Raw genomic sequence first — 203,164 nt, forward strand, 5'->3', positions numbered from 1 at the left:
TTGCTTTTCAGACTTGCTCCACATCACTGCACTTCTGTCTTTCTCATCTGCTGTAGTTCTGGATTTTTTTTTTTTTCTCCAGATGGATTACATGTATTCTAAAGGTTGCTTTTTTCATCTTGCACATGTATTTATAGCTTCCAAAAACCTTTCCCCCATGTTTTAAAATCCATCCAGTCTAGCAGGATTTGCTAGCTATATTGCTGTTTTCTCCTTTTCCAAATCATGTTTAAAGATGTTAAAAATGTCTTATTTCTGACTGCTTTGGAGTTGGAGCTTTATACATGTGTGACAGGGTCACAGTTAGATCAGTTTGAGTTAACTTGGTTAAAGAATCTTCCTGTTGAGTGATGTTGAGTATTGTTTCAACATTTTGGTGTGCTGCTGGTTGTCATTGTGCACTCCATAGGACCAAGCTTAGAAAGCATACAGCTGTTAATTTCATAAATACTGCTCCTCCATCTAGTTGTAAAAATTAGTGCATTCACCACAGGTATTTCTTCTGCCTTGAATTTTGCATTAAGTCTGCTTCGTAAGTTTGTAATACTTTTCAAGGCATTCAAAATGAAAATAGAGTTTTAAATAGGAAACTATCATATTCTTAGCACCCAGTCCTTACAATGGCTGACATATTCATATTCAGTTGAGTAAAAATCTGTTTATAGCTTGGCCAGCAGTACAGAAAGGTTTAGGAAACCTGGTGAAACTGTATTCTTTAATATCTAATTTAATATGCACCTTAGAGAGAATCAGAAAGCATTTTTGTTGCCTCTCTGCCAACAGCTTGTAATACAAAGCACTTGTTACTCAAACTCTTAATTAAAAATGAGTCAGAGCCTGTTTGAAGCAATATTTTGTGGATATTTTAATTATACCCTACTCCAAAACTCCCAAAAGAAATGCTAGATTATATTCTTTGCAAATTCTTGTAAGTTGTTTGACAGTTCTTCCTGCCTTCCTTCCTTCCTGCCTTCCTTCCTGCCTTCCTTCCTTCCTTCCTGCCTTCCTTCCTGCCTGCCCACCTCCCTGCTTCTGTCATGGCTTTGGATTTGCAGTCAATGATCTGGGAGAGTAGGGCTTGGCAATGTGGTCTCTAAGCCACTGCTGACCAGTGCAATACAGTGATTATTTCTGATTCAAGTTAACTCTTCTTCCAAATCCTTAACTAGTGGTCAGTGGAATGCAGGTTTCTGTTGCTTGGAGAGTTACTTTCATCTTACTGTTAAAATAGAGGTTTTGAAGATGCAATTAATTAATTTTGTTACATGAAACTTTAATACATTTAATTGTACTAGAAATCCACTGGCCATTGATGTAATTTTCTGAGAACTACAGCATTTTTGGATTGTACTAAGGAGCACCTTGGTTATACAAGTGTACATTGTGTACATCTTGCTGCTAGGGTTTCAGAGAGATTGGGTAGAGTTCACAACAGGTCAGGGCTGTCATGATGTGACAGCTATGAATTTTGTTCAGAAATAAAATCATGGATTGTCATCAAATGTGGTAGTTGTGAGGTAGAGGTTCGTGCTTTTTCTGTTCACTCTCTTCAGATTGGCCTGATTAGCATTTCACATGGAAACCTGGCTTTGCTAAAGAACAATTTTTAAACTTCAGTCTGAAAAATCAAAGCTCTCTAGTAGTGTTGACTTTAAACAGGAGGGGTATGCATGAACATTTAGTGTTTGTTGCTTGTGTTCTTGGGGGATTTTTTTGCAAATTTATGAAATATATCTGTAGCTGGAGAGTGCAGGGAAGGAATTGCTTTTAGCAGACACCTAGCTTGAGGGTAGCACAGATAGCAGTGATGCTGGGAATTGTCTGCAGTTTGAGTTTTAGAGATAGAAAGCTTGGAGACAGGACTCCAAATGTGGAGCAAGGATAGGTTTTGCAGCCTGTTTTGAAAACAGGTGGAGTTTGTCTCTAAATAAAGTGTGTCCGTTTTCAAGCTGTTCCGTTTAGGGTGGTTTATAAATTCCACGTGTTTCCAAGCATATATGGATGTTAAAGGACTTAGAAGAACATGAAATTAGAATCTTGTTTGGAGCTGAAGGTCCTTAGAAAGATGGGAAGAGTAAGGATCATATTGCCCTGGATCTGATAGCAGTGGGTACTAGTGAGAAAGGCAGCCAGAAGGTAGTTTTATTTCTAGCATTCACAAATGCTGATGCCCTTGCAATGTTTAATGTTTTCCATTCTAACCAGAGGAAGATAACTTGGAAATATCAGCAAAACATGATTACTGAAATTCAAATTAAAATAAAACCTTGAAAGTAGCTTTCAAGTTGAAGATAAAAAAAGTGAGGTAGGTGATAGAAAAATTTGATTGACATGAAGCTGAAGAGCAAATCATACAATTTGTGGGGATAAAGTGACTTAATGAATCCCCATCTCAAATGCTGCACTTGCTTTGAATGTGGACAAAATTCAGGCTGTTGGAGATGCAGAATTAGTTCTTGACAAGACTGCTGCTATTTGGGAAGCATTCCGATTAAGTGGTTGGTCAATAACCTGGATGGAACAGAGTATGTGTACATTTCCATTGTAAACAGATGGAGAATTCCAAATACCACAGGAAGAAGGGCCTGAAACAGAAAGACTTGCAGAGTTTTAGCACAAAGCCAAGCTTTTTTTTGTTCTAGCATATTAACTCTTAATGAGTACAATGCACAGAATATGTGAAAATATGCAGTTTTCCTGAGTGTTGTTGCATTCTGATCTTCATGCAAGTGTCAGTAGAATTTATCCAGCACGGTCTGCAAAGGTCACTTACTGGGTGAGCTGTGCAAGCTCCTGCAGCCTTAATCGACCAAGCCTAAAGTCTGAAAGCAAATACCCTGCACATCTGCTTCACTGGGACACAAGTTAGTTTTATCTGAATCCTTGGTAACATGAAAATAAAATTGATTAGGAAAATATGAGGAGATGGCTTAATGCAACACATTACCTCCAGTGCTGAGAACAAGAATAGTGTACAAGAAAGTACCTGCCTCTTGCTGTGCTGTTGAAGAATGTGTTGGTGTGGTCCCTTGGGTCTTCTTCTAAGAAAGATTAGACATCTTCAGGTCAACAGGGTGATCTTCTGACAACTCCAAGTAGAACTGCAAATAATATATCAAATTACTGCCGAAAGAAATTTTTCAGTCTTGGCAAAAGTCAAATGACATGTTTTTCAGGCTTTCAAAAGGCCATGCAAAGTCACAGACTGCAGGCACCTGCTGATACTAGGAAGAGGACATGGAAACAGGACCCTTTTTTGACTGAAATGGGAAATCCCTCCTTTTAATAGAGTGGAATTATCTGGTTGAGACCAAGTACTTTATATTTTCTATGTATTGGCAGATTCTCTCAGGTATCTTGAGGAAAATAGATCATATCCAAAACCCATTTTGGTAAACACTGCTTATGTAAGTTGCTATAAAAAAGAGCTGTATTCAACATCACTGGAAAATGCAGCACAACCTTGGGGGTGCAGATGACATGAAGATTTGCTCAGATGTGCACGTTTGAATATGGATGCAGAAATATGTAGGAATAGTATGTTGTAAGAGTTAGTTATATTGCTGTCTTGACCAATTCAGCTGTGTCTGCTTGAAGTCTGCTAAGACAGAGCTCAGAGGAAACTAAGTACTCATTAGAACCCTTCATAAAATACTGTGTTAATATCTCATGTGATGTTTAAACATGGGAGCAATGTCTGTTTTAGTAAACTGGTGTGAAGAAAAGGCAAATGACATCTCTTCAGGATGTTTTTACTTCATGGGATGTGAACCTGAGAGCCAAGACATTTTGTTTAATATAAGATCCAGTATTTGGAGAGCAGAGTTCTTGCAGTTCAGGTAAGGCCTTGAGCCTGTGTGCCACACAGTAGCTACTGTTAGCTTTGGTGGAGTTTGGTACCTGGTTTTAACTATATTTAAGAAATTATGGAAAACATCTGAGATTATTTATGTGCAGTGTCTTGCCAAGTCATTTAGGGGGAAGGGAAACAAAGTGAATTATTACCAATTTGTATTGAACTGGACAGGGGCTGAGAAGAAATTGCTGTTTGCTATTGCATAAAATCTTTTTTCAGTACTTCTTCCTACCATCTTCCTTTGATTAAATTTGAACAAATTCTTTCCTCCAGTATTTATTCCTTCCAGACATCTAGGCAGCTGGATGACAGCCTCTTTTCACCTAGATGAGGATGCATGTAGCTCTGTCATCAACATATTGTTGACATTTGATCTTGTATGCCATTCTACTGAGGCTCAGCAGACAGAACAGAGTGGAATGGCAGCTGTGCGCAAATCCTTTGCTCTTGTCATTGGATTTTTAACACATTGTAGATGTTGCTGTTACAGACTCAGCATGACATTTAATGAGGAATTCACAGATACTGCTTTTGGTTTGCAGAAAGTTAAGTGCAAAAATTAAAACGATTGCTGTTCACTATTGCCAGAGAAATGACCGTATCTGTTAGATTGATGCAGCATTGAGAGCTGTTGGTGATTTCTGCAAGAGACTAGCAGTGGGATACAGTCCTGTTGGCACAGTTCTGTTTGCTTGTGCATCTGCACTGAATATACATACACACACATGTATCTATCTTCTGTCACTCCAATCCCTTTGGCATTCCTGTTTCTCTCCTTTTATCTTTTCCAACCATATGCATGTGCAAATGAAAGGATAATTGCTTTGTTTAACTATTTCTTGCTTACTCAACCCTAGGTTTCAGATTCAGGTTTGGACTGAATCCCCCTAAGGGGGTTTTTGGAGCCATTATCCTGGTTTTACAGCCTTTGAAAGACAGGTAGTAAAATAATGAGGCGCTTCACTGCAAGTGTGTTATTTTCCTGAGTGAGAGCTTTGTTACCTAAGATGATCCATTTCTTCATAAGACCTTGCTCCCACTAGTTATTTTTAAATGTAATAGTTGCATGGCAGGCTTGTGAAATAAAGCACCAGCTGGTAATGCAAAGAATTCACCTAAAGAAAGAAAGGATTAGGTGTGCTTTAATGAGACTTCTCTGAATTTGAAATATCAGCAAGAAATTATCCTGATCTACTAGGATAAACCAACAATCTTTTACATTCACAGAAAGTTTCTCAGTCCATCCAACAGGAATTTCTGATGCTGGCCTGTTTTAGGAATTGGATCAACTGTCCACAGTTAAGGTTTCAGTTGTTGCTGAAAATTAAGAGTTGTCATTTAATTTGCTGTGGCTCAGAAAGAAAAGCTAAGATTTTCTTCATGGACAAGTGCAGAAAAAGGCAGAAAGAGGTTTGTTATATTGGTAAAGACTGAAGAAAAAATTTATATATAATCCTATTGCATCTGAGGAAGATAAATGGAGTTGAAAGAAATTTTATTTGTGCTGAGCACTGGACGATAAAATCCATTTGAGGGTAGGACTGACAAATCCAAAAAGATAAGTGCATTATTTTTTACTTCTTAGATTCTAACAAAGATCTATTGGAAAGATGTGTATGTTGTTAGCAGGAATCATATGTGAAGGAGGGGGTGAGCAGCACAGACCAGCCTACCTAGCAGGGAGAGACTGGGAGCAAAAAAGCAAATCTTCTCCCCCACCTCATCATGGAAAATGGGTGCCTTTTACTTTGTATCTGCATCTAGACACAGAGACTCGCTCCTTCCAAAGGGGAGACTTGCTATGTTTCAAAATGCTGGTATACATTGTCTTATGAATAAATGTATTGAGCAATCAGTCAGTTATCCCAAGGAGTGTTTGTTTTGCTTTGATTTTCTCTGCTTTAGACAAGCTAGACTTGAATTTTGTTGTAGAGGGTTCTGGAGTTTGTGACAGTGTGAGTCTTAAACCTGAATTTCATCATATTATGTGAAATTGATTAATAGGCCGCAAAGTAAAAAAATGTAATCTGAGCAAAAATATAGTACTATTTATTAAGGACATCAGGTTAGAATGTCTTTTTCTTATTATATTTCTGGGCCTTCAAAAAACATGAACTAATTGAATGCATAATACAAGTCAGTGATGCAGGCTTACTGGCAAAGGACATGTGGTGTATTCAGTGTAGTTGTAGATGCTTTATAGAAACTTACCTGATGCCTTGGTGTCAGAGATAAGCTAGTTAACATGTTTGCATTATAAAAATGTCAGGTAAGATATTTCAGTGGTAGCACACTCTTGGGAGAAGGCAAAAAAGAAGATAATTAATTGATTTTACTGCTCTCTTGACAAGATTCTTGCAATCAAAAAGAATGAAGTCAGATTTGCCCTGCTTATGCCTTCATGCTGTCACTGCATCTTACCTGCTGCTCTGGCAAATACAATTGGAGTTCATCATTTTCAGCATTTGTTTTAATGCTCTTTGAGTAGTTTCAGACTGTATGTAGGCCTTGCTTGGAGATGGACTTTCAGTGAACTTAATATGGTGTTGTGGATTGGCTGTGATTTTGGGGCTCCATCTGAGACATGTTTCACATACCTTAGAATGAGGCTAAATGATGTATGAGGCACCTATGCTGGCCAGAGTCTCTGGTATAGCTGCAGTTGTATTGACAAAGCTGTGCAGCCTCATACCCATATGAAGAGCACTTTGTTTACCAATACAAACTTGGCATTTCTGGAGGTGAGAGGTACAATTATTGGTTGCCATTACAGTTATACTCATCCAGCAGAGATAAATGATCCTCTCTGAAGCTCTTCCTTGGCAGCCCAGATTAGAGTAGCTGTGAAACCATGTATTTTACCAGTCCTCAAAGAGGTTTCCATAGCATTTAACATATCAGATATTTCTTTCCCTGTGTGTTTTCATTGTCTTTCAGCCTTTGGTGACAGTGTTAATTCAGTTGAAAATTAATAATTATGTTTTAGGCTGGTGATTTACAAACCCACCTGATCTGCTTCAGGGATGGCAGGATCTCTCCATGTAAAGGAGACAACAACTGCGCCTCCTCCCCAAGCAGTCTTTATCAAGGCTGATCTAACAGCCAGCCTGCTTAGGCTAAGCAAAGGTAATGGCTTGAAATTTATTGGCATCTCAAAAGCAGATGGATCTAGTTGAGAGCAGAAGTGTCTCTATTGAATTAAAAAAGATAAAAAGCCAAGTTCCTGTTGAGTTTTCCTACCTGCTTGTGCCAAAACTTTCTCTTCTCCAGCTTCAAAACATGTTTGTTCTTTCTCAAGTGCCAGAGAGAAGAAAGGTCTCACTCTGCCAAACAAGTAGTGTTCAGCACTCCTCTGCTTTTCATTGCAATCCTTAGAGGTGGGAAGGCCTTGAGCAAAGAGGTGGCTGTGCAGATGATGTGATGCCTCTGCTTTGGCCAGGCACAGCGCTGCTTGGATCAGGAGAGTGGTGCAGTGCTGTGGCCAGCTGGCAACAGAAGCACAGACTTGGGGCAGCCTGCTGCTGCTTTGATGACTGACAGGATCCTGGTGATTGCTCTGCCCAGCTTTTTAGTGTTGCCACATCCCAGAAATGTGGGGGGGAAGGTGGAATTTCAAGGGTGTTATTAAAAAGCAGCAGCTTCCCTAGTACAGAATGGGAGGGGAAGACAGAAGGACTAGCTCAATAACGAGGAAGTAGCAGAGACTTTTGGCAAAAAGTTTTCTTAACCCTCCAGGGCAGGTATAAATTAACTGTCTAGCTCTGTGCTTATGTATTGTGCACTGGGCCTGTCAGCTTGACATTGAGGAAGAGATCATTGAGAAAGATTCCTTGAGGCTGTTGATTCTCATGCAGCCTCTCCTGGCACTCTGCCGTAAGTAAATACGTAAGTTCCTGGCTGTGACAGGTGTGACAGTACTGATGTGAAGCAATGACAAGTTGGAGGGGAAGCAGCAGCAGTGGGCTTGAGGTGGCCTTTGCCCTCCAAATGCAGCTTGTTTGTTGAATAATTTGAGAGCCTACTTTTGTCCTTATCTTCATGCCTTTATAGCCCTACTTTCTTTGAGCTGTCTATTCCTATAGCTGTGAAGCAATGAAAGGAAATTTAGAGAGTTCAGTGCATGATGGACATGCCCACTCCTGTTGAGTGAGGATGGAGAAGACACACCAAAGAGATAAGTAGTTGCTTCTAGTACAATTTTTGGAAATAGAAAAGTGCCAACAAAAATTGCTCAAACAAATATTTCCCCCCACTTCATGATTACAGGGATTTAAATGGAAGCAACTAACTTGTTTCTTTAGTGAGTTGCTTACCCTTGGTACAAGTTGCCTTTTGTGTGGAAGTTTAGCTACCTAGACAGTTTTTGTTTTTCTAGAGGAAGACTTTTTACCTTCCTGGCATCCTCTGAACTCAAGAAGAGATGGATTCCTTGAAATGACAGAAGACTGCTGGAATCCCCAGCAAAGTGTGGAGGGATCACCAGAGACAGTTTTCTACAAACATAATTACAGGTCAAGCAACTGTTCTGTGTAACTCAGGCTGGATCATGGGGTCCTAAAGGGAAGGAGTAGGACCTGTCATTTTTAGTGAAATGATATTTATATATCGCTGTTGTTGCAAGAAGAGAACAGCTTGCTCTACTTTTGTTACCTCGTAGTGTTTAAGCTTCTGGAGGTATGTTCTGAACCTCACACTCCTCAGACTTCACAGTGTTTGTAGTCAGAGAAACATACCATTCCAAACTATTTCAGAAGAGCATCTGGACATAAAGGTAGCTCCAACTTTGTAAAATGCTGATTGCCATGTCTAATGGTGTGGCTGTGCATTATTGAATTGGTAACAAGTAATTGAATTGGTAAGAGCAAGTTTGACATTGGTTATGGTGAAAAGCATGGAAGCTTTCTGTGACTGCTGATGGTGATTATGGGCTGATAATGTGTGGTGCAATATGATATCTCCTAACCAAAAGTGCCACACTATTAAAAATAAGCTCTCTGGAAACTGATACGTGGGCACCTTAAAGATCCATCACTGCACTTTTGTGACAGTGATTCTGATTCCTGAACCCTTGGCCATCAACATGGCTGTTAAAAATAGCCTGCAATTAATCTGTGGACCAGCACTAATGAAAAGAAACTGTTGAATTATCAACTTTATGCATTTGTATTGTTAATTTTAACAGTTTGAGGGTTGGCAGCAATCACTTGACCTAGAAGCTGGAGTGTTGTGTTTATGTAGGATTCCTGTAGTGACCTGAGTACTTTTCCTAGAAGTTCAGAATTACAAAGCCTGAACAATCCATAGCAAAGAGTTATGGTCAGTCTGTGGTATGTTTTCAGGCTGGCTACTTTGGTTGAAACATCTCAGTAACTTTTTATAAGATTTAACAATAGAAACAAGAAGACAAAATAATAAAAAAAAAAAAAAAGAAAAAAAAATTAGCTGTGATCTATGGCAAATAATGCTTCCTGGCAGAGTTCTGACCTTCTTTGAAGAGAAGGACCTGCTGATGTTGAAGGAACTTGAATTTTTTTTTCCACTCTGTGTATAGAGTAGGGGGTCTTGCTAATGGATGCAATTGCAACAGACAGTCTGTATGACTGCATCAGATTGATTAGCTGGGTCCTGGTTACTGCTGCGAGTGGTGATTATGCCAGTACAGCTGCTTTCTCTTTTTATGTACTAATTACCACACGCACGGATGTCATCACCCTTAACACTGCATGGAGTTGTCCCATTAGCGTGGGAGTGGGAAGCAGCAGGGGAGGGGAGCTCTTCAGCGTGACAAGCTGTTTAGAATTGAATGGAGTGGAATGATGAAGCAACTATTCTAATGCAGAATTTTAAAGCTATCTTGTCTTTGAGATTCAGCCCTCAGCCAGCACTTGCAGGTTGTCAAAACCAGACTCATGTCCTTGGAGGAGCATTTTCCATGGGGTGCTGTTTATTTCAAAGCAGTAAAAGCAGTGAAGCTCAGCTGTAGCCAGCAAGTCTCCCTCCTTTGTGTGGCTGGTTATGGAGCATGTGGGACAGCAACTATGCAAGCTGACCTGTCAGTTGGGAGAACTTGCTACTAGCCCAGGAAGGTGGTGGCTTCCTGAGATGTGACAAAACCATTCTCAATAGAAGAGAAACTGTTTCTGACTTGCCAAAGAAGGATATGATGGAAGACCTTTGCAATCTTGAGAGATTCAGAATGCTTATTTTATGAATTTATGCTCCTGGTTCCAGCAGACCCCTCCCTTTTCCCTCTTTCCTCCTCCTCCAAATCCAATCTTACCATCTGAGAGTGCACCCTAATCTCCATGGTAACAGGTGTTAACCATGGTACATCTGATTCTCCCCTTGCCCTTCCCTCTCTGCTGCCCCAGCAAGCAAGGCAGGGCAGGGGAACGGGACCAACATGACAGAGATGGGTAAGACCGTTTAGCTAAACCCCTAAAGACCTGTTCCTTCTGCTCTAATGCTGAACTTCTCTGAATACACTACTTGCTGAGTAATAGCCAAGGCAAAGAGTGACCAGCTTCTGCCATACAGAGAAATGCTTTTTCCTCATCTAATGTGACTTGCTCAGAGGAGCAGTTAAATTTGTTACTGTGATGGGAGATAACGTAGACATATTGTTTTGCTCTGACTTACTTTGTGTGCATATAGGATGGTCAGGATGAAAGTTCTGGGTACTAGCCATTGGAGGGCACACAGTTAAGTAATTCCTGACTCATGCTTCTCAAGTTAAATTGTCAAACAGACAAGATACGCAGTAGGCAACAGAGCTATGGAGTAAAATGGCCCCACTTTGTTATGATAGCTGATAAGTCCCATTCTAATGGCTTCTAATTATTTACCTCAAGTCATGTCAGCAGTGCAGTAGTTTTTGATTTGCATTCCCATCAACATTTATCCTGTTGTTCCAGCATACCATCATTCCCTTCCCTGCTTACTGGTTCACCACCGTCCCCTTTTCTGTGAAGTCTGGAGGAAAGGTTTTGTGATGGTTGGATGCTTGCCCACTAGAAAATCTAATGAAAACTTGTCTTTCATCTTGGATTTATCCCATTGAAAATCCAGATTCAAATTTTATATTGCTTGCAGTGATGTCAGTTTATTAGCTAAATTTCTGCAGAAATTCTCCTAATGATTTGGTCTAGTAAATGTGGTATTTAGTCCTACCCTTCCGAAGTCCTGGTACTTTAATGGCCCACTACACTGAAGCATCTTGTCCCTGTCTATTCTAGGTAGCCAAACTGATTCGTTACTGGTTTTTCTATTTCTCGTGCCTTTGTTTTTATGATTTCCCTGTGTCATATTTTTGGGCTAAGTGGATTGTTGTCAGTATACCCAGTTTTGGTTGCTTGATGTTTCACAGCTGTGTGCTAGTCAGTCTATTAAAGATTTAAGGGCACACATATGTGCATTTCTAGCAGCCGCTTGCTCTCACTGTTGATTTTAATGGTTTCTTGCAACATCCTGTAAAGTGACATGTCTCTATGGCCATCTGTGCTGCTGCAGGGAAATTTGTTTGAGCCTCCTTGGCTCTCCTGCCTCATATTGTCCTGTCAAGTAATCTCCTGTTATTGTTCCAGAGAGTTTTCAACGTTCTGTACCCAATGCCTGCCGACCAGAGAAGACATGTCAGCATAAACTCTGCTCGCTGGCTGCCTGAGCCAGGCCTGGGATTGGCATATGGCACCAACAAAGGGGACCTAGTGATTTGCCGACCAGAGTAAGTGCTTGCTTTACGTGGAGACACTACATGGACATGTGACTGCTTTCACCATTCTGTTCTCAGCGTAGTGGGGATAACATGGCTTTTCTTGTGCTTGAGGGATCCAAGAGAGATCTTTTGGACTGCCACAGTGTTTGCCTGACTCTCTTACAATCAGTATTTGTTTTGGTGATGGTAAACTTCGGAGAGTGTTTGAAGTGCATCTCATTAGCTCGTGTTATTTTCCCACATCTTTCTAGGATTTCTGGATCTTTTATTTCTTATATGATTAGTGCTGTGTCTTTCAGCCTCTCTGCATGTATAAACTTCTAAAGGTTTACAGTGACAGGAAATTTGAGTTAGTAATCGCTTGCTTTCCTCAGCTTTCAAGGACCTCTTGAAGACCACCAACCAGGTTGAAAGTTGCTGACCTAGAATTATCAAATACTTTTTACAGTAGTCAAGTGAGAGATTCTATAAATGGCAAAGATTTTTGTCATGGTTATGAGCAAGCCAGTGAATTATTTTGATGTCCTCACAGCCCAGTGGTGTGACAATTACATTTCAGTTCTCTTTAATTTGTATAGAGCTGTGAAAGGTGGAACTGCTGCCTTGTAAGCTTACAATTCAACACAAGCTAATTTAGTTGTGGTCTGACACAGGTGATGACAGTGATACATACTGCTTTCAGTGTTCTTGGCGAGCATCTTCATCATACTTCATTGAAACCCTTCTCTCCATTGTGTTGTCCAAGTGTTCACATTTCTTTTATGCTGCAGGGACACTTCAGTTATTTCCTAGTACTAAACTACCTTGGTATTCTTTTGGGTTGTGCTTCACGTGTTGAAGCTCCTTGGAACTTAAAAGCTGGCAGCTAGAAACTTTCAGCACTGCTGGTGGTCATACTACATGCATGTGGACTCTATCTGTTGTGCCATGATACCAGGCATGTGGTACTTGAGGAGAGTCATATTATCAATTTAGAATCACTAGCTTAAGTCAGAATAAATACATACAATTGTAACAGTGACTAATTCAGCACAGCCTTCTGTGGTCTGTGGTTGGAATTCAGATTGGACCAGTTTTGGTAATACAGAATGGCAGTGCTTTTCAAACAGCCCTCTTGTTCTTCTGAGCATAATCTTTCATCAAGGCCTTATTTAAACATGAAGTTCTACAAGATACTGTTACTGAATAAGCTATAATCACTCTCTTTCAGGATAAGTGGCTTTCTTTAAGAACAGTTGCTGTATTTTCTAAGCAGAAGAATTATTCAAGAATAATGGCTCTTTTCTTGAACTTGAGAATTATTCGAAGTTATTTTCAGTATAGAAAAATGGTTAAGATTTAGTCTGCTGATTATGGTTCATGAGATGAACTTGGATGAGAACCCAGGGGAACAAAGTCTCCCTGAGGGTGGATTCTTTGATTGAGTGCTGCAGAGTCAAGCTTGATCTGGCTGTCATGGCTTCACACGCCCCACATTACATTTCCACTCCAGTGTTTGCAGTACTCCAAAACTGAGTAGCATGTCTCTTCTTGGCACCTCACTAATTAAAGAGTCAATACGAACACTTTCATGGTATGTTATGGAAATACAGTCAGCCTTTCTGCAACATCTGTGTAAAACCTTCTTAGCTCACCGTCTTAATTAAGCACAATTCCAACAAAAATAGGTGTTTTGTATGTGAACATGAAACAAGGTGACTGTATATAGGTGGGAGATTTATTAGGGGGGTTGACAAAAACGCTTCAGCAGGTTACCTGCTGGTGAATTGGAGTGATTGATGTTTCTGGTGATAATTGTAAACATCACATGGACCTGTGGGTTCTTTCTGGAGCAGGACACCTGATGTGTTCTGTTCTCAACTGCACCATTTTATAGACCAACAATAGTCAAGAATGAGTTGTAAACCTCAGCATGAAGGTGGAGATACTCACTGAGCTGTATAATTTGTATTGAGGCACTAACATCAGAACACAAAGGTGAGTGAGGCTCTATCAGAGTAGAAGTGGCTTGCAGCTGTGGCATCTGTTCCAGATCTATTTGACAGATCCTTAGAGAAAGGAAAAATCCTGACATATGGTTGCCATCTCAGTAGTTCTTAGCTTAATAAACTTGGTTTGAGATTGGTATGTGTATTGACTTTAACTTGAGAAGTGAGGGAGAAAAATGAAAAATATTTGTGTGGCTTGCACACACAGTAATACAGTGGAAGAGAATTCTAAATGCAGGATGCAGGAATTGATAGAGTACTACTATATGGAGGATAGTCTAGCAAACAGCAGGAAAACTCTGTACTCCTGAAACTTGTCCCCCCCAAACTTGTAATTTGGCAAAGAAAACTGGTTCAGTAGCAAACAACAGAGATTATTATAATTCCCTGGGTCTTAATTCCCATATACAATGGAGGCATTTGAAACCAAGTACTACAGGAATCATATAAACAGATTGAAATAGCAGCTGTTCCTCAAATAGAGGGTTCAAATGAGTAGACTGGAAGTACAAGCTGACCAAAAAAAAGGAAAAAAAAAAAAGCATAACTTGAAGCTCCATGGACTCGTGATGGGATGCCATGCAAGCAGTCCTCCCAGCGTTCAAAAGAAACACTAGTTAAAAATGGAAATGGCAAGGTCATATTATGTTTGCAGTCCATAATTGTAATCTCAGTACACAGCTTTATAAGGTATATTTTGAAGGTAAGTAAAATAAAAACCATGGAAAGTGGGATCGAATGCACTGTGATTTGGCTAAAGTGGAGTACAGTAGGTTGTGTATACCTGTCCTTAAGAATTTTATGGTTTTATTCCTAATTAAAGGGTCAGCCAAAGATTTGCTCTAAGTCTAATATATCTGTGGTTTAATAAGGCAATTCCTGTATTGGAACTATAATAAATCTGGTTAATTTCTAAAGAATTAGAACAAGATCAGGTAAAGAGAGGGTGAAGTCCTGGCTAAATGAAAGAGCACAACCTTATTGACATCTGGACTCTGCCATAAAAGAGGTCATTTAACTTCTTTAAAAAAACAGTTCTGGAATTGGTTGATTAATACTATTTACACTAATGGCTGGTAAGGGTGCACTGAATAAATTTGCTGAGGATGTGACATCAGCTTTGTCATTGCAGAGAAAAATCAAAGTATTGCAAAGGAATCAGATTGCTGTGGAAGTGACTGAAGCTGTAGAAATGAGAACTTAACGGTACAAAGTGCACTTAGTGACTAATTACACTAAGTTCAGTAGATAAAATGACGGAGGAGGAGAAAGACCTGAGGTTGTGGTTGATTGTAGGTGATTAAGCCATCAATACATGAGGCTGTAAGAAAAAAATTAGTTCTAGGATGAGATACAAGATGCTTTACAGCAGAGATGGCAAAATATTAATATGGGTGTAGAAGAAGCTAGATATATAAGCTAGAATAGTGTAAAATTTGACTTCTAACTGGCACAGTAGCTTAGAGTGCTTGATGGTGGGATCAGTGGAACATTTTATCTAAGAAAATGTGCAGTGTGGAGTCTTTATCAGGGCTAAAAAGGAAAGGAGGAGGTTTTATAGCCTTCCAATAAATATCCAACATGTGAGAACTATTTAAAAGTATATCACAGAATGGTTAAGGTTGAAAGGGACCATTGGAAGTCATCTAGTCCAACCTCTGGTCAAGCTGCATCCCTTAGAGCACATAATTCAAGATAGTGACCAGATGGCTTTTTAATATCTCCAGGGATGAAGACAGTGAAATCTCACTGAGCAACCTGTTCCAGTGTGCAGTCACCTGGACAGTAAAAAAGTCCTTCCTCTTGTTTTGATGGAACTTTGTGGTCTGGTTTCTGCCCATTGCCTCTTGGCCTGTTGGTCAGCACTGTCAAGAGCCTCAAGGCTCGACTCCCTCTCTTCAGTCCCTTAGTCATCAGTGCAGCCCTCCACTGTATCTGTTCCAGGAGCTCCATGTCTTTCTTGTTCTGAGAAGTCCAGGACTGGACACAGTGCTCCTGATTCGGCCTCACCAGAGTAGAGGGACAGGGCCACCTCCCTTGACCTATCAAAGAGCTGTTAAAGCTCACACCCCAGGGTTCCATTTGCCTTCTTGGCCACAAGGGCACTGCTGCCTCTTGGACAGTTCATCCACCAAGATCCCCATGTGCTTCTCCACAGAGCTGCATTCCAGCAGGTTCCCAGGCTGACGACCTGCACATGCCCTTTTTTGAATTTCAGTCAGTTTTTCTCTGCCCTGTCTTCTTTTGTTCCTGTCGAGATCCTTCTGAATGGCAGCCCAGCACTAGGGGATATTGGCCATCCCAGCTTTGTGTCACCATTGAACTTGCTGAGGAGGCATCTGCCCATTCATCCAAGTCATTGATGAATAAAATAAACAGTACTGGGCTCAGTATTAACTCTTAGGGGACACCACTAGTTAAAGGCTTCCAGCTGGACTCTGTGCTGTTGATCAGGACCCTCTGAGACCTGTCATTGAGCCACTTCAATCCACTACTCAATCCTCACATCCATCCTGCAGGTCCCGTTTGCCTATGAGGATATCGTGGGAGACGGTGTTACAAGGCTCATTGAAGTCAAGGTAGACAACATCCACTGCTCTTTGCTCATGTTTCTAACCAGTATTCCCATTTTAGAAGGCAATCAGGTTGGCTAAGCGTGATTTCCCTTTGTCCCATGAATCCATGCCTGACTATTCTGACACCTGTATTTCATATATATGAAAATATTTCAGCTGTCATCCAGGTGAGCTGCTTCAATACTGGGATAATGGGGCTAGCAGTTTGGAACTAGATACATAAATTATATATATAGATGTGTTTTGTTAGAGAGCAAAGAGGCACAAATTGACTATGACTAGGTTGTGACTGAAAATTAGAGGAAGGCGGCAACCAGGTGATTTCTGCAATAGCCGGCACATTGTTTGGGTGGATGCAAAAGACTCAGCTGCTTGGAAATGCAGCTCGGCTTGCAAAGACAAGTGTATGACTTGAATACTCATGACTGAGGGTGAGACTGAACTGCTGAGCCATGAGGCAGGTTCTGGTATTTTAAACCCAAGGTTCCCATTTTAACAGGTGTTGACAAGTTGGCTCTCAGAGCTGTTATGCTCTAGGGAGGTGAGAGCAGGTCTGTCTGACCTGGTAAAAACTTTGCTTGCTTTACCCTCTGTATCTGTCTTTGTGGAGTGGTCTGTGTGAAAGAAGCCAGAGGATTGGATTCCTGTGCAACAGGAGCCCAGCTTTTAGAAATAACCTCCTCTGCAAGTGTCCAACAGGAGAAACTATTTACTTTTCACAAGTGTGATCTTGGAGCTGGAGCAAGAGGACTCAGGTCTGTGGTTCACAGGCAGATCCTATTGATAAGAGAGTGCTGGCTCAGATGTGGCTTGGAAACAGGTTGCAGTCTATGAGGTTGTGACAGCCTTTTTCTTTTCCAAGGGTCTTGTAATTCACTCTCGTCAAGGTTGCAAACTGGTAGACTTGCATGCATTTTAGATCATGAGTCTGCTGTCTGCTTGCACATGGCTTCGCATTAACATGTGGTTATCTGTGCTTTTTGTATTTAAGATGAATTTGTGTTCAGTGCAAAAGTGTGGTATTGAAAGGCTCTGAGGCTGCCATGTTTTCAAGGGTGGGCACCACAGAGCTAAGTCTAGACACTAAATTGCTAACTAAGTGATATTCAGTGGAAGAGCCATGTCGGATATAAGCAGGAATCCATTTAGGCATACCACATGAGGTAGTGTGCTCCATTTAGGAAGAGAACTGAACTACTATGTGTTACTCAGCCGTGGCCTGGAGGTCTGTCACGGGAAGTGATACAGAGCAGTGTGATTTAAATGATCTTGAGGTTTGCATCATGCAATGAAATCCTCAGTGTGTGTCTTATATTCTAGAAGCACCTGTACTGAATTAAAAAGGAATTTGGTTCTTAATGCTTATAACCTTTCCTATCCTGTCACATCCCAACGAGAGCTTTCCCCTTCAGAAACATCCCTGGTGGGGCATCTCAAACATGAACTGTCTTGCAAAACATAAACAAGTGAGGCCAAAAGTGGTGAGGAGCAGACTGTCCTTTGCTGTCTTTGCTTCTGGAGGACCACCTTGGGAGTAAGGCAGGGGATGCAAATATCAATTGTTTCTTGTTTCAGCTTGAGTGTCCTCTCGCCTGTGCTCAGAAGCAGCTTCTGTAGGGGCTCGGTGCTCACATGCTTTTGCAAATACTGTTCCAGACACCTCACTGTTCTGAGAAAGCTTCAGGCTGTAGAAGCACCTTGTCTAAGGCTAGCTTTTTAATGCAGGCATCCAGAAGAGGAGGAAGGATTTCTTCAGCAGTCAGATCCTCTGGTAATGGAATTCATATACCCCTGAAGATGCATCTGGTTTAGAGGCAGCATTCCTTAGATTTCTCTCATTGGGAAGTAGGTGTGGAGAGTCTCAAACTGATTCAGTGCTATTCATTTTGCATATTTTAATTCTTTGGGGTGAGATCTGCCTCTAACATGAAATTATTCCAGGAAAATTCTTTATGATAAATTCCTATGCTTTGCAAGAGATCACTGCATTTATCTGTCTGTGCCAATCTTTTTCTTTTTTTCTTCTGTGAGAATGGCATATCCTCCCATCTACTGATGGGGACAATGTGTCTACATCTAGTTATCAGCATTGGTAAAGAGATGGTAATCTATGCAGCTGCCTGGCACATCATGTCTTGCCTCTGGCTGGCTCCATTCCTCAGGCTCTGCAGCCTCCAGCTATGATGCCCCCAGCAGCATAAGCTACATCCTTTGCCTCTTAAGAATAGCTTCTGGAGGATGGAGTAAACAAGGAGACAGAAGGAGGAGCTGTCTTCCTTCATGTGTAACCAGGGGATGTTAGCAACCCTGCATGGGGAATGTTCTCACAACTGTTAACTGGGCTAGCTGGAGATACTATTTATGTCTGAGACCTCCCTGCAAATGGCCTTTTGAAAGGCAGCATCTGCACGGCGTCTTTAACAAGGAAATGAATGCTTGTGCTGGACTTCTGCTGCCTGTTAAGCATATGATACATTGAATTGTCTAAATGAGGATAAAAGATGCTTTTGATTGATAAAAGGACTGAAAAGGAGGAAAGATGGCCAATTTCGCAGTGTAGATGCATCCTGCAAGCATACATTGGGATTTTGTTATTCATGAATTTAAGAAAAAAACTAAATTAATTGTTTCCAAATTCTGCAGGGAAGCCTAGGTAGCTTCAGTGCCAAGAGGCTCGGTCATTGCAGTTGCACAAGTAGAGAACCGATGTGGAGGCTTGAAACAGTATTTCAGTTTTGCTACCATTTTTTATTCTTTTTCCCTTTTTCTATGTGAATGGGATATCCAGGATGACTGATGGCATTAAGTGAAAGTTGCCCTCATAAAATTCCACTTAATATATCTGTGATTCATAAAGATAAATTTTGAAAGCTGCTTTAAGTCTTCAGTTATTAGCAAGTTCGTTTCCCTCACCGAATTTAAGATACACTGTAGCACTGACTACTTAGTGACATTTGTTTTTCATCATGAGAAAGGGAACTTGGTACAGAGCTTTGTGTTAAGAAATCATAGCCTGGTATTTACCAGTTTGTGTACTGCATCACTGGCCATCTGCAGGTCCTAACTAGTTCTCAGTTTCAGTAGCACTCTTTGTAAGAGCACAGCCATGTGCTGTAAAAACAGTTACCAAATGCTTCTCTTACATCTATTCAGATCACACCTGCCACCTTTTCTTCCTGTACTTTTTTCTAATTCTGTCTTCAAAAGCAGTTACATTTCATGCAAGCAATTATTTTACTAACTGCCTACTGCATGTGGCTCACTCATTGTTTCAATATATCTTCTTTTTTCTATTTGTTATATTACTCTCTTTAAGGATAAAAGTTACACTTAGAAGACAATAATAGTTTTAAGTATGGCTTTCTTTTTGAAGAATGCTGCTAAGTTGACTTTTTTGCCCTTTTGTCATTTCCTCTTTCTCTTTGTAACATATTAAACAGGTGCAAATGACTCAAAAAAGTTAACTTTTTAAAAAAAGCTTCTAAATGAGTGCAACTAGCTGCTATGTCTGGCATATTTCTTACTCCCTAATTACACAAGTACCCTTGGATATTTTATAATTGGAAACTTCAGAGAAGAAAGTTCAATATCTTGTCCACTTTGAAACATCATTGATTTTTGTTGTTAGCCTCACAAACGAACAGACCTTTTTTCATTCTAATACCATTTTCCTCATGTTTATTTTTAGAATGTCTTTTCCCTCTCTTGCAGCACGAGTTCTCCGGCTGTCTTATAACCTTTCTTTTCTTCACAGATCTATACTAGACCTTCCTTGTTCACTTGTTTACTTCCTTGGCTTTCCAATAAGTTTTTCTTTAATTTTCCAATTTTTAATCCATATTATTTATGGAGTTATATTTGGTGTCCCTTATGCATGTTATTTCCAGGAGGACTCTACTAATGAATCCAGCTAGCAAATAAAACAACCAATTTTTTTTTCATTTTTTTCCCCTATTTTAAGTCCTTCTGCAAATGGTCTTAACTTCTTGTCTATAAATTGTGAGTAATTGTAATAATAATTGCAATTTGGGGCTCTTGATGATTTTTTTTCCTTTTTTTACCTTGTTTTTTGGAGGTGGTTTCCCTTGTATGCAAAACATAATACTTTTTAGTTGGATAATTTCAAAGCTGCTAAAGATTAAAAATATAAACTCTGCTTGCCCTTTGGATCTCACTGAGATTTGACCAAACCAGGATCTTTGTTCTGGAGCTTGGCAGCTTTGTGTGTGCACATTCCAATGTTCTATTAAAAATAAGCATTTGATATGCTTGCTAATTTTAAACATTTATTTTTACGTTGCTGTCTCCTGTTCTAGATGCATTTTCCTGGTTTAGTTTGCCAGTGTAATATCTACAAAACAAGCCTATTTCATCAATGTTAGTTTCTGCTAAAACAGTTATGAATGTTCAAGTATGACTAAAGAGTGACTTTGGCTCTGAACAGTTGTAGCAGTTGAAGATGTTTTAAGGCCTTAGAAGGCATAAGCAATTTGCACTCCCCCAAAGATTCCTAACATCCTAAATTGTCTAAGCTGCTGGAAAACCTGATAGATCATAAACAGCCTAAGATATTCTGAGGGTTCAAAGCTTATTTGGAGTATAGTCTGCCTGTAATCACTTTAAGCAATTAACAAGCCTTTAGGTTTTTAGAGGACTTAAGCAAGTCATCCATCTTTAGAGCTGCCTGTATAATGATATCAAGCTGAATTGTGCTTGTTTGAAGGCCTTTAAGCTGTGTGTTCTGGAATCTGTTATTTACCTTCCAGAGGTGTCCCTACCTGATCCTTGGTGTGGTTGGAGCCAGATAGCAAAGGATACCATGGCATACTGGCAAGATTTACTGAGAAGAAAATCAGTGCAAATTCAGGAAATTCTTATTTGATCTATTTCTGCCTTGTCTATTCCAAGCTGTTTGGCCTGGGTGCTGTGCTCTGTTACTCATAAACATGATACAAGTTACAGCTTCCTATGTCATGCTGTATGTAAACACAGTGTGTTTACATTACAGTACTGTAAAAATTTCTGAGTTTTTTTTAAAAACTGTTCTGGTGTTTTGGCAGAAGAATGAAGGCTGTCTGAGAGGGACTTTTCTTGTACTTATTCTCAACACAGGTTTTTCTGTGCAGCCTTGCATTCCTTAAGGGCAGCACTCTCAACCTCAATATTTGTACTTGAGTCCCAAAATAATTAAATATCCACATTTTCATACTGAATTGTTTTCTTTCTGCTCTGTCATTGTCTTGGTGTTTAATTTCTATTTGTTACTCCTGTTGAATGTGTCGAAGACTGATTCTTAACTGAAGACTTCTCCCATGGAGTATAAGACAAATTCCTCTTAATGCTTTCTGGTGGTGTGTCATCCATTTCAAATTATTTTATCTGCTTATCTTCTACATGCAATCTGTAGGTAGGTTGCAAATGCTGACTCCTGGAAGTCGCTTAGTTTTTAGCTATAGTGGTCCTGTGGATCAGAAGAAACTATTCTGTTTTGGTTCTTCTTATTGTATTAATCTCCGTTTTCTTTCTCTCCCTCTTCTTTCTCTCTGAAGTATCTACCAGTTTAGCTGACTAATGACTCTCTTCCTTAGCTGAGATACCAAAATTTTGCTCAGGGAAGATGGCTGTTAGGGGTGTGCCTTCTAAATATTATCCACTGGCCACAAGATCATGAACTGGATCCAGCCTTAGGTGTCCACTGGTAGGCAAAACAAACTTTGTATGTGCTTAAATTGCTGAGACAGAAGAGCTACTAAATTAGCTACTGGTGCCACCAGCTTTATAAGGCTGACCTGATAAATTGTGTGAGTTTGAATACAGCATTTTCAAAAATCCCAGCATTTAATCTAGCTGGCAGGACTGCACAATCAAATGAACAGGACCAGTCGTCTCACAAGGTGTTCCAAGCTGGGTTGGCACTCTCCCCAAGGCAGGCACACAGCTACCAGCTGCACCAAGCTGCTTGCTGTCCTGCTTCTGCAGCACCTTGGACAATTCAAATTGGTGTCAGGGTATGTTTCTATATAGTTGCTGGTTTTCACACAGGCAAAACTTTCAGGATTTTGAAAAATTAGTGGGTTATATCAATGTGAGGAGTAAAAATGAGGCTGCTCTTAGATGCATCATTTATCTCAATGTGATGAACAGGATGATGTCATGCATCATATAAATATCTGTGGTTGTCAATCATAATCTGCAGATCTTGTGTTCCCTGAATTCCTGTATTCGATCTCATGCCCTTCCCCTGGCTAGGGGAGAAACTAATGAAGCTGCCACCTCTTCTTGGTCAAAGGGAGTTACTGCCCTGCAGAATTACTCCAGAAATCCTGTTTGCTGGTTCCATACAGTTTGCACCGCAGCCAGTTTTCACTTGGATTTGTCTCTGCACGTGGTTCATCGCCTGCACAGAAAGCTAAATATTTATGAAGTAGGGCGTTAGAAATTATTGTTTTCCTATCCAGGCAGCTGCTGGGAGTGCCAAACTTCGCCTTGTACTAACAATACCGTTGCCTAGCTAATCATGGGAGCTAGGGATGGGCTTGCTGTGCTGATCATCACTGTGCTGGCAGAAGAGATAATGAGCTACTGACAAGGATGCATCTGGAATCTAGCCAGCATTGCATTGCACTGCACGAGATACTGTGTGCTGCTTCTTCTTTCCCAAGCCAGGACAATAGATTCCTGTTCCTTAGCATAGTGTCACCTTGCTCTCTTGTAGCTTCAAGAGAAGCTGTATCAAGGTTTCCTTGATACAGTTTGAATGGCTTAGGAGTGACAAGTTTACACAAAGGGAAGAAAGCATGTCTTGGGAAATTCAAATCCTTTGTAAATTAATCTGGTTTTGTATGCTTGCATTTAGTGATCTTGAATGGACAGTATATTTGAGAAATCAGCTTTAAGGAGTATTTTCTTTTGTGGAGAAAGCAAACTTGGCAGCATGAAAATCAGGTGCATTGCATGGCATCACTGTGCAGCTTCCTTTCTGTGCTGGGCTTGCCACAGTCTTCATTGTGCTAATGAGGTTGTGCTGATATATTTAGATGGGATTGCAGGCAGCAGGGTTGTAATCAAAATTTAATTTGGTACTATAGCAAACAAGTGGGCTGCTGTTGGGCCTTTCCATGTGGCAGGATTTGAAGGAGGAGAGCAGTGCATTTGCTCATTGCTGCTGCCTTCTTCAGTTTTCACTTAGATCATCCCCTGATACAAGTGAAAAGGTAGTAAGTACTATTTATGTCTTCCTGGACACATACACACTACTTGCAAATTATGGTTTGTTTTGTCTTGCTGTCGTGCTCCTGAGCTGTATTGTTATGGTAGAGCTGGGGAATTTTCATCCTAATCCCTCCTCCTCTTCAATTTCCAGTTTTGGATATGCCAGCTGGAAAGGTTACCCAGATGTCTGTCTGTGCTGATCTGTGCTATGTCAATTTACCCTTCAAATACTGGTTAAGCAAATGTAGTAAATTGTATTTCAACTCTCTTGTCATTTGTTAATAATGTTGTCATTAATCCCTAGTACTTGGTCCTAGTTTCTTCCTGGAGACATAACTGAGCTGTGTAGGTAATACCTCCACGTAGAGGGAGAGGCTTGCTAAGTTGTTTGCTCTTGGTACTTAACAGACTCCACTCTGAATCCTTATTTGACTTTCAGCAAAGCCTGCAAGTCTGTGCCCTTCATCCTCTCCAAGCTCGTTAATAATGTGAGCTGGACACAAGCGTGAAGGAAAAGTCCATCTTAGAACAGATCCCTGCTGGGAAATCCAGGCTGTGAGCAGCTCTGCATATAACAAAGCTAATGGAAATTTCCAGGGAGGGCTTAGAGAGCTTAGTGACAGCCATAAAAGGGAAGAAAGTAAGAACTTGACTAAGTGGACTTCACTGTCCATGACTGACACAGTGCGGAGAATTGCAATTTTTCACCCTAAAGCCTTGGGCAACAAATGTCCTTTTTACTGCATCCATGTCCAAGTGGCTCCATGCTACACAGAGCTTCTGCCTCATGCCTTGAAAAATATAAAGTGCTTCTAGCATTTCTATGTCTAGAGTTTGATGAAGCAAAAGTTAAATGCTTACATTACCTGAAAAATATTCATTTCTCCAGTGTAAGCTCTGCTTCTTTGGAATGAATCGTCAGGCCTTGATTTGCAAATCTCCTGGGAAACGTACTGTGAAAGGCTGCTCATTTACAAAATTCAAGCACTATTCTGCAATGGGAGCTAAAGAACCTTTAGGCTTTCTGAAAAGGGAGATTGCACTATTTTAAATAGGTGTGGCTAAACCAGAGCAGGTCTTAAGCTTAATTGAAAATCTGATTTAAACCAAGGTAATTGTGGTTGTCACACACATCTTGTTGTGTACTGAAGCTGGTTTAAGGTGTGATTATGTGATGAAGTTTCTAATGCAAGTATGGTGTTAAAACTGGCATTTAGCCCACACCATAGCAGTATTTCTTTGATCAGGTTTTGATTCATTAAGAAGAGAAATTATGATCTTCATATAAAAGATAGTGCCCAACCAGTGTCCTCTGTTAAGTTCAGGTGTATGCACTCCTCACTGTATCTTGATGCAGTCTGAAACATCTCTTCTGTAGGCTCAATCAATCGTCTAAAGGCTGGAAGACCTAATCAGAAGCAATCTTGATGCTGATCTTAGGGCTGTGAAGAGACCAATGTGGATTCCAGCTCGGAGATGCACAGATGCATACAGAAGAGGACAGAGATGGTGCTGAGGGCCTTACGGCTTTTGTGGGAGGTAGAGTTGGGAAAGCACAAGTGTTGTGTACCTGGCCAAAGGAAGAGGCTGCTGAAAGGTAGTGGTAAAGATGCTTGTTGCTGCAGGGAGTGCCAGCTGTTTTTTCTAAGCCATTTCTTTTGCCCATCAGGGAGACACACTTAGACCAAACCAAAAAGCCAGGTTAAAGTGGTGCTGACTCTCATCGTGGCCAAGTGTAGTGACCTTGGCTTAAGCCTGTTTATCGGTGTTCCCAGAGTCAGCAGCCGGGGCAGTGGCACCATCTGCTACAGGTTCTCCTCCTAGAGAAGGAAGGCAGAGCCCTTGATTCTCTGACAGTAAAGGAATAGCTAATAGGACCCTGGCAGCGAAACTCAGTTGAGAAATGGCAGTGCTTAAAACCAATATGCAAAGTTATGCATTAAATTGAATGCCTGTTGATTTCACTGTGTGCAAACTTACAGCATGGAGTTAAAGTGGACTTGGCTGTCCAACAACCTGATTGTACATTAGTGAGACTCTGCAGAATAGGTAGGAGCATGGTCAGTAGCTTTTTATCTGGTGTCCTGCGTGTCAGCTTGGTACCATGATGCTTTTGTAGAAGTGAAATTGATCCACTCAAAGAAGTGTGTGTGTAGGAGCTGGACTTTCTGTGTAGTACAGGAACACAGTGTTTGGGGGAAGAGAAGAAATACAATATTGTCAGCTCCCATCCTGGCCTGGGGGATGCTTTGTGGTCTTCTGGTTTCTTATCTTGGGAGCTGTCGAGCTGGCAAAGACAAGTAATGTGCATACTGGCAAGGAATACCAATCATGTACATAGCTGTGGGGGACCATGCCTGTTCTTTGGGAAGCATGAAGATGTGTGGAAGAAGAGGGAGGAAAGCACTGGTCATCTTAGCTCTGTTGTGTGCTAGCTGTAGATACCAAGCGCACTAGACTTTTTATGGAAATTTTGACTACGAGGTCAGGAAGTCTCTCTTGCCTAGGGACTGTGCTGCTTTGCAGACAGCAAAGTGTGACAGCTAAGCCTCAGCCAGTATATTAGGCAGGGGATGGAGCAGCCAGAGGGACTGGCACAGTTTTAGTGACAAGTTACCATCTGTCAGTAAACTCAGAAACCTTTGTAAATCAGCATCTCACTGGCAGCTGCTTTCATGGGGTATAATGCAGCACAGGACCAGCTCAGCACAAAAAATGAAAAAGCAATGTCTGGTTACTTCTTGTAGCCTCTATGTGTGATTTTGTTGACCTAATTTTGTTCATCTCTCACCCTGGGTCTTAATCTGGGGTGCTGTCACCCTGGAAGCCTAGCCCCAGGCCTTCAGCACACACTGCTTTCCCATTGCAGCATGTCTGACCTGCAGCATCCTCTAAGCTGGAGCTCTTGCCAATTCTGCTGAGGCATCTCTTTACAGGTTTCTATATGTACATAAAACATCTTGTTTGTGCCTGAGCCATAACCAGCTATCAAATACTTGCTTTGAATCCTTCCTTCAGATTATGGGACTGCCTCTAGTTCTGAGACTGTTTGTAGGGTGATGGAAGTCAAGCTCTTCAGACACAGTTCCCTTCTGTCTACACAGGACTTTATTTGTTGGTTTGGGTTTCCACTCCCTTCCTCCTGCCCCCACTTGCCTTGCTGTGACCACTGCACAGCATGCTTCCTCTCCACACAGCACTATCAGGTGTGTGCAGTCCAGCAGCCATGTGGTGGTACACAACACCATTTAAAAAGTCGCAGGCCATCACACAAGCTGTCAGCATGGTGTAGCAAAACACTCCAGGAAGTGCTTTCCATGGTAATGCAGCCTGGAGTGCTTCTGAAGGTGGAACACAGCAGTAGATGGGAGATCACTGTGCTGCCTTGGACCGCATAGTGAGTGCCCATCCTGTGACATTTCTGTATGGCACAGAGTAAGCTGGATTTGCTCTCACCCTCTACTTGGTGGGATGTGTACTTGCAGCATTATTGTGGTTTCGTTTCTGTGATTTCCTGTTGTCTTCAGCAATGGCTGATAACTTTGTCTGTTCCTGTGAGTAGTAAGCCCTGACTTGGTGTATCTTTTGGGGAAATGCTCTGTGAGAGGTTTCCAGAGCATTGGCTGTTCAATTATACTTAGCAGAATTAGATGTAAAATTCAAGTTGGGACTTTTCAGACACTCATGCTGTTGATGCAATACAAGCTCTTCTGTGGAAACTTGTTCAACTATGTTCTACGTCTGTCCTTGCTCCACTGTGGCTGTCAGTGAGAGGGATGTATAAAGATTATTTATAGGTAGAATGAGAATAATTTGCAAAGAAATTAAATGTTGAGTAAGAGCAGTGTCTTACTGACCATTACCTAGTGCAGGAATTCTCCACAGGGAGAACTGGCCTTTCCATTCCAATTCTTTGTTTAGTCACTTGGAAATAGGGTAAACCTGATTTTATATACACAGTTGTATGTTTTCATTTCCTGAAAATCTCTCTGCTCCTGTTTCTGTGTCTTGGTGCTAATACTGAATTGAAATGAATGGAATATTCCAGAGTAATCTGGTAATACAGCACTCTGTGTTTGCAAGGTGGTTTATGGTGATGAGCCCTTTTAATGAAAATTTGAAGTGAGCTAGATCTGCAGTTTCTGTAGGGCAGTAATCAACACTGTTCTTCATGTTGTGGGGGTGTAATGTGTGCTGGCTTAAACAGTGTCCTGTCATGCTAATATTTTTTCCTTCTTTGGCATTTTAAGGGCCTTAAACTCTGGAGTTGAATACCACTGGGACCAGCTGAATGAGAATGTCTTCACTGTGCATTCCAGCAGCAGGAGTACTGAGCGGCCTGGGTGAGTCTCCTGGGTGTTGGGTTAGAGAGACCTGACCCTTTCTGCTGTTTTTGTTAGATGTGACATCACTTCTTTGTTCCCTTACCACTGGCAGCTTTAAATATGTAATTTTCTCCCCATTTGACATTGCCTAGTTGGGTCAGCTGACCTTCTTCCAGTAAGTGACATTCAGTGCCCAAAAGTGCCAGTGATAGTAAAGTATATGTGTCATTCAGGGTCCCAGTAACAGCTGTGGGAGGAACATGTGGGGATCAATGCATCAAAAACACCATGTAAAGCAAATGGCCTTTGGAGGGTAACTGAAGAACAGGGGAGTTCACAGAGAAAAGGGCAAGTCTGCAGTGCTGACCTGGTGACTGATTTTCATCTTTTTAATTGCTGGTCATGGGACAGTTGTTTCTCAGTAATAAACTCTAAAAATAAAGCTAAATCTCTTGATGTCCCCCTTGGCTGTTTCAGCCTGTCCAGTGATGCACATGTTGTTCTAAACACAAGGGTGATGCTGCAGTCCATTGCTTCTTTCCATAGTGACAAGTACTTCTCTGTAAGCCAGCTCTTCTCAGCAAGAGGCTGATAGTTGTGTTTCTGAATTGTCAGCTTCAGCATACCAAGGAAGTTGTGAGCTTGCTAAATGTCTGGGCTGTCCTACAGCCTTGGTCTGATTGTGGGTGAAAAATAAGCAGTAGAGATTCTTTGCTCTATGAGTGGATATTGCCACTACTTAAGTTTTTGACAGTACATACTCAGTCTGGTATAATGACAGCTTGAATGCAGAAATACTGGTCCAGAATGAACTAGCTCAAACAGAGAGAGCAAAAGAAGTGTAGCAGGTTTCAAAGCCTTATGAAAAAAAGGTTGTGAATGAGGCAGTCTTTCCTTGAATCTCTTTAGCATTCCCAGCACTTAGAGGTCAGTTTAGAAAAGAGTGTCACGGCATTGTCAAGATTCAGCTGTAGCATTGTACACTTCAGCTGTTTGAGTCTGAGAAGCTAATGAGCCTTGAGGTGGTTCCTGTTGTTTGCTTTTGAGAACACAGGATTTCTCTTGTCTGACTGGAATGGGCAGAAATGCCTGCTGGAGTGCATTCATGTGCAACGCTGACAATCTAGGAAGTCCAGAGGAGGGAAAGGATACAGGCTACATCCATGGGAGTTGAAACTGCCCTGCTGTGCAGGAGGTTGTGTGTGTTTGTGCTTCCACACTGCACATTGTGTTGCCTCCTCAACGCAGTGACTCCAAGACAGTTGTTCTGCAGGCTAAATGATGCTGCAGGGATATCTCTCTGTGCCTGTAAGACACGCTGCTTCTGTGGAAGGGTGAGTGGACTCTTAAGACTCTGTTGGCTTAAGACTCAAGAGACCAGTTTGTGTAAATGAGTGCAGCTCACAATTCCTTTCACCCCCATCCTCATAGTAGCCAGCAGGTGCCTGGTTGAAGTGGATACAAGAAGAGACTCACGTTCACGTTTCAGTCTTGCTTGGGCATGTTGCCTCCAATGATCCTGGTCTTACTTGTTTTTCTCTTTTTTCAGAACCAGCAGAGCTACATGGAGGACAGACAGGGACATGGGCTTGATGAATGCCATAGGCCTACAACCCCGAAACCCCCCCACCTCTGTGACATCGCAGGGTACCCAGACCTTGGCGCCTCAGCTGCAGAATGCTGAGACTCAGACAGAGAGGGAGGTACAGGAACAGGAATCCGCCTCTGCAGGGACTGGTGAAGGTAGGAAATCAATTAATTGTTGACAGAAGTTTACCTGGTGATTAGGAGTTTCCACATATGTTCCACATCCTGTCAGTGCATTTGGACACTCCTTTTTTTCTCTTCAACAAAGATTTCTTTAGCCTAATTTGCCTGTAGCCAGGCATAGATGATCAGCAGAGTGAATCTCTGGCCGTATGAATAGAAAAGTTGTCTTTTTCACATGCTTTGAGGAAGGAAAGTTAATTCTTCTCCATATTGTTGTATCTTTGTAGAATCAACTGTACTGCCTTCATTCCTCACACATCTCTTGAACTCCTAGCCATCAGTAAGGCTGCAAGCTGATGAGAGTTAAAATTTCTGCCTCTATGTTAGAGTTCAGCTTGTTCCTTCCTCCAACTTAGGCAAAAAGTCTGCCGGCTTCACATGCTCAACATTTGGATACAAAAGAAATACTGTAAATCACTTCTCACAAAGCAGCTTTGAGGATTCTGTTTAGTTTGATTAATGAGGTACATGATGAGTGCCCAGCTCAGCTGCACAAAAATGTCTCTAGTGGTTAGCAGTCCAGGAAAACTGACCAACATGTAAGGAGCTGGAAACCGCTACTGTGCAATACCTGTATAATGATAAAGTCACTAATCTGTTGAAAACATGTTGATTTGTCCAGGCTTCTTGTCTCAATACTGTAACATTGTGCTTTCATTCAGCTCTGAAGGCTTGGTTAGGTAGGGGTTGGGCAGTATATACATAGGAAAGACAAGAGAAAATCAAGGAGACAGTTTTGAAGTTGTTGGTTTGTGATAAACCTGCTTGGCTTCGGAAAGCAGCCCACAACATATGCCTATTTGTGCCTGTGTGCCTGTTTGTTCTCTGTCACTGTGAAAGTTACTTTTTGGTATGTGACTCTTCCACGGTTCCTGCTGTGTAGTATCCAGCACGTGTGATACGGCTTTGTGTTTCTCTGATTTCATCTCTTCTGTACAAAGTTAAGTGGGAAATTCCTGCCCGCTGGGGTTTCCGTCTGCTTATCTCAGCAGAGCCGAGATTAACCTCTCTGGAAGGTTAGTACAATTGAGGGCGTGTGAATACAACTGGAACACAGACTGTCTGGACAAATGCTGAACTCATGGGAACTGGTTCTTCCACTGAATGTGGTACACAGACTGAGGACATGGTACAGTGTGGGGCCTTCTTGCATCAAGGCCATGATGGCTGGCTGATCCTGCAGGCTTTGGGAGTCTGTTGAATCAGCAGAGTTCTTCAACACTGCTTCTCCTCCTGCTGTTCTCCATTCATCTGACAGTTTCTTTATCTTGTTCTTTCTAACCTTTCAGTTTCTAGATCTAGATTATGGGTTTGAATTAGACTGTTAATGAGATGGGGAAAGTGCTGTTCTTTACCAGTGCCTTGGCAGGATATCTCTACAAAGAAGCAAAACATATAACATTTGGAAGAAAAGGAGTGTAAATAACAAGCCTAGGACAGGTACTTCTCTTTGTCTCCCTTACTTGCTTGGAGGAAGATTGGCGAGTTCCACATCTGGTGTGATTTCCATCTCAGACATTGACTTACCTCATGTCCCCTTGCAAATGGCCACAGCTGCAAAATGGGCTGTCACTCTCCTGTCAGCTGTATTAGGGCCTGTAGAACAAAGGAGTTACTGCAGTTTAAACATGTGCACCAAAGATAAGCCAAGATGTTTTACCCTGTTATTGATCAGTTCCTATGCCTGTTCCAGTGGAAATTCCTGTGTAAGTGTGCAGGAGTAACTTGAAACAGGGAACTGTGAAGACAGTAAAGGTCAGGAGTATGAAGGATCAAAAAACCCAATAGTAATCCATTACAGAAGAATGGTACAAAGTACCAAAAGACAAATTTTCTTCTGCTTTTACCAACACCATAGCCACTTAGCCAGGTACTTGTGACAGTGGTGGTCTGGCTCATCTAAGTCTTTGTGCTTCACATTACATGTGACCATTACTGGCAACTGTTTTCCCAGAATCATCAACTCTTGCGATGCACGTCCAGTGTGTTCCAGCAGGCAAGATTAGGTGATGTGTGCTTTTCTGGTGGCTAATTTTCCCACTGTATCTAATGTAACTCTGCCTGTTGGAAGGGAAACTGTTTCCTAATAGTGTGATGTAGATGTCAGGGGCAAAAGAAAAAAAAAATAAATAAAATTCTACCAGTACCTTGGGGTGTGACCTAGGGCAAATTATTAATCATCTACCAGATGGGAATAAATCTTCCCATAGTACAGCACACCACAGGCTACGGAGATTAATTAGTATTTTGTATGGGGCTTTGAAGATGGAAATCACTATGTAAAGGCTTAGCAGTATTATCAGCAGCAGAATGGATAAATCAAGTGTGATTCTGAGTAATGTAAAGGAAAGTGGTTTAGTTATCACCTTGCCACGAAGGGCAAAAAAGCCCAAACCAACCAACTGACCAACCAACAGAAAAAACTTTTGTATGGTTAAAGAAAAAAGAAAAAGAAAGGCTACTGCTGCCCTAAAAGTGGGTTTCTGTCCTCTGTCATGTCAGCCCTGCTGTTGTGGGGAATTCTGGCTCAGGGCATTTCTTGCAGATATGTGCTTACTGTACAAAAAAATATAAAAAAGTATGCAGAATTGCATCAGAAATCTAATTAAGTTCTGTGCGGGTATAAATAGTTTCCTTTTCTCATGCAAAGCTCTGCGGGGACTTTGCTGCTCTGATTATCTTTCTACCTCCTTGGGAGGAATGAGTATATGATGACTTTATTAGAAGTGAATCCCTCTAATGTCTGCATCTTTCTGGTTTGCAGCAGTTAATAGTGGACTTGTGAACTCTGCTCCCATGCCACACACAAAGGAAAGGTAGTTAGAGTTGAGAGAAAACTAGGAGAGGTATCAAGAAATACTTAAAACAGTGTTTAGCTTTCTCTTATTTTCTTTTAAGCTGACAGACATAGTGGAAATAGTGATAGAGTTGTAACTTTAAAACACCCTTAATTAGAAACAATCTGTTGGGCGTTATACTATGTTTTTCTTGCAAATAGACAGGCACGATGGGAGTAGGATCTGTATTCAGCTGGCAAATTGAATCTCACTTAAAACCCAACAAAAATTCCTAATGAGATAAAATAGCCCAAAGCTTTAACCTTTAGAAATTGTAATTCCTGGTCCAGACTGGGTCGGGCTGTGGCTGCCACTTGTTCAGGCTGTTGTATCTTTGGAGTACAGTGCATGGGGGGCAATAACTGTAGGGTCTGCAGTTGTGCCAGAGCTACTGTAGGCTGGGGGAGAGGGACCTCTGCAGAGCTGCAGGGCACTTGTTTGATAGTGGGTCCATGCTGTCCTCAGCTGTTGAGAGTATATCAATATATCTTTTTAGGTAATCCAGATGTTAAAGAGGAAAAAAACAACAACAACAAATAACTGAAAAACAATTGTCATCTCATTTCCTATCATCTGCATTGTCTTTGGGGCTTAAAATTCAGGTAGCTAGCTCAGTGGGTGCTGTGCAGGTAGGCACATGTTATGAGTTACTGAAATTGTAGCCATCAGAATATTTGCTGTCAGGGGATTGCTACTTTGCCTGTCTTTGGGGGAGCAACATACTGACTACTGTCATGCCATATACAGTTTTTAACTTGTTGGGTTGAAGTGTTTCTCACCAGCCAGTACAAATTTCCATTCGTTCCAACTGCTTTCAGAGGTTGCAGCAGATTTGAGAGGGAAGAAGGTTGTAAAATGAAGGCTTGGGTTTGTGAGATCCAGTCTTTTCAAACCGTTGGTAGTGAAAAGACAGCACACGAAAGCAAAACTTTCCTGATAAAAGCAAAGCATCCCAAGGATGCCTAAGGAGCACTTAGAAGCAATCAGTGTGCCTGCATGTGATGTAACTTATTTAATCTGAGACATTAGGAACACGTGTCGAGGGGCTGCTTGGGCAGGAATACTCTGTCCCCAGCCGAGCCTCATGAATGCTAACAAGAAGAAACATGTTGTTTTATGTTAGCTGAACACGTTCTTGCAATGCTGTTGTCAGATGTGATGTGACTTTTGTGCAATTAGTGTGGAAATGGGAACTGGGACACCAGGGATCAGCTTCCAGATCTGCCTTTCATTCTCCAAGTAGAAACGTGGGTAGATCCCTTAGCCTTTCATCTGCCCGTCCATCTGTAAAATCTGTGTCATATGTCCTATAGAACTGCAAATTTTGGTTTCTCTTTAAAATCCTCTGAGAACCACTACCTAAAAAATAGACTTAGGTTCTAGAAGTATGTACTATGCAAGCCTTTACGGCGTGATCTACTTCAAGTACTCGGGTCTCTTGGGATTAAATTATGTGGGCTACTTTTAAATTCTCATTACAAAAATAAGTTTCACTCATGTGAATAGCCAAGGTGAGATACTGTTAAGAAAATTTTTACAAGTTAAAGCAGTTGTGTCTTTTCTGAGTTCTGTGGAGTTGTTTGGATTAAATTCCTCAGAAAGGAAGTGTGAACATGTTTCTGGGCTTGGTTGGAAAGAAAAGTAACTAGTAGTATTTCTTGCGGCATTAAGGGAGATATGATTATTCATAGCTGGTTATACTGCGGTGTATCCCTCCCTTTTCTATTCTTATGCAAGGAGTGAATTAATGTAAAAATGCTGACATTTTTATCTTTGAGCATCTGAATTAGTGGGTCAGCTCACACCTCAGAGCTATTATTTCATGTTCTCTGAAGACTTAGATATCTCTGCAGTGCTTACTGTTAGTTCTAATTTTGAAGCTTTGTTTGCAAACATGGTTCCTAAATACTGCTGGTTTTAGAAAGAAGAAGGTTGAAAACAGAAGAAAATTCAAGAGCAATGTCAGTATATTGCACAGATACAGGGGAGTCTGATCTCATCCTTGCTTCTGTGGACTTTGCATTTCATCAGGAGTGTGCCATCCATGCCCAGAGATAGACAACTTGTACTCGCGTTAAGTACTTCAGAGTCCACGTATACATATCCTGCCTTATGGCCAACTCCATCAAAAGCTTGCAACATGTTTTGCCTGTGTAGTTTTTTGCATCAAATTCTTGTCTTGCTGGAGTAGCATAGAGGACTTTTTAAAACAGATGCATTAGCTAGGGATTATTTAGTTAAATGTTTGAGACAGCTACATTGACAGGAATCCCCTGGTATTTTGGATAATTGCTCTCAAGAGTAAAGTTTTATTCTGTGTTTGGAATAGATGGGTGTTTGGACCTCTGGAAAGGTCACTGGTTACAGTTGAAAACATTTGTAGGAGCACAGCACTGCAGCAAGCTGAAATGTGTGTGGTTTACAGCATTGCTGTTGTTTTGGGTAAGTGCCTGTGTGCCCACCCTGAACCTTCACCAAATGGAAGTCAGCTTATTTCACTTGCTCAGAGTACTAATGTAGTCTGCATTGGCAGCCTGGTGAAAGAAAGTGTGTGGGAGTCACCAGGCAGTAGAAATGGGCTGTGTGTGAATCTGTGCTGTAGCTCAGCTCAAGGCAAATGCCACAGCAAGCTTTGCCCTGAGCTAGTCAGCCAAAGCCATCGTTGAAACCTGAGAGGAATAAGGGGAGGACGGTCCCCAAAGCAGAGGTGTTTGTTGGCTGATTGAATGGTGAGGCTCACTTTTGGCTCTTGATGGGCTGGGAATTTCCAACATTGCTGTAGCTCTGGTATCTGAAGGCCTTGCTGATTCCTGATGTGGCATCAGCCCATGCCTATCTTCTGAGCAAGCAGATGCCTCAATTGGAAATTCAGCCATGGCATATGGTAACTTAGGGGCAGGGAAGAGCAAGGAGTGCTGTGGTGAAACACGTTTGTGATGCAGTGGAGCATTGGCTGGCTGGGAGTCCTTGCTGTTTTGCTGTTCCAGTGCTTCTGTACTGGACTGGTTTATAGTAAGCAATCTGTCAAGAGCACAGTACCTGCTGTTTCAGGACTTGTGTAGATAGCACTGTCTGGCACATCTCTAGACCAGGTTGAAAATCTTGACTTTCTTAAACTTCCTCTCTGGCCCAGCCAGATGGTAATGAAGTATGACTGTGCCCTCAGAAGGAAGTGTCTGAATCCAAAACCATGCTTCTCAAACCTTCCACTTAGTTCTGCTCATGATTAATGTTTCAATATCCCTTGGCATGCATGTTTTTCACATTGGAGTTTCCAGTATAATAGCTGCCTCTATCCCCAGTCTTTGTACTGGTCAGCCAAGTTCCTAGTTCATGCATCAGCCACATCCTAATTCATACATCAGGCACATCCTGAACAGGATTCCTCTGCTAGAGCTGTGTGTCGGGCTCTGTCCAAGGGTTATTCTTACTCACTCCTCTAAGGCCATGTTGCAGATTCTCATGTGGTTACAGGTGTTTCTGTGATCCCACTGATGCTCTAATCAAGGGGATAGATAGTTATAGTGGATGTAGCAGATTAACTACATTCCTGGCAGAAACCTACTTACTCTACTGATGAGATTTAAATTTGCCCTTAATGTCCATGACATTTCTACAGCAGGGCAGTATGTCAGCAGACTCACTTGAGGATGAGATTAACTTTGTCCAATGGTGGGGGAGCTGGTAGTGCCTGATGCAAGTACCACTGAGCCCATGAGAAAAGGGAATAAGCTGTCACTGACGGACTGCATGACATCTCTACAGTGGCATGGTATGGACTTCGTTGAGTATCTTAGCTCTTATGCTGGATACACAGCCATTCCTCAAAGGGTTTGTGTTCCAGGCTCCTCACCAGCCTTCTTGCCCTCCTCTGGATGCGCTCAAGCGTCTCAACATCCTTCACAAACTGAGGGGCCCAGAACTGGACACAGCACTCCAGGTGTGGCCTCACCAGTGCCCAGTACAGGGGAAGAATGACCTCCCTGCTCCTGCTGGCCACACCATTCCTGATACAGGCCAGGGGCCATTGGCCTTCTTGGCCACCAGGGCACACTGCTGGCTCATGTTCAGCGGGCTGTGACCAGCACCCCCAGGTCCCTTTCCTCCTGGGCACTGTCCAGCCACACTGTCCCCAGCCTGTAATGTTGCAGGGGGTTTTAGTGGCCAAGATGCAGGACTCGGCATTTGGACTTATTAAACTTCATCTTATTGGACTTTGCCCATCCATCCAACCGTCCCAAGTCTCTCTGCAGAGCCCTCCTCCCTTCCAACAGATCAACACATGCTCCCAGCTTAGTGTCATCTGCAAATTTACTAATGAAAGACTCAATACCCTCATCCATGTTGTCAATAAAAATATTGATCAGAACTGCCCCCAGCACAGACCCCTGAGCTGACTGGCCACCAGCTGGATGCAGCACTGTTCACCACCACTCTCTGGGCCTGGCCATCCAGACAGTTCTTAACCCAGCACAGAGTGCTCCTGTCCAAGCCATGGGCTGCAGCTTTTCCAGGAGTGTGCTGTGGGAAATAGTGTCAAAGGCCTTGCTGAAGTCCAAATGGACAACGTCCACAGCCTTTCCTGCATCATACATGATCATATAATCATTTAGGTTGGAGAACACCTCCAAGATCATCAAATCCCAACCTTTAACTGAACACCACTAGATAACTAAACTACAGCACTAAGTGCCATGTCCAGTCATTTCTTCAGTTCCAGGAATTGTGACTCCACCATTTTCCTGAGCAGTTAAAATGAGTAGCCACAATCTCAGTGAAAAAATTCTTTCTAATGTCCAACCTGAACCTCCCCTGGTGTGGCTTGAGGCTGTTTCCTCTTATTCTGTTGCTGGTTAACTGGGAGAAGAGTTTGACTGCTACCTGGCTGTAACCTCCCTTCGGGTAGTTGTAGAGAGTGATAAGGTCTCCCCTGAGCCTGCTTTTCTCCAGGCTAAACACCCCCAGCTCCCTCAACTGCTCTTCTTACAGCTTGTTCTCCAGGCCATTCCTTCAATACCTCCATTGCCCTCCTTTGGATGTGCTCCAGTACCTCAATGTCCTTTCTTGTAGTGAGGGGTCCAAAACTTGGCACGGGGTTCAAGGAGTGGCCTCACCAGTGCTGAGTACAGGGAGACAATCACTACCCTGGTCCTGCTGGCCACACTACTGCTGATACAGGCCAGGATGCCATTGGCCTTCTTGACCACCTGGACACTGCTGGATCATGTTCAGCTGCTGTTAACCAGCACCCCCAGGTCCTTTTCTGCTGAGCAGCTTTCCAGCCCCTCTTCCCTCAGCCTGTAGTGCTGCATGGCATTGTTGTGACCCAAGGGCACATTGTTGAACTGCTCATGCCTTTGTCCATGACCCAGCCTGTCCAGATCCCTCCTCAGACCCTTTCTACCCCCCAGCAGATCAACACTCCCAACCAACTTACTGTCATCTGTGAACTTACTGAGGGTGCACTTGAATCCCCTCATCCAAATCATGGATAAAGATATTAAGCTCCACAGCCCCAAGTGTTTTTGTTTTCCTAGTCAGTGTGGCATTTTGTTTTTTATTGTGTTTTAATTCCTCCCTACATCTAGCCTTGTTGACATTTGTGCTCATTTTCTTGGTGCCAGGAGAGCTCACGGCTTTCTCCTCAAATCAGCACTGTGATAGCTTCATAGAGGTGGGAGTGAGATTTATTTCTTTAATAAGACTCAGCAGGATCCCACTGTGGAATGTTTCTAGCAGTTTATTATTACAGATTGTTCTCCCCAAATGCTCCGGGTAGGGTTTGTAGCAAAAGGAGGATGCTGAGAAACTAAACTGGGATGAACTTCCCTGTCATGGTGATTTTATCTCCTGCATTATTGACAATTCTTTTGTGAGATTTTATTCTCAGGTAATCTTGAGCAACCAAGGTATCTGATGATGATTCTCTCAGAGCTCACTACAACCTGACTATAAAGGGAAGATAAGAGTAGACAAACACTGTAGGTCTTGAGATGGTTTTTTTATTCCTCGAAAGATATTATCAGTCAAGGGAGGCAGGAGCCTACACACTAAATCGTAGCTAATGTGGAAGATCATGTTCTGTAGCTGCTGTCTGCTGTTGGCCAACTTCTTATGTTCTCTCTAGATCGACACTGGGGACATTGGCCATTGTGTCATCTGCCTACTTCTCAAGCAGGTGAAGTAGGAAAAGCCATAGGGTTCTTTAACACCATGGGTGAAATGTTTGGTTTATAGAAGTGCAAACTGAGGTTTCTCTTCCTGTGGCAGGATTGTCTCTATAGCTGTGATAAAGCATCCTGCCTCTTTGACTACCACCATTTCCCCCATCTTTATGGCCAAATAAGAGCTGCTTTTCCAAGGCTTGGACATGCAAGTCTGTGAAGGGTTACTTGTGGAAGCGGGCAAGATTTTCATGACAGAATTCAGTGCTTTTGTTTGACACTTAACCAAGTGGAAAGTTATGAAAATAAAATACTGGGCTCCCTCTGAAATAAAAGCTGTTTTCTGTCTCAGTACATGCACACTTCATGAAGCAACTACTCAGCATGCTTTATTTTGTGTCGTAGTTTGCCTTGTGCACTAGAGTTGCTTCTGCTTTCTTTTGCAGGTGAAGGTCCAGAATATGGGGCCAGTGGGGAGGATGCCCTGAGTAGGATTCAAAGGCTGATGGCAGAAGGTGGCATGACTGCCGTAGTTCAGCGGGAGCAGAGCACCACCATGGCGTCCATGGGCGGCTTTGGCAACAACATCATTGTGAGCCACCGGATCCACCGCAGCTCTCAGACTGGCACAGAGCCCACTGGAGCTGAGGGCACGTCAGCACAGCAGTCCACCTCTCAGCAGCTGGGCACAGAGCTGGAGGGACGGATCCTGTCAGAGTCTGTGCAGCTGCCGGAGCATGGCCTGAGCCCGCGGACAGCCCCTAGCGGGAGTGAAGGACAAAGCGCTGGTGACCTGGACCTGCCAGAGCAGGCCCAGTCCTCCATGGACACCGAGGGACCAATTGAATACAGTGACCTAACTAATAATAACCATCTTCCTGACAGTACCAACTTCTATAGTAATGACAGCACCAGTGGGGAGTCGCGGAACAGGTAGAGATTGAGTTGTGTGTTGGTGCTACCCTTGTACTGCTCAGCAGAGACCTGTACCTCACAGCTGGCCAGGAGCTGGAAGAGTAGGGATGGGTGGTTCTAACAGGATGCTGTTGGTTCAGAGGGCTTCTCTATCCTGGGTGATGGGGGAAAGGATAATAATTGCAAGGGAAGCCATGGGGAAGAAAGCGTACTTAACTTCCAACATTCCCTCTGCTGAAGAATTAACAGGAATACAAACCATACGTGCTGCACATCAGCCAAATTTTGAAGCCCCGTGGCATCCCCTGAGCTAAGCCCTGCAACTTTGTGTGTCATCCTTTGTAAAGCCTTTTTCCTTTCCCCTGCCCTTTTATATCCATGAAGCTGATTAGTAGAGTGAAGAAAGGGAAAGGGGCCTGCAGCATCCTTCTGGAGACAGGCAGTACTGAGCAAATCCAGGCATGATGCTCCAGTTCTGTTGCTGAAGTGGGGGAGTCTTCCATGCCACAGTCCCTCTCCATGGCACAGCACTGCTCCCCCAGAGTGTGGTGTTCTGAGGCCAGTCCTGCCTATGCTGTGGTCTTTTCTGGGAAGAACTGGGCTTCACCAGAACATGCATGGCTCAGGATATGCTCACAGGTGGGATCTTTCCTTTTTATAGTTTAGGACTTGGCAGGAACCGAAGCAGAGATGCCGTATGGATGAGTAGAGGAACAAGGGCTACTGCTCTCTAGTCAGGATGCAGTTCACACAAGGATGTTCTAAGCTGTGCCAATATTAACACGAATGAGCCACCCCAGTGGTTTCATGGTGCCAGGACTGAGCTGCACCTCCTTGGCAGGGGGCAGGAAATCTCTTTCAGCTCCAGGCCACGGTGTGAGGTATGGGTCTGTGATGTAAGGTGTTGCATGTGAAATCTTGACCTTGTACATGTAGTTTCTAGTGGAGAAGTCAAGGCTCTGATACTTTGTTTTTAGTCTCAAATGTGATTTTCCTTTTCGTTTGTAACTCTCCATCCCTAGCAGGCTTGTGGAGGAAGTACGGGGAGAGTGTGAGTGCTAACGAGGGAAACACCAAAGATCAATGTCATTAAAATATGACAAACCCTTGCTCGACCTCCTGTCTTCATTTGTGTGATGGTTTTTTCTGTGTTTGGTTTTGGGGATAGATCCATCCATCTCAGAAGCTCTAGGCAGCATACAAATGTCAGATGATGACCACCCCCTTCCCAGGAGGAAAGCAGACTGAGCCTGTGAGTTGAAAGTCCAGTACTGGGAAACAAGGAGGTGCATTTGGGACTCTTGCTTGCAAATTAAAATTAAAATTGCATTTTAACCAGTCTGGAGATGAGCAAGCACCTCTTCATTTCCCATCATTCAAGTACTGCAGTAAGGAGAAAGAGGAGCATTTCACCTATCCTGTGTAAAAATGTGTGTAGAGGTGCAGCACTGTACATCTTGGGCAGAGAGTGGTCTGTCGTGCCGACCCCTTGATGCAGAAGAGGGTTGCAGTATCTGGCTCTTCTGAATAGAGGAATGCATATCGTTACCACTGTGGTGAGAGGGATGTTTCCACTGCTGTCTGAGCACCTGCCAGCAGCTGCTGTGCTCCTGCCCAGCTCCTCTAGATTCTGTGCTGCTAAGACATTACAATAAATAAGTCTGTCATTAGGCAGCACTCAAGTTCCCAGTCAGAAGAGTCTGTTAGAGAACATTAAGCAAATCTTCCCTTAAATCACAGCCTGGAAATGAACCTTAAATCAAATCAGCTGCTGCCAGGCCTCATTGCTGAGTGTTAATGAGGCTCTAAAACCTGCCCCAAGCCAACCACATCCCTGATCTGACAGGAGAGCAGCCTGAAAAATGGGATTCCCTTGTATGGCAAGGAAGGTTTCATGCATCCTTGTATTGCCTTGCCTTGGAGGGGCCTGAGGATGTGCTGGCAGTTGGGAGCCAGAAGAGCAATGTCTCAGATGGACTGACAAGGCAATGCAGGTCTAGACAGAGCTGTTTATTGCTCTGCTTGAAAACAAACTAAAACAGAACCTGGAAAAAAAAACCTGCTTCATCTCAGCCTGACATCATTTCTTCCCTTTCCCTGCATGATTCCTGGAAGAATCTTGAGGCCCGTTCTTGGTAGATGTGTTGCAGAGCATTTATAGATATCCATTTTCAGAATGAGCCAAGCTATCTACAGAAAAATTTCCATCTCTCAGTTGGAGAAGTGTCTTCTGGGCTGCCTCACCCTGGTGTTGGCAGATTCTCAAAGCCTGGCATGCACTGTTGCTGGGTGCTCTGGCCAGGCTGCTGTGCAGAGGCCTGAAGCCTGCTCTGCTGATGGCTTCCCTTTGGTCCAGACCTGTCCCCACTGGAGACTGTGGCACGATGAGGTGAGCTCCAGAGCGAGCCACAGCCACTGTCTTTGCCAGTGACTCGGAACATCTCTGAAGCTCTAAAGCACTTTTCCATTCAAGACTTGAAGGGGAGGCTCTTCCTGATGAGGTAAGGGTGGAGGTCTGGTCAGAGCAAGCAGCTTTGTAGCTCTGGGCCAAAGGCTGCTAATAGTTGAGCCAGACTGCAGCTTGTGTTCCTATGGGCTTTAAGCAGGAGCAGTGGGCACAGTGGGTGTGGACAGGCTTAATCATCTGGTGCTGCCTTGGACATGCTTTGTAGGTGTCCTGCTGTTGATGCACAACTGAGCAGGTGCTCTCAGTGGTGATGGGCTTATGTGTACAGAGAGCAGTGTTTTTGAGTTTCAGACCTAGGATCTGCCAAGCTCAGATTATCCCTGCCTGAGACCTGATGGAGCTACATGGGTGAGTGGGTGAGAACAGGAGGGAAAATTGAGCCACCCCAGTGCAATTTATTTATTATGCCTCTCATGTTTCTTGTGGGACACAATTCTTTATCCACTCTGGACTACCCTGCTCCAGCCCAGCAGTCTTGCTTGCTTGTTTCAGGCAGGGCTGATGTAACTGTACCCTCAAGCAGCACCCCTGAATCTGTGTGGTGACCTGAGGCCTGGAGCCCTGCACAGGACAGCAGGCAGTGGGATTGTCCACTCCAGGGACAGCACCACAGCAGCTCAGGGCTCCTTCCCCAAGCCTTGCAGCTTTACCTGCTCACTGCAGTGTGACAATGCAGCACTGAGGCAAACGCCGTGCCAAGAGCAACATGGAAATTCAACAAGAGCTGCTTCAGGAAACCAAACCAGAGCTGTGCATGCTTGCTGGCCCAATTTAGGAGGCAAAATGAGAGCTTTGCTGCGTAGGAGCAGGAAATAATCTTAAAAAGTGAAAGCTTTTCTCAGCCATAGACTGTCAGGAGCCTTTAAATGTGCTAAGAAAATCCTGGGGAAAGGAGAAATACAGTGCAAAGAATTTTATTTAGCTTTCAAAAGGCTTTTGATAAAGTCCCTCACAAGAGGCTATTAAAGAAACTTGGTCACCTCAAGGGTGAGGGGTAGAGTCCTCCTGGAGATAGAAGCTATGGGAATTGGAGTCAAAAGTAAGAGCCATTTCTTGGCATGGAATGAGGTTAATGGTGGGTTGGTCAGGTTTAGTAGGAGCCAGTGTTCTCTAAAAGCCCTAATGAGCTCAAAGAGGAGGGGAACAGATGATGATAACAAGATTATTTAGGTTAGCTAGGAAGAGAGAATGTGCCAGAAACCTGGGGCAGTGGGAGGAGGTAGTGGTTGAAGCTTCTGTGCTGGAAGGGGACTTTTTGTATGAATCCTTCACAGATGGAAACCTGCATGGGCACTGCTGCAGCCAGTGAATGCTCCAGCATCCCTGGGCCTGGGACCACACCAGAGGGTGAGCACTGCCTGGAGGGAGACCTGGGATCTCAGAGAAGGTTGGTGATGCAGGTGGTACAGTAAAGTGGTGATGCCTGCTTGTCCCTGTGAATCGCAGGTTTTCTGCCCTCACTCCTTGGCTTATCTATTGCCCCATCTCCAAGTACTTCTATTTGACCCCCCTGGAAGTCCCACTCCACATGTGGCTGCTGTGGGGTGACCTTGTAACAGGGTGGTGCTGGAACCCCAGCTGTGACACCAGGAGATGCTCTGGGCAGGAAGGAGAGGCAGGGACCTGGTCACAGCTGGGTGTGTGGGGAGTCTCTCCCATTATTACTGATGTCAAAGCCAAGCCCTGTAACTGGTTCCTCCAATCGCTGCTCGGGCTGCTGGCTAGGGACCAGTTGCCCTCTCTGCTTAGTCCCAATCTGTCAGAGAAGTTATTCTCCAACAGGAAAAGGCAAATTAATTAAAGTGTGCAGCATGTGAGCCATCCACTACTAATTGGGATCTTGGTGTGCAGTGCATAAATGTCATGCCATTGCCACTTCTGCATGGAGGGGGCCCTCAACACATGAGGGAGCTGGAAGGCAAAGCAATCTTTCCAGCTGCCACTCTGCCAGCCAATTAATGCCCATATCCCTCTCCCCTCATCCCTGGGATCAGAGGTATCTCCCCCCTCCCTGCCCAGCTCCTGCCCATGCAGCCACTCGATGCACTCTGCCGAGCATGAGGATTTGTTTTCCCCACAGCATCTCCAGCAGAAGTGCCTCTCATCTGCTCCCAGTGAGCTCCCTCAGCTCCTCTTTGTTTTGCCTTTCAAGCAGTTGTTGATGGCATATGGCACCGGTAGGAGCTGGCAGGGATCAAGCTGTCTTCCCTGGGATGCTGGCCCTGGGCATCAGCTCTCATTCTGCCAGGAGCCAGCATCCTAGAGAGGACACTGTGAGACTTCCCCTTTGCCTCTCATCTGAAAATCAATATGCTGCTGCTTGCTCTCCAAGCATCTGTCTTCTGTGCCAGGCTCTTGCCTGCCAACACAGGCCAGGCTCCTCCTGCTCAGTGGTGCCACAGGGGAGGGCCTGGGGCTCCCATGCAAGCAGCTCAATAACTCAGGGGGACAGGCAAAGTGTGAGCAATGGGAGATGTGAGCACAGCAGGGAGCAAATGCCACCCCTGGAAAAGGCAGCCAGACACAGAAGTCTCTCAGGAGGACCTGTTGCTGAAACTGGTCCGAGGAGAGCTGCAGCTGGTCTCTGCCACCCCACTGAGCCTTCACTCCAGATGTGGCTGGCCAGCCAGTGAGATTCAGGCAAACCCATGGAATTTGGCAGCTGCTGAGGTTTGCCTTTCTGTCCTTGCATCCTGTCCTGCTTCAGCTTGGCTGGTGGAGTTGGACTTGGAAGTTCCTGCTCTTTCTAAGCTCAGGAAACACCTGGAGCTCCCTGGCCTTTCACCCTTACCCTCTGAGCTCCTAGCTTCAGCTTCACAGAGGCTGGGATAAATAGCAGACACTGCAAAAATGTGAGATGTGGTAATTCAGGCTTGGGTCTTCCTATTTCTTAGGCTCATCTTCATGGCCTTTTCCTGGAGTTTAATGCTGGACCCCTGATACCATCACAGCTATTAAAGCCTGTCCCTCAATCCCCAGTTCAATAATACAGTAATAGCCTGATAGGATCAGGAGCTGGCTCTGATGGCAGATGGACTCCAGTCCCTTCTCCAGCACAGCGTGGGGCACTGCCACCCTGCTGCAGGGAAGCTTTAATTTGCAGATTGTTTTCACTGCACACTTTGGGGATGGGGGCATGAGTAAGTGGTGATTGCTGGCTGCTGACCAGGCACTGCTGACAGCCCTTCGCTGGCAGCTGCCCAAGCCCAGCTTCTCTCCTTCCCCTGGGTTCAAACTCTCCCAGGGTGCTGTGGTCATGGCTCTGCCCTTTCCCTGGGGGTCCTTGCCTCTGGGTTTGCTCATCCTGCCAGACAGGGCCATACCCCACCCAGAGGTCCACGCTTAGGCAGGGGCCATGAGCTCCTGCCCCCTCCAGCCTCAGGCACAATTAGAAAAGGCTCAGAGGGGCTAATGAAGGCTGGCAGCCACTGGGGAGGCTGATACTGAAACATTTAAGTGCTACAGCAGTACAGAGGATTGTACTTATCTGTCTGCCCACTGCAAAAGTTCCCATGGAAGCCCTGCCAACAGCCCTCTGTTAATCACCTACATAAGAGGAAATGCTAATTAAAACAATTATTTAGGGAGGGACTGAGGCTGGTCCTGTTGCATTGCTGAGAGGGGGTGAGCACAGCCATTAAACAGCAGCTTTAGGGCTCTGGTACCTAGTGTGACTGACAAGGGCAAGTGATAACTGAGAAGGAGAAGGTTTTTTCATGTGGAGGGATCACCTGGACCATGGGTCCCAGTCAAGCAGGACAAGAGCTGAGCATGCAAAAGCAGCAGTAACCAGGCACAAGATGCTGCCCTGCACCCAGCCTTTCCCACCCACAATGGTGGGAGTAAGGATCTTGCTCCAGGAACTCTTTGTTTCAGTGTCACGTAAGCTCTGCTGGCTCTTGGCAGGGGGGTTGGGGCTGTTCCCCGCAGAGCTGCAGCCCCAGGCTGCGCGGCTGGCAGCGCTCGGGGTGCAGTGACCCAGGAGAAGCCCTGGAGATGGGTTTGCTCCGGAGGCGCTGAGGATGGCTAAGCCCAGCATTGCTTTCTTGATGAGATCTCAGATTTGGCTGACAAAGGTAGCTGTGTCGGCATAATATGCTTAGGCTCCTGTAAGGTATTTGACATAATACTTCCTGACAGCCTGATCGGAAATTAGCCCTGTCCAGCACTCTGTGGGTTTAATGCAGCTAAGTGCAACGCCGTATGTTTGGGGAGGCAGAATGTAGGTCGCAGCAGTGAGACAGGGCTGCACAGAACCAGCAGCCAGGCGAAGGTCAGGGCAGCCACAGCACCACTGGGGCCTGTCATGCAGAGGGACTGAGCTCATTCCCTACAAGTTACTTTGGAAATTTAACTTGAGAAATTGCTCAGCTAAAACTCCACCAGGACTCCAAGGTGCCACAAAAGAACCAGCTCGGGGATACCAGCAGTCAGAAAACCACCAGTGAGCAAGCAGAATTCTCATCCAGGTCTCACGTGCTGCTCCCTGTCTTGGTGGTGTCTGGGCTTGCACTTGCTCCCCTCAGTTCCTCCCTGCAGGGTTCAGCAGAATGGGAAACCACCTTTCCCCTGGGTTTCTTCAGGCTCGGTCCCCTGTTTCCTTCCCTGCCCTTTGGCTCTTACCCCTGCTTAGGTGATTTTCTCTAGCAACCATCTCCTGCATTTTTTTTCCTCCCCGCTTTGGAACATTATTTATCTTATGCTCATCAGTGAGCATGAGCTTTCCTTCCTAGAAGCACCGCTTCCCACAAAGGTAATGGTACTAATGGGAGCGGGGTGTTCTTGACGCTTGCCAGGATCGGATCCATCCACAGGGACACCCAGGGTGGTGCAGATTTGTGGGCTCTGCTGGACAAGAGCTCATCCAGGCTGTGAGTTCTCATGTCCTGCCCACACCACCCTGGGGGTCACTCATTGGTCATTCGAAGCTCTGCCTTTGGGCAGACCCGCCCAATGCAGGGCATGGAACTCCTCAGTGCGGCCAGCTCCAGCCCCACTGGCTGCACAAATGTTAGCTTAAGGAACAGCGAACAGCCCTGAAACTGCTGAGGTTCCTCCCACCTCGAGCAGCCCTTGCTCTGTCTTCATCAAGGCTGTTTAAGGCTGTCCAGATGGCCTAATGTACCTCATCAAAGTACAATTTGTATCGCAGTGCGCAGCTATTTGAAGCATCCCAGCTTGGGGCTGGCAGTAACACTTTGGCCACGGACACATCTGCCTCAATTCATTGGGGAGGTGATGGATGGAGGGACTGTGTGATCTGTAGCCCAGTGTGGGAAGGCTGGCCCGGCTGAGGGACCAGGGGTAGCTGTGTGCTTGTATGGTAGCTGTGAGCTGGTGCTGGTTGGGTCTCCCCAAGGCATTGGCAGCTACTGCTGTAGGGATGGTTGGAGATGCTACAGGTCCTGTCCTTTGGGAAACAGATGGAAAACTCTTTGAGCCTGGCAGGAGCATGAGGTTTATCTCTCCAGCTGCCCTGACCCCACTTGCAGCCCCACTGGTTTTGCACCAACCCTTTGCAGCCCCAAAGGGTTGTTCCTTCCTGCTGGCATCTCAGCTATTTGGGGGAAATTTATTAAGCACTGCTTTGGTTTGCTTGTATTCTCAGGACAGGCTCTGTGTGCTGCAAGGGTTCTCCTGCAGCCTTCCTCACCAGGCTGATGTGCTCCTGCTCCACAGCCAAGGTGGAAGAGGTCTTGACTTCTATGCCAGGGATGCTGCAAGGTTTCCAGAACAGGTCTCAGGCCTTGAATGGGTGAAAAAAGTAAGTTTTCATAAAATAGTTTTACCTTCCAAACAAGTAAGGCTAAGCTGTTTACTTTCCTCTTTTGAAATACTATCACTACAGTAATGCTTCTTTAAATTTCAGTCATACAACCTATTTAGGGTCAGACACTCAACTGGGTATGAATTAATTCAGCTCATCAGAGCGTGGTATTCCTGAGAAGAAAATTCACCCTCAAAATGTGTTGCTCTCACTCAGCTCTGAAAATGAATATAGATTTCCCCCACTTCACAGTAGCAAGAGGGGATCCTGTTTTTTTCGTTGTGCTATGGGAATGCCTGCCATCCCACTGCCCAGCAGTACTGGGGGATGCTGGCACACCACAAGAGCTGGGGGAGAGCAGTGCTGGTGTGAGCAGCTGCCCGGGTGGGTGCTTGAACAGAGACTGGAGGAGTTGGATAAGGGTGGTTTGACTGAGTAGCTGCATGGACCAGCAACTGGAAGAGGTACAGCCAGAGTGTACCAGGGTAGGAGTGCTGTGAAATGGGGTCTGAAGATGCCCCTGCTCTTGTGGTGACCTCAGCCAGTCTTCCTCTGAGGGACAGTGGCTAGTAACACTACCTCTCCAGCGAGGCAGCTGGAAGCACTTGCTCTCTGGAGGTGTTGACAGCTCCTCTCCTCACATTCCAGCTTTCAAGGCCACTTACCCAATCCCCTCTTGGAAGGGGCTCTGGTTCCTGACTGCACCTGACTGGGCTCTGTCTCTGCCTGGCTGCCTAGACTCATCCCTATCTGCAGCTCCATCCTCCAGCCGAATCACCCAGGGGCTGGAAATTACCTCCTGTCACAGGCTCATTTTCATTAATAAAATGTCCAGGCTGGGCTGGGATTTTTATTTGTTTTGCTGATGTGATTACCTGCCTCCCACCTGTGTCTCCCCCAGCCCCTGCCCGACAGAGAGGGGGATGCTTCATGTGGGTTAATAGGCTCTCAGGGGCACCTTTGCTCTATGTCATGGCCAAAAAATCCCAAAGCTCCAAGATCCCTGCCCCAGACAGCTCTTCAGCCCAGGCTACTCTAGCTGCTGGGAAGGGAAGCTGCAGGCACTCCAGCTGCTGAGGGGTTGCAGTGCTGTGTTGGAGCATCCCCCTGCCTCAAGTGAGGGTGTCAGTGCCAGGTCCCCAGGAAGAAGCACTTTGCTGCCTGCCTGGTCAGGCTTGCCAGCCAAATCTCTGGCTGGAGGCTGGTACAGGAGCTGTGCCAAGGTGGAGCATAGCAGGCCTGGCCATGTGGCCTCCACACATGTGCATGTGTGTATACACCTGTGTGTGTGTGTGTGCACATGCAAAGCAGCACCCACAGAGAAGGGCTGCAGCATGGAAGGATGGAGGGACAGAGCTGGGCTAGCAGCCTCCTGCCTTCTTCTTCTCGTGCTCTCCACCATGACAAATCTTATTTAAATTAATGATAAAATTACCATGAATTAAGGGTAAGGATCTGTGCCAAAACAGAGGCTGCTCGTTTCCAACTTCCCCACATCCTCCAGGTTTTTCTGTGAGATTGTTGGAGGGATGGAGACCTGGCTGGCTGGAGACTGGATCCTTTGTCCCTCAGTATGAGCTTGTTCTTTTTGACTTTTGAGTCCTGTTGAGGGGGTTTGTGCCTCCACCTGCCCTAGGGTCCCCAGCTCTGGGGGGAGTGGTCCTGGGGCTGTGCCTTGCAGGTGGCCCAGGCCCCACCACTCCCCTGCTCTGCAGCTGCCTCCTGCTCGCCTCCCAGTTCCCTGGCAGACACAGTAGTGAGATTATTGTAATGATGTCCGACAAGGCAGTATCAGGAATTACGCTGATAAATCTAAACAGACAGCTTACAAAAAACCCAACAAAAACAAAACAACCACAATTGAACCCAGGCTTGTAATTTAATACAGGGTTATTAGCTTGGCCATCAGAGAACAGAGCTCTTGCATCTTGCAGCCTCGAGCCTCCTCTGTCCCTGGCTCTGCCTTGAGATATGGCTTCTTGCCATAACAAAAGACTTTAACCATGTGTTCGGCTTGGCTTGGGGTGGTGAAGTCTCCTTGGTGAGTGCTGGGGCTGGATGTGGGGGTACAGGCCTGTGGGATGAATACAAAACCCCAATGGCAGCAGGCTGCCTTCATCCCTGCAGTGTGTGGCAGATTGGTACCCATGGCCAACTCATGGTGGGCGCTCTTGCCAGGGTAAACTTCAGTGGGGAGAGGCTGGGGAGAAGGGGTGAGAGGAGGGACAGCCTCATGTAGGGGAAGATAGTGCTGGGGGCTGCCCAGCAACACTCTAGATGCCCACAGGATGAGGGCAAGTGACCCATGGCCTTGTACCTTCCCCAGGGCACCAGGGCCAGGTGGAGATTCCCAGGTACAGAGAGATGCAGGGCAGGGGCAGCATCTTTCTTGGGAAAGCAAGGATCCGCTTCATTCTGGCTGTATTAAATGCTTTCTTTACACAGGAACTGCTGACTGGTTTTTACCTGCTGTGGGTTTTGCACACTTTCTGTGTTCCTCTCGGTTTCTTTCACTGTGAAGGACACCATAGGTAGCATTAACTTTAGTGGGGCCTCTATGTGAGGTAAATGTGCCCGTGGGGGGCACAAATTCTGTCCACGGGGGGATCAGAGCGGAGCTGCCTGAAGTGAGATGCGCACACATGGAGCTCTTTGTCCCCCAGCAGTGCAGCAATTACCTCAAACCAAGAGAAATGTTCTTTTTTAAAAGATACATTTAAAACAGGGAGTGCATTTATTAGACTGCGTGTGTTTTAGAAGGCAGGCTCTGCCCAGCTGCTCGGTGAAGCAAATCTGATGGCAGGGCGATTGCACTGCAGGGCTGCTGGCTCTCTGTCCCTGCAGTGGACAATCCTGGGGGCTGCAGGGAGCCCCTGGAGAGGCTTGGGTTTGTCTCGGCACCCCAGTGCAGGGAGGATGGTAAATCACTGGGAGGCTGGGCTGAGTGGTTCAGTGCCCGTGTGGGATGGGCCTTGTCTCCTCATTTGGGATGAGTTTCTCCTCCAGGAGTGGCTACACATGCCAAAGGTGGTGTCACCTCCATGGAGGTTTGCCAGGTTTAGAGGCTCCAACCCCTGTAGTCCAGGGACCAGCATTTCCAGTGGAGATCCTCTCCTGCAGCTCTGCAACAGCCTCTGGCACATCCTGCAGAACCAGCAGAAATGGTTTGTAGGGAACACCTGGGCAGGAAGGTGTCAGGAGGGCAGCTGACCCCGAATGTCTCCTGGGGACAGGCAGCATTGGAGGGCTCTGGCTGTGGCCACAGGGCTGCTGGGGACTCTGTGCTGTGCCAGGGAGGAAGCTGGGGCTCACTCTGCCGGCAGTGGAACAGCCATGTGAGTAAGCACGGTGGGTTAGTGAAATCATGAATTAATGAAGTAGTGAATTGGAAAATTAGATAATTAGACTATTCCATGAAAGGGGCTAGAGCCCCTGGTTGCTTTTTCCCTGATGGCTGGGCAGCAAGCTGTGTGGGACAGTGCCTGGGAGAGGGCCGTGGGAGCTCATAGTGACTGCAGGGCAGGCACAGAGTTCCCAAAGCTGCCTGGCTCCAAAGGCCAGACCCAAGCCCATGGGCACAGCAGTCACAGGGAAGATCTGCTGTCTTCTGTGTCACGAGAGAAATGGCAGGAAAACAGCACAAGCTTATATTCCTCTTTTATTTTTGTCCTGATTTTTTTTTTTAATAATAGGTATAAAAGAAGTGATTCAGAAGCTCTTTCCCCCTTCCATTACCCAGAAAGCAAGTTAGAGTTGCAAGAGTGGGGACTGCAACAAAACAATTATATTGAAGTATTTGAAGTCGTGCTTATACGGCAAATGTAACAAAACTGCAACCTTAAAATAGCAGCAGCAATCTTTTAAAACAGAAAAAGCAGATGATTATTGACTGAAGAGATTGCAGCACACCAGGCTGGGTGCAGGCTATTGTGCTTAACTCTCTCCAGAGGTGCTGCATCAGGGCTGCAGCTGCCCTCCTGCTTTCTGATGAGCTCAAGCAACTGGCAGTGCCCAACAGTGCACAACAGCTTTCCAAGGGTAGCATCAGGTGACAGAAGTGTGTTTCACCTGCCATATCCCCTCACTTGACTTAAGGCACTGATACTTGTGGCCAAGATGAGAGCACAGCTGTTTGGTGCTCCCCTGGCATTTCAAGGATGCTCATGGGCCTATGGACTGGTGTGAATTGCATGCCTGTGGACCAGCCAGGTGTGGGAGGATGGCTTTCTGTATTAGTCACTACACCTTCATGCTCACCTGGCTTCCCTGCATGGGCCAGAGTGTCTATCCCTTGCTTTTCTGGCTATGCCCTGTCACAGACCCCAGGGTGAGTGGGGGCCTCTGGTGTCACCATCACCCCAGCCACTGGGGCCACACCTGCTCCATGGCTAAACATAGTCACAGCTCCCTGAGGCTGTGGCTCTGGCATCCTTCACTGGTGCTAAAAACAACATTTTCCAAATAATGAAAGAATCTTTCATTACATTGTCTCTGCAAGCAGCCCAGAAGGCTGGGAAGCAGCTGAGCACTAAGTGATGTGCTTAATGCAGCTTTGGCATCAGTATTTCTTCCCTCTGTCTCCAGTTAAGGCATGCCATGAGGCATGAGAAGATGTGGCTCTGGATGACTACTGGGAGTCTGGCTGAGGCAGCATGGCTGGGTGCCTTCAGTCACCTTCTCTGTCAGGAAGGCTGCAGCAAACCTGCTTCTCCTTGACCCTGCAAGTCCTCCTGCCCTGCTCCCTGCAGTGTGATTTTGTCCCAGCATGGTCTGGGATCTGGCTCACTTCACACTCATGAGTGACTGTCCTCCTGCAGAACTCATGTCTGGGGCCATTTGTTCCTGATGTGCCCTGGGGACAGCTGGAATGAGGGGAAAGGGCTGTTCATCTGGGGATTGTGTTGATGGGAAAGAGGAGGACTTGTGCACAGCTGATGCTGTACCTCCTCAATGTGGAAAACAGGTGTGGGAGGCTCCAGACAAATGTGGCCTGAAAGCAGTGCTTATTTCAGACCTTTTAAACAGCTCTAAGCCCTTTTACAAGTGTGCCATTCCAAGCCCTTAGGCAAATTATTAGGATAGAGGCAAGTAATGGCAAAGTGTTGTCCCTTCTTCCGCCTCCCACAGGGATGACACTGGCCCAGGGGAAGGATCCATGTCCCTCAGGGCTGTGTTTCACCCAGCAGCACACACAGGGAAAAAGCCCACCCACAGGTGGCTGCTGTTGCCTGCAGCTCTGGGCATGGGCATGGAGGCTGAGTTACTGCCCTGGCATTTAGACAGCTCTGTGCTGCCAGGCAATGCCAGATCCACTCCAGTGAGTGAAGGCTGTCTCCTTGCCTGGCCAAGAGCAGGTAGAGCAGCTGTCTCTGCTCCCTTAAGGACATTTTACTCCTCTCACTGACTGCTGAGCAAAGCCTTCATGGCCATCTCCTGTGGCAGTGTTGGTCCAGAGGCCTGAGCCTTTTTCACTCGTCATCAGCTCCTTTTTCTCTCTCTGACTCTTCCCTTCTGAGTTGGGTTTATTTTGGTTTTGAGCTGATAGATGGATTAGCATTTATCACCAGGCTGACTACCAGAGGGCTATTAAAAGTCATTTGCAATGTAAATACTTTCGTCATCAACCACATTTTCTTTAGACTAAGGTTGACTTTTATGAATATTAAAGCCTTGTAGATGGGTTCAGCAAGTTTGTGGGAGTACGTCTGTCAGAGGGAGGGGGACTGGCTGCCTGCATTGTGCTGGGGAGGCAATCTGGATCCACCGGAGGGCAAAGGGATCTGGTGGCAGAGGGAGGGAAGTGGAGCATGAAAGGGTGTGTGAGGCAGAAAGAAAACCTGAGTGCCTTGAAGAAGGGCAGAAAGAAAGGAGAGTGAGCATGAGAGCATATGCAGGAGCGCATCTCTCTGTGAGCAGGATGGGAGGGTAGGCTTGGGCTGGAATGTTTCTGCTGGAGTCTGGTCAAGACTGTCAGGCTTCCTTGTGGAAGGAAAGGGGAGAGCTGGCCAGAGCTGATGGGGAGCAGATTTGTCCCTGGCAGAGCTCAGTGCCAGAGGTGTGTGTCTGAACTGGAACAAGCCCTGTGTACTACCAGGATGGGTGAGAACTGTTCCTGTACTTGATGATGCCCTGCCATGAGTGTAGGGTTGCAGGACCAGCAATGAATGCCCCAAATCCCCCAGCAGACACAGCCTGGCATTAGTTGGTGTTCCAGGAGCCAGTGCTAGCTGTTGCTGTGCCTGCTGCATGTTTGAGTACAGATACTGGGAATCTGTCAGGGATAATGGGTGGATGTTCCTGGGCTTGTGGGGAAAGCCAGAGTAAATGACCCATAACTGCTTTTCCTGCTCTTCAAAAATATTCGTCTCCTGTGCACTCAGTAGTGTAAGCACTCTGCCACAGGATGGCTATGGATGGGAGCTGTCACAAGCCAAGGTGGAATATCAAGGTGGTCACTTGCCACTGGTTTCTGCATATCCCACTTCAGAGGCAGAGGTGAGAGGAGTGGCTTTGTCTGTTCCTAGGTGTTTATGGTGCTCTGGTGCAAGGGCAATTTTTGAGATGAAGGAACATGATGGAGCATTGCCAGTTGATAATGGAAGACTAGCTAATGCTGATTAGAGAGCAGGCACAGCAGAGCATGGCTGAAAAGAAAAAATAAGACAAAGAAGCCAGTCACAAAAATAGAGGCTGGAAGTAGAGTGATGCGAAAAAATGGGAGATGTGCAGTTCCATGAAAAATAGCTCCAGGAGTATCCCAGATATCCACAAGGTGGTGGATGCTGGGTTTAGTGGCTGGTTACTCCCCCAGACCAACCTGGGTCAGTCCAGCAGGATAGCAGGAATCTCAGACTGTCACAGGCCTTAATCCCAAAAGAGTAAGGAAGGCCCTTAGTTTGCTTGGGCCATTGAATATGAAGTCAAGTCAGCCCATGGTTTCCTCCATGGGGAAACCACAAATCTCTCCTGTGCCACCTCACAGCCTGTCACAACGTATGTGGCCAGGGTGGGAGCTGAGGTCTGATTCTGGAGTGGATTAACTGCTGTTCATGACCAGTGCTGACATGGCCCAGGAAGGAAGGTGATGTCGCTTTGGTGGCATCAAGGGAGGCTGGTGAAACTCACTGGCAGCCCATGAGAAGGGAATGTGTGAATATGTCAAGCCAAAAGAAGCAAGTGCTGTCTTTAATTGGAATATGTATAGTGAGTCCAGGCTTTCAGAAATTCTGCTTCTGACTAATGAGTGCGTATAGCTCAGCTAACAGTTAGAAGTTGAAAAGTTTTGTATCCAATTTGGTTACACATTTTTATCTCCATGACTGATCAGCTCTGGAAGAAGACATCTCACTGTTCATTACAGTCTTTTGTCTTTCTATGGGGACTTGTAGTTTGAAACAAGAGTCCAATCAAATAACCCAACTCCAGTACAATCAAACTGTCTTTGAAGCAGATAGTCTTTCCTCAGTCTGATGAGTTCTCACAGAGTGTGACAAAAGTTTATTCACATTAATTTTTTAGGGGGAAAGAAGGAGGAGGAGAGGGTGGTATTTATTTCAGGTCAGGAATCTGGACAAGGCAAGAGACTCCAAATAACTGGCTGGAGTCTTTGACAGGTTTTGGTCAGTAACTGCAAAACACAGTGTGGGCAGATGTTAAGCTGAAAAGAGCCAGCAAAGCCTCATTGCCCTCAATGCAATTGCTTGGCTCTACACCAGCCAACATTTGGAAAGCTTTGTCTTCTTGCTTCTCAAAGAAGACAGGAAGGAAAACAAATACAAGTTGACTGAACTAGCTAAAAAAAATGCCAGAATGTGGCCTTTGGTGACCAAAATAATGGTGGTGCATCTGCTTCCCTGCTGTGGCAGAGGCCTCTTGGTGTGCAAAGGCAGCAGCAAATCCAAGTGCCAAAAGGCTTTAACCTTTTCAGGGTGCAGAGATGCACCTGGAGCAGGAGATGTGTCATCAGAGAAAATTGTCTGAATTACCTTAATAATGTTCTCTCTGCTGGAATTCAGAAATGCATCTCCGTTTGCAGAGATAAGGTACCAGTTTGCAGGATCTAGGGGAAAGAGAGGTCCAGTCTGTGAACTGCATGCATTTTAGATGACACATTGACTTAAAATACTGTACTTTTGTTAAATGTTACCTTCCAGAGTCAGAGAGGTACGAGAAGAGGGTGAGGGGGTGAAGGAGTGGATGGTGGAAATCCATCTGCTACTGTGATCACTTCAAAAGAGGGTTAAAGTGGGGCGTTTATTTGTTTGTGTGTGTCTGTGCATGTGTGTGTGTGAGCCGAGCAGATGGAGAAATGACACCTGTGTGTGTCTGTGAGACAGCAAAAGTGAGAGGCAGAGGGTGGGTGAGGGAGTTGCCCTAGGTATAAAGTGGAGGGAAGGGGAAAGGTGTACGGGAAAGGGAAGGCTTTCCCCCCCCACCACCCTTTTCCCTTTGTTTCTTCTTGTTTGACACTCTCTCATTACCAAAAGCCAGATCTGGTGGACAGTCAGCCTGCTGTGGAACTGCCTGATGAATTTTTTTGTTCTGCACGAACACCCCAGTTCCGAGTGTTAGTGACAGCCCGGCAGAGCTTTTTGGGGACAGGGGAAAGAGCCGAGACCTCCCTTGGCCCAGGCTGTGCCGGTCCCCGCTCCGCACCTCCCTGCTCCTCGCTCTCTGCCGCCTTGGCACGCCGGCTCGGGACTTATCCCCGCCGGTGGCTGCCGGGGGGGCAGCAGGGCCGGAGCCCGGCGCCGGGGAGCGGGCGGTCCCGGGAGCGCTGTCCGGGGTGCTGCAAGAGCGCTCCCGCACATCTGGCCGCCGGGGACGGGAGGCCACATCTGGGACGGGGGGAAACGGCGGCTTGGGGATCGTCAGCGGCTCCCGGCGTCGTGAGCCCCGGTGCGTGTTCGTGGCGGCGAGGGGGGCGCACATCTGGGGGCGACACATGTGGGGGCGACACATCTGGGAGCGGGGGAGGGCGGGGGCGGGGGGAGGAGGACAGGGCCGAGCCAGCAGCGCCGGGCCCTCCCCTCTCCCCGCCCCTCCGCCGCGCTCGGCGCCGCCGGGACCGGGAGCCGGGACCGGGAGCCGGGACCGGAGCCGGGACCGGAGCCGGGCCATGCCAGCCGGAGCCCCCGCGGGCGCGGCGCGGCACCATGGCCGCTGAGAACCGCTCGGCGGCGGGCGGCGGCGCGCCCTGGGCTGGGCTGCCCGGTGAGTCGCTGCTCGGGGCTCCGTGTGCGCGGCGCGGGGGGCGCAGGGCATCCCCCGCAGGGTCCGGCGCGGGGGTGTCAGCATGGCTTTGGGGTGCATGGGGAGGGGGCTGCGCACCCCCGGGGGATGTGGCACGCGGTCACCCCAGGAACGGGGGAGGTGTCTCTGCCAACTTTCCCACATTCCTGCGTCTCTCCGGGAACGCCGCGGTGCTCCGCGGGTCGGGACCCTCGCTCTGGTTCGCTGCCCCAGGATGTCTGGAGCCGTGCAGCCCTACCAGGGCACGGGGGTGATGTATGTCTGGCACCCCCTCTCCCTGCTCCCATCCAGACCAACACGGTTCCCGGGATCCCGTCGCCCGAGGAACCTCGGGTCCCTCCTGTCACCCAGGAAACAGCCTTGCCAGCATCCTGAGTAGGGAATATGAGCAGCCTGCGGCTCCGGGGACAGGCATCCCCAGGAGGAAACCCAGGACGGGGGTTATTTGCTCCCCTGGTGCCTTCTCTGGGAAGGAGACGTTCCTGGATAAGAAACTACCTGCACGCTTTCTTTGCTTCCCTCACTATTCCAAAAAGAGCAACAGGGACAGGGCCCCGGATCTTTTGGACACTTTGTCACCATACTGGGCAAGCCCCTCTGGTGCTTGTGGCCACCTCCCAGGACATGACTAGGCAGAAGTTTGCCCCCTCTCCACAAAACCCTTTGCCAGGCTAGGCATTGCGAGGGAGACAGATCTTGCCCACTCTCTCCCTCAGTGTGGATCTCATCTTTCCTTTAGCCCTTTCTGGCCCTGTTGCACCCTTCCTGCTGGTAATGGCAGAGCTGCCCCGTGCTCCCTGTTGGCCCATCATGGACAAGAGTCGGGCAGCCCCACCCTTCTTTCTTTCCAAAATAATGACATTGGCTTCAAATCAGGGAACAGTTCTTGTCATTTTTCTTAAATAAAAGCAGCACTGTCTTCTGTCTGACCTGTTTTCAACCCCTCTGATTGTGCTGTGGATGGATTTTTCTTTTCTTTGGAAAGCCCAAGGCTAGGGAGATACTTCCCAACCTGAGAAACAGCTGGTGTTCTCCTGTGCTGGTAGCTGGGCTCTGCTTGGGCATTTGGAGACTCCCTGCTTTATCACAACTACCTTGAGTGACCTCCAAGGGTGTTTTGACATCTGCCACAACTTGCAGAGTCAACAGAGGGGCCGGAAGAATTGCTACAATGCAGTTGGGTGGCTTGTTAATGCAGGCGCTGTCTGTCGAAATACTCAGGTGCCAGGATCCCAGAGCCCAGGCTTTTGGTGAAACAGCACCAGAGACAATGCTCACGTTGAAATCACAGGTGACACCAAGATGCTTTCGCTGTCTCTACTGCTGGGCACCACCTCCTGCTTCCTAACACCCTAACTCCTGTGATCTGAGCACCTGCTGCTGCTCTCCAGCCTGGACTAGGCCCCCATGAGACATCCCAGCAAAGAGCAAGGCATCCAGTAGAGATCCTAATCAGCAACCCATCCCTGGTTCACCCTTGAGTCGGGATGGTGGCCAGCGGTGGGAGGCCTGGGTGTGGCGGGTGGGGATGGCAGCAGGCGTGCAGTGGTGGGCAGCAGCCCTGGTTCCCGCAGGAGCCAAGCCAATGTGCCCTTGCAGCAAGTTCCCAGGGCTGCTGGACGGAGCAGCAGTGGCCCTGGGGGTGACCTGATGAGTGGGCAGGGGAAAGCTGATGGGAGGAGGAGGAGAAGGGCTACCGGTAAAAGTGGTTTGTTTATTCACACGAGGGGCGTACCCATCCCAGCGGGTCAGTCTGTTTTCTTTCATAGAAGAGAAATGAACTGAAATGATTAATTAATGCTGTGATCCAATTACTCTGAGTTTGCAGAAGGAGCATGGTTTTTCTCTTTTAACTGTCCCCATGAGCATCCCATTGATGTCAGGTTTTGTCATGGTTGGGGTTTTGTTGTTTTGTTGTTTAAAATTAAAATGACAAATATCTCCCCAGGAAAAAAAAAAAAAAAAAAAGAAGGAAAAAAGACAAAAGACAAAAACAGGGAATAAAAATAGTGAGATCAGGAGGAGCAGCTGATGCAGAGCAGTCCCCAGCACACCTTTGTGTTGATCCCTTCTCTGCCTGCCCTGCTAAGCCCTGACCAGCAGCATCCACAGAGGTGAAGAGGTTTGGTGAGCGCCTAGCCGAGGTGGCAGACACAGCTCTGCAAAGGCAGAGGGGAGAGCAATCATGAGAGAGGGAAATGGAAGCTGTTTGCAAGGGGCTGCTGCTTCCTGCATAAACACAGCTCCTCTTTCCACATGGACAGGCACGCAGCAAGTGTTTATGTGTGCAAGCTGTCCCCTTCTCCTTAGCACGCTAAGTCGGGGCTTCGATGAGCATCTTGCGGAGAAGTGAGCATTGTCCTTGAGCCAGTTGCTCCTCAGTCTGGCATGGGTCTATGCCCTTATTGCTCTCCAGAAAGCCAAGGGAGAAGGTTTGCTTTGCATTTCAGCATCCATTCTGAGCTGGCTCTAAAACTGCGTGTTTAAAAGGCATGTTTGGGGGAGATGCAAGAGTGCAGGACCCGACACAGCGAGGAAATGGAAGTTTTGGACCAGATCATTCCCATATACTTCCTTCCTCTCCTCTCTTCACTCCCAGCCCGTTCCCTGCTCACTGCTCTTTAGCCTGCCAAGCACCAGCACCCACCATGAGTGTGCCAGGTACCAGTGGTGCGGCAGGGCTCCACACCTGGGCAGTGCTGAAGCCTCTTAAGCTTGTGATTGGAACCATGCCAAATCTATCCTTCTTCTGAGGGATTTGTGCAACCAGTCAGAAAACAGACACCAGTTTTTAGGAAGACTTGTGTTCTCTCCTGCCCAGGGCCCTGGCAGACCAGGAGGAGAGGGCCTGAATGTGTGGCTGCTGTCCAGCTCACAGCCCAGTGGAGGAGTGTGCCAGCCTCGACCATCCCTGGGAGCACTACCCACCCTGACATCCTTTTAACCCTCTAGGCATGGCAGTCTTGCTGCATCCAGACCCTTGAACATACTGAGGGGGAACCTTGCCCTGTATTCAGACAAATTCATTTGCTGAAGCTTCAAGGAATTAGGCACTTCCTGGACAAATTCATCTGGGCCAAGACTGGTCAGGCTGGCCCATGACTCCAGTATCTTGCTGGTGCATGAACACGGGGCAAGGTGTCTCATATGGATCCTCCCCTTGAGGCATAGAGACCAAGTTTTATCAGGAGACTCACAACCAGTCCCTGTTCCCCCAGCTAGAGACACCTGGGTGTTCTCGCTCTGTGCCTGTTGGCAGCCATCCCAGCTTCCCTACAGATCGATGCACTGGTCCTCTTGGGACTTGACTCTGTGCCAGGCCAGCACCGTTTGACCTGCCTGAGTCCCCTGGCGCTGTGAGCACAGCAAATGAGGCTCTGCTGGAGATGCTCCCCAGCTCCGCCCCTTGCGTGCCGGGCACAGCTGCTCACACCTTCGCCCCAGGGCTGCTCTCGGGACCCTCCAGAGATGCCTTCAGCCCTGAGGCCGCACGGCACGGAGGAGGAGCTCCAGCAAAAGCTCAGTTTATACCTTGTATGATGTAAGTTTGCTGAGAAAATGAAGATGACCAGCCTGTCCAAGCCTGCAAATGCAATGGCTGTAGGCACAGTGCTTTGTCCCTCTGACAATCCCTGAAACTGTTGCGCAGCGTCCTGCAAATCAGAGCTGTGTGAGTCAGTGTCTTTTCTGCCTTGCTGTGACCCTGTCCCCATCATGCCTTTATGTCCTGTGCAATGTGGGCTCCATTCCCACTTGGTGCATGAAGCAGTGGCAGGGATGCCCAAGCGCCCTGTTCTCTTCCCACCTCCTGCCCCAGCATTGGGCAGGTTGAAGTGGGTGGCTGCAGAGGAACCTCTCCCACCTGTTCCAGTGACTCAGAGAGAGCTGGAGAGGGATATGGGGAAGCACAGGGTTATTTTAGTTGTCTTCAAGAGCCTCAAAGAGAAGTTACATCCCAGGTCAGTTGGTGAAGGAGGGGCAGCAGCTAGGAATGTTGTCCTTTAAAGGCAGAACTCAGCACAAACCATGGAGCTCCTGGAGCGCAGCAGGCTCGGCCTGAGATGTCGGCATGTTACTGAGCTATTGAGGGTGGCTGTGCTTCTCCAGCCAAGAAAGCCAGGCAGAGAAGCAGCCCCTCTGGTACCACAACTGCTTTTAAATCCAGCATATTGTATAGCACCTTGCAGCTTGGCAGAGGAGGCAGTGTGGTCTGACATCAGAAGCCTCAGCTGGAAGTGTCTGGAGGTGCAATGTCATCAGCAGCGTTAAGACTCCTGGCAAAGTTGGTTTGCACTGGCCAGTTAAGGGGTTAATGCATTCAGCCTCTTTAAGCAGAATTAGATTGATTTGTCTGTGGGAAACTCAGCTGCAGTTGTGCAACACCGAGGTCTGAAAACATGAGTCTGCAGACACGATGTCCCGGGCCCCTGCATCCGCTGCAGGTCACAGAGCAGCTCTCCAGAGGCCTCCATGGCGCCATGCTTCACTGACCCCATGCTTGCAGACCCTCCCAGTGTTGATGTTAGCTCCCAGGTCCCAGGCAGCGTGGCAGGCTGGTTCTGCTGAGGAGGGATGAAGATCCTTGAGGGATATTTGCATGACCAAGATGGGAAGGAGAGTGCCCGGCATCTCACAGTCTTTAGTGCCTCTGGGGTAGCTTGGATCCCTTCTCTGCTGACAGTTACATCATGTGCAGTCCCAGATAAAAAAGTGCCAAAATGTACACATGCCAAAAAAGTGCATGCATGTGTACAGAGAGGAGTGGAGAGCAATGAAACCCTGCTGGCATTTGCCTTTGCCTGAAAACAGGCATGAATTTCCTGGCCTCAGACTGCCTTTCTGCAGCACTTAGGAGCAGTGTCTAGCATGGTGGTCTCTACACTTCTTGCAGAGCTCAGATAACTCACCAAGGCCCCTAAGTGATGCTCAGCTCATGAAACCCTCTGTGCTACTATTGCAGTCCCAGGCAATGAGGTGGCTAAAAGCCCTGCCCTGTGCTGCGGGGCGCTGCCTGAAGCGTTAGTGTGGGGTGAGCAGCACCGCATCCCTGACTGCCCGAGCTGCATCCCCACCCTACAGCTCATGGGGACCCTGGGGGAAAAAAGGGTGAGTGTAGAGTGCTGTGGGTCTCTGCACGGGGGTCGGCCCTTGCATTCAGCACCTGCATGACAAGCTGGGGATCACCCTCCTGCAGTGGCAAGGGTGGCTCCAGGCAGAGCTGGGCTGGCTGAGCCAGAGAGCTGCAGCCCAGAAAGGTTTCCAGCTCCAGCACAGCTCCCGCTCTGCCCAGCAAGAAGCTGCTGGGAGCCTCCAGAGGAGACAGCAGGGAGAGGTTTGCAGGCAATGTCTCTGTGTGAGGCCTCTCCTTCTCAGAAGATTTTCTTTGGACTTTTCTGTGGAGGAGATAGGTAATGCCTCCCTGGCAGACTGAGACTATTCCCACCTCCTTCCTCTCTGTCCCTCCCTTTCTCTGTTGCCACCATGGATGGGGATTTCCTAACTGCTCTCCTCCCCTGGCACCCTGACCCCCACATTTTCCATTCTGCTTGTCCATGCCCTGGGCTCTCCTGCCACCTTCTGCTACACCTCCTCTTCTTCACTCTCTTTGCTCACCATCACATCCAAATCCTCTGGCAGATCATGTGGCTAAATGGGGTATAATATTTTCAGTTTCCTTTTTCATTAGCACCTCAAAGATTCCCATCTTCAATCTGCCCCTAAGACTAGGGCTCTCATATACACATCCATACAGCAGGATTCTTGCTCCTGCCTGATTTTCTGCCCTTGGCTCAGGGCATCAGCTGTTTTCTCTCACCCATTGCTTAGCTGGCTCATTTGTCCTCTCAAAGCCTTGCAGAGCTTCACACTGCTCCATGGGGCAAGGGGCTCTTGTTTCCATTGTCACATCTTTAAAGTTTCAGGCCAGTACCTTGCTGTTTGCTCCCTGCGGTGCCTCAGCTCTGGGATGAGTTACAGAGAGACGTGTTCCCCCTGCCCTCCTGACACCCGTGCTCTGCCAGAGCAGCACTGCATCTCTGACTGCCCAAGCTGCATCCCCACCCTACGGTTCACGGACAACCCTGGGGGGCAAAGAGGGTAAGTGCAGGGTGCTGCAGGTCTCTGCATGGGAGCCAGCTCCTGCTTTATACAGCACCAGCCCTGGCACCTGGGACAGACCGGGGGAGGCAGATCCCCCAGGTAGGGACCTGGCATGGGAACCTGTGGCTGTATGAGGCCGTGGCAGGGTGAGGGATCTTCCCTACAATTGGCTTCCCCAAAAGAGCCAAGTCCTTCCCCCTTGCCATCCCCTGGGGCAGGGGGAGCTGCTCTTCTAAGCAAACAGCCCTTAGGTGTTGCAACACTTGCCCCTCTATCCCTCCTCCACCATTCTCTCTCCCACGGGCATCTGGTCCTGGCCACTAACCTCTCCCTGGGAAGAGCCCAGCTAATCCAGGCAGTCACTTGTTGCTGTAATCCTCTCTCTCTCTCTCCCCTCCTTCCTGGATGTTGGCTGGTCCCAGAGCCCTTCCCGGCAGTGGGACCTGTAGCTGCAGCAGGGCTATTTCTGCTGCGCAGCCTTGAAACAGCTGGGTTCTGTTAAAGCTTCAGCCCAGGCATATAAAAGAACATGAGCATCTCTCTGAGGCAGAGAGCATTAATGCAGTGGATGGGAGAGGAGAAGTGTGGCTCCAGCCCAGGCTCAGCTGGAAGCCCAGCACCTTTCTGGCTCAGCGACATGGGCTGAGCTTTGCCACCAGCAGGGAGCTGCAGCCCTGGGGTGGCCGAGGGGCACTGGAGGGAGGGCACTGTGTCCTCCTCGTCCTGTCCTGCCCCGCCATGCCGTCGTGCTGAGCCTTCTTCCCCCGGGATGTTACCATCGGAGCCGGCGTGGGAGCTGCTGGGGAGCCGCCGCTGCCTGGGAGCTGCAGGCTGGGCACAGCAGGGTAAGGCTGGGCTTTGGCTTGCGTGGCATTTGCTGTGCACAATTGCTAGTACCGTTCCACTCGTAGGTTATTTATTTGGCCTAATAATTGGGTGACAGGTGGTTAATTAATTGTCAAAGTGACCGGTGTGCTGGTAGGCTATTTATAGGAGTGACCTTTCAAGTACTTTTTAAAAGAACATTTCTCACTGGCTTGCTTCTTGTCTGGTAATGCTGTGGATAAATGGCATGCGACCCCTTACAGTCTGCAAAGGGCACATTAGGGATACAGGCAAATGCTTGGGGGACACTTGGGGCAGGTGGTGCAGCTGTGCCTGCTGTGGGATGCTGGTGAGCCTGCTGGGCTGGGCACTACCTGCAGGAGCAGCTCAGCAGCCACGGCTCCGACCTGCGAGCGCTTCCACAGCTGGCTGCAAGCCACCTTGGACGCCGTGCCTCGGCTTTACTCTGAAAGCCAGCATTAACCACGTACGTACAAGCAGCAGTGAAGGCAGGGAGGCTCCTGGCTTGCTTGTGGGGGTGGTGGGGTTACCCAACTGCAACACTCCCTTCTGGCCCTGAACACAGCAAATTTTCCAAACCTGATGCACAAACACGTGTCAGGCATGCGTGGGGGGTCCTCTGGCCCCATTACCTCCCCCTGAAAGCTGGCTGCTCCTGTGCCACTGAGCTTACAGCTTCTCCAGTGACTCCAGGAAAAGCTATCAGAGGTTCTTAACTTGTGGGGATGGAGGAAATTGCTTTGCCTCATGAGGACCAGTTGAATAGTGGAGGAAGAAAGAAGAATAAATTATTCAATGGAAAAATCAAATGCTCAGAACTACCCTATATGTACTGACAAGAAACAATTCCTCCTCCACAATGGCTCAGATCTCCTCTGGAGCAGGATAAGGACTTCAGAGGGGTAAAAGCACAGCCACCAGCTGGAACTTGGAGGGCAGAGGGAGCCCTGACATTTTAACACAACAGATCCTGCTGGCCTCTCATATTTTTTTCTGTTTTTCTAGTTGTTTATTGCCTTCATCATTCCAATGCAGAGGCACAGGAGCAGACCAACACCAACCCTCCCCCCGCCAGACACAGGGCCTGCCCTCGGTCTTCTCTCATACGTTGTATTTCTAAGGTGCCTTCCAGTATCTAGGAATTCTGTTTTCACACTCTGAAGGGTGTGAATCTGTCAACCAGAACAACCCCTCACTAGTTGTGAAATGGTGCCATGATTCAGGAACTAATTAACAGCTATTAGATAATGCAATTAGCACCACAAACTGCCACCCTACACCCTAAGTATACCTTCCCTTTGTGAGCGTGAGCCATAAATGTCTAGCATCTTCTGTTCCCTCTCTTTTCTCCCTTCTCTCCTCTCCTCCTTGTGGTGGTGGCTGCACTACCTGCCCAGTCCCACATCACATCAGCAGTTTGACCTGACAGGATTAATCCCATTTAGACTTTACCCTCCCTGCACTTTTAGGAAGGCCAAGACAAGCAGGGGGCTGGCAGTAGGCTGGCCGGGCTCTTTCCAAATGTGATTCCAAAGGTGATGTGCCCAGGCCCAGCCTTTGGCACCCAGACAGAGCAGGGGGTGATGTGTGCCTTCTCCTGGAATGTGCCTGTGGTGGAGGGGACCACCTTCCCTCCCTCCTGGAGACAGGCAGCACTCAGAGTCCCACGGGATCCATCCAGCCAGGAGCTGACAGCCACAGCCCCTCCATCCTGTCCCTGGGATTGAGGTCGCTTTCAATTTTGCTGTTGCTCCAAACCCATTTCCTCTGGGAGCAGCTCACGCTCATAGGTGTCAGCTAAAGCACGGTGTTCTCTGATTCCTCTCCATGTACACATCTTCCTCCCCAGGCTGGTGTGCAAGTGTGGGGCTTGCTTTATGATGGGTTCCTTGCAGAGCTCTGCTCGTTCCCAGAGGCTTTGCTTCAACTGCATGTGAACCAGACATGGCTTTGCCCCTAACTTGCACCTGCTCCCTGAGTATCCCCAGCCCTGAAGATGATGCTGGGATGGGGGCAGTGTCAAAACTCTGGTGGTGATATGTGGGATAGGGGTTGTGGAACAGAGAGAGGCTGTGGAGTACAGGGAGAAGAGGCAGGGAATGTGGGGCAGCAGGGCTGCTTGCTCCAGGAGCTCATCCCACAGCTTGAGGTGCCACCATCACATGGGTATGTGTAAATACCAGCCTCTCCCAGTGCCTTTGCTGTGCTGGTGCAGAGAGTGGCCAGCTCCTTCCACACAAGGAGCAGCAGGGGTGGGAAGGAGCTAAACCCTCCATCCCACTGAGCTGAGTGCTCAGCAGGTGCTCAGTCACGAATTGCAGCCGATGGAGCACCAGCCTCCAGCTACAGCAGATTCTTGGGTACAGGATGGTCACCAGCAGTCCATGACAGGGCTTTCTTCTCTCCTATCTGGCAAGAGGCTGTGAGGCAGTTCCTAGGAGTTGACAAGCTGGGAAGGCTTGCTGGAGAGGCATGAGGTGCAGCAAGGAAATAGCAGGAGTTTTCTGCTGTGGTCTCGAGTGTCACCCTGTGACAGAGCACTGGCTTTGCTCTTGCTCTGGAGTTGAATCCTCACACTAGAGGTGTCACACCCATGATTGCAGGCAGCAGTGGAGACCCCGCTGTGTCCACTGCCTGCAGTAGTTGGGTCCCACCCGAATTATAATTTTCTCTGCTTGGATCTGTGGCTGTGTGGGAAGGGAAAGGTATTTCCCTTGGGGACCACTGCAGCAGCCACAGAAACTCTTGGACCAGAGGATGCTATCAGTCAAGAGTTGGAGTCTCCCAATGGCTTTGATGGAGAGGAAAAAACCAGCTGTAAATCACTGCCAAAAGACTGAGGGAGTTTGCTGTAGCTGGCTGGTGCAACCAGGTGTGGGAGAGCAGCCATGAACACTGCAAAGAATGGTTGAGTGCAGGCTGAAAAGCCAACCGGTGTCACGGGTAGGTAGGGGTTTCAGCCCCAGGAGCCCTTCTGAAGTGAAGTCTCAGCTTTGTCAAGGCCGTATCTCCTCCCTGTCTGTGGTGTCATCATGAAAGTAGGGTGCAAAAGGCAATGGAGACAGAGAGGGTGATGTAGGATGGGGGCTGTGAAGGGAGAGAGAGAAGTGCACTCCTGGAGGTACAGGGAGACACTGGGCACTGGAGAACATAAGGAAGGCATTTAGTGGAGAGACACCAAGTCCTGGAGAGGTCCCTTGGTGTCTGCTGTCACAGCACTGGGAGCAGTGATGCGGCTGGCATGAGGGTGGAGATGGTGTCACACTGGTGAGTTTGTTGCAGCTTCACAGCTCTCCTGTGTGCTCTCTCCATCTTTGGACACATGATAGGGATGCTAACAGAAATGTGACTGCCTGGGGGCTGTGCCCCCACCCAGGCCCTTCCCACGTAGCCTGGATGCTCTCTATTCCTAGTGCCCATACAGACATGATTCATGGCTTGGTCAGCTGCACACACCTACGAAATTTGTAGCATCTTTGGCCCTTTCCCAGCTCCAGACTGGGCTGCCTCCTCTGCTGGAAGACAAAGGCAGTGCCAAGCGGTCCCAGTGAGTTCAGAGAAGGTGTTGGGGGCAGAAGAGTGAGACAGGGAGGTAGAGAGCAGAAAATGGGAAAGAAGGGATGCCTGGTGGTCTGGGGTATGGCAGAGAACAGTCAGGGGATCTGAGTCGAGGGTGAGTGTTGTACACAGCTCCCAGCTCGCACTGTTGCTCTGTCTGTGTTGTTGTATGTTATCTTCACACCTTTAAGAATTTTCAGTCTTCCTCCTTCCCTCACACGGGGGGTTACATTATTTTTGCTGTTAGGTGAAGGCTTATTTTCACAGCGCACAGTGTTTAAGCCCTGCGCCCAGTTGGCTCTGCCTCCTCACACCAGTTTGCAGCGTGACCTCTGGGTGGCATCCAAAGGCTCTCCTGTGGGGCTGCCGCAGCCTTTCCTCCCGGCCCTGGGACACCGACAGAACAGCTCGGGGTTGAGATGGACTTTTCTTACTTTGGGTAACTGAGAACACAAACCTCTGTCAAGGCTGATAATTAATTAGACACGCTTAGAAGAGGATGCCAGTTTATGAACAAAAGTGAGAAAACTGAAACCCACATTTTAGCAGAGACGATGGAAAGGTTTCTTTTCAAGACTTTTAAATTCTTCTTGGAAGATCTGGGGTAGATGTCTGCATGATTGCTAGCTTGTCTGATCAGTTTGATTAGCTGTTACAAGAATGACAGTTAAATCTCCCCATCTCACCAAAGTGAAGAAATTAAAACTCATTTCAATTGTACTGCAACCAACCCCCAAACTGCCATGATTATATATTTCTAAGCCCTTTTATACACTTATCACCTTCTCTCACATCCCTGGCTGGGTGCCCAGGAACGGATGGCAGCAGTAACCTCTTTCCCTCTTCCTTGATGCATCCCTTGTGCCCAGAGCTGGGTGCAAAGACAGGCAGTGCTACCAGGCTTCCTCACCCCATCCATATCTGGCATGTAGCATCTACCAAAGGGCACTGCTTTCTTTTAAAAGCCTTTTGTCTTCACAGACACGCTGAGAGGATAATGGTAGAGAGGTATTTCTTTGTCCTTCACCCACTTCTTTCCCTTGTACCTGTAAGAGGAGCTCCACCACTATTGCAGCTGTAGCCTTGCTAAAGCAGAAACTGCCTAAATGGCTGCATCAGACCCTGGCTTTAGCATCTCAGCAGCCACATTTTCATTTAATTACACCTGTATCTCTTTAGAAAGTGCTTATATTAAAAACTTGGCTATTTGCTGATGGCAGACATCTCCTACCTTCACCACAAATGAAAGACAAGGGCTTTTATTTTCTAATAATTAAAATAGACAAACTTATCTCAGAGCCTGACAGACCCTATTTGGAAGAGGTGCACGTTTCTGGCATGTTTATATATTCAGCAAAATCAGCTTCAGGACTCCATGGGGCTGAAATCCTGCCCTGGGCACCAGGAGGAGCTGCTGGAGGGGCTGCCCTTGATGGTGTGGAAGGGTTGGGATGCCCCCCAAAAAGCCAGGCTGAGGCTGGTGAAGGCCCATCATGTTTTGGGGGCCTAGATGGCATAGGAGAGGCAGGTTCAAGGGGAAGCTCTTCTGTCCAGCCCAACTCCCTCAGTGCCTTTGCTTTTCCTTTGCCTTTCAGGAAATTCCCTTTCATCTCAACACAGCACTTCTCGTCTATTGATGTTTTTTTTAAGGTCCATTCTACTCTAACCTTGGGTGATTAACCACAGGCATCTTGGTTTGGATGAAGGCAGTAATTCTGTCTGTAATTCTCATCACTTTTCATAACTAATTCCATGTATCACACTGAGGTGTCTAACTCCATACCATACATCTCCATGGCCTGCGTGGCTACAGCTGTACTGTGATGTGGAACTGGGGGAAGGGGCCATCCCTTCCCAGCATCACTGACTGATGGCACTTGTGCAGCTCCCTCCCCCTCCCAAGCCTTCTGCGCTGTGCATTGCGCCACACCAAATTACCCATCTTCAGCCTTTCTCGGCTTCTCAGCATCTATCTCAGCAGTGTTACCCTTTGGTCAGGGCCACCTCTGTTGGACAGGCTGGTGCCCCTGGTAAGATGCTATGGGACTCACATAAGCTGTGGTGTAACTTGCTGTTTTCCTTCTCCCAGATTTCATCTTCCAGAAGGAGCTGTTTGCTGCAAGAGACACAGGTAAGCTGAGCAGACCACGGCACGGGCGTTGTGGGTTAGGCCCCTCTTGGGGAGTGCTTTGGTGAGGTCAGTGGGACATGCCTGAGGCATACCATAAACCTGCTCTTGTCCCTGGGGCAGGGCACTGGCTCCATGCTGTGCTGTTCTGGCACTGAGTGCTGTGTGTGCCTCCCCCCTGGGCTCTGCAGTCCTCTTTCCCCCAGCCCTCTGGCCTCCTGTCTGCCTTTCTGGGGCACACGAGGTTGTGCTCCCACTGGGATATGCAAAGAAGGGACCATCACATGCTGGACATGGGACTGTCCTAGCCCCATTCCTGCTTCTCTCCCTGCAACTCGTGTATCTCCTCTACTGCTAAACAGGGAGACAAAAAAATGCCTTAAGCAGCCTACTGGAGTGGCAGAGAGAAGTCCAGGAATGTCAGGAGATTTTTTGAGCACTAGCCAACAGCAGTGATGGCCTGGGAAACTGAGGAAATGCTGCCAGGACAGGCTGGCAGGTCTGATATTCTCCCTTTCTGTCCTCGCTCTCCTTGCAGATCCCATGCACAACCTCTCTGCTCAGCCCTGGCAGGCAAAGATGGCCAACCTGACCTATGACAACTTCACCCTGGGCAACCACTCTGAAGTGGCCCTGCAGCCTCCCACCAACTACAAGACAGTGGAGCTGGTTTTCATCGCCACTGTCACTGGCTCACTCAGCCTTGTCACTGTGGTAGGGAACATCCTGGTGATGCTCTCCATCAAGGTGAACCGCCAGCTCCAGACTGTCAACAACTATTTCCTCTTCAGCCTGGCCTGTGCAGACCTCATCATCGGGGTCTTCTCCATGAACCTCTACACGGTCTACATCATCAAAGGCTACTGGCCACTGGGGGCTGTGGTGTGTGACCTGTGGCTGGCTCTGGACTATGTGGTGAGCAATGCCTCTGTCATGAACCTGCTCATCATCAGCTTTGACCGGTACTTCTGTGTCACCAAGCCCTTGACATACCCAGCCAGGAGGACCACCAAGATGGCAGGGCTAATGATTGCGGCCGCATGGATATTGTCCTTCATTCTCTGGGCTCCTGCCATCTTGTTCTGGCAGTTCATTGTGGGCAAGAGGACAGTCCCCGAGAGGGAGTGCTACATCCAGTTCCTCTCCAACCCAGCGGTGACATTTGGCACAGCCATTGCTGCTTTCTACCTGCCTGTGGTCATCATGACGGTGCTGTACATCCACATCTCCCTGGCCAGCAGAAGCAGGGTAAGGAGGCACAAGCCCGAGAGCAGGAAAGACAGGAAAACCAAGTCCCTCAGATTCCTCAAGGGCCCCGTGGTTAAACAGAACAACAATAACTCTCCCAAGAGGGCTGTGGAGGTGAAGGAAGAGGTGAGGAATGGGAAAGTGGATGACCAGCCATCTGCACAGACAGAGGCCACTGGCCATCAGGAGGAGAAGGAGACATCCAATGAGTCCAGCACCGTCAGCATGACCCAGACTACTAAAGACAAGCCCACAGCAGAAATCTTGCCAGCAGGGCAAGGACAGAGTCCAGCCAACCCCCGGGTGAACACAACTTCTAAGTGGTCCAAGATTAAGATTGTCACCAAGCAGACTGGGACTGAATGTGTCACCGCCATTGAGATTGTCCCAGCTAAGTCAGGTGCCTCTAACCACAACTCCCTGGCCAACAGCCGCCCAGTCAACGTTGCCAGGAAGTTTGCCAGCATTGCCAGAAGCCAAGTACGGAAGAAGCGCCAGATGGCTGCCCGAGAGAAGAAAGTCACCCGGACCATATTTGCCATCCTGCTGGCCTTCATACTCACATGGACGCCCTACAACGTGATGGTCCTCATTAACACTTTCTGTGAGACCTGCGTGCCCGAAACAGTGTGGTCCATCGGCTACTGGCTCTGCTATGTCAACAGCACCATCAACCCAGCCTGCTATGCCCTCTGCAACGCCACTTTCAAGAAAACCTTCAAGCACCTTCTCATGTGCCAGTACAGGAACATTGGCACAGCCAGATAAACTGGTACTCAGGGACCACTTCAGTAACATTATGGAAACCCTTCCCTTTGCCTCCTTTGCCAGCGGGGGTTCTTCTGCTCCCTACTCACAACAGTGCAGACTGTGCAGTGAGTGCAGATGATGCCCTTCATCCAACGCTGACAAAAATCCAAGGTGTCTCTGAGTTGCAGGTCCTTCCAGTCACCCTGGGCCTGGGGACTAGCTCGGTGACCCACCGGGAAAGCCAGAGGCAAGAGGAGATGTGGTCACCAGGAGCCCTTCCCAGCTCCATGCTCTTGAGATTGGCCAAATGGCATCAGTGTTTTTCCTAAGACTGGATGTACCTTTTTCCCCAGCTGACCATCTCCAAGGTATCAGAGCTTGTCTGCATGCAGATGGGCTAATGCTGGATGCTTTCCATTGGCTTCTAAAGTGTTTATTACCCAAGAAATGAAAGGAAACCAGGGTCAAACATTTGCTAGGCATCTTGGACCAGGCTGGCTCAGGCATGCTAATGGGGAGTCCTGCTGGCCCAGCCAGGCCCCCTGTGAAGGCAGTCAAGATTGGACCCTAAGAGATGTGGCAAGATGCTTCCTTTCCCTTTAGAGTGCCATCGGACATCCTCACCCAGGGACCTGGGGCAGAATTTTTCCCTGGGCTCTGGCTCTGCTCTCCCCTTCACACACTCTCTGCCCTCAGACAGTAATTTGCTGAAAGACAGACAAACCAAGCATTTCACTCCTGGGTGAGGAGTGTGAAGCCCAGTTGCCTCTGACAACAATGGAAACTAAAACTGCAAAGAAAAGAAGTGGTGTGGTGCAGGACTTCGCTCCACAGCCCTGGGGAAATGGGGGCCCTGAGAAGTGGGCAACAGTGACTGTGAAAATAACTGTCCCTGGGAGGGACCGGGGGGAGCTGGGGGGTCTCAGAAGAGGGCGAGAAGAGGGTCTGCAACGTGGCCAAGGTGCCCCGTGTCTCATCTGGGCCATGAGCTCTCCCCACGGTGGGTAGGAGGCATGGCTGTGGAGGCAGGAGATGATGATGGTGGCCTCCAGCCCCACTCGTGCCCTGAGTGCAGGGGGCTCCTCCAGGGAGGCCAAAGGAGCCAGTTGCTGAGCTTTGTAAATGGATGTAATGCTGTCATGGGTGTTGCGGCAGAGCCCTCAGCATGCGGGCTTCAGCCAGCGTCTCCAGCCTCCTCCCAGCCCACCCGTGTGTGCAACCCAGAGCACCCTGGCGCAGCTCCCTAGCTTCTCCCAAAGCCAGGTGAAAGCCTTGGTGGACACAGCCAGGTGCAGGCAAGGGATGGGATGGGGCCACTCTAGTGCTGGCAAACTCTTGTGTCCATATGTCCTTCCCGTCCTCATGCCAGGGTGCAACTTGCAGAAAGGCTGCCCCAACCCAGATGGGAACCCCTCCAACACTGCCTTTAGGGGTACCCAAAATGCCTGGTGGGTTTCTGGGTATTTTTAAATGGTTACAACTGCAGCCCAACACACTCCAAGACAAATAAAGACCTTGGATCAGGAAACTAATGGCCATGGTGTGAGGAATGAATGAGTCATCACTCACGTGGCTCCTTCCCTGCTTCCCAGTGTCACCCACTGATGATATTTCCTGCAGTCCATCCCTTCTGCCAAGATTAAGGGGGATGGGGGCAGCCTGAAGTGTTGTTGGAAAGAGGCTGTGAGGTCTAGTGCTTTGTTCAGGACCATGTGCATGCGGCATCCAGGCCACCACCACCAGCTGCATGGTAACTTCACTGCTGGTGCCAGCAGGGTCAGCACACCTGGGGTTTCCTGGGGCTTCCAGCACAGCATTACCTTGTGGGGACAACAGGGGCATTCTGATACTTTTTTTTAAAAGATTTTTTATTGGAAAAGAAAAAAAATTCCAAAAGGAGAGCTCCCACCCATCACTGGTCTTGGCATGGCAAAGGCAGAGGGGCTTCAACCCCAGCATGGACACATGTGGTTAGAAGTGACAGAGAGGAGACACGGTTGCTTCTCAGGGTGATGGTTGTGTTTTCCTCAACTGCTGCAGGTAAATCATGCCCCAGCTAAAGGGATGCTGGAATAAACCCCCTGAGGTGAGAGTAGTCCTTGAGTGAGAAGCTTGAGTGATGGGGTTACTTGGTCATTCAACACCCAGCCCTTCCCTCTGGCACTGGAGGAGCAAGGAGGCTCTAGGGCTTGCAAAAGGATGTGCCAAATGCAACTCATTTGTGCTGGAGGGTGGAAAAATGTGTGCTCCATCCCAGCTCTCTGAGCACATCCCAGGGAACCCCAACACCAGCCGAGAGGAGGCAGTGCCCATGGGACAACAAGGGAGGAAGCAGCCTGTCCTGCAGGGTGGATGGGTTTGCTCTCTACAACACTAATGATTAAAACAAGGCATCTCAGTGAAAGGAGTAAGGAGAGGAGGAGGAAGACTGTAGTGTGGGCCAGCTGCAGCTGGACATCCAGTCCTGTAGGCACCATGTTGAGGAGCCGCTGAGGATGCTGGCTTCCTGCTCTAGTCTTTCCCCTTGCCCTTCTTTGCTGCATTCAAGAAGCACAGGAGACAAGAGTTAGTAGTGCATCTTCTGGCAGCTCTCAGTTCCACAGACACTGCTGTGGTAGAAACGTAGCCAGCATGGCTGGCTGAGCATGGTGCAGTGGCTGCATCCCTGCAGGCAGCTTCCTGCCATGCCAAACCACATTTTGCACCAGTCCTGGTGTGAAGAGAGCAGGGAATCCCCATCCCACCAAAGATGGCAGTGGTTTGTGGGGGGGACTAGTGTTTTTCCTAGTCGTACCTGCATCCCCCCCAGCCAGCAGCCGGACTTCACAGTGCAAAGGAAGGAGCATCCTACAAAATCCCCCACACCACCAGCAAAGCCAACCCCAACAGGCCAAGGTACCTCTGAAAAACCCCTGCCCAAGGTTGCAATGGGACCCTTCTGGGGACAGGAGTGGTGGGTACTGACCTTTAGACTTTGACTTGATCTTGGAGGAGCAGGGCTTGGTCACATAGACAGTCTCCTCACACTGGGCATTGTACAGGGCTTTCTTCAGGATGCCAGAGCGAGTCTTCAGGCCTGTCTGAGCACTACAGCCTCCCCAGCTCTCAAACTTGTACTTGCAGTCAGCTGGATGAAAGGGGAGAGACATCAGAACTAGCCAGGAGCTGGCAGGACACTAGCCCCCGTCACCCAGCACAGGCTGGTCCCCAACCACCCCATCTCCATGTACCCACCTCCAAATTTCTTCTTCCAATTGCAGGGGATCTTGCACTTGAGCTTCTTACTCTCATCTTTGCAAGTTCCCTCGCGGTAGCCCAGGCCACAGTCCTTACTGTTTGGAACACAAGGTCCCCAGCGCCAGTCCTCACACTTGGATCCGTCCTTCTTTGTCTTTTCTGTGCAGAAAAGTGGAGTGGGTGCTCTCTGCAGGGACAGGGGAGCGTGCCCCACTCTTCCCCCCGCCCCACTGGCCCCTGCCCGAGGCTGCCCCTCACCTTTCTTGTTCTTGCCAGCCTCGGCAGCAGCAGCCACCAGGATCAGCGCCAGGAGGAGGAGGAGGCCCCGAACCTGCATCCTGCCTGTGGAGGAAGGAGAGGGTGAGGTGGGTTGGAGGTTGGGGTGTAGTGTGGTGTCGAGGAGGGGACAGTAGGCTGTGGGCAGCCTATGTGGGAGTAAGACAGCAACTCACATTGCACACACTCACCTACATGTGTGTGCACCCCCCTGTGCCTTGCTTGTTGCCACCCAGTGGAATATGTTCACTAATTGCAACAAGAAGGTTAATTGTGTACCTCAACAACTGCCTCCCACTAGGGAGCTGCAGGGATGAGAGATTGTTCCTACCCCTGCAGCCCTCCCATTGCCCTGCATGTGGTCAAAATGCTCTCCATGGGGACCCCACAGCCCACACAGCATCTGGGGAAGATCCTACAGTTGGCTGCCAGTTGCCAGTCCTCACTCCCATATTTCTCTGTGGATCCTTTATCCATGACCCAGTGGGCTGCTGCCCCATACTGAAGAGCCTTTGGCCAGGGAACACAGCTCCCATAGTACCTTACTCCAGGGTTCAAGAGGATGCCAGGGAGAAGGAAAAAAGCCCAGAAAAACAAATCTGCTTCCATGAGAGGTCTGAGAGTTAAATCCGTGGATTAAACACCAAAAAAAAGCATCCACAGTGTGGGAGCTCATTGGAGGGATGGAGCGGGAGTGCCGAGCCCACTGCTCTCACCACCTGTGCGTGCAGGGGGTGTGCAGATGTGCACACACCTGGGAGCAGGTTGGGGACAAGGGTGCACACACATTAAGGCTGGGCTCTGGGGATCATGCCCTTCCCCCTGCCCCAATAGCCTTGGACCATGTGACAGCTCCCCTCTGGCTGCCACCATGAGACTCTGTGGGATGTGGCTGCCAACACTGGAGTCCCAGATCCTGCTTTCAGTGGGAACAGGAGTGCAGGCATACAGACCCAGTGTTTCAAATCTGGAGACCCCTTTCCTGCTCCCCCAAAGTCTTTTAAGATGCCACCCATATCTGTGTGGCAGCAGCCATCCATAAAACACACAGCACCTGCCCCAGCTCTGTGATGGGCTTTGCAGAATTGGGCTGTAGAGGACAGGATGAACCGCAGGCCCCAGGGGACATCAGCACAGGGAAGAGCCCGGGGTCAGCATTTGCTCCCTCCCCTGGGCTCCCTGGGCAGTGTGCCAGACAGAGCAGCATCCCACATTATTCAGGCTCCAGTGCACTCACCTTTCATGCGTCCGCCACCAAGCTGCCAGCTTTGCTCTGCATTGAACTGTCACAGGGAATTACACAGAATGGCTGGCTGAGGGCACAGGCGGGGTGAGATCTGCCTTCCCCCTCACCCAGGCCGGCTGGGAGCCATCCTGCCGAGCACAGCTCAGCTCTGTTCTTCCCACCCATCTGCCCTCAAAGGGGACAAGGGCTCAGCCCAGATGGGATGGTTACAGATGACAAGGCTGGAGCTGAGTTGACTTGGCTGTCCCACTTTCTGCAGCAGCTCTTATGGTGTAGCACCTCTGACATCCACATTATTCACAGCATCTCCCTGGTTTCAGGTGCTCTGTAAATTTCTCCCATCCTTTGCTGCAGAGCATTTCCCTGTGCTCCTTGCACCTACCTCCTAGCCCAGCACATTCTGCTCAGACCCTTCTGATATTGTTTTCAAGTCCCCAGGGCAGACAGCCCCAGCTGATGTGCTCACTCCTGCCTCACCTCCAGGCACAGACTTCGTGTTTGCCATGGGTGCAGTGGGGGCCTGCCCATGTGTACACAGGGATGCTGGAAGGATGCCCTCTGAGAGGATGACCAGCTACAGCTCCAGGGACCCCTGAATTTGCTCCTAGGCTCGACCCAGCACATTGCATTCCCCAGGCAAAGGTCTGCAAGGACCTTCAGTCATGGCTCATCTTAAAGCATTCTTAAGGAAAAGAGAGTGCAGTTTCCCAATCGGTTTTCCAAACAGCCAGGCAAACAAGGGCTGTTCCTGGCTGGGCTGACAGCACCTTCAGGCATGCTCACACAGCCCTACTTCTCCTGTATCCCTGTGGGGCCCCGGTTTCTCTCCTCCTCAGATGCTGTCTGGCTCTCATATAACATCAGTCCCTGTTCTCCCTTCCCCCCTCCTCTAGCTGCCCTGGGTTTTTATGATCTATGATCAGCTCTAAAAAGAAAAATAAAATCACCTAGTGAAGCTGAAGCAGAGCTCAAATACCCACTTATTGCAAAGGGAAAGCTTGGACCTCTCTCCAGACAGCATTCTGGCCCTGACTTCTCCTAATGTGGGCCACACATCGTCCCCAGCTCCTGATCCCTCAATGGTATCCCCGTGTGCTCCTGGGAACGGAGCTGGCACTCCCCTCACAGCCCCTTTTCCAGCAGTGGGACCTCTCGGCTCGGCTTTGCTCGGCTCGAATTGCAGCTGGCTCTGGCAGTGGTGGGCGCAGGACTGCTGTCCTCCCTCTGCGGGCTGAGCTGCTTCCCAGGCTCCGGGCAGGCAGCCCGGCACTCGACGAGCCAGCCCAGCGCTCGGGAAGCCCGCGGCCTGGAGTGCCAAGCGACAGCAGCAAGTTCCCTGCTGCCAGGAAAAGGGGACAGAGCAAGAGCCCGTGAGCCAAGGCGTCAGCACGGCCAGGAGGCTTTCCTAGAGGTGCTGAGGGAAGCAGAGCCGGGGGGCTGTGGGGCTTTCCAGCAGGCGCTCTCATCTTCCCCTCGCAGAGAGGGGAAAGTGCTCCAAGGGAAAAGGGTTCTGGCCCTGCACTGGGGGCAGAGAGGGTGGAGCAGGCAGCCCTTCCACGCCTCTGCCCTCCGCTCCCTCCTCAGGGTACATGCTGTGCCCTCAGCCCCGTAGAGCCTCTTTCCTTCTCCCTCCGGGGAAGCGGGCGGTGGTCGAGCCGCGCTCCGGGGCAGCTCCCCGGGCTCCGATCGGAGGATCTCCACCAGCTGAACTCTCCCTGAACCAGTGTGGGGTGCTTCCCCAGAGGGAAAGGGGTAGGATACCGGGCCACTACCTCAACCCGTCTGCTCTCCAGGAGCCCTGACTCCTACCAAACTCCATCCGTCTGCATCTCCTGGCTCCTCACAGGCGATCCCGCACCGGGGGGTCACCGCCCCCGGTCCTCCGGCTCTAGTCGCCCTTTTCTGCAGCTCCTTCCCAGCCAGAGCCTATCCCCCACCCAGGGAAAGCTCCTTCCCGCTCCGGGGAGCCCTCAGCCTGGACGACTGCCGCCTCCCCGGGGAGGTGGCGGGCGGTCGCCGCTGGCCTGGCCCGGGGCGCCCATGGCCGTGGTGTCGGGCGGGCGGTGCCGCCGTGCACGGAGCCCGGGGCTGGGGGCCCGACCCCGGGAGCTGTGGGCGGGGGGCCGCACTCACCTGCGGAGCGGAGCGGAGCTGCTGCCTTTGTGTGGCGGCCGCGTGCGGAGCCCCGAGCGGCGCACAGCGGCCCCTGACGTCGGGCTCGGCTGGCAGCAAAAAGGTGGGTTTTTAGCCCAAAACTTTTCGCAAGCTCCTCCTCTGCCCCCCGGCAGGCACAAAGGCAGGGCGGCGGGGGGGCGGCCCGGGGGCAGGCTGGCCCCTCGGCCGGTGGGGCGGGGGCAGTGCGGGCCCCTCGGCCGAGGGTGAGCTGGGCCCGGAGGGCGTCAGGTCCCGGGGGCACGGCCCCTGTCCCTTGTCCCCTCTCAGCTTCCTGCTGTGCTCTCCAGCCCGCACCCGCGGTACGGGCTTAGCTGACCAGGCACCCCATCACCACCGAGTGGCCGAGGGGTACACAGCAGAACAGCCGGGCAGGTCTCCCCTGGGCGCTGCTGCTCTGAGTTCCGCTGGCAGCTGGCTCCGGGGACACCCCCGGGCCGAGGAAAGAGAACCACCCTGTGTCTCCACCAGTTCCGCGGATGCCTCCTTCTCCTTCAAGGCCACTGGCATCAATGGACCGACTTCTCATGATCTCTGCCCTTTTCACCCTTCTCGGCTTGCTCTGCTTCTCGTGGGAAGCTGTCAGGAAAGGGGTACTTCTCAGCACCCAGAGCAGCACATCACTTACATGCTGCCCCAAGTGTCTGCCCAGTTCCATCCCTTGTGACCTGCCTGCCTGTTCCCAGCTCAGCCATGCTGCAGCCGTTCTCCTTGGACCAACTGCTAGTATCCATCTGCCCGTGGGGCATGAAAAGGACCTTGCAGATGTGACTGCTCCTATTCCCCCATCCACCACCTTTTCTTGGGAGATGAGCAAGGCAGCAGCCAAGCCAATTCCCTTTTGGAGTTAGCAGCCAGAAAGGACAGTGTCATGCCAGAAAAATGGGGTTGTGGTGGGGAATGGAGCCATTTCTCCACCACTTATCCTGGAAGAAGTCTGCTGACAGCAGGGTTGCCACAGGTAGGGTTGCAGGGCAGAGGCAGGGCTGTTTTTTATGAGCTGCTTCAAAACCAGGAATCACTTTCCAAAAGATTGCCACATTTAATTGTAACTCTGCCAGCAGTTTCCTAAACATCTGTAAAGGTTTTGAGGAGAGCTGGTAAATGTGGGAACGTGTCATCTCCCCTTCCTGCTGCACACACAGCAACAGGCACTGTTCTGTCTGGTGAGGGATCTGGAGATGTCAGGCTGTACATTTGAGCCTAGGATGCAGAAATGGATCCTGATAGCTGGGCAGGTAACAAAGCCAAATAGCTCCTACCCATTGCTGGCTCTTTAAACTCAAGCCGAAGAAAGCTGCTGAGACAAACTTCAATGTAAAAAAGAAGGACCTATGTGTCCATCAGGTTTGCATGTCTGAATCACGGGACTGTGATGAGCAGACCAGGGCCTATAGAACTGTTAAAGAACTAGGTGTGGAGTGAGCACTACTGCTTCTCTTCAGCTGTTTCTGGCCAGGAGCTGAAGATCTCACTGGAGTCCACAGGGCACAGCAGCCTAAGGTACGGTGAAGCCCGGTGCAAATTTTCACTCCTTCCAGGGAACCAGGAGACAAATGCTAGCTGTGCAAGAGAGCAGAGATGCATTGGTGCACATCATGCTCAGCAGTGGCTGTGCTTGGTCCCTTTGGCCTCTTTTTGAGGGACATGGGGGAAATGGCTCCTTCCTCAGCTCAAACAAGCAGCAGAAGGCTGTGACTGCAGAAAGGGGCCTCATACTGAGGAAAGGAGGAAAAAAGAGGGAGTGTGACCAACCCAGGTGCATTTCCCTGCAATTAGTTAGCTTGAGCTTTTTACCTCCAAAAATGTCACAAGCATTTGCATTTTCCATCTCTGGTCAAAGCCTGATCCTTGGGGAACTGGTAGTGGATGTTGCAGCAGAGCCAGTGCAGGGACACAGCCATGCATGGGAGAGGAATGACCCGTTTTCTTTTTGAGGTGTGTGGCAGGTAATCATTAACAGGGCCAACTGCTACCACCCCAGCTCTGCTTAGCTGAGGCTGGGCTTGCATGGCTTTCTCCAGCCTGCACCCACGCACCTGGTGCCTACACCTCCAGGTGTGCTTTGATCCCACAGGAGGGCAGACAGACCTCTTAACCTCCAGCACCTGACTGAAAAGGACAAAGACAGTATGCTGACATCCTTTGGGCAGAAGGGCAGGACTCTGCCCCAAAGGTATACTGCCCCTTTCCCAACACTCCTCATCAGAGTGATCACATAGTGGGACTGTTTTTCTTCCTCACTGTATATTTGACTCTGGGGTGGCTGGAAGACTCCAATTGCCATGGTTACTGACAGCCTCCCTGCTGAGATGCGGGCCAATTGCCAGCATGCCGGGGTCTGGGCACTGAAGCAGACTGGGCCCCCTTCTCCCAGTTGCACGTACACCTGGTCCCTGGGGAGGCCAGGACAATTCGGTGTGCTTTACACCTGCTACAGATCCTCACTGTTAGCTCTGGGCAGGAGCTGAAGTTTGAAGACCATGAAAGAGAGGCATAGCGGAGGTGGAAGGGACAATGCCGACAGGGAAGGAGGCTGCTTCTCCAGGCAGAGAGGGGCTGGCAGGAGCACCAGGCAGGCTGCCAAACTCCCTCTAGAAATCTGAATTTAAGGTATGAGTGTAGCTCCTCATCACCCACTGGCTCCATCACCAGCATGCCATCGGCCACTGCAGTTACCTCCTTTTTCAAAGGAAACTCCACAGCAGAGAAGTGTGTTGGCCACAGTCATCCTTATGAGTCAGAGGCTGGAAGCAGAAGTGTCCCTAATCCCCCGCTTTTGTAATTGGAGAGCAGTCCTTCCACCAGAGTGGTGGAGATAATCCTTGCCCTCAGTGCTCAGCACTGGAGGCAGAAGCCCAAGACTCCCTGCTGGAGTGGAAATGAATAGGAAGAGCCCCCAGCAGGCTCATCTCCCGCAGAGCAGCATGGCTGGGGACAGCTCACCACAAAAAAAGGCCAACAAACATTTTGAAACCGGAGGCTGGATGCTGCTGTAGTATCCACTGACAGCTGTGGCAGCCAATGGGGCTACCTCCTTTGCCTCAAGGAAGAACAGCAGGCTGCTGACTCATTTCCAAGGCCTTCTGGATCACTTGGGAAGGCAATGCACTTTCTCCCTTTCCCAGATTACATGAGCATTGATGTATGACACAGAATAGAGAAGGTCCCTCAGGACAAAGACCCTCTATCTAGCAACAGTCCCAGAAGGATGCTGTGCTGGGAAGTGAACAAGGATGTAGGCCAGGAGAGAACTCCCAAAATTACCCCAAGTTTGGACAAAGGCAGAGGCCTTGGGATCCAATCTTGTTTGTGCCATGCAGGACATCAGTTGTGCAGTGCCTGCTGCAATCTTGCAGATGCAGCAGGAGACAGGAACTAAAACATCAATCTCTTTATTTCAATGTCAAGAAACAACAACATCCAAACAGTCAAAGTTGAAAAGCAATGGGAACACAGGCTCATGCCAGGCCCTGGGCCGGCTGGAGCCAACACCCTCACATAGTTACAAAAATACAATCCTACAACAGCGTCTAAGAAACACAGACCCAGGTATTGCACAGAACCCCTGCCCTCAGGGGGCATGGCGATCAACACCCCCTCCTTCTTCACCAAAATATAAGCAGGCTTGGAATTGCACAGCAACTCTGCTCACAGGTGCATGGAGGGGCCAGGCAGGGAAGGGGACAGTGTGTCTCTCAACTACCTGTACAAAAACTATAAGGGAGGAAGGGGAAAGCTGAGGCTCTAAATGCCTCTGGGCCAAGTTGGGCATCCTGTCTGGGGCAGCAGTGGTGTGGACCTCAGATGACAGTGCCTTGTCAGTGGCCTGCCAGCAGTGCTGATGAGAACTCCAGGAACTCTTGGCGTGCTCCAGCTGTCAATGCATTAGTATGCTATCGTTATTATTTGCCAGTACTGCCACCGACCACTGGCACCCTGCACTGCCCTGCACCTCTGTTCCCCAGTACAGAATCCTCCATCCTTCAAGGATGCCCCTGGGAAAAAAGTCTGAAGGGTATTCTGGTCCCCTACAGTATCCTCATACCCTTTTCTTGGTACTAGGAGGGATTCAAACAGTGCCTCCCAACACTACCCAGTGGGCACAGCTGTGTGTGAGCGCAGAGGGAACTGCACAGACCACACACGACAGCAGCAGTATCCTCTCCTGGAGCCAAGCTGCAAACAGCAACCCCCTTTACAACCACTGCCCATCCAAAAGTGCCAAGCAGGTCTGCTAGCCTCAGAGCCATCAGTTTTCCTTCTCTGTGGGTACCTCCTGGTCTCAGGGACTCAGAAAAGCCTTGCTGAAGGCCTGGCTTGATGTCTCAGCATCGAGCAGTCACAGATCAACAAGGGAGATGGCTTGTGGTGCCTCTTGCCCCATGGCAGGCGGTTGGTAAAATTCTATTGTACTACAGGCATAACTCAGGGCGAGGAGCCCTGGTGGTTCCTATGAATCCAAATCCCTCTTTCTGCTAAAACTGGAAAGAATGAGCTCATGGTCAACCCAGGTGAGTTTTAACTCAGCTGGGTGAGCTCTCAAGTTTTCCCTGCAAAGCCCTGTGCCCAGTTTGGGGAATAGCAGGAGTCAGACTAAGAGGATGCATGTTGCCAGACTGGGGGGCAGGAGGGGATCCCTGAGAGCAGCACTGACCCCAGCACTGCCTGACCAGCCCCGTGCAAAGTCTAGCATTAAGGGGGAAACTGAAGCAGGGAGGGCAGCTGAATCCAAGTCAGTATTTGGGAAATATAATGGGCATCACTGCTGCCATTGCCCCAGTTGAGTGCAGCTCTCCACCACCCTGCAGAGGGCTCACAAAGAGATGCTCAGCAGAGCGGGTGTGCAAACTGTTCTACCCAACCCTGTGGAGAGAAGTGTGGTGGGAGGGATTGGCAGCCTTCCTCCATGCCATCCCAGCCCTGAGTCAGACTGCTAGCTGAACACTAAAGGCCCATCAGGAGGACATCTCTTGCCCTACTTCCAGCTGCACCAGGCCCAGATGCTCTGAGGAAAGACTGGCTGCACAAGTGACTTCCCCCCTACTGCAGAAGGCTCTGGGTAGGGCAACACACAGATGGGGTGCAGCCCCAGGAGGGAGGAGAAGGCAGGGCCAGTAAGTTGTGGCACTTCCTTTGGGGCAAAGTCTGCAGCTCACAGCCTCTGCAGTCTGTCCATGCAGCTCCCACAGCTGTGCCAGACAGGAGAGGAGGAACAGGACACAAACCTAGCCAAGCACCTAAAAGAGGGGCACTGCCAGCAGAGAGAGAGGGGCTAAGCAATGATATCCCACAAGGATCATAGGTAGGAGCCTGTGGAGGGGGCACTGGCCTTACTCCCACGAACAAGGTTGACTGAGGGCTTCAGCCTGGCCTGCTCCAACATGGCTGGGGGATAGAGCCCACCTAGGGCAGGGAATGTGGTGAATGAGAGGTGAAGGGGTGGACACACAGAGAATCAGGCTTCAAGTCTGAAATATCCATTGTCCTCACAAACAGAGTCCCAGCCCAGCCTGGGGCAGAGCACTTCTGTATCCATCTCCAGGAACCAGGTTGGCATCTGGGTAGGGTTGGGCCAGATACAGCTCTGCCAGTTGGTATTGTCCTCTTCTCATCCTGCATGAGCTGGCTTGGGCTAAGGCACGCCAAGCACTACACAGCCGTCTCCTGGTCCTCCCGCTGGATCATCTGGTAGTGCTGTCGGTTCTCGAGGTAGGCAGCTAAGTCGGGGTCATTGGCTTTCTCAGCACGGTGCTTCGGGGTGTCTCCCTGCACAGGGGAGGCAAGAAGTCAAGAGTGCCAAACAGTGCCTGAACGTTGCTTTGGCACCCAAAGGCGTCCCCATTCCCCCATGTGGCTGGGTCCAGCAGATCCTGCAGCCAAACCCCAAGTCAGGCAGCAGCCAAATGCCCATGTGCTCACCATGGGATCAAAGTGTGCTCCTGAGGAGCCTGACTACTGAAGGCCTGGAAGCTGTCCCCTGAAGAGCCATCAGCTCCAAGCATGGGCTAGGACATGACTCATCCTGGGCATCACAAGTCACCCAAGAAGAAACAAAGGCTGGTCCCCATGAACTGCTCTTCCCCTGTGCTGGGGAGGCAGGCAGGAAAGGGTGAGGAATGAGGGGTATGTCTGGGGAATGCCCAAGAATACCAACCCCCCTTCCCTCTCACAGCCTGGCTAGCGCTCCAGCTCCCGGAGGAGGATCACATTTCACCAGCTTATTGCAGCCATCTGGATTGTGTCCACTAATGAACTCCCGCACTCCATAAAAAGCAAATCTGTTAACAGCTCCCAGCTCTGTCTTCTCTCCCCCTTCCCTCCCCCTGCTCCTTGCTCCTCCTTTCCAAGTGCCCAGCCTCTGCTGTGCTGCTGAGAAAGGCCACAGAAACCTGGCGCTCTGCCGCTGCCATTGAAAACCAGCCCTGGAAGGGGTACCCATCCTGCCTGGCTCAGCCCCTGGTGCACAGCAGGGCATGGGCAGCTGCAGCAGCGTGCAGTGGCCTCCAGAGCAGCCCACAGCCATATTTCTCCATCAGGAACAATGGTCAGACATGCAGAGCCCTCCGCTGGGCCTGGATGTGGCTGTGCACAAAAGCCCATCAGTGTGTGTGGCTGCAGAGAGGTATCACGCACCACGAAATCTTGGGATGTGCACCCCAAGACTGGGCATGCTCTGTGATCCCTCACACACCCCCCAGCAACCACACCATCAGGGGATGGAGACAACTCTGTGCTTTGGTGCTGGCTCTCCTTGATGGCCTACTCCCCACATCCCCTGAATGCAATCACTCATTTAACAGAGAAGGAATTTAGCTTCTTTCCCTGCTCCCCTGCAGAAGCCCCTCTGCATCACTGCCTGCCTGCAGCCTGAAACCGGAGCTGCCAGGGCCTCCCTGCCCGGCTGGGCTGAGGCTCTCCAACTGATAAGGCTCAGCCTCCCTCACCACTGCAGGGAGAGGGATCAGCCTGCTCCAAACCCTTGCTAGTCTGCTGCTGGGGTTCGTAATGAGGTGGATCCTGCCTGTGCAGGCAGGCTGTGACCCGGAGCCCGTGAGAGGTCAGTGCAGCAGCACAGCGGGGTCCCCAGGCAGCCACAAACCCAACATGCCTTTGCACAGGCACGTGCAAACCCATTCCCTGGGGCAGGCGCATGCCTGAGCAAGGCTCCCTTTTGTGCTGGCGGTCTGGGGGCTGTTCCTCTCCATCAGGCAAATGAGGGGGCTAGGGACAGAGAGGGGCCATGTCCTCCGAACTGCCCTCTCCTCTTGCCTCTGCTGGCTGAGTCTCCATTCGGGCCAGCCCCACTCTGGGCACTGTGCAAGGCCTAAGCTTCAGACAGGACCAAGGAGGAAAGATGGGGAGCCAGAGATTATCTGTACTACATTCTCCTGACAATTGGCAAACAGGGATGTGCATTGTCTAAATTGAACCCCAAGCTCCACCAGCACCCCTTAACTGGGCTCCTAAATGGTGTCCCAGACCCACAGACTGCACTTTCTTGGCTTGTTCTGCTACATCACCTCTGCTCCAGCCCGTCACTAAAAACCTCCACCAGAGAGGTCTGACCACATCCCCTCTGCCATATGCCAGCCCCAGGAACCTCCTGTACCAAAATATGGCCCCAAGTCCTCTTCTTTTGCAACTCTTCTTCCAGGGCTGGCACAATTCCCTGACACTAAGGCACAGCTCAGTTAAGTCAGCATGTGAGGGAAAGTGCTGCCACTGCTTGCTCCTGCTCCCTACAGGCCAGCTTCACCCGCCAAGAGGAGCTCCCAGATCCCCCACTGTGACTGCTGGTGGGGGAGAGCAGGGGGAGTCCTGCAGCTGGGAGGGAGATTTCAGGGAGAATGTCCTTGCTCTGACCCCTGAGGGTGGGAAGGGGGAGACAGGGATGAGACATTCCAGCCTCTTGCTTCTAATTTAATAAAACAACCGGGAGAGAAGCGCCAAGAGAAGACGGATTTAACCCCTCTGTAGCTGAGTTCTACTGGGCAAACATGGGTGCTCCATGTCAGCTCCCCTCTCACTGGCAAACACCTCACCCAAAGAAGCCCTGTTCTGCTCTCCTGCTGGCTCTGCTCCTTGCCAGCCCTCTGGTCACCCAGAAAGCCCCACTGCCACCATTCCCACTGTCACCTGCAAGTCTGTCTTCATGAGCGAGGCCCCGGCCTCCACGATGTAGTGGCAGATAGTGCGCTGGCGTAAGGCTGCAGCCTGGTGCAAGCTGGTTTCACCACTGAGGAAGAGAAAGCGAGAGATATGAGATGTCCCCCTGAACAGGGACACTCAGCACATGCGGGTGGCAGCAAGGGACAGCAATTCAGCAGCAGGAGGAGCTGATGGTGAGTTGTGTCCAGGCAGCCCTGGCAGAGGAGGGGGTGCTACTCAGGGGCAGTCTGTCCAAAATGGACATGGCTAGAAATCATGGCTAGAAATTAGAGCAAGGGCAGCTGAAGTGCCCCTATGACTGGTCACTTTGCAGAGGGTCTGGCCAACAGGTAATGCAAGTCAGGCAGCGACTTACTTCTCCTCCTCTGTGGCATCAAGGATTTCTGAAGGAGCTGTGGAAAGAAAGAGTGCAGGTGAGTGAGACCTGGCTGGGGCACAGACAGACCTGCCTACTCCCTGGTCATAGCATGCATCATTCCATAGGGGCTGCTATTTTCATGCTGCCTACAGAAGTCCTAGCTCCAAAGAACTGAGGTCAGCAATGGCATCTGAGCCCAGTTGATCTCCAGAAAGAAGAATTGGTTGTGGACTCACTACAGAGCAATATCTAAATAAAAACAAAGCTGTCTGTATTTCAGTGGGAACTGCCAAAAACAACAGGTCAGCTGCCCTGAAGGCAGAAGCAAGACACTGAAAATATTTCCCATAGACATGCTGATCCCTGCCAGGACAGAGCAATAGCCATGAGGATACCCCAGTACTGGCAGAGAGATGCCAGGAAAAGCCCAAACAACAGAAGGATGATGCTGCAAACCCAGAGGGAAGTGATCTAAGCCCAGGAGCGCTCCCTCTGAGCAGAGGATTGATTTTTTTTGGCTGCCAGGCTCCTTTGCTAAGAGTGGAACTCGGGCTCCAGCTCACCATTCTCTATGATGTATTTGACGATGTCCTTGCTTCCTGATTTGACAGCATGGTGGAGGACAGTCTGGCCTGAGGAGTCTCGCACCATCAGGTCTCTTCCAGCTCGGTGCAGCTCTTGAAACTACAGAATTGTCAGATTGCTCAGGATGAGTTGCATTTCCCAGCTCCAAGCCCCAGTATTATGTGCCTGGAGTGCCTGACAGGTTATGTGGATACTTGGGGCTGGTGAAGAGCTTTGTCCAGTTCTGCCATGCTATCAAGTCCCCTCCCTTCCTCTCCCTTCCCTTCGTGTCCCCCAGGAGACAAACCAGGGCTCCTTGCCAGAAACCTGCCTGGTTTCCAATCACCATTCCTGAAGGAAGGCCTTGACAGGTGCTGCTCCAGGGCAACTGGGGGTCATGGCTGGCAGGGATTTCCTTAGCCCAAGGGGCACACCAACCCAGGAGCCAGCATTGGCTGCTCATTGCAGCAGGCTGCTGGAGCACCTACCTTGTTGAAGTTGCCGCTCTTGGCAGCTTCTATCAGCAGGTCATCTGCAAAAAGAGATGTGTCAGGGTCAGAAAAGTCAATCTGTAACATTGCTTATCCAATCCTGAAGACAAGAGTTGGGCACCAGAGGTGTGGAGCAGGAGCACAGGCTGCTCCAGGGATTAAACCCTTGGTCAGACTGCATTTACACGGCTCTTCCACCTTCAGGAATGCAAGGAACAAGCCAGGGGAAGGAGAGACCATGTCGCTAGGGGTGCAGCCAGACCTCAACCCCAGCGAGATGCATGTGCAGGGGGGGTAGTCTCTGCCCTTGGGCAGGATAATTTGTGATGAAAGTGGGGAGCAAGTCTCCTGGGCATCAGCCAGCAGCCAAGACGCCTCTCACCAATGACTCACTCACACCTCCAGGCTCCGGTCAAGCTTCAGGAAACTCCTTCCATTTGTTCAGCTTGGTGAGGCCCCTGATCTAGTTTTCCCACCTCCCCAGGGAGAGGCAGAGACAGCCTCCCAACCCACTCCACAGCGCTCAGCTGTGCAGGTGGGGGATTAACCCCTTGCCATATCATTTCCCGCACGGTGGAGCCGGGAAGGCGCCTGGCTGGCCACTCCACAAATCACTGTCAGGTCTCTCGTGCTCACCTCTGGGTCACCCGCCCGCAGGGCTCCATGCTCCAGGACACATGGAACAACGGGGCTCCTCCCTGCTCACCAGGGAAAGGATAGGCCAAAAAAACCCATGGCAGGAAAACAGAAGAGTGCAACCTGAGAGGCGGTATGACCAGGGGTAGGGCTCTGCTCACCTTTATGTGGGAGGCAACGCTCAGGCTCAGCGCTGGAAGGGAAGAAGTGAAAGTGTAACTAACCCTGCCAGTCCTGGCAGCAGATGGCCCTAATAGGTATGCCACCATTAGAGGGATGGAGAAACCTGCCTGTGGCACTCCTTCTTCCCTGATCTGAGTTCTTCCATCCCCACTCCCATTTCTACTGCTGCTCCTGGCACCATTATCCATACCCAACACTGGCCTTAGTCTGGCTGAAAGACACGCATGTCTTTTGCCTCACGGGCCAGGTGCTGGAGCTTGACCCCATGGTTGAGCCTGGGGTCACAACCATGGTGATGCCCCACTGCTTAGGGCAGTGTTGGCAGAGGAACAAGGAAAACAGGATGACATCTCATCCCTTGGTCTTACTCAACGCTGCATTCCTGCTTTCTTCCAGGGAGCTCCCCTGTAAACTAGCCCAGTGATCAATGCTGTGAAGCCCACCCTAGCTCTCCCATCACTGCCCATTCTTCATGAGACCCAGAACTCCCATTCTAGACTCACCTGGGGGCAGGAGAGGAGGGAGGAGAGGAGGAAGAGGAGGGAAATGCAAAATGGTGCCCAGGAGGTGTGGCAGATGAGTCCACAAGGTCAGGCATGGCAGGAGAAGTGCTCACAGACTGAGTGACCACTAGCTCTGGGTCCAGCACATAGAGCTCATCCTGAGAGATCTCTGTCACATAGTTGAGGTGTTCCTGAAAGACACAAGTCAGCTCAAGCTTCCTCAGAAGCAAGACCTACTTCTAAAAACTCCATCCCCTCATATTCCACTGGACAGGTTTGTGGCTCACCCATTTGTTCAGCAGAGTAATAGTGGCTTGAACAGTCTTGTGCCTGGGAGCCTTTGCATCTCCTTGTTCTTTTTTAGGCTTCCTACCACCTGCCACCTTAGCAACCTTGTAAGCCTTATCTCCATGTCCTCCTCCCCACTTCATTAGGGAAAGTATCTAATACTGGTGAAGATGACCCCAGCTGGTGGGTTCCCTGGCCAGTGTTGCTATGTTTGCTATTCCTTGCCTGCTGCACTGGAGTGCCCTGCAGGCAGCTTTAAGCCCAAGGCTCTGGGTGCTACCACCCAGGCTTCCTCCCTTTTCTCCAGAAACCCGGGGGTGCTGAGCCTGGTCCTGGGCCAGGCTCGTCATGCAATCCCTTTGGGGGATGCCAAAGGGCAGGGCAGTGGTATAAGACCTGTGTGGCTCCAAGGCTATGCCTGTCTGTTGGTCTGCATGCAGGTGGGACACCCAAGCACCCTCCCAGGGGGATGGATGACTGTGCAGGATGAAGCTGCACTCACCTGTGCGCGGTCTATCCTGTAGAACCGATCGGCCGTGGTTGCTGTAAGACAGGAACAGAATGAGACAGGCTGATCCTTGGTGTGAGACAAGGAAGATGGCCTCTTCCCACCAGGAGTGCCAGTGAGCTATCCAGCCACCTCCATGAGGCCACTCAAAGCACGATTGTCAGGCACAACAGAGCATGCCACCACCAGCTGTAGATCCAAGCCCCTGTCTCCTAGGATGACAGGAGAGCTTCAAATTAGCCTCCAACCTGTCTGAGTGAAGAGATCACCACAGAGAGAGAGGAGCTCCAACAGAGCAAGTGGCTATGCTGGAGCAAGACACACACAGCCACCATCCCTAGGGGAGCAGGGAGGGGTTATGGACTTAGGGCATCACCAAGGGAGACCAGGACAGGTAAGTGCACAGTGCCAGGACACCTGGATTCCCATGCAGGGCAGCATTTCCCCAGTATCCTGACAGGCTATTGGTGCCAGTCCAGGAGAGGTTGCTGCAGTGGGATCCTTGCAGACCCAAGGAAGTCTCTCTGCAAACAGTGGGGATGTGCCAGAGCAGGTGAGAGGAATGAAAGAGCCATGTTTATCCTGGATTTTTGCATCCAAGGAGCTACTGTTCAAGGCCTATAATTCAGCCATTTGAATGAACCTGTGTTGTGCTGAATGAGTCTCTTTCCCGACACATATTTCTGAGCCCAGAACCTGCTGCTGGGAGATTGGCAGGAGAAGGGAAAGTGGCCCTGGTACAGCAGTCCCAGTAATGACACCTGGGAGCGGCAACACCATGCGCAGGGCTGGAACCTTGAAGGGAGAAGTTGCACCCTCTGTTAGCACAAGGCTTCCCAGGCTCACTTTGCAACCCATGGCTGAGTTCTGCTGTGGTCTACACTCACTCTGCTTGCTGGGATGTCAGAGAGATGAATTCCTACCAACGGGCACTTCACTCAGCCAGCTTCCAGGTACAGAGGGAGGTTCTTGCTCAGAGAAGGAAAATGAAGAAGAGAAAGCTACTTTCAGGCAGGGAATAGGCAGCAGCTGGAGCCCAGCAGGGAGGTCTGTTCTCCCGTACCACTGTGATGCTGACGGTGAGCTTGGCTCTGAGCATACTGGAGCAGGGGGGCCCCCTGCCTGCGCAACACAGGAGAGCATCCCCAGCAGTCCCGCAGTGACAAACACATGCCACTAAGCTGCTTTCAGCTCCAGGGGCAAGAGAACCACAGACTCCCCTTCCTCCACTCCGGGTCAGCAGCCAGACACGCAGCCTGGCAGAAAGCACTGCGGTGCTCAGCCCCAAAGACCCAAACATCCAAGAGTCCCAAGACTCAGTGGTTCCCTGTGGCTTCTCACTGAATGTCTCTTCTCTCACCTCCCAAATTCAAGAATCACAGAACGATTGAATTGCTTAGGTTGGAAAAGACCCTTAAGATCATCGAGTCCAACCATTAAACCAATGCTGCCACCATGAAACCACATCCCTAAGTGCCACATCTACACATCTTTTAAGTATCTTCAGGAATGGGGACTCATCCACTTTCCTGGACAGCCTGTTCCCATGCTCGATCACCCTTTCACTGGGAAAAAAATCCTTCCTGATGCAACTTGAAGTCATTCATATCCCTTCATCCTCTGGCTGGTTATTTTGGAGAAGAGACCAACATAATTTGACATAACCTTCTTCGAAGTAGTTGTAGACAGAGATAAGGTCTCCCCTCAGCCTCTGTTTCTCCAGGCTAACCAAACCCAGCTCCTTCAGCTACACCTCCTAAGATTTGTGCTTCAGAGCCTTCCCAAGCTCCACTGCCCTTCTCTGGACATGCTCCAGGACCTCAATGTCTTTCTTGCAGTGAGAGGCCCAGAACTGGATGCAGGATTCCTGGTGTGGACTCAGCAGGGCTGAGTACAGGGAGCCAATCACTGCCCTGGTCCCACTGGCTACACTTTTCTTTATCCAGGCCAGGATGCTATTGGCCTTCTTGGCCGCCTGGACACTGTCAGAGACTGAAACTGTTCATGCCTCAAACACTGATATAAAATTTTGCTCATTGTAACAAAAACTGTGTAAAGAAGCTACAAAGAGCTCTACAAAGGAGCCTCTCTGAAGATACCTGATTGGGACATTGGACTGAAAGTCAGACTGCAGAGATTAAAAAGGAAAACCCATTCTTCAATCACCTGAAACAAACAAGTAAACAAGGAAAAGAATGTGAGCCGAACCCAATAGTCCTGCTAAGAATCATCTCTGGCTTGCTTCAGGGTGGGGGAGGCTGTAGTCCACAGACCCATTTGCTGGGAGCATGTTTGCACTTATTTCCCCCTCAACCAAGGTGGGGGGAGGAAGTTTGGGTGTGTTGTAACCTCTGCTCAGGGGCAGTGAACCCATCCTCCCTTACACAAACTGGCTATGGAACCCCCAAGCGTGCCCCAAAGTGCCCCCATAGTCATTCCTGAGGCCTTGCACCACAGGACTGCATGTGATGCAATGAATGTGGAAGAGACAATGGAACACTTCCCCCCCTCCCCACCAGAGAAGTGCTTGGATTTTCCTACCTGGCCTGAGCATATGTTAACCCATCAGATTCTATGCTTTTTGGGGTGCTTTCCACCACCAAGAAGACTGGCTGGAGAGGATCAATGGAGCATCATTGGGATCCACAGAGTGGTGATACTTTCCTTGTTCTGTCCCTGTTACTCTCTTTCTGTCCCCCCCACCTATTTTCTATTTCTTTCTCTCATATTTATTACTAAACAAAACCCATACTATTGTCACTGGCATATGGTCTCATCTGCACTGGCAGGGGCATTCCTAAGAACCTTAGTAATTGGATCCTGACAGATACACACTGGATCATGTTCAGCTGCTGTCAACCAGCACCCCCAGGTCCTTTTCTGCTGGGCAGCTTTCCAGCCCCTCTTCCTCCAGCCTGCAGCACTGCAGGTTGGGTGGTTGTGACCCAAGGGCAGGACATTCACTTTGTTGAACCTCGTGCAACTGGTCTTGGCCCATGAACCAGCCTGTCCAGATCCCTCTGCAGTGCCTTCCTGCCCTCCAGCAGATCAACACTCCCACCCAACTTGTCTGCAAGTGACTGAGGGTGTGCTTGATCTCCTCGTTCAGATTGATAAAGATAATAAACAGAACCAAGCCTGAAACTGAGCCCTGGAGATGGCCACTGGTGACCGGCCACCAGCTGGATGTAACTCCAGGCACCACCACTCTCTGGGCCTGGCCATCAGGCTGGTTTTGTATCCAGGGAACAGTGCACTCATCTGAGCCATGAACAGGCAGTTTCCCCAGGAGAATGCTGTGGGAAACTGTCAAACATTTTACTGAAGTTCAGGTGGACAACATCCACAGCTCTTCATTCATTCACTGAGCAGGTCACCTTGACATAGAAAGAGATCATCTTGCTCTCCTTCCTTGCCTGTCCCCTCTGGAGAGTTTATAGCCATCCATTGCAGCACCCCAGCTGTGTGACCTGTCCCACCATGTCTCTGTGATGGCAACTAAGTCATGGTTTTCTTGCTTTGGCACATCTTCTGGCTCCTCCTGTTTGTAGCCCTGGTGCACTGATGTCAATGCACTTCAGTTGGGGTACTGATTCCCCCACTTTTTTGGGCATAGGAGCCATAACTACAATGTCCTAATTCTCAGGTTCTTTTGTGGTTTCTAATGCATCATAACCCTCAGATCTTTGCAGCCACATGGATCTCCATCCCCTACCTCCAGTGACCTGGCAGACCAAAGGACCTTGCTAGCACATCATCAGACCCAGTCAACACTCCTAGGGGAGAGCGGTACTCACAGTCTAGGAAGCACCACTTGGGTGACAGTTTCTGGAATGACAGCGTCTTTGGCTTGGCTCCATCTCCCTCCTGCATAGTGAAAGAGAGGATAAAGATGTAACTTATGGCCTCTGCATCTCTCTTTGGAGCATTGCTCCTGCTTTAGAAGGTCCCTGCAGACATAGAGGACCACAGGCATTTGGATGAAATTGAACACAGGCACAGCACACTGCAACAGGGAGCACCATGGTACAGACTGGAGCTGACTGTAGAGCAGTGTCACAAGATGAGCCCATGAGACTGGCACAGTGGACGTGACAGACTGGCCCAGAGGACAGAGAGAGGCCATACACACCTGAAAGAGCAGGCGCTCTAAAGCAGAGGGCTGTGCAGGGAAATCCTGCAGAAAGGCAAGGTGTCCTGTTACAGCCTGTGTCTGGGAAGCCCCCCAGTCCCTCTCTCATCCCATTGGAGCTGTTTAATGTGCTGCCATATCTGACTTTACACACTATCTGGCCAAGGTACCTGGTCCTTGCCTGGCTTTAAGGTCAGAGCACAGAGCTTGCCCAAGGAGTGAGAAGAGGTAAACAATGAGGTGACCAAGGAACATGAGCCACACTGCACAGTTTTAAAGGTGCAGGAGATTATAGGGGCATCCTGCAAGTCTACCACACTGGCACAGCAGGAAAGCATTACCCTGTGAACCCAGGAGCTGCTAGCCATGTGCCTGCCTGCATGTCCTCACCATTGCCTGGGCACAAAGTGGGCAGGGGACATGCATACGGAGCAGGCACAGCAAGAGGCAGATGCCAGTGTGCCAGCCCAGGCAAGCAGCTCTGCAACTCAGCTCTGCAGAACTCTACACATACACTGGATGGGATTCCCACAGGCACAAGAGGCAGCTAACAGCAAACTAAGAAAGGTCCCTTCAATCTTCTGTGCAATAATCAGTTTGAACAGTGTAGCACAAGTCACACTATGCGCTTAGAAGGCATTGTTCCCCAGGAGCAAGAGTTACACTGTCTGTGTACAGGTCACAGACATGTGCTAGTACATTGGCAAGGACACAAAAATTAGTGCTTGTAAACGAGAAGAGTGAGAGGAGTTATAAACCTAATCCAGGCACCTAGAGAGGGCAGAGCTGTGACAGGAAACACAGAGCCTGTGAAGGGTTGAAGGGTTACAGGCCCCCACAGGATGTGTGCTGGCTTTTTATACTACCCTGTAGTTTTTCAGGGTCACTCTCTGGGTTTGGAAAGCAGTCAGAAGAGCAAAGCTGGAAAAGAAGCTGCCAGACAGCAGGGAGCAACAAGGCATCCAGCTTGGGACTCTGCCTCCACCGCACGGTGAAGGCAAACCATGACCTCTTAGCGTGACCCAAAGCAAGAGAGCGTGTGGTGGTGTGTGCAGGTCAAGGTGGCTTAGAAATCCTTTCCCTGAGTCCCCTCAGTATTCAGCCATGACCAATTTTCACACAGACTCACCTCCTGCAGCTTCTCAATCTGGGTCCGGCACAACTCCAGGTCACTGTCTCCTGGAACCACGATGATCCCCAGTGGCACAGCTGCAGGACAGGGCACAGACACAACTCAGGGAGCAGCCCATGCCCCATTCCCAACACCTCACACAGTAGCTACAGGCTTTGCCAGACTTGGGGACTGCAGCTCCCACCCCCTGGTCACTCAGCTGGTCACTCACAGGCTTCCTTGAGCTTTTCCTTGTCATAGTTCAGTGCCTCATAGTCGCGCATGCTGATTCGGCTCACCCGGATCCGCAGCCGCTCGGGCACTGGCTGCTGGCTGTGTGCAGGGGGCAAGGAAAAAGGAAGATAACAGAAAGTGACAGCCTGCTTTCACCTTATTCCCCTCATCCCTCCAAAACAGGCAAAAGCACAGCATTGCATAGGCTGGGGTGGGGAGCTTGGTATCAGCAGCTTCTCCAGCATCAGGGTCTGGCCTTATTTCTGTGACCTGATCCCTTCCCAGACCCTCCCCAAGAAAGGACTGAAATGTCTCTGCCAGTCACGGATCAATCCCATCCCTTTCCCTCCCAACCATCCTTCCTTGGAGAGGAGGTGCCAGATTGATCTGAGGAACCTACTCATTGAGCAGAGGCATGGAGTTGCGCCGCTTGGTCTTCTGCAGCATGTTGGCTTGGTTGCGCAGAGAGATGTGGATGCAGGAAGCTGCCAGCTTGCAGGGCTCTCCATCTACCTGCATGGGGATGGCCTTGGATGTGGTGAGAACCACTTGCCGGCACTGACAGAGCCGCTCCCCATGGCCACCAACTTGCAAGGCAGCCTGTGAAAGGGTGCAGAGTGAGAGAAGAACATGGACTGAGATGTGGATGAGGGGAACATCCACTGTCAGCTGGATGTGACAGGTGAATCAAGTTCTGAGGGTCTCAGGTTTGATTTCAGTGAGAAGGGACTCACAGAGACCAGGGCATGACAGCATCTCACCTAAATCTTAGAGAGCAGACACTGTCACATAGGCCAGCACCACAACTCCTCCAGAGAGGATCTGTGGAGCTGTGGGCTGGCTGACACCTGATCAGTGGGACCATTCACTCCCCTGGTTGCTACCAACCAGGTTGCTACAAGAGGCAACAGCACTGACTCACCAGTGACGTCATGGTGAAGCAGATAACTTCAATGCAGCCATCATCATGGCGCTGGGGCTCAAAGTCATGGTGCTCCCCAGGGTTGCCCCAGGGCATGGTGCCTGCACAGTACCTGTGAAATGACAGGAAGAAATGCCTGGACTAGCACCCCAAACCCAGGCAAGTATCTACAGCACAGGTGTGAGAAGTCCCATATATGAAGACAAGTCCTGGGGGTACTCACCTTGGGATGTTAAGGAAGACCAGACACTGGGGCTTTAGGTCCTGAATCTTGGGGGTCAGGTCTGTCCCATCACACTAGAGACAACACAGGAGTGTTCAGGCTGCTGTAAGGGGGAGCCTGGTCCATCCTACCCACTTAGAAAGAAACGGCCTCCCTCCTCTGCTCCCTATAATGAGTGTTCTCCAAGTCAGGGGAAGCTGATGCTCCCAGGAACATATCCATTCCCTAGCCCTGACATACTCAGTGTGCCAAGGGACATTCCTCACGCCTCCACAGCTCACCCCCTCCCTGGACCAGAGCACCCCAGCACACTCACAACCAGCCTGACATGCTTCGCCAAGTCTTTGGAGCTCCCGGTGAGGAAGTCGGAGAAGGCCGTCTGCCAAGGCAAGAGACAGAGTTAGTGCCCAGGTGGTCACCAGAATGGGCAGCCAGGAAGCCTGCCACTGACCTGCAACTCAACCTGCCACTGACCTCAGCTGCTGAAACCTGCAAACCCCCTTTTCACCCACTGGCAAAAGTCCTCATCCAAAATGTGACCCATTCCTCTTGCTATTTTGCCTACCAAAAACCTTGGGGCACTCTCAGTAACATGCTCTAGCGTACCCTTGACAGCCCAGTCCTGACTTTAAGGAAGAGCTGGCAAGATGAGTCTCCTCCAGTGAGACTCGAGTCACAAGAGACAAATTCAGCCTCAAGCTGTAATGGAGTACTACAAAACAGAACTGAAGTGACCCATCTAGAGATTCCAAGAGGGAGAGCACGGGTCCCCTTTGGGTTTAACTGTGCAGACAGGAAAAGAGACACAAGCAGAACAGATGTGAGATGGCACAGAGCAGCATTTGGCCTTTATTACTGCTTAAATACCAGTCACCAGACACATGGCTAGAAAGTATATTGAGGATGAGAAGACAGAGGAACAAAGATGATACTGAGACACAAAGCTCTAGAGGTGAGACACAGGAGGGTGGTGTAATTAGCCAGGAAGCTGTAACTGGTCCAAGGTATATAATAAATGACCAAAGTAGTGTGTAGACTATGGAAAGGCTTCCTTTTCCTCTGCAGGGGGGATAGCCTGCCTTCCCACAGCTCGAGGGTGGTCCTGCCTGGATGACCACCCGGGAGCTTGAGATCAAGAACAATAGTGGCAGGAGATCAATACAGCACTGCGGGCCATGGAGCAAGCTGTACTGCCAGCAGCACTCGCAGCCAAGGGGAGCTGTGACTCCCAGCACTGCAGCATTTCTCCAGCAACTCTCCAGCTTCGGGGCTGGGGGGCTTAGCTTGGGTGCATGGGAAAGTCCATGTAACTTATATGGGTGACTTTAGGGTGCAGACAGAAGGCAGGTCCGTGCCTGTGCTGCAGCTGACATTAAGGCTGCTATGATGGAAGGCTCAGATATCCCCCACACACTCACCCCAGCATAGAACATTTTATTCCGAAACCGGCTGTTGAACTTCTCTGGGTTGGCCTCTAGGGAAAGGAGAAAAAAGTCCAGGTCACTGGCCTACACATGGAAATATTTCACTTGCCAGCTCTCCTCAGACACAGCTCTTCAGCCAGCCTCAGCCAGGAGTCTATCCCCAGCTTCTTTCCTGTGCAGGCACCCCTCTTTCCCCTCTGCAGTTTCAACTAGGTCCTCAATTTTCACCTCCAGCTCTGTACCTGAAGCAATTCTCTTGTTCACTTTGCTGAGAACCCACAAACAAGAACAGGCCCATCCCACAGACCCTGATCAAGTCCTGCCACTGCCCAGTACCTCGGGATTCATGGAACTCCAGTGTCACCCGTGCATCAAAGCCAAGGCTGAAGTAGTTATTAAAGACATCCAAAGGGAGCTGAAATGGAAAGAAGGAATAAGGATGAGGCTGCCAGCATGTACCCATGGCAAAGATGAGGTCAGGTTACAGCGGAGCCACTACAGTGCTCATGAGGCTGAGGGACCCTGCTTGCCTTTTCCCTAAGAAAATACAGAGGTCACCAGCCTGAGGTGATGGCTTAGTTCCTGGCTTCTAGGGGCAAGGTAAATGGTTGAAGGGGACACACTCCTCTCTCTGAGGTTTCTGCAATCACCCATGTTTCTGTTGAAGAAAACAGTCTCACAAAAGACTGGGCTTATACCTCCTGCAAGTTGTGGTTAAAACCCTTTGGTAGGCATTTACTTATGAACTCCACATGAGAGCTGTGGCTCAGAGCCACAAACAGAATGGTGGAATTGGAGGAGTGAGAAAGAAACACCAACCCAAGAATGTAGCCTCAGGTGCTGCGACTGCCCGAGCCAGTGCAGAAGGGAGAATGCAGACCTCTAGCACAGGAAATAGGCATGGAGAGGAGGTGTCCCACCTTGTCAGCAGCTGCCTCATCCTTTTCCTCAGGATTTGCATCTGGGTTTGGCTCCACATGGAGGTTCCAGCGATCGAGCTGCACTATGTTCCCATCTTCTACGTGTGATAGGATCTTGGACAGAGGCTCATCCGTGTAACCCTGGTGAATAGAAGGACTTTGTGAGTCTCATGCCCGCCTCCCATAGAGCAGGCTTTGGTATGGCATCTCAGAGTAAAAGATGTAGAAGAGATCAACTCTGCTTGAATGCACAATAAAGCGGGAATTGAAATTTAAAACAATACATCTTCCTTCTAAAAATCTTCCAAAGTTTGAAAAAGCAATTGCTTTTGTATATTCTAATGCAGAAACATTCAAATGTCAGAAGAACAGCAACATCCCAATTACACTTATTTGTTGGTCTGTATTTACAGGAAGTTGAAACACCAGCCCATGCAAACCTCCAACCATGTTTCTGAAACAAGGATTGAAGCACTGAGCCCTGCTCTGTCACAGTGGGTTCTTGTGCCCATCACTTACCCCACCCCAGTTCAGTGTTCTGGCCAAGTCGTTCCCTGTCCCCAAAGGTAGGATGGCCACAGGAGGAGGTGGGTTGATGCGTAACTGGTCCAGAATGGAGAGTATCCAGCCCACCTGCTCAAGCAAGAGAGTGCAACAAAGCCATTGGTTATCTCAGGGATCAGCAGGCAGGCAGAAGTGGCTTGGAGCCCTAGCAATGGCAGAGGGGCAGAGATGGGGTCTCTTTAGCCACAACTGAGGCTATTCACAGTCTTTAATACTCTAATCAGGTGCTGCAGGAGATATCAGTAACCCCAGTGAGGACACTGGCTCTCAAAAGGACTACAAACCCAGACATGTTACAGACTAGCACTCCCTGGAACACTGCATGAGGGGACCCAGAGTATCTATGCTACCAGCTGTACCATGGACACAGTGTGCACAGTTTGCCTTGTTCTGGATTACAATAAGGAGGGCTGCTGTCTGCACTGAAAAAGCCCGGGCAAAGGGCTACCATGGGATAGAAGGGCTGGAGACTCACCGTGCCGTCTCCCCCGCACGCCAGGATCCGCAGGTTGTGGACTTTTCGGTACATCTCCAGCCTGCAGGGAACAAGGAGGTTGAGGAGGGGAGGGGAGTGGTATTGAAGGTGTTACACAGCAGCTGCCTCACAGAGCCCTTGGCATTCACAAAGCCACATCCATGTCTCCCTCCACGAGCTGGGGGAAGAGCTCTCGGGAGGAGTTCTGGGACACAGACTGGGGAGAGAAAGGTCCTGCCCCCATCAATACTCACGCCTCCTTGGGTCCACCCTGGCTGAGGTCAAAAACTTGCCGTGGGTTGAGATACCACATGAAGGACTGGATGATCTTGGATCCCTACGAGGAGAAGAAAGACTTCAGGTAATATCAAGTTCCCAGTGGACAGCAGAAGGAGGCATCTGATCCTGGCTAGAGACAGGATCCTAAGACCTGTCTGGAGGAGACACAGGCAAAGCCCAGCTAAGGTGGGAACTGCTGGGCAGCAAACTTTCATTGTGGCCTCTTGTGCAGCTGAGACATCACCGAAACTATGATGAGAGCTCAGCACTCAAATGGCAATGCCTTCACAGAAATGTCTTCTTAGACATACCAGACAAGGCCATACCTGATTCCCACCGCTCTTGGGATTCACAAACACCAGCAAGGGCTTCATGAGAGGAGCTGGCATGGGCTTGATGACAAAGGGCTTCCACCTCCCTTCCTGCAAGAGATACCACAGATCTTTCAACAAAGCTGGGGAAATGCAAACTGCCACCTCCAGCTGAGCCCTAACACCATGCAGGTCAGAAGCAGGAGGAAGAAAACATTCCGGCCACCCCAAAAACTTTGTTTTTGGGATATACCCTGCCAGCAGGCCCCTTCCCTCCAATTCAACCTCCTTAATTTCAGTGCAGACCCAGAAAAGCCCACTTTTACTCCCAGCTTTGCTCCTCACTGTTCAGTCCCTCTGCCCTTCCAAGACAAGGTCATTCACAGTCCTCTCATATCTTACCTCGGCCCCCTTTTTGCTGGATTTCCGCTTGAATGATGTCCTCTTCTTCTTCTTACTGGATTTCAGTGGATTCTAGAGAGAAAAGAAACAAACACAAAAACTCTGTGAGAAACTACTGGGCAAGTGGGAACTGCGAAAGAGCCCCAAGACTGAAGTGACTTACCTGGGGCCGCCGGACCCGCAGAATCCAGGTGGGAGGAACAACGACAGCAGCATGAGCCCCCAGTGAGCAGGGCTCTTCAATGTGTTGCAGCAAGAAACATGATACTTTGCTGTGATACTGGCCAAGGAGAAGACAGAGAGAAAACTCAGCTGCTCAGTTTGCTGGGCACAGCCACCATCTCCTCCTCTCTGGCCCCCCATGCCAATGCAGGGAGTGCTAGATGAAACCATGCAGGAATTTTGTAATGGGAAGGCAATAAAGAGAAGGTTTCTCAAAGGAGCTTGCAAATAACTTAGTACAGCCTCTCCCAGAAGGAGGAGCTGTTAAGGGCAGGCTGCAGAGTAGCAGCTTGGGGAGTCCCAGCAGAAAGCAGATGTCATTAGTGCAGAACCGACTGCTAAGGCATTCAGGGGGACTTTGCTCACCGCTTGTTTGCACCAGGAGCAGCTGATAGCTACAATCTCTTTGCTGTGGAAGGCAAACTTCTGCTGAAAACCCTATGGTAGAAAGAATAAGAGGCTTAGGGAATTCCCTGTAGTTTCTTACCATCTAACAGTAAGAGACATTAACAAAGAGAGCATGCCTGCAGCTGAAGCCCTTCAGATCCTGTCAGACAGTCCCAACCACCACAACGGCACCAGAGAGACCACTGTGCTATGTAGGGATGTCCTTGCTGCTCAAGGAAAGCATGTCAGGAAGACAGTCTCTTTCAGGATTAGTTGGGCCCAGGGGAAGAACTACTCTATGTGGGAAGCACTTACATAGTGCTTCACTGAGCAAAGCAGCGCACGTGTCTTGGTTTTGCTGCCAAACAGGAATGGTGGGATGTTCCTAGTTCCCAGCCCTGTGCATGTCTCTGGCTTGACCTTAGGTTTCCTTCAGGCTGAGAAAAATGCCCAAGATGCCCTCTCACCTTGCCACACTGCCGGCATTTCCCTTCCTGCCGCCTCCGGTGCACCCAGTGATGTCGGACAACAATGGGCTAAATGGAAAAGAAAAAAAGAAAATTGACAAAAAAAAAAAAAGGGGGGGAATGAAGGGCCCAGTGTGTGAGGGAATACAGGAACAGGCAGAAGAAATGGACACAGGCCTGCCAACTTCTGCTCCTGCAGCAAAACCACTGCTCATAGGCACCAGACCCCCACCCTCTGAGAGAAGGCAAAGGCAAAGAATCAGGGGGCAAGAGGCCAAATTAAGATGCTCCAGGAAAAGAGAATTAAAACCAGAAGAATTAGGAAGGAGGACAGGGAAACTGAAGACTGAAAATCATACAAAGCAGATCCAACAGAGAGTGGGCGAGCAGTAGCACATCTCTGTCCTTTAACATCTCTGCCCAGATGCCCCTAATGCCAGGTGAAAAACATGCTGGTGGAAGGTGTGAAAATCCCTAGAGAGACAGTTTCTGCCCGCATCAAGAACATGGAAGTGCTTGCAGCTAAGCAGTGAACCTCCTCACTCCACATTCCTCGAGAAGAGCGGCAGCCCCAAAGCCCTCCACACCCACTTCCCCCTGCTCTTTCCCCAGGCCAATCCTGAGCCTGCTTCAATCCCAGTGTGGGCAGCAAGGCTGCTCACCAGCACCTCTGCTCTGCCTGCAGGCTCATGGCGGGTTCAGGGCTGGGACTTGCAGAAGTGATTGTGAGGGAGTCAGAAGTTTTGTAATGAAGTACCACTTGTCCTAAATCCCATCCTACTCTTCCAGCCCTGGATTGGGAATGGCACTGCAGAGAGTAACTAAAAGAGGAAGGGAGTGAGAGTTCACAGGCTGGCATGGCAGGGCCCAACATCCTGACAGCTCCTGACAGCTTTTGGTATCATGATGATGAGAGACAGAAACTGGCAAGAGGTTTGGGTCAGCTCTAGAGTTGCCTCCTCCAAGCACAGCACACAGGAGAAAACAAAGAGTCTTGTTGGCTTTAGCGGATATTAATCCAGTAGGAGCAGAAGGAGGGCTGTGCCTTGAGTTCAGCTCTGGGTCCAAGCAGGCACATCTAGGGAAAAAGCTGACCCTGAAGGGAATCTCTGGCACCACAAAAGCCAGAAGAGCACCTTTTTAGGGAAACAGAAAGGAAGAGGCCTTGGAGGAATTGAGAAGCATTAGAAAGACAGGATGGAGAAGCAGAATTTGTGAGAGAAAAGAAAAAGCAAGAAAGGGGAAGGAGAAAAAATTTGTAGAGGTTGGATGGAAGAAAAATAGAGATGGAAGATTGAGCAGAGGCAGAAAGCTGTTAGCAAGCCCAAAGAGTAAGTGAAGCACAAATAAGGAAGCTAGGCTAAGAGTGATATGGGAAGGAGGCACAGAAGGAAAAACAAAGCAAGAAAGGAAGGTTTAAAGCGATGCTGAAAGCTTCCCTTTATGAGGTTATGCTGGCATTTCAAAGCAGGCAGACCTGTGTTTGAATATCCTTCCCCAACTAGGTCTGCTGTGCCAGCACAAACACAGTGTGGGGGCAGCTCTGTTACCAAAATGGCCCATGACTGAGCCACCCACACCCACTCCAGAACACTGCAAAGGTTACACTGGCTCCACAGGCTGGAGGGTGAAGCATGAAGACTGACAGCTGCTTCCACCAGTGCAGGTCAGCAGACAGGTTCCAGGCCACTGCTTACGCCCATTCCATTACAACACGGGCTGGAGGGGTCTGATACCACTACTGTGGGCAACTTCCACTGTCACCTGTGGCACCCAGGTCAGAGCTGAGTGATAAAGCCAGAAATGAGCCCATACTGCTTCCTTCCAAATTGCAGGAGGCTTGGGGACCTGCTGTTTTCCACAGCCTCATCTATATGCCTGGGGACCCAACACAAGGGGCAAAGTTTATCCCAGAAAATAGTATCTGTAGGTTCCCCCTATGCAGATTCAGGAGATTCAGAACATGCAAACCATCAGATGCTCTGCATCTGCTGCCTGCAATCTCCTCACTCTTCGCATCCAGTCTGTGCTGCTGCCTTGCAAAGAAACATCCCTTTTACGCCACCATCCCCTTGGAGCAGGAAGAAACATGACGCCTCCACTCAAATGGGCAACACACTGGCAGCATCTGGTATCTTTACCACCAAACTGGAAATGGGAGAGGCAAATGTGGGCAGCATCCAAGGCACATCTCTCACCTCCCGTATGTTCCGGGATCCTGACTCCCTGAAGGAAGGTTTGCAGCGGAAATTTATCTGTAGGTTGAACACACGAGAGGAATCAGTAAAACCATCATACCTGAAGGAGACCTACCAGAATTGACTGCACTACAGCAAGGCCCAGAACCTCTGAAGTTGTTTAGTACTTGCCACAAAACCTTCACACATATCAGTTACTGAACAAAATGGAGCCTGGGATCGCAATCATGTCACTAGATCCTCATTTATGTACTGTCTCTTCAGAAGACCCCTCTTTGCAATTACACATTGCAGTTCCCAATCTTCTTGTGTTCCACTGCCCAAGAAAAGGCTGCTAGTTTTGCAAGGGAGGGCTTAATAGGCTCTACTCACTTTCTCCAGCTGTTCAATGCAGGGTGTATGCACTACGATCTTGCAGGCTGCACATTTACGCCTGGAGAGAGGTTTTTGCTGAAGGGTAAGAAAAAGGAAGAAAAAAAAAAAATGTGAATAAAAATATGCAGTGTTCAGAGCCTGGCAAGCTCAGCCTCCCATCACGCCGCCTTCTTATTTATGTACTGGGGTACAGAATAAACCCTATAGTAAAGTTAGATACAACCTACACTTCTTATCTAGTGAAGGGGGTCTAAGCATATGCCTATAGCAGATGTTCTCAAGCCTGGTACAGAGCAGGGAGGTACTTTCCCTACTGTCCTGTCCTACAGTCCTTGTCCTCTTCTGACACTGCCTGAGAACACCGTGGAAGCTGGTCTGGGAGGCACCTACAGAGTGGCATCAGTGACAGGCACCTGCAGGGTGGCAGGCACAGGGTGACATCAGTGCTCTGTGTCCTGCACCACAAGCAGGACTGAGCCTGCTAACTGGGAGGGAGGACTGCAGGGGCAGGAGGCAACAGGCCTGGCTCTCCAGAGCTCACTTTTCTCCTCTACTGAAAGGTCTTTGATTTAGATTGTCCTTCCAAGAGTGTGGAATCCCAACACACTCTCTCTGGAACCCTTCAGGCAAGTGGTAGCCCTGCAACAGGTTCCCGTTGCAAACTGAGAACCAGCATTGGCAGAAACTGGGGGACTTGGCCCTCTGGTATACAGAGGCAAGAGGGACACAGTCCCTCAGCAGCTCCCCAGCCCCCTACATGTCCCCCAGCAGCAGCAGCAGCAGCGTGGCCTCTGCGGTCTCCCCATAAGGTGACGGCACAGCCGGGTTTGTGGCCATCGCTGGTGAGACAGGTGGCCCAGGTGACTCACCAGAAGCTTTGCCATGCAGTTTTGTTCCCCAACGTAGCAGAAGTCCCCAGAGACATTGGTCTCAAACCAGATGTGCTCCCCATAGACCGCAGCCTCCTGAAAGACACAAGACAACACAAGCTCTGAGAGCACCCCCAGAGAGGCACCTGAGCCCCTAAAATGCTTTGTGCAAGGGACAAGATACTGGACAATGCTGGGGGTGGGAGGTAGGAGCTAGGTGGAGGCCAGGAGACAAGATGCACACAACGGCCAGGGACATCTGGAGACAGGAAACCTCACAAAGCTGCTGCCATGACCCACCTCTTGTAAACAAGAGGGCCCCAGGAAACCAGCTTCAAGACCCACAAACCACTTGTAGTGTCCTGCACAGGGGAGGGGGCTGCTTTCATCACCCCGAGAGGAGGGAGCAGGGCAAACAGTGCAGGGGGCTCTCCTGAACCAGCTTCTGTTCTACAACCTGAAGGTACAGCTTAAAACCTGCAGGTCTTTGCCTGTGAAGGAGCAGGGGCTTACTCCTCTTGCTTGGCCCCAGCCAACAGATCTTGGCTGTAAGAAGCAGAAAAGCTGGCAGTGGAGTAGTTATGCCATCCCTCCAGGAACCACCTGTGCCTTCATAGCCTCTCTCTCGCAGCATCAAGTAGTGCTGCCAGGAGCACAGATGCTGGCACCAGCTGGTGGCAATGGCAGAGGCCATAAATGTGTCAAAGTCAGTCACCTGGGAAGCCTCAACCCAGGGAAGAGCCTGCTGCTTCTTGGCGAAGAGCCCATTCCATGCAATGCCCAGCAAAACACAGTACAACTCACGCTCCAATCCACAGTGCTGCGTATCTGCCTCTCCGAGTCGTTCCTCATGGCTAGTGCTGGGTTTGGTTGGGCTACCATGTGCTGGAGACTGGATTTGGCAATTGCTTTCCTGGAAGACACAGAAGGGCTGGCTATTAAATATATATGCAAAGCAGAACCTGCTTCTAAAATGCAATGGGAGGTTGGAGCAGAAAGGCCTTCTCAGGACAAAGTGGCTGGCAACGAGGTAAATTTCCACCCCGGCTGGCTGAGAAGTACCTGTTCCTGTGAGACAGTCCTGTGGGATGAAGAAGGACTGGCCATGTTGTTGACAGCTCAGCCAGACACCCTGCACCCAACAAAAGGCACAGCCTGGGCCTGCTTGGTTTATGCCCTCAGGGACAAGAGTTCCATTGTAAAACAACCTGGGAATGCCCACCAAGCTGTGGTCATGAGATTGCCTTTGCAGGAGCAATCTAGAGCCCCTGTCCAACAGTCCCCCTGCATCTCTCCCATACCAAGGCATCACAGAACCTGGGCTGTTTCCAGACACCAGTACAACTGGCCAGAATAAAAGCAGCTGTTTGTTTGGGGCTAGTGAGCTTCTCCCAGATGTGCTATGGTAGAAGAAAGGAGCAGGAAATCCAGCCAGCAGGAGAAAGTGTGCATCTCCAGCCAGTAACCAGGCCTACTGCATTCCTCTGGTCCAAGCCTGACAGGAGAGGACACCCACAAGCCCCAAGGACTGCACCAAGAGCATCAGTGGCTGCCCTGGCCCAAGTGGAAGATGCTCAAGGTATGCCAGCAGCACTGCAAGACGTCAATGGCAGCCAGGTACAATGGCACTAAGTCTCTTCCCTCTTTCCCCACCGAACCTGAGTGTGCACCCCACCCCTCCCCTCCCCAAGGCCTGCTTGCACACTACCACCATACATACAGCAGCCGGGGGCTCCAGCCGTCCGGGGTGGTGTGGCACGTGGGCTCCGGTCCCAAACCCTCGACGAGGGTGGCAGAGGGGCACCCGGTTCCAGCCGCTCGGGCACAGCGCTGGGCCAGCAGCCGTGGGCGCCCACAGGGGAGCAGCCCAGGCTGAGGGGCGTCGCTGGAGCGCCGGCGCTGGCTGAGGCGGCGGTAGCGGCCTGGCAGGCCGTAGGCGGCCCGGCCGTACATGACCTCGGTGGGCAGGCGGTGGGAGGAGGCGCGCCGCAGGCAGCGGGGGCCCCGCGACAGCAGCCCTGCCTGCAGCGGCCGCAGCTGGGGCAGCATGGCCAGCCACGTCTCCTCAGCACAATGCTCATGCTGGCCCTGCTCAGATCCTGCACCACCGTCTTCTGGAGACTCAGATCTGGAGCTGTCGGTGCAGTGAGCCCTGTCCCCCTCCTGTCCCGTGGGAATGAGGCTGGCCAGGAGGACAGTGGGACCCAGCAGCTGGGCATCAATGGCTTGTGCCTGGCCCCCGCGCTTCTTCTGCACGGCAAACCTGGGGCTGAGGCAGGGCGGCGTGGTGCTGGAGCGGCGACGGGTGCCAGGACGCCGGACCAAGCCCAGGCAGGAGAGGGATGCTGCCGGGGCGCCTGAGCCACGGCGGCACTGGGCTAGCGAGGTGGAGGGCAGCCCCACCTGGGAGCGACGCCTGGCCTTGCCCGTGGGCACAGCCACCACGCTGGTGCGCCGCAGCCCTTTCCGCCCGAAGTGCCGCCTAAAAAAGGTTTCCATTGCATCCGGATGGTGGCTGTTAACACAGAGACCGGGAATTAAGTAGGCTCCCCTGTGAGTCCCAGCTAACGCTGTGGCTGTCAGGGCAGGGGGACAGGGGGAAGCAGGGGACAGAGGGGTGAAGCAAGGAGTGGGAGACACGCCAATGCTACCCGAGGCGTGTATTAGGGTATTGCTCCCCACAGCTTTAGTGCTCCACAAGTCTCACAGCCTAGCCCAGAGGGCTGCAATGGCAGGGCAGGTGTCACCACCTAGCTGGGACCCTCTGCATTCCCTGCTCTCCACTAAGCAGAGCCCCTGTGCACCCCGAGGTGCCAATCAGCCCTGGCACCTTAATTACCCCCACCACTCTCCTGATGCTGATCCACCCCTAATTTCCCCACAGGAACCACTCTGGCTAAGCACCAGTCCCACAAAATTTGTAGCATATTTAAATTAAGCCGTTGTGAGTCCTACAGAAGAAAATTAACCAGGCCAGTAAAACCAGGGCAGGAAAATTTGGTAGAAGCCATTTGGGAGAGCTGGAAGCTGGGAGAGGCTGGAGCAGGGCAGAGGAGATTTAGGAAGATCATCCCATCTGTCCTGAGCAAGTCTTCTGTCTCATGGGAGAAAGAGCTTTATGGAAAGCTCATGCTTTCCCTGCCCAGCCCTCAAAGCTTGACAGGCTCCCTAGACACTGCAGCAGTCTGTTGAAAACCACAGGTGGAAGGTGCTGCAACATTTTCAGTGGCAGTGGCTCACCACGCAAAGGCCTGAGTGGAAGGAGCTGAGTCTGGCTAGCTCCAGTTCTCCCCTCCTGCAGAGACAGTGCTTCATTTCCCACCCTCCAGCTGCCACCTCTCTTCTGCTGCTAGAGAATTTATTCAAGGCCAACTTAAAAAAAAAAAACCAAAACAAATACCAAACCCCACAATTTGGTAGAAGCAAACTTCTCTTCAACTGCTCCCAAGGCAGGGGACTCGATCATGGCAGCCTGCCAAGCAGACACAAGCCACCACCACCACCACCACTCTCAATGATTTCCATGCTGTGCAAGGCATCTCCCCTACCCACCTCAAGGGCATAGAGTATTTTAAATACCTATTATTAGTAGATATTTAGACTAGAGACTCAACAAGGTAGAGTACAGGCAAACAGTCACCTTCTAGTCCTGCTGGCCACACTATTACTGATACAGGCCAGGATGCTGTTGGCTTTTGTGGCCACTTGGCACACGCTGGATCATGTTCAGATGGCTGCCAATGAGCATCATCACCAACAGGTATTAAAAACTGTCTGAACAAATAAAAACATATTTTAAAACACACGGGATGTGGCAGACTTCAACAGACCCTTTTCATCCAGCTTTAGTTCCTGGGGGAGACATACTGACCAAGGGCACCTCAAATGAGCTGAATGGCTGTTCCCTCCTGCCCCGGATATTCCACCAGCACAAAGCTGCTGTACCACTTACTGTGGGCAGGAAGACCTCTTAACACAGCTTCCTTCCTTTTTGCACCAGTCTCGTGAGGAAATCTGCTAGAACAACCTTGGTTTGACATTTATGTTTGAGCACTAGCTGACTGCAGACCTTTTTATCTTCAGGGCTGTCTGTAAACAGCACATGGAATCAAGCTCTGACCACCAGTGGTGAAGGTTATTACAAGATTGCCATTTGACAGCCCACGACAGCAGCATGTGGCAGCTCAGATATGCTGTACATATCCCCACCTCTTGCATTTCGCTTCCACCCTGAGCTCCAAATGGTGTATTGCAGGTGTGAGAGCTGCTGGTGGTGGAGCAGATGGACAAACTGCCGGGGCTGCCCATGGTTGGTACACATTAGCAGAGCTGTGTGCAGAGCAGCTGGGGAACCATGCACTAGGCAGAGAGGAGCCTGGAAAGAGCTAAGCCCTGGAAGCCTAACAGCAGCACATTACTAGCACCTCCATTGTTTGTCACAGAGATGGAGAGGAGTCAGCACCTGTGGCTGCTCTGTAGATTGCCTTACTTGGCTGAGTTAGGTAAGGAGGCTGGATGGAGGCAGCCTGGCATTTGCAGGGTGCAAAGGAAAGGCAGTAAGTACTGCTGCATGTACTGGGATATCAACTCTACTTATGAGCAGATACACACTATCATTTCACACTCCTTGTGTGAGTACCTAACGAGACAGCAGCTCTGGTCTGCTCATGATCTGCAATCAGAGCTCTTGAAAGGTAGGGTGTTTTTTATTACCAGACTTCTCAAAGCATCCTAAACACCCTGCCTGGCCTCAGTGCAGAGATGCTGCTGAAGCAGAAGCATGTCCCAAAATGAACGCCCTTGGAAAACGCAGCAGATTGAAGAGGAAAAAACTTGCATCTTGTAACTGCAGTGGACATAGAGCTTGTGCATCAGCTGTTAAGGAGATACCTCTCCAGATATCCAGCAGCTATCCCTCATTTGGTGGTGGTGGTTCCAAAACCGGACAGGCTGACTCTTAGGGCTAAACATGCAGTGTCCCCAATGACATAATCTTTGCCCACATCAGGAAGAGGATCTGGATTTTCAGCTCAACTATCCTGCTTTGCTTCACTACCCTTGAGCAAACTCCCATGTACCATACTTAACAAGCTCTCTGCGATAGGCAGAGGGATCTTGTGCCATACACCCTCTTGGCCCTCCCTCCACATTATTATTCCCTTTGTCCTTCCAGCAGCCTGGTCTATTCCTGCCACGGCTCAGAAGCAAGAGAGATCTCAGGTTGCTTTCATACAGTGACAAATCTGGCACACTTTTCCTGGCACCAAAGGAGGCAAGTGGACTCTACTGCAGGATGTTGTTGGCACTTAATGTACAAGCCTTGAGCCACAAAGAAGTCTGGACATAATAACACCATCAGCTCCTCCTGACCTTTCAGCAAACCTCCAACTAGTCGACTGGAAAGCATTTTTTCCAGCCACAGGACTACAAGGGAAACAAGTCTGAGAGCTTCGCCCTGTTCCATGACGAGCACCTGTCCTGATGGCAGCTGGCTGGATTCCTACATCCTGGCTAGCTGTGGGTGCTGGGGAGCTGCTGTGGCACTGGAGTTGGCAGAGTGTGAGCAGGAGCCCATTTCAGTTTACGTGCTGTCTTCTCTGGCAAAGACACTTGACTGGAACAAATCAGCCACAAGGAAAGTGTGTTATTAATAGCCACTCCTGTGTGACAGCAAGATCTCCTGGGCTTCTGCCTCCCTGCTGCCTGCCTGCCTCGGCACTGGAGAGACTGAGGGACCCAGGAGCCTGTCCCGAGAAATGCTGCTCATTCCCACCCTGCTGGCACACCACTGGTTGCCTTCAGCATCTGTTCCCATCACAAACTTGTACATCCCACACTGCCCTTTCAGTGCTCTGATATTCAATCTTCCCATGTACACTGCTGTCCTCACACCACCCCTGCTGAGATCCTGTCCCCGCTCTCCCGTCCTGCTTCCCACGCATCATCACCGACCTCTCCTCTCCCTGGGGCTCCCCAGCCAAGCTTCTCTGACCTTGCAAGAACAACCTGCACAGATGAGGTCAGCTGAGGAAGGTGCCCCCATGCCAGATGGGGAAGGGAAAATGCTGGTCAAGATGTGGTGCAGCCCCTAAGGGTTTGGTTGCAGCGAGGTGTGCAGTGATCAGCAAGTTTCCAAACTGCACTTTGTTTCTACTCAGAATTTCCATTCCAGCTGTCATCTCTCCTACCGTCACACAAATAAAACAGTCAGAAGCTCTCCTACATTTGGTCCAGTGTGAGCAAGGAGATGGGGCTATCCCCAGCACAGGGGTAGGGAGGCTCCATCCAAACCATGAGCCTTTCAAAGCACCGTGAGGGGTGAGCTATGGGCTATGTTCATCTATTTTAAGATTCATACATGTGATCTACTGCAACAAGTGCCACCACCTACATGGGCTACTTCCAGGCTTCTGAACTGCAGAAGCATGGTATTCCCAGGCCAAGGACAAGGACACCCTCAGTTGCACTGTCACCCTGAAGAGGAGGGGATTACTGCTGCAACCGTAAGGTTGCCCCTCCAGGCTGCAGAAGCCAGTTTTCTGATCCTAGCAGGGCACTCAGAAGGCGACGTATCTCAGCTTATCGCTCAGTGAGTCCTGGGCCTGATCAAGATTAATTCAGACCTCTCTGCAAGTGAGAAAGCAAGGCAAGTGCTTAGAAACCAGCTGGTGGTCAGATGCATGCAGCTGCAGAGGACCTCCTCCCAGCCCTGTGGTTCCTGAGGTCCCTGCACGTGCTGCATAGAGGTCCCTCTCAGGGCTACTGGGCATGGATATGACAGCAAGGCACCCCTGGCAATATCTAAACACATTTGCCAAGTTGCTCAGAAGACTGTCAGTGTCACTGGCACTCTGGGTGGCCAGCCTGGAGGCCCCAGGACAGCACTGCTTCACAAAGGACAGCTAGCTACGTCAGAGTAGCGTCTCTGTACCCTTCTTGTACTGGGGTGTGCTCAGGAGCTGGGGACACCACAGGGAGGAGATACAGCCTCTAAGATGATTTCTGTGATGAGCATGTCAGGGTGACAGATGCAGCACCAGGAACCAGCAGCTGCCTTGAGGTGGGGGGATTGTAGCAAGGCAAAGAAATGAAACAAAAAAGAACAAAAGAAATCAAAGTTTGACAGTTTGTCAGGGTAGGCTTCTCCAAGTGGCAAAGCCAGGTGGAAGGACACCACTTGGCCATGCCTCAACCAAAGCAAGGCAAAAGCCATCTCACCTTCATGCCTGGCCCCTCACAAGAAAATACTCACATTTGATTTTCTGGGAAGAACAGGGGCTGGGAGCAGAAGGGACTAAGACTTTTTATACAGTTCCTAGCATTTTCCCAACACCCTTCTCATGGCAGCTCCATCCCACCTCACCCAAAGCTCTGCATGATGCCATCTCCTTTTCACCACCTTCTCAGGGCAAGCGTGAGATCTGTTTTAAGGCACATCTGCCAGAGTAGCTCAGATCCTCCACAGAGGCTTCATAAAGTGAAGAGTTTGCCAGCTCTAACATTCAGAGTAATGTTCCCATTACAACAATGTGATTTCCTTCCCAAAATCCATGGAAGATAGTGTTTTATCTTAATTTAAACCAAAACCATCTCCTTGGAGCCTCCTGGGCTGACTCTGGGCATTTATATCCCTTGACAACTTTCCACCATCATAATGTTATGAAGTTTATATGCCACTACAGTAAATAATCTGCCTCCTGGCAATCAAGAAACCTGACAGCACTGATGTAAACAATCTGTTGCTGCATTTGGCTGAGGAGCCAAACAGAAAGACAGACAGCCTTGAGCAATGAATTAACCAGGGCTGAAACGCAGAGGGTGAGCCACTACCATCAGTGATGGTGCTGGGGCTGAGGCTGAGCAAGGGTCGGGGGCGAGGCTGGCCACACAGTTTCTATTTTGGTCCCATCAGTAGGAACAGCGATGCAGGCTGGGAAGGACTTGGAGAGTTTCTTTTTTTTTCTCTCTCTCTCTCTCTGAGCTTCCTTTCCAGACTGACATGCACGAAGCTAAGCAGCGGGGGCCTCAGCAGGGTGTTCTGTTGGTTTAGGTACCCAGACCGTGGTTTCTTTTGTAGATTCCCATTATCAGTGATGGTCCCCTCCTTCAGTATGCACAGCTCTGCTCCTCACAAGGAGGGACACACTATTTAAAGGGTGGCCAGTCCCACAGCTCAGCTGTTTGATCCAAACTCCCAGAGCAGCCTCATAGTTTTTCCCCAGCACACAAAGCCAAAATCCTGGCACAGAAATTGCTACTGGCCCCAGTGCTGCCCCAGGCAGGGCAATACACAGTGTCTGCCCAGGGCAGCAGCCTCAGAGAGGAGGCAGTGAACCCTGTGTAACAACAAAGCTGCAGTGTGGCAGATACAGAACACAGGCAGTGGATCCCAGGGCTAGCAAGTCTCTGCACCTCCCAAAGCAAAGTCAAGAAAACGTCAGGCACTCGTACAACAGGCACTGATCGCTGATCACAAAGATGGGACTCATATGCCTCCCTCCAGCCCGCAGCAGGAATCAGGAAGGAATCCCACTGCTCCTGGCATAAGCAGGTAATCACAGTGCCACCAGCACCAGAGGGTATGCCAGGAGGCCACAAATCTGTCCTGCTTTCCTAAGCTATCCCAAAGCAAATTGACTGGGGACTAAGGGTCCTGGCAAGGCATAGGCTGTTTCCCTGTCCTCTGCTACCTGCAGATTTTTTGCTGCCACCCCCATGCCACATGGACTGGCAGGACAAAAGCAGCAGAACGAGTGTCTGGCACCACACCACTGGCAAGGAAACCCCACAGAAACACCAGCCAGGCACCACTGAGTGCCATGGCGCTGTGTTTTACAGACCCCTTGCCTGAACCCTGGGGACTGCTGTGGATCAGCTTGCTCCAGGCTGTGCCAGCAAACAGCGCTCAACAGAAGCAAAGTTGAGGGTGTTGGGGATGACTCTGGGGTCTGCTCCCCTTGCCCTTCACAGTGGTCTGGAACCAAATGCCATACCTACAAACTAAGGGCTGCCTCTTCCCCCAGGTCCCCTCCCATCCCCCACCCAGCACAAACAAAAGCAGCAAACGTGAGGGAGAGGGACGAGCAGGATAAGAAGAGGGGAGATAGTGGGAAAAAGCCCCCGTGACCTGATCCGAAGTGGTGCAGGAGTCCTGCAGGTGCCGAGTGGGTGGCAGCGGCTGCGCCGCAGCAGCGGGCCAGCCCTCCCCTACCAAGTCCTAGTTTGGAGAGAGTGCTTGGCTTCTCCCTGCGCTCCTCCCCACGCTGCAAAGCCTGACAGCGCTGTTAAAATAACCAACTGCACTTCCTCTCCGAGCAGTCCCGAGGCCGGCTCGCCCCCAGCACACGCACCACAGCGGGCCCGGAAAGAGAGGGGTCCCCACGGCGCCAGCTGCTCCCCGAGCACTCAGCTGCAGCTCAGGGATGGAGCAGCTCCCCTGGCAGCGGCAGCAGAACACGGGGAGGAACGTGCCTAAGTGGCGATTCTCTCCTGCCTCCTTGGAACTGCGATAAAGGGGTTTGTGTGGCTGATGGGAGTCAAGCTGCCAGCCACGTCTTCATGCTCAGGAGGTATCTTGCTTCTGAGTTAGTCTTTGGTCCAGGCAGGCTCCACAGATGTCTCAGGAGCTTTTTGTCTTCGTTGTGGAAACCCTCCATGGGACCTGTCACGGCCAGCTGGGGACTTCCCCGTCATGCTTCACCGCTATTTGGGTTCCCCAGCTGCCCCTAGGGATCTGCTCACAGACAAACACAACCCATCTTCCTTATGGGGCCACAAAACCCATCTCCTCTTTGGTCTTTGCAGAGAGGGGAGGGAAGGTCACACCAAGGGCCAGCTCACTCCACGATGTGCGTCACCAGCTATTGTTATTTCAGTCGTTTACCCCGGCGATGAGAGCCGATGGCCACACAGGCCATAGCGAGTGAGTCAGTGCGGGCAGCTGCAGCTGAGACCTCGTCCTTTCACACCCTGCCCTCTCCTGCCGCCCCTTCCCCTTGCCTGCATGTCATGGCTAAAATTAGACAGGGAACTCTTCTCCTGTGTGTGTAGGAATGTGTGTATGTTTGGACTGTGCCCAGTGCTCCTTGGGGCCTGGAGTGGGACTACAGTAACACAAGCATAACAAAATGTCACAGAGGCTGCAGCCAGTGTGGCGAAGGCGGCCAGCTGCCTTCCCTGATGGGTGTCTTGAAAGCAGTTCACAGGAACTACCAGAGAGTAGCCAGGCCCAAAGGCTGAGCTACCACCATTGCTGTCATTTCCACCATGGCAGAAAGAGCAAGTGGCCTTTGTGAATCAGTGGGAGAGAGGGGTGGGGAGGACACGTGAGCAAACCTATCTATTGCCAAAGCTGCTGAAGATTGTGTTCAGCCCTTTTCTCACATCACCAGAGGGGAAAGGGAGATACCCTGGGCAGGCAGGAGGTGTTCATCCTGGTCAGTCCTCAAAACTGGCAGCTGGTGAAGGATGGAAGGTTCTGCCTCCCTCCCTACACAGGGTATCTACACATCCTTTGGAATTCCCTTCCCAGTGCTGGGAAAGAGCCAGCTGCCACTAGCAGTCAAGCAGGTCCCAGCATTGTCACAGCCCCAGGGCAGCCATGCTGCCAGCTGCAGAAGGGCCTCTAGGAACAGGTCCCAGTCCATCATTTTTAAGACTCACTTACCAGGACTGGTAGGATATTTTATCAAAGAGAAAATTAAAAATGTGCTGCAACTAGTCAATCATTCAGAGCAAAGTAGCCTGGTAAGAGATATGTGTGGTTCCTCACTAGCCCCACCTCCAGCCAAAGAATCACACACAGAATCACACAGAATGACTAGGTTGGAAGAGACCTTCAAGATCATCAAGTCCAATCTATGCCCTAATACCTCAACTGAACTATGGCACTGAATGCCATATCCAGCCTTTTTTTAAACACATCCAGGGATGGTGACTCCACCACCTCCCCAGGCAGACCATTCCAGTACTTTATCATTCTTTCCGTGAAGAACTTTTTCCTAATGTCCAACCTAAATTTCCATTGGCGCAGCTTAAGGCTGTGTCCTCTCATTCTGTTAGTCGTAGAAGCTTAGCACAGAATCACAGAATGATTAGGATTGGAAGAGACTTTAAAAGGCATCTTGTTTCAAGCCCACTACCATAGTCAGAACACCTTCCACTAGACCAGGTTGCTCGGAGTCCTATCCAACCTGGCCTTGAACACTTCCAGGGAGGGTTCAAGCTTACAGCTTGTCTCCAACTGCCCCATGCCTACGTTGCTCAACCTGTCCCCTGAGGTCTATGCATAGCAGAGACTCCTGCTGATAACAATTGCTGCTCCTCACAGTCACCACAATCCTATCTCCTTCCTGGGCTGGCAGGACCTGGACTTACAAATGTAAACAGCCTGGAGGGGTGACCACAGTGGATTCCAGGTGGCCCCAAAATCCCTTCCAAGTCAATCTGACCACTAAGATTACTAATTTTCCAAGTCCCTGGAGGCAGCAGGAGCAGAAAGCCTAAGAACCCTCTCCTCAAGTTGAGTCGTGCAAACACCCTGCTGCCATTCTCCTTCCCCCATGACTTAGTAAGCCGTCAGCCTGTTAACATGCAGACAGGTGAATGGGTTGTGATGGAGACCAGTGGCTCCCAGTGCTGCTGTCACAGGTTTCGGTCTGTGTTCAAGCAGAAACCACTGCTCCAGGCTGAGAGGCTCCCCAGGCCCACACAGCCCTGAGCAAGACTTTCCATGTGAGGAGATCCTGGTCCCACGCACCTGAAACCACACCACAAGTGGCAGCCCCTGCAGGTGTCTGCAAGGGGGAGAACTGCTCAGCATCCCTGAGAAACTCAGTCTCCAGTGATCTCTCTACACCACAAAGCCTGAGACAGGAAAGACACCTCCCAAGCCTTCATCATGACCCTGTGACTAAGCAAAGCACATGCTGACTTGTCACACAAGTGGCATTTGTTAGTTTAACTGTGACCCTGTTACTGATATCATGTCTAACCTTTGGTTTCACTTTTTCACCTCATGGCCGCAAGTGACTAAGTCTCTTTCTCCAGCACCTCACATCAAAATTCAAGTAACTCCTTTTAACAACGTTAAATCTATTATTTCTTGGCTTTGCTGAATGTCAGCTTGTCCCACTGCAACAAATGGAAGGGCAGGAGAAGTTGGGTTTTTTTTCTCCTTCACCCTTTTTGTTCTAAATGCCCTCAGCATATCTGGTCCTGTGTGCTTCCTTTTCTTCTTTCATTTTAACATCCCCACATCTGCCAGAATCATTGATGGGCTTTTTTCTTCCATCATCCTTCAGAGAGGATGATGCCTGTGCAGAGAGCAGACCGCTGTCCCCCTTCCTAGAATGGACTAACACTTTAGCACAGACCACTAACATAGAGCTGCCTTGCTCTGCTTCCTGAGTTTCTCTGCTCCTCCTCCCATGCCCACAGAGACACTGGGTGCTCCAGAGACTTGTGGTGTGGGAGGAGTGACCCAGGCTCCAGGTGCAGTTGGGTGGGTGCCACTGTGAGGCTCTGAGTGGTACCAGGACACGCAAGCCGGTGCAGTGGGGTGCTGGCTGACAGCTGCCTTGGCTGGAGGCTTGCCTCTGAGCATCAGCCAGCCCACAGCAGCAGCTGACCAGTTTAAGCCATCAAGCTCACCAGCCACTTCAGCCACAGCAGCATAAAAAAAGCTCTACGCAGATGCTTTGCCAAACCCTTTCTCAAAGAAGGGAGGAAAGCAAAACCAGGAGCAATGAGTCAAGGCCAGCAGCCCTGCAGAAGGGACATGTCACAACACCCAGCTGAAATTGAAATCAGCTGCAGGGAAAGGGCTGGAGTCGCACAGCAGAACACAAGAGCTCCAAAGAGCGACCGTGCCCTCTGGTGTTCAACCCACAGCTCTTTGGACCTCTCCAAAACCCATCTGCCTCCCCTCTGCAGAGTACTAACCAGCCTCACTCACTGTTGGGAGCCTCTTGCTCCCAACACCTCCAAGCACAGGACTCCCAAGCATCCCTGGGACATAAGATTTTTATATCTACAACATTAGACAAACAAGAGACTGAGTGGCAAACTCAGAAAGGCCCAGGATGCCATGCAGAGAAACTGTGCAGGCAGAAACAGAAAGAAAGGAAAGAGAACAGAAACAGAAGCCAGGAAGAGCAGTAAGGCTTTTCCACTGTGGCACTCACACATGTGCAGCCAAATCATGACCAGGCTGATGTGTTGCACTACAAAGACCAAGGCATAGAGAGCCTGGGAATGGAACCTGGGACTTGTCACTACCTCCACATCTCCTCAGGGGCACTTGTGAGTGAGGTATTGGCTAGCCCCAACACTGTGTTTATCCTAGGAACTGGCTCCCACACAGCAACTATGTCCCAGCAATGGTGATGTGATATGTCCCAGGCCCCGTTCTTCCACCATTTCTGGCAGTCATAGCCTTACTGAACTTCAGACTGCTTCAGCTAAATTTTATTATTTATTATTATTTAATTTAGTCATTTAGCTAAACCACCCTCAGTGCTGTCACCTTAGGTCTTCCAAGCACTCAGCATGCACTGGGTCTAGGTGCTCATGCCCACACTGGCTAGGACAGAGGAGGAAGAGCTCAACTGACCTTCAATTCAAACTCCAGCAAAACAGAAGCTGCCGTGTTAGCTGATCAAAGTCCAGCAGCAAGCTGCTCTTTAGAACAAAGTTAGTGACACAGGCATGAGGCAAGCAGCCTGGCTTTCAGTGGCCTTGGTTATTAGTAAAGACACAATCGGGTGAGGTGGGTGAGATGTGGGTGGGAGGGAGGAGAACTCTTGAAAAGAAACACTGCAGCAGCTGCTGGGACTGCGCAGCCTGTGCAAGCCAATAAAAATACCACATACTTATACACCGCTGGCCAGTGCTTTATCCTCCTGGATCCCCATCGGCCGGGCTGACTGCCCTGGAGACAAGGGAAGACACCTTTGTGGGGCAGGTGGAGTCTAGGGACACAAAGAGAGTGGTCAGCAAGCCATGAACACGCCTGGCTGCCCAGCACACAGCACTGTCACCCCCTGCCCCAGTGCCATCTCTCCACCACACATACTCTCCCTGGCCTTGGCACTTGCAGATCCCAGGGGTTCCAGTGGCACCGTGCCACCACCCATGCTGTCAGCCATGGAGGTCAATGCAGACAACATGCCCATGAAGCTGAAGTCAGCAACACCATTTTTCCCTGAAGAGCCATTCAGCAAACATGATCGTCACACTCCTGTGTCTGCAATACTAACCCAGCCCAGTACAGAGTCACCTCCAGCACAACCCAGCCAGCTGCAAGAGGGCACACTCAGGGACCAGCACCAGGCTGGCACAGAAAGAGGCGGCTTCCCTTCCTCCTTCCCTGTGCTGGCCTGGTTCCTGGCTGCTTTCTTTCACCTCGACTACTGGGTCCAGGCATGGATTTGAATTTCAAACAAATCATGAAGGCACTCTCCAAGCCTTGCATGGAGGAGCATTGTTTGGGCAGGGCAGAGCAGTTCACCTGTTCCCAACCCACTGGCCCCTGTGCATGGGCACCAACCCTTAGCAGCCCTAACTCCCACCAGCCAGGGGCTGGGTAGCAAAGCTCTTGGTGACCCAGTACAGCTGGGAAGTGTCATTCTTGGGACGCCTCTGACGCCCACCCCCACCACATCTGCTTCCTCACTCATTCAAACAATGTTCAAACTTGTGGGTGGGTAACGTTTGAGCTCGGGTGGGGGATCCTCAGCAGTAGCCTCTTCGGGAACATCTCCTGGCCCCATGCCAATGTGCAACTCCACCAGAAGCTGTACTGGGGAGCAGGATACCTCCTCCCATGCATCTCAGCAGCTCTCACAGGACAGGAGCCCTGTAGCTTCATAATCCTGCCATCTGGCAGCCTCACATGGGTGCAAAATCTGTGAAGAAAACACCCACCCCACCCCCTGCCACACTTCAGCAGTGGCAGCTGCCAGAGTGCCCCACGCCATGTCCTCTTGTGTGGTGACCTCAAGCTTGGGCAGTAAGAGGCTTAGCCCTGGATCTGAGAGGCTCCTGGCCAGAGCCAGGGTGGCAAGGCAGGATGATGTACAGATAATCGGACCAAGTGGGAACTTTCACACAGAGGGGATGGCACGTGGCCATCTGCATGGCCCCCCGCTCCCTCTCCTGGATGGCTACAGGCCACGGCTAGAGGCTGGGAGCTCAGGAGGAGGCTCCAAGCCATCTTAAGTACTTCTGCCCCTTGATTCTCTATCCTCATCCCACTGGGGAGCAGGCAGCAGGGAGCCCCCCTGCCCTCTGGCTCTGGATCCACACCTGGGCTGACAATGGCAAGCAAGGGACAGGCTGTTTGGCACACACGTTTCCTGTGGAAGCCAAGCTGCACCAAAACAAGGGGAAAACCTTTTGCAAGAACGCTCTGTGTTAGTTGCCCTGACTTCCTGGGCCAGCCAGCTGAGACACATGACATTCTTCAAAGCTATAGCATGTGCTGAAGCCAGGGCTGCTCCTGCCCTGCAAAGAGGCAAGATGCTGCTGGGAAGCAGGGAAAGGGAGACAGGATGAGTGGAGCTGGGAAAGAGCAAACACTAGGCTCTTGCTCATTGGTGCTGGGTGGGATTTTCACACTCTGGCTGGGTGCCCCCACATGGGGCTGGGACTAGAGCTTGCCACAAGCTGGCATCCTGCAATAATGTCAGGGAGCCAGCAGTAGCCCATGAGACACACCAAAGGAATCTCCCACCAACAAGGAGCAGCAGCCAAATGGTGGGACCACCTCCAAGCCAGACCTCTGTCTGCTCCCAGAGTGGGGCTTTCCCACCAGTGTCATGTACCTGCCAGCCTGCACCCACAGCTTGGGCAGCATCCTGCAGTCCCCCCAGAGACAGGTCTCCAGTTGTCACAGCTGGGCAGGGCTTGTCTGAGATAGGGCATGCTTAGCTCATTTCCCTAGGCCCTGAACCACTGGGAAGGGCTGACAAACATCAGTTGGACAAAGCTGAGCTAGGCTACTTCCAGGCACAGGAGCAATGGTCACAGGTAGAAACTGGAACTGACAGCCTAACCCAGACAGCACAGCCTGCCCAGCAGCCAGGGCTGAGACAGGAGGCCCATTAACTCCTACTGTCTGGGACAGCATGGAGTGGGAAGACATCCTCTCAGCTCCTCATCATGGCACAATGAGGAAGAGCTTCCCCTGCGGGCAGAGCTCACAGTTAAGTACAAAATTAGCAGCCTAAGGGATCAAGCCCTAAACTGCAGGTAGGAGGAGAACAGCATTGGGTCTAACACATATGTCCGGTGTGGACAGGACTCCATCCCTGCAGGCACCGGCCTGGCCAGTGCAGCCTCACTGCTTCCATTGGCAGAGCTTCACCCTCCACCTGGCGTCCTGATGGGGAGAAGAAGAAAGCCTCCCAGCTCCCAAACACAGACTGCAGCTGCTGCTGGATCTGCAAGTTGCAACAGAAACACAGAGTATACTTTTGTATTACTGGAGAGCTGGCCTAGAGAAAGCTCTTGAACTCAGGATTGCAAAGAGAGAGCCATTATTCTAGTGCCAATTCAAGAACCAGCAAGACAGGTTTCCCCTATTTCCACATCTAGCTCATGCTCCCAAGCCAGATCTGCACCAGAGTCTCTACTTGAAAAAGTCTCCAGCAGAAGCCATTCACCTCCTGCCAGTACCCTATCTCTTCCAAAAAAGATTGTCTGTAAGCCCAAGGGTCAAGGAGTCAGCCTGCAGTCCTTGCTCTACTCTTGAACTCAGCATATCAAAGTCAGCACTGGTTCAAAAGAACCAGCAAGCAAGTGAATGCATGGCTGTGAGGTAACTCAGGAGCTTCAGCTCACATAGTCACCTGGGAAAAAGAAAACAGAGCTCCACTGAGGCCAGAACTGCAAGTTAAATTCAGAGGCTTTGCCAAGTGTGAGACTGTCTGCTCCCCAGGCACTGCACAATGATAAGTGAAGGAAATCCTACACTGTGTCTCCCACTACCTTCCAGAGCTCAGGTTGCCTTTCGTGAGAGCATCACCCATTGCAGAAGGCTGGCCTCCCCTTAAGGACATCTCCTTAGTCCCCAAGAAGACTCCCACAAACAGCTCTCAAACTCTCCCTGTTTGCACCACCCACAGCTCTGCCTCTCCCCTCTCAACACTGTATCCTTGCAAAGACCTGTGTCCGCTCCCTGTGCCTGACTCTCCTCCTATTGTTTTTGTTCAAAGGAGGAAAGCAGTCCATCAGCCTCCCTCCTTTCAGCCCCTTGAGGAGATTACAGGGTTTCCTGGAAAGGATGCTCCAACTCCTAAGAAGATTAGCAGGAGGCATCCCTGCCCATGGCGGGGGCGGGGGGGGGGTTGGAACCGGATGATCTTTAAAGTCCCTTCCAACCTAAACCATTGTATGATGCTATAATTAAAGGTCCTGACACCTTCTCTGAGCAGGCACATGTCACTGTGGCAGCCTCTGCTCTGATCTTGGGAGTGCAGGGGAGCTGCCAGTGGGTGCCTGGGCCTGGAGAGGCAAGTCAGGTGGCAGGCAGAACACCACACCACAGAAGACCTCAGTCTCTGGAAGCAGTTAGACCCCCCCATGCTGATCCTTCCCTGCCCTATCTCACAGCCCCACTGTGAGCTGGCAGCTATCCCAGTCTGGCTCCAATGTGAGGCTGCATTGGCTGCCAACAGGTATGGCTGCTCAGCATGCCCAGTGCTTTATTTTTCCCCTGTTCGGAAAACAAGTCCCTGAGCAGCCCCACAGAAGGTCAGGCCCTGAGCAGAGAGTACAGAGCAAATTCAGCAGCAGAAACAATTCTCTCAGCACATCCCATCTGTCCTGCAAGCAAACCCAAGTGTCACTGCAGGGGACAGCTGGGGATTCCCACAGGTGACACTGGCCCAGGCCCAGCTAAAGCTACCCACCTGTCACCTCTGAGCATGATGGGGAGCAGAGGCTGGAGGGTTTCAGTGCTAGTGGCATACAAAATCTGCATGCATGGAGGAGAAGTAGGAAGATGATTGCTCAACAGCTAGCTGGCAGCAAGGTGCCTTGTGGAAAAGCTTGTCCCGAGGGAAACACTGCTCTCAGCCTGCCAGCCTGCAGAGCACAAACTTCAGGCTCCTCACTACCATCTGGTAGTGATTACCCCAGGGCACCTGGGGCTTACCCCACTGGCAGCCTCTCTACTGCACCTGCACAGGGCAAAGTGGGTCCAAGGGCCAGCGGCTTCGAGGGCATCCCCCACACAGCAGAGATGGGGAAGGCTGGGCTGCTGTCCCAGTGGCACATCGTTCTCAGCTTTCACATGGGTGTAAGCATCAAGCTGCAAGAAAGACAGTGACAAGTGATGTCCCAGAAAGATGTAGGCGGGTGCTCGGCTCAGTTTCTTGAGTGCCGTTTACCCACAGGTTGTGCCACCCACAGACCTTTCCTGGAGCAGTGGCAGGCAGCCCTAGCTCACCTGCAGGCTCCAGCACAAGACTTGCCAAAGAGTCACAGCTAAAACCTTGGTCTCATGCTCTGCTGGACTACCATCTGCCAGCTGCCCCACTGGTGGCTATGGTCCCTGCTTATGCTATCACACCAGCCAACATACTTCCTTTGAAGTGGGATTTGGTACAGAAGCTCTGAAGCTCAGAGGGAAGATCCATTTCAGCATCCCACTTCACTGACACGGGGGTGAGCAAGAAACAGGCATTGTCACCAGCACTTACACTCCTTCCCCAATTCCTCCCTGGAAAGGGTGAACTGTGCAATTCACTCATAGCACAAGAAACAGGGCAGCTAGAAAGGCAATTTAATCCTAACCACCACCTCTTATCTGATCAGCCCCAATCTCTTTATCAGCCCAATTAAAAGAATTACCCATCCACGGCCTGGATGCATGTATTGTGCACTTGTCTCTGTCTACTCTAGAGCCAATTACTCCACCCTCCTGTAAGGCAATTATAAGGTACAGAAATAAGCCTGCTTGCAAAACACGGGACTAATGTATTGTACCGTCAGAGGGCAGAGCTTGGGGGCTCACCTTTCTGTCGCCTCAAATCCCCTGAGGGCCCACCTGCCTTGGGGACAGGACAGGCTCTCTAGTCATTTTGCAGACCCCTGCCTCACGTGGCCACGCTTCCCAGTGTTTCTACAGGCAGAGTGTACACTGGGTGTCCACCTCAGGAGACCTCTCTCCTCGAAGCCAGGGCTCTCCAGAGACCCACTCAAGGCAGTGAGCAAATTCCTCCCCATTACCTAAGCTTCCTCTAGACCTGTTTCCCAGCCACATGTGGCTCTGGTAAAGCTCAGAATAGAAGTGGGTGCAAATTTCCTCACCGATGGCTGCTGGAAAGCATTTGGTGGGTAGAGGCCAGCTGTACTTCTTGACAAAAGGAAGCGTAGCACAGCCTTCCCTCATAATTCCCTCAGAGGACATGAAGAAACTTCATGCCATCCCCTGCTCCAATGCTCAGGTGGGCATGAATTCAGTGGCATGCAGCCAATTATCCTGCATGACTTCCCACTGAGTTTACCTCCCACTGGTGTGCGTGGCAGCTCCTTCAGTCTCAGAGGTCCATGGGAATCTCTCCTCCCTATCCTGCAGCTCTGTGTGCTGGATTCATCACCCTGAGCCAGAGGGACCTGGGTCCCTTCCTCAGCAGCAGAAGGGTGCGAATGCACTAAACAACCTAGCAGCCACTTCCAGCTGTCCTGGTGGGCCCACTAGCCTCCTCCTGCCATTCCACTTTGCCTCTCCCCATGTGTCTACACTGCCAAAGGTTGTTCACATGTGGAAAACTTCCCCTTAGCTCTGATCTACATTGCAGTAACAGCAGCCTGAAGCCCCAGGACTCAGAGAGAGATGCCACACAGTATTGGCAACAGGCCAGAGACTGCCAGGATCTCAAGGCAGCCATTGTCAGCAGCTCTGAAACCAAAGCAGAGAACACTGCTCTGTGGTGGAGTGACCTTGCAAACCATCCACTCCCAGGTCCGGCTTGGAGGTGGAGGTTGAAATTGGAGCCTTTCTCCTGCAGTCCTGGTGGCATTGCATCCTGCTTCAACTGCTCCCATATGCCAAAAATACTCATAAGATGTAGAAAGTTTGTCAGGGAGCCACCAACATGGCTGAGGGCAACAGTTACCAAGGATAAGATAATGGTTTGGCCTGCAGAAAAGTTTGAGAGGGAACACTGTTACTATCTTCAGCAACCTGATGGGAAAGTACAGAGAAGACTGGGTCAGATGCTGCCCAGACGTGCACGGTGACAACCTGAGAGGGACCAGGCACAGGTTGCAACAAGGGATACAGAACAGTTATTACAGGAAAAAAATTCCCAAGTACCTGAAGCACAGCAGTGGGTGTCCATGTGCTCTCTACACCCTGGCAACATTTAAAACTCAACATCAGTAGCCTGATCAAATTCGACCCTGCTTTGAGACAGCAGTGTATACCAGGTAATGTCCAGAAGTTCCTTCAGCCCTCAGTTATTCAGTGTTTTCAAAGACCTCCGGATGGCAGAGGTACCAGGCTCTGGTACTTAGAGGTACTTGATTTACATGGTCCAAATCCCCACGAGGCCAAGAGAGAGGCTATGGGAGGCACAAGGAGCCCAGCTGGCTCTGGGACGGATGCATGTGAAGCGGGGATCCCAGCCGGCAGCGCGGGACGAGCGCAGCCATCCCCCGGCGCGGCAGGACTGCCAGTGTCGCAGGCGAAGCAGGGGACGGGCGTGCGGGGATGGAGACCGGCAGCCCTGGGCGGGTGGAAACGAGTCCCCCAGAGACGAGACTCCGATTCCACGGGGACCACAGCGCGCGCAAGGAGGGCAATGCTCTCCAACTTCCCATCACTCGTGCCAAGAGCTTGAAAGGAGGGAAAAGCAAACTCAGCCCGCTCCATCCCCACAGCCTGTCCGGCATCCCCCTGCGGCTGCGCTCAGCCGGGGTCAGCCCCTCGACCGGGCCTGGTGACGGCCCGGCGGCAGGAGGTGCTTTGGGGGCCGGTGCTCCGCCGCCTCTGTTCCGGATGCTCCAGCCGCGCACAGCCAGCCCTTCCCCGGGAGCCTAGCTCCCTCCGGCCCCGCTCCGCCGCCAGGTGCCGGGGCGGCGGCGCAGGCACCACCCGGAGCTCGCCCGCCCGGCAGGACCCGCCGTCCGCCCCGCCCGGTGCTCACCTGCGTCCGAAGAGCTTGAGGCCAGTGAAGCGCTTGCTGTGGCGGCGGCCCAGCGGAGGCGGCGGCAGCGGCGGTCCCCACTCGGGCTCGGCGCCGCCTGACGCCCCGGAGGAATCGGCTGTGGCGGCGGCGGTATCGGAGGAGGCGGCGGGGGGCGAACCGCCGGACGGCGGGGACTGAGCCGCCTGCATGGCCGAGCTCAGGGCTCGGCGCCGCCGCCACCGCGGTTCCGAGCCAGGGGAGGGCACCGGGGGCGGGCGGGGGGCGCGGCCGGCCCGGGCTCCCGCCCCACCGGGGCCACGGGCAGGCGGGCAGGAAGTACGGCCGCTCACCGGGGCACCGGCGGCAGCGCCGCCAGCGCCGCCTGCCGAGCGCGGGGATCGGGGCTGGCGGCGGGGCCCGTCCCGTGGCCCCGCGCCCGGCGCCGCCGCCTCAGGAAGCCGCGTGTCAGCCCCGCCGCCGCCCCGCGCTCGGAAGAGGCTCGGCGGCAGAAGCGGAGCCTCCCCCTGCCTCCGCCTCCCATTGTTCGCCGCCGGACGGAGAGGACGGAGCCAACAGTCCTGCCGTCGCCACCGCCCTCTCCGGGGACCGGGAGCCACCGCCGGCCTTGTCGCCGAGGCCAGCACCGAGACTCTTACCCAGCCCGGCGAGCGCCTGTCCCGCTTCTCCCTGAGCCCAGCGACAGCGCTGGCTCTGCGGGCAGCGGCTGGGGCTGGCCTGCTCGGCGTGGCTGCCAGTCCAGGCAAAGAGCAGCTCTCCCAGCCCTCCTTTGCATGGAAAATGTGCCGGCCGCAACGGCAGCTTCCCCGCTTCCCAAGGGTGCGGAGCCAGGCTGAAAGCCGGGGCTACAGGGGCTGCCAGGACAGGACCCTGGCTGCCCGCTGCACGGTGCTCCTGCCAACCCCTAACAACCTGGGGCAGGTCCCACGGGCAACCTCAGAGACCAGCCCATTCCAAGAGGGCTGCTGGGGATGGGGACACACTTGGCGGCTTCCCAGAGACCGACAGCCCAGGCAGAGCCGGGCTGGCCCGCTGTGCTCGCAGGCTGGGCATCGAAAGCGCTGGCGCGGCCCTCTGGCATCCTGGCTGGGAGGCTGTGCTGCGCAAGCCCAGGCGCTATGAGAAGAGGAGGGGATTGCGGGCGAGGCCCTGGGCAAGCACAGGAAGCCTTTCCCCCAGCCCTCGAATCGTGGGCTGTCAGCACTCGCCACAGCACCTTAGCCCCCCAACAGTAAGAGGAAGGTGGCAGAGTCCAGCTCGGTGGGTACCTTATATCTACGTCCCCCGGAGGGCTCTGGGGAACGTCCCAGGAGCGGTGCCGCCACATCTGCCGCAGCATGAGCTGATGTGCTCAGCCAGCCCGGGGTTCACTCTCGCTCTTCCTCCCCCAGCAGCCGCTTTCCGGAGTCATCCCGAGGGCAGGTCCCTGGCAGTGCTCCGCCGCCCGGCCGGGGCCCCGGCTTTGTTTGCACCCTCCACCTGGTTCCTCTCTCTGCACTTCCTGGAAGTGTGAGGGCGGCTGTCATCGCAGCCGGCTGCGCGACCTTCTTCCCACGGCGCTGGCCACCTCCTCTGCCGGGTCTCCGGGGAAGCCTCGTGCGCACCCTCGGCAAGCAGGAGCACGTCCTGGCACGCTGGCTGAGCGCCGAGGAGCCGCACCTCCCTTGCTGGGTGGTTCTTTGAATGCCCCCAGACTTGAGACAGCCCCCCAAAGCTGCCCCAAGCACCGCCATGTACACCAGGCCGTGGCGGTGGGGTTGTCCTCCTGCCACGCACCCTGGGCCATGCACATCCTTACCCTGCAGGGCACCACAGCACTCACAACTCCTGGGTGTTTATGTCCTCCCTGTGTGGCAGGGAACAACAATTGAAAACAACCTCCAGCATCTGCTCAATCTGCACTGGAGTTCATTGAAAAAACTCTTTGGTAAACCAGGAATGAGCAGTGTGAAAAGTAGAAGCATCTAGGAGGCTCCCGGCTATCCTCCAAAAAATGGAGAAACTGCCTGATATTCATGATCTATCCCCCAGTCTGGGGTGACACAGCCTAAACCTGCAGGCCCGGCCTGTCCCCACCTCCAAAAACCCCAGCTCTTCACAACCAGATGCTACTTGGTGTGCTCTGCCTCCAGGAAAGCTTCATATCACCAAGAGGGTCTGTGGTCAGCCTCTATGGGCCAGAGAAAAACAACCAAGCAAAGCTGATCCTGGCAGCTTGCACAGATGGCATTTCTAAAGGGGCACATGGTCTTGCTTTAAACTCCATCATCAAAAGGGAAAAAAAAAATTGATGGACCTTGATCTCACCAGGCAAGCTCTGAAACTGAACACAACCCACTGCATTAATTGCTGTGCAGAGAGAGGAAAAGGCAAGTCCTGGATGCCTAACTCCAGCTCACAGATCAGGGAGGAGAGAGTTTTATTATTGTGGAAAGGGTTCGTCATCCCCGCTGCTTTGCATGCCATGATGGGTTGGTTGCATTTTCTCCCTGCCTGCAGACATTTCCCTTTCATGTTTCATGCTCTGTCTTGTGGTGTTGATGTCTAGTCCTCTTACCCAGGAGTATCAAGAGTACTGGGGCTTGGTGGGGCTGTTGGAGAAGTAATACACCCTGCCCTGGGTCCTTTACCTTCCTCTGTATGCTGTGTCCATGTGTCCTTTCACAGTTCTGTCCCTTGGCCTTGGTGCAAAACTATGGAGGAACCCCTAGAAATCCCAGTCCTGGCTGTTCTTGGTTAGGAGACCAGAAAAGACAGACCCTGCTGCACAGGCTTCTCTGTAGGCAGCACAGGAGAGGGATAGGGATCACTGTGCTGGATGATGAATTGGCACCCTTGTTTTTGTGCTGGCTTGCGCAGCACCCTGGTACTGAAAGGATTAAGCTGCCTGCTTCAGCCAAACTCAGCAGGATACCTGCCTGTGGGATGCTTTGTGAACTGGGATCAGATAAGGGAAGGAGTGGTCAGAGGAAGGGATGGCTCTTGTTTCAGGCATCCCAGCTCTCCCCACCCAGCAGTGTTTGGATGCAGGTTGGCATTGACCCTAATACTGGTTAGTGCCCCTAACAACCTCCCTGCTGGCCTGCTCAGGGAGCCACACCCCGTGGTCCCCCTGCACACCTACACCACACGCAAGGCTGAGGCTGTGGTTGTGGGGACAAACAGGGGAGGGAGGATGTGTTCTGCTGCCTCAGACAGCTGACCTGGCTTGCCTGATGTGGAAAAACCACAGCAGGAGGAAGGGCAGGAGCATCCCCTCTGGCAGGAGCAGGGTCTTGGGTCAGTTTAAACCAGAGAGTGTGTCTGGTTTGAGATGGGGCTTGCAGCTGCGTTAAGCCATCCCTCCCTGGCATGCTGCAGGTATGCAGCTATGAACACAGCTGGGCTGTACCTACAAAAACAGTGTTTCTCCAAAACTGCTTCTTTGGATGTTTCTGTCTCTTGTTACACACAGTGCGTATACAGTTCACCACTGCCTTGCACATAGGAACATCCAGAATGAGAGCCAGAATGAGAGTGAACACACACGAGCACTGTGCTCCAAGCACAGGGTGATGCCAGCTCTAAATCCATCCCACCCCTGTGCCATGCACTACAGCCTGTGTCTGACAGTGGGGACCGGCAGAGCTTGTCCCTGCTTCTGGAAATAGTCGGGGCAGGGGATAGTTGGGACTCTTGTCACCTCCAACCAAAGTCTGTGAGGAGCCACCTACTAATTTCTAGCACTTTCCTCTGGATGTGCCACTCATCTCCTCTCCCTTGGTGCACAGAGGGATGTGGAGACAGATGTCTCTGTCAGAGTGGAGCAGGCTTGGCTTACTGGAAACGAATGGGAATTTGATTATGCTGCTCTGCAGAGCAGGGCTAACACGATTAAAAGGCCAGCAGCCAGGACTCGGAGGAAGGAGATCCCCTCTCTGTCCCTTTCTCCCTGCTGACAGTGGAGGCTCTCCTTTCCTTCTTCCTCAGCCCCTGCTCTGCCTAGGCTGTTTTGGGACTTCACAAACATCCAGAGTCCAGATCTGAAGGCAAAAGGAAGAGAAGACAGCAGGGAGTTGCAACCATCTTCCCCTGGGCCCCTCAGGGCTCCTACCTCCCTCTCTCCAGCAGCTCCTGCCAGTTCTCCCCTCTGGCCTGCCTGCTCTATGACCAAGCTCCCTTGTTATTTACATTACAAAGCAGCCCCCTCTGCTCCACTCTGCGGGTTATATTTAGCTCCTTGGCACAGAACAGCCTGTGAGTTGTATTAGCTGTGTCCTATCTGCCAGCCGGGGACCGTGCTGAGCAGCCGAGGTGCCTCACATCTCCCTAGCAGGGACGGGAGCTGGCTTGGGGGCACGGAGGGACACAGGACCCCCTCTTTCCGCTGCCAGAGATGGCTGTGTGGAGCCCTCTGGTGCATGGGCTGGTCCAGGCGCTACCTCCGGACGTGACCGAGAGCGAAGGGTATGAGTCTGACACCTGGCATGTCCCCCGCCCCATGAGAGAGCTCATATAGGAGCTTTGTGTGCTTGTGGTTTCCTTTCTGGGTAAACAACCCTCCGGGCTGGGTTGCTGGGAGCAGTGGCAGTGACAAAGGCTACTGCTGCAAGCATCACCCTGAAAGCAATGATGAAACTGAGAGGGAGCCCACAGCTGCTCAGGAGAGGTTGAAGGGTGCTGCTGTGAACTGCCACCGCCTGCCCCAGACCTCTCTGGCTCCAGGTCGGCTTTCCCTACAGCAAAGTTCTGCCAGCCTCTAGCTTGCCCTATTGCCACTGGAGCTTCCTGCCCCACCACAAAACCTTGTTGGAGACACTCAAGGCAAGCAGGGGCTGACTTTTGACTCCTCTTGGCCAAAGTGCCAGTCTGGGGATTGAGGCACACAACACTGCTATTTGCTCCAGGTTTGCTGTGGTGACAAAGGGCATTGGGTCTTTCTGGCATTGCAGAGGCACCTCCCTACTGGGAAAATTGTCCCAGAATGTGCAAATCTGGTGCACAAGCCAGCATCATTAATAAGTTTGGCACGAAACTGCTACTCAAAGCCCTAAATATAACCTGAGTGCTGAGCTCTCTTCCACCCGCCCAAGGCGCCTCCATACACCGTGGCAGCTATTTATGGAAGGAACTTTATTTCCATGGGATTAATATCATTTCTGCTCATTTCAAAACCTTTATATAGCAGCTTATGCCGCCTGCCCCTCGTGATGACTAATGGGTCCCAGCAGGAGCAGGCAGGTTGGCAGCAAGGGGACTGGGGCCTCCAACCTTCTGCTGACATTGAGGATAACTGTGATGCCCACAGGCCATGGATGAGGTCTTCCAAACTCGGTACCAGGGTTCGTGTCTCCACAGCTAGACAGCACAGCAAAGGGATTTCTGTCAGTCCCCTAGGACTTCCCATGCTACAGGAGGGGCACATGATGGAAGGTTAGCCCACCTTTGGGTAAAAGCTCCATCACCACCTGACCTGCCTGAGGAAGTAGCCAGACCCAAAACTACATGGGTGTCATAGGTAAAAAGCAGATACAAGCAGATTTCCACCCCCAGACACTTCCATTTCTCCTTCCCTTGGTTTGGCTGTGCAAAACACAAGGTGGAGAGAACAGCTCATCCCAAGCACCATTTCTTCCTTTGCTGCTGGCCTGCAGGTTACTGTGGCATTCCCTCCAGCCTCTCAGGATCCTCTCTTCTGCATTGCACAGGGCAAAGTCCTTTGCAAAGGGACCCCTTATGAGGGCTGTGTAGGACAGAGGGGCCTTCTGTAAGGGCAGCACAGGCTAGAGCATGTCAACTGAGCCACCTGCTTAGGGTGGCTGGGGTGGGAAGGGCAGGGTGTATAAAATCCCTAGCAACCTTAGATAATTCTGGAACAAATTCAGGCTGATAATTTAGGTTGCAATATGGTCCCTTCTTCCCCTGGGGAGGCTGGAAAATTGTAGCTGGCTAATCTGTTAATGCACATCTGGAGAAGACAGCTAAAAGGAGAAGATCCTGCTCTGCTTGGTACAGTAATTCCTCATCCTCTGTACCATCAGGGCGGAGACCCTCCTAGCTCTGCCTGGTGCCTCAGTGAGCAGCCTTGGGTACAGAAGGAGGGCCAGGAGGGCTGAGTGTTGCCCCAGCTCATGGCAAGTCTCAGGGACACAGGGCACCTGAGGAGGTCTCTGCCACCCCGGCTCCTGCTTGCCACCCACCACACGAATAACAAGTGCTGGGGATGAGTCAGCCTCGGGGCCCCTCCTGCTCTGCAGGCACTAATAAGGTTTCCCATTAGTTCCCATTACTGCAGTATTAGAGAGCAATTTGCTCACAGCTTGCACTGAAGCCCTTGTAAGGGGAGAAAAAGGGCTGCAGATGGGGAGTGACTGACAGCTCCTGCCCAAAATCTTCAGTCTGGCAGAGCTCTGCACCCCAGGGTCCCCAAGACCCTGAGGCAGGAGAGCTCATCCAGCCTCTGTCTGCCATGGCAGTGGGCATGGCATCAAGATCCTCCATGTCAGTTTTCCATCTGCTTGTAAACTATGTGGCACTTGCCACATGCCACTATGTGGCGCGTGACATGGTGACATGGAGCTCAGAAGGACACAGACATCTGTGCTAAGCCAGCTCTGGAATATGGTAAGAAGGCAGCTCCTGCTTCCTCCCCTCCTCTCAGTCCCAGGGTCAGTCCTGCAATGCTCAATGTTTAGTCTGGGCTAGTGCAGGGTCAAAGGATTTCCCCTCACTTACACCTGAGTGCCATTCTGCAAAAGTTGGGGGTAGTAAATCCTAGAAGGGCTTAAACACACTTCTAGAGAAAGAAAGGACAGGGTGGGACACCAGACCTTATTTGTTGTGACAGAAGAATAGAGCTGAAGTCCTGGAGATGCTGACCCAAGTATGATTTCGGACATTATGGTTGGAATTGGGAATAGGAGCTCACCTGAGTATTACCAGACAGTGGCTCCCATAACCCCTGTGAGAGCTATGAGAACCACTCTTCACCTCTGCCAGCTTGGCTTGGTGATAGCAGGGATGGGTAAGCACAGGAGTTGCAATGGAAGACTCACACCAGTCAGGAAAGATCTCTTGCTGCAAGGTATCCCCAAAAGGCCCAGACCACTGCCTAGGAGGCATCATAGCCCCAGGATGGGAATGGGGAGTTGGACAGAAGGAAAATAAGGGGGGTCTGCAAAGGTGATAATGAGACTGCTACTCTAGAGGGGGTTGTTGCATGCAGTGGGAAAGACTGGACTAGCTATTTGCCTTGTTTCTATGCTGAGATGGTTTCTGGTGGGAATGTGCTGGTGGCTGGTGGAAAGAGCCAACCCTAACCCCAAGGGAGGGAGATTCCTCAGGGACAGGCCACTCCAGTGCCCCAGTGCAACCCTGACACTTGGGGACCCAGGTGTTCCTACCTGTAGGAGACCTGCTTTCTGATGGCCAAGTGCAGGAACTGCTCCTCCACCTCCGCCACGGCCACTGCCCCTCTCATCTCCTCCCAAGCTGGATCCATGCTGCGAAGGCCCACGCGTTGTGCTCGCCCAGTGCTCTCTGTATCCGCTGCTCCCCAGAGGCTTGCTGTGGCTCCCCTGGCCACCTCACCATCACTCCTGGCAGGGGAGAAGTCTCTCCAGCTCCCAGGACCTTCAGCCATGCTGGAGTGATGTGTCTCTCTAGGCGAGGAGTCCCACTCTTCCCCCAGAACTTCTTGGGCAGCCCAATCTTGTCCCACAGGTTCCCACAGTGCTGCTCCGCTTTGCCTCCCCGGGGCTGTGGGACAGTCCCAGCAAGGCTTAACTCCCTGAGGGAGCACAAACACGAGAAAAAACAGTGTCCAACTTTTTGCAGTGGTATTTATTGGTCTCTTGATAGCAGCTTGAGTAGCTCAGATGCAGCAGCTCAGCCTCCTGCTGTCTCTATTGCCCTGCCACTCCGAAGCGGAGGAATATCTGGCACACACCCGGAGATGCTGGAGCTGCTCCTCGGAGGTGCTGGCACTGTGAGAGCAGTGGGGAGGGAGTGGGGAACACAGCGGTTGCTGGAGAAGCACAGTCCACGGATAGAGATGCTTGCAAGTGAGCGAAAAATAGCTTGGATTGCCTTCTGTGAGGTCCCTCTGGAGCCAGGCAGTTCCGTCAGTGTCCCCGGCAGCAGCAGCTGAGCAGGAGCAGCAGGGAAAGGTAGGCAGTGAGGAAAGTGCCTGTGCACAAAACCTGGAGCAGCTCTCAAAAGACAAGGCAGAAAGTGAGCATGAGTGTGTGCTGTGCGCATGGGGAGGGGGCTGCGGGGAGCTGCATCCAGCAGGCAGCCTGGTGTCACCTTAGAGACACTTGAAACTGGCACTTAACTCTTCCGAGTCTGGGAAGGCAGAGGAGGGTGACAACTCAGCTGCCCCTCTCTGCCTGCAGTCCAGCTGGCACCTGCCTGCCTGCAAGGGCTGCTCAGGGAGCTGGGTCTCGGCCACTTGTCTTAACCAGACCTGCTGTCAGGTAAAGTCAGGTACCCTGGAAAACTGCATGGCAGCAGCAGCCCCAGCAGAGCAAAGTACCTGCTGTTGTGCCCTGACATCTGTCCAGGGACAGGGTCCCCAGCTGTGGACAGTGGTACCCATCTGAGCAGAGATACTGCTGTAGTATGGCCTCTGTCCTTCCAGCTGGCTCACTCAGCTCGTCGCCACTTAGGAGGCTGCATTATCCCTGATTTTTCCTCATTCAAGTAAATTTTTCTCCAGTCTTGGCATCCAGAGGTAGAAATGATCTTTTGTTCTCTGCTCACATCCATCAGAAAAGTTGCAGCATTTATTTGTCCCAGGCAGTGGCTGGACTTTGTAACCCGAGTCCCAGCCCACCTTGGTGCTACCTGTCAGCTGGGGTAAGAGATCCCTACAAAGCTCCCATATGTGCCTGATTTGTCTGTCCCAGATGCACATGCTGTGCCTTTACCTGCTAGGCCCTGGAAAATTCAAACTTTGTGTCTATAAAAGCCATCCCCTGCATCATGGCAAGGTCCTACAATCATGTATTGCACGAAGAGCACATTGCAGTCGCCTGTAATCCCAGTGTTTTCCCATGAAAGTCTGGTATGGCGGGAGTAGGAACCTGTTCTCAACCAGCTCTGACTGTTGTGTGACCTTGGGAGTCATCAGGAGCATCTCATCCCTTGTGGCAGCACTCTCCATCACCTCCATATGGCCCTGTGGCACCTCTGCTGCAGGGTGCAGCACACTCCCATGCCACTTTTGACCCCAACCTGGGAAACAGCAGGGGCTGAGGAAGTGCTGTGGCTTTTCCTGGTAACCACAGCCCACTGGCACCTCCAGTTCAAGTTACCAAACCTTTGTCTGGCCCTAAAAGTCACAATGACATCTCTCTCTGGCTGTGCCTCCTGGGGGATTTGTTTCTCTCAAGGGCACAGCAGCCCCCAAGCCCACTCCTCCATGGAATCGTGACTGGCAAGGGAGCCCCACACCCTCCTCGCTGTGTGACTCAGCCCCTCCAGCCCCCACAGGGGTTTTGTTCTCCTTGAAAGCTGGAGTGCTGCTGGGTGAGCCCTCCCCCAGCAGTGCTGTGCACAAGCACAGCTGGCCCTGGGGAAGCAGATTTACCTTCACTTGTGGGGACAGAGACCTGCTTGGGAGCTTGCCAGTACTCCCTGCATGGGTGCATGGCCCCACTCCATGTCCTGCTGCTCACAGGGCTGGGAGCAGGCTGTGCAAAGGAAGAAGCAGTGGTGGGGGCCCAGTGGCACCTGTTCTTCTAACCACCCACAGTGAGATGCTTCTCTTTCTGGCCTGGGCTCTTCCTGGCCTAGGGAGCCTCTGTTGCCATGGACTATGAGAGCCACCTTCACCTGTGCCAGCTGGGCTGTTAGGGCAGGACAAAAATGGGCTGCCCAGAGGTGTTACTGGGGATGCAGAATGCTGGTCCCCTCTTGCTCCCAGGGAACTTTGAGAAATATGTGTCTTATGGTTAAAGAAATTTGTGGCCATCAGGCTGAGGAAGTGGGTGGCTGGTCAGGGATTGATACAAATAGGAAGCTGGGTGAGAGCAGGGTCCAGACTTCCAGTTAGGAAGTAAGGGAGAGAATTTCTCACTGTTGGGTGTGTCAATGCCATAGGAAAGGAGCTTCAATGTGGGAAGCAGACACAGGAGACCCCTGAGCCAGGCACAGCAGAGCCCTGAACTAACAGCGCTTTTGGTCAAGTCAGAGTAAAGGGCTGGACAGTTGGTGCCTCCTGCATTCCCAAGGGACCTGATCTTGCTCCACAGAAACCCTCTCTGTGGGGAGGAGCTGCCAGCAGAGGATTTCTACCTTTCTTCCCGCATGCCAGATTGTATAGCTGACACACAGGCTGGGCAGGCCAGATTTTGTTTGGAAGAGGAGACATCACAGGATGTGCCTGCATGAGGGGATGTAATGGCTTGCACAGGCCTCTGCATCTCTCTCTTCCCACCTGACTCTGCTGGATATTTTGTGTTTCTGTCATGAATGGGGTCACCTTCACTTAGAGCTCCCTGAGGACTCGGGAAGAGCAGGCAGATGCTGCCTGAGGATGATGGGGCTGGACAGTAGGATTGGGTCAGTCCTGTCCTCCTGGCACCCTTCAGCTGATCCAGGTCACCTGCTTACCTGGTGCTTACCTGTGTACACGGGGGACAGGAAGGAGTGTACCTCTTCTGTGCCCTGGGTAGGGATTTGCTCCTGTGTGGGCATGTGGGACAGTGCAAAGGCATAATGGTATTTACCATACAGACCCCATCTTTGTTTTTGCAGGCATAGGCAGGACATGAGCTTTCTAGGAAGCAGCGTTTCTAGTGAGTTAAACTCTGAGAAGGTACAGTCACCTTCCCTGGGCACAAGAACAACCTGCTCACTCTAAGCCCCATTTCAGCCACCAGATTAGAAAATCAACACAGATTTGTTGAGGCAGGCCAAGTCAGTGTCCATCCAGGTGTAACAAGCCCCCAGCACCTGGGGGGTGTGAGGGGGTGCAACTGCCCCATTTTCCACAGAAGGTGTCCAAAAGCCCAGGCTTCTTGCCTGGTATCAGGACCAAAGCCTGTTTATCCCATGATGGACATGTGAGACAGCTGCTAGCATACCCCCAAAAGGGAACAGCAAGAGAGATCATGCCAGTCCTGGAGAGCATGGATACTCTCCCGAGTGCCCTAACACCATGTGTCCTTCTGTAACAAATAAAACACACCCACCAGGCTTCTGCCACACACTGCTTGCCAGTGACCCTCTTGGCAGCGGCAAACCACAAAACCTAAGTATTTTCTCTTTTTCTGTTGTTTTTAATTGGCCTGGTAACAGAACAATTGGAAATAGTTTGTCTCTGAAAGACAAAGTTCATGTGCTGTTAGCATTTTTTTGTTCAGGGCTTGTATGAATTGACAGTGCAGAGGCTTCTGAGAAATGTGACCCCGATTGGGCAGAAACCCAGCTTGTTGTGGCAGAGCTCAACTGGGGCACTTGGAGCAGGCCAAGCACAACTGAGTGAGGCTGAAGGTGACTTGTAAAGAAGGTGACTCTTGCTTTGCTAATTCTCTCAATCTGCTCCAATTAGTTGCTGTAGCCAAATTGGTAGGTGTGATTGGCTGGTGCATTTTGGGAGGCATAGCAGGGATCAAAAGATCCTAATGTGCCTGCTTTAAGCAGCTCAGCGATATCTGGTAGACTGCAAAATTAGGAGGATTTGTCAAGATGAAGGGAAATTTTCTCCTGATGGAAGGGTTCTGATTGGTCTGGCTGCATTAAAGGAGCCAGAGGATTCATCCTTCTAAAAGCTTCCCTCTTGCACCTGTTTTAGAGTGTGCATGACGGGTGAAGACCAAAATCTCCCTGGAAGGCAATTCCCAAAGAGCTGTGTGAAGTTTCACAGGGCTGAGCAAAGCAGGGCTGAGGCTGTCCTTTGGATGAAATCTGATGAGTGCAGGTAGCAGTCCCACCCCATAATGGGGGAAGGTGCATCATACAGATGTAAGGTTAGCAGGCTGCTTTTGGATGGGGTGCTGCAGGGAAAACATCAGATTCTCAACTGAAAACTAGTTCTGGCCCAGGAAGAAACTGCAGGGCAAGGTCAGGCATTTCCCTGCCTTGGTGGGTGGGCAGGGGAAGGGAGCTCTGCATGGGTCTGCAAAACCATGTCAGATTAACCTGCCATGTGCACATCAAACTCCCTATTGGCATTACAGACCTGGCTCAGAAGAGTGAGTTCCTGTCTCTCCCAGATCCTGTCCAATGGCTAGCTCAGTCAAAACAGCAAGGCAACAGCTTTACTCCTCTCCACAAAAAAAAAAAATAATTATAATCTGCAGAAAGAGACCTTTGTAAGCCCCAAGCCTCACATTCTGCTGTGGCACAGTCCTGCTGTACCAGCCCAGCCAGAGGTGGGAGATAGACACCTTATAGAATCTCTGAAAGGAGCTCCTGCTTGGGCTGCCTTCCAGACAGGAAGGGCTGACTGCAAGGAATTGCTTCAATGGCCAAATACTAATGAATCCACTTGAAGCTTGCTAGAAAATGAAAATTCGTTTTCTAGACCCCTTGTTGCTTTGTGTTTCACACAAAATCAGGACAAAACCTTTCAGTTTTCGAAGATGTAAATGGACTGTCAGAGGTACAGGCTGACAGACAGCCAGGACCCAGGTCATTGCCCATTTGAGTGCAGTTGCTCTGCTTTTACAGTTAATGAAAAGATTTAGGTATTTTTTTCAGACAGGACAGGACCATCATGCTATGAGCTATGTCTTTGTTGTACAGACCCCTGCACAGCCTCTTAGTTGAAGAAGCTCTTTGCTCCTCATACTTTCTTCTATGACCTTCCCCCTTCCAAGAGGATGATAGTGGTATTTCGAGGGGGGAGAAGAAACTGAGGCAGAAGAGTTCTGACTTGTTCAGAACTGCAGAAGAAATGACAATGACAGTGCTGCTGGAAATAAAACACACCAATTTTTTTTTTTTTTTAGCCCCTGACATGGAGCACGAAGTCCCAGTAGTGAACCAATTTTGCACGTGGCCAGGGAATGGGAGAGGGAGCAGGAGGTGAGGGGCTGTGCATGTGGGCTGGCATGACAACCATGCCTCAATGAAAGCACCTGTCAACCCAGGGCTGATGCTGCATCTTTTTATTTTATTTTTATTTTGCTTCATAAAGCAAATGCAGAGCAAGTGATAGAAGGAGGAGAAAGGATGGCTTGAAAACAAAACAAAACAAAAACCACAAGAAAACTAAGAGGGAAGAAGCAGCTGCTGGAGTATAAGTAGAAAGTGAGCTGCTACAGGAAAGAAGTCCATAGATGCCAAGCCCGCACTAATTCTTAATAAAATACAATACTGAAAATAGGATCTGAGAGTCTCCAAAATACAATATCTTAAGGGATCGGCAATAATACAAAATAAGTTTCATTATGTACAAACGAGTTCTGCTCTTGATCTCTGTACAACGGTGGGAGTGGGAGGCATGGGAACATGCTCAGTGGAAGTGTTGGGGTGGAGGAGGGTGTGCTTGGACCCGGCAGTGGTTCTTTGTGCTGGGGTGGAGGTGGAGGATGGTGAATGCAGTGGTATCTGGTGACCAGTGGGTGCTGTGGGGAGAGCAGAGCAATGCTGAAAGCTTTCCTCTTCATCACCCCACTGGCACGATTGCAGCCAACTGTGTCCAAATTTTCTTTGGAGGGGCAAAACCAATTTTCAATAGGGAGAAAAGAAAGATGTGGGGGCTCTTTCCTCACCTCTCCCAGTCCTTGAACAAGAGCCATCCCATCCTTCCTCTACAGGGTGCCTTCCCCACTCCCAGGCTGGGGGAAGAGGAGAGGCTGGGGCAGTGCAGAGTGAGTCCAGGGTGCTTGATGAGAAACAAGCAGAAGAGGGGCCTGCTGTGAGATCTGGCAGAGTGCACAGGGATTCCCATGTTACACATGGGGCAACCTGCCATGTCCCAGATCTCTGACACTCGTGTCCCACATTGTCCTTCCATCAAAGGCAGCTGAGGGAATGGAGTGAGGAGACACTTCTGCCTTTTTGCAGGACTTTTGCTGGAGAGGAAGAAGGGTCAGAAATGGGTGTCTGGGTGCTAAAGAGGATGGCATAAGCTTGAGATGATGTCACTTCAACACCAAACTTGGCAATTCTGACCTGAGAGGTGGTATGGCAAGAGTTTGCTACCTTTGCTGTCAGCATTTAGAAAGAAGAGGTATAAAACTGTCTTTGGTGACCCTGGCTAATTCCAACAAACCACCTCTTTCCTGACAGATGTACCTGTCTCCAGAAATGCCAGTATGTCCTCAGTGGCTTTCACAACACTATTGTGCACACAGAGGATGTGAGGGGACTGATGGCTAATCTGACAGCTCTCCAATGGGTTGTAGACCTCTCCTTGGTGGTTCCTAGGAAGACCCCATTAGGCATTAAGCAGAATCAGGAATGGAGAGCTGGGATGGGGGTTGGGTTATGGGAATGTGTTTTTCTCACTCACTCTCAAAGCGGGAAGCCTGTAGAATGGAAAATTAGAAGACCACTGACTTGGTTAGCACTGCACTATAGGGCCCAAGCTGGGAACAGAAAGAAAAATACCACCCCTGCCAAAACAGGGGTGCTAAGGGTGGGGAGAAGTGGGTTGTGAGGGAAAGTTGTTCTCTTTTAGAGTTCTGGTTACCCAGAAGCTGCTGGCTAATTTTTATGGTGACTTATCTGTCTGGGATTTCTCTCCCCCACTCCGTTTGTGTGCAGATCTTTGCAGATAGTTGGTGTTGAAGTTACGTAGGCATGTCCATCAAGAGAAAACTAGAGCAAGGAAGAACTAGGTTTTCTCTCAATGGAAGTAGAAATATACTAACATAAGGAGGGCAAGGAATGAGCTCAAACTCTCCAGAGCCATCTCTCCAGCACCAGCATCACCCATTCCTAAAACCCTCAGGCAGGACAGTAAATCCAGCACTTTCTCTCTCCTTCAGGTGCATCTGATGTAGCCAAGGGGTACACATGTGGGGACAGCCCCCTTGGTCTGGAGGCTTTGGGGAGTGAGCTGAATAGTTTGTGGGCTTCCCCTGATCTCCCTCCTCTCCAAGATGAGCCCACATCCATAGGGTAGTGCTCATTTAAGCAGGAGGTAAGGCCAGAGAAGAGGGAGTCTCAGGGATTCTCCATACACTTATTGCTGGTTCTGGCAGTCCTGTGACTCCCCTCAGAGAGATCAGCACTAATGGGGACGATAGGGAAGGGAAGAAGCTGAACCCAAGGCCAGTTTGGGAGTGTCTAAATGCAGTGTCCTCTCCTGCCAAGTCCCCTCAGTTGCTTAGTGAGGAGGGAATCCTGCAATCAGACAGATGAGGCCTTGAGGTCCAGCAGCTGCTACAAGAATTCAGTTGTCTCACTGGAGCTTGTCTCCCTGAGGAAAAGAAAAGACAAATATCAGTCAAGGTTCATCATAGCCTCCTATGCAAATTCACCTCTCTGTGTGCCCAGTTAGTTTGCTCTGACCAGGATGAACTCCTTCCCCAGGGCACTCAATGGAACACAAACCTGGGACCACGTGAGTCATCCAGCCCTCTACATTTTTATGCAAGTGGGACACTGCTTTATGGACAAATTTTGCTCTAGAAAATGAACCTGTTCTTATGCTCCCTGCCAGCACTGTCCTCCACCAGCTGCTGCTCTTAGCTGACTGCCTGTCCCGGGCAGCTCAGCTGTCCTTAGCTTGCAGCAGAGGGGATGGACATGCCTGCTGCTTACCCCCAGACACCATGCTGTGTTTTGGGCTCAGAAGGTGGCCCCACCTGCTTACCTCTCACGGAACTGCTCTTTGAGGTGGCTGAGAGTTGGGTCAGTTTGGTTCTGGTCAGGACCCCCCTGGGTTTTGCTCAAATATTTAGCCGTCTCGTGTGTCCTGGCCAGATGAGGTCTTCCCTCCTCAGACTGCCTTTTTTTGGCCTCCCACCCCTCAGGATGGTCCATGGTTAGAAAGGAGCTATAGCTCTCTTCTAAGGAGCCAGCACCCTCATCATAGAAAAGAAGGCTCCGTGACTGAACTGGAAAAAAGGAGAGCATTGGTTAAAAATGAGAACAAGGTATCTTAAAATGGGTGTGGGTCATGATGGTTTCAGCACATTCTCACCCAGCCTTATCCATGTGTAACTGTGTAGGATACCCTCCTCCCCAGCTTTATGAAGCAAATGCCCCCCTGGACACTCAGCCTTTTCAGAAGACAAGCAGTCTGCCCTGGAAATTTTCCTTCATGTTCCTTCCTTTGATACTTGTCATGTTTTGGGACAATGATTAGCACAGAATGACAACAGGCCCAACAAGGAGCTGTTATGGAGTTTGTACCACCAACAGATTAGGAGCCTTCCCTTGCCACAGTCCCAGCATATGTGGTAGGCACAGAGGTGAGGATGCTATGCCAGACCAGGGAGTGTCGAGAGAAGAGCTGGAAATAGTTTGACAAGCTGAAATGGAGGAACTGCGTTAGACTCACTCTTACTAGTTGTGTAAATGTCTGGTGCTGGTGTTGCTTTCACTGTCTGTGATACTGAAGAGAATTCAGGGAGACAGGGCATCAGGGATCCCAGGATCAGAACGAAGCAGAGTGCCAGCACCTAGAAAGGAGATCAGAACAGAGTCAGTGCCACTGGCCATGAAGAAGCACTCCTCCCACAGCACAACAACACGAGGCTGTGTAAGATCTAGTCAGACTGACAACAGGGTACCTGTGGTGCCAAGGCAGGGAAGGGGCTTGCTGTGCTAATCTCTATTGCAAATTCAAGAAGGGAAGTCAGAAACTTCCTCTTGTTGCTTTATCTGAAGTATTTCTGGTTCAATTGTGAGAACTTGCCTATCCTACTGAGGAGAGACGGTGGAAGGCACAGCTGAGAAACAAGCTGAAAAAAAGGGGGACTCAACAGAAGGGACAAACTCTGCCTTGACCAAAGGGAACCTGGCCATTGGCTTAGCAGGAGTTGTTGCGGGCTGTAAAGAAAACAAGCCCACTGTGAGAAATCTGTGAGGTACTACACACAGAGAAAAGTGAAGCTACTATCCATGCAAGGACAGAAATGACAGCAGAACTGCAGTTCTATATCAGGTTCTAATACCTGATAGTAAAGATGCAGAATTCTAGGAAAGGGTTAAATTTATGCTTGACATGTAGATATGCAGGACCATGTGTCAGTGCCTTCTGCTGTCAGGCAGACCAGCCAGAGCTACTAGGCAGTGATAACAGAAGAAAGGTACGTGAAATCTCCCCTGAAATCCCCCTCAGGTAGGTCCGGAGCTATCTGGAAATTCTGCCATAACAGTAAAGCTTCAGAGTGAACGTAAGGGACTCTATAGAGCTTAGGGAACTGCCAGTACACAGCAAGAAGGCACACATGGGGAATGGTACAGAGCCAAATTATTGAACACTCATGCACCATGCATCGTCTGTAACTACCTGCTGCCAGCTCAGTGCTCAGACTGAACAGCCAAAGAAGCGATGCATCTGTTGGTGATTTCTACTACCTATGTATAAACTAGCAAATTTGACCTGGGTGGATGCCTGTGGGGACGGCCAGCAGATTGCTTTTCAGAAATCACCTATTTTGGAATACCTGTGCCTAAGTAATGCACTGAAGCTGGTACATCAAGGTAGTTTTGACCACCAGTGGATTCCAGGAGATGTGGAAGATGAAATAGTAACATGCGGATAGTATGTTATGTAAAGAAGGATTTTAATTTTCCAGACTCTTCATGGCTGGTTTTAAAGTAAGGACATTAAATGAAGGCAGCATAGATGCTGTTTAAGTATGTCATATTGGGCACATGAAGAATTTAGAGTCCTTATTTGACAAAAACAAGGAAAAAATAAATTCTGAATGGATGTTGCTTGGAATTATTGCAGCCAAACACACAACTTGGAGAAAAGGAAGACAGCCCTGTAAAGTCTGTTCTTTCCTTCTAAAACAAAACAGGCTTTTGGGGCTGAGAAAGAGCAGTATACTTAACATCTTGCTTTAACATGGATTTCAGCTGGGGTTTTGCAAAACAGCACTGTTTTTACTCTGTTTTGTTTCAGGTTAACTCTGATGCTCTGATTCACTTCTAATTGAAATTCTACAACACTTCGTAACAGTAACTGTTGGCTTGATTCTAAGTAACATTTATGTCACAGCTTCTGACCATCTCATTATTTGACCTCTTAAAATTAAGGGAAATTAAGCTAGAGAAAACTAGTGCAAAACAATTTGGAAAGGTGGAGGCAAAATTAATAATAAAAAAAAGACATACTGAGAGTGTATTCATCAAAGGGTTCACTATCAAACTGTGAGGAAGTAGCAGATGGAGCAGCAGAGAGATCTGTTACAGATCTGGCAAGATTCATCATTTTTAAGCTTGATTTAGATGATGGACTGTATCAAATCTGCAGATGGGAGAGACTACAAGCAGACTGGCTTTTGGTCAGTATTCAAATTTGGAATGATCTTGACCATGGGAAGAAGTGGTCCAAGAGAACAGTGGGAAGATCTATACAGACAAATGTGGAGACCTGCTGAAAGCTCTGAGGTGGCAGGAGTGATTAACAGGGGAAATATATCAGTGGCTACATATTTCAGCTGTTCTACAGAAGAGGCTCTGCGAGTTAAACTGGTCCGTAAGATGGATCCAGGTCAGTGTCACTTTCCAACGGGCAAATCTCAGCCCAGGCATTATGAACAGGCTTTCTGGCTGGATTTGTATTGGCCTTCAGGTGGAATGCTATGCCCAGCTTTGGGCCCTGTACTTCCAAAAAGATGCAGGGTCATTGGAGAAAGTCTGGAAGACAGCTCTGGGAACAAGCAGTGATTCAGTAACTCAGCCTTCGAGGGAAGGCTGAAGAAATCATGGTGATTTAGCAGACCAGACTGAAAGGGGTTGCTCAAAAACAGGAGTTTTCAAATATGTAAAATGCAGCTGCACAAAGGGAGAATAAACAGATCTTGCTTACAATGGGCAGAAGAAGTTCTAATAGGCTTAAGCTGCTGCAAGGAAGATTAAGATGAGATAACAAGAAAGCTTTATCTGGGAAAGATAACATAACACTAGAATGGTTTGCTTGAGGAGGCTGAGGACTGCTCACCACTGGAGGCCTTCAAGAAGTGGCAGTACAAATATCCAGCGGCAATGACACAGGGCTAAAGAAGAAGGGTAGCCTGCTCCACTCCCATGCTGCAAGACACAATGATTCTACATATCTGTCATGATAAGGAATGCCATAGTTTAAAATGGAAAATGAGAACTCAGAGGCTTATGAAAGGAACTGGTCAAAGATAGAAAAGCAAATTACAAATTCTTGAAATACTTCAAAGCTAGGAAGTCTGAGAGAGTAGGTGTGTGGGCTGGGATGCCTGCAACAAAGGGAGCAGCAAGGAGACATAAGGCATTGTTGGGAAGCTAAATTAGATATTACATCAGCCTGTAGCACAGGGGAAAGCACCTCTTCTAAACTTGTTTATTCCAGGTAGTAGCACTGAAGAATTGTTGGAGCCAGGAATGCTCTGATGAGCTGCTGCATTAAGGAGCAATGAGTCACTGGGCTCAGCTGGGTCACACCCAAAAATGTGGAAAGAACTTGGGAATGAAGACCGAGAGCAGGGGAAAAAGAGACAGACATTAAAATCTGGTCTGACATGGGGGCAGCAAAGAGTAGCAAAAGGCTGAGCAGATTTTGAAAGGAGGAAGTGCTTGACATGACAGAGCAGGGGCTCTGGATCCAAGGAAACTCATTGAACCAGGACCAAAAAACAATCCCTCAGGACACTGATGGTGCTGAGAAAGTGGGGCAAGTACCTCACCATCTGTTTGCATTTTGTGACTGCTAACAGTACAGAAGTGATAACCAGATATAGATAACTAATTCTGACAAATTTGTCATGAGCAGCTACTGTGACAACCCTGCAAAGACATCACAGGGGTGAATATTATATTTTTACTATGGCTCAGAAACTTTCCCCCAGCAGAAAAAAAAAATGAGATGAAGAATAAGCAATTGGCTCTTTATGGCTACACACTGGCATGCCCTAAAACTCCTCAATGAAGCCAATTTTTACTAACCATGATCCTCCACTATGAGGCAAACAGGGATTACCAAAACAACAGACAACCCCAAATTATTATGCTTAGTCAAAGGACAAAGAGAATTCCAGCTGGATTTAACAAAGCCTGTGTGCAGGCATAGCAAGAACAGATGCCATTTCTTGCTGATAAACAAAAGGTAATGCCCACTGGGATGAATACTTGGAGTGTTCATCTGCCCTGCTGAGTTAAACATTAAGCATTACCAGCTCAGCAAAAGAAAACTCTGCCCATTACGATGGAAGCTCATTGAAGATTTTTGCTGAATGGCTAATAGCTAATGAAAAGCAAACAAAGTGCTTTTTTGCCCAAAGAAGAAGGCAGTGAAAATGCAGGAATTATTCTAATGTTGCATAAACAACTGATGTATGTATGACACAGGGCCCAGCTCTGGTGACTATAACACAAAAGGAAAGAGCAGATGTAACTGACAACAGAGCTGGGCAGCAGGGAAGAGGGCAGAGACAGGCAATCAACAAAGCTGTCTGGAGAAGCATGGCCAATAAGGAAGATGGAAATGAAGCTTATACCATTAGACAGGTCCCAGTCTGCGTGGAAGCCATTTTATAAGGTCTGGAGACTTTCCCAGCTACCAGAGCCTGAAGCTTCTGTAACTGCTGGAGCAGAGTCCTGTGATAGGAAACAATGCATATCAAAACTTAATAAGGAGGTAGAAGCCAGTAAGTGAGCCAAGAATACCACTACCCAGTTCATATTGTACCTTGATTTTCCCTTCTTGTGAAAACAAGTATCTCCCCTTTGCTGTATATTGCTTAAGTTCTCTGACCAAACAGGCTTGGGAAACAAGAAAAAAAAAGGGTCTTATCAGTGGGTCCACCACCATCTTCACTGCACCTACCCACTATTATGAATGACCCATTCATTTAGGACTCCTGGGTGCCTGAAAGCCCAGCCAGTCAATTCCCAGACCAGTGGCAAGCCAGAGTACCATGAAAACCAAGCCCTGGCATGGAGGCTGAGCTTTGTAGACAGATCAAGCCTTCAGCACAGGCTTGCCTGTTCCCACTTCACTCAGAGACACATACTCTGAAGCTCGACCTGTGCCCAAACTGTGGTGGAGAGAGAAATAAGAAACAGTTGTGATCCCCTTGAGCTTCTTCAGTCTTGGCAAATTCTGCAGAGGGATGTAGGCAAAGCCAAATCTTGAGTTCAGCAATTAATTCATTCTCTGACTGCCCTGGTTGGAACACATGCTAAGGTCTCTCTGCCCCATTTAACTGTTCATGGGCATCTGCACACATAACACAAAACAGTGGTAGGTGTTAACAAGAGCTACTGAACCCTTCAGTGAGCTGGTGAAGGAATCTGGGATGAGGGAGACTACAGAGCACACAGTTCCCAAGAGTTGCATATTATTGAAGTGGAGAGTATTGCTGACTTTCCCTCTGGGAGCACTGACTGTTCTATACAAGTATGTTTGAGCTTTTATAAAATGCCAGGTCCTGGAACCAGGAGATTGCAGGAGAATCCCAGCTTTATCCCTTTCCAAATCCTGTTTTGCTCTCTGTACATGTGGAGAGAAGCACAGAGTGTCCCACTGGCAGTGCTCAAAAACCAAACCAAATTAGAAATAATACAATATGTATTTTAGGAAAGAAAAATAAAAATCTTTTGGCTTTTAGGCCAGCGTCCTGATTTTTCTGGGTGGAGCTCACACTTTTTCAGCAGCAGGGCCGCCCACATTCCCAGAAAGGCTGGGGGGCAAGATGTGCCCCATGCATGAGAGCAGCTGGGCAGCTGTATCTCTGGCAGACAGGAGACCTCTAGTTCTCACACACCTCAGCCAGACCATGCCTGGCAACCCCCTGTCCCAGCATCATTTCAGGCCTGGAAGCCAAGGCCACTGCACTCGTGTCATGGATGGGAGGAAGGTGTGCAGTGGAGCCTCTAGGAGTACTCCATGAGCTGTCATGGCAGCAGAGGAGTGGGTGAGGAACTGGCTCTCTGGCTGTGGCTCTCCCTTCAATTCGAGCTTATATAAATGGAGCTATAGAGACAAGTATCCCCTGCAGTTCACCCTGCCCTTGCTCACACCTGTTGTGCCCAATAAGAGGGGGCAGAGCTAGGCTCTCCTGTAGCTCCAGCTGCCTACCCCACTGCAGGGTGGAAGTCTTCATTATTTGCTTCCAAGGAACCAAATTCCCCTGGTGATTTGTTGGCCAGCTCTGCATATTAGAAACACAAGTGCTCACCAGAATTAGAATTAGGAAACCCAGAGCCTTGGGTGAGAGAACTTTGGGGCTGTGAGAGCAAGCTTGCTCCTTTCAGGTGAGCAGTAGCAGCGGATAAGACAGAGATTCTTTGGGCTTGCTTTGCCCAAAAGAGACTGAGAAAGGGCTAGAACACCACATGCACAAGGAATTGCCCTGGATTTACTGGAAGTTGGGATCTCTACTTTTATTAGAAGAACGGGCTTTCCCTGTATTCACCAAGTCTGTTCAGCTTTCTCAAGAGAAACCTGAAACAGCCACAATATGCCCAGGGCCTTGTATTTCTCTGAAGAGCCAAAAAGCAGAGCCAGTGAAAGGCTGGTGTGAGGAGCCTCCCTTAATGCATCTGCCCTAGAGACAGACAGAGCCCTGGAGGGGAATGGAGAAGGCAGCATGAGCCCAAAGGATTGCAGGGAGAAGGACAAAGAGATATGGGAAACATGCCTTCCCTCCCTCTCCTCGCTGCGGAGTGTCCTGGCGTCCCAACACAAACATTCCAGGCTTGCTAACCAAACCCAGCTGCCTTGTTGCTGTCACGGGCTGAAACCCAGCACCTCGCCAAGCAACACCCGTCCAGGAGCTGGGGGAGCCTGCTTTTCTCTTCTTGTCTCCCTGCTTCAGTGCTCCTGACTTCCCATCCTACCCACCCTGCCCTACCCACAGAGGGTCAAGTCTAGCTCCTCTTACCTGTTTGCATTTTCTAAGGTCTCCACTTTTTTCCAGAGTTCATTATTTTCTGTTGTGTATGTCTCTACCCTATGGGAATAAAACCCATAGCCAGTTAGTCACAAGGGCCAGAGAGATTAAGACAATGCAGTCCCTGTTTTTCATGAGGTATGGAGGCTCAGTGGCTTCGTCCGTCACCTGCAGATATGGTCCTGAAATCAAATGTTACTTGGCCCATCTGATTGCAGCCAGTCCCAATGTGGCAGGGATGAGACTGCACGTAGACAGCTACATGGGACATTTCCCAGTTCAGGGTCTTCTGAGCCTTGGGAGAGACAGGAGCACCCGGTTACAGGCAGGTCAAGTCAGGACAGACCCAAAGTCGTGTAGACATTTCCATCACTTCCAAACCCCCCTAAGAAGAATGAAAAAGGAAGAGGGGGACAAAGTCCAACCCTTCCCTGAGAACCTGCCCTGGGCTCTGCACCCTAGCTATGAAGTCCAGGCCGCTCTGGGCAAACGCTGCGCCAGCTCCGACTGCAGGCACTTGAGGGCAGCAGAGAACCTGCAGGCTCCTTCCCGCGGCTTCCGACGGGAAAGTGGCTGGGCTGCAGCTGGGACAAGGGAAGGGGAGTGCCTCCAGGTTGGGAGAAAGGCAAACCAGAGGCACAGCCTAATCCTGCTGGAGGTTTGCAGCACAGCTTTTGGACCAGACGTTCCGTGCAGAAACTGGGCTTCCAGCAAAAGTGTCTAACTGAATGGGGAAGGACCCAAGTACAGGTTTTGACAGACCAGTTTTTAGTAAGCCAAGCTGACCAAAGACATATTCTACTAAAAAAAAAATAAAAAATCACTGAATGCTGCTTTTGGTTCACATTTAAACCTGGCATTGTTTGAAAGCCATCTGTCATAGCAATGCTCTAGTGTAACAAACTGCTGAGTACATGCAGGCACCACAGCCACATCTGGGGAGGAGGAGGCCCCAGCACCAAACGCCCTGGACCTGCCCCTTGAGCGAGGTCAGCCAACTCCCCAGCCCTGGCTTCAAGGTCCCCATATGGGACACTAGCTGGAGGTGATGTGCTCTGATGCCTGGACATACCCATGCACACTGAGGTGCCTTGAATCATCTGCTTTAACTGAGCATTTCTGTGCAACTAGAGAAGATAAATAGCATCAGGGAAAAGAGTTAATTAAAGTTGGGTTTGGGGGTTGTTTTTTTTCCATTTGCTGATCTCAGATGGTGTTAGTAACTGGGAAGAAGATGGTAATTATACAGAAACATGAATTTGTGCCTGGATTCCAGCATTCTTCTTTGCCTGGGGATGCACATTAGGGGTTGCTAGTACAGGAGTTATTTTCTACCCAGTCACTGTCACATGACATCACCTTAGGCTTATGCCTACCATGCATAGGAGAAAAGCAAGGCTGCAAGGAGAAAAACAAAGCTAATGCAGAGAGTGGAAGTGGGGGAGAGTGGGGAATAACTGCAAGGCAAGGTTTTTCTCACTGTCAAGTGTTTGTGTGTCCACCTTCATGGGAAGAGAGGGCGAAAAAGCCATGATCAGTGCCCTCAGACAGCTTGCCACCTATGGGACAGACAAAATAGAAGCAACTTCTAGTGGGGAAACCCAAAATCCCACCTTGTTGGCAGCCAAAATGGCTTGTGTTTTTCAGGGGACCAGCCAAATTAAGTAGCTGGAAACACAAAATTTCCTGACCAATCTTTATCCCACAAGAGGATTTCTAGGAGGGAGGAGAGTAGGGGCAGAATCCCAAACCAAACTCCTGGGCAGCCAGCCTTGCAAGGAATTGTATTTTTTTTAGCAATTCAGAGACAAAACACTAGAAAGGGGGCCTGTGCATGGACAGGATTCCTGTTTTCAAAGTAAGACTGAGAAGAAGAAACTTACTTTTTCTCTAGACATTCCACATACTCTTTCTTCTTCCTGCGGCTCTCCTGAGCAGAGATCTGTGAGGGGGGCAGAGGGGAGTCAGTATCATAAGCCTCTGGACATTTCTTTGTGGCTCATGCATCTTGTCTGTTTCCTTGCACTAAAGGCAAATGAGGAGCTGCCTTCCAGTCTGCCATCCCTGATGATCTATAGGCCAAAACTGGGGAGGATGGATGCTGTAGGATGCAGCCTTCCTTGGCTTGGAGCCTGCAACCATTTGTTGCATTATGCCCTCGATGCTGAGAGCATCTTTAGGGTTTCATTCCACTCCTCTGACTCACATGGGTATATGTTGTGGCCATTTGGGCTGATTCTACCCCAGGCCACTTCTGAGTCACTGGGTGATTAGTTCAGTCTCACCATTTTTCCCACAGGATGCTTTCTAATCCCAGTCTAAAGTCTCACAGCCTCTGCCTGGCTAGTGAACACTCTGCATCACCCATCCTGCACCATGCAATGGCTTTGGTTTCCTTGTCCTTGCAACAAGGCCTGACCAGACCAGTTTGTCTGATCTGTGGACCCTTCCCACTCCACACACTCCCAGGAGCTGAGCAGGAAGCCACAGTTCCCAGGTATGGCTGTATGCAGAGCATGCAAGCAGAGATGCCCCTTGGCACCATTTTTGTGGGTTGGGAGGCTTGTGCTAATGTACCAAAGACACAATCCCACCTTTTTTGAGCTGCAGTGCAGCTGAGAAGGTGAGGGTAACTATAGCATTGGTCAGCTGAGGATGCTCTGGAATCATGGGAACTGCATGATTACATATTTTGCAGTCACCTTGTTCTTGATTTTCCTCCTGACCCTCTTCAGTGCTTTCTCCTCTGCTTTGGTGAGGGGCAGCTTGGTAGGAATGGGGTAACCCTCTGCAATCAAGGTGCGCTTCTCCTCTTCAGTCAAGAGCAGTGGGCCAGAGGTTCCTTGTAACTTCTGAAAAACACAGAGAGCATCCATCAGTGTCAGCAAGGCGTTCTACTCCAGTGATCTTCCTTAAAGACTTGCGGAGCAGCCAGAGGCTGCATCAGAATAGAATACACTGCTGCCCATTGACATCAAACAGGTGCAGGGCAGTGCTCTTTCCTACTCTCAACTTGATCCTAGGGGCACAGCTCAGCAACTCCTTTCCTCTTTTCCTTGGGAGGGCATCTGTTCCTTCACTGTGAGGCTGGCTACACACCTGCACTGCGGGACCCTGGCAAAAAACTTCTGGGCAACAGTTAAAAAGGTCTGGTTATGGGAATTCCTCTCTCATTAGCCTTCTCAGAAAGTCCTCGTAGTGCATAGGTCACTTCCCAAAGTATGGATGAAAGACAGCACCTGCTAAAACAAGATAGCTGCTGGTAGATGTGCAAGATTCACTGTGCCTCTTCTCACTCCTGTGAGCACTTCTTGTCCCCACATCCTTGTGCTAAGACATCACATTGCCTTGACAGAGTATTTAATCTTGGAGACCTTAGCAAGGGCAGGAACCTCCACCTACGCCTTGGAATTCCTACAAACCCCTCTAAGCAGCAAGGAGCCCTGTGTCCCAGCCCTGTTGGCTCCTTACATGTGGTGCTGTGAGGAGAGGTGAGGAGGAGATTGCAGTAGAAGAGCGAGCAGCAGGCCGGGCTGGACTGGAGGGAGGCAGGGACCGAGGACTCTGAGATCCGTCACTGTCACTGCCATGGCTGCTGGGTGGAGTTGGAGGCATCTGCACCAGGTCATCTACTGAGGAATAAGGAGATTGGGTCAATGTCTCTCATGTCAGCCTGTTGGTATAGGCATAGGGCCCTGCCATAACACAGGGCTGAAAGGAGAGGGTGATGAGTTTCACAAGATGGGGTGAGTGAGAAAAAGGCTTGACTGAGTGCTGCCCAAGACAGAGGTTAGACTGACCTCAAATGTACTAAACTAGGAACTGCAGAGCAGCTGGCAGGGCTTTGCCAAGGAACAGAAGGTATTTACAAAGCAGTAAGGTACTCCAGTGTCAACCAACATGAAGTAAAAAACCCATGATGTTTTGCTCCATAGCCTGTTTGCAAGTACAGGAAGCTCTGTGAGAGAAAAGCTCTTCCAAAAGCACTGCAGGGCTCACACACTTGCCAGCACACTTGATCCAGCGGGGCTCTGGTCACTCAGTTGGTTTCCAAGCACTTGAAAACTGTCCCCACTTTGTACTGGAGAGCCCTAGGGGCCTTAATGGAGGTGGGAATATGCCTAAGGAATGTCTCTCTGCGGCAGTGGGAGTTCCCTTAGTGCTTTCATTTGTGCATCGGCAGATTTTCAGATGCTTGGGTTTCTTTCAAATTAAACTGGATCCTGAATTTCCTGACTTTCAGATGGTTATTTTTGGATAGCTCTACAGTCTCTCTGAGGATTTTAAAGGCACTCTTGCATATTTCCAGCTCTGAAGGAGCCTGTTTTGCCTGGGAGTCCCTGTCTGAACAATTTTGTGTGTGGCTTCTGATGCAGACACTGATCTGAGTTAGAACAGTGCAGTGCTCTATTGTTCTCTGCCCCAGTGCTACCTTATATGCACAGCTCTGCCTTTAGGTGTTCTCCTTCTGCCCTGTATAATAACAATCCATAGCTGAGTAATATAGTTGACCAGGAAATTCTATCTTCTTACCTGTAGGTACATTTAGAAACTGGTTCACCTCTTTGGGTTCAGCTTTGATCACAGGTGCTGGAGTCATTTCTACAGGAATCTGTGGAAGAAAAGCAGAAAGAGCTCTTGGCCACTGCCACCTCCCCTGCCCAGAAGGCTCCCACCAGTTCTGTCCATAGCCACTGCTCCCCTGCTGCCTATCCAGCCCCATCTCACAGCTCTGCCCCAAAGGAGCCTCTCACCATGGAGGAAACCAAGAGTTCAAACATTAGCCCCTGAAGTCTCAGTTGCTGGGCACACAGAGTGCAAACACATTTACAGAGGAAGTGGCACTGGCAGATGGATGTGCTGCCAAGCAATGCACTGAGCTGAGTACCTCCAAAAGGGAGATGACTTTTATCCTTGGCAATTCTTCCTCTGATACACCCAGACAGTGTAATTTAAACCAACCCCTGTGTTACCACGGGAAGTCCCTCTTTGATCTGCCTTCATTATAAATGGGAGTATAAAGGTTGTACAGAAACAGAACAACCCTGCTGTCCTGTTCATGTGATTTTCACCAGGCCACTGTTTCCAGTCGGAGGGGACTGAGAGCTGAATAAAGAGTAGATTTACTCCCATCTGCATTAGGCTGCCCCTCAGCCTCCTGGCTTGCCAGCCCCCAGCCCACCATAGGGTGGAGTTTTCACACTAAACAGACACATTGCAAACTCCTCCAGACTGTAAACACAGCTGAGAGCACCATGGTATGGCTGATGAGCATACACAGCAGAGACTGGAGGGCACAGCAAGTTCAAGCTGTGTAAATAATAGAGGAAGTTTGTGCACAGTTTTGGCTGGAAGAACCCATTTGTTCTGGATGCCTGTTTATATGGGAAGATGTTCAACATGAGTGAAAAAAGGAAGTGAACCCCAGTGATGCTCTACTGTTATCTGCTGAGCTGCTACAAGATAGACAAGGTCTGTGTGAGACTGGTCAGACCTTCTCATCCAACACAGCTGGTCTCAAGGCCAGCTGAACTAAGCCCTCAACTCACACCCACATACCAGTGGCATAAGTGAACCTCCTTCAGACAAAGAGACTTCTTAAGAACTTAGATGTGACTAAAAGAGTTGTCCCCTTGTTACACAGAAATAATAAATCCTGCTGCTTCATAGGAAAAAGCAAGCAGGACGTGAAGTGGGACCAACATTTCCAGTGAGCAGCTACAAAGAGTGAGAGGCCATGTGACAAGTCCAAAGCCATGAAAAAGACAGTGGCAGAGCTGGGGTCTATATGCAGGAATAGTGGAGTCACTGGCATCAAATTAATTGACACTGTTCTCTGAAAAATTAAAATAAGCCAAGAGTGGCTACAGAAATACTGGCATATTGGAGGACACAGATCTCCAGTAGGTGCAAGCTTAAAGCTTTTGGCTTTTGTGCCAAGGAAACATGCTTATATTTAACTGAGATTGTAAAGCCTCCTGTGCTGCCATTTCAAGAGGAGAATGACAAATAATGCAGTATTTGGGCTTTGTAACACCTTCTTCGGTCTGTTCAGTAGCTAAATCACCTTCCAGGACCCTGAAGTCACATGGCTGGGTCTGCATCACCAGGGGTGCTGCTGTGTGAGAGCCCAGACTCCCGACAGATCTTAGATGGGCTCACCTCCTCAGGGAGTGGCAGTCTCTGCAGAGGGTTGAGGTTCAGCACTGGTATGGAGCTGGCAGGTAGCTGGGACTCAGGCAGGTCTAGAGGCAGGTTCTGTTCCTGTTTCACCATGATGGAGCAGAGCTTGGGTCCCAGTGACCACACTCCATTCTCCAGCTCTGAAACATGCACAACATGAGTCAAACTCCAGCAAGAACAAGGCAAGGGAAAAAAAAGCCATGCAGACAGCTTCCTCTCACTGAGGAGGCTGCCTTTCCAAGTTTAGCACTGTCACCACACAAGCATGTGTGACAGGCCCACAACACAGAGTACAAAAGGGAATGAACTCCCAGTGCATGGAGAGCAGACAGGACAGAGATAGAGGAATTGTGTCTCTGCTGTGCTCCGAGTGTACAGCCCAAGCTCTGGAGGACAGCTGCAGGGTTTTTCCTCCAGCAATATCTAGGTCTCATCCTCTGGAGCTTATTTATATTTAGGGCTCAGTGAGAGGAGGATGCTGTGTTGCTACTCCTTAGGCAGCATGGCCAGCATCACAGAGCTGCCAGGTATGTTATCTAGAATAGCACCACCTCTGTGCTAGAGAGCTGGTGAGAGAGCAAGCATGATGACAGTGAAAGGCTGACAGTGCTACTTTGGCCCCCTGATGATGTTGTGCCAAGTACCAGGGCTTTGCTGCATGACAGAAGAGGAGGAAGGCCCATTTCTGTGGAAGGAAGCCCACTGCAGCACCTGCTTGTGAGGCTGCTTCCACAGCTGCTCCACTCAGTCTCACCTCTGAGACTCTCTTCTCTACCCTGGGCTGCTCAGGGGACTGCTGTCCACAGCTGTACCCTGCTGCTATTGCTGGCAGGGACAAGAAGCAGCAGTGAGGGAAAGGGAGTGTCTGAAGAGAATTGAATGGAGTCATGGGGGCATGCTCCCCTTGCCTCCTGCCTGCTCTGTCCAGTGTGCATCTGTGGTGTGAGCCTGGCTTGCCACTGGAAGTAGAGATCCCAGATAAACTACAGATCAGATGGGAAAAAGACCGCTAGGAGAGCTGCCTGGGCTCTGCTCTAAAGTTTCGTTCTTTGCTCTTCAAATACTTCAGCCTGCCAAAAGGCTACTCCTAGCTGGCCTGCAGCCTGCACCCTCCTTCCTAATCCTCATCTCTTCCCTTTCCCTTTTCATCTGACAAGTAAAAATACATTTGGCTTGACACAGGACAGATTATTGCTAAGCGTGTCACCAGAGAGAGCTCCAGTTGCCTCCACAAGGCCACAGTCTGACTCACTCTCTAACTTCTCTGCATGCAGCACATTCAGTCAGGCCCAGGGACGTTGCCTAGCTGTCTGCTGCCAGAGCAGTTCTGCAGTGCAGGCCTCAGTCCAGAAGATGTGCTGGCAAGAGGAGAGAGGGAGAAAGGTCTTCCTCTGCTCCAGAAAAAACTGCATGAAGAAGAGTACAAACAAGCAGCTGTTCATATAGGAGCTGCCATTTGATCTAACTTAAAGACATGTTAACATTGTTTTTGCCCTATTCAGCCTCTGTTGTCTTCAGGAGAGGCCAGGGCAGAATCCTGCCTCTGGCCTTTGCTTGGACAGAGTGGTGTTAAAACCCAGATAAGAACTATATATGGTAACACCGTGTAGGCCTTGCCAATGGGATATGCTGTTCTCCTGTCTTTGGTCTAGCACCTCTTATTTCTGCCTAGACATGTCTCTCTAGCAGATGTTCATTCCTTCCAGCTGCCTCTGTGACTGGATACCTTCAAGCACAGACCCAGCTCCCGTGCTGCGTGTGTCTCAGCTGCCTGTGCTGCTCTCAGTGCTGTTGGATTGCCTTCTAGAGCTTCCCACAATGCAGCAGGGCTAATGTCATCAGGCAGCATCTCAGGCAGGGGCGCACTGTACAGCTGCGACAATGCAGAGCCTACTGAGCAGACACAGAGTAGATTGTGTTTTCTCTGTCCAGATAAGGACATCAAACCCACAACTGGCAGTGATGTCCTAGTTACCCTGATATGCAGACAAACCCCTTCTGATGGAAGGAGGCAAGGTGTCACATAGACATAAGTGTTTGTGTCCAGAAAATTTGGACTGACTTCTGCCTTTCAAAGAAATAAGGGACCCTGAGAGATCTTCAAGTCTATCCCACTGCTCTAGGCAAATTCAACTAAACCTGTGTCTTTCCCGATAGATGATTCACCTGAACCTACCCCTTTGAAAAGTGCTAAAGAGTTCACAGCTTCCCCATTTAAACTCTTCTATGGTTTTGTTATGCCCACCGTGGGAATATTTGGCTACTCTGAAGTTCCTTACTGTCATTTGAAGCCTTTTCCTCCTCATCCTTTCTGTTGCAAAGATCTGCATTTCTCTTTTCTCAGATGTGTGAGGTATCCTCTGTCTGTGAGGGCTGCTGCTGAAGCAAGTTACCAGACAAGGGGGAGCAGACCACCAAGGGCTCTCCCCATCAGACTTGACTCAGTGAGAGAGCAGCCCCCAGTGCTGTCAGTCCAGACAGGCCAAGTAGCAGACACCCAAATAAGTATGTGCTGTCCTCCCATTTCCTGTCTACATTCTGACCCTGCTCTTTTTCCCACCCTTGGAGATTCATCTGGGGAGTGATTAGGTTACAGAATCAGAGACAAATAAGCCATCAGAGGGTCAATGAGGGACTGAGGAACAGGCATCTAGTGTGGACACGTCTAGGTTGTTCTGCTGCCTGAGAGGATTTTTCAGAGGATTTTTTTCAGTTTTAGAGGTAACACTGTAACACTGCAGATTTCACTGTATGTTGGTGGATGAGGCATGCCAAGATGCTCATCTTTGCTCTAGATACTCTGTACCTATTGGGAAGAAACATGGCTGACAGATATCTGTAGCTGCCCAGGGTTGAGGAGGTGAGGCAAAGAGCAGTGAGAAAGCAGGACCCATACAGAAAGGCAGGCACTAACCCGAGGTTGATCCAATGCCCGCTGTTCTGCACAACCCTGGCTCCCCCTGCTCCTGGCATCAAATCACACCCTGCAAAACTCAGGGCTGGTACTGAGAAATGAAACAGCCAGTCCGTATGCACAAGCCATCTGGAAAGCAGACTCCACTGATAAGCAGGGTCACAATGCACCCAGTGGCTTGCCCTAGCTGACCTGTGTTAGTGGGAACCATGTGGGAAGGGACAGGATTTGGAAGAGTTTTGGAGATCTGTAGAAAAGCTGGGAGAAAGCTGATAAAAAGCAAGCCTCAGCCAGCTCCAAGCCTAGACAGAGCAGGGGCATTCCTGAGGAGCTCTGCAGACTGAGCAGAGCTTGCTTAATGTTAAAGAAAAAACATTTCTGGGTAATTAATTGGAACTGAATGTCTAAAAGGACTGAGACTGGATGGAGCTGTGCCAAAAGGACTGCACAGTGTTGCAAATACTGGACCTGACTCAGGGTTTCACTAGAATATGACTCACATGCAATTATGAGCCAAAAAAGCCCTGGAAAGATGACCTGAATTATCTAGCTGCAGGACTGGGTGCATGGGTACTTCTATACCTGCCATCATAATGCTAGGCCTTAGTCCCTTATTAAACTGATCTGCACTCTCAGAGAGCAAATGCCAGGCCCAGCTCTCCTGGGTTGTGCACTGAACACCCTGTGCTGGCCTCTGCCCAAGGATCAGTGTCATACTCCATTCAAGAGAGTCTTGCCTTTGAGACATGACAGATGAAGGAAGGGCATGTGCAGACACAGTGGAGAGAAGGAGAAGTGGTGCTAAGTGTCTCAGAGAGGAGTCCTTGAGATAGCTTCATGTAGGCAGTCTTCATTTCACTTTCTACCAATGCACTCTTTTGGCTTCTCTCATTCTCAAGTCTTATCTCCTCTTTTTTTCTCCTGTTTTCAGGGGCAAAACAAAGTTGTGTTTATTTGTTCATGCCAGTTTGGGTTGGGTTTTTTTTTTTTTGTTAGCTGCCCCCTCCAAGATTGTACTGGGGTTAAAACTAAGGAAAAATAAATGCAAATTGAAAGTTTTTTTGATACTAAGGCAGAGCTGCTTGGCCTGCCATAAACCTCTCTCCCAGCATCTCTCTGAGATGCCCCTAAGGAATGTGGCAGATGGTTGTGCCTTTTCAAGTACCAAAGAGGTAGCAGAGGCCAGCCTTCTCTCCTTCTGCCTTGGCGTTTGTACCAGAAAGCTGGGATCATTCCTAGTCATGAGAGGGAAGCCTCTGTCCCAGGTCTCACTGTTGCTCAAAGGAATAGCTGTCTTCTGTGTGTACTGAGCCTGTGCCACTGCTTTTTCAGGCAGCCTGGTGTCCATCAGCTGTTGGGACACCCACACAATCCCACAAATTACAGGACTCTCTGCAAGGACAACTCTAAAAATACCCAGCCATCATAAATTATCCTGAAATGAATTGTTTTAAAAATAAGTTTTGAAATAACTGTTTCTCTCTGTCTCCTGCTAAAATCTGCTGGTAAAGAAGCCACTTAGCTTTCCACACATACCAGCACTGGTTGCAGCCAGAGACTCATGCTTCCTATGTGCAAGCCAAAACCCTGCTGCCTGATGCAAAAACAGAGCTGGATTTGGGCATCCACACCCAAGTTTGCAGGGTCCTAAAAAGACATTGCCTATTGCTTGCCAGAAGCTGGCAGCACACGAAGCCCCAGGCAATTATTATCCTCATAAATAACAGTAAGCCCGGCAAAGGAGTAATGTGACTATCAGAGCACAAATGGAAGGGAAAAATGTGGGCTGTATTTGACAACAGCAAATCAAATTCTTCCCCGGATTAGCCATGTGCAAGTCCAAGGAGTAGCTAGTTTGTCCTTATATATGAAAGCCAGCCAGAGCCTCTGCTAACAGATGTGCCCAAAGCTGTGGAGTGCACACATCTCATGCTCACCGTTAGCATTATCTTCAGTCTTGACAGGCACGAGGGGGCTCTGGGGAGCAGAATCTCCACTGAGGGAATAGCTGTGCTCTGCCTGGATGCCTGGAGTGGGTGGATCCAGGTCCATGTCCAGCAGAGGGTTCTTCTCAGCCAGTACTGGGTCATCGAAGAAACTGCTGAAGAGGTCATTGGAGAAATCCTCCATGTTGTCAGAGAAGTGATCCAGGCTCTCTGAGAAATGCTGAGGTAAGACAAAGGGGGAAAGAGCATTAATGTTAACTCCAAGAGGGATCTGAGAGCCTTCCTCTGCACTGAGAGTCAAACCTCAGCATCAGCCCTTTTTGCAAGGCAAAAAACCGGTTCCTATTCCTCACCTGCATCAGTCTGACAAAAACACCTTGATAAGATAGAAAGAGATGTGGTGCTGTGCATCACTGCATGTTTATCTATGCCACAAACACGCATGAAACTTTTCTACATTATCCTATCTCCCCCTTCATTTGTGAGTATCTATCTGTGTCTTCCAGACATCATCTCACTGTGACAACAAAATGAATAGAGTACCAGGAAAGAGATTCCTGCGATGACAAAATGTACGTGTGGCAGAAAGTCATGGTCTCAGCACCTGTCCTTAGTGACAGACACTTTTTCATGTTCTCTGCCAGCAGCAATAGGCACATTGATGCCCCAGAGAACATCAACCCAGCTGCTGATTTCTATCAGAGAAAAAAGATCAGTTGGATCAACATAACAGGAAGGCCCCCTGTTGTATTTAATTTCCTCTGGGATTTAACAGCCCCTCTGTGGACCATATGAGGCTGTACTTCAGCCAGATAATGCCTGTGAAATTTAGCTCCCCGATGAAGTTTAAACACTACAGATGGGCTGTTAACAACAAACAATCATTCCACTAATCATTCCAGTAACAGTCAGTAAATCTGGCCAGTGCTGCTGCAGAGCTGAGCTCCTGATGCTACAGGGAACCTGTTTCCTTTGAGGCATATCCTCCTATTCAGAAGTCAAATCACTAACTTTTCCATTTGCTACAACAAAGCATTGGTTGGGCAGGGAGAAAAATGATGGCTGCCAAACACCAGCTGAAAAATTATCCCATTTGTTGGCAGATTGAGGCTTCTGGCTCAGGGAGAGGAAAGAAAAGACAGATAGATTCAAGAGACTATATTACACAGACAGAACTGTGTAACTTAAATGAACTGGAGAGAGCTCAGCAGAGTCAGACTGGGTCTGTCCCCACACCCCCTGCCTAGAAAAGCATCTTGGTGGGCAGAAAGGCATTGAAAGCAGTATACTGAAATACCAAGAGCAACAGGGTATGAATGAGAGTGGGAGAGACCACGTAGGTCCTAGAGTGGAGACATGAATGCCAATGAATTCCAGTGTGACAGCTCAGCTCAGGAGAGAGCCTGGCTTCTAGAGAAGCACTGGGTGTGTGCACTCCTTTCTTTCCCCAGCGCTAAAACTGAGGCAGGAGGTGGCCAGAGGACCCCGGATGCTGGAGCCTGCAGGTTCCTGCTCCTACCGGAAGGTATATTTGTTTTACCTGAGTGTAGTACCACTCTGTCAACATTCCACTGGCTGTCAGAGCTTTGGGGTGAGGCTGGGGAGTGAAGCAGATGAACAGACCCACACTTCCCACCAAGTAGGGGAGGGAGATGGTAAGTGGCAGCACTCCAATATGTCGGTGCCTTTCACCCTCCAACATCATCCTTCAGCTGCTTAATATAAAACCTCAGATGCTTATAGAGCATGCTGGAAGTGGGGGTGGCGTCCCTGCCACCTGCATTGACTGACATGAGATTTCTCTCCATTCACCTCCTTCCCACTTGTCCTCCGACTGCCTAGAGTGACAGCCCCACAAACGACCATCCAAGGCTTCCCTGGAGACCAGACACTCATGTGCAAGTAGGGTGGAGAAGGCACACTCGTGCTAAATCCTAGTGTTGAGGCCCTCCCTGCAATGTCTGGGCTAAAGTTTTCTCCACTTGTTCCCACAGCAGAAGCAGAGTTGGCGGGATAGTTTGGTAAAATCTACCCAGCCATTTCCAAGTTGCCTAGGAGCATTTTTGCACTTGAATCAAGTAACAGAAAAACACCTACCATCTGTGGGGAGTGTAACTTCAGAGGGAGCTGAGTCAGCAGATGGAACTGGGTTAGATAGTTATCTAAAAAGCACTGGAAAACCAGGTTTTGTCCTATCCTACAGCATAGAAGGATAAAGAGTTTGGAGTCCTGAGTATTAACCCCAGAAAGTGCCTGCTCATGTAACAGCTGTTCTTTGTCTTGTGTTCTCTAAACAACACAAGCAAACACAGGATGTGAACACGATAGCCTTATGGTGAGGGTGAGAACCACAGAAAAGTGAAGGGATTCAGAGTGCTGGCTGCTAATGCACCACGACACAGCAGACATAGGCTCAAATTATATTTAGTGTTGTGACCATCAAAACTAGAACCACTGTGTAGCCATGGAAGAGAAGCAGAGCTGGATAGACAGTTGTGGGGAGAGCTGTCTGTGACATGCTTCAAATTTCTTTCACAACTGTGCATTAACAAAGGCAGAGGTGGGATTGAAGAGAGTCATGTAAATGCATTCATGCAGTAGTCACACAGATCATCTTCTAGCGGCATCCCACCCACATTTACAACAATGATCCCTTGGTCAGTCAACAATCTCTCCATTGTTGGACAAAACTACCTAGAAGGAAGAGTTGGAGATGTACCTCTGGCTTTATTCCAAGACTAAAAGAAATCACCCCAGCAGCTGCTGAGGGGTGAGAGAAGAGTAATGAGTGCAAGGGACTGAGTTTCAGAGCCTTAACACAGGCACCAACACTGGCAGGAGTAATTTCAGGTTTCTGATTCTTTTACACACCACCCAGAAGATTTGCTGCTGGAAGACCTCGCTGTTTGGAAATGACAATGAAGGTAACACTGTTTTCCCAGAGGTGCAGGAGTTCAGGTGCCCAAGAGACCACTCTCTCCCAAGAGACAGAGGCCTACTGCACAGTACAGGAAAAACATGGGTGATGCATGGAGAATGAAATTTGCAACCCTCTATGGGAATCCAGAAATGTTGGGGCATCTACCCATCTCTGGCCTTCTGGGTCCTATCCTTCATGACAACTAAATACTGGCAAAGTCTTCTCATCAAAGCAGCCTCTGCTGATGAAACACAAAGGTGTTTCAGTTCTCACCACTCACTCATATAGCAGTCCAACATCTCCAAACACAGACAGTGGAGAAAAGGGATGTAGCCCATGAGATTTGCCGTAATTATGGTTATTATTTATTATCAAATTAGTTATTATCAAAGGGGGCACCAAGGATCCAACAGCCTCAAGAACGGAGGGCACCTAGAGCTGACATAAAGCTGGAGATTGCTGTTTTACTCAAAGAAGGTGGCAAGAGGCAGAGGAAAGCAGCAGAAGGAAGGGTAAAGCTAACAAAAATAATAACATGGCTTTGTAGCTGGCTATACCCACAATGGAAATTATGGGACCAGCAGGAAGCTGTCACCACATCCCAGGAAGACTACTGGGGCTCTTGGGTTGACTGTTCTCTCCTGAAGCCAACAGGTATTGTTAATTTTAGACTTCTAATTTGTATAAGACAGCTGTGCATTCAACCACATGGTAAGAAGAAAGTGTCCTCTTGTCAAGATCCAACTGTGATAGACACAGTGAGGAGCAACCCAGAGTTTATTTTGGCTAGATGCCATCAAAACTGCTACTAATTAGTTTAGATTGAGCCTTTTAACCCAGAATATGCAAATTTTGTCCCACCCAGCCTAATTTTGGGAGCACTTAACTTGCAAAACACAGAGAAAGCTTCAGCCGTACTCTTCCTTTGCATGTGTGAGAGAGGCTTCAGGGAACTAGGATACAGTGACTTGGCTGTGTATATCACAGCAGCACATGGTAGGGTCAGTGGTCCAAGTTTCTGAGCAATGAAGAGAAGCAGGTTTATCACCTTGTCACCTGATCAAATAGATAGTAGCTTTATCCTTTTGCTGGAATGGAAGGTGCTGGGTGCACTAGCCCTCCATTCCCACCCAGGCTGGGCCCAGCACAGCTAAAAGTCTTCATGTGCTGCCACAAAATGACATGACTGGGCTTTGGGGAGACTTTTGCCAACACAATGGCAACAAAGGTCTCAGCAGACCAGGGATGGTCCAAGAAGGAGTCCATGGAAATTTGGGTGTGAATAGAAGTGGGATGGACAGAGATACATACGCACAAAAGCCTCATCCTCTCACAGCTTCTTCAAGACCAAAACTCCTTGAGAGTGCCCTCCAGCTGGGCTGAGACCAGCCAGCTCCTGCTCCTCAGAGGATTGGACAAGAATTTCTAACAGTGACAATGAAGGACTCGGAAACTCTGTTGAGATTCTCCTTTAAGATATTTCAAGTATCGCTCATGCAGATGGGTCTGGCTTTAGCACGGGGGACCAGTCAACAGGGAAACTTGACCCTTACTATCCTGGCCTAGAGGGAGTGGGTGTGCAGTGTACTGAGGGAAAACAGTTTCCAGATGGGATACAAAGCTCACAGCACAGTCTCATTTTGCATTATTCGCTCCTGTTATCTTCCCCTCCCCTTCACACCCTCCTTCCTTCTCCTTCTAACTATGCTCCAAAGCCAAGAAATAGCACGAGATGTGTTTCCAAAGCTGTATTACCAGTGAGCGGTCAGGGAGGGGGCAGCCAAGGGACAGAAATGCAATGGCGAGGATGTGCTGGATTTCCTGATCCAAGCCTGATTTCTGGCTGCCTGTCCCCCTCAAACTCTAGGAGGATGGGGAGGCAGCACCCAAAGAGGATGAGCCAGTGTGTACAGGTATGGGGAGGCAAGAACCATTGCATCTCTAGGCCCTAGAGAGAGCCTTAATCTGTTCTGGTGCCACAGTAGAATCTGCTCAGGCTGAGGCCACCACAGCCATGGGGAGAGAGTGAGAATCTGTCAGCTCCTGGCTTCTGCTCCCTCCCACTCCTGGTGATCGACATAGGCACTGACTTTTCCAAACATATTTCCACCACATGTTTTCATCCTGACCTCATGCTTAGGGTTGTCTAAATAGCACACTGTATGTGCGTGCGTGCACTTCTCATTCAAACACCCTTTCCTGTTGTACAACAGTTATCTTGGGAGCTAATGTAAGGCATCCAGATATCCAAATGCAAGCTCTACATATACCCCCACCCAGAGCTGATGTGAGAACTCTGGAGGCCCCATCAGAGACTGAGGCACTAAACCTTCTCCCCTGCCTGGTTGCACATGGGATGCCTTAAGGTAGCATTCTTGTAGTCCAGTGGCACCATGGCTGAGGAGTGATGACTTCCTCCCTGTGGATCCGCTTCTCAGTACTCATCCTGGCTACATCTTGTCCCTCCTCTTCTCTTTCATGCTTCCATTCTTTGACTGTGACTTTCTCCTCCCCATCTCCAGCTGAGTTGTTTGGACACAGTCTTACTTCAGGATCAGCCTGGTTCTCACAGCCTCTCTCATCCCACCACAACGGTCTCGCTCCAAAGAGAAAGCAGCGAGGGGCTAAATCCAGCTGGGCGGCAGCCCAGGCCCAGGAGACGAAAGGCCTTTGCAGGTTGGAGGTTCTGCTCATGCTGGCAAGCAGCAAAGATGGGGAGGGGATTCTTCTGAGTTTTCTCTTTTCTTTTTGAAAATTTTTTCCTCTTTGCTTGCCAAGATAAATCTCTTGTCCCAGCTGTGACATCTGCATTTCCCTTCTCTGCTTTCACTAAGGAATGAAGCCCCCTGCACTCCAGCTGCACAGCCGAGGTTTTCTTTACATTCCAGGAAAGAAGAGCCCATACACTCCAGACAGTCCTTCTGCTCTCTTTAAAACGCAGAGAATTTTAGACCTTATGAAAGTGAAGTTCTCAACAGCATTAATAAGATTCAGGCAGGATGGACAGATACTGTGCACACTTCTCCACACAGCCAGTCAGTGCATGTGCACTCCAAGGGGCAGAAGTGATCACCCAACCACCCCTTGGCTGCAGCCTCTCTGCTGCTCCTCCATCCTGAACCCATATTGCTCTTGTACCTCACATATCACAGGTTCCTGCTGCTCCATGCCTGGTCTGCCCAGGCCCCTGGTGTCCCTGAAAAACCTGCCACTGACCTGCTACCCTCTTGCTGTTGCTACTTCTCTGTGTGGCATGGCCAAAGCACCAAAGGCCAAACCGCCTGTGAGCGCCACTGTCATTCCCCTCCAGCAGCAGGACAGCATCCCAAGCACCAGCACCCCTGTCTTTCCCAGGCACTGCATCAATGCCCAGGTCACCTGTGACTACTTTCAGCATCACAACCTCGGCATGTATGGTGGACCAAACACTCCAGATACCCCAGGGCTGGCAGGGTTTGACTGAACCTGATCTGGAACTAGGCCCAGAATTTTCTGCTTTCTGTAGAATCATAGAATCACAGAAACACTTAGGTGGGAGAAGTCTAAGCTATGACTAAACACCCTATCAACTGCAATATGGCACCAAATGTCACAGCCAGTCTTTTAAACACCTCCAGGGATGGTGACTCCACTACCTCTCTGGGCAGCCCATTCCAATGTCTAATCACCCCGTTTCTGAATAAATCCTTGCTAATGTTCAACCTAAACCTGCAGTTTAAGAATACATCCTCTCATCCTGTCTCTAGTTCCCTGGGAGAAGAGACTGACTCCCACCTGGCTACAACCCCCTTTCAAGTACTTGTAGAGAGCGATAAGCTCTCCCCTGAGCCTACTCTTGTCCCTGCAAGGCTCAGGCACAACTCGCTCTGGAAACCTCCTTCCACCGCGCATCCGTGCCAAGGGCCTGGATTTACAATTTCCAGCGCTAGGCGCCACAGGACCTAGGAGGGACCGTCGGCGGCTCAAGGCACAGCCGGGGGAGGGCGGTGGGCGCGGCGCCCGGGCCGGGCGCAGCAGCGGCGGGGCAGCCGCGGCCGGGGAGCCGCAGCCCCTCAGGGCGGCCGCGCGCGGGGACGGCGGTTTAACGGTCGCCGCGGCGAGCTTCCAACGGCCCGCAGCCGCGGCCGCCCATTGGCCGGCGCCGCCGGGAGGCGGCCAATGGGAGGCGGCTGCCAGCGGCGCGGCGCGCGGGAGGAGTGCAGGGTTAGGACGGAGCGGCGCGGGCCGGTCCCGCTCCTCCCGGGATGCCGCCATGGACAGCGGCCCGGGGACATCTCCGCAGCCCCGCCGGCACACACGGCGTGCCGAAACCTCCCTGGCCTTCGTGGTCTCACCCCCTTCTGCCCTACAACCCCGGCAGGGGGGACAAAGCCATCAGCTGACGGAGTGGGTGATGTTGTTAAAAAGCATGTGCACAACACAGACCGCGTGGAAATTCCGAGATTGCAGCCGTGTAATATCCATCTCGGAGTTCACAAGCCTGCGGTTCATTGGGGAGAATCCTGGGATGCACCAGGTGCAGGGGGAGAGGGCGAGTTAAGTCTAACTTAAATGCTTCTGCCCCTGAAAGAATAAAAGGAAGGGAGTAGTAAAAGGTATGTGGAAAGTTGAAATCTGCTAGCCTGTGATTTGGTTTCCCAGCAGCCCCAACGGAGGACTTTGAGTGCTGCTAAAGTCATGGACACTGGTGTCTCCACACCTGGCACTAGTGTGTTCAGCACAAATGGGATTAGCAGCCGGCACGCAGCACCACAGGCAGTGCTGATGTGGGAGAGATTGGGAGTGCCCTGCAAGGGGAACGACCGTGGAACAGCACAGAGCCCAGGCGGAGGTGATTCACAAGACAAGTGGCATTGCAGCGGTGTGGCCACTTGCGTTCCCTCCCACCACCTGTGGGTGCCAGGTTCAGAGCAGATATGCATGTGCTAGGGAGGAGGGTGGAAATAGCAGCCTCCCCTTGGGCAAAACAGGCTCCTCTGGCCTGGGGTGGAAAGCAGCTACAGTACATGGTTTACCTATGGCATGAGACTAGCTGAATCTGCAGAGATAGGAGCACCTCTCCTCCCAGCAGTGGCACCCTGGACGATAAAAAGGAATGCCTCTGCTTTTCAGCATGCTTTTGCTGTGTGTATGCTACATATGCAATGAAATGTCCCAAATTTCCTTTGGCTTACAACTGCCTTGCAGCTGACTCTGATAAAAAAAAATTAGAGCGGGACTTAAACCATACGCAGAACTGGACACAACTCTCTCAGGATGAAACTTTTGGATCAGCTGCTCTTAACCCTCATTTGGCAGAAGATTCGGGGCAAATTTCTAGGAGTCTGTGAAAGGTAAATAAAAAGCTTGTCCTGCTAGGCTTTTTTTGACCTTGGAGAACTGAAGACACCTGCTTGCTACAAAACAAAGCCGTCCTTATTTCTAAGCCATTGTGGTGGCAGCTGGGCTGTGTTCAAACAGCGATGCGTAGGAGCTGTTCTCCATGGGAATGCAGGTATCCCTGGGCAAGCTGGCAGGGGTCTCTTCCTCTCCTTCCCGAGCCAAGGTCAGTTTCCAGATAGAGACTTCACACAAGCAGTAGCCCTTAGAAAGAGAAGCTGTATTGTCACCTCTGTCCCCAGATCTCTGCTGATTTGGCTGAACTGGTGCTTTGCCTGTTTGTGTGAACACAGCAGCCTCTGCTGCATTTGCGGCAGGCTCCCAGTGACTCCCTAACTCCACACCATGATGGGGCTTTCAGCTGCTGTAGCATCTGGGGGTGGGAGCTCACGTGAACTTTGTGTCCTTATGTGTTTTTGTCCTTATGTCATTTTTGGGAAGGCCCTATCTTCTATGTTAACCTGATCCACCTCCACCCAGGTGTGTCCTTGCAGAGCCCATCCACCCTTCCTCAATCCCCACAGAGGCACAGCAGCTGGGTGTCCATAGCCATGTCTGCACGTCCGAGGGATGTATCCTTAGCCCAGCCCTGCAAATCTAGAGGTGAATCTACCTTGGAAAAGCCTATGTGGATTTAATTGTGTGTGGCATGTCTGCCTGGGCCGTTTAGAGAAAAATTCTGCTTAATGGTGAGAGATGCACGGTGTCACAGCAGGCAGGGCAAATGAAAGAAAATACTGGTTTATTCTGTGTGACTCTCTGTGAACAATATTGCCATGCTGATGTGAAACCATGTCACACTATCACCAAAAGACATGAAATGCAGCATGTATGTTCAGAACAATTAGAAATATATTAGAGGGGTGCAACTGCTCCAACTGTTCACCAGTCAGTGTGAGGGGAATTTTTATTCAGTAACCAAAATAAATTGGAGTAAATGCAACTCCACCATTTCTTCTATCTTTTTTTGAAGCTTCTGGCCGTGGCCAGTAAGGAGTTGATGCTGCCAGAGTTGGCAGTTCTCTGCTCTTACACAGCTCGTCAGCCCCATGCCATTTTGTGCCTTTTTTCCTGCATCTTGCAAGAAAGAAACAAGAAAGACACACTTGGAGATAGAGGAAATCTGCTCTGGAAGATAACCAGAAAAGGAGGAAAGGTCTGAATTATCTTTACAATCATCTTCATTTGTCTCATTGAAACTGTTTCTCTTCAGTGCTCAGAAAGCAAAATCAGAGATAATTCACATTTTGTCCCCTGGCAGGTCCCTGGAGACCATAAAGAAAAGCAGGCCTTGAAAGAGGAAGAGCTGTACTCTGTTCAAGTCCAAAAGCTGAGGCATGCAGCTAATACCAAACATTACTGGTGGCTTTCATTCCTTGGGCCTTTGTAAAGGGCACTTAACAGAGCATCTGACTCTGAGCCAGCTGATTTGTGACTCAAGGATGTGAGGGATTTTCACATAAAATCTTGAGAGAGCAAGAGCTGGGACTCTCTTCAGTGGCCAGGCTGGGTAAGAGTTGGGTTTTACAAGCAGCAGACTGAACAGGGTCTTGCACCAGGACAGTTTTCAAAGCAATTCAACTTGGAATGCAGATTTCTGACCTTCTGCCAATATCTCGGTGGAAAATCTGTGCCCTAAGCAGCAGATAGGAAATTAAACTTCAGCTCCAGTGCTGAGGGTACCATTTTCACCTCAGCAGTGGAGCTGCAAAAACCAAAGTCTCTGGAGAACAGGGAAATCAAATCCTTCCTAGGCCGCAAAGAGCAGTAACACCTCTCAGACCATTTGTCACTCACTGCTGGGGTAGCCTGCATTAACACTATCCTTGGGTAGAATGAAGATGTGATGATGCTGGTGAACCAGGAGTAAAAGCCTTGCATCTCCAAAGATAAGGATGGATATCCAACCGGTCAGAGATCAGGCAGTCACTTCAACCACGGGATGAAAAACACAGCTGAAGGAGAAAATTAAGCCTATGTAAACCCTTTTCCAACACCTGGCTCTCCAGCTATCCCTTCCTCAAGCCAGACTTCTCCACAACAAGGCCCAGCAGCTAAGGACCCTCTAGCTGGTAAAAAGAAGTTGAAATGTGGAGATACATGGTATCATGTAGGCAAGTAATGTCAGAAGCTTTGGAAAAGCAAAGATCCCATGTTCCTTTGAAGCCAGGAAACCTATTATGCCCTGAATTCCTGCTGTGAAAGCTCCTGTGTCTGAAATCAAACAGACATCTGCACCCCAGCATTGGGGTGGTCTCTGTGGAAGCTGGTGGATTTGGGAATCCATTTTCTGAATATCCCTGGACAAGGAAGATGATGGATAGCCTCATGTGCTTTAGGGCTTAGAGGAACCACTCTGGTAATCAAATATGGTTCCTTAGAGAGCTGAGTGCCTCCTCCTTCAAATTTGTCATCTACAACTGAGCTCAGTTTAAAAGCTCCACATATATCCAGACCTTTCCAAAAAAACAAACCAAAAACAAACAAACAAAAAAGAAAACCACAAAAAACAACCAACTGTTGTAGAAGAGAAATACAGTCACCAAACAAATGAGTCACTGCAAAGAGGGACTCTCTAGCTTAAGCCTCCAAAATGTTTTCTCAGGATTTTTGCTCTTAGATGAACAAGTCCTTACTACCATAGATTTTCCTGAGAGCAAATCTAAGTCACCTTTTCATCTGTGGAGTGTAGTATGGCATGGCTACCTTGCCAGGTTGTTCTGCAGGCAGGGAAAACTTGAGGAGTTATCTCGTGATGGCAGGTTGTACTCGTGTAACTCCATATTAGCATCATATTCAAAGATTAAATTAGCTTTCTGTGTAATTAATTGCTTTTATTATTATTATTTGATTATGTTAAATAGATTTTAACAGAATCAAATCACAGGTGGAAGTGAGCGATTCCTGTGGCAAAAGAAGTTACAGCCCTGCCATGGTGGCCAGTGCTGCAAAGCATTAATGAAGACCGTGTGAACCTTAGAAAATCAAGACAAAATCTACAGTGGTTTGGCTTCTGGACATTCTTTCACACAGGGCCTTATTTTGCAGATATATTTTGCAGGACAAGAAGCAACCTTGTAGTATCCATCATGGTTCTATGTGCAGCAAAAGAAAAAAAAAAACAAACATCAGTGAGATTTTCCCTTTTTGTCCCTTAACCTTGATGCTAAATGAATTTTCCCAAGTATGGTGCTCTCAATATAAAGGAAACCTTTCACAAGTGCCCAGTTTGTGTCCCAGCATAGATCCAGTCCCCTGCTCCTCCCTGGATCCTCACAGCATCAGGCCTTTTCATGCCAACCTCTTCTTTCATGCCTCTGCTGCTTGATAAACCCTCTGCTTCACTCTTCCTTCGCCTTCCTCCTGTCTTTCTCCGAAAGGGTGCACACATCTGGCTTGCCTTTATTGTGTGATAAATCTCACCCTGCATCTTGGGTTCATTTTCTGAAAGTTTTGAATGGTGTCTTGGAAATGCTGTTGGACAATAGGAGCTCTTTGAACCCAGGCCAGCTGGACAGGACTCCTTGCATTGCAGCTGACATGCAGGCTTTGGCGGTCTTTCTCGACTCTTTCCTCTCTTTTCTTTACAACATTTGAGTTGTCCTCAAACTTTATTTTTGGAGTGGGCAGTGCATTTCTGAATCTTTTCATCATTATATTATTATTAATTATGGTCATGACTATTTCTCTTTCTGCTGGCACTCCTAGGTGGGTCTCTCCTCTCTCACTTAATATCTTGGGTACGACTACCTTGGCCACAACCCACTCAAGCAGTGACTCAGAATCCCTGGCCTGTTCCCAGGAGAGATGCAAGAGTTTTGCCAATGGGTTTAAAAAGAGGCAATCATTTTCCAGAGCTACTCTCTCACTCAACAGAGCTGAGCTGGGTGGAAAAGCTCAGCTCTGTGGTTCCAGGGAGTCCATCCCTGGTGGACAGGCTGTGCCTGGGTTATTATGAAAGCAAAGCCCTGCTCCCTTTGCGTGCAAACAGGATGATTTCTGAACCAGGCAGTAGGATTCTCCACTGAAAATTATTTTGCTCCCTGGGGGTTCACTGCCCTCAATTTCCCCATTCCCAAGCCCCTGGAGGAAACAAAGCTAAGGGAGTCATGTGGATAGGATGAGGCATTGTAAGGGAGGGAGTACTGGATGCTCAGGTCAGACTGTTGCCTAATGTATCATCACTCAGCTACCCACATTTTGAGTCAGAGTGGGGAATGGCATCATCTGAAGCAGGCCCTCATATTGCTGGGTTTGAAGTTTGCTTGCAGCAGTTGTACATGGTAGAGAAATCCCATCTTCATCCTCTAAGTGTCTCAGACTTTCCCAGCCATGCAGGAGATGGTGGGAATTGCTCTGATTCTAAAAGCAGGAGGAGACCTATGGCTTGACTGTTTGCCCTTCTACACGTTGACTTTACGTAGAGAAGAAGGCTGTTTTGTTCCTGTGTGGCTCCTGTGACTTAAAGACCTCCAAACAGTGTGCTCTTATGGAGGCAGATGTACAAAACTTTTTCATTTCATGTGCTAGGAAGGACACAAGAAAAAAAGAGATGGCTGGTCTTGGTGAGGCATGGCAGTCTTGGTGAGACATGGCAGTCTCCCACAGAACCTGGTGGCAACCTGAGTGAATCCTTGTGACTAGACTGCACTGCCTCCTACACATGGCACTGAGTGATGGAGGGAAGGGGACAACAGGCCTTCCACTAACAAGACTGGGTACTTGGCAATGTCAGAACAGAACCTTCCTAGCCTCCCTTCCTATGTGGTTGGAAGCCCACCTGCTTCACAGGGCAGTCAAGAAGCCTGGTGTTCTCTGGTGCTGGTATTTGTAAAGACAGACTGAGATCATCAGTTGCTTTTTACTCACACATCCCAAAGGGAGTAATAGGTCTTGGGTCTAAGTAAAACTCTCCTTCCTCTCGTTCTGCTGCAAGATCCAGCAGGGCAGGAAAGCCCATGAACATCTGGGAGCAGTGGTCCCACTAACCCTCCCTGTGCTGGTGTTGAAGGCTGAGCAGACTCTGGAGCTCAGCTGCCATGGTCCAAGCACCAGACAGAGGTGTCACTCTCTCTCAAACCACAGCTGGTTCCCTGTGCAGGGCTGCCTCTCCCGGGCTGGCAGGCTGGCTGCAGCTGGCCTCTGCTCCTGCTGGCAGGGTGGCATTGCTGCTGCTGCTTGAGGAATACAAACCGCCTCAGCTGTGCTTGAGGATCGGCCAGGAAAAGTCCACAAATAGCAACAGGAAATCAAAATGCCCGCTCCAGACATGCACTAGATATGAGGCCATCCAGCACAAGGAGAAAAATCAAATGCTGGACAATCAAGATTACATCATGCTGTGGACGAACACGTGAGCCCATCCAGATGGGGCCATGCCAACAGGTCCAGATGGCTCAGGAATGCTAACTGCATAGCTACCTCTCTCATCTTGGGTTTTTCTTCCCTCTTTCTTTCCCTGTGCTCCATTCTTTCTGGCGTCCTTCACTCTTTCCCAGAAGAAGTAAATAAATCCTTGGACAACTCTGTGTAATTCAGTTTCATCAAATATCAGAAAGGCATCTGCGACCAGTGGATGAGCAACTAGTCTGGACATGGGTCTCTGGCACTTACTTGTAGGTATTAAGCCTGCTGGGTGACCTTACCACACCGTGTGGCTGCTGGGCTTGACACAGTAATGTGTGCCTTCACCTCACCTGGGACTTCAACTCCAGGTCACAAAGAGGAGGTTGCAAAGGCTGGAGCCTGAAGCATGCAGGAAAATTAAGAAATCAGCATTGCTCCTGCTCTGCTGCAGCTCACCCCAGCTGCTTACAGCTGCTACTGACTGTTCACTATGGCTGCAGCTACAAGGGGAGGGAGAAAACAGTTTTGCTGTCCTAGCTAGCAGCCTCTACCTACCACCCTGGTACTAATTAGCAGCAAAGAAAGGAGCACAGCAGCCTCTGTTCACTCCCCAGTATTGAGCAGAGCAGCATCTGCTGCTACTCTGCTCTCTCCCAGCATGATAAAAAAGAGCTCAAAACCGTGTAAGAAAAAAGTGAAAGGTATGTGCTTTGCCAGGTCTGAAAAAGGGCTGCAGGCCATTTGCTCATTAATTACTGCTAATCCAGCTGCTGGACTGGTGACAATTATATTTGACAAAACCTGAAGAGCAGGAGAAAGAGAAGAGAATAGAAAAGCAACCTCTGCATCACTCCTCCCAATGGATGATGGTGATCCTAACTTTACAGCAGGCCAGACAGAGCTACTATGAAGAAAAGGCACCTCCAAAGAAAGGGAAAGTGCAAAATCATGCACTGAGCAGCACAAGGGACTGACATGGGTCTTGAATGTCCTTCTAGGGACGGATAAAGCCATGACATTCTGGTATTTTCTGCTTGTTACCGCCTTCGCATTTACAAACCAGCGGAGAAATAGTTTGGGAGTTTGAGAACTCAGCCCAGCACTGACCATGCAGCAGTTTGGGGCAAAACTGTAACAGGGTGCTCTCAACAAGTTGCACCAAACTGACAGAGAAGTTAGGTATTGTGCCTGAGCCAGGATCTGGTTGTACAGTGGAGGATGAGGTATGAGTACAGCCTATTCACTGTTTTTATAAAGCACAAATTGTTTGGTTTTCAGTGAGACCCAGAGTGATAAAGCCAGTAACAGCATGGGCCAAAAGTACTTTAGTTTAAATCCTGATGCTGACCAATGCAGTCATTCATACTTACACAGAAAGATTACTCTGGATTAGCTTGAAGTATCTGAGGTCAGATAGAGACACATGCAGTCCAGAGGGATAAGGAACATGAGAGGGGTGAAGGATAGTTGGGATATCAGTGGAGAATAGATCAGCCAAACTGAAAATGTGGCAAATATCATGTGTAGCTGCAAAGTCATTGAAAAATATTGTAACCAGGGAAGCAAAGTAATAGCTCCTATGGACCTTTCCTGGCAGATACTTGCTAGTAAAACCCCACTCCAGTCTTAGTTTTTGTTAATCTGCTTCACTCACTGATGACATTGCTTCTTTACAGTAAGAATGAGGATGTCCATTTTTTTACTGTGAGCAAAAGCTGCATCACTGCAAGTGACACCCTGAGGATCTAAGAAACTGGCAGAGCCAGGACTAAACTATATTTCTCCCATTATGAACAACCTCGCTCCAGCACTGTCCATAAAGACAGGAGAAACACAACAAAAATAAACCCAACATCATTCAATCGGCAATTCAGTATTTGTGGCTCAACAGCACCTCATCAACTCTGAGAGTCTGCCACATTTGCTTGGAAAGAAGAGCCACATTTCCAGCACTCCCTGAGCAAAGAGCTCTCAGATTGAGAGACTGAAAAGTCTTTGAAAGAAACCTTCCATCAACAAATGTCAGAGCTGGTTTCCTCCTCCCTGAGCTGCCTGGATTGCAGTCCCTCCCCCCGGGACAGCAGTGAGCTTAGCCAAAAGCACCTGCCCAGCTCCTTCCTTCAACTGTCATGAATTTAGCAGACTCATTTAACATCAACTGCTCTGACACGCAACAATTAACTCTTGAGGCTCTGGAACTGGGTCCTACTCTTCATGCTGGTCCCCCTCTACCTCTTCCCCCTTCTGGAGGGGAAAGCCCTCCTCCAAGTAGTGAGAGGGCTGCAAATATTGCAGAGCCAAAGCAGGTTCTCATGGTAGACCCCCTGTGCCTCAAACAGCAGAGATGGGTTATTCTTGAGCTGCAGTGCTCCCCCTGGATGTGCCATGCCATCGAGAGCAGGAGCCAGTGACCCCATGACACTGTGGTGGGGAGCCAGCATGGAGTATGTTGTTTGGACATTGATCTAAGAAAGATCACCTGCAGGAGGAATGCTGACAATCCAGTAGGAATGTCCACAACCAATGTAGCATCCAATTCCCTCCTGTTTAACACAGTTGGTGTCAGGCCCAAGTTACAGTATTCCTCCAGCCTTAGCTGCCAGGTTCCTCCCAAGGGAGCCCTGACATTCCTGTTGCAGGGGAACTCCTGGCACAAATTGCTCAGCTGAAAGCATTATGTTTTACATCTATTCTAGGAAAAATGCTAACTGCATTTTGAGCAGGCTTTGCTAATCGGGTCAGCCAGACTGACCTAAATGAACATTTTTCCTAATCAAGACAAAGTCACAGTGTAAAGAAGCCAAAAGCAACTTTGCCAAGGTAGTCAGGGGTGAGTTTCCTCTGGAACAGCCTGGACAGTGATCGTAATAAATGACCTCACACAAGGCATCACCTTTGAGCTCTAAAGATGGTACTAATTACTCCAGTACTATTATGTAGTAGTTTCAGGGAGAATAGCCTTGCACAGTACTGTATGGGGAATTTCTTCAGTCTTAGAAAGTGAGAATATAAACTAGAACAAGAAAGAAAGGAGTGGAAGAGTATGTGGATATGTGCACTTCTAACCTTCATGGGACCTTGTTCTGGCTAATTAATGTGTCAAGGTAAGTGTCAAACATCTATCACTTGGACACAAACCAGACCAGAGCAGCACCACATGATTTCAAAGGCAGATAGCCATGTAAAAGTTTAAGAAAATAAGAGTCAAAGGAGAGACAGCAAGAAAGAGAAAAGAAGGTGGATAAAGAAGTCAGAAGGGGTGGGTGGGAGGCTGGAGTGTTTGGGTCAGTTCAGGAAACTACAGGAAAAGAAAACTTTGAATTATATAACCAGGAAATCAGAAGTAGGAAGGCAAAGGAAAAGCAGAAGTAAAATTTGGGTTTTTGAGCAGCTGAAAATAAGTCAGATAGATGTAAACAGTGCACGACAGACATGGGAAACAACTGGGTTGAAAGACACAGCCTACCTTTCAGCATGCTACTTGCAGTCCCTTACCACTCTGGCCATGCCCTTGGCTCTTCACCACCTTTCAGCTATTTCTGCTCTGAGGAATGCTGCAAAACATGCAGACACCAACCCAATGAAACACCTAACAATTTACAAAGCTAGTTGAGCTCCAGATACAGGAAAAAAGTAAGAGAAGAGCTCCATGCAAGCACCCACATTGTCCTAGTGCCAGGCTGAAAACTGGATCAATTATTTCAGTCAGAGGATACCAGACTACACTGAGGTTGCTTGCACAGAAGTCACCTGCTGCAGCAGGAAATAGATGGTGCCAGCATGGGGGTCAGCTGAGAAAGATGGCTTTGGTTCTACCTTTGTTCTCACTTCTCATCTCCCATGTGAAGACATGAAGTCCCAGCAGTTCAGATATGTAAATACAGTCCCTGGCAAAAAGCTGAGACTGGTAGGATGTAGTAACCCCAGGACTAACATGAACTTGGAACTGAGGACCTAACATACTTGGCTCCTCCAGCAAACATGTGATCTGAAGAACAATGCTGGCCACAAGGTTGCCTGTGAAGCACAGGTGACTGCATTGAACCTTGCTGCACAGACCTGGAATTTCCTTGTAAAATCTCTGAGCCAAATTAGGCCAAGAGAAAGGCTTTGGGCATTTCTTAGGAGAGCAATAATGGTTTGCTTCATTGGTGGTGCTCTACCTGTTTTCATGTAACTGCAGCAAGGAGTCACCAACTGGCTTTTGTGAACCATCTGGTTTCTTACAGTGGGCTGCCCACAACAGGACAAGGATGCATAAGCTTTAGTGGGTTGACTCATCCCTTCCTCGAAATGCACTGGAACAAGTAAGTCTTGAGAATCAAATTGCTGTATCAAGAACAATCCTTATGTGCAGTTATGTGCAGAGGATCTGCCATGTGGCCATCCCAAAAGACAGCTCCAGAGAGTTAAGTATTTTCATTTCTTTCCTTTAACACTGAGAATTCTTTAAATAGTAAATAAGTAATTACTAAATGCTAATTAAATACTACCTTAAAACCTAGGGAGAAATGCTGAGGGAAAAAGGGAGCAAGCAGAGGAATAACTTTCCTCAGAGGAAATGCAGCAGTAAGTCACAGAGGTGTCAGCCTGGCCATATTTTAAATAGTGCAGCTACAAGTGTGGCTATGAAATCCCTAGTTCTAATTTCCCCTTTAAGGGATTGCTTCTTCTTTAAGGAAATGCTCTTCTTTCCTAATCCCTGCTTTACCAGAGACTGCTCCATTCCAGGCTTCAGCAAGAACAGTGCAGCACCAATAGGACCAGCACAGCCCCAGCCATAGATGAGACCAGAGCAGCAGAGGATGGGACCAGTGCAGTACCAGATGAGGTTCTGAACAGCAGAAGACATTTTGCATCAATGAATACAACACACTTCATTAAATTCAGAAGCCACCACACACTACAAGCTTGTCCACTTGTACTGATACCAAGAGGAGGTGCAGTGGGCCAGTCTTAGAGGTTTTCTCAGTGTGATTTATACAAATGAGACCTCATGTTTGTCCCTCTCTGAAAGTGGTGGTGGTAGCATTAAAGAGCTGCCTTATGCCATAGGGGATGAGGAACACCTAGCAGACATGGACTGAGCAGTACACAACTCCAGCATCTCCCAGCTGGTGCTGATGACACCCTCCCTCTGCAGGAGTGGACTGTGTGCACAGATGTGCTTCCACCTCCTGCCAAACCCTCCCTTTGTTTACTCTGCAAGCACTTCACCAAAGACCTTCCTGCTTCTCCCCACCAAGATGATGGCTCTGTCTCCACTGTTTAACCCTGTTTTGGACATATGCCTTCCTGCATTCCTGCTCTGAGTTGCAGCCTCTCTCCTACTTCTGGCCCAAGAGCACAGTTAATGGGTTCTCCCACTTTGGCTGAGATGATAATTTAGGACAATGGGTTCCCAGCAGATGTAGGCAGTTGCCCAACAGATGAATGTGTTTATTTAGGAAGAGTATCCCAAATGTTTACCAGTTTCCTGGCAGATAGGACACAAAAATAAGCCACAGTCTCTGGACAAAGTATTCACCTAGAGTCTTCCAAATGAAGTTTAAGTCTCTTTCTCTCTTCTTTACCAAAAGGGAAACATTTTTCCTGGTGGTGACTCTATGGCAATGATGCTCAGAGACCCAGACTCAGAGATCCATGGACCCATGTTCAGCTCTGGTTTCGTCCAGCTAGTAGCACTTCTGCAAGTGTAAGTCCCACCAAGAGATAGTAAGGAGCAGCGGGACCACGAAGTGTAGAAACCATGAGATGGATCCAAAGAGACTAATCAAATAGAAAATTATAGGAACTATTATGTTTGGATTAATTTCCATCAGGCCAGGTCTGATGGCCCCAGCAGTTGTCTGTATCTATGCTGCAGATCCTACAGTAATCTGGCTGGCAAGTTCCAAGAAAAAATTTAAGAAAACTGCCTTTCCATATCCAGTACTTGGCAGACTAACCATAAATGTGTTACTGACCAAATTTTACCAGGCACAGGAATAGAGGGCCAAAATGCTTGCTGCATGTGTCTCCACAAGAGATTGCCATCAGTCCTGGAGACCCAGCCTCCCATGCAAAGGATACAAAGTGGGTGACCAAATCTGCCTGAGCTCTCCATTCTCCCTGTGCACTGAGATGGTGAGAAGGAGTTTACAGAGCATGAAACTCACTCAGACCAAAGGTCAGTCCAACACCTAAGCACCACTTAAGTGCTATTTATGTCCCTGCAGTAGGCATAAGAGGAGTAAAAGTGTGTGCAGGCTTCCTGTGAAAGTCATCCATGGTGAATAGCCTCTCTTCATCTTCAGAGGAAACTTCCCCTTTGAGTTGCACCAGCATCACTCTCAGCCTGCTCACTATGTACAGTCCTGCCACTCTCCTCCTGCAGGCTGGGACAATATTAAAGGAAAGAGCACACAGTAAGCCCAACACCCAGTTTGCACTCAAGGAGCAAACTCACTGAGACAAGCAGCTCTTCTCCCATTCTGCTGCCCCTTTGTAGGCTCCAGAAAATGCCAATTGTCACATTGCCTGGGCTTACAGGATCACACAGTGAAAGAGTGCGTTAGTGTGCATTCCCCAGAGGAGCTGGGTTAGCACTCCTGAGACAGCCTGAACAGCCATTCTGCAGCTTCTAACAGTGGAGACCTCAGTGAGCATGCGGGCTATTTTCTTGCCTTGATGTCTCTTGAAGGAGGTAAAGTATATGCTTTGAAAAGCATAGAGTCAAAATAAAGCTGTGTTTACATAAATATCCAAAGTCATCTTTGAAGGTGTTTTTTGCACTATAAAACACAGAAGCAGAGGGAAGGAACAAACCCACTGGGGTACTGAGTTAAAAAGAAACACATGACTCCTGTTTGGTTGGTTTATTCTGGCTTCCTTCTGACATCAAGTGTCACAACCCAGTGAAGCACAGTGGTGAATCTGACTCGAGATAAGTCTTTTGAAGAGTTTCACAGCACTGATGAGAACTGAATGAGAAAGTAACAGCTCTCTGAGTGCAGTTGTAATAGTCCATAAGCAAATAGATGGTTGCTTGCAGAAATGATCATAAATGCTGGACTGGGCAGGACACAGATGAAATTGATAAACAGGCACTGCATGAAGGATTAGCTTATCGTAATATAGTAGGTCCTTCTGGGAGAGAAAAAGATGAGTAAATTTGCCTAAGTTCAAGAGCAGTATGTGGTCTCTTAAGCAAAAAGAGACTGACAGTGCTGTTAGCCATCCTATGTAAGGCTGGTTAGCAGAAGCTAAGTGAAGAGATACATTTTGTGTCCTTTGGAGATTTCCCCTCCAATAAACAAGTAGACACCACTCTCTGTGAGATTTTCAAAAAATAAACCCCCCAAATCCTCACAGTGATACATCAATTCCTTAAACCCAGTCTAAAACTTCCTGTTCCAATTTATGACCACTCATCCTCCTGCCATGTACTTATGAAAGAGCCTGGCAGGTAGGCTTCTGCTAGGCCCTCCTGGAGCTACCTCTCCTCCAGCTGAGGAAGACAAACTCCCTTAGCTAGTCCTCACAGGAGAAATTCTCCATCTCCCAGTTACCTTGGTGACAGCCCCCTTGATGCACTCAGATTTATCCACGTCTTTCTGTTATCAGGCAGCCCAAAACTGGACACTGTATTCAAGACAGTTTTATTCTCAAGATAAAGGGGATAATCACTTCCCTGGGTCTATCATCTACCACATTACTCCTGCTCCTAGCTGCCTTTGCTTCTGGGGCACACCAGTCCTCCATGACCCCTGGTGGGTCCGTCCATCCATCCATCCATCCATCCATCCATCCATCCATCCATCCATCCATCCATCCATCCCAGGGACATGAGTCGGGGTTTGTTCTTGTAGAATTTCATGAGGTTTCTGTCAACCTATTCCTACAGCCTGGGAAGATGTCTCTGAAAAGCAGCCCCCACACAAAATTTTTTTTCTGTTGCAAGCACACAGACCTTTCTGAAGATGCATCTACAGATGTGTTTTAATTAGTTCTTTGTCACAGCTTCAGATGAACAATACAGAGAACCATTTTTTAAAGACCAAGATGACTCATTAGGACTGCCAAGGTTGTGGAAAAGAGAATAGTTTAGACACACGCAATTCTTGCCCCAAAGGAGCACAGACTCTGCAGTAAGGTTCATCCATCTTTTCTTTCTGCTTCCTTTCTGAAAAGAGGAAATCCTACTCACAAAAATTTCATACTGACATTTTACGACTGAAATTCCTGGCCCGTTTTTAGAAAAATGCCTCCTGAATAATATCTGGAAAAATTTGCCCATCTTTGAAGCAAAGGCATTGGCAACTTTGTGAGCTATTGTGCACGGTGATGTCAAAAGAACTTCTCCACATATTGCAAGATCCCAGGAGATTTGCTGCATTTAGTAAGAAAATCCAAGTGTATTTCTTCCATCCTCCCCATTGTCATGCAGAGTGAGAACAAAGAGAGTGATGTATTTTATATTCTGGCTTTTGTATCACCAATAGATTTGGTAGGCCAGAAGTGGCTACAGAATCTCTCATATGTATCATCTGCAGGCAGAGAAGGTTTCAGCTTGACTCTCTCACTCCAGCAGAAGTTTGTGGTGCTGGCAGTTGGGAAAAAAATCCACAGGAAAAAAAAAAAAAAAAAAAAAAAAAAAGAAGCCTTAGAAAAAGCGCCTTTCTGCTGTCAGCTGAGCACAACGATGCCTGAGTCACTGCAACATAGTTAAATGAGAAGAGAAGGGCAAGCTGCTTCCAGAAGCAGCTCTCCAAGCAGAAAAGCCATTTAAATGAGGCAGGACAGAGCCAGCCTGCCCACAGCCACCACACACTTTAAACACACTGTCCTGGCAGGTGGCACCAGATGGCACTCTTACACAAAAGCTTCCTTTTCACAGAGTCTGCTTGCAAGCAGAAGTTGTGTTTAACTATAAAAAAGTACCACCTATACTGGTTAGGTGTTCCCTGACTTCTGACCACAGCCCATGTTGCACCTGGTAAAAGGTGGCAATACATACTATTTTCATTTTGGTAAAGGAATAAATGGTCTTGGCATAAAGCACTTCTTATCAGCATAGCTTCATCCATGCTGGATGTGTTCAGAATTAGGGAAAGCACAAAACTCCTAGCAACAGGTCTCTCAGATATGAGCAGCAAAGGCAAGCGCTCAGTCTTGGGGTGATGTGTCATTGGAAGGTCTGCCTGAACACTGTGGACTCTTGCCTCTGGTAGAGCCCAATGGAATCAGCCCTTGAGGCACAAAGCTATCTCGGAAATTAGCAGCTGGCAAGATCTCTGAGGGATGGGGCTGCCTCCATAATCTCTTTCCCAGAGCCTGTGTGCCTCTGCTTGGTGCAGTGCATTTAATATTTATGCATATTCTGCAGCTCTACCGTCTCCCTCACAAAGGAGGCAACATAAAAGGCTTTAGACATCTTTTGTGTAGCAAAGCAGAAGTGGATTCATCAGTGGATTCACCCTCCCTGTTCCCTGCTCCCACTGCAAGGACAGTCCTCCGGGACGCTCACAGTGCTAACACCGGGAACACGGGAGGTGCCAGTACTGTGAAAGGGGAGTAACGAGCCATTGCTCAGATCTCTGTCCGGGGCAGGCACACTGTCCCACGGCTGCAGCCGCTCACAGGCTGGCGGAGCCTCTCCTTCAGGCAGTGCCCTGCTGCCCAGCGCCGGATACCCTCACTCCAAAGCACCTATGGGGTGGGGACCTTCCCTCTCCTGCCACAGGGCTGGGTCCTGCCTGGCACAGGGGCTGCAGGATCCCATGGAAACTCCCATGGAAAGCTCGGGCTCTACAGCAGAGTCTGTGCGTGTTCTCAGGGATAGCTGCTGGACTGAGAACTCGCCTGACTCCTGGGAGAGGCCGGGCAGTTTCCCTAGAGGTGAACAATGCCCCTTTGGTTCCCTGAGACTGGCAACACATTTTCCTCCCGAGTCACTCTTCCCCCTCGCCCTTCTCTCCAAAGTAAATCAGCCCAGCTAAAGCGCCAGGCGATAGATGCCTCCTCTCCCAAATGCCACTCTGAGGAAAAGTTACAGGCAAAGGAGAGAGGAGGCGCTGAGCCCAAAGCTCTCCCGACGGCAACCGGCGGTGCCTCCGGTGCTGCCCGAGCTCACACACGACAGGCAGGACGTACAGCCCCCGGCTGGCACCGCGTACTTCTCCCCAGCCGTCAGGCTCACAAAACCATAGTGTCGGGCAGCCCTGAGATTTCCCGGCGGGCTCTCCTCGGGGTAACAGCGGCCGGGCCAGTCCAGCGGGGAGCTGGCCGTGTGCGACAGCGGGAATCCGGCTCCCTGCATCTCCGGGGCACCTCGGGGCAGGCGGGGCAGGGCGGGGACCGAGCAGAGCCCGCCGCCGTGTCCCGTCGCCGCTGCCGGGGCCGGCCCGCCGGAGCGAGGGTGCTGCCGGCGGTCCCTTACCACATTGCTGAGGAAGTCCGCCTCGCTGAAGTCGCCGAAGTCGAGGAAACCGGTGCCGGCGGCGGGGAAGAGCCGCTCGGCGGGGAAAGGCTCCAGGATACTGTCCATGGTGCCCGCGGCGCCGGGGCTCGGCCGCCCCCCGCGCTCGGCCGGCCGGGCTCACTGCGGCCGCACGCTCCCGCCCGCCCCCCGGCGGCGGCGGCCCATAGGCGGCGGGGCGGCAGCGACCGCCGGGTGGGCACGGGAGCGGAGCGCCGCGCCGGTGCCGCTCAGGGCGGCTGTCAGTGCCCCGCTGCCGAGGGGCCGGCCGCGGCACGCCCCCGCCGCTCTCCGGGAGCCACCGGGGCGGGACTTCCCGCGCAGACACCCCCTCGAGGCAGCGCCCCCGCCTCCCGGGCAGCCCCCGCAGCGCCGGGCGGGGCGAGGCCGGTGGCTGCCCGGGGCTCCCGTGCTTCTCCCGGCTCTGCGCAGGGACCCGAGGGCGGTGCTGGTCCCCGGCAGAGCCGTGTCAGTTTGACGAACTGAACAAACCCTCCTTTCAGCAGCCGGCCGGTTTTGGTGGCTCTTCTGCATCCCTCGGGGAGCGACGCCGGGAAAGATGGGCATTCCGCGGGATGGGAGCCTGAAGGGCAGCCGGCAGGGAGGTCTCCTTTTCCCCGCTCCCCGCAGTGGGCTTGCAGGTAGGCCTGGCTGCAGCAGCACTTGCGGCTGCTCTGTAATTAAAGAGCTGGGCACCATTAAAGAGCATCAGGAAGATTATATGGTTTCAGATAAACAGGATTATGGATCCCTGTCTTCTCTGATCATTACTCCAACCAACACTCAGGAAAACCACTTATAATAATCCCGTTGAAGAAACCCTGATGTTTTATTAACCTCTCTCTGTTTTCACGGCTCCACAGAGAACAGACTGAGTGTCCCAGCTCCAAGGAGGGGCTTTCTTGGTTACAGGCATCTGGCAGAAAAAACCCAAAGACAGCAGTGCATCTCTCTTGGGGGAAACTTGGCCAGACGTTGCCAGCGGTGAGAAGGCAAAGAAGTGCTGATTTGAAGCTGTCTGGAGCCTGTGCTTAAACTGGGCATGGGGTTTTCATCCATCCAGGCTCTTGCTCCCCATTCTCCATGGCTGTCAGAAGTAACAGCACAACCCAAGGTGCTCCTTGGCTACTGGTTGCACCAGCAGCCACATCCTGCACACAAAAGCCTTTATACTTACGCACACAATGAGCTCTTTCAGTTACATTTACTTTTACCTTATGTTTCAGTCAAGTGTAAAGAGCCTTTGGGTAAAAGGTCAGAAACATAAATTCAGCCAGGATGGAGTTGTGCTGAGAAAATAATGCTGTTCCTACTTCCTGAATGGTAAAGTAACCTCTTTGTTAATGTGGATGCCAGTGGGTTTAAAGGGGGGAACATGAAAACCTTTGCCACAGTAAGATGGGAAGAAGAAATATGTCCAGACCCTTCAGCAAGAAGTAAAGCTCTCTCCAAGTAAGGGGGAAGATTTCCTTTAACATCCCAGTCAGCAGGGTTCTCAGCTGCAAGGGTAGACAGACCGAATCCTGCCATAGCAATGGAGTGACAGCCAGGGTCACAGAGCACAGCCAGAGCCACAGCAGGGGCAGCTTCCCCTCCTGCCACTAACCAAATACAGATATCGCTTCCCTAGCTATGAAGACTCACTCGTGAAACCAAGAGTTTCTGGTTCAGTGCCTCGCCCAAGCTAACACAAGAAAGCCTCTTCTCAGGACACACACTGTATTTATCCTCAGGCCGAGGAAGCTCAGATGGTGTCAGCTACGGTTTGCACAGCATGGGTGGCAGTGTCATCGGAAAAGGTCAAGCAAAGTAAACCTCACTTGTTTGTCTGTGCTCTGAAGGCAAAATGCTTTGGCACAGTCAGATAGGAGCTGTGAAATCCATTCTGGAGATTAAAATATCTCAGAAAAAAATTAAATAGCCTGGTCTGAAACCCTGCTTCTATTCAGTGTTTTTAGTACTGAGTGTAACTGCCCAGATGCAGCTTCCCTGCCTATCACTGCTGCACCTTTGCAGGCAAGAAAGAATCATAATAAATATCGCATTTTGGTGTTGAACAGGAAAGCTGCTCTGTCCCATCTTGGAGAGCTCTGATGGGAACCCCCATCCCTAGCATTTGTGTAGAGCTTTGAAATGAACACTTCGCTTATGTCAGACATGAATGCAGTTCACTAAATGCAAAGGAAATGTCATCTAGGTGGTCAGAGAGTGTTGCTTGCTGGTCCCCTGGTGCCAAAAAGGAGAGTTATTTCTTCAGGAAAGCAGTTTTGTGCTCCAGAAGAGACAGGTAAATTATTGATAAGTGAGGGGAGGTGATTACAATTCAGAAAAACTCAAATGTGCTGCTACAGCTGGTCATGGGTGCCTGCATCAAAGGGGGAAAAGGACAGGCTGAGCAGTACTGCTGAAGCAAAGGCATGGCTACTGCAGCACTTGCAACGCTTGAGTGGTGCATCATCCTTACTAGAGCATCTTTTCAACCAAGTTCTGCAGCCATCCCTTTGGACATAGATACAGTGGAGCAGGAAGTAACCTTGGGGCAGGGGCTGAATTACATGATCATTCAAATTCCTTCTCAACCCAGTTTTCTCTGATTTTATAATTAGATTTATTTGCAATCTGATTACAGCAGGAGATTGAAATAGCAATCAAGTATGTTCAGGCTGAACAAGTCAAACTGACAACAGGTAAGTCTTCCTGGCCTCACAATATTTGGTACTGCAAATACACATGTATGACCAACCAAGCTAAATTTATCACTGCTGAGAAGTGAATCATCAGTCCATTTCTCATAAGAAATTACTTTCTTTTCATGCTCTCCTGTGCTCCATCCTGCCTGGTCCTGCTCTCACTGTTTGCCTTCATGTCCATGCAGTGAGAACTGCAAGTGTCTTGTACTACTTTGCCTTCACCCTTCATTGTTATGAGCAGGACACATAAGACAAAGTAAGCAGGCCCTGGGCTTGAACACGTGGACAGCAATCCAGACCATTCTGCTACAAGTCAGGCTAAAGCTTTTGGTTCCCCCACCCAGGTTTGTGCCAGGAGGTTTCACAGACTCTTTGAGGACAAGTGTTTCTTGAGGAATGTAGGGTGAAATGTCAGTGATTTTTGGTCTGCTGCATGCAGGCTCTGTTGTTACAGAAGGGTCATCTGCGTAGCATTTGCAGCCTGGATGGCTAGTATGGGAATGATTCATGCTGTTAGAACTGCTTTGCTTTGGAGGTCCGGCTGGCTCTTTAGGACTGCCACCAAAGACAAGCTTTTACTTAAAGTCTGTGAAAGATACCATTTGTCCTGCTTATTTTTCCAGTGTTGGTGTTCATATGGATGGAATAGACAGCTTCTGCCACAAGCTGTCTTCCTAGCCATGAAGATTTTCTGGAGTCATGCAGGCTCTCTACTTTGGCCCCTTCAGTAGCTCTTTGCAACAGTCTTGCCTTCATTTTGCTTTGTCTTTTCTCTGGATTTGATTACTTCTCTGTATATCGCTTTGGTGTGGTTTTGCTCACTGTTCTGTGCACCACGGACAGAGGGAGAAACTGCTGCATTGTAGGTCCCCTCTGCTCCTGAAGCAGGAACTGAGAACAAGGTGAGGATGGAAATGGGTCTTTCAGCCTAGTTCAAAGTAGAGGTACTACAATCCCCAGACGGACTCTTAGGAGGTGGGTCCTGTGTGATGGCACAAGTAGTTATGTATCCAACCCTTTGGCTGTGATTTCTTCACTTAGGTTTTTATGGGACAATTAAAAACCCAGGAAAAAGTCAAGATAGGGAGTGATACAGCAAAACATTCTCTAGCAAAGGGTAACTTTTGAGGAAGGACTTGTAGTTTCTGGACCCTTTCTTTCCACTCCAATTCACAGCTCTGCCTCACCCAGGAACTCCGTCTACCTTTTGATTTCCTTCCAGTGGCTGGTTTAAACTCTCTTGCACACAAACTTCTCTCTCCAGCTGGCTTCAGCTGCTTTCCATTTCCTTCCTCCTGCTGCGTACACTCCCAACCAGGTACCCAGCACACCTGTTTCCACCACCAGCAAGCAGCAGTGGGACAGGGAGGGGAGCCAGCACAGAGATCACATCCATTGTAGCTCCCTGCTAAAAACAAAGAAGGGGGTAATACCTGTGAAACCAGAATGTTCATAGGTCTGCTGCCACAAGCGAAAGAGGGAATAATTGTGTTCTGCATGTTGCTTTGTGTGCAGCTACACAGAACACAAAATCAAATGTCTGCCTGCAAGCAGATTCACTTCATCAGTGACCACCAAATCCAGGTAGGTGTGAGCCACGCTGGAGCCTGCAGAGATCAGACACACACGTGTGTCATAAGGAAATGTACACCCAACTTGTGCTTTTTCCCCCCCATTTTGCTTAGGAAGTAGAGAGGAAAGTGAAGAACATATTAATTGCATGTTTTCATATGGCAAGGATCCATGAATGTTGTGGTTTCAGTGAGCACCCTAATGCTATGTGGGGAATGAAAGGGAAGCCACAGAGCTCAGCACTGCAATTATTATTCTTTCTGGGGTAAACTTGGGGCCCTTGGATAGATTTAAATCAGCCTTGCAAACAAAGAGCAAGTGACAGACAAGGAAGGAGGAAAGACCTAGGAAAAGGAAAGGTCTTTTTAATACAAGACACCAGACCCTAGGAACATCCCTTCACAGAAATCCTTTTGCCTCCTGGGAATGTGGCTGAGCTGCTTGTGGCTGTGTGTCTTTCTGCCAGTATGTTAGAAAGTAAAGCCCCCAAATAGTAAATGGGTACTGTAACAAAATATGAGAACTGAAAACTCACCACTTTGGAAGTAACTGATGTAGGAAGAAAAGTCTCTTTGTAATTCCTTAGTTTTTCATGGCAAGTTAAGATTGTTCCTTTGCCTTGTCACAATCCCCCACTCCTGCTCTATACCTCAGAAAGAGCATAGGCTGGCAATCTCCCTGGGGAATCAGACAACTTTCAGGCTGACTGGGTGCAGAGCAGCTTCAGTATGAGGGAGTTTGTGGTTTGTATCTGTGGTTTGCATCTCCTTCCAGCAGTTTGTTAGCATTTGAAGACACTGTGAATGGGAAACTGCAGGACAGCAGAAGAGGGTAGCCACCTCTGCTTCCTACGCACTACTTTTTATTTACTAGGCTTTTAGCCTTCATGGTTGCAAGACCTGCTTGCAAAAGGGACCCAGGCATACTTCACAGGGCTGGAGACAACCTGTAAAGTCATTCTTAGAGGGATGCAGTGCCTCATTTTTCCTGACCATTTCCTACAATTCAAATCTCCCTAGGAAAGTTGAAGAGCTGCACACTCTGACTGAATTTTACCCCAAGAAAATACCTTGCATCAAGGAGTGGGAAGCAAATGGCTTTGGTACAGGAGGCAGCTGAAGAACTGCTCGATCAGGACTGGATGAGTCAGGGCAAGGGACGGCAACAACTCTGCTTTGACACATTATATATGCCATAGTCAACTCCAAACTCCCAGTTACTCACATGAATGACTAGAGTGCAGTCCATGCAGATTTGTGCCACTTGACCCTTCAGGCATGGTAGAGAAGTTGGACACTTGCATCTTGGATACATCCAACAGAATCTGCCCTGGTCAGAACCAAGCAGATACAGCACACACAGCCTGGTCAGGGGAGTGGGAGGATGATGTTCCCTGTACTGCCAAGGGTTAAAAGCAAGGTCCAGATCCATAAGAAATCCTGTGAAAAGCACAACCCAGCAATTCAGGCATGTCTCACCCCCGTTCAAATGACATTGTTTCAATGCTGTCTGCCTCACCCCTCAATGGTAATTACAGACTTTCACTACAGGGGAAGAGAAAACGGTCGAAGAAACTTTCATTACAGACATCTCCTAGAGAAAAGCAACCCCAATGTAATGTCTCAGGCACATAGCCAGGATCAGCCACCAAACCAAAACATATTTAGGACAAAAATAAAAGGGGGAGAAGTGTTAAGTGATTTGGGAAGATCAGAAGCCCACCAGGTTGGCTGCTGTACACTGCTGGGTGTGGGGAGCACTTTGGAGGAACTGGAATGCTGCCCTGCTTTTAAGTGGTGTGGTTTGCATTTACATTCTTCCTTCCTTCCTCCCTCTCTGGGTGCTTGTTTTCCCTGATGTCTGCATGTCAACCCTGGCAATCACCAGTGGGCTGGAATGGATGGTTTTCCTAGGCTTCCTAGCTTGATGTTTATCAAAGGGGCACATAAAGCTATAGGTGTCCTTGGCTGACCCCTCTCCCTTTTGCACACCTAGCTTAAGTATACACTCAAGAATAGGCTTCTTGTGTTCAAAACTGGGGGCTCACCTTGTGTGTATTACAGGGCCCCAAAGTATGTGTTTTGTTCCAAAGGATGCAAGAGGGTTTTTCCCAGTAGGTCATGCATCTATTACAGCCCATGTCCATTTCCTATTGCTGCAGTGCATCTGTCAGGGTTGGTGTTGACCTACCCTCAGGTGGTTGACACCTCTGGCAAAAAAAATGGTCTTACCTGCTGCTTTTTTTCCTCATTTTAACCTTCTGCTGACAACTGGCATAGGTCCAAGCTAAGTTGCTATTTTTACCCCTGGTCATTCACATGTGTGAAACTGAGAACCACTATCATGGCATGGTAAACTCATTGTTCGTGGGAGAGGTCATTTCAGTGACAAAATTTTCCAACAGAACCCTTTTTTGTTGCTGGTGGTAACACCTTTTTCTTGCAGGATCTGGGGTTCGATGCTACATTAGAAAGATCCTTCAAACCAATAGGCCTTGTCTCCAGACAGCAAACAGCAGGAATGGGACAGGACCAGGAGGAGAAAAATGTTCAATCAGAGTGCTATTAAGATGTGTCTAGGGAACTGGCTGAATTTTAATTGTTCTCTACCTCTCAGTGAGTGAGCACAGGAAAAGATTTACCTTCTGGCCTTTCCATTTGGGCATGTTGACATTTCCAGGCGGCACTTTCCTCTGATGGAGAGGTTTGACGTCAGGTGGGCTGATTAAAGCCTGCAGTGCCTCTGACTCATTTGGCTACGTCCTGTGCAAAGGGATTTGTAATGTGTCTCTTGTCTTTCTTTCACTTGTTATGGTTGGTTTTAAATAAATAAAGCTAAGCTCAATTCACAACTTCAGGGAAGATGCAACTCGGCTCAGGCTCAAATACGCATTGCCATGGCAACAGATGCTGTCAGGCACACACAGACTTGTCACTCTCGGCAGCGAACTCCCCTGCCCTCCTCTCCCTGCCCAAGCAGTGCATGAAGCTGGGGCAGGCTGCAGGAAAGCTGGGTGAGGCTGACACTGTCCACACCACTTGGGCATGCAGTTGTTCTTGGGAACTGGTCTTGCTTCTCCCCCAGCCTCAGGAGAGCTCACCTGGGCCAGCCAACAGCCCTCTTTCTGAGCAAGAACTACTTTGGGGGAAGTCTGGTGAATGCAGTTGCCCCTAGAGTAACTTTCTCAACTTGCAAAAAGGAGGGGAGGGACCACCTGAATCAACAAGTCTCATACAGCTGCTGCCAAGTGTGCCATGCTCTTCATGCATGGATTGAGATCTGAAATAAAGAAATAAAAATTATCAGCTGCCTTCTGTAAGCCCCACTGAGCAAATCCCTCATGATTGCTAGAGAGATACCCAGCAAGGAAACAGAAGTGGGGAGAGATGTGGTTTCTGCTGCTGGCTGTGGGGTAGATAGGTTAGCCACAGCAAAGCAAAGCAGTAGAGTGCCTGGGTCCTCTGTCCCAGAGTACCTGTGTCTCATTGGCATACCAAGCAGGTCCCTTTGGTGCTGCCATTTCCTGTACAGCTTTTGATTCATCAAGAACTTGAGTATAGCAGCAGCCTAAAACATGAAGCATGAAACATGGCCAAAGGCAGCATCACTAAGAAAGAGGCTCTTTGAAGTGTTCAAGAACTCCCTGCCTGTGGCTCTGCACCTGTGCATCCCTAACATCCACTGATCAGCCACAATCATCAAAGCTGGAAGAGATGTTTTAGATCACCAAGTCCTAACATCCACCCAGCAGTACCATGGTAACCCTTAAACCATAATCACCCGGCACTAAACCATATCACCCAGCACATATCCAGATGCCTCTTAAACACCTTCAGGGATGGTGATTTCACCACCTTCCTGGACAATCTATTCCAATGTCTGACCACCCTAACAATGAATTTTTTTTTCTAATACTTAATCTGAATCTCCCATATCAACTTAAGGCCATTTCCTCTGGTTCTTTCACTGCAGGCATGGTAGAAGAGATCAGTCCCTCTACCTGGACAGCACCTCAGTGTCCTTTTTAAAGTGAGGGGCCCAAAACTGGATGCAGCACTCAAGGTGGGGCCTCACCAGTACTGAGTACAGAGGGGAGATCACTGCCCTGGTCCTGCTGGCTACACTATTCTTGACACAAGCCAGGACACCGTTGGCCTTGTTAGCCACCTGGGCACACACTGGATCACATTCAGCCACTGCTGATCAGCACTCCCAGGTCCTTTTCTGCTGGGCAATTTTCCAGCCACTCCTCCCCCAGCCTGCAGTGCTGCTTGGGGTTGTTGTGACCCAAGTGCAGGACCCAGCACTCTGCCTTACTGAACCTCATGCAGTTGCCATCAGCCCAATGAATGAGTCTGTCCAGATTCCTCTGCAGAGCCTTCCTACCCTCAAGCAGATCAACACTCCCACACAACTTAGTGTCATCTGCAAATTTACTGAGGGTGCCATCAATCCCAATGTCCAAGTCATCAATAAAGATGTTAAACAGGACCAGCCCCAAAATTGAGCCCTGGGGAGCACTGCTAGCAGCCAGCTGCCAAATGGATTTGGCTCTATTCACCACAACCCTCTGAGCCTGGCCACGCAGCCCGTTTTTTACCCATGGAAGAGACCACCCATCCAAGCCACGAGCAGCCAGTTTTTCTAGGAAAAGATGTACTAGAGAAACGAGACATTCTGGTTTGTGTGGCAAACAGGGAGAACAGTTGTAAGATCTTCTTTTCTCCAAGTATCTCAGGACATTTAGCAATTTTCTCAGAGCCTGGGCACCTGAAGTACTGGAAACAAGGAAAACTCTTGCCTTCCCTGCTCTTAGGTGACTTCTGACAGTTGCAGGAGACTGGCTGAAAATGCACCCCACTGGCTCCAACATAGGCAGGCAAACCTAGGAAACCATCATTTACTGGTTTTAATTGCATTATTTTTAGATCACCCCCATTGAGTGAGTTCTGAATTATAGTTTTTGGTTTGGCTTGTGGGCAAGCACAATGCACACAGGAAAATGTTCGAGTGCTGTCCCACTGACCTGAGCTGCACCAAGAGGCAGCATATACCCTGTTGGACTTGTACAGGGTTCAAAAAGGGGGACAAAACAATTAAGCCAAGAATCCAGTCTTCCCAAATAGATCTCTAGGGCTGGGAAATGCTTTCTAGCTTAGTCCTCATTTTGCAGGTTTAATACTTCCCCATGTGGGGTGCCATGTCTTTTTTCTACCGCAGATGATCTGAAATTAACCTTACCTCCTACAGTCACTGCACCCTGCCACACTAGGGAAGTTAATAGCATCAGAAGAGTTTGAGCTTGTGAAATGTTTCTATGACTGCATAGATTGAGCCACATTACCATGACAAATCACTGAAATCTGAGAAATCTAATTTACAACACAAATTTCTTTTTTGTGTTTGTCTTTCCCAACTCAAATTCAAGTCAGAGAGTGTCTGGGTTTTGCAGTAACTCTAATCTAGCAGAACTGTGGGTGTAAGAGGGATGAAAAACAATTGCATGAGGTCTCCAGGGCTGGTCTACAGTGACTCTAAACCCTAAACTGCTTATCCCTTGAACGTGGTTTGCAACGGCAATGGATCCTGGCGGAGCTGTGTAACCAGCACTTAAATAAAGGGGAGGCAGCAAGACCTCCTGAATCAGTGGCATCTGTTCTGGGAAGGGCTGGCCCAGAGACAGCCACAGCAAGAAGGTACTGAAACCCACTGTCTCCTCCTAAAAACAGAATTGAAGGTCACAAAGTAAAGACCCCTGCAAACAGCACTGGCCTCTGATTAAAAAGAAATCCTTTCATGCACAGACAGTGGTTTGAGGAAGGAAAATACTGAACTGCAGTGAAATCTTGGAGAGCTCATGGCTGGACACCTTGGAGTAGAAACACAAGTGGCATCAATTCAGGTAAAGGTCTATACCCCCAGCCACTGGCATCAATGTACAAGCATACTCCCTTCTCTCAAATTTAACTTTCACAGTAAAACTGATTTTATGGTGCTTTTATCTGGCATAGTGTGAAAATAACTCAGTCTCAGGACTGACAGAGATGAAAGTCTGCTTGGTGTCACCAAACCAGCTCTGAAGCCAGGAAAATCATGATTCTCTGTAAGCAGTTGGTGTTTTGCCCCAGTATGGGAATTAGCATCATCATTTCCAAGTGATGGGGGCTGCCACTGTCTCTGCCAGATAAACAAAACAAAGCACTATGATGTGGTCCTCCTACACCCTGTATTGTACTCTCAAGGCTACCAGACAGCAGAGATATTTGGGCATCTAGCAGGCTCACTTCTTCCTTTAAAATGCACTAAAGGAAATACTGGTAAAATACATTATATGAATGGCCCACATAACTTACTGTTGTCACTTAGAAGGAACTGCAAAGAAAGGAACTGATATTTATAGGGGTGAAAACATCCTTCTTTATCCCAAGGGCATGGATTACAGTCCTATAAACCCTTTGCAGAATTCAGGTTTTCATAAAGTACCTGAAACAGGGTTTGAAAATGGAGAGCTGTTAAAAAAAACCTCAGCACCCTAAACTCCACATCAAACCAGAAATGTTCCTCATGAGCCAGTTAATATATAAATATACTTCATATCTTTATTTCTGTGGAAGACCATTAAATTTCCAGGAAGTACCCAGTGCCTCCTGGCACAGACCAAGGGAGGCCATGACCTGAGCAACAGCTGTAATGATCCCATCACAGACAGAGTATTTTGCAGTATTCTACACAAATATTAATTCCAGGGCCAGCAAGTAGTTTTGCCTGGTCTTTTGCTGCCTGGTCAATCCCATGTAAGTCACTCTTCCCTCACCGCAAGCTGCCATCCTCTCCTTCTTGACCAGATACCCAGTGGATTATTTTTGTCTCAGATCACATAGTCCCAATGGTACAATTACACACTGACCTCAAAGACTTGCTTTTAAAATTACCCTTCTTTAGCAAACCCTCTGTCTAGTGGGTTGGGTGGTTTTCTTATTTTTTATTTTTATATCTAAATGGTTAAATAGTGGGTGTGGTTGGGGAGAGAGGAAAAGAAGAAAGAGAAAGAAGCAGACTGAACAAACAGTAGGGGAGACAGTTGTGAGGGTCACAAGTGCGCTCAGGAGGGGGAAGTCCATGTGCTCCAAGGAGAAGACATTTGGCTTCCTCTCTTTCCTCAGTAACATCTCCTGGAAGGTCAGTTCTTCCTGTCAACAAATGTAATTTCACTACTGAGAGAGTAAAGGTCCCTCTTCCTCATAGCCACAAGTAGGGACTTATTCTTGGGAACCACTACCTAAACCAGAAACCCAACAAGCCAGCAACTTTCAAACACGGTGTGAAACTTGGAACTTTCCTGTATGTGCTCACAGATGTTAAACATTTTACAAACAGAAGAGACAGAAAAGCAACTCAGAAGGGCTCTGAAGACTCTAGAGACAAAGAAGCCTAGGACAGAGGTAATCATAACTGTAGAGATGTGTTCACAGTGAAACTCATGTACGACAGGTGTCATTATGTTGCTGCTCAACTGACAGTTCCATATAATTTTGGAAGCCTTCATAGAATGCATGAAATCTCTTCAGGAGAGATGAGCATCTTCTCTGAGGTTGATGACCTGGAGGGTATAGGACACTGGTCTGTCTTTGCAAGGAAAAAAAGGGAAGCAACTCATAAGCTGACAGGAGAAACTTCAAATGTGCTGCAATTTCTCCCAACCAGGGTGCACACACTACTTTTTGAGTTTGCTACACAATAGGATTTTCCCCTCCACACTATAAATAGCTTTAAAACCCATCTGAAATGGTTTTAAGGCTGATGAGAGCTGCAGTGAATGAAAGTGATAAAAGGAGCTTTAGCTGGGCTGGTTGTGAAAGTTGGCCTTCTAATAGCTGCCTGTCACCTGGGCACTGGCTGCTTGTAATTGTCTCCTTCATCCTTTACATCTTCAGGTGTGCATATCTATTCCACACTGTCCTGCATACCATATTTTCTATAGCCTTTTCTGCACACTGGCTATGTCTCAGTCCTGAGAGGATGAGCTCCATTTGTGTCAAACCTCACCAACAAAGAGTCAAGAGTAGTACTTGGAGAGGAGACCTGCAAACAGTGCCTTGATGTATTTAAAAAGAAGGCAGCTCTCACTTGGGTGACTTCCGTTCTGCATGGGATTTTGATTGTGCAGAACAGATGTGAACACCATCAGATTGGAAATGATCTTTGAATGCTTGGTATAGTCCATGTTCCAGCTGTTTGGGAAAAGACAATCCTTTTCCCTTTGTTCTTCCTGCAGCTCCCCTTGGACACAACACCTTCCCCCTTCTCCACTTACTACATTGCACTGAGGTGTTGCCCTGTGCCATTGCACAGCTGGCTTCACCCACACCTGCAGGGACTGCTTTTTATGGTGGGTGAACTGGTTTGGGGATGGGATTTTTGTCAATTTTGTGAAAAACTTTTGAAGCCTGTGAAATTGAAATGTACTTGATACCTTGCTGGAAGAGACAACAAGCTGGTTAGTACAGCCTTGGTTGGGGCAGAAAGCAGTATCAGAGCTCCAGTTAAGTGATACCTATAAATGCTGGCAAGGGACACAGTGAGGATGAACAGGCATCTGTGTACTCACCATTTCTCTCATTTGGATTTAAAAAGCCAAATCCACCTACCAACATTTGCTGAACAGAGTTTGTTTCATGAATCAGTCAGCAGGATGTCAGTCAAAGGTATTAATCTATAAAATAAAAAAAAAATCAAATTCCAAACTCTGCTCTTTTAATGAGCTCTGGTAAAGTTGCTCCCTTTTACAGTCCTGGGGTCAATCAATTAGCAACTGCCTAGGGGAGAAGCTTAATTAAGCTCAGATAACACAACAAAGGTTTCATCTCCTTGCCCTCCCTCTATATACATCCTCATTTACACATCTGGATAAAAGCTTCACTGCAAAGCCTGGAGAGAGCAATTGCTTCAAGCAGAGTCTCTGAGAGCACATCTGAGCTCCCAAAAAGCATTGCAAACTCTTGCATCATGCAGAGGCAGGAGAAGGCAAAGCAGCTAGGAAGCGAGAAGATCCACTCTGGCAAGCTGCTGCCACGGGGATAGGGTGTCACTGGGAACAACAAAAGGTGGTTTTACTGAGGAAACGTGGTGCCACGACTTATTAGTCTTCCAGCAGAAACAGGAATCCAGCGCTGCTCTGATGGTGCTGTTTTTGCAGCAGGAGCGAGCCAGCCATTCAGGACTAGTCTGACAAATCTGGCTCCAGCTGCTCGACTTTATTAACGACAGAAGCCCTGGAGGGGTGGGATCCAGAGGCATCACAGCGATTTTTTTCCCCTTTCCTAAGCACAAAAGACAGAAGTGGAATGTAGCTGAGGAATGCTTTGCCCTTGGAAGGGATGTAATAAATCTCCTTGGATGTGATATTTGGTTTATTTTGTGGGAGTCATTCAAAAGGAAAATGCAGATTGTGGGGCTTAGTACTCAGCCTATGCTGGCAAAGGATCCCCGACAAAGAATGTCCATTGGCAGGGAATTTCCTGACTTTGCAAGTGAGCAAACGCCTCTTTCTCAGTTACTCTAAAAGCTGTTTTGTTATTATATAAAAGGCTGTATAAAGCAGACAGGGATCAGTTCTACTCCAGATCCACCAGAAGAAGGAGAAGTAATAATCAGCCTTATTTGCAGGAGTAAGGATTTGCGCTCGAGAAAGTGCTTTTTCTCCAGGACGGTGTCCTGGGCCGCAGGGGGCTGCTGGGGAGGCTGCGGCATCCCAATTGCTGGAAGCATTTAACGCCCACATCATGCTCTACTCCTGGGTGACTCCACCTTGGAAAGCGGGGGGATAGCTTCAGATATCTCCCAAAGTCCCTGCCAGCCCTCTGGTGATTATTACTCTATGATTATTATTTAATAACAGGAGTTGCCACCTTTGGGATTCTTCCTGTGCCGAAGGTCACTGGACCTAGGGATGCATTAGCAGGCAGATGTCAGGGAAAAAGAAAACAGAAGGGTACTGATGTGCAGATGGTTTATTTACTGCAGCAGTATGGCAAAGAAAAAGCCCAAAGGTGACTATGGACTCACCACAGAGCAAAATGACACCAGGCTCACTGAAAGTGTTAGACAGGGAGGAGGGCTCTCTAGAAGAGAACTCCCTGGGGAGATCATGACAGAGGCTGTAAGCCACCTGGGAACCTTAAACCAGGTTTAAAGGGGACCTGAAAGGGAAGTGGAGCAGACTGCATGGAGCCAACCAGAGCTGTCTACAGCAATTCCACCATTAAGAGAGTCACCACAGTAGAAAGTAGAGGGGACAATCAGTCATTAGGGGTATTCTAGCAATTTTTCCATAAATACTTAATTATTGCTACTGGTGGTAAAGTTCCAGCCATGAAAATCCCAAAGCCCTTCCACCTGTTTGGATAGAAGTGGGGTAGCCTGTTTAGGCAGAACTGCCATGAGAGCACCTGGGAAAAGGTGGGAGTGTGGTCCCTACACACACTCAGTGAAGCCCAGAAACTGCCCAGGCTATGAGTGGTGGCATCACTGATGGAGACCACAGTTCAGAGGGGTCAGCCACACAAGCCTTTGTCTTGTCACTCTGTTCATCCTCCAGAAATACGATTTTGCTCACTTCATAAGGTTACTGGAGATTTGCCTTCCTCATCTGCTTAGGAGAAGAGATTAAAAAGGGTAACAAATGTTTGCTAAGATTTTGATTTCCTAGAAGAGAACATGTTTGCAGCACTCAGTGGAGGGATGAAGGCCTCTACTAAAGATTGTAAGAGTCCTTCAGGTTGTTGTCCACCATTGTCACCTGCTGGAAATTAAATGTTTTCAGTGTCTTCTGTCTTGTCAGGGAACACAAATATTTTCTGTGCTGCACCCTGTGTTTTCACACATGGAGAGGAGGTGCCTGTGTGAAGCAAGTGACCTTATCAAGAAATTAGCACTCTTGGGTTATTACCAGGGCTGGACTGAGCACTTTGTTGCTGTTATCACTGCTATTGATTTTACATTTATAGAGAGCTGCAAATTTACACAGTGCTTAATAAACACAAAGTTTCCTGAACTGCAACTAGTACAGGAGAACTGGGAGGTGGTTAAAAAAAACCCAAACAAACCACAACACAATTAAAAAAAAAAAAACCTGTTACATGACATTTCTATGTTATTTTTTCCACTACAGTCATAGCCTGAAAATTAGGGGAGCTGTTGCCACACTCCCATACAGCCACACACAGCAAGACATTGCAAGAGCAAACAGATCTAACATCTTCACAGACAAAATGACAATTGTATACCATTTATCCCACTGACATCATCCAAAGTTTTGGACAAAGGAGTCTAAATTGTGTTGGGTAAGAGTAAACCAGCAAAAGACCTTGGGTTCTACTCCTGCTGTGCCACTTAAAATTTTACCCAAGTTTTCCAAAGATGCAAGCATTTCCCTCCTGCAAGAGTGGGTCTGTGAGTCTCAGACTAGGATACAACATGGGACATCGCTGGACTGAGGTATTTGTGAGCAGGAAAGTGATAGTTGAATTAATTCCCTCAGGGCACAGCACCATTATCATCATAAACATTTTGACTGTGGACAAATTATTTGTCTGTCAGCTTAAAAATCAAACCCTTTTGTCTTGTGGGTGTTTAAAGAATGTTTTTTCTAAAGGAACCTCTGAGAGCAGAATTAACATCCCCTTCACCTCCACCATACATCCAAAAGTATCATTTTGTGTGATACTTTGTGGCAGAGAGACTCAAAAGAAGGCGAAGGAATAACAAACAATCACGGGAGGGGGAATAGGAAGACGCAAGGGAAAAGTGGAAGTCATGTGGCCTTGACAAAAGGGAAAGGAGCACATGCTGAATCCAGATAATCTCTGAGGAATTAGATAGGTAAACTGAACAATTTCTAAGTGAAAGCAGTGGATTAGGCTCCAGATCTGAGTCATCACATGTTGGTGATCAAAGGGGACTAGACAATAGTAAATTTAAGCCCAGTGTTTGGGAACCACTCAGGTAAGTTGAAACAAATGCCTGAAGATGATGTTTGAAGGGGAAAAAACCCCAATCCCAAGAAAAAAAACCCTCCCAACACAAAAAAGACTTTAAGTGCAGAGATGACATGTGGTACAGCTGAAACTCTGGCAGGAAGCTCTGTGAGATACACACTCCCGCCAAGAATTTGGGTCGTCTGTTGTGAGTTCTGTCTTCAGCCCCTCCCAAGGAGTTCAAGTTCTGCCACTCTTCACTCACTGCTTTTGCTGCAGACCTGGCTGTGAATCAGGCGCACCGCTCACACAGTTTACCTTGGCAGGATGTGAATGTCTACTGCGGGCTACAGGGTGTGGACAAGTGTGCCCAGGCCCTTTTCTGCACAGCTTCTCCATATTCTCTAGAGGCTGGCATGGATGAATGGCCCAGCCTTGGAAAATATTATCGTCTCCCAGAGAACACTGGTTCTGAGCTGTACCCAAAGGAAGCCAGGCAGCACTCAGGGGAAAGCTTACTAGGCAGCTGGGTGAAACACCCTGGGCTCTACACATGGAGGGAAGCAGAAATCTCTGATTTTGAGAAGTTCACCTGAGAACATTCCCTTACAACTCAGCCTTAACACGGAGCTTTCAGGCCAGTACGTGCCTACGTGCCATACACAGTGCCACCTAAAAGATTTTGGAGTGCTGGGCATGCGTGAACGTAGCATATTTATTTGCCTCTTCTGCCAGGCTATCCCAAAATACTTGACCAGGTGTTAACAGCTTTACACCCCAAGGTCCCACAGCAGAACTTCCCAAGTACTGCTTCTAGTGAGAAGGACACACATATCCAAGGAAAGTTCTGCAAACACCTTTCCAGGTATCTTCTGAACGTCTCATGCAGAAGCCAAAGGCAATCTGTCCAGTTCTATGATCCCACAGAAAACTGCATATTGATCTAAATATGAATTTTTCCTCTGTATGTGACTGCCTATCTTAACAAAAACATCATGATGGCTAAGCTGTGGTGGTTCTGCTGTGCATGTTATCCCAGAGTCCTTGACCGTGCTCTTCACTGAACATTTCAACTTCACTTTAACCCACCACTGCTCCATCAGTACATCTTAACGCATCTGCCAGGCACAGATCATGTGATTCAATTTGGAGTTTTTCTACATGGGCCAATAGGTATCAGAATATATATATCAGCATATACAAGTTATTTTCAGCTCGTCTGTGACATGCAATTCCACCCACCAGGCTTGCAGAGATATATAAATCATGGAGATGTCTAAAATAACAGGCCCTGAGGAAACATCTGTCACCTCCTCAAGCTTGTGAGGGAGGAGAATGAAGCATTCAACTCCACAACTTGCTGAATTTTCTTTTAGCTCTAAGAAAGCAGAGAGCAGCAAGTCTTTCTGACACAACCCAGATGCCCTGGCAGTTGGATATTCTCATTGACTTCACACTGCATTTGACCTGTAAGCAATTCTGAGATGCTCAGCAATTTGGATGACATTTGTGCCACCTCACCCTTACCATCAAAAGAAATGGATTGCTTCAATTCTCTTTTGTTTCTGTGGGGTTTTTCGCCAAATTGACTGGTGGTTGGCCCTTTGCACTCGATCTCTTAATCAAAGGAAAACAGAACTTGCTGTGCTGGAATCTACTGATGGCTGCTGTAGTCCTGAAACCTGCCACCGACTGCGCTGGTGAAGCGTGTGGGCCAGAGCCTCGCCTAGCCCACAGATACACCCCTTTCTACTTGAAAAATCGGGAAAAGCTGTGAAGTTCGCCCTCTCTTTCGCTCCTCCTTCTGAAGCGATCTGATTTTCTCTCTTCGACCTCAACCCCACTCCTTCTTTGCTGCTCGTCTTAGCGGAGAACACCGCAATGGAGCAGCGCAGAAAGCAGAGGGTGATTTCCCCCCATCCGTCGGGTGCCCCAGCCGTGGGGCCGCCATCAGCCCGCCCCGCCTCACGCTCGCTGACGAGGCGCCGTGAGGGCAGCGCGCGGCCCGGCCCGCGGCGCTGC

General features: G+C 49.5%; 5 protein-coding genes across 19 annotated transcripts in view; 2 read left to right on the top strand and 3 right to left on the bottom strand.

Annotated features, from left to right (window-relative positions):
- Positions 1–40,472, top strand: part of AMBRA1 (autophagy and beclin 1 regulator 1) — a 129,027-nt gene extending 88,555 nt beyond the window's left edge. For all 4 annotated transcript variants that reach the window (XM_015631382.2, XM_015631383.2, XM_015631384.2 and 1 more), the window contains 4 exons: positions 11,440–11,579; positions 27,597–27,689; positions 29,221–29,414; positions 38,889–40,472. In XM_015631382.2, coding sequence (XP_015486868.1) covers positions 11,440–11,579; positions 27,597–27,689; positions 29,221–29,414; positions 38,889–39,379 — 918 coding nt within the window. In that variant the 3' untranslated portion in view covers positions 39,380–40,472. The remainder of the gene's footprint in view (positions 1–11,439; positions 11,580–27,596; positions 27,690–29,220; positions 29,415–38,888) is intronic.
- A 25,034-nt stretch (positions 40,473–65,506) lies between these two features.
- Positions 65,507–73,003, top strand: CHRM4 (cholinergic receptor muscarinic 4). Its single transcript, XM_033515310.1, has 2 exons — positions 65,507–69,477; positions 70,013–73,003. The coding sequence occupies exon 2, from the start codon at positions 70,018–70,020 to the stop codon at positions 71,488–71,490; it is 1,473 nt and encodes a 490-aa protein (XP_033371201.1). The 5' UTR covers positions 65,507–69,477; positions 70,013–70,017; the 3' UTR covers positions 71,491–73,003.
- Positions 73,004–73,319: 316 nt separating this feature from the next.
- On the bottom strand, positions 73,320–78,494 carry MDK (midkine). 2 transcript variants are annotated; one of them, XM_015632256.3, is made up of 5 exons: positions 78,365–78,494; positions 74,968–75,051; positions 74,707–74,868; positions 74,438–74,599; positions 73,320–74,009 (listed from the first exon to the last, which is right to left on the bottom strand). In XM_015632256.3, exons 2-5 carry the CDS (start codon positions 75,044–75,046, stop codon positions 73,984–73,986), a joined length of 429 nt encoding a protein of 142 aa, XP_015487742.1. In that variant the 5' UTR covers positions 75,047–75,051; positions 78,365–78,494; the 3' UTR covers positions 73,320–73,983. The 2 variants fall into 2 exon arrangements, with proteins under 2 accessions (XP_015487742.1, XP_015487741.1); XM_015632255.3 differs by lacking the exon at positions 78,365–78,494 and adding an exon at positions 76,223–76,244.
- Positions 78,495–81,782: 3,288 nt separating this feature from the next.
- On the bottom strand, positions 81,783–134,271 carry DGKZ (diacylglycerol kinase zeta). 9 transcript variants are annotated; one of them, XM_015631515.3, is made up of 33 exons: positions 126,777–126,999; positions 119,493–119,591; positions 106,426–106,534; positions 105,622–105,717; positions 104,750–104,827; positions 104,378–104,434; positions 102,180–102,248; positions 101,692–101,763; positions 101,267–101,383; positions 101,104–101,175; positions 100,717–100,812; positions 100,366–100,448; positions 100,112–100,172; positions 99,592–99,705; positions 99,073–99,213; positions 98,489–98,567; positions 98,147–98,202; positions 97,045–97,107; positions 96,729–96,802; positions 96,506–96,617; positions 95,984–96,183; positions 95,582–95,682; positions 95,368–95,447; positions 94,239–94,283; positions 93,904–93,973; positions 90,101–90,141; positions 89,311–89,501; positions 88,786–88,817; positions 87,986–88,029; positions 87,497–87,617; positions 86,931–86,967; positions 86,543–86,642; positions 81,783–84,172 (listed from the first exon to the last, which is right to left on the bottom strand). In XM_015631515.3, the coding sequence occupies exons 1-33, from the start codon at positions 126,965–126,967 to the stop codon at positions 84,056–84,058; spliced, it is 3,018 nt and encodes a 1,005-aa protein (XP_015487001.1). In that variant the 5' UTR covers positions 126,968–126,999; the 3' UTR covers positions 81,783–84,055. The 9 variants fall into 9 exon arrangements, with proteins under 9 accessions (XP_015487001.1, XP_015486998.1, XP_015487002.1 ...); XM_015631512.3 differs by lacking the exons at positions 119,493–119,591; positions 126,777–126,999 and adding exons at positions 107,342–108,136; positions 114,749–114,848; XM_015631516.1 differs by lacking the exons at positions 119,493–119,591; positions 126,777–126,999 and adding an exon at positions 134,159–134,271.
- Positions 134,272–139,858: 5,587 nt separating this feature from the next.
- CREB3L1 (cAMP responsive element binding protein 3 like 1) lies at positions 139,859–185,018 on the bottom strand. Of its 3 annotated transcripts, none has more exons than XM_033515262.1 (12): positions 184,867–185,018; positions 160,793–161,021; positions 155,921–156,081; positions 154,292–154,370; positions 153,230–153,390; positions 152,461–152,610; positions 151,642–151,700; positions 149,750–149,818; positions 147,362–147,461; positions 143,227–143,341; positions 142,531–142,774; positions 139,859–142,134 (listed from the first exon to the last, which is right to left on the bottom strand). In XM_033515262.1, the coding sequence occupies exons 1-12, from the start codon at positions 184,972–184,974 to the stop codon at positions 142,098–142,100; spliced, it is 1,512 nt and encodes a 503-aa protein (XP_033371153.1). In that variant the 5' UTR covers positions 184,975–185,018; the 3' UTR covers positions 139,859–142,097. The 3 variants fall into 3 exon arrangements, with proteins under 3 accessions (XP_033371153.1, XP_015487581.1, XP_015487580.1); XM_015632095.3 differs by having other exon boundaries at positions 143,221–143,341; positions 153,230–153,387; positions 184,867–185,017; XM_015632094.3 differs by having other exon boundaries at positions 143,221–143,341; positions 184,867–185,017.
- Between the last annotated feature and the right edge of the window lie 18,146 nt (positions 185,019–203,164).

The sequence above is a fragment of the Parus major genome, chromosome 5, assembly GCF_001522545.3.
Source record: "Parus major isolate Abel chromosome 5, Parus_major1.1, whole genome shotgun sequence".
In the NCBI taxonomy this organism is placed as follows: Eukaryota; Metazoa; Chordata; class Aves; order Passeriformes; family Paridae; genus Parus; species Parus major.

What these genes read in the sequence shown, in the direction of transcription:
- MDK (XM_015632255.3), bottom strand. An exon ending in GGCTGGCAAGAACAAGAAAG is followed by an intron (nt 74,869 to 74,967) that starts GTGAGGGGCAGC and finishes TTTTCTGCACAG; the next exon opens with AAAAGACAAAGAAGGACGGA. An exon ending in TTGGAAGAAGAAATTTGGAG is followed by an intron (nt 74,600 to 74,706) that starts GTGGGTACATGG and finishes CCTTTCATCCAG; the next exon opens with CTGACTGCAAGTACAAGTTT.
- CREB3L1 (XM_015632094.3), bottom strand. Translation starts at nt 184,974, where the DNA reads ATGGACAGTATCCTGGAGCCTTTCCCCGCCGAGCGGCTCTTCCCCGCC. An exon ending in CTCTCCTCACAGCACCACAT is followed by an intron (nt 152,611 to 153,229) that starts GTAAGGAGCCAA and finishes TGTGTTTTTCAG; the next exon opens with AAGTTACAAGGAACCTCTGG. An exon ending in GGAGGAAAATCAAGAACAAG is followed by an intron (nt 151,701 to 152,460) that starts GTGACTGCAAAA and finishes CCCCCCTCACAG; the next exon opens with ATCTCTGCTCAGGAGAGCCG.
- CHRM4 (XM_033515310.1), top strand. Translation starts at nt 70,018, where the DNA reads ATGCACAACCTCTCTGCTCAGCCCTGGCAGGCAAAGATGGCCAACCTG.
- DGKZ (XM_015631512.3), bottom strand. Translation starts at nt 108,120, where the DNA reads ATGGAAACCTTTTTTAGGCGGCACTTCGGGCGGAAAGGGCTGCGGCGC. An exon ending in TGCGGGTCCGGCGGCCCCAG is followed by an intron (nt 101,176 to 101,266) that starts GTAAGTCACTTC and finishes TTTTCTCTCTAG; the next exon opens with AATCCACTGAAATCCAGTAA. An exon ending in TAGAGCGCCTGCTCTTTCAG is followed by an intron (nt 93,974 to 94,238) that starts GTGTGTATGGCC and finishes TTCACTATGCAG; the next exon opens with GAGGGAGATGGAGCCAAGCC.